The following is a 266,685-nucleotide window of genomic DNA, read 5'->3' on the forward strand; positions in this document are numbered from 1 at the left end:
AAAAGCATCTCTTGATGCTTGAAAGGGTAAAGAAGAGGGAACTAATGTGTTACAAGCTCTAGGCACTATTTTTCTGCACATTACCCTAAGTTCTTGATTTCTCCATTGTTGTTAGCAGGAGGTTGAATGAGTCAAAAATCAGATAAGTTCAGGTTCATTTTGTTTTGCATTTCTGTTTTAAGGAGCTTTCTGATATATATGTTCATTTCTAAAGTGAAAGTTGTTTTTAAATTTATTTCAAACAAATAAATTCGGTTCTGTGATTCAGTAAAAATAGCTTTTTAGGATTAATTCAAGTCACAAAAAGTTAATCTAGTTTATTATAGTTTTGGTTTATGATTTAATTTTATTCAAGTCCTTAGATTTTATAAATAAACCTTAAGCTTTATATAAAACTGTAAACTGTATTTTAAAATTTTCATCCTGCTCTAAACTCAGTAGGATTTTATAATCTGAAAACTTACATTTTTCTTCAACTGAGTAATCTTATTCTAATTTCTCCTTATTATCCCCTTCTACTCTCCCTCCTTTCCCTTTGTAACTTTTATAAGATAGATATTGGACCTTGAGGATCTTGCCTCCATGGCTTTCAATCATGAAAAAATTCTCATGAACTTTCCATCTCCTGGTCTTTTGCTCTCTGGGGAGAATATCTGCTTTCACTAATCTGCTCTTCAACTTGGTCTGTTCTGCTTATCAGCTAATGAATTTTCAATTTTAGAAAATTACTTTTTAATTTATATGACTTCTCACTGATTATTTGTTGTAGATTGAATGTCCTTTCAAGTCTTACTGAATAATAAATTCATTTTAATTTTATCTTCTGTTTCCTTTATTAACTTAGTTTCCTCTGATATTACTTCTGTTGAGTTTGGTGTTTCTTTTTCAAGGTACTGGTTCCCCTCCCCCCACAAAATCCTTGCTGATTTTAATTGTTCACTCATCTTTTATTTGGGAATGCTTTTGCCTGCCCATTCTGTTTATTATAGCCTCTCTTCAGGGGCTGTAAAGGAAGGGCATGACATGCTTTGCAGAAAGAGTGAGGGTTTTCCCTCTCATTTTTAGGGGTTAGTAGACACATGGGCTCTGCCCTTCTGGTCCCAGGATCCCCACTAACTTCTTATTCCCAGAGGCAAAGTTCTGATACTTAATGCCAGCAGGGGAGAGGAGGCTTCAGGGAATCATTCTAGGGTCCTTTTCTCCTCTTGATCATTGGACTCTTTCTTGGAACTTGCCTAAAACTATTCCTTCTGAACCTGTTCTGGTTTCCCTGATTTTGTTTCTCTTTGGATCAGATCCTGCTTCTCTCTTCTATTTTTTCATGATTTCCTGAAAATTCTTGGAAAATTGATCACCCTTTTTCTTAATTCTGAGCTTTTTAGAGAGGAAGAGAGAGAAACATAAATGTGAAGGGGACTGTCCATCCATCGGCTGCCTCCTGCACGCCCCCTACTGGGGATCAAGTCCAACCCCAGGCAACTAGCAACAGGCAACCTTTTGGGTGCGTGGGATGACGCACAACCGAGAAGAGAAGGTAAAAGCAGGTGTTCAATCCACCATCTTGATCCAATCTCTATTATTTTCCTTATTATCTCTATGATCAAATAATATAAGCTCAATGTGAAAAATTCCGAGAATATAGAAATAGGTAAAAAGTGAACGTTCCTTCTTGTGTCAGATTCCTCTAGTGACTTGACTTACATCTTCTTGGCTTCACCTATTGATTTTAGCGGGAGCTGGGTAGACTTCCTCGCTGACAGCATCTATTTTCAGAACACACCTTCCTCTGGCTCAGAACTCTTCCAAAGCTGCAAATTGCCTGTTAGCAATCTGGGGTGGTGGTCAGAGGAGGCAGCCCTTTGACAGTCTCCCACACTCCAGAAGGTACTCTACACTCTTCTCAGGAAGTTTCTGCAGAATCAATCCCTGTTGCCCACAACAATGACCTCCATTATCAACCCTTATGTCAACTTTTCCTTCCTTTCTAATTGACGCTCCCCAATTTCTAATTCCCACTTCCTGGGATCTAACATCCCCTCCGCCCCCATTTGACAATGTCCTTTTCCTCTGTACAGGCACACCTCAGAGATATTGTGGGTTCAGTTCCAGACCACCATAGAAAGCAAGTATCAAAATAAAGAGAGTTGTCATCTTTTTGCTGGTGGAGGGTCTTGCCTTCAGTTTGTAAAACACACAATATCTGTGAAGCACAATAAAGCAAAGCACAATAAAACAAGGTATGCATGCACATCTAAATTCTCTCAGTTCTGATTTATCATTTCACTGTAACTCTATTAGCTGTAAAGCATTTGGGGATGCTGTCAGGGAAACAGGCTCTGTAGTAAATGAGGTTGTATTGAATTATTTAGCTCTCAGCTGAAGTGGAGATAACGAAAGCAGCTGAGCTGGTTTGTAAAATCCTGGAGTAATCTGTCCACTGGATTGTTACTTTTATCATGTTATTTTTTTCTCATAGTTAAAAATTACAAATTTTAAGGCTATGCAGAAATCTTTTCAGTTCAGGGCCACAAATCTATAGCTAAGGAATGATCTGTCTCATGAGGTATATGATTATGTAGCTGCAGAGTTGCAAGCCTAGGGAATCATGCATTTATTTAATGTTATTTCACACAAGGCTTCTAAACACATAAACATCATTTCTCTCCTTTGAAAGAAAAATTTCAAAAGTAGATCAAGGATTTCTACTTGAGATATACGATCATCTGAGCTTTTGAAGTTGGCCTGTTTTTCCTGAGGTTTCCTTACCAGAATTTGGTGCTTAGTTTGTTTTTTAAATGAAAAAGACCTTTCCGTTTCTAACTCAGTAATAAACAAATGTGTTCTTCAATGTTATCAGAAATGGGGGAATCACTGCTAATCTAATGGATGACCACAAATACTCTTTTATCTTCCCTACTTTCCTAGTGTCTCTTGGGAAATCGAGCTTAATAAAGGTCAAGACAACAGGGAGTGCGGTGCAGAGTCCCGTGGCTTTGTAATAGCTGTGGCGTTTACTCCACTTAGCACATCTCAGTGTCTAAATGCCCACTCCCAAGAAGTGTGGCGGCAGCAAGAAGTGAAATACCTTTGCTAACGCTCAATATATAATCTAAGCATGCACATCTGGCAATTAAACACCCTTTTCCTGGTGAATCCTGGAAAACAGCAGAAATCATACTCCCAAGCAAACCACTCAGGAGTTAAGACTGTTCCGTGGTCAAGAATACCAGGCAGGATCAGTCCGAGTTAAAACTCTTTTCTGCATCTATGCCCTTTACACCTCCAAGGCCATCTCCATGATACCTGGACTGGGGACTCGCGAGAAGCCTCCCAGGCGCACGGGGTGGAGAAGGAGGACCGCCAACCCTTATGGACCAATGCCTTAGCATCGCAAGAAAGTCACGAAAATGGACTGCCTTACAAGCTGCCCATGTTCTTCTGGGAGTTTCTCCAGAGGGGACTCGGATGTGCCCCGTCTTTCCTCTGACACCACTGGTTCCAGTGTTTCCTTGGCCTGCTGCATCCCACACCGCCCAGTCGTCCAGTGAGGAAGACCGGGAGTCTCGCCTGGAGACTGGGGGCCGGCCAGCAGGTGCGGGTGGGGTCTGCGTGGCAGCTTGCCTGTTGATTCCGGTCCCTGCAATGTACACGCGCCCCTGGGACTGCGGGCTGCGCCCCGCCAGCTTTGCCGGGTCCGCCCCGACCTCACCAGGTTGGCAGACAGGAACAGGCTGGGAGTGGGGGGCCTCCGGCCCAGCGCCCACCCCTGTCCTCCCAGCGTCTGCTCCGACCACCGCGGGAGAAGAAGCCCGCCCCGTAGCGAGCAAACACGCCACCCCCAGAACGACCTGTTCCTCCCAATCCCGCCGCCACGGGGGCGCACTGCCGGGGCGCCCGCCTCGCCCACCCTACGGCCTAAGCGTATCTTTTGGCACAAAACACCTGACTGTCCACCGTGGGGACGCAGGGCGGGAAAGGCTGGAGAGCTCATCTTGGCGGCCGGGCTAGCCACTCCGGGCTCCCGGCGCACGAATTAGGCCGGAGCTGCCGAGTCCAACCCCGTTCCCCGCCGCGGGGGGCTCGGGTAGCGCGCGGTTTGGGGAGGTGAGCGACGAAGGGGCGCTGCGGCGGCTCGGGCGGCTGGCGGCTCGGGCCCGGGCTACCCGCCTGGAGGCAGAGGCCCGCCCCCGGAGCCCGGCGGAGGCAGGGCAGGTGCCCTGGGGCGCGGCGGCTGATTGGCAGGTGCGCGAGTGGGTGGGAAACCGGGGGCTGGGCCTGGCGCTGCGGGAGGCTGCGGCCCCGCCTCGCCGCCCCCGCCGCGGGACTATCTGGTCCCGGCAGCAGCGATGTCCCCCGGCAGGAATGTCCCTCCTCAGATAATGTTATTTATATCTCTGGGCGGGTCCACGGCTCGGCAGCACCAGGCGCCCGGCGGCCGCTGTGCCAGGAGCCCCGCGCTGCCCTCCTCCCCCTGCGCCGCCGCCGCCGCCGCCGCTGCCGCCCCCGGGCTCGGTGTGGCCGCAGCTACAGCCCCGACGCAGGTGAGTCCCGGGAGGGCCCGGCAGCTCGAGGGGGTTGGGTGCGGGTGCGGGTGCGGGTGCGGATACGCGAGGCTGGGGCGCGCGGCGCGAGCGCGGAGTCGCTGGGCCCAGGGGGCGCTTGACGCTCGGGCTCTGGAGACCGGGCGGGGGCCCAGCCCTGGGTGCCGGGCTTGGGGGGCGGCACGGGGCCCGAGAGGCCCTGACGGCTGCGGCAACGAACTCCCCGGGGCGCGGGAATCTGCTTGGGCTTCGGGAGGCGCTTGGCGAGCTGGGCGCTTGCTTTGGAGAAGCAGATCCTGGAGCGTCGCCCGGGGGCCTTGGGAGGGCGGTGAGGGGGGTGCGCGTTCTGGTCCTGGGCTGCCTCCCCCAGGACTCGGGCTTGGGGGCACAGAGAGTTCTGTCTCTAGCCTGTCCGACCTTCCCGCTGCCCTCTCTGCCTCCGCAGCCGGGTTTCTCAGCCCTGGGGCTGCTCGGATTCTCTTCTGGGGAACTTGGCTAAGCGCTCCCCGGGCAGCCCAGCGCCCAGGCAGGGAGGACAGGGCTGGGCGGCGGAGGGGGGCGGCTCCCAGGCGCGGGGCACGGCGCGGAGTGGCCAGGTTACCCTTCCTCTCACACAGAGTTTGGCTCCTGCAAGCTGCCATGGTCCAGGGTACTCTCGCCACCTCCCCAGCCCCTCTTTCTCCAACAACTTGGCCCTGAGAAATAGCAGAAAGTGGGGGAAATAACAGGAGTTTTAAAACACTCCCTGACTCCCACCAACTCGCCCAGACTTCCAAGGATAGGGAAGTAGCCGTGGGCTTGAGTACCGTTTCCGTGACAACAAGCGTCAGGTAGGGCCTTGATTTACAGCCTATTAATATCCAAAACCACTGTTTTCAGTGAGCGGTTAGCAGCGCCAGGAGTTAATAAGAAGCTTAACTCGCTGAGGGAAAATGAAAGAGAAGCCAACGGTTTTGTTTGTTTGTTTGTTTGTTTGTTTTTATGTTAGATGCATCAGATGTGTGTGTGTGTGTGTGTGTGTGTGTGTGTGTGTGTAATCTGGTGACAGTATTTTGTACCGAAAACTCCTGTGACAAGAGGCTAGGCTGTCATCTCCCAGTAAGAGGCAGCCAGGCAAAATCCACAGCCTTGAGATAGGCATGATCTATACTTCAGTTTCTGAGGAAAGTGATTCAGGTGGCTCCAGAACGAGAGGAGTCTGCAAATCAAAATTGTAGGCACCTCTCAATTACCCCCTCACCTGCCCTTAGCTTCACAGATGGCCCCGACTTTTACTCAAGCATTCCCTCTTTGACCACCTCCCACCCCCATGCCCTGGGGGCAGGTCATTTCCTATTCCAGGTTGGGACTTATATTACTCTTTTGCTAGGAGCCCTGAGTTCCAGAATATCTTAAACTCTTTTTCTGTAAGTGCAAAAAATTAAGTGTACTGAACACCCAGGACTCAGCATGGCTAGGCTTGTACTTGCCCTGAGGCTGTGGGCCAGTTAGGGAAAGGAATAGCAGGTCCACATGGAAGAAGACCCCACCAGCCCTGAAACCAGGGGACTCCTCCGAGGTGGGTCGTGCATACAGAACTTGATCAAACCCGAGTAAAGCACAGCTGAAAGACGTAGACCCTACATCATGAAAAGGTAGCCTTTAGACCCCTTAGCTGTTGCTCTTAGCTTTATCAGGGGCTCAGTCACAATGACTGGGGAGGAGCCAGTTCTCTTAATCCCCAGTTCTCGGAAGACTGGGAGTCTGCTAGTGGAACTGAAAGCACCTGAAAACTCCCAGGCATCCAGGGCCGGCTTTGTGGCACAGGCATATCAAGTTTTCCTGAGTGGCTTGCCCAGCCGAGAGCTGAGATACACCGAGATACCGCCTTTTGCTCTGGTTGTTGCTTCTTCCAAGTGTTCTGATGGAGTCCTCCAGCACAACACCTGCTAGGTGATTGGCCTTGGGGTAAAGATATGGCAGGAGGCAGACTCCCACCTGGGATCATATCTGACAAACTAAAAAAAGGACTATTTTAGGCAAACCAGGTGTGAATGAAAGTTTTGAACTAAAGTCAACATCTGACGGTTCTGCCACATTTCTGGAAGCAGACTGGTTTTGGTCAATAAAAAGAATAAGAGCCCGCCCCCCCCCCCCTCCCTCCCATCTTGTATGTACCAGTGCCTAGCCTGGTTCCTGGACACTGGGTTAGCCTTTGTTGAGTGAGAGAATGAATAAACGAATGCTCAGTGTTTTCTTTCTGTTATCCCATTTCATTGTCACAGTAACTCTGCAAGGTAGTTCTGCAGCGGTTCTCAACCTGTGGGTCGCGACCCCTTTGGGGGTCGAATGACCCTTTCACAGGGGTCGCCTAAGACCATCGGAAAACATAGATATTTACATTACGATTCATAACAGTAGCAAAATTACAGTTATGAAGTAGCAACGAAAATAATTTTATGGTTGGGGGTCACCACAACATGAGGAACTGTATTAAAGGGTCTCGGCATTAGGAAGGTTGAGAACCACTGGTTCATAGAATCAGCATTTTACAAGTGAGGAAACAGGTTGAAGGAGATTAAATAATTTGCTTCACATCACACAGCTGAGGAGAGGTGGGGCCAGGATTCAAACTCAGCTGTTTGGTTCCACCCTCTTTTTAAAGTTAGACATTCGGCAGAGGACACAGAAGTACAAGTTGGAGAGATTTGGTGGTAGGATTGGTTGTTAGCTTCACGAGCATTCACTCTCAAGAACTGGGCTAATAATTCCGCTTATATTAGAAGCTTTTTAGAATATTACCTGAAGATGGTATTGGACACTTATTTGCTCAGAGGTGTTTAACCTTGCCCGTTACATTCAGGTCATTGTTTCAAGGACAGAACTGTAATTTTGGCAGTAGTCAAAGCATGGATTTTTTTGAAAACAGATTTTCCATTCAGTCCTGGAAGTGGCCAGGAGGGCTTGATGATGCATGAGGACAGTGTGATAGGACAGAGGATGACTATAAAAAATTCATGAGACAAACACTATTGGAGTGGGAAGGGACCTTAGAGGTCACTGAGTCCAGCCTTCTACTCGTGTAGTCACTTGCTTAAAGGTGAGAGGTTTACCTGGTTATTTATGTGCAGTTATGGTACGTGTCTTCTATACTTTTTATTCTTTCCATTTCTTTCTCTCTCTCTCAAGGCCAAAATTGAGTTTATTTCCTGAAGTTCTGCCTTATCAACCCACTGAAAGTGTTGTTATTTTTCCTTTGGGGGAGATAGTGAGAGAATATATTGTAAAATTCAGTACTTTCATCTTAGTAAAATATTTAAAAACTGTTGGAGCCCTAGCTGGTTTGGCTCAGTGGATGGAGCATCAGTCTGCGGACTGAAGGGTCCCGGGTTAGATTCAGGTGAAGGGCACATGCCTGGATTGTGGGCTCAATCCCCAGTAGGGGGCGTGCAGGAGGCAGCAGATCAATGATTCTCTCATCATTGATGTTTCTCTCTCTCTCTCTCTCCTCTTCCTTCCTCTCTGAAATCAATAAAAATATTTTTTAAAAAATAAGAACCATGTTGGAGATAGGTGGGCATTAAATTCTAAACTGTCCCACAATCTCCCCATTACCTGTTAGGTTCACAGAGGTCTGTATTTTTACACAAGATGTATGCACATTACTATCTTGAGATGGTACAAATCTCAAGACCATTAATTATGTAGCATTTCTGGGGCTGTGGGGGAAAGAAAGGACTTTAGGGAATTATTGGGACTATCAAATGCCTGTTTAATCTAAACTCAGTCAATTAAGTCAAAATCAAACACAAAATTGTACCCTCTACCCAATATCTGAGAAGGTGGGAAATATGAGCAGTGAGAGGTTTAAAGTGATAGAAAGTATATCTCTTCATTATCCATAATCTTTTTTATAATCTCAGACCTGCAGATTAATATTTATAAATTGACTTGGGAAGATCAAGAGTGAAAAAGACTGTGCTGTGTGGGTTGATGAGAAATTTGGTTTTATAATGAGGACTGGCAGGGAAGTTCATGGATGTGGCTTTCAAAACCATATGGATATTACTAGCTACATATTGCTGTAAAAAAGAAGTATTTTGTCTTAAAAAAATAGATTGCATTGGCTCAGTTTTTTACGGACAGCTCTCTGGTTCCTCCTAGATCAGAAATCTGGGGAAGAAGAGTAAAGGCAGTGGTCTGTGTGCCAGAAATCTTTGGGTAACACTGGCTGGGGTTATCAAATGAAAAGGAGAAAGGAAGCCCTGCAAAAGTGGGGCTTCCTTTCGTCTTTTCATTTGAATGCTATAAATGTAGCAAATGCTTTGCTCTGACAACCCCAAAAGGCAACGGTCACATGGTTTTGGAGATGGAAATGGTGATGGAGGGAAGGTGTAGGAGGCAGTCGGGAGAATTCACTGTCAGATCTGGCTCCACTCATTGAATTGTCAACTCCCCTTGGTAAATATTTAGAAAATGTCATAGCATGTTGCCTTTTGTAGCTGTGCTTATTTCTTAATTCACATCCAAAAGAGCCAATTCTCCCATTTTCAGCCAGCCTTAGCTGAATATCAAACCACCAGGGGATCCCAGCCGCACAGCTCACAGTGTTAGAGGCAGCCGTAGACAGAAAATGCTTCCTCAGTGGATTGTCTGGCTAGCTTATGACATTTCCAGACCACCTTTGATTTTCCTCTCCTTCCGGTGGCAGGAAATATTATGAAGCTGTCTTCTTCCTACCTCCTGAGGTCTTTTCAGGCTTTGCCATAATGTTTAATTTCCATACCATACCTGTGCAGACCTGGCCAGGGGTATAATTACAAGGGCAATTAGAACCCAGACATATATCGTGTTAGCAGTGGGGGCGAAAGTGGGGCTTCCTTTCTTCTTTTCATTTGAATGCTATAAATTTAGCAAGTGAAAAGGCGCAGGGCTAGAAAAAGTAGACTTTCCATTGAACTTGGCTCAGATCATCCAGGATATTTATGAAAAGAATAACAGGGCACCTTGACAGCTAAGGAACAATAATTGCTTTGAATTATAGTCAGTTGAGAAGTTTCCACCATCATAAAAAGGAGCAGAAACTTGGATAACCCTGAAAGGAAATAGGTTGAAAATAATTTCCATTTGTACCAGACTTAAATATGGGTGTGTCTCATTTGAGAATTCATAGTACTTCAAATAAAACAAAGGATATTTGAAAGACATAACTTATGAGGACTGGAAAGCGGTTCCTAGCCTCATTCTGTCCTTCTGCTCAGTTCCTACCTGTGTCCAGAAGCCCCCTAGAAGTGGTCAGTTAATTTTACCTTCCATCATATTTTCTCAGGGTGAAAGAGTAAGAAGAGACCTTTCATAATACTGACTCCGAGTTGTAAGTCACCAGACCAGCAGGTCTCCATCTGATCCCTTTCTGTGTCCTCAGCACATAACAGCGTACTGTACACAGTAGGTGCCCAATGTTTGCTATTTTTGAATATTTCTCAAAAGACTCTCTCAGGCCTTTCCAGTTCTAGGGTTTTCTAATGGAAGAAGGGAGGATGGGCGGGGATGAGGTCTTAGGCATTTAGCCCCGAACAGACATGCACTAGGGGCTTAATCACAAGGAACAGCAACAGCCTGTGATTATTGGAATTGAGAGAGAGCATGATTAGATTAAGAAGTGAGAAGTAGGCCCAGTGTCTATGAAGGCTGTAGCCGAGGAAGGGGCTGGAGATGTGACTGGAAAGATCATTTGGGTTCAGTCTGTGAAGAACATTGAAGGTTTAAGTTTGAATCAATGAAGGCTGAGCAGATGCAAGACCTTGTCAGATCCTTGTTTAAACAAACTTCACCAGTGGCAGTGAAGGACTAGAAACTGGCTAGTACAAGGTGATGTCCACTCAGCTTTCAGGATGCCTTTGTATATGCATGTCTTATTTAACTTTATAATGCCCACATGAAAACGCAAGAAAGATCTCATCATTCCTACTTTATAGTCAAGGAAACAGGATTGGAAATGTATAATGATTTTCCCAAGGTCCCTCTGGTAGATGAGGGCAGAACCTGACTTTGACCCAGTTTCCTAATTCCAGTGCTGGGGCTTTGTCCAGATCTCCTCAATAGAGTAACTGAATATTCTAGGCCGTCTGGTTGGGACAGTGCTTGCTTGCTTTCTTCAGCAGAACTTTCTGTCTGAGTTCATTGGTTCTGGAAAGAGGGAGGAGAAACGTGTTACAGTATTTACTCTTCAGCCTCAAAACTTCAAGAATGGCCCTCCAGAATGTACACAGAGGATGTCTCAAAGCAGTGAATTAATGGCAAGCATGCACATGGACTCCCAGCGTGCCATAGATAAATGATGGGTGTGTATGCCTGTCAATGATGTTTCAGCTTTTCATGACCTTATCCCAAATTTACTGGGCATTATTATGCTCATGTCTCATTATGGGCTTCAAAAATCTCTTTTTGTCTGGTGATCTTGATTACCTTGACTTGTACTTACTTTAGTCTTCAACAACTATTGATTAAACTCTCATTTATTTGCCAGACATAGCCTAGGCCCAGTGTACACGACAAAAAGGCAAGTCTGACATCATGGAGCTCATGTTCTAGTTGGGTAGATAACAAACAGATGCGTATGTAACATAATTTCAGGTGATATAAAGAAAAATAAAGCAGTGAAGGAGAGGTGGTAGTTCTACTATTTGAGGTAGTAGGATTGATAGGAAGAGCCTCTCTGATGAGTTTTCACACGAGCAGAGACCCGCATGAAGCAAGGGGCATGGGAGAGAGGGATGTTTGGAGAAGAGATTCAGGTTGAGTTCGAAGGCCCTGAGGTTGGGCCACTGCTCTGTCCCAGGAGTGGTCAGGAAGCCAGTGTGACTTAAGTGAAGGGAGAAGCAGGGAGTGCAGGAGTTGATGTTGGAGAGGAAGGGGGGATCTGGATCATGCAGCCTTGCAGCCTTGCAAGGACTTTGGGTTTTAGCCATGCAATAGGAAGCCACTGGAAGTCATGGGCAGGGGAGTGACTTTTTCAGATTTGTATTTTATGATGATCTTTCTGACCGTCCTGTGGGAGATTGACTGTAGGGGACAAGAGTGGAAGCAGGGAGTGGGATGGAAGCTACTTTAGTGGTCCAGGTTAGAGACGATGGACCAGGCTGGTGGTGGTGGGGTGGTGAGATGCAGCTGGCTTCTGGATAGATTTTTTTAAGATAGAGTTGATGGGATAAGGATATAGAGCATGCGAGAAAAAGGATAACTCAAAGATGACCCAATTGGTTTTGGTCTGAGCGACTGGAAGAACGAAAAAGCCATTTAAATGAGCCAGGAATATATCTTGTCAAAGGTACTGTGAGGTATTATTTCTGATTTCTTTTTCATTGAGGGTTCGATTTGGAATAGACTCAGGCAGACTTTTCATTTAAATACACCCGAAAGGAGGCATTTCATTGTGGGTGACTCAGAACATCTGTTTGTTTTGAAGTTAAGTCTTAGATGTGCAGTTAGTTCTGTGTACTCTGTACTGTTACTTTTAGGTCATTCTCACAACATCTCACTCTGTGACAGAGATTAAGATATATTACAAATAAGCCAAAACCGGTTTGGCTCAGTGAATAGAGCGTCGGCCTGCGGACTGAAAGGTCCCAGGTTTGATTCTGGTCAAGGGCATGTACCTTGGTTGCGGGCACATCCCCGGTGGGGGGGTGTGGAGGAGGCAGCTGGTCAATGTTTCTCACTCATCTATGTTTCTAGCTCTCTATCTCTCTCCCTTCCTCTCTGTAAAAAATCAATAAAATATATTAAAAAAAAGATATATTACAAATAAGGTTGAACGATATTTCACTTATAATTAGAAATGTTTTGAATTTGATGGTTAAGCCCAAACACTATTTAACACTTCCAGTTGTCATGTTTTTAAAAATTTTTAAAATTATAAAATGAATTTGTACACATGGTTAAGTGTATCATGTACAAGGATATATAATGAAAAGTAAGTCTTCCTTCCCCCACCTCCACCCTACTCCTAAGAAGTTACCAATGTCAACAATTTCCTGCATGTCCTTCAAGAAAAATTCAATGCAGATGTCAGCATATGGCCTGACACATTTCAAAGTCATAGTTTTAACCTAGCCAACGCACATGTTTGTTTTCATTTTTGAGACTTAGTAGCCCTCAGGAACAAACTTAGGTGGCCTGGGGTCCAGCTTTTATCCATGAAGCGTTTTCCTCTCCAAAGCCATCCTGTACTGGAACACTGTGTACATCATATAACATCCCTTCTCAACCTCTGGTGGTTTCCCTCTGGGTAGAGATGGAAATCCAAACTCATAAAGTTGACTCTTAAGAGCCATCATAATCTGGCTCCTATCTCTTTTTCTATCCTGTCTCTCCCCCTTTCCATCATAAACCCTCTACTTGAACCAGGTTTGTCTGCTTCCACTTACTGAGTCCTGAACATTTCTTTCAGATTTGGAGTGGTTCCTATCAGTCTTCCTGGAACGCTCCAGCCCCAACAATCTCTCCCTTCTCCAAATGTGTTAAAGGGCTAATTACATGTACTACATGAACATTATCATAGACTTCTTTTATGATCATTATTTAACTTCTCTTGTGTTCATCTATTATTTGCTCAACTAGATGGCTCTCAAAGGCACAAGCTGATTTATGAATATTAGTTGTGAGTTTTACATAAAGCTCTGCCTAATGCTTTTACAAATAGAAGTTCAATTAGTGATTTTTGGAATGTGTACTTTGACAGTCGTCCCCTAATGGGGTGGTGCTGGTACGTGGGGATTATCTTCATTAAAAATTGTCAGATGATGGCTGCCAAGAAAGCCACCTTCTTAGTGGGTTATGTAGGTGTCCATTTCCAGAGAATGGTGCCTGGATGCTGCTCTTTTGGATTAAGAACTTTCTAATGTGCCTGTTCTTCATGCTCACATCCACTCTTCATATGGCATTGCATTTAATGTCAGAAACAAGGTATTTTCCTTTGCCCCTAAATGACCAAGAACAGTTATTTAATGGGCATGGCAACCGTGCAGTTTTAAAAAAAAGTGTTGTTTTAAGTTATGATAAATATATAACAAAAATTTGCCATATTAATTCTTTTTACATGTTCAGTGGCATAAATTCACGCACATTGTTGTATAGCCATCATCACCATCCATCTCTGGAACCTCTTCCAAAACTCAAATTCTGTATCCATTAGACCCTAACTCTCCCCACCCCCCAGCACCTGGCAGTCACCACTTCACTTTCTGTCTCTATGAATTTGATCACTGGGTCCTCATATAAGTGGAATCAGTGTCTTTTGTCACTGGCTTATTTCACTTAGCGTAATCTTCTCAAGGTTCATTCATGATGTAGTATGTGTCAGCATTTCCTTCCTTTTTAAGGCTGAATACTATTCCATTTTATGTATTTTTTACATTTTGTTTATCCGTTCACCCATTGGCAGACACTTGGGTTGCTTCCACACCTCGGCTGTTATAAATAATGCTGCTATGAAGATGGGTGTACCAATATCTCTTTAATACCCTGCTTTCACTTCTTTGGGGTATATACTCCAGTATATTGCTGGATCATATGGTGATTCTATTTTTAACTTTTTGAGAACCCAATCCATGCAGTTTTAATATTCCTCCCTGGTGTTTGACATCTCCAAAAAGAAGGGCAAAATCTATTAACAACCTCACCTTGGGGACAAAACTGAACTTCAGAATTGTTGAGAACACTATCATCGGGGGATAGTTTGTCATCCAAGTTCTTGTGATAGTTTGCCTATTTTGAAATTTCAGACTTTTAGAGGACAGGCAGGGGATGTTCAATTTGCTTTGTAGAGCATGTAGCCCACACTCAGGTGGGGAAAGGTGTAAATATTATGTGATGATGTATTTCAGCCAAACTATCTCCTTGAGCTGAATGACAAGAGCCTGGGTTGCTTCCAGCTTCTTTTTCCTTGCTGTTTGCCCTTGGGCGAAGATTTTCCTCTTTCTCTGACACTTTTTCAGAGGGGGTGTGTGTGTATGTGTGATGGTACCTTAATATAAGTGTTGCCTCATGTTCGTAGCCTTGCCTGACAGCCCCTCTCCCTCGCCAGGACTGAGGGAGCAGTGAATGCCTCCTCCTAGGTATTTTTGCAGCACCTTTCTCATTTTTTTTTTTTAAAGGGAAGTTTTTGTTTTTTTTAAATTCTTGCCCAAGGATATGTTTTCATTGATTTTAGAGAGGAAGGTGGAGAGAGAGAAACATCTATTGGTTGCCTGCCTCCTGTACATGCCCCAACTGGGAATCAAACCCTCAACCTAGATATGTGCCCTGACCGGGAATCAAACCTGCAACCTTTTGGTGTATGGGACGATGCTCCAATAAACTGAGCCACCCGGGTAGGGTACCTTTCTCATTTCCTTGTTCAGCATAGATCCTGTTGTTTTCTAATTGTCAACTTGCCTTCTACAGCATTAGACCATGCTTCTTGTCGTAGGGAACTGGGTCTCTGTCTCTGTTTCTCTCTCTTTCATGCCCAGCATCTAGAGCCATGGTTGGTACATAGAAGGGAGTGGCTCAAAAGTAGTTATTGACTAAAAAAATAAAGAGAGTACATGTAATTTAGTTTATATATCTTATCTTGGACATGAAGCATTATTATAATAAGTTGTTACTATAATAAGTCAACGTTTATTGTGGGCTAGGCACTATGTTAAGAGCCTTTATATGTATTTGTTATTTCTATTATTATGCTAATTTGACAGATGAAAAAAATCAGGGCTTAGAGAAGTTTATTTACTCAAGATTACACAGCTAGAAGATCAAAGCTAGACTTGAACCCTGGTGTATTTATTCTAGAGTGCTTGCTTAGAATCACCGCACCCACCATATTTGGGTGGAGGTCAACAATTATGGCTCTTAATTCTAAGAGGTTTTTTTTCCTTTGATCTTGCATCTTTAATGATCTGAAATTATAAGGGCAATTAGTTGTATACTTGTTTATGTTGCTTTTTCTTTGCAATGATTTAACCTAATAGACTCAAATCCCCTCATTAGTTTTTAATAAATAATTAATGTTCTGAACTTGACTTCCGACATAGTTCTTTGACATCTGAGGATGATGGTGCTAATTAGCACTGCACAAGTATACTCACTGTCCTAAGGCAGCTCTCCATGCTGCTGTACATGCTGCTTAAGAAGGGTCTGGTATTGTCAAATGCGATGGCCACCCTCCAGACCCAACTCCTATCTTCTCTGAAATATTTGACTTTGTTAACCGTTCTCTTACTTTGAAACTATGCCCTCCTTTGGCTTCTCGGACCTGCGTTCTCCTTTTTCTCTCCCAGCTTTCTTACCATTGCTTCTTTTTTGTGTGTGTCTTTTTTATTAACCCTCACTGGAGGATATTTTTCTATTGATTTATAGAGAGAGTGGAAGGGAGTGGGAGAGACAGAAGGAGAGAAACATCAATGTGAGAGAGACACATCGATTGGTTACCTCCTGCACATACCCCAACCAGGGCTGGGGATCGAGCCTGCAACCAATCGAGTCCTTGACCGGAATCGAACCCGAGACCCTTCAGTCAGCGGACCAACGCTCTGTACACTGAGCCACACTGGCTAGACACCATTGCTTCCTTTTGTTTGTTTTTTTCTTCATTTGTGAGGGTTGCCAATGTATCTAAATCCTTATCTTCAGCTCCAATCTCCCCCTTAGTTCCAGATCTGCTTTATAGCTGTCTGTCAGCTGCCTTCATTTGGTTGTAGCAAGAGGTCTCAAACATACCATGTAGCAATAGTAAGGACCTCTTGGCTCCCACCTTCACCCCTAAACCTGTTCATCTGCCTGTTTTCAAGCTTGGTTCATATTGTCCCCATCCTCCCAAGCAAGAACCTCAGCAACCTTTTTGGTTTTCCTTCTTTTCACACTTCCACACCCAGTTGGCTGTCAACTCCTGTTCATTTTTTTTTCCTCTAAACTTTTCAAATTAGTTCCTTCCTTTCAATGTCCACTTTTCCTCTTCTTATGTTTGAATAATTGGCCTTCAGTCTCTACCTTCCTAACCTATCACACACCTTGACCTCAGAAGTATTTTTGGAAACATGAGCCTGACTGAGTCATTCAACTGCTTTAAAACCCTTAATGGTTCCCCATTTCCCCAAAATAAAGTTTAAACAGGCAGACAGTGACCTTCACAATCGGTTTCAACCTCCCTCCCCAGTATCATCCCCCTCCTCCTTACCCTGTGACTATTGGAGGCTAGTTTGGGGTACATTTCCATGCCTGCATGATGTTGCCTGTACTCTTTTCTAGGCCTGGAATATCTTGCTCCCTTTCCTCGGCCATGAACTCTTATACGTGTATCCCGAAGGCCCTGCTCACACAGAATGAACCCCTTGGTGCTTTCCCTCTTCTCTGTCCCAGGGAGGTGCCCACTCTCTCCTCTGAGTTCTTAAGCTGTCACTTGCACATTGTCCCCTTGTTGGTCGTGTTCAGGTCTGACTCTCAATTATGAGTTCCTTGAAGAAAGGACATTGGTGTCTAACTCAGTGTTGGCTAATGTGCGGTGCTCAGGAAATGCCAGTTGAATTGGGCGACAGGGAAAGTTTCCAGCATATTCAGCGCTGAAAACAATCCAGTTTTGACCTATAGGAGATTATGGAGAAGGGTTAAAGGAAGGCTCTCACTGTTGACCGGGCGTGGACAAGGAGCGGAAAGGAATGCTTTCCACCTGAGTGGAGGTTCTCTCCCCACCTCGATGTTCCCCAATTGCTTTCCATTTATCGAAGGGAAAAGTAACAGCTGATTTTGAACTACTTCATCAGAGTATGTCTATTGCTAGAAACATTCAGTTATTCATCCAGAATACAGTCCCTCCCACCTCATTTTTCAGTGACTATCTGAGGCTGACCCTCAGAATGCAGCTGTGAAAGGCTCTTTGAGTGCGTGTTTCAGACCATAGATCTGTTTTATAATGGTAAAGCATTAAGAAGGGACACCAAAAATTCCTCTAAAGAGGTTTTTTCTTCTTTCTTTTTTTTTTTCCTTTCTTTCTTTCTTTCCTTTTGAGCCTTTTTAGTCTGTGCTTACAGCATGTCAAAGTGGAAAGTACCTTGGGAACTATTACAGCGCTTATTAGTTGGTTTGTCCTGCCCTCATTTTTGCCTTACCCGGACAAAAAGTTTCACCAGTGGCTGGACTCACCAGAATATTGCTTGCTCAGGCCTTTGGGCGTGTTTTGTTTCTTTCAATAAAACTCTCTGTCAGGGATACACTCCCACTGCAACCTGACTGCTCTCTCCTGCTGTGTTCTGTGCGTGGTGATTGATAGGAGCTGGTATTTAGCTCTGAAGGCACTGAGTGGAGCTGCTAGGCCTTTGTAAATATGTGGAGGGGTCTGCGATGAACTATGAACGGAAGGCACTCAGAAGGTCTTGGAAAGATGTGCTCGGGATAAAGAAGGGCAGAGGAAAGTGTTAGGCCTTGTGCAAAGGGACTCAGCCAAGGCAACTGAAGGCCCCAGTGAGTCCTCAGAGGCGTAACAAGGCCAGTGGTAAGCAGACAACAGACAGCAAACTTGATACAGGGCTGGCGGTGAGAGTGGGGTCGAGGAGCAGCTTCTGGAAGGTCTAGAACGCAACAGATGCCAGTGATGGTTTTGCCGCATCAAGGATTCCTAGGCACCATAGCAGAGGGCACAGCAGCCTGAGCACTGGCTCGTGGTCTGGCTGCACACTTTCTGAGTGGACAGTCCCTTTTATTTTCAGGGTTGGTTTACTTTGCAGTATTTAGCTGTGCTCTGATCTGGGATTTTCGTTTTCTTTTTTTAATATCTTTTTATTGGTTTCAGAGAGGAAGGGAGAGGGAGAGAGAAATATAAACGTAAATGACAAGAGAGAATCATTGATCGGCTGCCTCCTGCATGGCCCCTACTGGGGATCGAGCCCACAACCAGGGCATGTGCCCCTGACCGGAATTGAACCTGGGACCCTTCAGTCCACAGGCCGATGTGCTATCCACTGAGCCAAACTGCCTAGGGCTGGGATTTTGTTATTTAAAAGCTAGGCTATTCTTAGGGTCAGTGGTCAGGCTCTGCCTCTCTCTACAAGGTGGGTATGTGCATCCTATACATGCTTCTGCCACTATTGGGAAATCTTAATGTCCAGACATTCAACTTAAAGTCCGAAGCAGGAGGGTCCCTCAGTGTGGGAATTAGCAGAAGACTGGAGGTGTTTACAGGCATAGAGCGTGAGATGCTATGGTAGAGCCAAAGCAAACTGTTCTGGGGTAGGAAGTCAGTACCCTCTGCAAGGAGGAGACTCACACCTATGAGGACAAATGAGGTTGTCTGCACTCAAAGCTGTGTGAAGCCACTTTGCCCAGGAGACTGGAAAAATACCCTACTGGCCAGTCGCTGGGTGAGCTGGGTGAGTGTGTAGTGGAGCGGGTAACTTGGTACCGTGCCCTCAGTGTAGCAACTCCATCGGCAGCCTCGGTTTAGCTCCTCTCCCTGCTTCTGACCCAGAAAAGGCTCAGAAAAACGACTGCAGTGAAATGCATCTTCAAGGTGAAGCTTTCAGTCCAGGTGGGGAGAGGAATCTGGAGTCGATCCCAAGGGTTCAGTGCTCACTTCCTCAATGCACTGGGAGTGAGCTTTGTTTATGCTCTGGCCCAGAGGAAGTCACTTTACCTCTCGCCCTGTTTCCAGCAAAGAGTGCCTTCTGCTTGTTTTGCATAAGCCTTGTGCCTCCTCTGCAGAGGAGGCACGGAATGAACTGGGAGCTATAAAACTCCTGGCGTCATAATTCTTTGCAAACGGCAGTCTGGTGAGCAGGGTGTATTTGGTGAGCAAGTGATCATTACAGTCCCTGCTTGGTTTCTCTGTCAGTAAAACGGTGGGAGTACTTTCTCCTTGAAATGTGAAGGTCAAAATAAAATAGCGTATATATTTTCCTTTTTAAAAACCTGATGCTTAAAGCATCAAAACATCTCAGAGAGAGAGAGAGAGATGTTCTATGGATAAAATGTACTCAGAGCACCTTGCAGACATCATCTAATAACCTAGAAATCTTGGAAGAGTGTCTGGTTCAACGCCCCTAATTTACAGTGAGAGAGATCCACAGGGGGAGGTGATTTGCCTGAGGTTACAGAGTTAGTTGGAGGACTCTAAGTGGAACCCAGGCATCTGGATCTATGACCTTATCCTTCCTCCCTCCCTGTCTCTCCCCCTCCTCTTCCTTCTCCTACACCTTTTAAAAACAGGTTTTAAAAAATTATAACATGAACGCATACCCATGGCAAAAATAATTCAAGCCATACAGAAGAATGTAACGATACTTCTAGATCCATTATCGGAGGTAACCACCATGAACAATTCCCATGTATTTCTCTAGAGATTTTCTGAGTACTTGTAAACATATACAGATAGATGTAGGTATGTAAGTATGTGTGTGTGTGTATATATATATATAAAACATACATATGTATGTGCATGTATGTTGTGGCTATTTATTTCTGACACTGTACAACTTGCCCTTTTCACTTAATGATGAAACACTTCGGACGTCTTTCTATATCAGGACGTAGAGCTTGGCCTCTTTCATTCTTAACAGCCGCATGGGACATATACTAGTAAGCAGCACCATGGAGTTTGAGTCCTGAAATCACGATGCCCGTGTAAGAATTCCTGCTTTACACGAGCATCTAGGGAGGGGAATGACTTCTGACAAGGTCACATGGTTTGAGAAATCTGAGCCTCTCCTTCTGTTTCCTGCTGCTCCTTACGGCCTGTCATATGCCAGATGCCATGCTTGGGACTTTTAAGTGCCTAAACTCATTTACCTCTCACAGCAGTCCATTGAGTTAAATATAATACCCATTTCATTGATGAGGAGGTTGAGGCTTGTCAAGCCAACCTTGCTTAAAGTCACAGTCAATGAAATGCCAGACTCCAGGTTTGAACCCAGACCTGCTTGACCTTGAAGTCTATGCTCTTTCTCGCCACCTGAAATCTAGGGATAGGAAGAATAGTTATGGTGGGTCTGAAGCGAGGCATTTTTTCAGAGCTTTCAAGTTTTCTTGGTTTAGGCCTGGCTAAGGGGTCCACTGTACACACAGCAATGGCATGGAGGACCACGTAGCAGTGGAGCAGAGACAGAATGATGTGGGGAGGAGGGACAGGAGGTGGCTGCCCTTCAGGCTGCAGTCTTTTTTTTTTTTTTTTTTGGTGGTGGTGTTTGTTTGTTTTTTAAATATATTTTTATTGATTTCAGAGAGGAGGGTTTTTTTTTTTAATACATTTTTATTGGTTTCAGAGAGGAGGGGAGAGGGGGAGAGAGAGGGAGAGAAACATCAATGATGAGAGAGAATCATTGATCAGTTGCCTCCTGCATGCCCCACACTGGGGATCCAGCCTGCAACCTGGGCATGTGCCCAGACTGGGAATCAAACGTGGAGCATTCATAGGTCAATGCTCAACCACGGAGCCACGCCGACCAGGCCAGGACACATTATTGTCTGTTCTGTGCTGGCTGTGTGGGAAACGCACAGGTGATCGACTAAGATACCAGTCTTGAGAGGCTTTGTGGTTTTGTAATGGGGACAGCCACACGTGAGTCTGAGTGTAGGCACAAGGCAGTCAGGGTAAGTGCATTTGTGGAAACTGCTCCACGGTCTCTAGGAAGCTAAGACTGGTTCGGGCTGGGCATCCTGGGAAGGTAGCTTTCCCTGGGGAATGGCCTTTTAAACTGACCCTTGAGACAGGTACAAGTTCCACTGGCTGATTAGGGGAAAGGCATTCCATGGGCACATGGGGCCATGTGGGACATGATGAGTCTGATGTGGCTGCAGCAGAGGAAGAGCAGGAGCATGTGTTGATGTAGGGGCCCAAGAAGTAGTTGGCGCTAGATTGTGGCAATCTACATAAAAAGGTTGTAGTTTGATTGCAGGTCCTAGGGGCATTATCAACATTTTAGAACAGGAGAGTGATATGCTATCAGCTGTGTTTTAGGACATCCTGCAGGAATATGATGAAGGGCTGAAGGGGGTTTAAACCAGGCAGTGGGAATGGAAGGGAGGAGGTGAATCTAATAGATTCTGAGAAGTCAAATTATCTGGACTTTTCTGTGTGAGGTAGTTGGCCTGTGAGGGCCCTGTTACATAAAGGACCAAATGTATTAAAATTTACCAGTATCCTACATTAAATATAATGTTTTCACTGTCAAAGGTATTTGAAGGGATTTTGGAGATATATGTGTGTGTGTGTGTGTGTGTGTGTGTGTGTGTGTGTGTGTGTATTGTTAATCCTCACCCGAAGATATTTTTTTCCATTGCTTTTCACAGAGAGTGGAAGGGTGGCGTAGGAGGGGGGTTGGGAGAGGGACAGATAGAGATAGAGAGAGAGAAACATCAATGTGAGAGAGACACGTAGATTGGTTACCTCTCGCACTCTTCCTCTGCTGCAACCCAGGTACATGCCCTTGACCAGGAATCAAACGGGAGACCCTTCAGTGCATGCGCTGATGCTTTAACTACTTAGCCACACTGACCAGAACTTGGAATTATTTTAAAACTAGAGGCCTGGTGCACGAATTCGTGCATGGATGGGGTCCAGCTGGCCAGGGGGAGTGGCCCAGGGCAGTTGGTAGGCTGGCCCCGCCCCCTGGTCAAACTCCGGTCAAACTCCAGGTCGAGGGAACAATTTGCATATTAGTCTTTTATGATATAGGATTTGATTCTACAGTCTTAATTTTATACTTTGGTGCCAATAAATTTTGTTCACATCTTTAAATATTTGTGCAGGTCCTTAAAATTCACTTGTAGGTGCACTGTGCCCAGTGGCATAGAGGGGAAGGGGATAGAACTGTTGAATGTGACTTAGGGATTTATAGCTCAAATATCTGGGAGGTTGGTGTTGCTAACTCACTGAGATTGAAGTCTTAAAAGAAGGAGCAGTTTTGAGAGTGGGGAGGCGGTGTAAAGAAAGAGCTCAGTATTGACCATGTTCAGTAGGAAGTTTCCATGGAGCTGCTGTAGCAAATCTGGGGCATCATTGACGGTCCTCAGTCGGCACAGAAAGGGGAGAGGATCCCATGAGGGAAGAGAACGGACTTTCACTTTGAGAAATGCCTACACTTAAGGGATGGGTGGAGGAAGAGAACCTAGAGAATGAGATTGCCATGTGACATCATACTGTGGACGAAGAACCAGGAATCCAAGGCTATGGAAATCAGCCTCGAGAAAAGGGTGCTTAATAGTATCTGATGCTGGAGAGGGAAGAGAGGAACGGCGGGGAGGAGGCCATTTGCTTTGTAAGGGGCTCAAGTGACCCCCAAGAAAGCAGTTTTAGTGGAGGGCCGAAACCCAGTGATCAGGAATTAGAGTGGCTCTGTGGTGAGAAGGCAGTGAATGCAGGCTGTTTTTCTGAGATCTAGATGGGAAAAGGATGGTTTGAGACAGGTCAAGGCAAGTTTTGTGTGGTGGAGAATGTGAGTGATGGGCTGAGGGGGTGGGGAACTCTTGGAAAGGAAGTTGGGACGAGAAGGTAAGAAGGGATGAGAAAGGATCGTGGCTGGGGGACGTCTCTGGGAGGCTGGAAAGTGACTGGTACTGAGGTAGCTAGTCAACACGGTCACACCTGTGCCCTGACATAGATGAACCGTGTAAGTCTGTGAACAGTTGCCAAGCCTCCTGCATACAGGCACTGTGATGGGTATCCCACAGTGGCATCCCACATGTCTCCGAGGCTTGAAGTGATTCTGCGTTCTGAAGGACAGGGACTTTATTATGTTGACTATTTGAGTAGCGCCCGGCATAGAGAATGATGGTCAGTGTGTATTTGTCAACACACCGATGGACTCACCGCTCCTGTCCCACAGCATCCTGAAGCAGGCTCCATCCTTCCTCTCTTCCTTTGTAATGATCTGTTGTGGGACATGTGATGTGTGTGGCACACATAAGTAACTTGGGAAGCCTCGTTATAAAGTAAACCTTCTTGTGCTCGCACTCTTGCACCTACCTGCCTGCCCCTCCCCTTTCTCAGTGCCCTGCCATCTCAGCGCCTGTTCCTCTTGAAAATGTGCGCGAGTAAGTTTGTCTTGGGACTCCTCCTCTGCCTCTCAGTGCCGGATTCTGGGGCACCTGGACTTTCTGTAGCAGCAGGGAAAGAATATATGATGATCCTTTAGGGGAAACAAAGGGGCTCATTCAATGAGTTGGTGAAAGATGAGTCTCCTTGTTGATGGTGATAAGACAGGATCTTGTTTCCTGAAAGCTCTCTGGGTGTGAATGCACTTTCTTTGCTTGGTTCATGTCACTGGGGGATTTCCTTCATGCCCAATGAACAAGCGGGTTCTTTGCTAGGAAGTCTAGCTCCTGCCATCCCCAACTCTATTTTAGGGAAGGACAGAAGCCCAAGGATCAGGCCACATTTGCTATAATTCTCTTGACTCTAGGAGAATGAAATACTTTGTTCAGTGGGATGTATATGGCTTATGTTTTTAACAATATTACCTTTTGTCATTGAGATGAGGTGCGAGACAACTTTTTACTCACAGTCTTTTTAGGGACACTTAATTCTTTTTCCCTTCCTTTTTATTTACAAATGTAATACAAAGGTTTACTAACATAAAATATTTCTGAAATAAAGACCACAGAAAATTAAAGTTCTCATCATCCACCTTTTGATCCCCAAGATCAGTGATTTTCAAACCTTTTCATATCATGGCACACATAAACTAATTACCGTAAGTTCTGCAGCACACGAAAAAGGATATACTTTTTGCCGAACTAAAAAAAAAAAAAAAAGGTGTAATTTTGACTCATTTGCACTGGATAGTTAACATGTTGGCTGTTGTCATTTTTTAAAATTGATTTTTAGAGAGAGAGGAAGGGAGAGGGAGAGAGAGCGAAACATTGATGTGAGAGTGAAACATCGATTCTCTGCCTCCTGCATGCCCCCTACGGGGAATCAAACCAGAAGCTTTTGGTGCACAGGAGAATGCCCAACCAACTGAGCAACACTGGCCAAGGCAACTGTTATCATTTTTTAAATTTGACAATTTAAGGAAAAAAAGGTCAGTGCCCCTCACTAAATAATCAGATACTGCATGTTTTAAAAATTCTTGTGGCACACCATTTGAAAGTCGCTGCCCTAGCTATTCATTGACTATAATTCGATGCATTTTTTCCAAATTATTTTATATATATATTTTCAGAGAGGAAGGGAGAGGGAGAGATACATAGGAACATCAGTGATGAGAGAGAATCATCAACCAGGGGACAAGCCCGCAACCTGGGTATGTGTCCTGACCGGGAATCAAACTGTGACCTCCTGGTTCATAGGTCAATGCTCAACCACTGAGCTATGCCAGCTGGGCTTCTTCTAAATTATTAAAAACGCATATTGTACTAATAAAATATATGATTACTATTTATTTTTACATAATATTTATATTATGATTGTGATTTAACAGTTTACATTGTTCTACTTATCACTATACAAGGTCATCTTTCCACACATACCTACCTGTAGATTGTCTTCATTCAAAATTCTTCCATTGTTTGGAAGGAACCATACTTTACTTAACTAATTTTTTAAAAAATATATATTTTATTGATTTTTTACAGAGAGGAAGGGAGAGGGATAGAGAGCTAGAAACATCGATGAGAGAGAAACATCAATCAGTTGCCTCCTGCACACCCCCCCCCCACTGGGGATGTGCCCGCAACCAAGGTACATGCCCTTGACTGGAATCGAACCTGGGACCCTTCAGTCCTATGCTCTATCCACTGAGCCAAACCGGTTTCAGCTTACTTAACCAATTTTTAAGTGAGGCTAAATTAGGTCGTTTTTATTTTTGTGTGTTTTTGTTTTCCTTTTCTCTAACCAATAATATGGAGTTAGTGTTAAGCTACTAGGAGCTGTGGTCTGTTCAAGCTCAGGGGGCTAGTAAAATGAGGTCATGTTCGGTGGGGGAGCGGAAGCCTGGTCTCCACGACTCTTCCCATTCTCTCCTAACAGAAAGAATAGGGAGATACTTCTCCTGCCGCCCAGAGGGGCCCCCTGTCCTTTCTCCCAAAGAGGCCCTGGCACTGACCTTTTATTAGGAAGTATACTCAGACTGAATTATATTGCCATTTTGTTTTGCTTTTCACCTTCCCTTGCTTCCTCTCTCCCTACTCCTTCCTTCCTCTTGCTCACTTGGTGTCCAGTTGCAGCTTCCGCTCTAATTCCCCTCTCTTCTCTAATTCCCCTCTCTTCTCGTCACCCCTGCATGCCCAGGCTCCCATCGGCCTTCCCCTCCCCCAGAAGGGCCTCCCACTGCTCCTGACTTTGATCTCGTTTTATCCCCTGCTCAAGTTTCCAGTTTCTCTAGATGGTGCCCTCCTTAGTATCTGCAGGCTTCTGCTGTAGTCTCATCTGCAAATAGATGAGAACGATTGCTTCCCCCAGTCACTTACCCTACCCTTGAAAGGACTTAAATTCACATCAAGCCTGACACAGCTGCTCCTTTGCCCGACTTCACCTGGTCCGATCCTCACCCTCTGTTCACTGTCCTGTGGTAGTAAATTTCCATTCCTTGCGAGGCCACTTCGTTTCGAGTGGAAACTCCTGCCCTGTGCTGTGGCAGAGAGAGACATGCTTTGGCTACGGTCTGACCTGGCTCCGAATTCATAGGCCAACAATTACTACCTGTGTGACCTCAGCAGGTAACTTAATCTTTTCGATCTTCGTTTTCTTCTTCAGTAAAATGGAGAATCATGATACCTACCTTGCAGACAGGATTATGCTATGGACTGGATAAAAATGTGTCAGATGACTGGCACATGGTAGGTGACCAAAAATGATAGCTACTTCCTGTCATTATTGCTTGGTTTTTCTTTAGCAAATTGGTACATTTTTAGCCAGTCTCATTAGGTCTTATACGGGGTCAAAGAATCAATGCATTCAAGGTTCTGTTATAAATGGACCCTGTATTAATGTAAAATTTTGAACATAAATATTTTTTGCCAGCTAATGGCTCTCCTGTTCCTGGCAGGGGTAAATAAAATAATTAATAAAACAAAAATTTAGGACAAGAATTTAGATGTCTCTGTGAAGTCCCCTGTGCTAGAAATAATTTGTATTTTCCAAAGAATAGCTGTTCCCATTTGTCCCAGATGGTTCTCTGAATCTGGTTTCTTTTGCTCTCTGAGGTCCAGCAACTGAGTTGAGGGATGCTCTTTGTGGTTTGATTATTGACACAAATGTGCACCAAAGGGTTTCTAAGCAAAGACTTTCCCAGTTCGTTGGAGGATTTGCCCCAGATTATGGTGGTGATGGTTTTCTTGTACCCCACCACCCAATCTGTGTACTCTGGTTGCTTGCATACTTTTGGGGTTTCATACCCTGCATCTTGGAGTTACTTATTTCTGGTGCTAATTCCTCCTGATGATGCACTGGACCACATGGACAAATGATTAGGAAATCATAACACAAACTCAACTTTTTCCAAAGGAAAACTAAAAACTTTGTTCCTTGCACACGGAGGTGGTGAACTTGTCCAAGGCCCCAAAGCATATCAGCAACCACTACAGCTGGCTCTTTATCTCTGGTGCCAGCGATCTTTCGGCCTCCCAGCAGTGGCTCTCCCACACTTGGGGCGGTTGTCCCTCCTCTGATACCCACCAGGGAGTGAATTCTTGAGGACACCTGCCCTTTAGGCAGAGCCCCTTTCTATTGTGATGGTTTGAACTAAACCCTGGAAAACTTTCATTGCCCAAGATGAAAGGATTAGAAAACCCAAGACATTCTCTTGGCAACATTTGCTCCTGCTAATCCTCTTGGGGGCAGGTTGGCTAGTAGGGTCTCCCCCTTTTCAAGTGGCAGAAGGCTTTGTGAGTAAGAGAAATGACTTGCCTAGAGTCCCTCAAAGTCATTACCACACCTGAATTTTCTTTTCAAAACCCAGCAGCTCTTGCTCCCTCGCTGAACTTGGCGAAACCTCTTGAGGGGCGTCATGCTGAGCTCGCTTAGCAGGTGGCTCAGAGGCAGGTCAGCTGGGCTGAGAAAGGTGGATAGTCTGATGCTGAGGGCAAGGACTTGGCTGTGTGCTCCTCCTTCCCACCGGATCCTGCCTCTTAGGTGACAGCCCTGGATGGTCCCGGTGAGGAGGTTCAGGAAGGGCTCTTGGCAGGACCCTGTAAGGTGAACATCAGGAAGCCCCTCTCTCAGGAGGTGAGCCTCCTTCTAAGACAACAGCATCCTGGAGCAGGATGCCTGGGAGTCAGTTTTCTGGGCTTTACTATATTTGCCTCATTACACTCATGGGAGCTCCAGACCCCAGCCTTAGCACATTGCTTCCCTTTTCTTCCCTCCCCTAAACCAGGCACAGAGGCTCTGAGGCCAGCTGGGCTGTGTGTGTCCTTGCCATCTGCCAGGCCTCACTCTCAGGCCAGAGCCTGGGCTTCAGCCAGTGCTTCCGCAGCTCGGCCCAGCACCCCAGCCTCAGCGTCACTGCACAGGTGCCCTACCAGGGTCCTGTTCCACTCCTGCATGGCCGAGTTGCTAAAAGGAAGGGGGAAGAGTGGGGCCACACAGTCCCCTCCGAGGCCATCAAGGCCAGAGTGGTGGTGAGAGAGCTATCCCTCCCTTCCCTGTGGCTCTCAGACACTCACCACAGTCCTCTGGTTTCTCGCTCTTGGAGAGAGTGGGGAGGAGTGTGTGTGTGTGTTGTGTGTGTTGTAGGTTTTGTGATTCCAGTGGCTGCAGGAAAAATTGTGTGGAAAATCCACATTTGGAGGCCACTTATTAAGAAGAGCTCACGTTTCTCTTCAGCCAATTACATAGTGTTAGAATACAAGGGATGTCTGTGCCGCGCTCAGCACAGCCAGGGGTGGACCTGAGGGGGGTCGGTGAAGGATTAAAGAAGACAGACAAGAGAATAAAGCTGGGGCTAGGTGGGACACTGCTCTCTGATGGAGAGACAGTGCCACAGCCTGTAAGCGGAATCTTGATTTTATAGTCAGATTCCATGAGGCAAAGTAAGGGCGTGGTCAAGATGTTTACAATGTTCTCATAGGTTTCGAATCTACTCAATTACATGCACCTGAACTCTATCAAGCTTTGTTTTGGCAGCACTTGCTGCACCTCCCGCAGCCTATATCACTTAGCCACCTGGGGCCACAGGTTTGGACCATAAGGTCAAGCTTACAACTATAGCCTTTGGCTATAATTGTGCTGGGAGGGCTTTGCCCTCCAAGCTGGGACTTGCACGTGGCTTTGCCACGAGAGGACCGTGCTCTCTCATTAGTCCGAGGCTTGAACCTGTCCAAACGCTGTAGCCACTCTCCACAGATGTCAAATAGAAATATTTTATCTAATACAATTCATCTCTTTGTCTCCCCAAACCATAAAGAATAACTTTTCAGAGTGTTATTTTCATATTTCTTAAGGCAGAGTGTTTAATACGTGTTTCCAGGGTCTCTATGTGGGTGATCCCTATTGGGCCAGGGTCTCTATATGGGTGACCCCTGTTGAACTATGCAGACTTTTCTTCTAGGCACTTGCTCTCTCGCTCTCTCTCTGTCTCTCTCTCTCTCCCTCTCCCTTTCTTTTTCTCACTCTTTCTTTCCCCCAAGCTGTTGCTGCTTTTTGTTTTACTCATCACTCCTCCAAGTGTCTGCTGGTTGGGAAGCCCTTGGCTGGCTACTGAAGCATCAGGGCTGCTCTTCTTTTCCATGGAGCTAACTGGTTCCAGGCATCCCTGCTGTCATTTGACCACAGAGTTGTGAGAGACGCCTGCTCTCTGGCGAGTTGCCGTAAAGTAAGGGCAAGGGCCCCAAGGATGATCTCATTCAGGCGCCACTTCCTGAAAGGGGTGGTCAGGGAGCCAGGCCCATCAGAGGGGCATCAGCCGCCCTCTGCCAGCCTCTCCCGTGCACAGAGAGATCATTTGTAGGGAAGTTTCTGGCTGAAGTAGTGCCATTATTTTGTTCACCAGGAAATAATACCAAGTTTCTCAGTTTTCCCCCTAATGAAGGGCAAGGCCTTGGCCAGGAGCAGGGATTGAGTCTCCCAGCATCCTGGAGGATGGGCTGGGGGGTAATTTGAGGAGGCTTCCTCTCATCCATGTGGCTTTCTGGGCCTGGCCCAGCTGGTAGAAATCCTGCAAGACCAGCGGAGCCATAACTGACGTGGGGAGTCCAGAGCTGGACTTCTCTGGGGAAGGGAGAAAGAGCCGTATTCAGTCCAGGGTCTCTCTGACATTTCTGGGGGAAGTAGGTTATTGCCAGGGAAGTGTGCCAGGTTCATGAAGAATATGACAGGTAGACAGAAGAACAGATTGGGGCCAGCTTAGTCCTGTGTTTAATATGTCTTCTATCTCCAATGTCTCAAAGGCCACATTTAATCATCAGGTCCTCTGACTCTCACCCTGTTGAATGAGGATAGGAACACATTAAACTCTGGCCATCACCAGAGCCTCAGAACAGAGTTTGACCGGAGGAAAGGAAAAGGGGAGCGAGAGCAGAAAGAACTGTGCCATCATTGAGGAAGTCAGCCATCGAGAAGGAGGAAGGCTGGGGTCCCCATAAAATAGCTTCGTGTCCCTCCACGTCCACACAGACAGGTAACCTAAAGAGTGAGAAGACAATGTGAAGGGCTGCTAGTCCACCTATTTGGTGTCTCCCAACAATTGGGATCTTTATCGGGGAGGGGACCTGAGTGCTTTAGCTCAGGCTGTTGGGCTCTGAAGGCAGCGTGGCTCGTGAGTGGGCCCTGTGGAGAGCCCTGAAACCTGATCATGTTTGCTGACGTGTCTCCATTGGTGTGATGGGGGAAATGTACCGTGAGAAAAAGTGGGCTTTTTAAAACATAAATCTAAGGTTGAATTCATTCGTTCTAAAATCCTGCTGGGAAGTCCCAAGGTGGGATCCCAAAGAGCCATCCACAGGTGTGTGTGGATATGGGCTGGGCAGGCCCTTATCCTGCCACCGTGTGTGGTCAAACGTGGTGTCTGATGTTTGATGGGCATTCAGACATTAAATCCTTCTTCGCTGGTGAGAAAGCGGGGGTAGACAGCCTTTTTCTGTAAATAGCAAAGATTGTCCGTAAATATTCTTGACATTGTGGGCCACAGACGATTGCTGTTACATATTCTCGTTTGTTTTACAATCCTTTAAAAATGTTGAATCTACTCTTAGCTCTTGGGCTGTATAAAAACAGGCAGGGACCTGTCATTTGATTTCTCCTGGTCTAGAGTAATAACCCAACCGTAGCTTCAGGCCCTGCCCTGAGCAGCAGGAATGCTCCCAAGACCCCAGGTCCGTGGTCGGCAAACTGCGGCTTGCGAGCCACATGCGGCTCTTTGGCCCCTTGAGTGTGGCTCTTCCACAAAATACCACGGCCTGGGCGAGTCTATTTTGAAGAAGTGGCGTTAGAAGAAGTTTAAGTTTAAAAAATTTGGCTCTCAAAAGAAATTTCAATCGTTGTTCTGTTGATATTTGGCTCTGTTGACTAATGAGTTTGCCGACCACTGCGCCAGGTTATGCTAAACTTTGTCTTTGAGTGGAAAAGCCCTGTGGCCTGAGATGGGTTAACAGCCCCTCCTCCAGGCCTCCTGATTACAATGGTAACAACAGGGAATTTCAGTTAAGGAAGACAGCAAATGTCCTACTTTTCTCAGAGGGTGGCTTTAACGAGGATTGGCCCTAATCTTAGTGACTAAGATGGGAATCCCTGACATTGGAGCTGGAGAATGACCTGTGCAAGATTCCATTCTGTAGGTGAAAATGCAAAGTTCTGCTCTTAAATAGAAGATGCACAGATACTGCTTTGTCTGGATTGAGTTTGGTTCATATATCTAAGTTTTAATAAAATGGGGCCAAATTTTTCAAATCTATTGTTGCCATTGCCCCTATCTTTTTTTCAAGAGACTAAGTTACTTTAAATATTGCTGTGACACACGTTTATCACTTACAGAGTAGATTTTTAGAGATATTGAAAACAGAGAGTAGTGGGGTAATCCACTCTTTTCCTAATTCTTCACTCAATGGATGGAGTAACTTTGAGTTGTGTTTTCTTTTTTTTGGGTCAATTTTCAAGTTCATGGCCAATTTATCTTGAAGCCATTAGGAAATGTGGGTTTATAATTCATAATTTGTTTAGATTTAGAAACCTAAAGTGTTTGGAGCAGCATCCTCTAATCAAATACTATTTTTGCAGCAAAACTTACATTTACACGAAGGAGGACTATCAATTTAACCTAACCTCAGTTCAGGGCAGACTTCGCCACCAAATGAATTACAAATATCTTTATGCTTTCAGAGATTTTTGAATCTCAGGATTGTTGTAGATAAGGATTTATGATCCATATTATGTCTTTTAAACTAGGTTGGAAGCAATGTAGGGATTTTTATCCTCCACAGTGCCCGCATGGTGCATGTACATAGTAGGTGCTCATTAAAAGTTAATTGATTTTTTAAAATTAACATCAACATGATGATATGTCACAAGTATTATGAGGCTCTTTTATGACTAGCCCTTCCTTATTTGTTTTTCTAATTTCAAAATGTATTTTCAAGAGTGTGGAATTTCCCTGTAAGCTATAATGAAACCAAAAGCTGCCTTGATGCCTCCTAGGTTGGAAAGTAGCAAATAAAGTAAAGCAGTTAGATTCTGTGCCTGTTGGTGGGCGAGTGGCTAATTTGTGAGATGGACTGGCTAATTTTTTGAGGTGTCTTGCAGTTGCTATAATTCATAACTGTAATACGCATGATTGACTTGTTAACAATAGTGATGTATCAGAGTAGATTTATTGTGCCATAGTCTTAACTACCTATTTAAACAATGAACTGCAAGTTCATATGTGCCTGAGTATACTGAGTGATGTACTAACAATATTGAGAATGTTGCCATCAGCACGAGAGGAGCAAGGAGGTCATTCTCTCAACATCTGGCCAGCCCCTTAGACAGGACTGCGTCTCTTTGAGATCACCTAGAGCAGTGGTTGGCAAAGCGCGGCTCTTGAGCCACATGCGGCTCTTTGGCCCCTTGAGTGGCTCAGCGTTAGAACCACTTCTTCAAAATAGACTCGCCCAGGCTGAAAACAGACTTCTGCACATGGGCCACGAAGTTTCAATCGTACTGTATGTGCGCACCCTCACGTGGTATTTTGTGGAAGAGCCACACTCTAGGGGCCAAAGAGCCGCATGTGGCTCTCGAGCCGCGATTTGCTGACCACTGACCTAGAGAAAAGAGGGAAATTGGGAGCAGGTATTAATCAGAGCAAAGAAAATTAATGTGATTTTAAAATGGGGTCCACAATAAAAGGCTGAAGGTATTGGGATTGTGATATTAAAAAGCAAGAGGGATGTGACTTCTTTAAGTGTGTGCCCATAATCAGATTTCTATCCTTGTATTGAAGGCAAAATAGAAGGAACCATTGTTTAGCTGTGTGTGGTGTTTTGTGTTTTTTTTTTTTAAGTGGATTTAAGTGCAATAAAAGAATAAAGGCAAAACATAAAACTAATAAATGTGCAGCAATGAGTTACCAGAAGAGATTATCAAAAAAGGTCATGGACACCTCTGTTATCAGAAGATATTTAAGGGTGGCCTGAAATACCATGATCAGTGTAAATAAGAGGACACAGACGAGAGGAATGAAAGCACTTCCAAGGTAAAGGATGGTGTGATCACCTGGTAGAGACTGTGAAAGGAGAGGGAGATGTGCCTCCCTTTGCTCCCGTTTCAGGAGCTGGTCTGTGCGGGCTGACGTGACAGCAGAGGGTGGGATGGCCTGTAATGAGTTTCATGTGGCTTATTTAGAATCTGGCCAGAAAAAGAAGGGAATATAACAGGTCAGCATTTTCTCCCAGCTGGCTCCTTGTCTCGGGGAAGTAAAAGCTCTATCACAAACTCTCTTGAGCCCTGCTTGCTGTTTTGACTTAGGGGTTTGGTGGTTTCTCCCAGACCCGGATTTCCACTTCTGAGTTCATGTTCTGATTCAAAGCCAGTGTGGCGTGATGGAGCCGTAGCCAACCTGGCAAGGTATCTGAAGGATAGGTGAATGGGCTTTTGCCTGTGCTCATCCACCCAGGTTGGGAGTCTTCCCTCGAAGCCCACAGTAGGGTCTTCTTAGGGAGACTCTGTACTGTGCTTGGGAGAGGGCAGTCTGCAGATATGATCTCCTCCGTATGGGTGGAACACACACACCTTCTCAGGTGGCCAGGATCTTGGGCTTTGATGTTTTTTAAGAGAGAAGACCAGCAGCCAAGTCAGGCTCTCTTCGAAGGCCTGTTGGATCCCTGTTTCCTAGTGAAATTCTATTTTAATTTTCTGGAGCCGTGAGGACTGGATGCCTGTCCAAACACTGGCTGTGGCTGAGACTGCAGAGCTTGTGAAAGATTTAGGAAATCACACCCTGAGGTGATTCTACACATTGATAAGTGGCGTTTAGGGCGATTAAGAAACATGAGGATGGAGGGGCTTACGGGTGGTTGACTGGTTCCCGATATCTTAGTGGGCTGGCTGCAGACCACCCTGGACTTTGACATCCATGCTTTGGGGCAGTGCTTCTCTCTCCAAACACACAGTTTCTCTGCTCTGAGGCCATGGCCAGAGCTCTTGATGCTCCTTTTCACCTTATCAGCAAAACCCTAGAGCAGATTGGAATCTGATTGTTGAGTTGACTTCTTTTTTCTTGCTGTAAGCATCCAAGAATGTGGAGGGTCAGTGAGATAAAGGCCATTTCTGACAAATGTTTAGACCAAATTTAAGCAAACCGTGCCTGTATATGGTTCATATGTGCCTGAGTATACTCAGTTATATCATCTCCCTGTCACTGTCGTATTGTAATGAGATCGTGAGTTCCTTGAAGGCAAGAGATTACTGCCTTTCTTTCCCCCACAGCATTCGGCCATGCGCCCTGCAGGTGGACAATAAATATTAATTGAATTAATCAGCTGCCACAACACAGGTGCACACAATTATCTGCTTTGTGCTTTCATCCAGCTACAAATACAACCTGTGCATTCAGCTGCCCTTGCAAGGTCCCCACCCCCTCTGTCCCTGCACAGACTTTCTGCAGCTGTGCATTGTCTCGATGGACCCCCTTGAGCCAAGCTTGCTCTGCAAAGGATGAGGCCCGCTAGCCCTTGTACACATAGCCTTTGTGATACAGCTTTAAGGAGATTTACAACTCCCTCTCTCTCCCACCCCTAATGTTTCCTGGCCCTTCTAAGGGTTTAGGGAGAAGGAGGTCCACTCCCCACTCCACTCCTAAGGCAGGGTTTTAATTACCATGTAGGCTTTGTTCTGTTGTTGAGATCCGGCTTCTCTGTGTAGGGAGAAGGGAATTCCAGCCATCCTGGTGCATTATAATCAAGTTACTCCCCACAAGTCAGGAGTAACAGTTCTCTGCTTTCATCCCGATCACAGCAGGCGATACAGGAGCGTGGCAGCTAGTGTTTCCCCTCGGCGCTTTAGGCTGTGGCTGCAACAGTGCTTTACAGTGTGGTTTCCATCTTTTAAGCACCATGAAGCCATTACCATGTTATCTCAGCTCCATGATCTACTTTATGCATGAAATTCAGAGTATGTTTCTAAAAAAATCAATATTGGTCCAAAATGCCCGGCCACAGAATATACTTAACAAACAACACAGGCACATTAAAAACCAAAGCGGTAAACTTTAAGGAGAGTCAGAATCATTTGGCTCAAAGATAAAGAGAGTAGATGAGCCTCTTGCAGAGGTCATTTCACGATGTTGGCGGCACACGTGGGGAAGCGCAGATCCCTAAAAAATGGTGAGTTCATGCTGTCCGGGACAGTTATATATTGGCAAGTCTGTAAACCAGGTAATCCTGCTGCCACCTAATACTAGTGTCACCCAGGGACTAACAGGACAACCTTTTCATCTTCATCTCTAGAATCTGAAGTTTGGTAAAAGCTTCAATTTGAGAGCACAGTGCTCAGAAAATATCTGTGGAATGGATGCATTTTCATTCACAGGGCAGCAAGTTGTGTTCTCCTCCTTTTCTCGTTGGCAGAGAGGAGAGGGGAGTGGCAGGTTTGCTGGTCGAAGGGCCAAGACTCCAGCTTGTAAATAGGTTGGCTGTTCCCAAAGGCACTCGCTCCTCCTGCCCTGCAGTCGGTGCCCGCTCTGTGTGCGTGAGCTTTATGGATGTGTTTGTAATTTGTGTACCAATAGGCCTGCGCAGACGTATCGACATTTGGCGGGCTGAAGAGCTGCTTCTGTTCAAAGGCAGACTCTTGTTCGGTGGCTATTTTCTGATAAGGATGTCCACATGCAGTGGGTGTAGCAAACTGTGTAGGGCACAAAGAGAGATAAGAGAGGGGAGCGGGCCGGTTCTGCCAGGCCCAGATAATGGGTGGGGGCTTAGGAGGAGTCTGTCTCATACACACGGTCTGGGCTGGTTTGGTTACAGGCTACTACTTTGGATCTCTCATTTCCCAGGGTTTTGCTTGTGTTCTAGGTCCATCTATCTGTCTTTCTCTTAGACAAGGGAGTATTTTATGTAGAGTATTATATGGGTCTTTTGTCTGGTTGGGTTGGTGCCCTGCAATGCTCAGGCCCATTGGGGACAGCAGCTTCCCCTCCATCTGAAGGAATACATGGTGATCACAAGGGAACAGCAGCTGCATTCTAAATACCAAAGAGAGGTGTTTGATCAGGTGGGGTCCCTGGGATGTGGGATTTTGGAAATGTTTGGCTATCTTTGGTAGAAATGGGAGAGAAGAATCGTAAATCTGACCTTTACAAATAGTAGAAGTTTGTGGGGAGCCCTAGCATCTTCGACTTTCTTTTCAGTTGAAGCCCTGCTGAATGTTAATGTGAATTACCGGACTCTTCATAAGTGGAAATTGATCATCAGCGGCAATTCATCCAAAAGTCCTGCTGTCGGACCAGAGCTGGGCCGGCACATGTCACACTCCACCCCGGCCTCTCCTGGCTGTGTGACCCGGCCGTGTACCTTAGCTTCTGGAAGCCCGTGTCTTCCTTTATAAAATGGAGAAAGTGGGAAGCATTCCTAGGAGTGTATTGATTATGAAAGGAGGTGTGCACGCCACTTACATAGAGCCTCCCGGGGACTCGGGTCTTGCTAGCCGTGATGGTTCCTGTAGTTGTTTTCTGGGATGGTCCCCAATGTCTGCCGTTGGAGATACAAATTCCTGTTGAGTGTTGGGACCTGATCCTTTTGCCAAGGAGTAGCCAGCAGTCTGGCTGCCGGGAGAGCGGGGAGAAGGTTGGATGGGAAAGTGTGGACAGTTCACCACGGAGGGCCTTCATTCACTCCTGATCAAGGGGAGCCGTAAGAGCAGAGGAAGGCTGGCTTTTCTGGCCCATCAGTTTCATGGGCTAAGCATCTCTTAGCGAGCGTAGCGGCCACATATCCCCGTGAGGATTCTCCGCTCAGCGCGGCTGTGCCGTTTTGAGGGCGGGCACACTCTGCTTTTGTTGGATTTCAACTGCAGCCGTTTTGGGCTGGGGAGGGGGGTGTCTTTTTTGTTGTTGTTGGGATTTTTCTAAAGGCCTAGCCGATGCTGAAACCGGTTTGGCTCAATGGCTAGAGCATCGGCCTGCGGACTGAAAGGTCCCAGGTTTGATTCCGGTCAAGGGCATGTACCTTGGTTGCGGGCACATCCCCAGTAGGGGGTGTGCAGGAGGCAGCTGGTCGATGTTTCTCTCTCATCGATGTTTCTAGCTCTCTATTCCTCTCCCTTCCTCTCTGTAAGAAATCAATAAAATATATTTTAAAAAAATAAAATAAATAAAGGCCTGGCCGATGTCACTTTTATAATTGAAAACAATCAAAGCATATTAGGCGCTGGTAGAAAGGAAATATACCAAATTAATAATGGTCATGTCTAGGCTAAAATACAGCTTCGTTCTGGGAGGGAGGCTGGTGGTGGTGGGGGTGGTAGAGGTGGTAGAATAGTTCGGGTCAGGGACACAAGTGGATGCTAAGAGAAGGTGAGCGGTGATATTCTCGGAGCTTGCGGGCGGGCCCTGGTGGGGTAGCTGCTGAGGTGAGCCAGGCAGTGCTCCCTGCTCTGCAGCCCTGCTCGCAGAGCCCGCTCCTCAGGTTGCTTGACAGCGGGGGGCCTTTGTCCGGAGAAGGCAGCCTGTGGAGGAGGCCTGGCCCCTGTACTAACTCTCAACGGACTGTCCCTGCGTCCCTTTTTCCCCAGCATGAGAAGCTAGGGGTTGTGATGGGCTGTGGCCAAGTAGAAGTGAGAAAGCAAGGAAGTCCCTGCTTTGTTTGTTGCGGAGAATTGTGGCAAACATTCAGACACTGATTGGTTTTCTCCCCTCAGTGGGGTAAAACCACCTTTCTCCCTTCCTTGGAGGGGAAGAAGAGGGAGTCGCATGACAAACCTTGGGCAGCAGCAGGGTAACCGCTCTGCATCCTTCCCCCGAGCATCTCTCCTGGAGATGCACCCGGGCGTCAGGGGAGATGGTTGCTTCCTCGGGTCTGCTCCAGGCACCGTAGGAGCCTTGAGAAGTGCAAACGTATAGGCTGCTTGTTCCAATAAAACGTCTGTCATTCAACGTACAGAGGACCTGCACTGATACGCAGCAAGGGCAAGATGCCCGGCATCTGTGCAGATGCCGTGGAAACACTGGATAACATTTCTGATGAGCAAAAAGCCCCTCAACTTCTTTTCTTTAATTTCTTCATTGATGAAGGTATTACATATGTGTCCTTATCCCCCCAATACCCCTCCCAACCCCCCACTCATGCCCTCACCCCCCTGTTGTCTGTGTCCATTGGTTAGGCTTATATGCATGCATACAAGTCCTTTGGTTGATCTCTTCCACTTACCCCCACCCTCCCCTACCTTCCCTCCGAGGTTTGACAGTCTGATTGATGCTTCTCTGTCTCTGGATCTGTTTTTGTTCATCAGTTTGTGTTGTTCATTATATTCCATAAGTGAATGAGATCATGTGATATTTATCTTTCTCTGACTGGCTTATTTCGCTTAGCACAATGCTCTCCAGTTTCATCCATGCTGTTGCAGATGGTAAGAATTCCTTCTTTTTTAACACAGCGTAGTATTCCATTGTGTGGATATACCATAGTTTTTTAATCCACTCATCTGCTGATGGGCACTTAGGCTGTTTCCAAATCTTAGCTCTGGTGAATTGTGCTGCTATGAACATAGGGGGTGCATATATCCTTTCTAATTGGTGTTTCTAGTTTCTTGGGATATATTCCTAGAAGTGGGATCACTGGGTCAAATGGGAGTTCCATGTTTAGTTTTTTTGAGGAAACTCCATACTGTTCTCCAACAGCCCCCCAACTTCTACTTTTAAGTGCCACAAGCAGAGGGGGAAATGGTTGCTGTTTAATTACTGGAGAAACTAAGGCACAGAGAGGCTAACGGTTCACTCTGAGTTGTGGAGGCGGCAGCTGACTGTGCAGTGTTAGTGACCCACACATTCAGGGCCATACTCCGTGCCAGGCACTCTGCTGAGGACTCTAAATATATAGTCTCATTTGATCCAAACAGCAGTGCTGTGAGGTGATGACTATTATTAACTCTGCTTTATAGACGAAGAAATGGAGGCTTGGAGAGTTTAAATAAATGGCCCAAGGCCACACAGCTAGTGAATAGCTAAGTCTGAACACATTCCAGGGCAGTGTAACCCTTGATGCCCCTAACCACTGGGCAGTACTGCCTGGTTCCCTTCCTCAGATCAAAGCCACCTCGGTCTATTTCTGGCACTAAATCCCCTGCGTGCTTCCCTCCTGTTCTTTCTGGAGGTTGGCTCGAGCCCTTGCTGAATGGAGGGGTATTGCTCCCACGAACTCGGGAATGTTGAGGCGTGGCAAGCTTTTTGCCTACAGACGATTTTAGCAATGACCACTCACTTCTCCAGACCTTTCAGATGACCTGCCCTGGCTTATGTGTCCACCACCCCGGCCACGCACACACACACCTCCCTGGGAACGACAGGCACTTGGCAGCTCCTGCTGCCCCTTGCCCTCGCCAAGCTATTTGGAGTCAGGTCGCGTCAAGAGAGGAATGTGGTGGCAGTCACTTAGCGAGCAGCTCAGCCTGATTGCAGGGTGAGGCGCTGACGTGCTGTCCGGGGGGAGCTTCTGGGTAGCCCATTTACAGTGCTCAGAACTGGGGGTACCCTTGCGCGGGTGCTTTCAGATGATAACGTGTGCCGCGCTCTCTGACAGATAGGAGGAGCGTGTTATCCAACGGCCGCACCTCGGGAAACCTTGGCACAGAACCCTCTCCCAGTTCCGCGGGCCGGGGTTTCCCTTCGTCTGTAAATAGACCGATGGGTGCCGTGTTAAAGGGGAACCTTAAAAATAGAGTGGGGCTTGAGGAGGGGAGCAGGGGGCTGACAGAAACATTTCCCTTCTGGCTCTGCCGCTTGTTCGGAGTGGGAAAGTGACTCCTCCTGGCTTTCCTGGCTTCTCTGTGTCTGTGACGCTTTGTGGGGGAAAAAGGAGCTTGTGGGTCTCACAGGAAACGTGGGTCTGCTGCAAGCGGGGGACCCGGTGTGCTTGTGTTCTGCAATCTCGGGGCTGGATTAACTGTGACCCAAAAGGGCCTCTCTGGCCTCTCAGCACAGATCATCTTTCTTTCCTGTTGCCTTTCTTGATGTTCTTGTTGCCTGGATGTGGCGGAATCTGTCTCGGATGATTTAAAAACTGTTTATAAGCATCCTGTTCCTTTGATCTCCGCATTCCTTCCTGCAGAGGGCTTGGGTCAGGCAGGACTGTGATCACAGTGGTTAAGGACAGGGCCCCTCAGCCTGACGGCCTGGGTTTGAATCCTGGCTCTGTCGGTTACTGGCTGATGGACTGTGGTAAATCGCGGGACCCTGTGGGCCTTGGTTTCCTCACCAGTAAAATGGGGACAGTGAGCGTGGCTGCCTCACAGGGTTGTTCTGAGGACTTGATGCGATGGTGTTTGTAAAGTCTGTTTCCTGACGCAAGGTAAGCTCTCAATCAGTGTCTGCTGACAACCTCTTAATAGCTGGAGAAATTCCCTCTCTCTGATCCAGGTGGGAAACCTGGGACGCAGAAAGGAGAGAGCAGTTTCTCCAGCTGCGCCAATGAGGAACATTCAAATCACCTGCCTGACTGTGAGCGCCTGAGGAGAGGACCATCTCATTCTGAGCACATTCATAGTATCCACTCAGGAAATATTTGGTTGATTAAATTGGTGTTCATAATGGCATCATCTTATTTAAGTTAGCAGTGAACAAAAAGTATGGAGATTGCCTGGCCAGCGTGGCTCAGTGATTGAGCGTCGACCTATGAACCAGGAGGTCATGGTTTGATTCCAGGTCAGGGCACATGTCTGAGTTGCAGGCTCCATCCCCAGTGGAGGGTGTGCAGGAGGCAGCCAATCAGAGATTCTCTCTCATCATTGATGTTTTCTCTCTCTCTCCCTCTCCTTTCTTCTCTGAAATCAATTTTAAAAAATTTTTTTAAGAGGGAGAAAAAAAAGGATGGAGATTGTAGCAAAATGTAGGGTCCTATAATCTCCTAGGTAATATGTTTCTTCCCTGCAAATGGTGATCTTTCGCCTGGTGATTAGCACGGAGACAAGCCCCAAAGCACAGAGTTCCGTGTGTGTCAGATGAGCTCCCATGTGCCTGAAGGAGTGAAGAGGAAAGAGCTCTCTGGGTCCAGCTCAGCCAAGGGAGGTGTGTGAACAGGTGCTTTCCTGCAGGTCACAAGGAGGCTTCTTGAAATAGCCTCCGAGTTCTTTTGGGGAGCTGATCCCCTCCAAGAGTGAGTACAGCTTTCTTAACTGGCCTTCCAAGGTCAAGGGTACATTTTAAACAATTTCAGGCTTACATACATGTGAGGCAGTCAATATTATCCTTATAACTTTCATGCCTTTTTCTTTTTATAGTGTTTATCAAAGGTACGTTGAGACCTTTACATTGTGAATTTAAACAAATGCTATAAAAAATGTCCACTCTGCCGGCTCTCATTTCCATCTGCAGGAAAGATTAAAAAAAATTTCAAATTCATGGCCAGACAGGCAAGAAGTAGCCCATTCTCTTGGAAAGATCCCGGGGTAGAAATGGGCCGCTAGCAGTCTCTATGTTATACGTATAAGGAGAACTTCCCTGCTGGGTGTGCGTACCATGGAGCAGAGGATGAACCGACCTTTCAGAAGACCTGAGTTCAACTTTGGCTTTGCTGCCCCAATGTTGAGCAGGGAACTTGATCTCTAAGTTCTTAGTTGAGCTGAAACTGAGATCAATAGTACCTCCCTCACCTATCTCACAGAGTCATTAGATTTTTTAAAAAGTGCATGAGAAAACTTGCTGATAAAACATTGTTTATATGGACAATGAAATCATCACTCCCTGTCATCAGCACCTAACTCACACGCCATCTCTTCCATGAAGATTTCTCTGGTTTCTCCAGCTTTCAGTATTCTCTCTTGCCTCTGAAATCCTATGGCATCTTCTTTATGCCTCTCCTTCGACACTTACACAATTCTATCTTGTTGTATCATACTTATATCCATGTCTTAGGCAACCTGAGTGCAGTATCCCTGCTTATATCATATTTATACTGTATATACACATTAAAGTACCTTTGTTGAGAACACCCTCTCATTATTTTAAAATAAGTTGTAGTGCCCAGCCAGTGTGGGTCAGAGGTTGAGTGTCGACCTATGAATCAGGAGGTCAGGGCTCAGTTCCTGGTCAGGGCATGTGCATGGGTTGCGGGCTTGATCCCCAGTTGGGAGAGGGGGAGGGGTGCCAGAGGCAGCCGATCAATGATTCTCTTTTATCATTAATGTTTCTCTCTCTCCCTCTTCCTTCCTCTCTGATATCAATAAAAATATATTTAAAAATAAAATAAGTTGTAGTAATTATTCTACATCATTATTATCAGAGCAGTTAATAACAATGAGCCTGTCACATAGTAGGTGCTCAGGAAATACATGCTTTTAGTCTTTTTTTTTTGTTTGTTTTTAGTTTTAATTTTTTTTTTTCAGATCTATTGAGGTAAAATGTACTCATTGGTCTACATTTCTATAGGTTTTGGCAAATGCATGCAGAGTATAACCACCACCACAATCACCCCCCAAAATTTCCTCATGCACCTTTGTTGTCGGCCCCTTCCCCCAACTCTAGCACCTGCAACCATTGATTTATTTTCTGTACTTAGAGTTTTGCCTTTCCCAGGATGTCACATAAATTGAAGCATATGGTATATAGCCTTTTGAGTTTAGCTTCTTTAGCTTAGCATAATGCATTTTGTGATTCATTCATGTTGTATGTATACAAATTCTTTTTTATCACTGAGTATTTCCTTGTGTGGATATACCACAGTTAGTTTATCTATTCATCAGTAAATGAACACTTAGGTTGTTTCCAATTTTTGGTCATTATGAACAAAGCTGCTATAAACATTTGCATAGAGGTTTTCGTGTTACCCTAAGTTTTTATTTCTCTAGGGAAAAAATACCTAGAAGTAGGATTATTGGGTCATATGGTAAGTTTGTGTTTAATTTTATAAGAAACTGTATTCTAAAGTGGTTGTACAATTTTTGCATTTCAACCAGCAATGTTTGAGAGTTCTAGTTGTTCTGTATCCTGATCTGCACTTGTTATTGTTAGTTTTTTTAAGCCATTCTAATGCTATAATCACACCATTCTAATAGGTGTGTAGTTGTATCTTATTATGGTTTTAATTTGCATTTCTCTAATGACAAATGAAATTGAGCATCTTTTCATGTGCTTATTTGCCATCCATATACTTTTAAATTGAATTTTGACATATAAACATGTTAGTTTTAGGTATACAACATAATGATTCAGTATTTTATATATTGCAAAATGATCACCACAATAAGTCTACGTAACATTCGTCACCATACATAATTACAGACTTTTTTCTTGTGATAAGAACTTTTAAGGTCAACTCTCTCTTGCCCTGGCTGGTGTGACTCACTTGGTTGGAGCATCATCCCATACACTGAAAGGTGTGGATTCAGTCCCCAGTTGGGGTGTGTATGGGATGCAATTGATTGATGTTTCTCTCTCTCTTCCTCTCCCTTCCTCTCTCTCTAAAATCAATCCTATATAATAAAAACCTAATATGCAAATCAACAGAACGGCAGAACGACTGGTCGCTATGATGCGCACTGGCCACCAGGGGGCAGACACTTAATGCAGGAGCTTCCCCCTGGTGGTCAGTGCACTCCCACAGGGGGAGTGCTGCTCAGCCAGAAGCCAGGCTTATGGCTGACGAGCACAGTGGCGGTAGCAGGAGCCTCTTCCACCTCCACTGCAGGCAGGCAGTAAGGAGTGAGGGGTCCCGGACTGCAAGAGCCCCGGACTGCGAGAGGGATGTCCGCCTGCCGGCTTAGGCCCGATTGGGCTTAAGCCAGCAGGCGGACATCCCCCTAGGGGTCCCAGACTGCAAGAGGGCTCAGGCTGGGCTGAGGGAACGCCCCCTCCCAGGTGCACGAATTTTGTGCACCAGGTCTCTAGTAATAATAATAATAAACCAACCACATATCCTTGAGTGAGGATTAAAAAGATGTACTTTCTTTCAAATATGCAGTACAGCATTAACTATAGTCACCATGCTGTGCATTACATCCCCATGACTTACTTATTTTATAACTGGAAGTTTGTACCTTTTGTCTCCCTTCACCCAGTTTGCCCCTCCTCCTCCTGCCTCTGTCAACTACCAATCTGTCCTCTATATCTATGAGCTTGTTTTTTGTTTTGTTTTAGATTCCACATATAAATGAAGAAATACCTTATTTGTCTTTCTCTGCCTTATTTCACTTATTCTAATGCCCTCAAGGTCCACCCATATAGGTGCATATGTAAAGATTTCATTCTTTTTATAGTTGAACTAGAGGCCCGATGCATGTAATTCGTGCAAGAGTAGGCCTTCTCAGCCATGGCGGCTGCCTGGATCCCTCGATCCCACGGCTGCAGCCCTGGCTTCGTCCGGAAGGTCGTCTAATTAGCATATTATGCTTTTATTATTATAGATAATATTCCATTATATATCTACTAGAGGCCCAGTGCATGAAAATTCATGCACTCGGGGGGGGGGGGGGGGGGGGGGGGGAAATCCCTCAGTCTGGCCTACACCCTCTCACAATCTGGGACCCCTCGGGTAGGGTCCCTAGGCCTGGCCTGAGATCAGGGCCTATCGGGGCTTTCCTTCCCCGGGCTGCAGGCAGCTGGCCCCACCCCTGCCACTGCCACTGCTTGCTATCTGTGCAGCGCTGCCCCCCCCCCCTCCCCTGCCACTGGTGGCCTCCCTCTGAAGGTGACAGGCTGGGGCACAATGGCTTGGCTGGTCTGGGCCTCCCTCTTTCTTTGCTAGGGGGTGGGGCCAACCCTGCGAGGGGCTGTCTGCCTACCTGATCACCCCTAACCACTGGTCTACCTACCTGATCACCCCTAACTGCTGGTCTGCCTACCTAATCACCCCTAACCACTTGCCTGCCTACCTGATCACCCCTAACCACTGGTCTGCCTACCTGATCACCCCTCACCACTGGTCTGCCTACCTGATCACCCTTAACCCCTCTGCCTGCCTGCCTGATTGCCCCTTACCGCTTGCTTGGGGGCAGGGCCAGCACTGACTTCCGATTGGTCAGCCTCCGGTCATTACTGGTCATTATGACCCAGGGTTTTTATATATTAGGATATCTATATATCTCACATTTTCTTTATCCATTCATTTATTGTTGACCCAGGGTTTTTATATATTAGGATATCTATTTATCTCACATTTTCTTTATCCATTCATTTATTGTTGCACACTTAAGTAGTTTCCATATCTTGGATTTTGTAAATAAGGCTGCAATGAGCATGGGAGTGTATATATGTTTCCAAGTTAGTGTTTTCTTTGGATAAATACCCAAAAATGGAATTGCTGGATCATATGGTAATTCTTTTTTAAATTTTTTGAGGAGCCTCACATTGTTTTCCAGAGTGACTGCACCAATTTACATTCCCACCATCATTGCACAAGGGTTCCTTTTTCTTGACATCCAACACTTATATCTTGTCATTTTTATAGTAGCCATTCTAACAGGTGTGAGGTGATATATCATTGTGGTTTTGATTTGCATTTCCCAGATGATTAGTGATGCTGAGTACCTTTTCATGTACCTGTTGTCCATCTGTATGTTTTCTTTGGAAAAATGTGTATTTAGATCTTCTGTCCATTTTTGAGTCATATTATTTGTTATTGAGGGGTGTTTTTTTTTTTGCTACTGAGTTTTATTAGTTTTTTATATGTTTTAGATGTTAACCCCTTATCAGATATGTGATTTACAAATATTTTCTCCTTTACAGTAGGTTGCCTTTTCATTTTCTTGATGGTTTTCTTTGCTGTGCAGAAACTTTATAGTTTGATGTAGTCCCACTTATGTATTTTTTGCTTTTGTTGCCTTTGCTTTGATGCCTTTGCTTTTGATGTCAAATCCACAAAATTACCACTAAGACTGATGTTAAGGGGTCTACTGTCTATGTTTTCTTCTAGGAGTTTTATGGTTTCAGGTCTTATATTTATGTCTTTAACCTATTTTGAGTTAATTTTTGTGTATGGTGTAAGATAGTCTAGTTTCATTTTTTTGCATATAGCTGTCTAATACCATTCATTGAAGAGACTGTCCTTTCCCCATTGTATATTCTTGGCTCCTTTGTTGTAAATTAGTATGCTTGGATCTATTCCTGGGATCTCTATTCTGTTCCACAGATCCATATGTCTGTTTTTATGCTAACAGCAGACTGTTTTGCTTACTATATCTTCGAATATAGTTTGAAATCAGGGAGTGTGATGCCTCCAGCTTTGTTCTTCTTTCTCAAGATTACTTTGGCTGTGCAGGGTCTTTTGTGGTTCCATATAAATTGTAGGATTGTTTGTTCTATTTCTGTGAAAAATGCCATTGGAATTTTGGTAGAAAGTACATTGAATCTGTAGATTGCGTTGGATAGTATGGACATTTTAACAATATTAATTCTTTTATTCCATGAGCATGGAATATCTTTCTATTTATTTGTGTTATCTTCAATTTTTTTCATTAATAGTTTTTGTCTTATAGTTTTCAGTGTATAGGTCTTTCAATCTCCTTGGTTAAATTTATTCCTAGATAATTTTTTTCTTTTTGATGAAATGGTAAATGGGATTGTTTTCTTAATTTCTCTTCTGATAGTTTGTATCTATAATAATAAAAGCATAATATGCTAATTAGACCAGACATCCTTCCAGACGACCTTCCAGACGAAGCCAGGGCTGCGAGGGAAGCCCGGGTCCCCAGTGCCTGCCAGGGGAAGCCCGGGTCTCGGGTGCCAGAGGGAAGCTGGTGCCGGCAGCCGGGGTAAGGAAGGCCTACTCTTGCACGAATTTCGTGCATTGGGCCTCTAGTTAGTATATATAAATGCAACAGATTTATGTATATTGATTTTGTATCTTATAACTCATATATCTTTTTTTAAATGAAATATCTGTATAAATCTTTTGTTCATTTTAATTTGAGGTCTTGTTATCTGATCAGTGAGTTTTGAGAGTACTTTATATAGTCAGGATCCAAGTTCTTTATCGGATACATGTTTTGCAAATATTTTCTTCTAGTCTGTCTATTTTTATTCTCTCGACAATGTCTTTTGAAGAGCAGACATCTTTACTTTAGGTGGCCAAATTTATCAAACTTTTCCTTTATGCTACTGATCTTTTATGGATCATATTTTTGGTGTACTATCTAAAATATTTTGCTTAACATCACTAAGATTTTTCTCCTGTTTTATTTTTTTCTAGAAGTTTTATAATTGCAGGTTTTACATTTAGGTCTATAATTTATTTTGAGTTAATTTCTGTATATAGTGTGAAATATGGGTCAAAGTTTATTTTCTTTTTTATATTATGTCCAGTTGTTCAGCACCATTTGTTGAAAAGGCTATTCTTCATTGAATTGGTTTTGCACCTCGGTTGCAAGTCATTTGTATACATTATATTAGTCTATTTGTGTGTGTGGACAGTCTATTTCTGGACTTTATTCTATTTCTTTTATCTATATGTCTATCCTTTTCCCATACTATGCTATCTTGATGACTGTAGCTTTATGGTAAGTCTTGAAATGAGGTAATGTAAGTCTTCCAGCTTTGTTCTTTTTTTTTTTTTTTTTTTTCAAAATAGTTTTACTATTCTATTTGCTTTGCCATACAAATTTTAGAATCAGCTTGTGGATTTATATTTTTAAATCTTGTGGGGGGTTTTATTGGCATTGCACTGAATTTGTAGATTGATTTGGGGAAAATTGACATCTTTTTGTTGTTGTTGTTAATGCTCACCTGAGGATATTTTTCCATTGATTTTTAGAGAGAGTGGGAGAGAAAGGGAAAGACAGAGAGAAACATCGATGTGAGAGAAACACATCAACTGGTTGCCTCCTGCATGAGCCCTGACCAGGGCCAGGGTCAGGGAGGAGCCTGCAACCAAGGTACGTGCTCTTGACCAGAATCAAATTCAGGACCCTTTGGTCTGCAGGCTGATGCTCTATCCACTGAGCCAAACCAGCTAGGGCTACATCTTAATAATATTTAATTTTCCAGTCCATGGGCATGATATAGCTCTCTATTTATTTAGATTTTTCATTTCTTTCATCAATGTTTTGTAGTTTCCAGCCTATAGATTTTACATATATTTTATTATATTTATACATAAGTATGTCATGGGTTTTGGGGATGCTATTATTCAATAAAATTTTGTTGACTTAATGAATAAATAGTGGCAACCTACTTGTGAATGCATGTCTTGATTCTGTACTCAAATCTTACAAGATGCTAGTATAGTGGTTGGCAAACTCATCAAAGCCCTTGGGGATGGCCAGGTCAGCAGTGAGGCTAAGAGGTCTAAGTATAACTCTAGAAGACAGGAAATATGGGTTTCATTCTGACATCCTTGTCACCACGTACTTTAACCTTGGATAGCTCCTTCTCCCTGCCCAGGGTCAGCCTGCTAGCACAAGTTGTATATTGAATTAAGTCTACACTTTTCAGGGACTCTCTAGGCACAACTGACTTTCCCTGGAGGTGCAATAGACAGTTGCCTTCCTTGCATGATTTGAATGTACTGAGTAGCCTCCTTGACTAACCATTTCTCACACATTGGCCTGGTTTGGCTCCTAAACTACCTCTTTTATATCCTTCTTTTGAGTAAGGTATTCTATTAATATGTTTCCCTTATTAATATGTTTCCTGGAAGGGATACTCTGGCCCCTTGGAAAGGTAAATACTCACATTTGTTCTACCCAATTATTATTATGTACTAATTGAGTACCTACCATATGCAAGGACCTCCAAGGTGAAAATGGCATCCTTTCCTTTAAGGGGCTTACAATGAGAAGGAATTAGGTTACCAAAGTCAAATTTATTTAAAGAAGGAATTGGCCCGGCTGATGTGGCTCAGCGGTTGAGCACTGACCCATGAACCAAGAGATTGCTGGTTCAATTCCTGGTCAGGCACATGCCTGGGTTACAGCTCGATCCCCAGTAGGGGACATGCAGGAGGCAGCCAGTAGATGTTTCTCTTTCATTGATGTTTCTCTCTATCCCTCTCCCTTCCACTCTCTTTAAAATCAATAAAAACATATTTTTTGAAAAATAAAGAAGGTCCTAGCCGGTTTGGATCAGGGGATAGAGCAACGGCCTGCAGACTGAAGGATCCCAGGTTCAATTCTGGTCAAGGGCACATGCCTGGGTTGCAGGCTCAATACCCAGTAGGGGGCATGCAGGAGGCAGCTGATCAATGATTCTCTCATCATTGATGTTTCTATCTCTCTTTCCTTCTCCCTTTCTCTCTGAAATCAATAAAAAATATATTTTTAAAAAATAAATAAATATAAAAATAAAAAATAAAAAAGGAATTGTAGAGTAGGTCTGAAGGACTGTCTCTTGGATCATTCAACTCAGTGGAGGAACTTGGCATCAAGGGAGGTTGGGAGAGCATGGAGGCTTGATGCAGGGGTGAAAGGAAAAGTTTCAGAAGGGGCACCAGGGCAATGCCAATAGACTCCACCCACTGTACACTTTTCTTTTTACTATGAGAGTGTGCTTATTAAAGAGACCCACAAACCTAATACTAAGAGGTACTGTCTATTATTTGAAAATAACAATACCTTAGGACTATATGGTTCTATACAGATTACTCATCATTTTCACATAACTTTATTTAATCTCCACAACAGCTTTATGTGGTAAGTGGTGGGTATATTAATTAGGATACCCTAACTGCTCTAATAAAGAATTAAAAACTAAAATTTTATTTTTTGCTCACATCATATATGAGTAAATGGGTATAAATTGAGACTTTGCTCCCCACAGTTATCCAGGAAATCAGGTTCTTTCCATCTTGGTCCCATAATCTAGATTCTAGGAATTTAGGGGAAAAGGTAAGAGAATTATGGGGAATATTTTTATGGCTAAGACCCTGAGGTGATGCACAGCCATACCTAAACTACAAGGGTGCCTGGAAGACGCCGCCAGGCTGTGTGCAGAAAGGGTAGAATTCGGACATTGGTGGGCCCAAGCAGTCTCTGCTATAGAAATATAGGGTGTTTCCCTCATTTTCATCTGGGGAAACTGAGGTACAGAGGTGTTAAGTGACTTATAGTGGAACAAACAGCTACTAAGTACAGGAGTTAGGATTTTAACCCAGCTCTTCTGTTTTGATAGAATAGGAATAATAATAGCAGCAAATAACAACAACAATAAGATCTAACAGTTTGTGAATGTGGGTGTTTATTAAATGGGACAATGGACACAAAGGTCTTAGGAAATTCCAGACTCTGCCACACAGTCCCATAAGGAGCCAGCAGAGCGACTGCCTGCGCCAGCAGCCAGTGCTTCCCCATCAGCAGAGCCCAGGGAAAGGGGCTGAAGAGACTCTGGTGGCCGAGAGGAGCTCTCTCTGCAGGCCTGGGGAGCCGTGCACGGCAGACACGGGCTCTTCCAGGCCTTTGTCTGTGTCCAGGACGGTCCCGCTGCGTCAGGCATGTGGAAATCTCTAGCCGGCACCTGCTCCCTCAGGAGGCCTTGTGGGCCTGAGCAACTTTGAAAAGATTAACACTAATCTAATTATTTTAAAAGCTCTAGCATGAATAACTAAATTGGCACCCATAATTTATATATTATGTATCGGTTCGACTTTTAAGATAGCTCTTTTCTGTTGTGTGGCAGAGATATATGGGTGGAAACCACTCTATGACTGACATTTCTATGACAGAAGAATTATAAAATGTAAAAAGATCCGCCGCTGAGTGGGTAGGCCTTAACCGGTAGGGCTTTCCTGTCTAGAATAGGTCTGGGTGAGAAGCTGCTGCTTTCTTCGATGTTTCGGGTGAGGAAATTGAGGCATGGGTTGAATCAGAGCTGCTCTCAGTGGTTTCAAGATTTGCAGACATTTATAGGAGCTTGGACCCTGTGGCCTCTGCCCATCCCTGCTGCCATGGTCTAGCCAAAGGAAAGAGATGGCAGGAACATGTGGTTGAAGATGCAGGGGCAGCAATTGGCAATGTCAAGGCATCGATGCCCAGCCTCAATCCACAGCACTACTGCTGTGTGCCACGTCTCTAGCCCCCTGGCCACCCTGACCTCCAAATTGCCCTCTACATAGGGTGTCCTCTGCAGGAGCCACTGTTAGCCTCTTAAGGGCTCTGCATTTCTCAGATCTCCCCCATTTGCTCAACATTTTTTAAAAAATATATTTTATTGATTTTTTACAGAGAGGAAGGGAGAGGGACAGAGAGTTAGAAACGTCGATGAGAGAGAAACATCGACCAGCTGCCTCTTGCACATCCCCCACTGGGGACGTGCCCGCAACCAATGTACATGCCCTTGACCGGAATCGAACCTGGGACCTTTCAGTCCGCAGACCGACGCTCTATCCACTGAGCCAAACCGGTTTCGGCTGCTCAACATTTTTAAGTCTCATTTCACATACACGGCATTATGCTGGGTAATTAGGACAAAAAGAATGAATTAGGATGTCCCTGGTTTCACGTATCCTACAGTCAACTGGAAAAGATAGAGAAATAGATTGTTATCCTACAAGGTGGTTAAACACTTTGATGAAAATGAGCACTGAGTGTGATGGGAACCTAAAAGAAGCACCCCCACTGCCCTAGGGGCTGTTTGTGGAGATGGGGGAGGGGTTTGAAGGAGTGAAGACTAAGATGAGTTCTAAAGGACAAGAAATTATTCTGAAAAGGAGAGAGGGTTTTCTGGGTTTAGGGGACAGCATGTGCGAAGAGCATGACCAGAGAGAGCCAGGGAACTAAATAGAGTTCTTTATGGCGGGAGGAAGGGTTGCGTTGAAAAGTGTTCAGGTAGGCGGTAGATCATGAAGAGCTTTGACTGATTTATTAGGGTTTTAAACTTTCTTCTGAGATAGAGAAGAGCTATTAAAGTATGGAAGTGACAGTATCATATTTGTATTCTAAGATGATCTTTCTGGCTACAGTACTGAGCATGGGTATGGATACAAAGAAATCAGCAGGAAATCACTAGACTTGAAATGATGGTGGCCAGAAGCGAAGGAGCAGTGGAGACGGAGACTAGAGATTTGAGAGACATGGAGGGGGATGAATTGATGAGATACTGGGATATTGGTGGCCAGTAAAGATGGCAGGAAGGAGTGGGACAGGGATGGTGATACATTCAGTTGGGGGTCATATTGAATATGAGGGGCTTGTGGCTCTGCCAGGTGGATGCTCAGAGGCAGTCAGATGTGATGGATGGTAGTTGAGGAGATAGATTTGGAAGCCATTATCATGAGATGGTATTCAGGTCATGGGAGTGAAGTAGAGAGCCTAAGGAGGGTGTGTAGACAGGAAGAAGCAGAGAGGGCCCAGGATAGGACTCTGGAGAAATTCGCCATTCAAGGGACGGTAGAGGAAAAGTAGCCCACAGGGCAGGCCAAGGAGGAAGAGAGAGTTGAGAGAACAAGGAGCAAGTCCTGGAAGACAAAGGAAGTGATTTCAGGAAATGTTGGAATGGCCAGCAGAGCTTAATGCTGCTGAGAAGTCAAGCGAAGACCTGAAAACCACCTGTTGTTTTCAGCAACAAGGAAGGGGAGTGTCAGCAGTACCCTTTGGAGAGAATAGTTTTATGAAGAAATGGGGGAGGTCAGGTTTCAATAAATGGAGGAGGTAGGTATGGAATGAGGACGCTCTCATGAATGTACATAAATGTACTGTGTCTATTTTTACCTTAGCAGCAGAGGTAAGCCATCATATCTCTCAGTTCATTGTCATTTTCTAGTCAAGGCCCCTCTCCTGGTTGGTTGGTTGGTTGATTGATTTCCTTTTATTTCCATTTGCCTTTCTACTCCTCTCTCTCCTTACCTAGAGGCAACCATTTTCATGTTTTTAAGAGTTATTTTTGTTTGTATATGTTCTTACAATACATGTCGTTTTTTATGCATATATTTTTAAATTATGTCAGTGGTGTGTTATGGATCTCGTTCTGTTTCTTATTCTATGTTTTTAAGATCCCCCAATGCTGCCTAGTGTCCTCCATGTGTACATTCACCACATTTTACTACCCGTCCCCCAGTGATGGACACCCAGGTTACTAGTATACCCACCTTCCTCCACCACAATCAATGCGGCAGTGAACATCCTTGCATAAGTCTCCTTTTATTTATTTTTTTAATAAATCTTTATTGTTCAGATTATTACAGTTGTTCCTCCATAAGTCTCCTTCTAGACCCGAGTGAGAATTTCTTTGGTCTGTATTCCCGGAAACAGAGTTGTAGATATGTAACCTGCCTGAGAACTGGCACGCTGTCCTCCAGAATGGCTAGGCCAGCCCACACTCCCATCTGTGTGTCACCACACCTTGGCATTATCCAGCTGGATGATGTTTGCCTGGGTGTCTCCTTGTTTTAGTCTGAGTTTCTTGGGTAACGAATGACCTGGGTATCTCTTCCTTTATTGTAAATCTCCTGTTCTTATCTTGGTAATTTTGTCTTGAGGTTTGACTCTGAAAGGGAGGAGAGAAAGGATGACAAGGAGGAGTTTTATGTAAGAAAGGAAAGACGTGAGCATATGAAAACGAAGATGAAAGGGAGAAGAGCTAAAGACCCACCTTCCTCCCAGGATTGGAAGGATGGGCAGAGGGAAGGATGGTGAGGAACTGGCCTCTCCCAGCACAGCAATGAGACTGGGAGAGGTTGGGACTGAGGATGGGATTGAGTGCACAGCTCATCATCACATGCTTTCCTTGAGCCCATCTTGACTGGCCCTTCACTAGGCCACAGAGGCAATGGAGGATCCATGAGGCTGGATAGGAGAGGAGAGGCGACCTTACTCAGATTCTAGGAAAATGTTAAATATTGTGTTTCTAAATGTTTGCAAGTTATATTTACTTTAAATTGCAAGGGAAAATGAGAGGTACCTAAATTTCAGCATATGGGATATGACACAAATAAAGTTGTAGAAGCACATGACACAATGGTGGGGATGGGGAACACTTGGACCCTCCTGGTTGGAGCAGAGTTAGCATAAGAGAGAATATGCGCTCAGCACCGAATGGTGTAGGGCTTTGGATTAGACTGTGTGCGACACTGTTGCTGAAAGCTCATGGAGCAGAAGTGTGTCATTATGAGAAGGGCTGTGCAGGATGGATCAAAGAGATTGCAGGATGGATCAAAGAGATGGAGCATGTACAGAGATGGACCATTACACAAGTCCAGGTGGGGAACGGTAAGAGCCTGAAGTGAAGTGGAAGCTTTAGAACATAAAGGAATGATGAATGGAAGACACTTTACAGAGCCAGAGTGACTGGCCTTAGTGATGAATAAGTATTAAATAAGTGCTCAGTACACATAAGTGAAAAAACTGAATGGGCAGTGCATGGGTCAGGGTATATGGTGGGACAGAGGGGTTTAAAGAGAATCCAGAATTTGAGCTCAGGTCTCTAGGAGGAGGAGAACATTTGAGCACCCATATGTCCCAAACACAGTGCTTGGCACTGGAATACAAAAATGAATAAGACACACATGGCTGCTGCCTACAAGGAACCTAGAGTCTAGGCAGGGGGAGGCCCAGCATTCCACTTGTGGGTGACCTTTCCACCAGGTAGACGAAGCTGTATTCAGATTTACCTGTTTGTCTCAAAAGTGTTTTTTGATAGTTGTTTTTGATTCAAGATCCAAACAGGGTACACAAAGCACTCAGCTATTACATTTCCTAAATCTCTTTTGATCTACAGCAGTCCCTACTATTTGCTTCTTCTCTGTGTGTGTGTTTTAATGCCACTGACTTGTCAAAGAAATGCAGTCAGTTGTCTGCAGAATGTCCCATATTCTGGATTTGTTTGCTTCCTTATGTTGTCATTTAAGTTGTCTCTTGATCTCCTATAATTCCTATAAATGGGAAGTTAGCTCTAAAGACTTGATCAGATTGAGGGTCACCTTTTTTGGGCAAGAATGTCATTGATCTCAACATCCCTTGTATTGCATCATATTAGGAGACACACAGTATTTAGCTGTTCTGCTCTTATGATATTAAGATTCATCAGTGAATTCAAGTGTTGGGAACTTGGTTCTATTGTTTAGCTCCCATCAACCTCTTATCTAATGGTTGTTGTTTTTTATGACCTTTTCTGAATGAGTTACTTCGTTAAAAATATCTCAGTGATTATTTTGATCTATTCTTGATCACTTCCAATGTTGAGACGTCATTGGCACCCTGTGCAGTTTTCATCAGAGAAGAGAGAGGTCACAGTGGGCATTCTGGAAAAGTCTTCATGGAAGATGAGAAATTGGACATCAACTTTCACTTCAACTACCACAGAATGTTACTTATTTGGCGAGTGGAGCCAGTGTCTATCTTGAAAGAAGTGAGTTGGGAGAGATAAGAAAAGTTACAGGGTTGTAGTAGCTTTCTGTGAATGTAGATATTGAGCCCAGGAATCCCAGTAGAGGTTGGTCTTTGAAAACTCTATATGTATGTTGAGTATCACCTCGCCTGTCTCCTCTAATCATTCCCAGTGGACATTTGCCTCTATGTAGAACGTGAGGCACTGAGAGATGCTCTTAAGATAGAGGGCTAATGGGACAATCCCTATATCAGAGCTGAGCTGCACCTGTTCCCCAACCAAATCTCTGTAAGAGCTGTTGGGGCCATGATCCCACCCTTCACCCCCATCCCAGCAGCTGCAGCATAACCAGAGCCAGTTCTTAGTAAGAGATTTTTCCATGATGAGGGGACAAGTTGTGACATGTGTGCCTGATGTCCCTGCCTGGTGACAGAAACTGGAGCAGAAGGGTCTGGGTAAGGCCTTACCAAATGGCAGTGGGCTAGAATGACCAGGACCTTGCAAATGCATGGGGATCCTTGATGGTAGCAACCGTGGATAGGAATCTTGAGACTTTAAGAAACCCAAACCACATCCTGCCGCTGATGAACTGAAAGCCAGGCAGGTCGGGATGGGAACTACAGAGTGGAAAAGCAGAGTGTGCTCTGGGAGGGAGGGGAAGCGGCTTAGTCCAGGCGCTGGAGGTAATGTCCATCTGCTGGAAAGGTCACCTGCAGGTGGTGTGCTTACCTGTCCTCTCTATCACCAAGGTCTTGAAACCCCCTTATTCTCCTATCCTGGGAGCCATGTGTTCAGCTTTAGCCATATTGAGACTGAGCTATAATCTCTAGGTAGAGATGTCTGGTAGACAGAGGGAGGTGCCAGACTAGAGCTTGGGGGTAGGGAGGAAGGTAAGGCTGGAGGTAGATTTAGAGAACTCTGAAAATCTACTGGGCATCTCACTGGCTCTCTTGCTGGTTTTATTTATTCAGTATTCAGCATTTCATTCTCTCATGCTGTTTTAGTGACTGTTTATATATTTGACTATTTAGGGTGTCTGTGACTGTGCATTATAAATGCATTGGCAGAAAAGTTACTGGAGAAACTTCAGGGTTTAATCTCCTGACCTGGGTTGTCATAGTACTAAAATATATCTAAAAACCAGGTTTGGGGGCAATACAAAATAGACAGCAGGTAAGGGGTCAAACCTCACAGCTAGAGAGAAAACACAGGCAGAATGGGTCTAAATTCTCTATTTAAGGAAGATGGTGTCCAAGCTATTCCAACAGCTTCCACCTGTGACCCTGCTAAGGCAGAGCGGCATCGCCCTGCATGCCCCCCCTCCCGCCCCTGTTTCCCATGCCTGAAGTAGACGGGGCTTTGTTGCTTCACACATTTGTGTGGCCCAGAGAAGAGGAGATGGGACAGGGAGGAGAAGCACATCCGTCCCCTTGTGCTCAGCACTGTGGGGAGGGCCGAGGTGAGTTCTAGCTAGGGCTGCGGCAGCACCCCGCCTGCCGAGAGCAGCTGCCACTGCAGCCGCTTCTTGGGTTCCAGCCGCCCGGGGATTAACTGGGCATAACACAGGAGGTTGAGATTCTGAGGCCTAACGACCTGATCTCAGAAGCGGATGGGTTCCCGGGCACACGTGGGAAGGGTGGAGCTGTGGGTTTCGTCAGTGATGTTGTGAAACCTACTAACCAAGCAGGCACGCCTTCTGCCAGTGAGGGCCCTGTGCAGTCAGATGAGCTTTTCAGTACTGAGCTGTGGGCAAGTCTTCTAGGGACCCATCCTGCCCAAGATATAACCGGGGGTCAGGCTGGCAGAGGAGGGACTCTGCATTTAGAGACAGGCTTACCCAGCTGCTAGACAGGCAGGTAGATGGGAGGGAAAGGTGGGCTTTTGTGGACAGAGTCACACAGGCCAGAGGAGACCCACCTACAGATTGACCAGATGCTGACAGGTTATGAGGACTTCTTGGAAGCTTGGGGGTGAATTGGGAAGTTATTGAACAAGGAACTACTCCTTAGGCCTTCTTTATTCCTGGGTTTCATGGCAGGGGAGTGAGGTACAGTGTGGAGTCTACTGTTAGCCACGTGCTTGCTGCCCTTCATACTCAGAGGGCCATTCTAGATGCCCAGATGACTGACAGCTTTCCAAACGTGACCAGATCGGCTCATCTCCAAGTTCCCCTCAGATAGCAATTTAGATGTCATTTCCATGACTCCCCATTTGGTGAGATATTCCCACCATGAGCCCCCAACATATGCTATTCTTTTCTGTCCTGATGGCTTCTTTATTGCTAGGCCTTCAAGGGACATTTTGATAGTAATGGAAATAGACATGGGTGACACTGGGTTAAATTTGGTTTCAGGCATCGAGGTTTTGTGGTGGGGTGTGTGTGTGTGTGTGTGTGTGTGTGTGTGTGTGTGTGGTTTTGGTTTGGTTTTCTGGAATAACCATCTGTAGTTTTTTTATTTTCTTATTTTCTGCTGCTCACACTTAAATTCTCCAAGATTCTCCCCTTGCCACTATGCACCCCGCGCCCCCCCCCCCCTCCATCTTCTTGGCTCTGATGGAATGCCATCTGGGCAGGCCGCTGGGGTGGGCATGGCGGGGCGGGGGGTGGGGTACAGGAAGAAGAGGCCTCCCTTTAGTTTCTGAATCTTCTTTCCTTGGTGTTTGTCTTCAGGGACTTGATCCTGCTAGAAAATACAAAAACAAAGAAAGAAAACTCTAGACTTGTATATTTAGACACACGTGTGTTTTTTCACGTCCGGGCAGAGCGTTGCCTGGCTGCTGCCTTCCCTGAGCCGCAGTCACAGGAGGCATGGCGATTTTAAGCAGGATGAATTGCTGTCTAGTGGCTGCTCTTCTGCACCGGGGCCATCAATCTTGTCTCGAATGCTGGGCCGCTGGGCTGCCTGCTCAGGCTCATCTTTCTGGGGCAGACTTATTTACGGAGCCAGGGCAAAGGTAATCTCACTCCCCCAGCCCCGTGGCCTGGGCCTCTCGCGGCCACTCTTAAAAATAGCCCAAGACAAGGAGAGCCAGGGTCTGGTTACCTCCTGCACGCAGGATCCGATCTCACCTTGCCTCTTGCATCTGGCAGCTCAGCCTTCTCAGTACTGGATCCCTGGGCCTGTCCGTCCCTCTCCTGCTCAGAGCCAGCTGTAGTGCCCCTGGGGAAGGTGGGGAAAGGCATGTGGAGTTGGGACTCCTTCCCAACTACCTTGGCCCAGCCAGTTGGGTGGGAAATGCCAGCCCTGGAAGTAGCCTGTGCATCTGTAGAAGATGGTAGGTTTTCCGAAAGGACAGGGCTGTTCTGGGTACAGGCCTGGCATCGTAGGGCATGTGTGTTTGGGATAATGACTGGCTTTTCCACCTTCCACCTTCCCTTCCCTGAGTAGCAAACACCTTTGCCAACTCCTGGATGCTGGGGCATGCCCTCTGTCCCCATGTACCGTGTTCTTTTCCCACTTGCTTCCTTGGAATCGGCCTGGCCCAGGGGGGTGATCTGGCTGCCGCTTGGCCTGTGGTCCCAGCCACAGCCGTAATTCCCTAGATGACCTTGGGGAGGCCTCGTTGCAGTAGGCTTGGTTTTCTCCCTTGTGCAATTAGAGTGGATAATTCTGGCTCACGTCTCACCTCAAAGGGATGTGGTGGGATTGATTAACCAGAGTGGGAAAAAGAATATGAAGTGATTCTGTCGGAAAAACAACGGCTCTAGCCCTGCAGTTATGATTGGATTGATGAGCTTGTTTCATTTCTTCTTCAAATGCGTGCCTGCTTGGGTGAATGTGTATGTTGGAGTGTGTGTCTGTGTTTGTGATATGAGTGCATGTGTGTGCATGTGTGTGTGGTGCATATATTCGTGGAGGGAGCGGTTTACCTGGCAGCTCACTAGTTGTAGACAAGTGTCATGTGCCTTGCCGCCTCCCCACACACCTCCCTTTGCTCTCTTGGACTCGAAGGCTCTGGGCTCCCTGTCCTCTCTTACAAACTTGACCTTGGAGTCCTTTAAGGTCCCTGGGGAGATGACCGAATGGCAGGTACAGGGGAGGAAATTAAGGCTAAAGGAAGCTAGTCATTTTCCAAAGGCCCCAGACATTCAGGACCTAGGCTGGTGCCTCTAGCTTCCTGTCCCACTTTTCTCCCTGACCCGGTCCTCACCCTCTAGTTACGTGGCACGGCTTCTAATATTGCCATGTTCTTTCTCACTTTCAGAACTATGCTCCTGCTCTTTCTTCCCTTTGTTGGGACTCGTCCCTCTCCATATACCCCTTCACGGGGTGCCTCCAAGCTCCCTTTAGGAATCAGCTTAAACTTCCCTTCCCCTGACACCCAGTGCTCCCATGAGTCCCCCACCTTTCCCATTCTTTCCCAATGGAGGCACCCACCACATTCATTGTAATTGCTCATTTGATTGTCTTGCTGCCTGAATATAAGGTCTATGAGGACAGGGCCCTTTCTGTCTTGCTCATAATTGTCTAGTATAGTGCCTGCCACCTCATATTTGGTACATATTTGGATGGATGGATGGATGGATGGATGGATGGATGGATGAAGACCCAGGGCTCCCGATGACCATGCTGATTGCATAGATGAACACGCACAGCTCCATTGTCCATGGGATCCCCTCACCACCACCACCCCACCATCATGCTGACGGCTTTGATGGAACAGCAGGCTCGTCTGGGCTCCTTGTTCTGTCCTGCGATTCAACAGGAGACCTTGTCTGAGCACCTGGTTGCACTTCAGAGAAGGCAAAACCAGAGCTCAGCTTTCTGAATATTTGCAGCTGGGAAAGAACTCTTGGGCAGCCTCTGGGAGGAGTAAACCTCCCCCAGCACAGCTGCCAGGGCTGCTGACACCAATGGCATCCTGAAGCTCACATTCATCCCTCTTCCCACTGGTTCGTGTTTGAGTCAGCTTCAGGCAACTTCCAGCTTCTCCCCCCCTTACCTCTCCCCCGACCCCAGGTTGGGTCCTGGCCCCAGTCCCAGCCTGCCCTGCTAGCCTCAGGCTCCCAGGAGAGCTGCCCTCTCGGGCGGGCGGGCTCCCGGCTCCACAGCAGTGGCGGTGGGTTTGGAGGAAGCGGGCTTGCTGCGACTCATGTCTCCACCTGCTGGCCATCCTGACCCTTGCTGCATCAGCTCTCTGTCCCCGCCGCCACTGCCGCTGTTACTGTTGCTGCTGCTGCTGCAATATTTTATACCCAAGGAGCCAGAGACCCGGGTAGGAAGCATGGCCAGGCAGATGGCACTGTGTGCTGCTCCCACAAGGATCTACTTCTGTTGGATGCTCCAAATAAGTTTCCCCTGAGAAAAAGTCCAAGGGGGTGGGAGCTAACCCCTGACTGTGTTGCTGTCCCCCCCCCCCTCCCCAGGGACTCTTCCATGAAGACTGAGGCAGGCATAGCTGCTGAGAGCCTGCTGACATGACATCAGCCACGGAGTTTGAAAACGTGGCCAACCAGCCACCGTACAGCCGGATCAATGCCCGCTGGGATGCCCCGGACGATGAGCTGGATAATGACAACAGCTCGGCCAGGCTCTTTGAGAGGTCCCGGATCAAGGCCTTGGCAGGTACCGTTTGGGGCTGGGGGGGGTTAGGGGTGGTTCACTCGCCTCCTTGCCCGCGGTGAATCCTCTGTGTGCATTGGCGTGGGCCCTGGTGATGGAGACGTGGCTGCGTAGCTCAGAGAGGCTGGGCCCCCTGGGGAGAGAGCGCAGGCTCAGGCAGCCTCTGCTCCACGTGTCCTGCACTTCCTCCCAGGCGGAGAGGGTGCCAGTGGAGCCCTGCCCTCTGCCTGTGCCCTGCATGACCTGTGGCCACAGTCAGAAGTGAGAGGAGGTCTGGGCGAAGAAGAGTCCGAGGGGATGGACAGCCGGGCAGAGCTGTGTGGGGCCTCCGTAGGCACCTCAGCCTCCTGCCTGGGCCTGGATGGAGGAACTGCCTCATCCTCTCTGTGGTCCCGAAGGGAAAGAGCGATTTGATAGAAAATTGAGAACAGATAACATCCTCCCACACTGCCTCGGGAAGGAGGATTTTCTGGACTAAACCTCTTATCCTGAAACTGGAATTAAATTAGATTTTTACTTAGCAGGTTCAGAATAGATTTCCTCCCCTTGCTGGCTGAGATATGATTCTTGAAATCCCCCTCCCCAGCCCCCACCATCTCCCAACAACCCCTGGCACACTGCCTCCCTGGCGCCTGGCCCAGGGAGCTATATTCTGACCCCCAGTCCTTGGCCAGTGAAGAGAGTTTGAGTTATACGGGGTGGTGTAGGGGTGGATTGTTTCACCTGCTCTACCAGTGACGGGCCCAAATCTGACTTGTTTCCCCCACTCCTTGCTTGTTCCCATCTTCTGCCTCGTAAGACGGGTAAGGCTTTCCCACAGGCACTTTCTGGAGTGAATCTCCCACCGCCCCTGCTGCTCATGGCTTTATCTGACTCTTCCAACTTCCCTCCCTCTGCTCCCACATCCCTTGGGGCATAAGCTGACCTTGAGGCATAAGCAGAGCCTTAGGCCCCTCTGAGACCATAATGACCTTTCACCTCAGAGTCTGGGTGTCCCCATAAAAGGAATGGGGTGGTGTCCCGTTCTCTTGTCCTGGTGGGGAATCCATTCAGGTCTCGGTTATCCCCCTTTGTGTCCTTGTTCTTGGCAGGAAACTCCTGTTCTTTTTCCTTCATTGCCTCGTCACCACCCCCTCCCTCACAAAATCCTTCCTTGAGGACATATAAGAGCACCAGCCCCTTGCTTTTGCTTATGTAATTTTAACCTCTTTATATAACCAAACTCAGAACCCTTGCCTTTGCCGGTCCGGTTGTGCCTTCTTTATATCTTGTGCTGGCTGCTCTGGCTGCAGGGACCCTGGTGATGTGGCTGGAGGGAGAGGGGAACCATATTCCATAAGGTTTGACATAGGGCCTTTGAGGAGTGGGGCTGTCTTTTGTGCAGGGATCATTTTACCCATTTCACATACACCCTGTTTCTTAAGAAACTAAGGCAAATTTCTTTTTAACAGCTATCTATTGAACTCCTACTATGTACAAAGCTAAACCCCTGGCCAGACATGAGAGTGGAGGGGGAAGCGCAGAGATGAATTCTACATAGTATCTGTCTCTAAGGAGTTTCTGATCTATTAGGGAAAATGAACGATGATTATAATTAATTAGCACGAGTAGAATTAGAGAAGAACTGTAGGAAAGACACATAATTAAATAGCAATGAAAGAGCAAAGGAATAGCTGCAGAAAGAATCAAGGACTTGTTTGTGGAGGAGGTGGCTTGGGCTGGGACTGAAGGGTGCATGTGACTCTGACAGGCGGATAGGGTATGAGTTTGTCCACTTGGCCTATAAGTATAACCAGGTCTGATGAGCAGCCCAGGAAACTAGTGGAAATGGGTTAGTCAGGAAAGAGTCTCCGCCAGCCTTGCCTGTTCCTCACCTATCTCCCATAGAATCCGAATGTCCTACCTAGAAGAGAGGAACCACAGTGTGCAGAGTTACATGGACCTTAACAATTCAGAACATCTGACTAGCCCGGCTGGCATGGCTCAGTCGACCTATGAACCAGGTTATGGTTCAATTCCTGGTCAGGGCACATGCCCAGGGTTGTGGGCTCGATCCCCAGTAGGGTGTGTGCAGGAGTCAGCCAATCAATGATTCTTTCTCATCATTGACGTTTCTATATCTCTCTCCCTCTCCCTTCCTCTCTGAAATCAATAAAAATATATTTATTTTTTTAAAAAAGAAAAGAGAACAACTGGCTAACAAGTAAACATGGAAGTTTGGGGTCCATTCAGGATCTTTTTAAACGAACAAAAACCTACGAGTCCACTCTGAGTGAATTTGGGAGAAGCCAAAGCTTTGAGAAGGTCCAAAGGAGAATGGCCAGTGGACCCATTCAGGTGGGTAGGCAGAGCAGAGAAAGGAAATGCCAGTCTCCCCAGTTTTGACTTCTTGGCATTTTTCTCTTCAGGACTGTCTTTGGAGCTGCCTGGGCAGAATAGGCCGGGTCAGTCTTTCCAAAGAGGCTTAGGCTGCAGAAGCTACCTGCGGTTCCCATCATTTCAGCGTGCTGCACGGCCACCTCCACTCCTAAGAGTAATCCGGCCAGGAAGGCGCTTGGTTCTGTGTTTCTTATAAGATGGTGGTGATCTGCTTTGTGGGTGTATGTGGCAAGGTTGGCCTGGCCTTTTCTTTCTGAAATGGAAGGTCCTGGGTAAAGAGGAAAATGTCACCAGTCCCAGATCCAAGTCCTGGTTCCACCTCTAATGCTACTGCTGCGGAGGACAGCTGGATCCATTTCCTGTTTCATAAAATCAGGACAGCAGTGCTTTCCCAAGGCTGTGAATATCAAATAAGGGGAAGTTTATGAAAGCTTCTTATTAATAATAAAATACTAGGCAAATGAATGTTTGTATTTATAGGAAATCTTAGTATCTTTCTGTCCTTTCTCTTCTACCAACTTCAGACATTCAAGATCATTAATTCATTCTTTGGCCCAGTTGACCTTGGCCTGCTCTAGGGTCAGTTTCTTCCCTCTTAACCCTCTTTTTTCTTAGAGGGCCTGGGTTGGAGAAAAGAACCAGGGACTGGGGAAATTAGGCTGAAGCTTGTGTTTGGAGCTCTCGGCTTCGTCCCCAGAGACCCAGTGCCCATGAGGATGAAGCCCCGTGCCACGGGAGCTTTCTCCTTAAGGCCAACCAGCCGGGATCCCAGCTGTGTGTCTCTTCCATCGGCCTGAGGAACCCAAGGATGAGCTTGTTAAATGCCCTTCCTGGTGTAGCAGCTCCTGTGAGGCCGTCTCTACTTAGTGACCTGTAGCTAGAAGACTTGCATTTGGTTAACTGGATTCCATGTTTGCTGCCTCTCAGTCAACTTTCTCTCGGCCCCAAAGGAAGCAGCCCCTATTCTGCCTCTCTGATCATCCCCAGCGCTCCCTCCCTGGGCCAGAATTAACGAGCCATCTGGTTCCTCTGTGTGGAAACCACCACATTGACCTCTCCAGAATGAATTACTCTGGATTTGAAACTGAGGATCAGCCTGGTTAAAGTGAAAGTAGGATGGGGTCAGGGAAAGTGGGAGGAACAGGCTGCAGAAGGCTCCCGGGAGAAGATGGATTTGACCTTGGCAATGCCAAGGGGAGGGCTGGGAGCCCAGCAGGAATATTTACCCAGTAGCTTCCCTGGGCAGACATTAGTTCTCAATGTCAGCTTCTAAAGCTGGCAGCACTTTTTGAGGTTCCGTGGTGAGTGGCCATGAGGATTCTTCCTGAACAGGGAGCTGTCCTCTGCTTTGATGGTTCTGGCACCTTCCCAGGCAGGCCACTCTTTGGATCTGCTTTGAAAGGTTAGAGGAAGGGAGCAGCTGAACAGGCCAAATTCCTATCCCTCCCAAAGGTTCCAGCCTTAGTGTTACAGTAGAAAAGCTCTCAGTGCCTCCTAGAGTCGTCTCATTGTCACACCCCCTGCCTGTCCTTCCCCTTTTCAAACTGGCAGCCATTCGGTAAACATTTGTGGCACCTGGAGGAGGGATGGGGCACTGCAGGCTGCAAGGGAATTACCCAGCCAGAATGCCCGCCCTCTGTGCACTCTCTCCTCATCCCAGGGGAGGCCTCCGCCTGCCTGCACACCTCCTCACACCTGGTTGTGTACCCCAGTGGCTCAGGGCAGATGTGGCCCAGCTAGGAGAGGAGCAATGCCACAGAAAGGCGCCCCGCAAAGAGAAACCCTGTGCACCAGCCTCCCTCCCCTCCCTCCCCTCCCTCTCCTCCTCCCTCCTGCTCCCCCTGCCTCACACCTGCACACAGCTTGGCATCTCAGCTCCATGGTGCACAGAGGCCTCTGGAAGGTTGCGGCCCAGGGCCGCCTGAGAAGGCCTGTAAGAAGGAGGGCCAAACACCTCTTCGTCCTCTTCTTTGGCCTGTTGAACAATTACTGAGGGGCAAACCACAGAGCTCCCCTTCCCAACATAGAGCACCCAATTGTGTAGCCCACTGAAAATTGGAACCCAAATGATGCTTCAAACTAGAGATGTGCTTCCTTGCTGCATTCTCTCTTTGTAGCCTTTTCACTAGAAATGAGATGAGGCCGAGCGGCGAGGTTGGTTGAGGACAATTCAGAGAATGCAGAAGGACAGCAGGTGCACTGCAAGCTGCATCCTGTGCTCTGAATCACGGAGTTGCTGCCACTTTGAACCTTGAACACCTTCCAGACCCATTGTGCCCAGGCCCCAAGGTCAAGTTCTGTGATTGACAGGTGTTCCCTCAGAGCCTTAGGACTGTGGTTCTCAGACCCTGCTGCTGCCTGCCCACCCACCGTGGCTCCCCAGGAACTTTCTGGAGAGGGTCGTTGGGTTCCTTCCTGACTTTGGTGGCAAAAGATGATGCTTAGCCTCTCCCTCAACTCCTTTCCCCACCTGTACCAGGATGACACTGAGTCCAGGTACCCAGTTGCCTGAGAAAGGCTTTATGTCCAGAGGGTGAATGATTTATATTAGAGAGCAGGGTTTGACCACACCGTGGTGGGGATCAGCAGCTTCTGTTAAGTTGATACATTCAGATGCAGCTGCTGGCGACCAAGGCATTGGGTGTTTATGGTCCTAATGTCTCTCTTAAGCTACCTGTGAGAACAGAGATGGTGTCATTAGCGAGAGGTCTTTAAAGTGTTTTCTTGTTAGATTTCAAAACATGAAATGGAGTTTCATTTAGAGACTATACTTTGAGAAAATATACTATTCACGGAAATATCTAAAATTATTAACCATCATTTCAGTGTACTGTCTGAAGGAAAAAAATTGGCTCAGCAGCTTCCTCTTGGAGGTCAGCCATTGTGAGTTTCCCTCCCTCCCCTAGATAGGCCACTGTGCAGATAAACCTCCAGTTCCCTCGCAGACCAACCTGCAAGGGAGGCCAGCGCGCCACCTGCACTGTGTGGTCCCGCCCAGCACATGACACCTCTCCCGTGGTCCCCTCTCCCCTCTTGATAAGAGCTGTCAGAACAAAGGCTCCCTTTCTCTGGATGATTATCATCGTGGAGACGCTTGATCAAATATTAATACACCGAGGTTAATAATAAGACTCTCTTTCCTCCCCGTGCGGTGCAGTGAGTGAGCCATGCTAATAGTCTCCTCCATCTTTGGGACATTCCTGTGGGCTGTCAGCTCCGTTCCCAAGGGCAGGCTCTTGCCCCAGGCCTTGGCTGTGCTCACGGCTCCCGGGAGCAGCCAGCACCCACTCCTCTTACCCGCTGCAATGGGCCCCGTGCATGCTGCTTGGCCAAAGAGGTGGTGTTTTCAGAGCATCCGTAGCAATTGTTCATTTTCCCTTTTAATCGTGTCACTGAGAGAGAATGACAGGGAGGCTTGGTAGCAGCCAAATCTCTGGGAGCATTTTGCCTCCAAACCCTTTGGCCTTCAGACTCTAGAAACTAGATCAACGAAGGAATCTCATTGTACAGTCTAATGAGAAGGAAGTAGATAAAAGAATCACATGTGTTTATAGACCTACAGACATGTGCATAATGACAAGTCATGATAATGCAATGAACGTTTACTGAGAACTGTGAGTTTATAGCGTAACCTATAGCTTATAAGTCATCCAAGGATGAGTAGGGGCTTGTTTGAGCATGAGGACAATAGTGGGTGGAGATAGGAGGGGCAGGCAGGAGCCACATTGCAGGGGCCCTCATAGGCTATGGCTGTCTTCAGGGTCCGGGCAGGAAGTAGCAGGAAACTCAAGAGGAGTGGCTGGCCCGACTGGCGTGGCTCAGTGGTTGAGCGTTAACCATGGTTAAATTCCCAGTTGTGCCACAACCTTTGCGGCGGGGGTTCAGGGTCTGAAGGAGGGGCTGATGCAAAAATGAAAATACTATACAAGAAATATGAATTTAGAAGGCATGGAGTGCCAGGTGGAGACCTCTCTCTTGGAGAGGCACACTGAAACCTGGCCTTATCTGCTTTTTATTCAATTTTAGCTACACCTCTTGCCCTCCGTAAAGCACAGCAAACAGGTAGCAGACAGACCGTCTCTAAGGTCAATAAAGATCAGTAAAGATAAGTAAGGTTCAGTAAACATTTACTTTGAGGCTATTAGGTCAGGAAATTGCTTCGAGCCACCGCTATCTCAACAGGACAATGGTGCTTGGTGTTAGCCCTGCTAACACCCAAGGTCCATCGGCCTTCCGCATTCCTTGGTACACTCTCATTATAGTATGGGCAGTGGGTGGCTTCCCGCACAGTCGGGGCACATGCCTAGGTTGTGGACTCGATCCCCCTTGTAGGGTGTGCAGGAGAATCAGTGATTCTCTCTCATCATTGATGTTTCTCTCTCTCTCTCCCTCTCTGAAATCAATTTTTTAAAAAATATGGGTATATAATAGAGGCCCGATGCATGAAGATTCGTGCAAGAATAGGCCTTCCTTCCCCTGGCTGCCAGCTTCCTTTGCTCCAGCCCAGAGCCGCTTTCCACCTCTCACCTTGTCTCGTCAATTTGCATATTCCCTCCTTATTGGCTGTGGGCGCCGCCATCTTTTGTCGCAGAGTTATGGTCAATTTGCATATTCTGTCTTTATTAGATAGGATATATATATACACATATATATATTCAAAAAGGAGTGGCTGAGGAATTTAAAGTGGGGATTATTTGCAAAGGAATGGCAGGGTTGCAGAATCACAGGGTGGACGCCATTAGCAGGGAGAGCTCTGGGCTCTCAGGACTGGAGCCCTGGCCTTCAGGGGAGCTTGGAGGGATGGAGCTCCTCCCAGCCCATCAACCTGCTTTCACAGGGAATCGACATGGTTACATTAGGGGAGGAGGCATAGTAGTCCAGGAAGAAGTGGCAGTGTGAGCCAGCTTGGTGGCCGTGTGGAAGAAAAAATGATCCGTCCCAGCAAAGTGCTTCATCTGTCCTCCTGCTGTTGTCATGGGCTTCCTCTCATTCAGTGACCTTGGCCAAGTCAGGGCCTCTGTTTCCTCACTGGAAAGTGAGAGGCTGGAACCAGATGATGCTCAAGCCTTTCCAACTCTGGCGGCCTGCGGAGAAGGCACCTGCGGAGCAGCGCTGACCTGCTGACCGCATGCCTCTTCACCCTGAACTGTGGAGCTCTGCTTCCTGGCTTGGGAAAGTGAATCGATCCTTTCTAGCAAATCAGTGGATTCTCCAGAAGTTCTCTCTATTCACTAAAGGCTGGGCTGAGGCTGAGTCCTGGGCATCTCGACCTCTGTGCCCCGCAGTCCCAGCGAGTGCCGTGTTTCCATGCAGCCGTCACCTGCACGCCCAACAACAGTGCTCGGTGTTTGCTCAGCTGCTCCGTGTTCTCCGTGCTTGTTATCCAGAAGATCTGGCTGACCCTCAGGCACTCTGAAGGAGGTTGGGGTAACTGTTACCGTGCCCCTTCATAGATGAGGGAGGTCACACAGCAGGAAGTGGCAGGCAGGACAGGACAAAAATCGCAGGGTTTTAAAGTCATAGCAGTGCTGCTTGTGCTACAGCACCCGGGCCTCTTGAATGACCTCCAGACTTGCCTTCTCTCCTCCTCGGTGCCTTACCTGAGACACTGCTTCCCATTTTTCCTTCCACCGCCAGCGTCTTGAGCCTCTTGGATCAAAACTCTGAACTCATTTTTAATTCTGTCTTACAGTCTCTGAATACTATCACCTGCAGGGCCAGCGGACCCGTGTTCTGTGTTATTGTTCAAATCAGCTCCTGTCATTTCATTTCCACAGTTCATTTGTCAGTGGGCCATGTCACCTCACAAGAGACTTCTGCAGCCATCTGAGAGCTGGTTTCCCTGGCTCCGGCCTCTCCCCTGTCCAATCCCATTTACACAGGGCAGTTAGAATCGTCCTCCAACAACTTTTTAAAAAATATGTTTTTACTGATTTTATAAAGAGAGGAAAGGAAAGGAATAGAGAAATGGAAACATCGATGAGAGAGAAACATCGATGAAAGAGAAACATCGATTGGCTGCCTCCTACACACCCTCAACTGGGGATTGAGCCGCAACCTGGGCATGTGTCCTGACCAGGAATCAAACTAGGGACCTCTTAGTTCATGGGTCAGCACTCAACCACTGAGCCACACCGACTGGGTGACCTCCAGTAACGTTTTAGTGAGGTGTTGCTTTACTTAAGAACCTTCAGGCTCTTCTTTATCTGGAGTATAAAGTTCAAATTCTTTAGACTGTCCTTCAACTTCTTTTCTCTGGGTAAGTTTACTGCTTCTCTCCCTCACCCCCCAAACATGCACACAAGTACCCACGTGCACGTATACTAGTATACACATACACATTTGCCAGTTTCCTTCTGAGGGCTTTAAGCAAGACCCCCTCTTCCCTGCCATTCTAAAACCATTGTCATCTTCAAAACTAGTCTTCTTCAAAAACAATTTTTTATTTAAATTGGTCTAAGATAACTTGTTTTCTTTTCCTACAATATATAAAGCCTCAATTTTATTAAAAAATGATAGGTGATTACTTTTATATCTTTATTTTTTTAATATATTTTTATTTATTTCAGAGAGAAAGGGAGAGGGAGAGAGAGAGATGGTGACATCAATGATGAGAAAGAATCATTTATTGACTGCCTCCTGCACGCCCCCTACTGGGGATTAAGCCTACAACCTGGGTATGTGCCCTGACCAGGGATTGAACCCTGACCTCCTGGTTCCTAAGTCAACACTCAACCACCAAGCCACACCAGCTGGGGCTACTTTTATATCTTTAAGTATTTGTATTTTACAAGAATATAATTTGGTGTAGGAAAGATTAGAAAAGCAAATCAAAAAACAAAAAACTAGACATTGTTCATGTCTCATGTAGATATTTTAATGTCTATAGATACGGTATATGGCTGTGTATATATATATGTGTGTAATATTGAAATGTTATCTATATTGCAATCTTAGAATATTTTTCACTGAACAGTATACTATGAATATCTTTTCATGTCCGTAAACATGCAAACTATCAATTTCATGGCTGTATCGTCTTCCTTGGTATTAATGCACCCCATCCTAGTTAGCCAGCATTTTAGTGTTAAACTCTGATCACTTTTAAATTCATTCTTGTGTGCTTTATTCTTGCATTTTCAGGTGTGTAGTATGAATCCTAAGTTCTCTGTTAGAGTCAACCCTGGCTATGTTTTAAATCCTTATAGACAGGGAGGGGGACTGTGTGCTAGCTGTTCATAATACCACTGTGATAAAAGTTGGTAGATTGAAAGAAAAAATCCTCTCCAAAGTAAACAAGAGGAGTAGAATTTGTGCCACCATCATTTATGATGTGTCCCGGAGGGCCTGGGCTAGGCTTTATAATGGGTTGGCGTCTGTGTCATCGAAGTTTGTCACAAACTCATGGGTGTTAAAGTGTTACTCACTCAGGTTCCCTAAGCTCTTGGCTTCCTGGTGTGAGAAAGGAGTGAAATCCCAAGTTGTAAACCTGCAAAGGGCTCAACATTCAGTAACTGTTTTTAGCCCAGGCTGGTGGTCCAGGCCTCCCACGGTGCCTCTTCTCCCACTTGCCTTTCTGACCACCTAGCTTACCCACAGCTTAAGGCTATGTGCTGATAAAAATGCAGGCTTCCTCAAGAAAGATCCCTTTTTAACTTTTTTTAAAATATATTTTTATTGCTTTTAGAGAAGAAGGGAGAGGGAGAGAGAGAGAGAAACATCAATGATGGCTGCATCCTTCATGTCGCACACTGGGAATCGAGCCCACAACCCGGGCATGTGCCCTGACTGGAAACTGAACTATTAATTCCTGGTTCATTGGTCAATGCTCAACCACTGAGCCACACTAGCTGGGCTCCAGCCAATATATCTTGAAGACTGTTTTATATTAATAGATAAATAGCCTCCTCATTCTTTTCTATAGCTATATAGTATTCCATTGTGTGGACATACAATTTGTTTGTTTATTTTTATAAGAGGAAGGGAGAGGGGGAGAGAGAGAGAAACATTGATGTGAGAAAGAAACATCGACCAGTTGCCTCCTGCATGTGCCTTGACCAGGAATCGAACCTGAAACCTTTTAGTGTACAGGATGATGCTCCAACCAACTGAGCCACAATGGCCAGGGCTGGACATATAATTTTAAGTTAACCAGCCCCTTTGGTGGACATTTAGGTTGTTTTCATTCTTTTGCTAATTCAAAAAATGCAATGAATAATCTTGTTACGTATGTAGGTTATTTCCCAAATGTATAAGTTTATCTCTAGTATAAATTCCTAGAAGTGGAATTACTGGGTTCAAAAGAATGTGCATGTGTAATTCTGATCAGTCTTGCCAAATTGCCTTTTCTGCCCTCTCCAGCAACATATGAATACTTCCCATCTACCCCCATCCTTGCCAAACTGGTATTTTATCAGACCTTTTGATCTTTGCCCATCTGATAAGTGAAACATGGTATCTAAGTGAAACATGGTATCTTGGTATACTTTCACTTTACTTTTTTACTTTTAGTATGAAAAATTTCAAACATACAAAAAAATAGAGCCCTAGCTAGTTTAGCTCAGTGGATAGAGTGTCGGCCTGTGGACCAAAGGGTCCCAGGTTCAATTCAGATCAAGGGCACTTGCCTTGGTTGCAGGCTCCTCACAAGAGGCAACCAATCAATGTGTTTCTTTCACATCGATGTTTCTCTGTCTTTCCCTCTCTCTTCTACTCTCCCTAAAAAATCAATGGAAAAATATCCGCAGGTGAGGATTAACAACAACAACAAAAAAGAGATGAAAGTAGAATGAATTATCACTTAGATTTAACAACTGATAATATTTTGCCATATTTGCTTATTCATTTGGGGGATTGAAGTATTTTTTAAAGTAAATTGAAGATCATCATGACATTTTACCACTAATACATTAGTGTGTATCTCTGAAAAACAAGAACATTTTTCAACTAACCACAATACCATTATTATACCTAATAAAGTTAACAATAAGTCTCCAATATAATCTAATACCCACTTAATATTCAAATTTTCCCAGTTATCTCAAAATGTCTTTTATGATTCGTTTGTTCAAACTAGTTAAGAACCATGTATTAGACTTGTGTGTGTGTGTGTGTGTGTGTGTGTATATATATATACTTTTAATTTGCACATCTATTATGAGTAGTTTGCATAACTTTCTACACAAGAAACTTTTGTGGTTTTTCTCTATTAATTCTTTGTTCATGTCCCTATGAACATTTTGCTATTGGATTATTGGTCTTTTTCCTCATTAATTTGTAGGTGCTCTTTCCATACTAGGTCATTAGCCCTTTGTGATATCTTTCCTCCTTTGTTTGATTTGTTTCACATCTTTCCTCATTTGTTTGATTTTGCTATGGTATTTTATCCCATACAAAAAAATTTTTAACATAGTTGAACTGTAGGTCTTTTATTTTTTGGATTTTGGATTTTGTGTCATATTCCCTAAACAAAGGTTATTTAAAAAAACAACAACAACAACATTAAGTAGGGTAGTTTTATGGTTTCATTTTATACATTTAAATTTTTTACCCAAATGAAATGTATCCTGAAGTATGAGGTATAAATTTAATTTTTCTGCCCGAACCGGTTTGGCTCAGTGGATAGAGCGTTAGCCTACAGACTGAAGGGTTCCAGGTTCGATTCTGGTTAAGGGCATGTACCTTGGTTGCGGGCACATCCCCAGTAGGAAGTGTGCAGGAGGCTGCAGATGGATGTTTCTCTCACATCGATGTTTCTAACTCTCTATCCCTCTCCCTTCCTCTCTGTAAAAAATCAATAAAATATATATTTTTTAAGTTTTTAATTTTTCCTGGATGACTGTCTAGTTTTGCCAATACCCTTTGCCCAGTGACCTGTCTTTCTCCTTATTTTAAATGCCACCTTTATCAAATAGGAACTGCATATGTGTACTTGGGAGTATTTCTATGTGCCTATATCTATTCATACACTAGCACTACACAGTTTTATTATTATAACTTTATACTGTGATTTAATATTTGATAGAAAGGATATCTGAGAAAATTGTTCATCCTTTATTACCTTTCTTTTTTTTAATTTTTGTAGCTATTTTTAGTTGCTTTTCCCAATGAATTTTTCTATAGTTTCTCTAGTTGGCCTAAATTTAAATTACATAATTTAAATAGACTTAAAATAATATTAAGCATATAGGTCAATTTAGGGTAAACTGATATTTTGATGATACTGGGTTTTCCTATTTGAGAACTGGGCATGCCTTTCTACTTATCAAACCTTTTGTATGCCTCAGAATCCTTTTTTTAAAATTTATTTATTATTGACAATATTATAGATGTTCCCCATTTTCCTCCCCTTTGTACTCCCTCCACCCAGGCCCCGCCCCACCCTGGCCTTCCCCACTCTATGGTCTGTGTCCATGGGCTATGCATATGTGCATATATGTTCTTTGGTTAATTTCATCCCATCCCCTTTACCCCCCTTCCCTCTGAGATCTGTCATTCTGCACACTTCTTTTTAAATTTAAGCTGTCTGTTTACTATCATTGGGAAGCCCTACAAATTAATATTTCAGGAAATAATCCTGCCGTGTCTTCAATGGTTCCTTTTGCCTCTAGAATGAAATCTAAACTACTTAGCCTTTTATTCAAGGCTTTCCACATCTAGTTTAAAGCCTGTTTTCGACATGCTTTCTTCTTACCTGTAGCTACTCAGTAGTCCCCTCGAATGAGCTCTGTCCTCTCTGCCTCTGCGCGGGCGCATTCCGCCTCCCTGCTCCCCTCCTCCTCTGCCTGTCCAAAGTGGTTTTCTTCGTGAGCTCCCTTCCCCTCCTTGACAACTCCAATTAGAAATGACCTCCCTCCTCTTTGACCCCAACCATTTATTGTCTGTGCCATTTATCTGGTAACTAATCCAGTATTACCTGGTGGCAGCTTTTGTATTATTAAAATGAACTGCCCTTTATCTCTTGTGTGGTTGCAAAATTAACTATTTGTGGGTTTGTGTCTTATTTCCTCAGCTAGCCTGTGAGGCCCTTGGGGAGAGTGAGCCTGCCTCGTGCTCCCCGCAGCATTTAGGATGGGCCTGCAAGTAGTAATAGTAATAGTAATAGTAATAGTAATAGTAATAGTAATAGTAATAGTAATAGTAGTAATAGTAATAGTGATGCTGACGATGATAGTTAACGTGACAGCAAGCTTTTTGTGGGCCAGGTACTGTTTTAAGCACTTTCCATGTATGAACTCACATATTAGTGGGTAAGTATTTGAGTTTTGGTATTGTGGGTTTACTTGGCCTCAGACTAAACCTTTTTATTTTTTTAATTATTTCTATTGATTTCAGAGAGGAAAGGAGAGAGAAGAGAGAGAGAGAGAGAGAGAGAGAGAGAGAGAGAAACATCAGTGATGAGAGAGAATCATTGATTGGCTGTCTCCTGCCCTCCCCCTACTGGGGATTAAGCCCGCAACTGAGCATGTGCCCTGACTGGGAATCGAACTGTAATCTCCTGGTTCATAGGTCAATGCTCAACCACTGAGCCACAGCAGCCATGTAAACCTTTTTTTTTTTCTAATTAAATATTTTTATTGATTTTTAGAGAGAGAAGAAGGGAGAGGAAAAGAGAGAGGGAAACACCCCTTACCGAGGATCGAGCCTGCAACCTGGGCATGTGCCCTGACTGGGAATTGAACTGGCAACCTTTCGGTGCATGGGATGATGCCCAACCAACTGAGCCACACTGGCCAGGGCTCAAACTAAACCTTTGAAGGGGGGTATAAAGGAAAGACCACTCAGTCACGATGCCCAGACACTAATTCTAGCTCCTTGGTCAGAGTTTTCTGGGGAAGGCCTGACATGCAGGGAGGAATGAGGATGGCAACCGCCTGGGAAAGAAAGGGAGAGACACAAATGGGAATGGAGAGGCCCTGGACTTGATGGCCGCAGAGTCACGAGTAGCTCCGATCAGGCCATGCTGGCAGACTTGTCTCCTCTCCTGTGCTGGTGGGGTTAGGGCCCTAGAAATAAGGCCTGTGCTGGCAGGGCCTTGCCGAGGCCTCCTTTCCACAGCAGGTCCCTAAAGAGTAGCCCAAGTCCCCTGGGGACGGCAGGCCCGATGCACGGCCGCCGCCTGGGCCTTTCCGAACCACCCGGGTTCCCAGCCCAGCTGGCTCCCAGCCACCGCCTCTCCTGCACTTGGAAGGCTCCTGCTGGGCCTGGGCCACGCCGGGAGTGAATGTGCTGAGTGTGCCGATGTGGAGCAGCCGGAGCCGACGAGCTAATGGAAATTAATCCCCACCCCTGGGCCTTTTCTCTCCTGTGGCCAACATAGCTTCTCGGAATCTCTCCCATGTCTCCACCCTGCAGTGTTTCAGGTGCTGGGGATTCTGGGCAGCTTCACCCCAGCCTTCAAGTAAACGGAGGCCTGGACGTCCGATGCCTGCCTGAGCTCTAAACCTGAGCCTCCCATACTTGGGGGGCCAGGAGGCATCGTTCGCGTGCTGAAAACTGGGGGCATCGCACTGATTTATGTGCCAACCCAGCAGCCTAGAACTAAATCCCATGCACCCAGCTAGGCGCACTTTAGTACACTATGCTAGGCACAGGTGAGTGGGTCTCAGCAACCACATAGTGAAATGTTTGGATTCTTAAAGACAGAGAAAATGAGAGAGGAAAGGACTTTAGTGTTTTTATTTCTTATTGATTTTGAGGGAGGGAGAGAGAGAGAGAGAGAGAGAGAGAGAAGAGAGAAACATTGATGTGAGAATGGAACATCAGTCGGCTGCCTCCTGCGCACCCCCTTCTGGGGATTGAGCCCGAAACCCAGGCATGTGCTCTGACTGGGAATCGAACCAGCAACCTTTTCGGTGCCCAGGAGGAAGCCCAACCAACTGAGCCACACCGGCCAGGGCTAGGACTTTAGTGTTTTTAGACACTCACCTCTAAAGGGGCTGACAATTTCAGCCCCTTGGTCAAAAGCTCCACAACTGATTGGAAGGGCTGGCCTCTTAAAGGATAGATCTGGGTTGTCCAGCCGGTGTGGCTCAGTGGTTGAGCATCAACCTATGTACCAGGGGGTTGCTGGTTCGATTCCCCATCAGGGCACATGCCCAGGGTTGCAGGCTCGATCCCCAGCAGGGGAGATGCAGGAGGTAGCTGATCGATGTTGATGTTTCCCTCTCATTGATGTTTCTATCTCTCTCTCCCTTTCTTCTCTCTTTAAAATCAATAAAAACCTATTTTTTAAAAAAAGAACAGATATGGGTTTGGGGAACAGCTCCATGGGACTGCGGCAGACTCTGTGGGATCCAGACATGTCCCAGAATAAATGCAACCGTTTTCCGTTAATTACATCATCAAAACTTTAGTTGTATTTTACTGAAGCAGTCCTTGAAATCAGGAAAGTGGTTTAATTCGCTGCCAACAAAAGAATAAGGGGTCTTTTCCCTCCGAAACTTTGCCCAATGTCCTAGAATGAATGAATGCCATTTCAATTTTATATTTATATAAGATTTGTGTATTTAGCCGTAGTATTTTCTTTTCTTGGAAGTCTTATTTAGATGGCTGCCGTTGAATTCTCTATATACGATTCCAGCGCTCGTCATATTTATAATAGAGTGTGTCTGCCTGAAAAATAGGAGCCGTCCTTCCTGTCCTTGGATTCCCCACCTCACCCAGAGCCTGGCACCTGATGGGTATACAGTAAACATCTGCTGGGTGAATGAATAAAGGACCTGAGCTCCTAACACTGAAACAGCCGCGCAGGAGGAAGGAATCTGATGCTGTGAGCCTCAGGAGCCGCCAGGATTATACCCTCGAGGCGGTGCTGACTGGACTTCTCTTTTTGTTGTTAAATAGATATTTAATAATTTAAGAAGCCAGCCCTCCCACAGTTGGGGCTCAGTTGAGCAGACGACAGTTAGCCTGCTCCTGAGGCGCTGACATTCCCTCCTGGCGGTGACTGACCCTGGGGATCCTCCATGGCCCCAGGCCCAGCCACACTGCCAGCTCAGCTCCTGCCTGGAGGCTTCAGCCAAAGTGCCCAGAAGCCGGTTACCACAAACAGTTCACTAAAGCAAACAGATGGAGGTTCACTCCTCTTCCTCTCTTCTCTCCCTCTGCTTCTATTTTTCTACCACTCTTCTCTCTCTCTCTCTCTCTCACCCTCCCCGAGTCTTTCTCCTAGCCCAGCCTTCTGCCCTCCTCCAGCATCTTGGTCAAGCTTCCCAGCCCTCACTGGACAGCTCGCCAGGCTTTACAGCGGTGCTGAGAGGCATCCACCTGAGCTGCTACGGTGTGGGCCAGAAGCCTGGTTTGGCTGATGCTGACTTAGGATTGGGGGTGGGTGTCATGTCAGGTCCTGGGTCTGAAGGTGGAGAACCCCTGCCTGCCATTCTGGGTGTGAGAGAGAGAGTCATGGGGAGCCCCCCGCCCCCCCCCCCGCCCCAGCCACGCCTCTGTTATCCCTAACCCCACTCGGATCTCAGATTGCACATGGTCTCCCTGTCTCCTTGTTCATCATTCTTTCCTCCCTCCCCGGAGCTCCTCAAAGACAGGCAGTTTGTTTTCCCTTCACGTGTGGTCAGGCTGGCACAGGCCTGCACCAGCAGGAGCTGGATCAGTGTCCGCACATTCAGCCACGATACAGCTGTGGGTAGCCACGGTGTCGGGCGCCAAGCCTTGGGGAGAGAGAGGTGAGCAAGACAGACTTCCCTGGGCCCAAGGAGCCTGCAAGACAGACTTTAAATTAGTACAAGTGTGAAGAGAAGCATAAATGAGAAATGCAAATGCGAGGGTCAAGGCACACAAGGGGAGACCTGACCTAGGTGAAGGGTCAGAAGAAACTTTACGGAGAAGAATCTTATACCGCCAGGATGATTCCTAAAGGATGAATAGGGTTTAGGGGAAAGAGTGGGGTGAGGGAGGGGTCAAGAGGGACGATTCTAGCACAGGGAATATTTGCTGAATGGGTGGATTGGTGAAGCTGGCATTGAAGTCTAAACTCACTGGCACAGTGGTACAGAACATTCTGACTGGCACAGGAAAACAGATGGATGAAGGACGGGTGTCTTGATACTGTGCATGGAATAGGGTAGTGGGAGTTACCTCTTCATTGGCCCCGTCACAGCACGTGGGCCCGTGCTGCCACAAGGCTATGCTCTGATCACAAATGCTTCCGGGAAAGGTGTGGAATAGATACATCCACCTCCTTTGCCAGAGCTGGGGACTCTGGGATTCAGAGAAAACCCTTTGACTCCATGCCATTGCCCACTGACCTTGCCCACCTCGGGAACCTAACCGAGGACTCTTCTCCCCACACAGATGAGCGAGAAGTTGTTCAGAAGAAGACCTTCACGAAATGGGTGAACTCGCACCTGGCCCGCAAGTCCTGTCGCATCACCGACCTCTACAAGGACCTGCGGGATGGACAGATGCTCATCAAGCTGCTGGAGGTGCTCTCTGGAGAGATGCTGGTAACGCTCCTTGCTGTGCCGGGGCCGCTGTGGCTGGGGCCATCCCCCTTCAGGACAGATATGGTCTGGGGGCATCTCCAGTTCTCCTGGCCTTCCGGGTTTCTCCCTATTCTTTTGGGAGGTTTTCATACTTAATGATGCGAGGTGTCCCCGTGGCTGGCTAGGCTCTCTGACCTGTTCTCAGAATTTCTTGCCTCCTCTGGCCTCTGCCAGCCTTCGTGCTTCACCAGGAAGCCATGCGGAGCTCTTAACTTTCTCCACTTGGGATCTGGGCGTCTGTGGCTGGTCTGCAATGGCCCACCCTCAGGCTCCATGCGCAGGCTGAGATACAGGGATTGATGGATTCCCATTACCCAGCTGGAGAAATGTGCATCCTTCTTGGAACCAAGGGGAAGTGTGGAAGGTGCTGTCTGGTGTGTTCCACTGCTCTTATGAGTGGAAGTTTATTACAGGCCCTCTCGGTTGTAACCCACCAGAGGGAGAACCAGATTTAGGTCCATGTTTTCCTCAGTTACTTTCCTTGTGACCTTGGGCCTATCAGGCAAGACCTTCTTTGCGTCATATCCCCGAGTGTAAAACTAGGGAAATAACCCCCGTGCCTAATGAAGTGCTCTAAGATCCTCAGGGTCTGGATGGATGAAAAGGTAGCACATTCTTCTGTTGCCTTTTCAACGCCCGGCTAAGTTCTGCCTCTTACCCTGCATTAAAAGCCCACTAGTGAGAATTACCCCCGGGAACCCTTCAGATGATGAAGTTACCCATCAATGGTGGTCCCCTTGAATTTTGGCTGGGACCCTTGGGGGCTGAGGAGGGAGGAGGTTGGATGGTGGGATGGACCCATTATTAGACACCAAACTGAAAGCCACTCTGATCACCAGCCGGCAGTAAATAGTCCTTATCCCTGTGCTTGGCACGTACTAAGTGCTCAACCATCGGTTCCTTATTGTGTTTGAATACCATTTATCACCCACCCAGAAGGCTTTGTTTGATTGCAGGGTGCTTGAGGGAGGGAACCTCTGAACTTTGCTGAAAGAATGGGGTTGGAAAGAGTCAAGGCGTGAGTGTGGGAGTTGGAGTTGAGCCAAGAGGGTGGAGGGTGGCTGCTGAAGATAGGAGCTGGTCCGGGCTGCAGCCACCTCTGCAGTCACTACGGGGCCCCTCCATGCCCACGGGGGCCACTGCTGTCCCCCAGCCAAAGCCCACGAAGGGGAAGATGCGCATCCACTGCCTGGAGAACGTGGACAAGGCCCTGCAGTTCCTCAAGGAGCAGCGTGTGCACCTGGAGAACATGGGCTCCCACGACATCGTGGACGGCAACCACCGCCTGGTCCTGGGCCTCATCTGGACCATCATCCTTCGCTTCCAGGTGGGTTCCCAGAGGGCAGAGGGAGTGGAGGTAGCCTCTCCGAGCCAGGCAGGTCTGGGCATCTTATAAAATGGTGACTAAAGTGGGAGTGTGTGTGTACACTCTGGGGAGGCTAGGAAAATGCCGGTGGGAAGGAGTGACCCTCCTCTGCATCGTCCAACTGTTGAAGCTCCGGGCAGGCTGTCAGTCAGCGGCGTGGCCCTGTAAGGGAGAAGGGAGAATTTAGTAGCTGGGCTGAGGTCTGTCTAGAAGACCTGCTTTTTGTCCCCTTCCCCCTATATGTGTAACTTTACGGGTTTTGACATAGTTTGATTCAGAAATTGCAAAAACAGTACAGAAGATCTGCTTTTATGTGTTTCGATCAGAAACTTCTCTCTTCCCACCCTGAACTTCAAGGTTTGTTATTTATAAGGAAATTTAGAAAGCGCGGGGGAAGGAAGCAGGACCTTCCACCTGCTGGTTTGGGGACAGAAAGAGCCTCGTCAGAGGACGGAAGGGAGGGAAGAGGAAGGTACAGCTCTCAGACTGAAGAGCCCGGCCACGTGCTCTCTGGTGTCCCATCTCACCGTGTGTGGGGGGGGGGGGGGGCGGGGGAGGAAGGGGGGGGTGATGAAACAGTAACAACGACAGGACTGGGCACAATGAAAAGGCAAGAGAAGCTCCTGATCCAAATCCAATACTTCCGGCGTTAGTGCTGCTCCCGGCCTTGCCGGGCATGTTCCTCCTGAGGAGGAACCCGGCGTCGTCGTGTTTATTCTCAGCATCCCATCAGAGCTATCAAGTGAAGGCCATCTCGTCACTGCCCCTGCGTGCTGTTGACGCTGCCTGAGGCAGGGAGGCAGGCCGCTGGGACCCAGGCCTCAGGCTGTGGTGTTGCTGCCGGGCTGTTAAGGCAGACCAGACGGATGGCTAGGGAGGAGGGAAGAGGGAAGGAGCGCCCCATGCAGAGCAGGAGGGCATGAGCCAGATGCAAATCTAATTCCTCTCCCTCCGCTTCCTTCATCCCCAGATTCAGGACATTGTTGTCCCGGAAGGCCCGGAAGGTCGTGAGACGCGCTCGGCCAAGGATGCGTTGCTGTTGTGGTGTCAGATGAAGACAGCAGGGTATGCCCTGGGAACCCGCTGCTGCCACGTTCCCCACCCACCTGCTCCCCTGAGCACTGCCGTCCCCAAGGGACAGGACACCATCACCCAGAACTATAGCAGCTTCGGCGTAATGGATGCACAGTCTATCCTGGCCTGATTCTTTGGGGCCTGGAACACAGGGTTCCTTTCCAAAGCGGGTGTGGGCCAGACTGTGGGGTCTGTTGAGTGTCTGAGTCTTTGGGGCCCACGTTATGGGGGAGCCTCTGTGAGGCTTCACGGCTGCCCTCATGTGGAAGCGGCTTGAGGAGAGACGGGTCCATTCCTCTCCTGTGTATTGGCCCTTCAGTTCCTACACTGGTTTGGGACCTGAGCAGAATCTTAATGTTTCTCTTGGATGCAGCTACCCCCACGTCAATGTCACCAACTTCACCTCCAGCTGGAAGGATGGCCTGGCCTTTAATGCCCTGATACACAAGCACCGGTAAGAGGGCAGAAGGCGCTGTGGGGAGGGGCAGATCCCCTGCGGGTGTTGGGACACATTGCACTCAGCATGTAGGTTGCTGTTCAAGCTTCACGGGAATGTCACCTCGGCTGGCCTTCCTCTCACCCTCAGCAGCCCTGCCTCCCTTAACTTCCCTCTGCGGCCTTCCCAGGTGCGGGTGCTCACAGCTGCCCTCCGCCTCACCCCCAAATCCTCCTTCCACTTTTCATGCCAGTCCCCCTCCCTCCCTCTGCCAGGGCCTTGGCACCCTGCCAGGGCTGCCCTGTTGGTGGGGGTGCCGTGGCCCCCACTCCCTCTGACAGTCTGGCTTCGTCCTCAGGCCTGACCTGATCGACTTCGATAAACTGAAAGACTCCAACGCCCGACACAACCTGGAGCACGCGTTTGATGTGGCCGAGCGTCAGCTGGGCATTATACCGCTCCTCGACCCTGAAGGTGAGCAGCTCCCACTCCAGCCGTAACTGTAGGGGTGGGAAACGGTGCTTCTTGTGCCGTAGGGAGTGCCAGACGGACGGGGCACCTGGAGGGGTCTAGGCCGGGTGCTGGGCAAGCCATGAGCACAGCGAGGGGATGGCAGCCAGGCCAGCACTCTGTTTGGGGCCTGCCCTTCCGCTCCAGTTGGTTCCTGGCACCTCATCTGGCCTGATGGGGGCCCAGTATAGCCTTTGGGTCCTTCTTTCTTTCCTAACTTATGGTCCATCCTCTCGCTAAAATCTCAGGACCATTTCTCTTCCATTCCCTACCTGCTGCCTGTCACTTGGTGCCTGTAGTTGAACTTCACGCTGGAGAAACACGGAGATAAACCCTCTCAGCCTGACCTTTCCGGCTTCCAGGTCAGCCCTGAGAGCACCCTTTCCCCTTGCAGATGTCTTCACAGAAAACCCTGATGAGAAATCCATTATCACCTACGTGGTGGCATTTTACCACTACTTCTCCAAGATGAAGGTGCTGGCGGTGGAGGGCAAGCGCATCGGCAAGGTACCGAGTGTCTCGTAACCAGGGTCACCGCATTTGCCATCCAGGCCTTGACTGGGATGCTGCCTTTCCATCCCAAGAGCTTTGTGCCTGGGCTCCAGCTGCAGTCAGGGAGGGGCGTGGGGGGCAGATCGCCCCCACCAACTTCCTCTGAAGCCAAAGTAATGGCTCCCAGGCTGAATTCCAAAGCAGGTTGGCAGCCTGTCCTGAAAGGTGTCCTAGCCTGCACCTCTGAGCCCATCTTCCACCTGCAGACCCATGTCTCACAAATATCCCCCCAGGAACAAAACGGGCTTTTGTTTGTTGGTTTCCCGTAGGTTCAGGCCTCTTAGGCTCCCTGGTATACCAGGAAGCCACCCCACTGTGCAGACCCTCATGCCAGATTCCTCTCCCCTGCTGGGTCCTCAGCTGCTTGAGGGTGGACACCATTCCTCATTCATCTGTGTGTGCCTGGTGTTTAGCAAAGACAGTGCCTGGAAGCCCTCGATTCCTAATACGCATGGGAAAACGAACAAGATGTTGGCCCCTCTAGTGGCTGGTGTCCTAGCACAGGGAGCTGACCACTCTTTTCTCGGGCTAGGGGAAGAGGGGGAACTCCTGAACCCCAGCAGGGCCAGCTGCCTGCTGAGGTTGCCGGTGCACTTCCAGGCCATTCCTCTGCCTCAGCCTCAGCCCTGGGCCCGGAGAATACCCCAACATGGGATGCTCCGGGGCCGGAGAGAAGGAAGACCACCTCGCCTGTGGTCCTCCCTGACGCACCATTGCTCTTCTGATGAGGAGGAGTAATGAGGTGGTTCCCTAGGTGATCGACCATGCCATTGAGACAGAGAAGATGATCGAAAAGTACAGCGGACTGGCCTCGGACCTGCTCACCTGGATCGAGCAGACCATCACAGTCCTGAACAGCCGCAAATTCGCCAACTCCCTGACCGGCGTCCAGCAGCAGCTACAGGCCTTCAGCACCTACCGCACCGTGGAGAAGCCGCCCAAGTAAGGCCCCGGCACTGGGGAGGGAGGGTGGGCATCAGGGGCTGAGAACCAGCTGCCTAAAGGCAGAGCCAGGCTCTCGGCCTTGGGAAGTGTACGTGGGAGGTGTATTCTAGAGAGCTTCATCTCTGTCGCCTCCTTCATCCCCTCCTGGCCTCCCTGCTCCCAAGACATCAACCTATAGGAAGTGGGCATTGAGGAGTGACCCCTGACTCATAGCCAAAGAAAGTCGTTCCCCAGATCCCCAAGGGGGAGCAGCCGTGAAATCTCAGGCTTCCGCGTCTCTTCAAAGAGCCTGTGCCGGAGAGTGCCTTTCTCGTCTGTGCACTGTGCTTCGTGTTTATTTTGTGGTGATGCCCTCTGTCTTCCAAGCCTCAGAGCCCTCTGTGTGGGGCCCTGTTGATCACCAAGTACATTCTTGTTCTCTCCCATCTGTCACCTGCTCCTCAGCAGAGCTCTGAGCGAGCCCGCCTCTCGGAACTTCCGTTTCTCCGCAGCATGTTCAGGGCCTGGGTGGGTGCACGTATGCACAGATACACACAACCATACAGGCTCATGTGCATACATGCACACCCATGAAAACAGGCATGCACAGACACAGGGCATTCCTGCTCACCTTCTGTTAGCTTGCCCAGCTCTCTGGAAACAGATTTCTAGCTCCTCAGTAGTACCCTCTGCCTGTTCCTCCTCCTCTCATCTTCCACACTCTTCATTCATGACTCTCAAACAGGGAAAGGTGAGACACGGAGTCTAGAATGTCCTATAAACAAGTATCTGGTTTCTGGTTTGACACTAACCCACTCTGAAAGTCCTGAACCCACTCTGAAAGATAACATCCCCTGTGGGCCTACCAGGCTCTGCACACAGGGCTGATATCTCTGGGCTGTGTAGATGGCACTCAGGGCCACAGCCCTCCTGAAGTGCCTGTGAGCAGTCAGACCTATGAGGCTGGCCTCAGCGTGGGGACCCTGCTTACAGCTGATCCTCGACGGCCAGGTGGAGGATGTAGAAGTGGGTAGGTGCTTGCATACATGCAGAAATGTGAAAGTACCCAGTTACCTGGAGCCTGGACCTTAGTTCCAGACCTCATCCTGCTGCCAGGTCTCATCTCCGACACCTAAAATCCTCCCAGAACCCAGCCTGTCCTGCCCCCGCGGGAGCAGCTGGCCTCTGGCACTCGGCAGGAGAGCCGGCTCAGTAGGACTCAGGCGAACGCTACTTTCAATGCAATATGTTATGTGGGTGCCGCTGCCTCTGAGGACCTACTGACTCAATAAAAACTGACTAAAGTGCTAGTCAGAAGCCTTCCTCATTTATGAATAGGGGAGAGTTTATTTGTATGGATTGGTGAAACTCCATAGCTACAGGAACGCCCAGGCTATGCCAGGTAGCCATTCCCCCAGGGGAGCAAACGCTAAGCAAAACGCTGTGGTAGCTCTTGTGTTTTCTCCGGTTTGTGTTGTAACCGTTAGATCTCAGTTGGTGAATATGATAGATGTTTTAACAGACACGTGCACCTATAGATCCTTTTTACTTTCTGTTTTTTAAGGAAATACGCTTTGCTAGCCAAGCTCCAATTTACCCGGGTTCCGTGCTCACTTCACACAGGTTGGCTGTGGGATCTCCACATGCGTCTCTCTACCTCTGTTTCTCGGCAGGTTTCAGGAGAAGGGGAATCTGGAAGTCTTACTTTTTACCATCCAGTCCCGGATGAGAGCCAACAATCAGAAAGTGTACACGCCCCACGACGGGAAGCTAGTGTCTGACATCAACCGGGTACAGTAGTGATTCCCATTACATGTTACCAGTGAGTGACTGAGTTCTCGGGGAGGGGGCTGGGAGGGGTCACTGGGGCTGAACCAAGCCTCTTTCCATGGTGTTATTAACTACATGTGCTGGCTCTTTTGGGTGCTGTGAACCTAATTCTAAGAGGTCAACTCCACCCATGGTCCATCCACCAATTCAGCCCCTGATCAGATGCTCAGAATCCATTTTTGGAGTCAGTTATTATAATCTCGTCTCTGTTAAACATTAGATTTCTTGAAATATGGAATATTAACTACTTATAACAGAAAGGAAACACCTTCTAATATTTCTAAGGTTTAGATGCTTAATACCCCCTGGAAATTCTAATAGAATGGAGGTAGCCATTTACTAGTAGCCATTTGCAGCTCAGCCACAGAGACAAATAACATTATCCTAGGTCAAGTCCAAGGCAGGGTTAGGGGAAGAGGGATCTGGGAGCTCGTACCCAGGGCTCCCCGATCTTTGGTGAGCCCAGACATTCCTGAATTGGGTACATGTAACGTCCCCTGGGAGCCTAAATTCCTGAAATCACTCAGTGTTGGGCAAAAGAGATGGAACCCCCAAATCCAGATCTTCCTCTTGTGCCCCAAGAACCCTCCTCTGTCCCTCGTGCAGGCCTGGGAGAGCCTGGAGGAAGCCGAGTACCGGCGGGAGCTGGCCCTGAGGAACGAGCTCATCAGGCAGGAGAAGCTGGAGCAGCTGGCCCGGCGCTTTGACCGAAAGGCCGCCATGAGAGAGACGTGGCTCAATGAAAACCAGCGCCTCGTGGCCCAGGTAATGGAGGACACACTTCCAGAGCCCCCAGCAGTCAGCTGGGCTGGAGCCCAAGCTGGCGTCTCCGTGGTCATGGGTAAGCCTCTCCGTGGCCACGGATAAGCCTTTCCACAGGCCTGGCAGCCCTGCTCCCCAGGATTGGGTGGATCAGGATTCATCTCTGAGGAAGGAGTCTGCAGGACTTAAAGTCTCATTTTTAGGGAAAGAGCCTCACACTCCAAAAATGGCCCCTGAACCTGTCATCAACTAAAGCCAGGGCTCGAGTGGACATCAGGCAGTGGACCTCTGGGGGTGTGATATAAGCAGAGCATCTTATGTGTGGCAGACGTCCCTTTGGACTCTGGCTTCTAGGGCCGGGTCCTATTTCACTGGCTCAAAATTGACCCAGGCTGACTGTCCGTGACAGTATCTGTCCCTGCTCACTGGGAGCTTGGGAACAAATTCAATTCCACCCAGAAAGGGGAAAGCAGGTGTCCTGAGAACTGGAGAGTGTGCGCACCCCGAAGCCAGCTGTTCACAGCTGCATGGTTCCGAGTCAGAGCCCCTCCCTGCCCAGAATAGGGCAGGGCCATGCAAGGCGGGTGGTGAGTGCGGCGGGCCGAGAAGGGGTTGTTAGTAATGTACGCACAGCACACCCCCATGTATGGCACAGGGAGCAAAATCTCGAGTTTTTTTTGTTAAGGTTCTTGTGAGACAGTCCCTGGGACTTGGCTCTGCTAAGGTGGCTGGGAAAGACAGCAGAACCCAGCCGTGGGAATGCTCTTTCCCACCCAGCACTTGTTGCGAAGGGACTGGCGGTTTTCTCTGCATTTGGGGAGGAGCCCGGCTGAGCTGCCTGTGTTTCTCTCTGTGGGGCAGGATAACTTCGGGTACGACCTGGCAGCCGTGGAGGCCGCCAAGAAGAAGCACGAGGCCATCGAGACTGACACGGCTGCCTACAAGGAGCGGGTGCAGGCCCTGGAAGACCTGGCCCAGGAGCTGGAGAAGGAGAACTACCACGACCAGAAGCGCATCACGGCCCGCAAGGACAACATCCTGCGCCTGTGGAGCTACCTGCAGGAGCTGCTGGCGTCCCGGCGCCAGAGACTCGAGACGACCCTGGCGCTGCAGAAGCTCTTCCAGGACATGCTGCACAGCATCGACTGGATGGACGAGATCAAGGTGGGCCCGGCGCTGCCCTTCCCCCGCCTCCAGCCCTCCCCTTGGGCCTCAGTGCCCGTCCTGCAGTTAGCACATGCTTCCCTAGACACCCTCCCAACCAATCACGTCCCAGAATCAGAATGGAGAACCGGATGCAGCACAGTGTCTGGCTGCATCTGCCTGTCCACTGCTTGGCCCACTCTGCTCCAGAAAGCCAACAGCCCAGGTCCACTCTGTCCCCAGGATCAAGAAATCTTGGGTTCATAGTAGCACAGGCACCAACCTGCAGGGTCTAGAGAGACAGGGGTGAATGAGGAGCCTGGAGCATCCAGACCTGCCCGCCTAGGGGCAACCAGGAAATCTGAATCTCCCCTCCTTCCACCACAGGGCCCTCAACCCACATACACCTCCGAGTGACCATAGAACTTTCTAAAAACACACATGCCTCGCCCTAGCTGGTTTCACTCAGTGGATAGAGCATCGGCCTGCGGACTGAGGGTCCCGGGTTCGATTCCAGTTAAGGGCACATGCCCTGGGTTTGTGAGCTCGAGCCCCAGTAGGGAGCATGCAGGAGGCAGCTGATCCATGATTCTCTCTCATCACTGATGTTTCTATCTCTCTCCCTCTCCCTCTCTGAAAACAATAAAAATACATTTAAAAAAATATACACGTGCCCAGGCCTCAAACCTGGGCAAATGCAGGAGATCTAGTGAGGAGTTCATGGAAGGCGGTCCAGGAATGATTCCGATGGGCACCCCCAGTAGGAACCCCTGCCCTGGAGCCCCTTCTATGCCAAGCAGCAGCTGTTTTCCAACTGCACAGACTCCCCCAGCCCATGGACCCCCGCCCCTCTGGAAGGGTCTCTGCTCCTGGCGTGTAGGTCTCTGTACCTCTCCTCATCCCCTCCACCCGTCCTCTTTGCCAGGCTCACCTCTTATCCGCTGAGTTCGGGAAGCACTTACTGGAAGTTGAGGACTTGCTACAGAAGCACAAGCTGATGGAGGCTGACATCGCCATCCAAGGAGACAAAGTGAAGGCCATCAACACGGCCACGCTGCAGTTCACTGAGGGGCAAGGTGAGAGTTTGGATGTCTCCCTCAGAAGCCAGGGCCCCACCCTCTGGCTCAGCTCTCTGGCACCCCAGCTTGGATAAATCTCCTTAGCTTTAGAATTCAGCCTCTTTCGTTAGCTAATGGTGCAAGAAAGAAGCCTGAGGGATAGCAAAACTCTCCAGAGAGCGGGCAACTGCTTTGGTAATCTGTGATTAGAAGGTGTTTATAAGCACCAATGAGACATCACCCGTCCTTCATCCTCTCTGCTAGTTCAAGTTACAGCAGAGACCAGTTAGGTTTATACCTTCGGGTCTTAAACAGGAGACCCTGTTGTGTCCTTGAAGAATCATCTTGAAATTTGTATCTAAGCTTTTTTTTTTTTTTTAATTTTTATAAGAGTGTATTTGAGCCCAAACTGAGCTGATGGGGAGCAAAATCTCCAATGCTTTTCTCTGTGTCTAAGCTTTTTAAAAAAATAATTTCACGTAGTACATTTCGACTGAGAGTTGACCCAACTTTTAACCTCCCTCACCCCTGAAAGTTGACTGGGAACTAATTATTAAGAACCTGCCCTGCCCTCTGAGCAACCGAGCCCCCCTGCATCCAACCCCAAAGCTCAGGGAAACGTCAGGTTCCAGATCGTGTGGTACTAGCCTGGCAACGCGCCCGTGAATGAAGCCCTCACCCCTCTCATCTGTCCTCCTCCCATGCCTCCCAGGGTACCAGCCTTGTGATCCCCAGGTCATTCGGGACCGCGTCAGCCACCTGGAGCAGTGCTTCGAGGAGCTGAGCAACATGGCAGCCGGGCGGAAGGCCCAGCTGGAGCAGTCCAAGCGGCTCTGGAAGTTCTTCTGGGAGATGGACGAGGCCGAGAGCTGGATCAAGGAGAAGGAGCAGATCTACTCCTCCCTGGACTATGGCAAGGACCTGACCAGTGTGCTCATCCTGCAGCGCAAGCACAAGGCCTTCGAGGACGAGCTCCGCGGGCTGGACGCCCACCTGGACCAGATCTTCCGGGAGGCGGAGGGCATGGTCGCGCGCAAGCAGTTCGGGCACCCGCAGATCGAGGCCCGCATCAAGGAGGTGTCCGCCCAGTGGGACCAGCTGAAGGAGCTGGCCGCCTTCCGCAAGAAGAACCTGCAGGATGCCGAGAACTTCTTCCAGTTCCAGGGCGACGCGGACGACCTGAAGGCCTGGCTGCAGGATGCTCACAAGCTGCTCTCGGGCGAAGACGTGGGGCAGGATGAAGGGGCCACGCGGGCCCTGGGGAAGAAGCACAAGGACTTCCTGGAGGAGCTGGAGGAGAGCCGTGCCGTGATGGAGCATCTGGAACGGCAGGCCCAGGGCTTCCCCCAGGAGTTTCGGGATTCCCCGGACGTGACCAATCGGCTGCAGGCCCTCCGGGACCTCTACCAGCAAGTGGTGGCTCAGGCGGACCTGCGTCGGCAGAAGCTGCAGGATGCCCTGGACCTGTACACGGTGTTTGGGGAGACGGATGCCTGTGAGCTGTGGATGGGCGAGAAGGAGAAGTGGCTGGCCCAGATGGAGATCCCAGACACGCTGGAGGACCTGGAGGTCGTGCAGCACAGGTCAGGGCCGGCCCTCTCTTCCCGCCTCCCCGCCTCCTCACACCGGGGCATGCACTCCCCCTCCACCTGGTGTGGGAACAGCCTCTAACCAGCCGGGGCCTATCTGTGAGGCCAGGGGGTGCCCTTTATTAGAGAGGCCAGGCACCGGAGTCAACAATCGCTTTCTGTGGCTTTGGGCACTTCACCCCTGCGGCCTTCCTCAGAATAAACAAAGGGGCTCGTTCTGGTCCAGCTATTCAATGACTGTTTAGCTATAGCAGCCTGTGTTCAAATGGATTAGATACTGAACCCCTGACATGCAACGCAGAGGAAAGTCGAGCTGATCTGGTTAAGGCGGGTGGGAGGCTGGGGCCCGCCAGCTCTGGCTCTCTGTGGCTGTCCCTCAGCCACAGAACCCAGAGAAGCCACAGAGACCAGCTGGCAAACCACTGGTCTGCAAGGCCACTGCCACTCCCTGTATTCCGATTCCGTGGCACGCCAGCCTGGAGGCCTGCCCGTGTGCATCCGTGCATCCTAGTACAGAATCCAGGGAGTGGAGGAGGGAGAGGTCCCTCCCTGGAACACGCTGAGGCTGGAGGGACCTGGGCCCTTGTCCCAGAAGGGTCAGCTTTCATACTACACGGCTCCCCTCCCCCCAGCAGCTGTCCCTTATCCTACCCAGGGACAGGACATCTGGCTGGTGAGTACCCTTCAGGTCAAGGTGTCAAGGCAGTGGAATTGGGGTCCAAGAGCAGCGACTGGGGCAGTGGAGGCAGGTGGTCTCTGGGGGTATTAACCTCCCATCACTTCGTTTTTTTCCCCTGTGCCTCTCTGCTGAGCTGGTGGCCGGTATGGCAAGGAACCAGCTATCTCTTAGGTTGGTCCAAGAAATGCTAACCCATGAAACTGGACCCATGAACCCCCAAATAGGGTGTGTCAGCATATCTTTCTCCTTTCTCCCCTGCCCCACCCGTTACCTGGTCAAATGTATTTAGGAGGCGGAAGGAGAAAGCAAGAGCTACACGTGTGGAGACTGTGTGGCCACTGGCAATGCAGTGCCTGCTGCTGCCTCACCAGCCCTCGTTGTCTCTGTCCATATCAGGTTTGACATCCTGGACCAGGAGATGAAGACGTTGATGACTCAGATTGATGGCGTGAACCTCGCTGCCAACAGCCTGGTAGAGAGTGGTCACCCACGCAGTGGGGAAGTGAAGCAGTACCAGGACCACCTGAACACCAGGTGAGGTGTGGGTGGGGCTGGGGGCATCACCCTGCACCTGACACACCCCTGGGGGTGTGGCCCAAAGGGCAGGTCGCCTGCTCTGCATTGCCAGGTTTGTACCCTGTTTCTCAACTGGTCTCCTTCTGTAGCAGCAGGGAGGGGCTGTTTGGTGATCGGCCAGGGAGGGAGGGAGATGTGTTCACGCAGCTGCACATACTGTGCCTGAGGGTCGGGGTGGTGATCCTGTGTGCGGGGGGACGTTCTGAGTGTGCCATGGCTAGAATCAGGCCATATGTACTCACGCCACATTCCCCGGACATTGCTTCGGGAAAAGGCTTTCTGAGAGCTCTTAAGCACTGCCCATAAAGGAGCGCGGCTGCCTGTACAAAGCGCATCTTCATCTGGCATCTGACTTGAACGAAGAGAATTAGCAGGAAGCCTTGAGCACACTTCACGCTCAAAACCAAACACGGGCCCTGAGGAGCCCTTGGAGAGGGGGTGCTTTCCGTGCAGGCGCAGTGGCCCAGGAGTCCTCGAGGATCTCCAAGGCAGAGCACAGGCCCGTGTCCCGTTGGTCACCCCGAACCCTGCACACACAGTGCCGCATGGTCCCACCTTCCCGTTGCCCCTGTCCCTTTCCCCGCACTAGTTTCTGAGCTTTGTTCTGCCCGAGGCAATTGGGGAGGTGCAGTTAGGGAAGAAAAGGGTCAGCACAGTGGAGACACCTAGGGGCCCAAAGGGAGGCAGGGGAGATGGGGGAGGGGGGTACTTAGGAGCCGCTAGAACAGGCCGATTGTCTCAGCATCTGAAGAGGCAGACTGGAGCCCAGGAGATGCCTCTGTAATCTGAGGTTTATGCAGCGGAAGAGGATGACTCTTTGCTCTTCTTTTTGTTGTTGTTGTTGCTGTTGTTATTAATCCTCACCTGGGGATATTTTTCCATTGATTTTTAGAGAGAGTGGAAGGGAAGGGGAGAGACAGAGAGAAACATCAACGTGAGGGAGACACATCGATTGGTTGCCTCCCATATGCGCCCCCAACCTGGGCCGGACATCGAGCCTGGAACCTGTGATCAAAAGTGAAGTGGCTGGCCTGGCCGGCGTGGCTCAGTGGTTGAGCATCAACCTATGAACCAGGAGGTCAAGGTTCAATTCCCATTCAGGGCACATGCCCGGATTGCAGGCTCGATCCCCCGTAGGGGGCATGCAGGAAGCAGCTGATCAATGATTCTCTCTCATCATTGATATTTCTCTCTCTCTCTCTCTCTTCCTCTCTGAAATCAGGAAAAATATATTAATTTTTTTTTAAAAAAGAAAAGGCTTATTAGGGGCTGCAGACCCACCCCAGGCCCCAGGACATCTACCGGAACTTTGCACATTTCCCAGTTGCACTCTGGCACTGCACTTGAAGATTAAGATTGTGTCACCCATTTTAATTATAATCCCAGTTTATCCCCTCCCTCCTCCTCCTCCTCCTTCGCCTCTTTGCTTTTAGAGCCAAGGTGGCCTTCAGGCCCTGGGCACTTTGAACAGGGTCAGGCCTCTTCATGGTTCCTCTAGGCCCGAGACTAAAGGTTACCGTGTAGTTGGAAGCTGTGAGGATTAGACAATTGTGGCATATTGTGTGCAAAGAGGTCAAGGGTAGTCGAGGGCAGCTGGGACCCTACGTCCCGAAGCACGCTTCAAGTTGGTAATGTGGGCTTTCTAGTCATTTTCAGTATTTCAGTGGGTCTGGGAAATGGTATGTTAGCCTGAAATCCAGCTGCACACAGAGCCCAGCTAAGTGCCATGTTCCTCCACTTACGGCTGGAATCACGCCACTGCTTTGCCTCCTGCCGATGGACAGACCTGATTGGCATTGTGTTGTCCTGGGCAAAATGGGATAAATGCACCTTACGCACTGCAGTTTGGTGGGTAGATGACTTTCTCAGTGTGCACGGTCTGCGGGGAGAGACTCTGGTGGGAAATCTGGGAAGGGATGTCCTGTGGGAAGAGTTACGGAAGAGGGTGTCTCTGTGGCCCCCTCGGCAGGTGGCAGGCCTTCCAGACCATGGTGTCCGACCGGCGGGAGGCAGTGGGCTCGGCCCTCCGGGTGCACAACTACTGTGTGGACTGTGAGGAGACCAGCAAGTGGATCCAGGACAAGACGAAGGTAGTGGAGTCCACCAAGGACCTGGGCCGGGACTTGACAGGCGTCATCGCCATCCAGCGGAAGTTGTCGGGGCTGGAGCGCGACGTGGCCGCCATCCAGGCCCGTGTGGGTGCCCTGGAGCGTGAGTCGCAACGGCTGATGGAGTCACACCCTGAACTGAAGGAGGACATTGGCCGACGGCAGGCCTACGTGGAGGAGCTGTGGCAGGGCTTGCAGCGAGCCCTGCAGGGCCAGGAGGCCTCGCTGGGTGAAGCCAGCCAGCTGCAGGCCTTCCTGCAGGATCTGGACAACTTTCAGGGCTGGCTGGCCATGGCCCAGAAGGCCGTGGCCTCGGAGGACACGCCCGAGTCCCTCCCCGAGGCCGAGCAGCTCCTGCAGCAGCACGCGGCCATCAAAGACGAGATCGAGGGGCACCAAGACAGCTACGAGCGCGTCAAGGCGTCTGGGGAGAAAGTGCTCCATGGCCAGACGGACCCAGAGTACCTGCTCCTGGGCCAGCGGCTGGAGGGCCTGGGGACTGGCTGGGACGACCTGCGTCGGATGTGGGAGAGCCGCAGCCACTTCCTTGCCCAGTGCCTTGGCTTCCAGGAGTTCCAGAAAGATGCGAAGCAGGCTGAAGCCATCCTCAGCAACCAGGTAGGGAGAGGTATTCAGGGGCGGGGGGGGGGGGGCGGGCGGAGCGGGGATGTCTCTCAGGGCAACAGCACTGGGGAGTCTCCAAATGTGCTACAGGTGCCCAGGGACCAAGTTATGCTTTCCTGGGACTCTCTTTAGCCACTCATTAGGGAGACAATCCTCTTTGTTTCTTGTGTGTCCTTTTCAGCTCTTGTCCCAAACTGTGCCTATTCTTGGGTCAGCAGCTAGGGAAGTGCATTTCCCCCTGGGCGGTTACCCTTCCATAGGGCTTTAGGCACATTGGGTACCCCACGGTGAGGATAGGGGTGAGGAGACCAGGCCTAGGGATCCTCTCCCTTGCACAGCTCCAGGGGGCGTCATTCACACTTTATATAACCCGCATGGCTGCACATGGCGCTCCGGCCTGGCAGGTTCCCTCACCGCCTCCTCAGGTTGTCTTCATGCCGTGTCTGGAAACTTGCTTCAACAGGAATACACGCTGGCTCACTTGGAAACCCCAGACTCCCTAGAAGCTGCAGAGGCTGGGATCCGGAAGTTCGAGGATTTCCTGGTGTCTATGGAAAACAACCAGGATAAGGTCTTGAGTCCTGTGGACTCTGGAAACAAGCTGGTGGCCGAGGGGAACCTCTACTCAGACAAGATCAAGGAGAAGGTGCAGGCGATTGAGGACAGGTACTCTCCGCCCCAGGGTGATGGGCTGAATCAGGTGGGGCTGGCGGTGTTGCCGGGGGACCCCAGACTCAGCCCTGTTGTGACTGCGGCTTCTGGCTTCCCTTCCAGGCACAGGAAGAACAACGAGAAGGCTCAGGAGGCCTCACTTCTTCTGAAAGACAACCTGGAGCTGCAGAACTTCCTCCAGAACTGCCAGGAGGTGAGGCCCAGCGAGGCAGGCTGCTTTGCAGGGGAGCCCTTTCTAGGAGCAAAGAGCCCAGAGTCCACAGGGATCCTCTCTCACTCAGTCTGGGGTTCCTTGGGGGAACTCGGTACTTGACAGTGTAGGTCATCCTCTGGAATCTTCGGTTCCACAATACTTTTATTTTTCAAAGTAGCTGCAAAGATGTGTGTGTTTTTAATCCTCACCCAAGGACATGTTTTTTTAAATAGATTTTCAGAGAGAGAGGAAGGGAGAGAGAGAAACATCAATGTGAGAACATCGTTCGGTTGCCTCCTGCACACACCCCAAACCTAAACCTAGGTATGTGCCCTGACCAGGAATCGAACCCGAAACCTTTTGGTGTATGGGATGATGCTTCAATCAATTGAGCCACCCAGCAAGGGCAGTAAAGATGGTGTGTGTGTGTGTGTGTGTGTGTGTGTGTGTGTGTGTTTAATATGTTTTTATTTATTTTTAGAGAAGGAGGAAGGGAGAAGGCAAGGGAGAGAGAGAGAGAGAGAGAGAGACATCAATGATGAGAGATAATCATTGATCAGCTGCCTCCTGCACGCCCCCTACTGGGGACTGAGCTCAACCTGGGCATGAGCCCTGACCAGAATCGAATTCATGACCTCTTGGTTCATGGGTCCATACTCAACCACTGAGCAACACCAGCTGGGCTTCCCTCATTGTTAATCTGCACATGTCCTCTATGTTTATTAATGACTAGAGGCCCAGTGCATGATTGAATCATGCACATGTAGGGTCCCCTACACGCTTTTGCTTTCGATCGCAGGGGAGCTGGGTATCTGTCCGCTGGTGCACCAGGCCTTTCAGAAGCCTCCAGCACGGCAAAGGCTTCTGAAAGGCCTGGTGCCTGAGCGGACAGGCACCCAGCTGCCCTGCTTTTGATGGTCCGCGGCGGGACGTGAGCTTGCTGCCCCAGAGGCCCCTTCTGTGCCTCAGCACAGCCATGGCGCAGACGCTGAGCTCGAGCCGCCGTGAGCTCAGCGTCCACCGGCCCAATCGGCCACCCCGGCCACCCCGAGTCCCGCCCCCCCCGCGCGCCTTCTGGCCAATCGCGGGCATAGCGAAGGTACGGTCAATTTGCATATTTGTCTATTCTTAGGTAGGATTCTTACCATACTGCTAAAGAGTGGATTTATCCATCCAGTAAATACTCATTGAGTTCCTGTAACAGGCCAGGCCCTGTCCTAGATCCTGGATATAAAGGGAGAAGCATAAATATTCCTGGTGTCACCCTGCACACACTGGTGTAGAAGACCCTCCAGAGTCCATATTTTAGCCCCGAGACAATGTGGGTTAAGTTGTCTGTGCTGGGAGTTAGGGATCCAGAGATGGAGAGTGGTGCTCTGCTGTGTCCCCACTTCACTGCGTGGCCTTCTTCTGCAACCAGAGGGGGGCAGCAGGTCCTGCCCTGAGCCCCTGGCCTAAGAGGTATACCCAGGGATGATTGGACCCTCTTTTTCTGCCCACAGCTCACTCTCTGGATCAATGACAAGCTGCTGACATCTCAGGATGTCTCCTATGATGAAGCACGAAACCTTCACAACAAATGGCTGAAGCACCAGGCCTTCATGGCAGAGCTGGCCTCCCACCAGGGGTGGCTGGATAGCATCGATGCGGTGAGTAACGCGAGTGCTCGGACGTGCTTACGGAATGGGGCTTTACCCAGGCATAGGCACCGTCCTGAAGCTTGCTGGACACCATAGGACCTGGGAGTGAAAAAACTTCTCTGAATAGTACTTAACCTTCTGATACATCCAGTCTTGTTAAACCTGGTCAGGAATGGGTGCCTCCTCTGGGTCACCTGAGTCCGGGGACAGTCCAGGACACTGAAGACACCTGCATCAGAGCTTCAGCATCCAGCGCCAAAATAGCAGTTACCTCTGTGTGCCTCCCGTGCTCCTGACCAGGGCCCAGCACAGGGGACTGTGTGACATGAGCAGGGCAGTCCCCTGACCCTCACCGCTTGGATGGGCAGAACCACTGGGGCGTGGTCATTCGCACCCCTTGTAGATGGGGAAGCAAGGGGCCCTCTGAAATGAGTTTGCCCAGGGCCTAAGTGAAAATGTGGCCGGCGTTAGATCTTGGAATCAGGCACCTTTGCTCTTTCCTATGGTGGCGACCAGGGAGAAGCAGGCCTAGGGGCCACCCAAGGCCGTGTCCGCAGTAGTGAAGGTGCAGGCTGCAAGCCAGACCGTCTGACTCAATCTTCTTGCACCTCCGTCCCTTCCTCTGTAAAATGAGGGTAATAACAGCTCCCTGCCTGAGGGAGTTGTGAGCATTAAAGCACTTAGAATAGTCCTTGGTGATTTCTTAAACACTTAATAAATAGTAACTGCTCTGAGTGGTCTGTGTTCCTAGGCCCAAGTCGTATCATACTGTACCCACCCAGAAAAGATACATTTATGCAGGTGAAAACCTGGTGAGACCAAGTCACTAACAACAAGATCCCACCGAAGGCTGGTTAGCTAATGCACAGCCTCAGGGGAGACGATCACAAGAGGGTGGATCTCACAGGCTGCTTGTACCTGGATGGATCCTGAATCTTTTTTTTTTTTTTATTAAAACAAAAATTTTTAGTACATACCAGCTGACCCTTGCCTGCAGCTGTCCCTACTGCAGTCTCCTGAGTCATTTGCCCAAAACACGGCTCCCCCTGTCCCGCCTTCGACTGCAAATGACTCAGGGGGTGCAGTCTTTCATTTGGGCCTCACCAAGTTCTAGCCAGATTCCTTGCTTCTCTGGCGCCTCCCCCACTCCTCCTTACCTTCGCAGTCATCTGGAGCAGGACTGCTCCACGACTGGACGGTAAGCTCGCCTCCCTCCCACGCAGGAAGGAAAGCAGCTGATGGAGGAGAAGCCCCAGTTTGCAGCCCTGGTGTCCCAGAGGCTGGAGGCTTTGCACCGACTCTGGGATGAGCTTCAGGCCACCACGAAGGAGAAGGCCCAGCAGCTCTCGGCCGCCAGGAGCTCCGACCTGCGCTCGAAGACCCACGCCGACCTCAACAAGTGGATCAGCGCCATGGAGGACCAGCTGCGGTCAGACGACCCAGGCAAGGACCTGACCAGTGTCAACCGGATGTTGGCTAAGCTGAAGGCACGTGTGCGGGTTGTAGACTGGGAGTGTTAGAAGAGAAGGGATCTTGGGGAGCAAATCTGAGACCTGAAAGCCAGTTCCTCTTAGCCGGGCTTGCCTTTATCATGCAAAATGCCTCCTGGTCATCACCCATCTCCTACCCTTTTGCAGTGCATAAGACAAGGATCCAAAACAGATTAATAAAAGCAGGCCTGAGAAGTCAAGTACAGGTGTCCGGGGAGGGGAAGAAGAGTGGGCATCCAGGGAGACGTGCTGGGAGAGGCTGAGCTCAGACTGGGCCCTTAAGGATGGGTGGGATATGAGGGATGGAGAAGAGGGAGGGACTGCCCAGGTGCCAGGGCCGGTGCCAACACTGTCCCCTTGTGTCCCAGCGCGTGGAGGACCAAGTGAATGTGCGGAAGGAGGAGCTGGGAGAGCTGTTTGCCCAGATGCCCTCCCTGGACGAGGAAGAGGGGGGTGCTGACATGAGCATCGAGAAGCGGTTCCTGGACCTCCTGGAGCCCCTGGGGAGGAGGAAGAAGCAGCTGGAATCATCCAGAGCCAAGCTGCAGATCAGCCGTGACTTAGAGGATGAGACGGTGCGTGGGCCACAACCCCCAGCCCCCAGCCGCCGAGGCAGCCGCTGCCGTCAGGACAGCTGGCTGCCGCCCGGGGCAGTTCTCAGCAGCAGCCGTCCGGTCATCTCACCCCCTTCTCTCACGGGATTGCTGTGGTGATTACATTAAATGTAAAAGTAAGGCCAGTGCTTTCTGAATGGTAGCTCACCCATGGACTTCGGGGCCAAACAGACTTGGGTTCCCGACCCAGCTACATTCCCTTCCCCCCCTCCCCCGTGTGACCAGGAAAAAGTTATTTGGAACCTCAATTCAAAATGTCAAAATGTCCCCGTCTGTAAAATGGGGCAAAACCCTGATATGGGGTTGGGAAGGACTGGGGAGAGCCGGGCAGACATGCAAGCAGAGCCCTGTCTGACCGCGGCGAGTGCTCGGGGAAGGGTGGCGTGATTGTCATCAGCCGTCCCCCTGCCTTTGGTCTCCGCAGCTCTGGGTGGAGGAGCGGCTGCCTCTGGCCCAGTCGTCCGACTACGGCATTAATCTGCAAACTGTGCAGCTGTTCATGAAGAAGAACCAGGTGAGTGCCGCCTCACTCTGTCAGTCCCACCCGGCCTGCCCCGCCCCGGCCTGCCCTGCAGAAGGCCAGCTACAGCAGATTATTATTCTTGTTACTAGCTGTTGGGTCCCCAGCCCCCTAAAAAGAACAACTTTGGTGATGGCAGAGAGAATTCTGGGAGGACCACAGCGGGGCAGGGTCGGGGAGTGTTTACATGCTTCAAGATTTGGGGCCATTCAGACCCATCAGGGCACGGTGAATGCAGGGCCCAGATGCTCTGGCCTGGGGGTTAATGTGCTTTCCAGCTTCTGTCGCCCATGGCCTCCCTGAGAGGAGGCCCATAGCTCCTGGTCGCTCTCCCTCTTCCAGGGCTGAGCTCGGCCTGTGGGGTGTCCTTGGGGTAAGAAGGCCCCACTCCTCTGGACACAAGAGGACTCATGGAGCTCAAATCCCATGAGGCAGCCTCTAAACGGAGCAAACCTTCATTTGCGTTCTGCTGTCGTGTCGTAGTCAGACTCCTGGACGTGAGGTGCCACCCTTCCTCTCGTATCAAAGTTGTCGTGTACTTCCAAGGCCAGCCGCCCTGGCTCTGGTGCTCTGTCTGGCGAGGGTGGCGTGATTGTCATCGCCGTCCCCCTGCCGTCCGTCTCCGCAGCTCTGGGTGGAGGAGAGGTTGCCTCTGGCCCAGTCGTCCAACCACAGAGAGTCCTTCCTCCTGCCTGGGCTGCTCTTTGAGTCAAGAAGTGGGGGCAGCCCTAACCAGTTTGACTCTGGATAGAGCGTCGTCAGCCTGCAGACTGAAGGGTCCCAGGTTCGATTCCAGTCAAGGGCATGTACCTTGGTTGTGGGCACATCCACAGTAGGAGGTGTGCAGGAGGCAGCTGATCGATGTTTCTCTCTCATCGATGTTTCTAACTCTCTATCCCTCTCCCTTCCTCTTTGTAAAAAATCAATAAAATATATTTAAAAATAAAAAAAGAAGTGGGGGCAGCAAGGCCCTAAGCAATGAGAGCCTGGGGACTTGGTGTCCCAGAGTGCCAGTCGGCACTGCAGCCCCTTGGGGAAGAGGCTCATGGCAGACAGTACTTCCTTCCCCGAAGTAACAGCAGCCGGCAACGACTCTCAGAGCCCAGCTGCTGTGCACGGGCCTGAATTATTCTCAGAGGAGTTCCTTAACAGCTCCCTCCGACCCTTTGCTTCTAGTGGACATGCTCTAACCACCAAGGCTCCAGCAGCCGCACGAAGGGACCTGGGCTAGAAGGCCGCGGGGGGGGAGGGGGTGGGGGTGGGGTTAGCACCACAACCTCCACTTACAGGAAGGAGGCTGGTAGAAGACAGTATCCTTGAGGCCTCAGTTTCCTCAACTGTAAAATGAGCTGATGTTAGTCCTCCCAACACTGAAGACTTTAGACCCTGATCCAGTGAGTGTTGTTGCCAAAAGATTGTCATCTCCCCTGGGTGAAGGTTACTGTTTTAGGAAAAGGGCAAGTATAAATAGGGTTCTCTGAGCCAGAGGGCGAGCGTGGCCGCCCAGTGAAGACTGTTTTAGGCTAAGCCTGGCGAAGGCTCCAATCCCATGTCATCGTCCCCTCTATGGCGGTGGTTCTCAAACCTCAGTGTGCACCAGACTCACCCGGAGGGCTGGTTCACACACAGCTGAGCAGGCTCCACCCCAGCTCTACTCAATCACACTGGGCGTAGAGTCTGGTAATTTCCATCTCTATCGAGATCCTGGGTTCTGCTGCTGCCCTGGGACCCCACTTTGAGAACCGCTGCTCCCATGGCTATGCTATCCGCTGCAACTGAACAAATCCCGCAAGGTGCCACATGAGTGGCTTCCAACTCTGGCTGCACATTGGAATCGCCTGGAGAATTTTTAAACCTGCGAATGCAAAGGTTCCACCTCAGAGCAAGTAATTAGGCTTGCTGGGATTGGGGCCCGGCTGTGTCTGTTTTCCCAGATTATTCGATGGGCAACCAGGGTTAACAGCCACTGTTCCGTCTGACCTGGCTCCTACCTGCCTCTAAGTCTCATCTGTCATCACTTTCTCCCTCCTTCATGGTATTCTAGCTTTCCTGGCCCTCTCTCTGGCCTGCGGACAGCCCAGACTCACCGCCACCCCAGGGACTTTGCACATGCTCCTCCCTCTTGCCAGCAACATTCATCCCCCAGGTCTCTGTGCGGTGGCCTCCCACTCACCACTCATGTCTCACTCAGCTGTCCCCTCAGAAAGGCCCTGCCAGACTCCCCCAGCTGAAGTACCAACCACCACACCTCATGTATTTTCCTCATAGCACCATTATCTACATTTACTCATTTATTTACCTGCTTACCACCTGTTTCCTCTACAGAGTGTAAGCTTAATGAGGACAGGGGTTTCGTGTCCACATTGTCCCTAAAACAGGGTCTGGTACATAGGAAGCAACTTAATAAACATGTTTTCAATGAATGAAGTCAGGGAAGAAGACATCACAAGTAAGCACACTGCACAGGAGCCTAGAAAGCAAGAGAGAGAGAGAGACAGAGAGAGAGAGACAGAGAGAGAGAGAGACAGAGACAGAGACACACACCTTCTGGGGACCCTTGCCGAGGTCATAGGATCTCAGGGCAAGTAGAGGCAAACGGAGCTTACCCCCTGGGTAGTTTGAATATAATTGCACAGACCACGGGAGAATGTCATCCTCGCGATTCCAGGTGTAAAAATGCGTTTCAGAGAGTTAGGTGACATGTGGATGTTGCTGGTTTTATGTAGTTGACAGGCTGACAGTCACTGTACTGCCCGCATGTCCTACTTTTGCCCCCGCCCTCCAAGTGGTTTTAAAGGCCACGGGCAGTTGTAGAAAGCGAGGAGATGAGGTGGAAGGGGCTGAGAAGCACCCAGGCTCGGGCCTCTAGGACCAGAACGTGCGTGGCACATGGGTCATGGTCCCCTGAAGAAAAAGGTGACCCAGTGCTCAGAGTGGGAGGAAAATGCCATTCTGGTGATGGGAGATTCAGACATGGAAATAATACAGAGCTCACAAGAGATTTGAGAAATAGAAATGGGGGAAAACAAAAGAACCCTGAACTCTTCCAAGGAGCACCTGTCAGCTGTAGTTGTATAGGAGTGAAAGCTCTTAGAATAAGATATCAGAAGGCCACTTAAAAATTGTGTGTCTTTCCTCTGTCCCGTACAACTAAGAAACCAAGCTCTGCTAAAACACAGGGAGGAGAGGGGGCGGTCAAGAGCATTCTTGGGGTCAGGGAGAGCCACGTTCAGATCCCAGCTCTGCCATTTGGTGCCCACAAGTCCCTCCTCTGCCCTGTGCCAGTGTCTGCGTGCTTATCTCCAAAGACTGAGGGTGAGAGGAGAATGAGTGAAGTGCCTCGCACTGTGCCTGACATTGGGCATGGGCACCTTCATGGCCACCACCCATTCTGCTCTGGCGTCCCTGAGCGGGAGGGGGTGAGAGGTGCCAGGGTGTCACCCGGGCAGCCTGCTGCAGGCTGGACCTCACCTGCACGGTGGGAGGGCCCCCGCCTCTGAGCCCGTCCCCTCTGACCACAGACGCTGCAGAACGAGATCCTGGGCCACGCGCCCCGGGTGGAGGATGTGCTGCAGCGAGGCCAGCGGCTGGTGGAGGAGGCCGAGATCGACTGCGGGGACATCGAGGAGCGCCTGGGCCACCTGCAGAGCTCGTGGGACACGCTGCGGGAGGCCGCGGCCGGGCGGCTGCAGCGCCTGCGGGACGCCAGCGAGGCCCAGCAGTACTACCTGGACGCGGGCGAGGCGGAGGCCTGGATCAGCGAGCAGGAGCTCTATGTCATCTCAGACGAGATCCCCAAGGTGGGCTCAGGCTAGGGGTGCCAGGCTGGGTGTAAGGCCGAGAGGAAGAGCCGGGGTCGAGGGGGGTGGGGGGGGCAGTCAGTGGGGAACGTGTAAATCAAGTATGTGAGGAGTGAAGGCAGGGGGAGGCTGTACGAGCAGCCCTCCTTCTCAGGATGCCCGCCTCTACAGAGCACATACTGCAGCCGGGCGCCCCGTCTGGCAGCTTAGATTTGCTCCAACCCAACGGTCCTTCACCTTTTGGGTACCATGGGTTCTGTGCTGGTGAACAGCTGTGGGAGGGGTGAGAGGTGAGGTGCGGGGGGTCTCTAAACACTGGAGTGATAGAGGAAGTTTTCACGGAACAGAAGGTGGAGCTGGGCCTGGAAGGGTAGAGATCAGATTGGGGGAGCCGGGAGGAAGGTGGGGTGTGGGCATTGCTAGGAAATGAGTAGCAGGAAAGGAGGGCGCAGTTCCCCGTGGGTGTTCTGTGAGCCTGGCTCTCCCCCACCTGGGGCACCTGCAGGGCTGGGCTGTCCCTGGGCCGCCGCTCACTGTGCTCATACTGCCATGCTGCCCCGCCTCCTAGGACGAAGAGGGCGCCATCGTGATGCTGAAGCGGCACCTGCGGCAGCAGCGCGCGGTGGAGGAGTACGGGCGGAACATCAAGCAGCTGGCCGGCCGGGCCCAGGGCCTGCTCGCTGCGGGCCACCCCGAGGGGTGCGTGCACCAACTGGGGTGTCAGGCCCGGGCTCCCACCCACCAGGATCCCTTCAGATCCAGTGGGAAAACAGGAACCGTTTTCCTGGGAAAAAACGCGGGTTTGAGAAAACTGCTTTCTGGACCGCCCATTGGCCCAGTTCCGCTCCATGCCTTGGTTTTGTGTGGGTACCTTCAAACCGGGTGGCGAAGGCCTGGTTTGCAAAAAGATCAGAAAACAGAGCAGCCAAACCACCCTCTGGGTGAACTGAGAGCGCCAGCCTTTTGACGAGTTAGACCCATGGTCGGCAAACTGCAGCTCTCGAGCCACATGCGGCTCTTTGGCCCCTTGAGTGTGGCTCTTCCACAAAATACCATGGCCTGGGCGAGTCTATTTTGAAGAAGTGGCGTTAGAAGAAGTTTAAGTTTAAAAAATGTGGCTCTCTAAAGAAATTTCAATTGTTGTACTGTTGATATTTGGCTCTGTTGACTAATGAGTTTGCCGACCACTGCCCTGGAGCCACGGCTGAGGGATGGTTCTTTCTCTCCCCAGCTCCTCCCCAGAAGTCGCTGCCATTGCTCCTCAGCTGCGTTTCCCCACCGGTCCCTGTCACCGGGCTGGGGGAGGTCATGCCCCCGGAGCTGGCTGGTCTGGGCTCTCTGTCACTGTCTCTGAGCGCTGTCTGTTTCGAATTCCAGGGAGCAGATCATCCGACTTCAGGGGCAAGTGGACAAGCAGTACGCGGGGCTGAAGGACATGGCGGAGGAGCGCAAGCGGAAGCTGGAGAACATGTACCACCTGTTCCAGCTGAAGAGGGAGGCCGATGACTTGGAGCAGTGGATCGCAGAGAAGGAGCTGGTGGCCTCATCCCCCGAGATGGGGCAAGACTTTGACCACGTGACGGTGAGTACTCACGGGGCCGCTTTCTTTGTCTTCCTTGAAGTCAGGAGCCCTTGTTCCAGACACACACGCACTCCCGCCTGTTGCGAGGTGCTGCCCGGGGATGCAGGCACAGCAGTGCGCTCGGACGCTCTGGGGAAGGTGTGAGAGCGCGGCGCCAGGTGGCCGAAGCCCCCGCCTGGGAAAGTCTGCCGCCAGTGTGAGGACACCACCCACCCCTGAGCCCCGATAGCCACATTTCTTTTTTTAAATATATACTATTTTTATTGATTTCAGAGAGGAAGAGAGAGGGGGAGAGAGGAACATCAATGATGAGAGAGAATCATTGATCGGCTGCTTCCTGCACACCCCCTACTGGAGATTGAGCCTGCAACCTGGGCATGTGCCCTGACCAGGAATTGAACCCTGACCTCCTGGTTCAGAGGTTGATACTCAACCACTGAGCCACACCGGATGGGCAATAACCACATTTCTCTCTACCCCTGCCCAGCTGCTCCGGGACAAATTCCGGGACTTTGCCCGGGAGACTGGGGCCATCGGACAGGAGCGGGTGGACAACGTGAATGCCATTATCGAGCGGCTCATCGATGCGGGCCACGGAGAGGCGGCCACCATCGCCGAGTGGAAGGACGGGCTGAACGAGATGTGGGCGGACCTGCTGGAGCTCATCGACACGCGCATGCAGCTGCTGGCCGCCTCCTACGACCTGCACCGCTACTTCTACACGGGCGCCGAGATCCTGGGCCTCATCGACGAGAAGCACCGCGAGCTGCCCGAGGACGTGGGGCTGGACGCCAGCACCGCCGAGTCCTTCCACCGGGTGCACACGGCCTTCGAACGGGAGCTCCACCTCCTGGGCCAGCAGGTGCCGCTGTCCCTTCCTGTCCCCCCAGGTTCCGGGACCTGCCTTCCCGTCTTCCCCGTGGCCAGTTCCTCCCCTGCTTCCACAGGGGACTTCACCTCCTGAGAAAGCAGCGCTCAGGGCAGGAAGGCAGGAGCAGTGGCTTTCGGATGTCCGACTTCTAGTCTTCAGACTGAATCTTTACCAAAAGCCCAGTGCACAAAATACCTTAAAGTACGATTTCTCTGGTTGTGCAGAGCATTAAGTATCATTAGCAGACACATACGCAACGCTCTCCTGGCACCGGGCGCTGTTCTACGTTATACAGGGGTTCGCTGGGTCCCCAGAGCCACCCTCTGAGGATGGTACGATACCATCCGCATTTTATAGATGAGAACCAGGCTTAGCGAGGGCAGGCGTGGTGCCGGAACAAGCGATTAGCAGTGGGGCCAGGATGCAGACCCTGCAGTCTGGCTATAGACCGCCCTCGGCCGCAGACTGTTGGGCCTTTCCACATGGGACCTGGAGGAGCCCCCAAATCTGCCTAGACCCCCCTCCTCCCATCATTGGGGTACCCCCCGAGGCACCTCCACAGGTCTGTGGGTTCTATAGAGTTCAGTGTGATAGAAAGGGCGGGGCGAGGGCCCGGCTGTCGGGGACTTGCTGGGCCTCCCCTGGCAGGAGAGATGGGGTGCCGTGCAGTCCTGCACCGACCCAGCGGGCCAGGCCCCTGGTTCACCCAGAGCGGGGCGTCCTAGGCATTTGTCCTCCAGCTGGAGGGGCGCTGGGACAGCTCCTATGCCTGGAGGTGCCGGAGCCCCTGAGGCGGGTAGAGTCCCGCCGACTTCTGAGGATGAGGCTTCACTGCCCCTGCCGGCCTCGCAAGGGGGTCTGGTGAGGCAGCGTGCAGCGGTTGTGAACAGGGACTTGGGGGCTCACCTCCATCCCCAGCTGCCCCCTCTACTGCTGTGAGTGCCTCAGGCCCGTCACGGAGCCCCCCCCGTGCCTCAGTTTCCTCATCTCCAAAACAGGGGTGACAGGCCTGTTTCCTGTACCTCTTTCATGGGGCTGTTGTAAAAATGGAGGGAGTAATGAATTAAAGTGTTTAGAAGCTCCTGGCACATAGCTTTCTTATGATCATACCTCTGAGGAGATCAAAGGGCATGGAGTCCCTCTCGCTCCCCTTGGATGAGGATCATCTCAGGGGAGGGGGGGCATTGCATCAGCAGAGGTGCCAAAGCAAGAGCTTCTCCGGCACCCAGTGGGTGCTGCCTTCCAGCGGTGCCCCGGGGAGGGAGGAGGCAGGCGATGCATCTCTCTGGGGAACAATGTCCATTTTTGCCCGATCGCAGGTACAGCAGTTCCAGGATGTGGCCACCCGCCTGCAGATGGCGTACGCTGGGGAAAAGGCCGACGCCATCCAGGACAAGGAGCGGGAGGTGTCCGCTGCGTGGCAGGCGCTGCTGGATGCCTGTGCCGGGCGCCGCACCCAGCTGGTGGACACGGCGGACAAGTTCCGCTTCTTCAGCATGGCCCGCGACCTCCTCTCCTGGATGGAGAGCATCATCCGGCAGATCGAGACCCAGGAGAGGCCCAGGTGAGGGGCGACCTCAAGGCAGCCCACTCCTGGCTTTCTTGTCTCAGAGGCTGGCAGCCAGGGAGCTGCACTGAGGCTCTGCCCTGGAGAGACAGTGATGCTTGAGAAGGACAGTACTGCCCTGGGAGGGACGTGATGCCCTGGGAGGGACAGGGATGTCTTGGGAGGGACAGGGATGCCCGGGGAGGGACAGGGATGCCCTGGGAGGGACAGGGATGCCCGGGGAGGGACAGGGATGCCCTGGGAGGGACAGGGATGCCCTGGGAGGGACAGGGATGTCTTGAGAGGGACAGGGATGCCCGGGGAGGGACAGGGATGCCCTGGGAGGGACAGGGATGCCCTGGGAGGGACAGGGATGCCCTGGGAGGGACAGGGATGTCTTGAGAGGGACAGGGATGCCCTGGGAGGGACAGGGATGCCCTGGGAGGGACAGGGATGTTCTGGGAGGGACAGGGATGCCCTGGGAGGGACAGGGATGCCCTGGGAGGGACAGGGATGCCCAGGGAGGGACAGGGATGTCTTGGGAGGGACAGGGATGCCCTGGGAGAGACAGGGATGCCCTGGGAGAGACAGGGATGCCCTGGGAGAGACAGGGATGTTCTGGGAGGGACAGGGATGCCCTGGGAGAGACAGGGATGCCCTGGGAGAGACAGGGATGTCTTGGGAGGGACAGGGATGCCCTGGGAGAGACAGGGATGTCTTGGGAGGGACAGGGATGCCCTGGGAGGGACAGGGATGTCCAGGGAGAGACAGGGATGTCTTGGGAGGGACAGGGATGTTCTGGGAGGGACAGGGATGCCCTGGGAGGGACAGGCTGCCCTGGGAGGGACAGGGATGCCCTGGGAGGGACAGGGATGCCCTGGGAGGGACAGGGATGCCCTGGGAGGGACAGGGATGCCCTGGGAGGGACAGGGATGCCCTGGGAGGGACAGTGATGCCCTGGGAGGGACAGGGATGTCCAGGGAGAGACAGGGATGTCTTGGGAGGGACAGGGATGTCCAGGGAGGGACAGGGATGTCCTGGGAGGGACAGGGATGCCCTGGGAGGGACAGGGATGTCTTGGGAGGGACAGGGATGCCCGGGGAGGGACAGGGATGCCCTGGGAGGGACAGGGATGCCCGGGGAGGGACAGGGATGTCCGGGGAGGGACAGGGATGTTCTGGGAGGGACAGGGATGCCCTGGGAGGGACAGGCTGCCCTGGGAGGGACAGGGATGCCCTGGGAGGGACAGGGATGCCCGGGGAGGGACAGGGATGTTCTGGGAGGGACATGGATGCCCTGGGAGGGACAGTGATGCCCTGGGAGAGACAGGGATGCCCTGGGAGGGACAGGGATGTTCTGGGAGGGACAGGGATGCCCAGGGAGGGACAGGGATGTCTTGGGAGGGACAGGGATGCCCAGGGAGGGACAGGGATGTCTTGAGAGGGACAGGGATGTTCTGGGAGGGACAGGGATGTTCTGGGAGGGACAGGGATGCCCAGGGAGGGACAGGGATGTCTTGGGAGGGACAGGGATGCCCTGGGAGAGACAGGGATGCCCTGGGAGAGACAGGGATGCCCTGGAGGACAGGGATGTTCTGGGAGGGACAGGGATGCCCTGGGAGAGACAGGGATGCCCTGGGAGAGACAGGGATGTCTTGGGAGGGACAGGGATGCCCTGGGAGGGACAGGGATGCCCTGGGAGAGACAGGGATGTCTTGGGAGGGACAGGGATGCCCTGGGAGAGACAGGGATGCCCTGGGAGAGACAGGGATGTTCTGGGAGGGACAGGGATGCCCAGGGAGGGACAGGGATGTCTTGGGAGGGACAGGGATGCCCTGGGAGGGACAGGGATGCCCTGGGAGAGACAGGGATGCCCTGGGAGGGACAGGGATGTTCTGGGAGGGACAGGGATGCCCAGGGAGGGACAGGGATGTCTTGGGAGGGACAGGGATGCCCTGGGAGGGACAGGGATGCCCTGGGAGAGACAAGGATGTCTTGGGAGGGACAGGGATGCCCTGGGAGGGACAGGGATGCCCTGGGAGAGACAGTGATGCCCTGGGAGGGACAGGGATGTCCAGGGAGAGACAGGGATGTCTTGGGAGGGACAGGGATGCCCTGGGAGGGACAGGGATGCCCTGGGAGGGACAGGGATGCCCTGGGAGGGACAGGGATGCCCTGGGAGGGACAGGGATGCCCTGGGAGGGACAGGGATGCCCTGGGAGAGACAGTGATGCCCTGGGAGGGACAGGGATGTCCAGGGAGAGACAGGGATGTCTTGGGAGGGACAGGGATGCCCTGGGAGGGACAGGGATGCCCTGGGAGGGACAGGGATGCCCTGGGAGGGACAGGGATGCCCTGGGAGGGACAGGGATGCCCTGGGAGGGACAGGGATGCCCTGGGAGAGACAGTGATGCCCTGGGAGGGACAGGGATGTCCAGGGAGAGACAGGGATGTCTTGGGAGGGACAGGGATGCCCTGGGAGGGACAGGGATGCCCTGGGAGGGACAGGGATGCCCTGGGAGGGACAGGGATGCCCTGGGAGGGACAGGGATGCCCTGGGAGGGACAGGGATGTCCAGGGAGAGACAGGGATGTCTTGGGAGGGACAGGGATGCCCTGGGAGGGACAGGGATGCCCTGGGAGGGACAGGGATGCCCTGGGAGGGACAGGGATGCCCTGGGAGGGACAGGGATGTTCTGGGAGGGACAGGGATGCCCTGGGAGGGACAGGGATGTCTTGAGAGGGACAGGGATGCCCTGGGAGGGACAGGGATGCCCTGGGAGGGACAGGGATGCCCTGGGAGGGACAGGGATGTCTGGGAGGGACAGGGATGTTCTGGGAGGGACAGGGATGCCCTGGGAGGGACAGGGATGCCCTGGGAGGGACAGGGATGCCCTGGGAGGGACAGGGATGCCCTGGGAGGGACAGGGATGTTCTGGGAGGGACATGGATGCCCTGGGAGGGACAGGGATGCCCTGGGAGAGACAGGGATGCCCTGGGAGGGACAGGGATGTTCTGGGAGGGACAGGGATGCCCAGGGAGGGACAGGGATGTCTTGGGAGGGACAGGGATGCCCTGGGAGGGACAGGGATGTCTTGAGAGGGACAGGGATGCCCTGGGAGGGACAGGGATGCCCTGGGAGGGACAGGGATGCCCTGGGAGGGACAGGGATGCCCTGGGAGGGACAGGGATGTCCTGGGAGGGACATGGATGCCCTGGGAGGGACAGGGATGCCCTGGGAGGGACAGGGATGCCCTGGGAGGGACAGTGATGCCCTGGGAGGGACAGGGATGCCCTGGGAGGGACAGGGATGCCCTGGGAGGGACAGGGATGTCTGGAGAGGGACAGGGATGCCCTGGGAGGGACAGGGATGTCCTGAGAGGGACAGGGATGCCCTGGGAGGGACAGGGATGCACTGGGAGGGACAGGGATGTCCTGGGAGGGACAGGGATGCCCAGGGAGGGACAGGGATGTCCTGGGAGGGACAGGGATGCCCTGGGAGGGACAGGGATGTCTTGAGAGGGACAGGGATGCCCTGGGAGGGACAGGGATGCCCTGGGAGGGACAGGGATGTCTTGAGAGGGACAGGGATGCACTGGGAGGGACAGGGATGTCTTGAGAGGGACAGGGATGCCCTGGGAGGGACAGGGATGTCTTGAGAGGGACAGGGATGCCCTGGGAGGGACAGGGATGCCCAGGGAGGGACAGGGATGCCCTGGGAGGGACAGGGATGCCCAGGGAGGGACAGGGATGTCTTGAGAGGGACAGGGATGTTCTGGGAGGGACAGGGATGCCCAGGGAGGGACAGGGATGTCTTGGGAGGGACAGGGATGCCCAGGGAGGGACAGGGATGTCTTGGGAGGGACAGGGATGCCCTGGGAGGGACAGGGATGTCTTGGGAGGGACAGGGATGCCCAGGGAGGGACAGGGATGTCTTGAGAGGGACAGGGATGCCCTGGAGGGACAGGGATGCCCAGGGAGGGACAGGGATGTCTTGAGAGGGACAGGGATGCCCGGGGAGGGACAGGGATGCCCGGGGAGGGACAGGGATGCCCTGGGAGGGACAGGGATGTCTTGGGAGGGACAGGGATGCCCGGGGAGGGACAGGGATGTTCTGGGAGGGACAGGGATGCCCAGGGAGGGACAGGGATGCCCTGGGAGGGACAGGGATGCCCTGGGAGGGACGGGATGCCCTGGGAGGGACAGGGATGTTCTGGGAGGGACAGGGATGTTCTGGGAGGGACAGGGATGCCCAGGGAGGGACAGGGATGCCCTGGGAGGGACAGGGATGCCCTGGGAGGGACGGGATGCCCTGGGAGGGACAGGGATGCCCTGGGAGGGACAGGGATGTTCTGGGAGGGACAGGGATGCCCAGGGAGGGACAGGGATGTCTTGGGAGGGACAGGGATGCCCAGGGAGGGACAGGGATGTCTTGGGAGGGACAGGGATGCCCAGGGAGGGACAGGGATGTCTTGGGAGGGACAGGGATGCCCAGGGAGGGACAGGGATGTTCTGGGAGGGACAGGGATGCCCAGGGAGGGACAGGGATGCCCTGGGAGGGACAGGGATGCCCTGGGAGGGACGGGATGCCCTGGGAGGGACAGGGATGCCCTGGGAGGGACAGGGATGTTCTGGGAGGGACAGGGATGCCCAGGGAGGGACAGGGATGTCTTGGGAGGGACAGGGATGCCCAGGGAGGGACAGGGATGTCTTGGGAGGGACAGGGATGCCCAGGGAGGGACAGGGATGTCTTGGGAGGGACAGGGATGCCCAGGGAGGGACAGGGATGTTCTGGGAGGGACAGGGATGCCCAGGGAGGGACAGGGATGCCCTGGGAGGGACAGGGATGCCCTGGGAGGGACGGGATGCCCTGGGAGGGACAGGGATGTTCTGGGAGGGACAGGGATGTTCTGGGAGGGACAGGGATGCCCGGGAGGGACAGTGATGCCCTGGGAGGGACAGGGATGCCCTGGGAGGGACATGATGCCCTGGGAGGGACAGGGATGTCCTGGGAGGGACAGGGATGCCCAGGGAGGGACAGGGATGTCTTGAGAGGGACAGGGATGCCCGGGGAGGGACAGGGATGCCCTGGGAGGGACAGGGATGCCCTGGGAGGGACAGGGATGCCCGGGGAGGGACAGGGATGTCTTGAGAGGGACAGGGATGCCCTGGGAGGGACAGGGATGTCTTGAGAGGGACAGGGATGCCCTGGGAGGGACAGGGATGTCTTGAGAGGGACAGGGATGCCCAGGGAGGGACAGGGATGTCTTGAGAGGGACAGGGATGCCCTGGGAGGGACAGGGATGTCTTGAGAGGGACAGGGATGCCCTGGGAGGGACAGGGATGTCCTGGGAGGGACAGGGATGCCCTGGGAGGGACAGGGATGCCCTGGGAGGGACGGGATGCCCTGGGAGGGACAGTGATGCCCGGGGAGGGACAGGGATGTTCTGGGAGGGACAGTGATGCCCTGGGAGGGACAGGGATGTCTTGAGAGGGACAGGGATGCCCTGGGAGGGACAGAGATGCCTTGGGAGGGACAGGGATGCCCTGGGAGGGACAGTGATGCCCGGGGAGGGACAGGGATGCCCGGGGAGGGACAGGGATGTCCTGGGAGGGACAGGGATGCCCTGGGAGGGACAGGGATGCCCGGGGAGGGACAGGGATGCCCTGGGAGGGACAGGGATGCCCTGGGAGGGACAGGGATGCCCTGGGAGGGACATGCTGCCCTGGGAGGGACAGGGATGTCCTGGGAGGGACAGGGATGCCCGGGGAGGGACAGGGATGCCCTGGGAGGGACAGGGATGCCCTGGGAGGGACAGGGATGCCCGGGGAGGGACAGGGATGTCCTGGGAGGGACAGGGATGCCCTGGGAGGGACAGGGATGCCCTGGGAGGGACAGGGATGCCCGGGGAGGGACAGGGATGCCCGGGGAGGGACAGGGATGCCCGGGGAGGGACAGGGATGTCCTGGGAGGGACAGGGATGCCCTGGGAGGGACAGGGATGCCCAGGGAGGGACAGGGATGCCCGGGGAGGGACAGGGATGCCCGGGGAGGGACATGCTGCCTGTGGGTGCACAGGAGTCCCAGGCACCCCCCGAGGGCTGCATCCCGGCCGAAACTGAGGGGCTCGGCTTCTGCTGGGAGGACCAACCATTTCTGAGGAAAGGGAGCCCTGAGAGAGGCATGGAAGGCATCTGTTAGTGAGGGTCTGCGTGAAGCAGTGAGAATACGGGGTTCACTGTTTATCCTTCCCGGCGCTGGGATGGGGCGGGGGCATTCCCCTAAAGCTCAGGCAGGAGCTCATTGCTGTGGGAGGGGGGCAGGCGCCCGGGCAGCGAGAGCTCAGCGGGCCGGGCTCTGGGGCACGGCACAGTCATCTCTGGCCCAGGTCTGCCCCTCTGGTGCTGGTCCTGAAGGTCCAGCTTTAATATTTAACATCTTTATTGAGACACAACTCACATACCGTGCAATTCAATATTTAAAGGACACCATTCAGTGGTTTTTCATGTATTCAGTTGTACGCCCATTGCAATATAAGTTTGTTTATTTTTAAATATTTTTTATTGATTTCAGAGATAGGAAGGGAGAGGGAGAGAGAGAGAAACATCAATGATGAGAGAAAATCATTAGTTGGTTGCCTCCTGCACGCCCCCTACTGGGAATCAAGCCTAGAACCTGGGCAAGTGCCCATGACCAGAATGGAACCTGGGACCCTTCAGTCTGCAGGCCGATACTCTATCCACGGACCCAAACCAGCTAGGGTATAAGTTTAGATTTTCAAAAAGAAACCATGTACCCCTCAGCAGTCATCATTCCCCATCCCACCCCCACCCCCTTTTGAGCCCCTGGCAGCCACTAACCTGTTTTCTGTCTCTAGACTTCTTACATGAATAGAATTATATAGTGTGTGGTCTTTCCTGCCTGGCTTCTGTCACTGAGCACACTCTGTTCAGGACGCCTTCGTGGTAGCATGCATCAGAGCTTCATTCCTTGTTATTGTCAAATAGCATTCCCAGCCTTCCTCCGAGGCCCCTGCAGCCCCACCCGTGCCCTGGCCACTGGCCAGTGGAGGACACCAGGGCTTCATTCAGCACCAGTGTCCCTGCAGGGGGACAAGGGGGTGGGCTCAGACCCCAGGCAGGTGAGGGTGGCCCCTCTGAGCAGGACTTGGCATCAGGCTGACCAGAGTCACACCACTTCCTTCTTCCCCGACTCTCTCCCCTGCCCCTGTCCTCCTGTCTCCCCCCCCAGGGACGTCTCCTCAGTGGAACTGCTCATGAAGTATCACCAGGGCATCAGGGCGGAGATCGAAACCCGGAGCAAGAACTTCAACGCCTGCCTAGAGCTTGGCGAGTCCCTGCTGCAGCGGGAGCACCAGGCCTCCGAGGAGGTGAGGGGGACAGTGGGACACAGCCAGCCGTCTCCGTCCTTGCCCCCACTCTTGCTGGACCAGACAGCTTCTTGGCGAGGCTCATCTTCCTTTCCCCCATGGAGCACTGGTGATGAGAGTCCCACCAAACCCATTCGGGGGCTGGCTGCTTGGTAGAGAGAGCGGGTGAATAACCTACCTATCGCCGACCTGTGTGCAGGCTTTGGCACTTGGCAACACCCACTTCCTAGGTGAGGTGCCTCAGAGAGGTTAAGTAACTCGCCCAAGGCTGCACAGCTAGCAAGTGGCTGGACCAAGACTTGAAGTCAGGTCTGTGTGGCCTAGCCCGGCGTTCCCTGCAGGATCTCTCTGTGCACTGACTCACTCGGCCGGTGGGGGGGCGGGGCGGGGGGGGGCGCCCCAGGGTTACCAAAGCCTGAGCTGTTCTCCCTCCCTCCCCGCAGATCAGGGAGAAACTGCAGCAGGTGATGTCCAGGAGGAAAGAGATGAATGAGAAGTGGGAGGCCCGCTGGGAGCGGCTCAGCATGTGTGAGTGCCTCCTGGGAGCGGGAGAGGGGCGGGGGGGAAGCTGGAGGGGAGGGGCCCGGCCTGCTGGGCGGGGCAGGAGGGTGATGTCACCACTGCTGAGAACAGCCCCCCACGCAGCACACTCATCCTCAAAGCTCCATTGCCCAGGCCTCGGGCAGCCCCTCAGAGGGCCACGCTGCTGGAGCCAGCCAGCCAGCACCCCGATCTCTGCAGCTGGGATCCCTAGAGAGTTTAAGTAACTGGCCCTAGTGCATCCCAGATGTTTGATCTGAGGCGTGTTGGGCACAGAAGGAACTGAGGAGACTAGGAAGGTGGAGAAATCCCGCCACTCAGGCAGGCGCCATGAGCCAGGAAGCCCGGGATTGGTCCCATGGCTATTCGTGCACGATTTTGTGGGACAGCCAAGGGCTGGGGAGAGGGTGTTCGGGGCAGAAGACAGCTCCCCAAAGGGAGATGTCTAACTGCATCTTGTTTTCAAAATGGAGTTTGTTCTCACTGATGGGTTTGTGAAACATCACTATTGATGGAAACGAGGTAGGGGCCTCGCGTGGGGAAGGAGGGGTCTCGGCAGAAGGTCGTCACTGACCAGGACGTCCGCACGGTCACAGGCACGTGTGCGGGCCTCGTGCCTGACTGCCCCCTCCGTGTGGGTCCCCCGAGATCCCACGGGAGCGGCCGCTGGTGCTGACGGCCCCCCGGGCCCCGTGGGTGGCCTGTGTCTCGTTCTCCGTGGCAGTGCTGGAAGTGTGCCAGTTCTCTCGGGACGCCTCCGTGGCCGAAGCGTGGCTGATCGCCCAGGAGCCCTACCTGGCCAGCCGGGACTTCGGACACACGGTGGACAGCGTGGAAAAGCTCATCAAGAGGCACGAGGCGTTTGAGAAATCCACGGCCAGCTGGGCAGAGCGCTTCGCGGCCCTGGAGAAGCCCACCACGGTGAGCCAGGCTGGGGGGGCAGCCACGCCTGCAGGGTATCTCGGGTCAAGAGCTCGTAGCTGTGGTTGGTCACTAAGGACAGGGTGAAAGGCTCGGCGAGGCAGGGCGTGGGAAGGCAGCAGGAGTGGTAGGGAGGCCTGACTTTCGAACCCAAAGACAAGAGGGGATAACCCAGAAGGAACCTATGCCAGGGTGTGTTGGGTTCGGGGAGCCCCATTAGAGAAAGGGGTCTGAGAGTTGACGCCCCTCCTTGGCTGTTCTGACCCCTTGGCCTTTTCCTCCCCCAGCTTGAGCTAAAAGAACGCCAGATCCCAGAGACCCCCGTGGAGGAGACTGGGTAAGTGTGGGGAGGCTGGGCGGTGGGCTGCGCTGGAGCACTCTGCGGGGGTGGCGGGGGAGGGGGAGGGAGAGTATTTTTAATCAGAAACAGCCCCCTGATTTTTTTAAATATATATTTTAATTCATTTCAGAGAGGAAGGGAGAGGGAGAGAGAGAGAGATAGGAACATCAGTGATGAGAGAGAATCATTGATCGGCTGCCTCCCACACGCCCCACACTGGGGATGGAGCCCACAATCCAGGCGTGTACCCTGACCTTGAATTGAACCGTGACCTCAATAGGTTGACGCTCAACCACTGAGCCACGTCAGCTGGGCCCCCCCGAGGTTTAAAAAATACACCTGTGCCCTCTCACACCTGGGCCACTAGTTAGAGGAATCGGCGTGTCTGGAGCTTTCAGGCAGAGAGGAGCTGTGGTCAACCCCACGTCAGGGGCGGCCGGAGACCTGCCGCAGGCAGAGCCGGTGGGAGCAGGGAGTCAAGGCAGATACAGCAGCAACTTGCTAAGCTCCTGCCAGGCTGCCGGGAGGCCGGATGGGGAGGTCCTTGGCGTGAGCTCCGGGGGGAGGGCCGGAGAGCCAGGCCTTGGGGTGGGCGCGGGCCTCAGAGAGGTGCTTGTTTCTAAAGAGGGGCTGTGTCTTCGTAGGCCTCAAGAGGAGGAAGGCGAGACAGCAGGGGAGGGTCCCCGAGGTCCCCACCGCGCGGCCACGGAGAGAACGTCCCCGGTCAGTTTCCTGTCCCACTTGTCTAGTTCCTGGGAGTCGTTGCTGCCAGAACCTGGTCACCCCTACTAGGCTCGGCCGGGGCCAGGGCGGAAGTCGAGGGCAGGCACGGCCCCCGCACCCCCAGACCCCTCCTTCAGACCAGTCCGCACGTCCCACTGAGGTTTTCCCCATTCCTAGACTGACTCCCCCCACTCCCCTCGACCCAGAAGAAACGGACATGTTAGCCCACCGACATGACTCCGTTAGTTTGGTTTTACCTAGTCTAATAAATTTTCTTGTATAAATACATCACCATCTACATCAGGGGAAACCGTTTATACAGGGATGACTCGTTTCCACACACCGTCCTTTTCCCCTCACTCCATCCTTGACACAGTCTCACCACACACCTGCACACCCATCCACAAACAGACGGCCCAGTGGTGCCCACCACGGCCACGGCATTCCAGGGCGCCCGCCCCTCTAGCAGCCCCCTCCCTCCCTAGGCACAGCCCCCTCCCCCACTGCACCTTCCTGGTCTGAGGCCTGTTGGTCAATGAGTTTGGATGTGGAGCTGGTTCTGGGGCAAGAACAGACTTGAAGGAGCCCTGTGAGCGTGGGGAGAGCCCCAGGGCTTCGGGGTCACAGGGCCAGTCCCCCCACTTGTGGAACAGGAGCGTGTGAGGCTGAGGGGAGGCGTGGGAGGGGACTAAGACACACCAGCTGCCAGTCGCCTGGGCATATGGCTCAGGACGGTGCCTGGAAGAGGTCGAGGTCCCTTAGCTAACAGGACCCAGGGGGTCGGTGCAGGAGGCCTGTGAGTCTGTAACCCAGGTTTGGGGGTAATGCCCTGGGGAGCGGCTGAGAAGAAAGCACAATCTCAGCATGTGCCTTGCATGGCTTCATCTCTGCATGAACCCCGCCTCTACAGGTGCCCCGGTGAGCTTGCCTGACATTTTGGGGGTTTAGGGAAACTGGTATTCTAGGTGAAAATTTCTGGCACACCAACCACCCCAGAAAACAATGCACACACAGTGATTATTTCCTGTGCAGAATCCCTGTCAGGTCCAGACTTCAGCCCTTCCCACACTTCTGTGACACACACACACACACACACACCACCACCACCACCCTCCCCCTCCAGCCTGGTCAGAGGCCTCTCTTCCTGAGCTGCACCAGCCCTTTGTGTCCAGCAGAGGGCACTGCTGGGCTCCCGCTGCCAGGTCTCTCCCAGAAGTTCCCTCTCAAGCTCCCATCATGGCCTGTGGGGGTCTCTGGTGGACTGCGCCCCAGCCCCTTTCTCCCAGTGACAGCCCCCGCCGGAAGGAGCGCGAACGCTGGGGGCTGGCACGGACTGTGGACACTGGGGCTGGGGCTGCCCCGCCTCCACCTCCTGCACCACCCGCGCTTCGGCTGTGCATCCCATGTGTCTGTGTGCGGTGGTGTCCCCGGTCTGCGGGCTCCTCGTGACCTCCTGAATGACTCCACCCATTGTCTGTGTCACGCACGTCTGTGCAAATGTAATTACATGTGTGTCAGAGCCGCCTCCATCCAGCACCGGGAGGTCATTGGGTCCGGGGGAATAAAACCTGCTTGGACCTGAGTCTCTCTGGAAGGAAGAGCGGGCCCACCCCTGAGACCCTGCCAGAGAGCCCGCCCTCCGGCCGGGAAAGCTGGCCTGTGCCCGGCACCAGGAAGAAACGGATGGCGACTCAGTAAAAGCCAGGCCCCAGGCCTCGTGGACACACTTCCCGCTGCCGCCGTCCTGTCTCAGCCTGCGTTGAGTTTTCATGAGGATCCACGAAACTCCGAGGGCGGGTGTGCTCCCCGTGGGTCTTTGATCTGAGAGGAAAACCTCGCAGGTCTCACGCAGGCTGGGAGCCCTTCGCAGACACAAAGGCCTCTCCCAGGAAGGCCGGCTGTCCGCTGGGCCTTCTCTCGGTGGGCCTGGGCGCGGTGGCTGGCTGCTGTCCCGTGTGTGTGGTCTGGTGTCGGTGCCCTATAGAATAGACCCACGCGTGTTGCTTCCTGTGAGACCCGTCACTGGTGCATGCGGCTTCCTGCTTGGGGGAACAGACGGGAGCGGACCGGGCACCTGAACCCGCCTAGACTGCTGCACACCACAGGCGGCCACCCTGCCGGCCCCACCCCGGCCCTCCCCTCCCTGGTGTGCACACACACGCATGTACACGCAGGCACCGAGTGCCATTCCATTCCCTGCATCGCTGTTTTCTTCCAACACGTCACTGTGTGATGCCTCACCTCCCTCACCCCTCACCTTCCCACATCAGAGCATATTCTGGTAAAAACGGATCCATTCACACAGGTAAGTGGATAAGTGAGTGTGTGTGAGGCCAAGCAGAAGCAAGGTATGACAACAGGCCAGCTCCCGGGTGGAGGTCAGGACGCTGGGCTCTCACCCGGAGTTCTTCAGGAACCTCCCGGCGTGATTTAGACCCGCCTCCTCTTCCTGGGTCTCCTCGCCCTTATAAAGCCCTCTGTGGGATTACAGAAAGTCCAGAACATTCCCGAGTGTCACCAGTGTGCCTGAATAAAGGGCGAGGCGGGAGAGCGGTTTTCCCCACTCGCCTGTCTCCTCCGGAGCTAGGGAACCTGGTTCATGTTTGTCCGGTGCCGGTGGGTGTGAGGCAGGAGATGGGAGGGACGAGGCAAAGGGCTGGGGTGTTGGCCTTTGTCCCTGTTTGGGGAAGAGGCAGGGCTGGACCTCAGTTCCTGACAAGGCCAGTGCCCTTGCCTCTCCTCCTGGGTGCTGGCCGGGGGGGGGGGTGGCCTTCCTCTCTGTGCCTGGGGCACACTCACCCCAATACCCTCCGCCTTCCGTGTTTCCCTTGCACCTGCATGTGGCCCTGGGGAGGGCTGGGGTCCTGCTAAGGTCCTCCTCTCCGGGCTCTGGAGCCTCAGAATCCTCCTGTGACATCCGGGTGAGATGCTGACGTTGAGGTGGTGCGTTGGTTTCATGGGGCAGGAGTGATATTGCAGAGAATCCGATTGGATGCCTCCTGGCTGCGCCCTGGGCTTGTTCCTGGCCTGGTGGGAAGGGGGCTGCTCTGGGAACTCCCAGCGGGGCTGCTGCGACAGGTCACCTGCCTGAAAGGTGCTCCTAGGGGCTGTGACAAGAAACTGTGTCCTCAGCGTTCGTGGTTTGGGGCAGTCGTGCCTGTCTGCCTCAGGCCTGGGCAGATCCAGTCTGTGGTTCAGGACTCGAGGGCGCCAGGCCCGCAGGAGAGCAGCTGCCCGGGTGCGAGTCCTCACCAGGCCCCGCAGGAGGTTGTCACAGAAAACCCTCTCCCCCAGGCACTCACAGCACTCTCCCCGGGACCCCGGGGCTGCCTGCCGCTGGCCTTCCCAGGACTGGGGTGAGCGTGGGCAGTTGAGACTGCTAGGACCCTTGCCTCCTCCTGTGATCGCTGTGGCTTCAGAAGAGTAACCAGCACAAGAATGTGCGGGACGGTGCCCGGGGCTGAACGGGCACGGGATTGCAGCCCTCCCCACACTCCTGGGAGACGGGACACCTTCCAGCCGGTGCCTGGCTGGCTCCAGCGGCTGCCCCCCCCCTTGGCAACCTGTGCGACTCCCCCAGGCAGCCTGGCGCTTTCATCAGCAGCCAGAGACCAGGCTCTGACGTCCTTGGATGGGAGGGATGTGGGTGTGGAGGCAGCAGCTGTTTCTTCTTGCCTGAGCAAGCTTCCCCACCCCTTCTCCCCTCCCCCTGCGAGGCCCAACTGAGCTGCTGCTTCAAGCATTTTGCAGTGAATGCAAATCTTGTGTTTGCTCACGGTGAGCAGACCGGCCTGGAAAGAACCCCATTTCCCCTAAACTTGGGCGTGTCCTCGCCTCCCCAGGATGCCTGAGTCAGCGAGGCAGGGGTGTGTCTGCCTGCTCTCTGGCCCCGGGCCCTGGTACTCCAGGCTCCCCAGAGAAGCTTGCTCTGTCTGGGCTCTTGCTGGACATCTGCTCACTGCTGGGTGTGCCCAGCTTTTGTGCTGTGGTCACGGGATCTTTCTGGCCACGCTGTCCCAAAGGCCCCTCCTGAGTTCTTTCTTCCAAGCTGTGTCTCATAGCATCCCAGATACTGGTGGGCTCAGGACGGCCTCAACACCCCGCAGCTCAGAGACGGGTCCTCAGAGACGGGTCGGGAGCTGCCCACTCGACAGTGGGTGGTGGAGCTGGATGGGCGAGTCATCAGTTTAGTCTAATGCTGACCCAGCACGCCTGCTGCTCCAGGGCAGGGCCCGAAGAGCCCACGCCCGGTGGGAATGATGAAGACAGCTCCCCAGGAAGCCTGGTTCTCCTCTGGCCCCGGTGCCACCAGGGGACCAGGTCTCCCTCCCTCTCCCCTGCTCACATCCGTCCAAGGGGACCCTGCACACGCCCCTCTCCATCGCCCTCACTTTACCTGGGGGCCTCCTGCTCTCGTCCCCTCCTGTTGTCTTCCCTGGTCTCCCAGTTGGCATCTCAGACAGCTGGCCCCAGGAGCACATGTTGATCCGCTTTGCTCCCCACCCCACTTCTCATGGGAGCCCCTCACCATCCCCTCCACCAACCGGGGGCCCCTCACTGCCTGGCCCAGCCTCAGCTCCTCACCCACTCTTCCCCTATTCAACAACTTCTTTCTCTTTAGACATTTGTCTCTGCTCACCCTAAGTGGCCATCTCTTCATCTCTGGCTGTCCTCAACTCAACAGACCATCCCTTTTTCTTTTCTTGTGAACTGTCTTGTGAACAGCCTTCCCAGCCTGCCTGCCAACAGCCCCTCCCCGAGAGGAGAGCCTAGATGTCAGGCGCCGGGGGAGGGTAAAACTCAGGTGTAAGTGGCCAGCTCCCCCCCACCTGCTGTTCCCCAGGGCTATGTGGTTGCCTACCGCATCAGCAATAGGTCTTGTCTGGCTCCAAGCCCCTCTTCTGGCCCCTTCCAGCGTGGCTCTGGCATGATCCGCTGCCTCCGCTGGCCAGCCACGTGTCTCACAGAACCAAGCTGCTCATGGGGGCTGTGACCCCATCAGACAGGTACTCCCCTCTAGAGCAATAGTACCACCACCACCACCCTCACCCCCACCTCCCTTGCAGCAGGTTCTGCATCTCAACCTTCCGCTCACTAGGTGTGTGGCTGTGGACAAGTTATTCATCCCGCCTGCCACCCCCAACCCGGTTCCCTCCTCTGAAATCATGGGTGTGGTGAGGATACCTGCCTCGCAGAGAGGGTGTGAGGACTGGAAGAGAGAGTGCAGGTAGAATATTATCTGGCATCTGGTAGGTGATTAGTGAAGTCTTCATTTTTTTTTCTTCATCCCTCACTGTAGCCTTTCATCTCTTAAAAGAAACGCCCTCCCTATGAATTCTAACATCCATCGCCTGAGCCCTCCCGAACCTTCCCAGAGTGCCCCTCCCTCGAGGCCCACCACACACACACTCGGAGCCCAGTCCTTGCAGTGACCTAGGCAGGACCATCGTGCGGCTAAGGGGGAGCATCCGCTTTCTGTGGTGCCCCCATAAGCCCTGGCCCGCACTTATCAGCATCTCCTCTAGAGAGAAGCTCCTCGCTTGTGTTTCTTTGCTTGTTCGTGCACCTGGGTTCACTGAGCATCTTCTAGGGCCTCCAAAATACCCTGTGCTCACAAACCAGGTTACTTTTCCCCTGGGAGCTGGGGAGTAGTCTGTGGGCTGCCCCCTCCGCCACCTGCTGGCTGAGCCTGGAAGGACACCTCCAACTCTTTTACGGAGAAGAAATGTGCCCATCCTGTCCCTTTTCCCCTCCCTTTCTTGAACCTCCTTTGTGGAGGAGACTCTCAACCCTCTGCCTGCACCCCCACCAAGCCAGCTTCCTAGCAAGGCAGGACCCCAAAAAGTTGAGCTTACAAGATTCTGAGGTGGCCATCCCCCCCTAACCCACCTCCATCAGTGGCTGGGGTCTCTCCCTGTTTAACTACGATCCTATAAAAGGCTCCTGTCTGTGCCTGTCTATCTCCTGATGTCCCCCAACCAGCAGCCAATAGCACATGTCCCCAGTCCTACCCTGGCATCATGACCCCAGCAGCCAGTACGCATGCCCGCCTCTCACACGACTCCCCCACCCCTGACCACCAGAGAACCGGGCTCCATGCTGCAGGCAGCACCTCCCTTCTTCCAGCCCCCACCCCCAGGCCATTCTCCCTCGTGCTCTCACTCCCCTGTTTGGTCTAAGACTCACCAACCAGCCCAGCCTGATACCCAGAACCTCCAAGCAGCTGGCCCTTCCCCCTCAGGGTCCCCAGCTCCTCTGGGTGAGGTCTCCAGCCTTAGCAGTGTAGGTCTGATCCATGCATCCGCCTCCCAGTGGCCTGAGGGCTAGCGCGGCAGGCCTTCTGCCCGCGGGAACCAGACCACTCACCTGTGCAGGGTCTTGTGGCAGAACCTGCCTGTCCCTACAACCACAGGAGCCCCCAGCTCTGGGCCCGGCTCCTCAGCCAGCACCCCCTTTTGGTTCTCTGCTGTCCACAGACCCCTCCGCCTACGGGGCAGTGCAGGCTCTCCATGGCCTGGCTCCAGGGGCCCCAGGACTGTCACCTCCTCCCCTCTTTCCCGGCTCCCTAAGATGGCACAAAGCACATTCACCCCTGGAACCTGGGACAGGGAGGCCCTTCTGCCCAAACCATGCCACCATCTTTCTCATCAGTGTCCCTTCCCCCGGCCCAGGGGAAGAGAAGCCATCGGCCCTGGGCCTGGGAGGGGGCAGCCACCGCCAAATCCGCCAAATCCCTTCCTCCTCAGGCCTTGGCCATGGGGACAGAGAGGACGGGGTGCATTTTAAATCGTCTCCACGGGAACAGTCAAGAGCGCTTAAGAAATCTCTGGAAATGCCCCTTTTCCGGAGCCAACCCATGACCCAGCCAGTTCACTTTTTTTTTTTTAATGCCATCACAGGGGTCATTATACCTATTGTAATGGCCTCTTCTTTGTTTTTAAAAATATATTTTTATTGATATCAGAGAGAAAGGAAGAGGGAGAGAGAGATAGAAACATCAATGATGAGAGAGAATCATTGATCGGCTGCCTCCTGCACGCCCCACACTGGGGATCGAGCCCACAACCCGGGCATGTGCCCTTGACCGGAATCGAACCCGGGACCTTTCAGTCCATAGGCTGACGCTCTATCCCCTGAGCCAAACCGGCTAGGGCGCCAGTTAACTTTGGATCACACTGGCCTTGGCCTCTGATGCCCCTGCCAGGAAATGGGCCAGACGCCCACTGGGAGGAAGCAGAAGAAAGGTGAGGTTCCGGTGGGAAGCAGTCCTGGGGAAATTCATCTTTATTTTCAGAGGACAGTTCCCCAAAGGAAGGAGAATGGAAGTGAAAGTGTAGGAAGAAAATGTGGACCCACAGGCCTCCAATAGGACCAATCCCAGGAGGGTAAGGCTGGGCGAGGGCCCAGCATGGCGGTGAGGGTCTGCAGGCTTCCCACCCAGCGTCCACCATGCCATCTACCCCAGGGCAGGTGTGGGGGCAGGGGGAGCAGCGCGGCCAGGTGGAGAGGTAAGGGATAAAAAGGCTTCACTCTGCAGTACTATCCACCTCCCGAACCTTACACCAGATCAGAGGGTTGGCCTGATGGGGTCTCCAGGAGGACCCCAAACCCAGGCTCCCAGCCCTCCTCCTGCTACTCTTGCCTTTCCTCCGTGCTGGAGGACAACCCAGGCTTCGGGCCTCCAGATCCTTGTGGCTCACGGTGCTCTTGAAGATATAAATAGTGCAAATGCATAAAAATGAGGGTGGCCCGGCCACAACGCTCAGGGGGTTCTAAGACAGCAAAGGATGAGAGCCCTATAGATGTGACTAAAAACTCAGGTCCACCCAATGCCGGGATGCTTGTTCTTCATTGCCTCTGATACCTGTAAGCTGTGTGATCTTGGATAAGTCACTTCACCTCTCTGAGCAAAAAATTTTCTCATAAATGGAAGGTATTCGACTAGGGTAGTGGTTTTCGATCTTTTCCAGTCATATGATCCTTTCTTTAAGATCTTAGTGGAGCCCCAACTTATACCTGTTTATTGAACAGCCCTCGCTCTATGGAATATAAACATGACCAGCGTTAGCTTCTTCCAAGACTGCCTTCAAACATCGCCATTGAGCCTCCCTCTCCGTTCCTTAGCGCCATCTCAGGCGGACCGTGGTCACTTTTCGTCTACCCAACCTGTTTCAGTTTAAAGCTTCCATCCCGTGTCCAATACGGTGCCCACATCCTCCCACCCTCCATCTCTCTCTGTCGTATTTGACCGTGTCTTTTGTAGGACCCACAGTGGGGAGCAGGGGTCTGCTCTTCTGGGCCTCACCTCATCTTCCGTGGCTGGAGTGAGGAGTAGAAAAGGGACCAATCTCATGGCTGCCTCCTGGGGCGGCTCCTGGGCTGCGGATGCCCTTGGTCCTTCGGGTGTTCAGATGTGGTGCTCATTTAGCACGTAGGAGAGCCACCCCTCCTTGCCCCGTCTGGCCCGCCTGCTTTCTCCTCCTGCAGCAGCACCGGGCAGATCAGCAAGGCCGCTGCATGAGGAGGTGCCCAGCTGGGGAACGGGAGGGCGACTTCCCCTTCTCATGGGCACCTGACAGCGCGGGTGGCTCCCCTGGAGGCCCTTCACTCCGCGTGGGCAGCTGGGAGCACCCACCCTCCACAGGGAGGTGCAGGGAGGCAAAGGGCAGGGACTCCTTACAGGCGATGGTCCACCCCTCCGACACTAGCATGCATGAGAGGCTTGTGAAGGAGTCCTGATGCGCTGACCCCGCTCCGGGCTAAAGCGGCAGCATAAAGGCGGGGTCCGGGTCTGTTGCATTCAAGCTCTTGAGGTGAGTTTTACGGCAAAGGCATCCAGGCTTGGGAACCGCTGCCCCATCAAATGACAGGAGCAGGGCCAACGAGGCTGGGGTCTCCCTTTTGAAGGGAGTGGGGGACACTAGGGCCTGGCGCCCTAACTGTGAGGTTTTAGAACAGGCGTCCTCAAACTACGGCCCGCGGGCCACATGCGGGTGTTTTTGCCATTTTGTTTTTTTACTTCAAAATAAGATACGTGCAGTGTGCATAGGAATTTGTTCATAGTCCGGCCCTCCAACGGTCTGAGGGACAGTGAACTGGCCCCCTGTTTAAAAAGTTTGAGGACCCCTGTTTTAGACACAAGTGGAAGGTAACAGAGGAGTTCCCATTCAACATCCTAAGCACGTGTTTTTCAACCCTGCCTTAACAGCAGCCCTTCGTAGGAAGTCTTGCCAGAGCCCACGTAGAAGTCGGCCGGAGTTAGAGCGCGTGACAGGGCAGGGTAGGGCCTGGGGCAGGTGGTGAGCCGGGCTTTGCCAGCAAGGTCGGAACCCCCTGGATGAGATCATCGTGCGGGCCCCTTCAGCTCACTCGAAGAACCTCCTGTTGATGTCAGATTGGGGTTGGGAATGGAGCCAGAGGCGTGGGCAGAGACCAGGGAAGCAGGCCAGCTGGTACCCATAGCAGGTGCAGAGCCAGGGAGGGCCAGGAGGGGCACAGCAGAAGGGAACCGGGCTCAGGTGGGGGCCTGCTGGCTTCCCAGTTCTGCTGAGCAGCCGTCCCCGGGGCAGAACCCCAGCAAGGTGTGCTCCCCGCCATGTGTCCCTGAGCAGGGGGAAGAAGAGAGACAGTGGCCTCAGGACCTGCAGCCGCCACCCCCACCGGGGCCGCAGAAGGAAGGGCAGGAGGAGAAATCCGGCGGGGATGAGAGGCCCGCCACAGAGCCTCTCCTGAAGGCCCTGGACACACCTCTGAGCGAGGGGGACGAGCCTACCACGCTGCCGGCCCAGCGGGACCACGGGCACAGCGTGCAGATGGAGGGCTACCTGGGCCGCAAGCACGACCTGGAGGGGCCCAACAAGAAGGCATCCAACAGGTGTGTGGAGGGGAGCTGGGCAACACAGGTCTGTGCGGGGGGAGAGGGCGCCCTCTACCTCCGGTCTTGCGTGCTCCTGGGAGCCCCTCTGACAGCTGGCATGATGGGGAAAGCCTGCCTTCAGTTCTGGTCCCAAGTTCAAATCCTGTGACCCTGAGCAGGTTACTCAGCCTCCGTTAGTTTCCCCATTTGTAAGATGATGACGGCGATAGCATGCCTCTGCTGCGGAGACCAGGCCTGGAGCAGGGAAGAGGACACAGTGCTGTTCCTGTGATCCCAGGGCGGGGAGGTCAGTCTTGGCACTGACAACATATCCTTGACCAAGTCCCACCTTTTACCCATCGGGCCTTGTTTCCCCAGCTATCATACAGGAGAGGAGGAAGAGCGGGGTGGGCGTAGATGCAGTGACTCCATGACCTCGAGGAATCCCTTCAAAGGCTGTGTCCTTTCCTGACCTGGAGGCAGTCATGCCCTTGGGTTTGTTCTATCCAGAGATGCCTCTTTAAGGACTCTGGGCCTCCACCTTCCGGCCGCTGTCCAGGGTCCCAGGGAATCGGTGGCATCGAGGTCGAAGCCAGCCATGTCCCAGGACCAGCTGGCAGCACACAGAGCCTGTCCTGGGGACGCAAAGCTAATGCAAATTCCAGAAATGAATTCGGGGACCCCCACTGCCTGAAGAGGTGTACTGCCTATGTGGAGAGTCCACCAGGAAAGAGGAAGGTAGCATGTATTGAGCACCTACTGCATACTAGGCATGATGTTAGGGCAGATCAAATCTTCCTGACTGCCCTGTGATAGTGAGGTTCCCATCTTCCGGATGGGGATAACAGAAGCTCAGATTAAACCGTCTGTTCAAGGCAGGATTCTATTCCCAGACCCAGACCCTTCTTCGCAGCTGCCTTACTTGGGCTACAACTCAAAGAAGGCGGTGAGGGCTGGAGGGCTCCCCACGCTGGGCGCCAGGAAGCTGGGCTCCGGGAACTGGCTCTGCGGCCAGCCTCGTACAGGTCCCGTTCTCTCTCTGACCTCCCTGCCCTTCCTCCCTGAGTGCCCTACTAGTTTTCCACCTTCCTGCCCTCCAGAGGGAGGGAGGGAAGGAGGGAGAAGCAAGGAGGAGGAGGAGGGGGCAGAAGGAAGAGGAGCTTAAGGTTTCTCAGAGTTCATCTCTGAAAATGCAACATGTTTCGCCGTTCTCCGTGGAGGAGCTCCGGTCAGCCCACCTCAGCTATCAGCTCGCTGCTGTCACCCAGCACGCCATTGGGATGAGCCTTGGTTTGCACAAATACGTTTCTTTTACAAGTGCTAGTACCGTTTGCCGGGCATATACCAACAAAACAAAAAGTAACAGCAAACAAAACGAAAAAATAACAGCAACCACCAAACGAACCCCCGCTCCGGGCACGTCACGGCTCTGTACTGAGAACCCAGGCTGCTCGTGGAGGGGGAGGTGTGTGCCAAGTGTGCACTGTTGGTCTCAGACTCGACTCGACAGTTCGACTAAAAGCGTATCTCCAGGCGAGATCAACGTTACCGGCAAAGATTTATGCACAGAATGTTTATCCCCTGGTCCACCAATAAAGGGCTTATTTGTATACATGTGATGGGATATCATATAGCTATTCAAAATTACTTTCAAGAGATATTTAAGGATATGAGGATGTACTCATGATATAATGTTAAGCATAAATGCAGGGCATAAAACCGGATATATATAGTATAATCCAATTTTAGCTATATAGGGGGGGCAAAAGTAGGTTTACAGTTGTAATACAAATAAATAATACAATAAATAAATAATACAATAAACTCTGTTGCATGTGCTCACAACTGCAAACCTACTTTTTTTGTCCACCCTGGTATGTGAGTAGAAAAACATGTGAATAGGGAAAAAAGACTAGAAATACATGAAATGTTAACAATAGTTAACTCTTGGAAATGAAATTTACATGGAGATGACTTTTACTTCCAAGAAAAGTGTTACTATTTACTGGGGCAAAAAATGGTGTCATAGGAACCAGGGGCAGCTCTAGGGATGGCCGAGCCGTGGACCAGGACTGGGGGTGACATGCCCGTCTGCGTCGTCGCAGGTCCTGGAACAACCTGTACTGCGTGCTCAGGAACAGCGAGCTGACCTTCTACAAGGACGCCAAGAACCTGGCCCTGGGGGTGCCCTACCACGGGGAGGAGCCCCTGGCCCTGAGGCATGCCATCTGCGAGATTGCTGCCAACTACAAGAAGAAGAAGCACGTCTTCAAACTGAGGTGAGGCCCCGCCTGCCCACCGCCCTTCCCTGGTGGTGTGATTGGCATGACAGGGGCCTCCTCACGGGACCAGCTCCATGCCTGAGCCGCCCCAAAAGGCTGTGGCCTCAGAGCCACCCTCTGCCCGGGCAGGGGCTCCAGAGGTGGCCCAGGACAGGAAACCCTCTGTCCTCCTAGGTTGAGCAATGGCAGCGAGTGGCTCTTCCATGGCAAGGACGAGGTAAGTGCAGGGCAGCCTCGCCCAGCCCTTGGGGACCCAGGGGCAGATGGAGAAAGCTCCCTCAGAAGGGGCAGGCCTAGGGCCTCCCTCCCATCCTTTGGGGAGGTGTGAGGCCTGACCCTCCCGCCCTGCAGGAGGAGATGCTGTCCTGGCTGCAGGGCGTGAGCACCGCCATCAACGAGTCCCAGAGCATCCGCGTCAAGGCCCAGAGCCTGCCCCTGTCCTCCATCACTGGCCCGGACACAAGCCTTGGCAAGAAAGACAAGGAAAAGAGATTCAGCTTCTTCCCCAAAAAGAAGTAGCCTCTTGCGGCGCCCCACAGGTGGGGCCGGGCTGCGGGTGCCGCAGTGCCTCCCTCGACTGCCCAGGACAGGCTGGGGCGTCCTCGGCCTTGACCTTGGCCACAGCCCTCCTCCCGCCCGGCTGCTCGCTGCCTGCTGCCCGCCTGCTCCGAGTGGCCGGGCGGGGCTCCCGGGCCCACGCTGCACTGCAATAGCTGCCTTCACCCGCCCGACGCCTGCTCCCCCACCATCTGCAGAGCGGCTCCAGGGACACAGGCTCCCGGCTTCGCTGGGCCTCGGGGGCCTGGGGGCAGGATACGGTTTCCCAGGCACACGCCCTCCTCCCCACCCTATTTTGAGGATGCACCAGCCCCCAAGCCCCATAGAAGCTAGAGCAGGAGGCTGAGGGGTCCTCAGATGCTGCCCACTCCCAACGCAAATCTTGCATGGGATCACCCCCCCACGTGGTCCAAACCAGAGAAAGGGAAGAGGACACTGGGAATGCCTGACCCACTCCCGGGCACGAGGAAGGAGCCTCCAGGTAGGCCCACAGGGAAAAGGGCTGCCGGGGACTGAGGGACAAGACGGCCCTCCTCCCCACGGGGCTCCCTCAGAACTGGGACTCTCACCTCAGGGGCCACCACATCCCTTCCCCCCTCCCAAGGTCTGTGGGTCCCAAGGGCCAGGGGCCTCCCGCTGCCTCCAGTCCGCTTCGCTACCACCACAGGTGGCAGAAGGATCAGGAAGCTCTCCAGCAGTCCTTCTAGACCTTCAGTTGAAGCTTAGGGCTAGCGCTCAGACCTGAGGGAGGTGGACACGTCCTGACACTGCCTAAGGCACTGCCTCTCCACGCTGGGACCCCTCCCAATAGCAGCTGAACCAGCAATATCAACTCAGACCAGGCCCCCCTCGAGGCCGTCCCGTCCCAGGTAGCAGATGGACAGCCCAGCACCTGGAGCAAAGCAGCCCAAAGCCAAACGCCCAGTGCGTATTGTCTACACTACAGCTGGTCGCACCCGAGGTTACCGGCCGGCAGACAGCCAAGTTCATGTATGACCTACCGCCCTGGGATGGCAAACCTGGCCTCACCACCCTCACCACCCAACCCAGGGACAGCTGGACAGAGGCTGGGGCCAGAGCCATGAGGGTGGGGCACCTCTTGCTCGGCTTCTCTGAAGGTCCTGGCCTTGGGTCTTGGGGGAGTCACATGGGTGCAGAAGTCACCAAATGTCACCCCACCCCCAAGCACAGCCAAAGGGCCCTGCCACCTAGACGCGCAGGGACAGCCTTCCCAGGCAGCCGGGGTTGGCTTCCAGAGGGAAGAGGGCTGGGTCCACAGGGGTGTCCCCGCCGCTCTTCGAAAGCAATCTTAACTGGGGCTCAGCCCGCCGAGGGGCGGAGCTGGCGGCAGCCCATTTCCCCTGGGGAGACCGTAAGACGGCTGCCGCTGCCGTTTCCATCACCCTCCCCACGGGAAGGAGCCGGATTCCTCCGGGGTGGGTGAGGCCAGGTAGAAACCCGGGGGATGGGCATCCGGCCTTCCCAGGAGCTCTTAGCACTTAGCCTGAGTCTTACAGGACAACTCTGCACACCTCGGGGATCAAGGCCACTATGTCAAGGTGAAGTTGACCTCAGTGGACAAGAACCATGGGAGGGAGGTTCTCCAGTGGAGCCTGACGTCCCTGGATCAGGTGGTCCCACCCTGTGGCCAGGGCCTTCATTTGGCCTCTGTACACTTAACCCTGCAGCCCTCTTTGTACCTCCAGGGAGCGTAGTACAGACCCCTCACTAGCCTCTTTCTACACCTGGGGAAACCGAGGCAGGAGGCAGTGAGGTAACTACACTCACCTGGCAATAAAGAAGGCTTCCGGTACATCGGAGGGCATGTCCTGCTCTGGGCAGAGAGCGCGTTCCTTGCTGAGAGCAGGTGGTGGCAAGTCTCCCTCCACGGCTTCCCGGGCCAGTCTTGAGGGCGCCCAGGGACAAGGGCCCCCCTCCCCTCCACATGTGCCAAAGTAGCACCTGGGTGAGGAATCTCCCAACAAGCAACCCCACAGTCCCAAGAAGGAAAGGGCCCCAAAGGAAGCACTAGGACCCAACCAACCAGATCCCCGGACGGTCAAGGGTAGCCAGCTGCATGCGACCCGCCCGTCTAGAGCCAGCTCCCACATCCTTCCACACCACACGGGCCCCAAGACCCCCCACCCACTGGACCGACAGTGCAGGCACCCAGCCTTGGGAGACGATGCCACATGGGGGCTAAGCCCCTGGTGCCCTGGCAAGGCAATTGTGGTGGTGTGGTGTTGTTTTTTGTCCTTACATTTTCTACTCTGCCGTGTTTTAACAGTATTCCCAAACTAGGTTGACACGGCTCCAGTCCACACCAGCATACCAGGCTTCCTCCCAGGGCAGTTTAGAGGAAGCTCCCTCTGGGCACGGTCGGGTGGTCCTCCTGCCCCTTCACCCCCTGGCCTCAACGGACTCTGGCTGAGGGGGGATGGTGATTCTTGGGCTTCCCTCCCCCACTAGCACCCATCACAGGAGGCCTGCCGGAGGCTCAGCTCCCATCCACACCACTTACTTCCCGCCTAGCGGAGGGCAACAAGGGTCCTGGAGGCTGGTCCTGGACCCCCTCCTCCCCTCAGTGGGAGGGGCAGAGAGCCAAAGGGCCACGTGGCTTGGTCCCTTGGACAAGCAAGCTCAGGGAGGACACAGCGGAGGAGGCAGCTACTGAGGACTTTGTAACCCCGTTGGGCACAGACCATGCAACCTGGGGCCAACTGGGCCTCGTCCTCTACCTGCTCAAACGTGCTTCCACCAAACAGAGGAAACCCATTTACTAGTTTTTCTAATAAATCAATAACGCTCCACCTCTCTCTCCATTTCTTACTTGGCAAGCCTTGCTTCCCTTTGCCCTGGGCCAAGGAGGGCTGGTTGAGCAAGCAAGGAAGGAGGCGGCCGTTTCCAAGCCAGACTCTCTGGCTTGTCCCTGAGTCTTACGGGCCAACTCCGCCAGCACCCACGTCCTGCCTCACCCCAGACCGATTCAAGCTCACTTGGCCATGCATCCGACCACCTGAGGGCCTGCTGCAGGCCTTTCCCCAGAGCTCAGGACAGAGGTTCTGGCTGGACATCAGAATCGCCATGCCTACGGTTCATCTCCACAGGGAGCTCATCTGCCCTGGGGGGGGGGGGGGAGGCGGGGAGCGGAGATGTAGGCATAGCCATTTTTTCAAAAGGCTCCACTGATGATTCTAATGGGCAGCCGGTGAGAACCACTGAGCTGGTCCAAGGTTTCCAGATGCTTGTGTAAGAATCTCCCAGGGAAAGTACTCACTACAACGTCCCAGGCCCCGCCCACTGAAGAGTCTGAGGCAGGGAGTTTGAGAAGCAGCGAATCATCCATCTCCTTCAATTTACAGATGAGGGAAAAGCAAGCGTTCAGGGGGCCCGGCTACGTGAACGGCAGGGCTAGGACCCATACCTGGGTCCCCTGACTCTCGCTCCATTAGGCTTGTGGGTACTCAATGTCATGACCCAAGGCTTGCCCCTCTCCTCAGTGACAGGAAGTGGCCACAGAACACGGCAGCGGGTAGAACATGGGCATCTCTGGCCTGTCGGCTCTGCCAGCCTCAGCTTCCTTTGACTTCAGCAGACTCTGCGCATCCACCTTTAGATTGAGTCTGTCCCCCGAGGTCAGAAGACTCATGAGGCCCTGAACCAGCAGACCTGTGGGGACCCTGAGGGCAGTTCTGCCACCTGGGCCCACAACCCCCTAGTCCCAGGCCCCAGACAGAAGGCACAGGGCGGAACAAGGCAGGTCCACCATGGACCAAGGGCAGAAAACCCAACTAGAAAGAGGGAGGCACTCTTAGCCTTTCTGAATCGAAGACACTTTGAGGACAGATGAAGACTAAGGATGCATCCCATAAAAATGCACCTGCACTCCTCTCCCAGAGTTCCAAGCCCCCGAAGACATTTCTAGGCTCCAGGTTCAGAATCCTCGCCTCCTAGGATGTCTCCTGGGAACGAGGGGAGAGAGGAAAGGCACCAGACACTGGGAACTTGTGCCGACTGGAAAAATGTTCCGTTCACTCCCCGCCCCCGCCCTCACTTCCTTTAGTCCAACTTTGGTCCTTGAGGAAAAGAGCTCAAGGCTGGCATGATACCCCTGCCCCCAACACAGGGTGCCAAGCTGTGGCTGGACAGAGAAGTCAGTGGGGGCAGAGCAGCCGAGAACAGGCCCTTCCCACACATCCCGCTGCCCCAGCCGCCCCCACGGGCACCTGGTGCCTGTGCCTCATGAGCATGGGCAGTGGATGAGGGAACGTAAAGCTACAACCCCACGCCCTGCCTCCCCTAACACCCCTGCCAGATCCACTCTCCCACCCCAGCCAGGCCCCGTAAGTCACCCCCACGTCCCACCTCCCCTCAGACACCCCCGCCAGATCCACTCTCCCACCCCAGCCAGGCCCCGAAAGTCACCCCCACGTCCCACCTCCCCTCAGACACCCCTGCCACATCCACTCTCCCACCCCAGCCAGGCCCCATAAGTCACCCCCACGTCCCACCTCCCACCTCCCACCTCCCCTAAGACACCCCTGGCCAGATCCACTCTCCCACCCCAGCCAGGCCCCAAAAGTCACCCCCACGTCCCACCTCCCCTCAGACACCCCCGCCAGATCCACTCTCCCATCCTAGCCAGGCCCCGAAAGTCACCCCCACGTCCCACCTCCCCTAAGACACCCCCGCCAGATCCACTCTCCCACCCCAGCCAGGCCCCGAAAGTCACCCCCACCTCCCACCTCCCACCTCCCCTAAGACACCCCTGGCCAGATCCACTCTCCCACCCCAGCCAGGCCCCGTAAGTCACCCCCACGTCCCACCTCCCACCTCCCCTAAGACACCTCTGGCCAGATCCACTCTCCCACCCCAGCCAGGCCCCGAAAGTCACCCCCACTTCCCACCTCCCACCTCCCCTCAGACACCCCCGCCAGATCCACTCTCCCACCCCAGCCAGGCCCCGAAAGTCACCCCCACGTCCCACCTCCCACCTCCCCTAAGACACCCCTGGCCAGATCCACTCTCCCACCCCAGCCAGGCCCAGTCAAGAGGCCACACAGGTGGGTTGGTCAGCAGTGGTTATTGCACCATTGGCAAATAATGAAATGTGTATACATTAGCGACATCCACAGGGTCAGCAAGACAACCCACAAAAGTACCTGAACCGAGTCCGTTACATTCTTCGTGGGCGGGGAACCAACAACAGAGAAAACACGCACTCACACAAACACACCACAGAAGGGAAAGCAATAAATTACGGACCTCGTTCCCGCCCGGATGCTAAGGAAAGGCCCAGCTACAGGGCAGAGCCTCCCCAGCCACCTTCGCCCGCCTCCTCCGTCTGGCAGTGGCCAGCCGATGCCGGGGGCCTGCGCAGGGCGTGCTCTCCCAGGGAAGAGGGGAGCTTAAATATCTGGCTTCTTATCAGAGAGAACTATACACAAGGGAAGCGGCCACACTGGCGGAGTACACCAGCGCAGTCTTCCCGGGGCGGCGGCCTTTCGGAGGGCCCGGGGTGAGACTCCAGCAAGGAGCCATCCCCCAGCTCCTCCCTCCCCGACTCAAGAGTCAACCCACAGAGTTCAAGGCCTGGAATTTCTCCCTCAGGTTTCTCACTCGGCCTTGCTGGCTCGGGTCCACTGGGTCCCTGGGACCCTCTTCCTTCGGCCAGTTCTCTGCAGCCGCCTGCAGATCCTGGCCCTGCCCCCCCACGGCTGCTGGTGAGCTGGGTCCTGCATTGGGGCCGGGCAGGGGCCCCTTCTCCATGACGATCACCCGCCGGTTGTCCTCCAGGGCGAGGTCTGCGGTGACGTGCAGGGCCTCCTCTCCGTCCGGCCAGCTGTCGGGCAGCCCCCCGGGAGGCTGGGGCTGGGCGGCCTCCGGGCCCACCCGGCCCCTCTTGGCCCTCAGGCTGCGGCAGCGGCCCAGCCTGCCCGACGGCGCTGGCTCCACCATGTTGGGCACCGAGCAGCTCCGGCTGACGGGCAGGCCTCGGGGCCGGCCGCCCTTGGCCTGGGCCGCCTCGTCCTGGGAGGCGTACTTGGAGCAGAGCTCGCGGACGTCGGGCCAGTTGAAAGTCTCAGTGTCCAAGGGGCTGAGGGGGCTTCGGCTGGAGGGCCGGGCGCCCGGGGAAGTGGTCCTCGAGGCGGCAGCAGGGGGGCTGAAGGAGAAGCGCCGCGGCGACATCTCCCCGGCAGAGCAAGGCCTGGGCGGGCCGTGCTCCTGGGCCAGCAGCGGCTCCTGGTCGAGGGACAGCACCGGCCTCCTCCTGCCTGTGAGGGGAGAGAGGTGCGTGAACCCTGGCCGAGGGGGCGCACGTGCAGCCTCTGAACTGCCTTCAGCACACCCTGGGCAAGGCTGGCCGGCGGGGCTTTGGGGTGATGATGCAAGAGAAGTCTCATTTACCATGCGCAGCCCCTTTATCAAAGGAAACAGGAAGAATACAGCAAAGGCAGCGGACAAGGGATCAGGGGTCAAAGGAAGAAAGATGAGAGCTCCTGCTCTCCTGGAAAAGGAGCAGGGGGGGCATGGCCACATTTCCTCCAGAGGCCCTGCTCCACGGGAAGGCTGGGGGGGCAGAGGAAGGGCTGGGGGAGGGCAGAGGAAGGGCTGGGGGGGGCAGAGGAAGGGCAGGGGAAGGGCTGGGGGAGGGCAGAGGAAGGGCTGGGGGGCAGGGGAAGGGCGGGGGGGGGCAGGGGAAGGGCTGGGGGGCAGGGGAAGGTCTGCGGGGGACAGAGGAAGGGCTGGGGGGACAGAGGAAGGGCTGGGGGGGAGGGCAGCAGAAGGGCTGGGGGGGCAGAGGAAGGGCTGGGGGGACAGAGGAAGGGCGGGGGAGGGCAGAGGAAGGGCGGGGGGGGGGACAGAGGAAGGGCTGGGGGGCAGAGGAAGGGCTGGGGGGGACAGAGGAAGGGCTGGGGGGGCAGAGGAAGAGCTGGGGGGGCAGAGGAAGGGCTGGGGGGGACAGAGGAAGGGCTGGGGGAGGGCAGAGGAAGGGCTGGGGGGGCAGGGGAAGGGCTGGGGGGAGAGGAAGGGCTGGGGGGTGGGCAGAGGAAGGGCTCCCCCATGGTAGCACGCAGGCCTCGGGACGGTAGACCAGGTGCCAGGGCTCCCCCCGGCCCTCGGTGTGAGGTCCAGCCCTCTCTTTGGTAGAGGTCCTTTAGGGGTCACTTTCCCCCAAAAGCCAAGTGGCTCTTAAAATGCTCTTCTGCCCCACCCTTGTAGGAGGGGTCCACCTCCAACCCCCTCATACCTTTGCCACCCGATGGCCTTCCTGCCTCCTCCTGCAGGTGGGGGGTGGTGGGTGCTGCGTCTTCCCACGGCAGTGGTGGCCTGGCCGTCGCCATTTTGCTCTTAATGCGGAGGCTGTACTGGCGGGCCAGCTGGTAGACCTTGTTCTTGACCCTCTCGCTCAGGTGGCCGTCCATCATGTGGGAGAGCTGCACTATGCAGGGGTGCAGCGGGGCCGCCAGCTCTCCCTGGGAGCCGCTGCTCAGCTCCTTCACCAGCTCCTTCAGCTCCCGGGCCAGGTGGGCCGGGCTGGGCCGCCCGGTGGGGGAGGCGCTCTCCGGGGAGGCAGTGACCGACTCTTCGGTGATGGCTCCCAGCTCGTGCTCCTCCAGGATGAAGAGCGGCTCGTGCAGGTCAAAGCCATTGGCCTGGCGTTGGCCCGGCCCCTTCTGAGGACTCCCCCCGGAAGACTCCATCCCCTCCCAGATCTTCACAATTTCCGAAGACGGGCGGAACTCGGCGTCTGTGATAGGAGCTGGGTCCCCAGCACCTGCACCCGCCGGGCCTGGTCCTGGGAGGTCAAACAGGACCCAGGAAGCCGGCCTGGAGCCCGCCTGTCTCTTGTGCCCCAACGGGGCCACCGGCTCCGGGTCCTGCTTGGGAAGGTTGTTGAACCTGGAGACCGAGTTTCTCACCAGGCCTTTGGGGATGTAGGAGAGGCTCTCCCGGCGCCGGACGCTAAAGCCCGCGTCATGGTGCTCTGCGTTCTCGTAGTAGCTCTTGATTTTGTCCAGCAGCAGCCGGTCCCGGGTGGAGAGCATGGACTCCTTCTTCTTGCAGGAGGACCTGTCGGTCTCCGCTGAGCAGCCTGGGCCTGGGGGCTCCGTCCCATTGACAGAAGGGCCACTCTCTGTGGCCACCCCCACACTGAGGTCCACTTCGGGGGGGAGCTGAGCGCTGAGGGCGTCTGCGGTGCTGCCACAGCGGGCCACGGCCTTCTCGCTGCCCTCCAGGCTGAGCACACTGCTGCTCCGGCTGGTCAGCCTCGGGGTCGCGAAGCCAGCGGACTTGCCGTCCTCCAGGGCCAGGCTGCTCCGCCGGGAGAAGCTGCTGACGAACCGCTCGGCAATGACACTGGCCTGGTCCAGCACCGAGGGCGGCAGGAGGCTCTCGGGCTCCTGGGCAGCCCCCGTTTCCTCCTCCTCCTCTTCCTCCTCCTCTTCTTCTACCTCCTCCTCCTCCTCCTCCTCCTCGCTGCTCAAGGCCTTCATGTCCTCGGTGCTCTCGGCCACTACGAAGTCCACCACGTCACTCGGGTGGCCCAGCCCCAGCGGCTCCTGATGGGCATCAAGCTGTGTCTCCAGGACTTCCGGAGACTCTGTGTCCGAGGGCAGCTCCTCGGCGCTGGGACCCTCCTCGGCAGCAAACACCTCCTGCTCTGCCCCAGGCTCGGGGTCCGGCTCCACCTGGGACAGCACCGAGAGCTCACATGAGACACGGGGATGAGGGGATAGTGCGACCTGCTCAAAGCCTAGTGACGGGGGCTGCGGGTTTAGGACTGAAGGGGCAACAGGTCCTGAGGGAGAGGCACGTGGGGCTGTCCTTAGTGACCCTGTGGCTGGGGTGCTGGGCCCCTGTCCTCAAAGCCAAGGAAAAGTCCAGGAGTACAGATGGGGAAAGCGGTGAGCCTCTGTGCAGCCTGCCTGGGAGCAGCCTGACCGATGGAGCCAGCACGCGCTGCCCAATGAAGCAGCTCCCTGAGCCCTGGAGCTCCCCACACGGAGTTGTTCTGGGTGCAAACCCAGGCCTGAGCAACACGAGAGGCCACTCCTACTTCCCTGAGGGGCCAGGGCCTCTGGTGCAGCTCAGGGTCCAGCGGGCAGCAGGGCCACATGCCGGAATCCTGCCAGAGGGCAAGACGGGAATGTGGCTCCTGTGGATGACTCTACATATGCCCAGCGGGAAAGGAAGGAAGCAAATTTGATAAAACCTTGTAGGTCATCGGAACCACAAAACTGGCTAGAACAGGCGGCTTTCCAGTGAGTCTGTAGGGAGACGTTAAGAGCAAGCACTCTGTAGTCTGAGAAATTGATCCGGTCCAGAATCTGCAGAGCAGAGCCTGAGACCTAGGCCCGCACTGTCCAGCGAGAGTAGCCACCAGCCCCTCGTGCCTTCAAGCACCTGCAATGTGGCCGATCCAAACTGAAAACAGCTATAAAGGTGAAATACACCCCAAGACTGCCAAAACTTCATACAAAGAAAACATAAAGCATCTCAATAGCTTTTTATATTGATTACATATTGAAATGATCAATAGTTTGGACATGCTAGATTAAATAATTTTTGTAAATTGATTTTAGAAAGAGAGGAAGAGGGAAAGAGAGGAAGAGTGGGAGGGAGAGAGAGAGAGAGAGAGAGAGAGAGAGAGAGAGAGGGAGAGAGGGAGAGAGGGAGAGAAGGAGAGAGAGGGAGAGGGAGAGAGAAACACAATTGAGCTACCCGGCCAGGGCAGTTAAATGATTTTTTAATGTGATTACTAGATCACTTAAAATTACACATGTGGCCCTGGCCAGTGTGGCTCAGTGGTTGAGCATTGTCCCGTGCACCAAAAAGTTGCCAGTTCAATTCCCAATCTGGGCACATGCCCGGGTTGGGTTGCGGGTTCAGTCGCTGGTCAGGGTCTGTAAGGGAGGCAGCCAAACTGATGTTTCTCTCTCTCTCTCTCTCTCTCCTCTCTCTCTCTCTCTCCCTCGCTCGCTATAAAATCAATAAAAACATATTTTTAAAAAATAATAAAATGACATGTGTGGCTAGCATCGTATTATCAGTGGATAGGACCACTCTAGGCTCTCATCCAATGTCATCCAGGTGAGGCCCACCCCGGGGTCTAGGCCTCATGAACAAATTTTTATAACTTAGGGGAAGCTAAGGACTCCATTCTAGACAACCCCCAGACGGCATGGGGTGGCGGGAAAGAGCGTGGGCTTCTGAGTCACAGACCCCCGCCTGGTCTCAGCGTGGCCCCGCCATGCCAGGCACATCACCCAACCTTCCTTAGCTGTCGCAGGGGACAGACAGAGGAAATAAACATCCGACATGTAGCAGGAACCTACCGAGTGGACGTCAATATGCTACCCTGTCGCCCAGGTGGGCACAGGTATGATTTAAATGTCTGGGCCCCTGGCAGGGGCGGGGCCGTATGCCCTACACAAGGAGGCCTGGCCAAGGGGATCCAAAATCTGGTCACTTCTACTGACTGTGCCGCTGGGCAGGGGACCACATCTGCCCGAAGGCACGGGCACCTTTTCTGATTCATGGGAAGGGGCAGTCTGCTCACCAAGCCCGGCACCCACAGGCCAGACAGGCTTCCTGAAGGGGCGGGAGTCCTGTCCCCATGGGCCCTACGGGAGAGCCCATGCCTGAAAGCCCCGCCTGCAGACCCGGAGCTCAGGTCTGGCTCCAGACACCTCTGCACCAGCCCCCTCCCGCCTGCCGGCCACTCACCTCAGGAAAGGAAGAAATGGACTCGAAGCTCATGCGCTTCTCAGCACGGGTGGGAGACCGGCCGCTGGGCCGCCTGCAGCTCTTGGGGCCTTCAGACTCCCTACGCCCCTTCCCCTGCAGCAAGAGGGCAGTCGTCAGGTCCCGGGACAACTGGGAGCCGGTCCCTTCTGCATCCCAACTCGGCAGCACCGCCTGAGCCTAGGGGGCTGGGCTTTGCTGAGAGCCAGCCCTGGACCAGAGCCACTCCGGAGTCAACGTGAACTGGTCCCTGCCAGGCATGCGGCCTCCGCAAAGCCCAACCCTCCTGACCCTTCCAGCCCCGCCGTGTGCTGCCTTCTCCCCTTCCCCACCCCCGCCCCGTTAGTCATGCGCGTTGGGTGGTATGCTAGTCCACGCCCAGGCCTGGAACAGTGCATGCCAGGGGCTCACCAGGGCGTGACAGTGAGTGAGGGGTTAAGAAGTGCTGATGGCAGAAGTCAAGGAACAAGGACAGAGGGGTGGAGAGGGCAGGGGAGAGGACTCTAGGATGGGCACGGGCTTGCACATGCCAGGGAACATGCAAGGAGGAGGGGAGATCAAAGAGACACCTCACCATAGCACCCCGGGAGAAAAGTAAAGCGTTGGCCCGATAGTGCCAGCAGTGGAGGGCGGCCAGCAGGGAGCTGGCAAAGTCGGCTACCTGCTCCGCCACTGCCAGGCTCTCCTCCTCCTCCTCCTCCTCCTCTTCCTCTGAGCCTGGGGGCTCTGGCCCAGACCCCTTGCTGCTGCCTTCATGCCCTGCCAGGTCCTCCAGAGTGACCTGAAACGCCTGCTCCTCCTCCTCGTCCTCCTCCACCACCTCCTCCTCCTCCTCCTCCTCCTGCTCCTGCTCCTGCTCCTCCCGGGCAGCCCCTTCAGGCTCCGGCTGCAGGCCCCGAGTACGGGAGGGCTGCCCACAGTCCAGGAGAGCGCCAGCGCTGCCCGCATGCTGTTCAGAGCAAAGACCCCTCGTGACCAGCCCTGGGCAACACCCCTCCTCCTGCCAGTGGCTGGGGGTGAGGAGGCTTCATACATAAACCCACATCTAGGTACCAACCACTGGTCTCCACTGGAGCCCAGAGAGGACCAGAGGGGGAGAGGGGGTGGGGTGGGGTGGGGTGGGGAGATGGGGGAGGGGCAGGTTTCTCATGGTAGGAAGCTGGGACCTGGGAAAGCTAGGAATGGGGCCTGGTTAGGAACTCAAGACCCAGAGAGGCCTGCCTGCCCGAGAGAGAGGAAAGAATGAGAGAGGATCCAGGCTGGGCTGGCCACCACCAGGGTGTCTTTCCGGGAAAGGGTACAGAAGGGTCCCTGGGGCACGGGCCATGGCTCATTCAGTTCTGTGACCCTCATGACAGAGCCTGGTGCATAGGAGGTGCTTGATAGGTATTTGTCAAATGAATGGAGACGATGAGAGCTGAAGGGGCCAGGGGCTGACCTGGGCAGTCCCACCCCTCTCGACCCAGCCAGGCCCCTCTGCCCACAGCCTTACCTTCATTCCTGCTGCTCTGGCCGCTCTGGTTGCTGCCACCACCACAGAGTCCCAGCACATGGCGAGGGGAGGGAGAGGGGATGGGTGGACAGGAGAAAGAGCCTCTTTATGGAGCCAGAGGCCGAGTAGACCTCTCTGGGGCTCCTATTCCCCAAACCCTCACCTTCCAAAGGAATGACTGACAGAACGGAGCGGGGGTGGGGTGGGGTGGGGGTGCAGAGCAGTGCAGGTCTGTGAGGGTCACTTGCTCCTGCTGTTACCCGAGGACAGTGAAAGGAATGGGGGGCGGGGGAGCTCAACCCCCCTCCACAGAGGGCAACAGGCAAACGGCCCACTTCCAGGGAGGAACAGAGACAGAGTCCCCTCTAAACTGTCCTCAACACCCCCACCGAGATGGTTACCCACGTCACCTTCCTGCCCCCACCCTACAGCTCACCTGAATGGCTCCTCACCCCCACACTCACCTTTCTCACTGAGCTGCCTGAGCAGGTGCTTGGTTGGCTCTGCAGAGGAAAGCGGACGGGCAGTCAGCGCAGCCTGGGAACAGCTGTGCCTGCCCGGCTCCCAAGCCACAGCGCCACCAGCCCATCACCAGCTCAAAGTCCACTCGGGCTTGCTCCCAACCCCCAGCCCTAGGGCCTAAAGGAGGCGGCCCTCGCACCTGTCCCTGAGGGAGGCAGGGCCACTCCCATCAGCCCTGGGGCCTCCGCTGTGACCGCCAGCCCCCAAGCGCAGCACTGCCCCAACCCCCTGAATTAGCACCGCTTACCCAAGGAGCCACCGCCCCGCACCGCCCCTTCAGACCAACGAGGCATCTCTCTAGCCATCTCTCTGGAGGTCCATGGCTCCACTCAAGCCCCACCTTCCCCGCAATGAGCACACCAGCACCTTAGCCGCAGCCCAGGCCACGCCCTCTCCTAGCACCCACTGGAAAGCAGAGGTCGCACCCGACTTTCTACGGCCCGTAAGGCCTGGCATCGTGAAGCCTCGCTGCTGGCTGGGGAGTGCTGCCCGGCTGTGCAGGGGCTGACCGGGCTCTGGGGACAGGATACAAAACACATGCATTAGGCTGGTGGGTCACCACCTTGTACGCCAGCCTTTCTGGGGACACACCTGAGACAGGCAGGCACCAGGGACCTCCCTAGAGAGCCTGGGCCGGAGCCCACACTGCCCTTGCCCAGCTGGCATTGCATGAGAGGCCCGCAATACACTTACAACCAGAAGGAAAGTCTGCTGAGATGCGTGTGTGCAGGTGCACACACAATCTGCACGATACCAGTCAACGTCCAATTGTTTTCATCAAACACTCACCCTTTTCCCGTTAGAGCTTATCATCAAGAATATTTAATAAGTGACCAACAATGGCAGTAGCACCTTACTTATCCATCAACGTTATTTATCTGCCCATCTCAGCTCCCTGGAAGGAGGAAGCAGGAAGGGCCCAGCAGCAGGCGGAGCAGCTGGCCGAGAGCAGGCCCCCACCCCCCGTCCTCCCTGCTCAGCTACGGCCTGGCCGGCTCCACACACTCCTCACAAGTTCAACAGACTGATTTCTAACAGACGGAAGGGGGAGAAGGGATACTGCAGGCAAGCACCCTAAGACAGATGAGAGCAAACACTCGTCAGTGTCAAGATGGACACAACAGAGGCTGTCTCTATGGCAACCACGGCCTCTTTCCCGCCTCCCGCGGGAGAAGTTCAACTCTGGCCAGCATCCTCTATGTTAAAGGGTCCAGAGTACGAAGCATGTTTTTAGAAAGATGTCTCTTTCGTAATGGTGAAATCGAAAGCCCCAAACCAAGCACACAAACGATACCCAGCTCTTTTCGAGTTTCCAAGCGCAACTCTCAGCCACGTGGAAACTTGGGCTCTAAAACGGCTCATCCCGCTGCCCTGACAGCTGCAGTGTGGATGCGACAGGTAGACTTACGACGGCCACCACCACGGTCACTCACCGAACACGTCCCTGTGCCAGAGCTTCCAATGCAAAGCTGTGGCAGGTTACGGGGGAGTGCTAGAGCGACAGGAAGGGGATTACAGAGGGAAGGTGCGGAAACAGAGAGGGCCAGAGCCTGACGAAGTTAACGGCGCCAATGTGGGTCTTGCAACATATGGACACGTGGCACCACCAAACTCTGCCACCACAACAGGTTTGCCTAGGGTTCCAGGTCCACTGGGAGCAATACCAAGCAAAAGGAAACCACAACAGCTTTCCGAGGTCACGCGGTTCACGCACCAATCCACAGTTATTCAAGGGACTCGTGGGCCATGGCCAGTCAAAGCCCAATGCACTGTGGAGATCCAAGCCAGGACACTGCTCCCAGTCACACCCGAGTCTCTCTCTCCAGGGGCCTCTCACCACGTGAATAGGTTTGGCAGTGCCGACAGAAGCCGATCGGTCCCTCGGCCTCACACGGAAGGGCGAGTGAAAGCTGACGTGGAAAACACCGGGAGAGCTAAGGATCAAAGCGAGGTCTTCTCCTTCTCAATAGACGATTCACTCCAGAAACTCCAAGTACACAGCAGCGAGCCCCGTCACGGAAAACCCAGGAGAGGAAGACGGAACTTTCCCCCGAGACCCAAAGCAAATATTTCCCGTCTGGATTCGATGCCACTTGAAGTCGGACTTGTTTTCCCCACGCCCTGCCTCTGCTCCTCCGCAGCTGGGCTGGGGCCCACCCGTGATGCCGCGCGCTACTCCCGGCCGACTCCCCGGAGCGGTGAAGGGGAGGTTCCCGTGGCCGGGGAGCGAAGAAGGCTGCCAAGGCCTGAGCGACCAGCATGCCTAGGGCCTTGGAAAAGGTGGGCTGCCCAAAGGTTCCCCGGGGGAGGGCAGCACAGAGAGAGGACGCTCAGCACACACACACCCCCGCCACCCTTCCCAGGATTTCTGGAGGTGAGAGCCAGCCCCAAAGGCTGCTGCAATCGGTCCCGTGAAGGTGCCTCTGCCCACACAGCCCTCCCCTTACCAGACTGCCGGCGGCCCTGGCGCACGTGGGTGGACACCTTATCCTGGGAGGACCAGGCCTTCTTCAGGCGCTCTGGGCTGTAGCGGTACCGGTTGGGATCTGCACCCGGAAGAGACAATCAGGCCTCTGGGACACTATCAGCCTTGGCCTAGACTCTGACCGTACCCGACCACCCTCTGCTGCCACCCCACTCCAGGGGCCAGAAGCCTCCAGAGCTCCCCCCGTCGCATCTTCCATCCACTTCCACCCGGCGCATCGGCACGGAGTCCGCCCGTCCGTGGTGCCGTGTGCCTCGGCTCACAGGAGACCCCGGGCCCCGACAAAAGGAGCCGTCGGCCCTCCCCGCCCCCTGGAATCTGGGTCAGGCCAAGCTTCCCCGGGACACAGCCTGACCGAGGAAGGCGTGCCGTTGGGGACAGAGCAGCAGAAAGGGTCACTCACAATAGGAATCCATTTCCAAGATTGCTTCCTTGGCCTGGAGAGGAGAAACCCACCTGGTTATGACCCTGCCACGTGCCGTGCATCCCCCGCCGCACGCCCCCACTTGGTGAGCGAGGACCCCCCACGGTGCTCTGTGAGGCCCCGGGCATCCGCTGAACTGACCCCCGCTGCTCAGTGGAGCCAGTGTCCAGAGGGTGGGCCCTTATGAACCCCACAGCTGGCTCTGGAGGACACCCGCTCCCCGCACCCCCTCAGGAGCTGGGGGTGGGCGCCCCGGGAGCGCACCTTCTGGGGGATGGTGGTGTGGTGGTTCTCCAGGATGAGCCTCTTGATGTGGTGAGTCCAGTTCCGCTTCTCCTGCACGGTTTTGGCCTGGGAGGAGGCGAGAGAGGGAGCCAGGGGTCATCACGGGCCCAACGGCACACGACGTGGGCGTGCTCCAGCCGAGCAGGGGGAGGTGGAAAGAGGGCCTCTGCTCGGGCCTGAGAGATGCCCACAAGGACCCCTGCAGCTAAGCGAGCGGAGAAGTCGGGCCCGCCCCCGGCCCGCCCCTCACCTGGATGCTGTACTGCTGCTTGCTGTGCTTGTAGTGGGTGACGGTGAAGCACAGGGAGTCTCTGGTGCTTTCGATCAGCATCAGGGAGGAGCACTGGGGAGGAGGGGGAGGGCAGTCAAGGACGAGGCAGGGGAAAGGGGAGCTGACCTGGGGCCCCCGTCCCTCGAGATCCGCGGGGGAGGGAGGGTCATGGCAGCAGGATGGAGCTGCGTCCACACTGACTCGGGGCCGATGAAGAGGGTGCAGACCGTGAGGAGGAAAGGGGACAGAGGGGGCGGTGGCAGCCTGGTTACCGGGATGTGACCCTTGTAGACAAAGTGGTCGCCCCGCTTCTTGGTGATGAGCAGCGCTTTGTCGAAGAGGAAGAAGGTCTTCTCGTTCCGCACGCGGTGCAGGCGGAACGTGCCCTCCAGGACCAGCTCCCCGTAGATGGTCAGGTCGGGCCCCTTCCAGTTGATGAGCAGCGACTGAATCTCCTGCAGCCCAGGAGCCCCCACCCCAAGGGTCAGGCTTCTCGTGACCTTCCTGGGGACCCCAGGGGACCCCCAAGAAGCTCCTGAAAACCCAACCAGCTCCTGGGTCCCCTAGAGGAGCCTGCCCCACACGGGACACCACCCCTCAGCTCACCCCAGCAGGGCGGCCCCACGCCCCCCGACCCCACCCCCCACCCCCGACCGCCCTTGCATGCTCCCGCAGTCACCAGCCCGGAGCACCTGGAGCCGGACCGCGTGCTCATGCCTCCTCTTCATGTCGTTGATGTACCAGGCCACGCAGGTCATGGTGTCAATGGCGTCCTCCACCACCTCGAAGCCGTCCTCTTCTTCGTCAAAGTGTTTGGCAATTTCCTGCGCGGGACACAGGGGCTTAGGCAGCCCACAGACTCAAGGGTCCTGCCCCTCCCGCCCCCCCCCCCCCCCCAGCCGCCCCGCACTCAGGGCCCTGGGTTACCTGGAGCAGCAGGTGGTACTTGAGGATGCGCTGGACTGGCTTCAGCAGGTAGGAGCCCAAGGGCAGCGAGTGCTGCAGCAGCGCCTGCCGGTCCCGGAAGAACTTGGCCTGCTGCTTGTCCCGCATGCACTCCGTCAGGGCGGCCACTGAGCTGGAGTGGGGAAGGGGCGGTCACCACCGGGGAAGGCCTGGATGGGAGGTGGGGTGCCCCAGACTCGCCAAATGGGTCAGCCACCCCTCTCCACCCCAGTGACTCACTTGGGGTAGTTGTTGCAATACTGGGTGTAGATATCAAACTCTTGACTCTACGGAGAAACCAAAAAGAGTGACTTCAGGGAAACTCCCATTGGACTGTAAACCCAGGTGTGCCCAAGACCTGCCCCTGGCCCCAGAGCAACTCGGCAGACCCATCTTTGAACCCATCTGCCTGGGACATGCCATCCACCAGCGACCCTTGGCTCCACCCAAGAACACCCTCCCCATTCCAGACAGGACACCTGGCACTTCCCCTGGAGAGGGCCACCCAAGAAGGTGGGAGTCCCTGTCCCACTGAGCCCCCAGCAGAAGAGGACAAGAGGCAAGCACCCCCGCCCTTCTTACCCTTTCCACAAAGCAGCTGGCCACAGCCACAGGGTCGCTATTGCAGTTGTCCAGGTCTCGGAGTAGCTGGCTGGGTGGGGGAGAGTGGCCATCAGACCCCGGACCACTCGCAGCCTCCACATCCACCAACACACCATGCCCCTCCCCAGCCTCCTGCCCGGACACATAGCCAGCCCGGAGCCATGCCGGAGTCAGGGCTTCCACCCTCAAAGTGAGCCCTGCCCGGGGCAGCAACCAAGAAAGCATCCAGCAACACTGCAACGATGGGGAGCAAGGGACACCCACATGCTCAGCAGGAGGAAGAAGGCACAACAGTACCCACCTCGGGAGAGGACACGGCTCCTCTGCAGGCAGGAGGAGTCAAACACACAAAAGCAGAGATTAAAGGAGAAGGAAGAGAGGGGGGACTCGTAAAAGAACCGAGGCCCCCAGTTCAAAAGGAGAGAGACAGGGGGAGTCCCAGCACCCCTTGTTCTATAGGAAACCCTAGAGAGGGTGCTTCCCCTGCCCCTTCCCCCTGGGCTCACCCCTCTTCCCAAAACCCCACAATCCCGCCCAGGTCTCCCTCCCAGACTTCTCCAGCTGGCACAGCAGGGAGTCTCCCTGCCCATCTTACAGGGCCTGGGGTAAGGTGCCTCCTGAACTGCCAACACTGTCCCCCCAAGCTCTGCTCCTCCTGACCAGTGCCCTTCCCCTGGGGCATCTGGGGCCCAGGCGGCACACTCTGGATCCTCAAGGAGCCCACTGCCCTGAAGCAGCCCTCACCGGGCCTTGTTCAGCCTCCCACCCCGTCCTGCCTGACCTGTGCATTCCCCTAAAGCAGGGGTGGGGAACCTTTTTTCTGCCCAGGACCTTTTGGATATTTATAACATCATCTGTGGGTCATACAAATTTATCAACTTTAAAATTAGCCTGCTATGCCCTGGCTGGTGTGGCTCAGTGGATAGAGCGTGGGCCTTCGGACTGAAGGGTCCCAGGTTCGATTCTGGTCGAGGGCACATGCCCGGGTTGCGGGCTCCATCCCCAGTAGGGGGCGTGCAGGAGGCAGCCGATCAATGATTCTCATCGTTGATGTTTCTCTCTCTCTCCCCTTCTCCCTTCCTCTCTGAAATCAATAAAAACATATTAAAATAAATAAATAAAATTAGCCTGCTATCCCTGGTCAAACATTTAGTTAACTCACCCCTAATGCCTTGGCAGGGCCAGACCAAATGATCTCTCGGGCCTTATACAGACCAGAGGCCGGACGTTCCCCACCCCTGCAAAGGGTCAGATCGCCTCTAGGGAGCCCTGACTTCCCATGGGGTACGAAGATGGAGAAGAAACTAAGAGATGTGCACGTGGGAGACAAAAATGAGAGGGACAAAGGGGCCACAGAGAGCTAGAGGGGAGCGTATCAGGGCAAGGGTCTAGCAGTCCCGAGGGGGCGTGGCCCAGGCGGAACCCAACCAGCACAAGGCCCCAGGGCACGTGGTCCCACAGGAGCTACTATACTTCTGTATAGGGATGGACCATCCTCCCCCATCCTCAGAGGTCAGCCCTGGGCCCACACGCCACTGCCCACAACACCCAGGACATCCAGGATGCCTCTCTAGGCCCGAGATGGGCCTCCCAGGCAGAACCAGGTGACCGTCGGACCCACTCATACCTGTTCAGTGCATAGATGCTTTCTATGTTCCCAAAGAGGGCGCTGACTTGTTCTGGCTGCAGCAGCCCGGGGGTGTCGATGATCTTCAGGAGGTAGTCCTGCACGGAGAGAGGCATCAGAGCCCAGCCCCTCCCGGCCCAATCCCGACCCCCAGCCACACCTCATGCCCGTGCCCCATTTTACAGCCGCAGCGCGGTTTCACAGACATCACCGACTACACTAGGTGGGATGGTTCCACCCAAAAGTTAATATCCACATGGAACTTCAGAATGTGAACCTATCTGGAAACGGGGTTCTTGCAGATGCAACTAGTTAAGGATCTCAAGATGGTATCCCTCTGGATTTAGGGTGGGTCCTAAGTCCAATGACTAGTGTCCTTATAAGAGAGAACCAAAGAGGCGGAGGAGAAGGCAACGTGGAGACAGAGACCGAGATGGCGGCGATGCAGCTACAGGCCAAGGCAGGAGGAAGGCCGGCAACCACCAGGAGCAGGAAGGAGCGTCTCCCTCAGAGCCGCCGGAAGGAACTCCCCTACCAACATCTTGGTTTCTAACGTCTGGCCTCCCGCACTGAGTCAGAAGCAATGGCTGCGTCTTAAGCCGCCGGGTCCGTGGTCATTTGTTACAGCAGCCGTGGGAAACCGACACGCCTCCCCACGCAGGCGGCTCCCGCAGCGGCAGCCACCTCCTCCTGTGCGCCCGGCACAGTGTGAACACCCCACCTGCACAGGTGCATCGATCTTCATCTGCCAAACGAGGGACCCCCGGGGCTACCCCAGTGCCTGAGACCCCACAGCTAGGGAACCACAGAGCAGGGATCCAGGAGCAGACAGGCGGGGTCCAGAGTCAGTCTCCACTGAGCACAGGAGTCCCTTCCGTCCTGGTCAAGGGCGCCTACTCCCTGGGGACCCACAGCAAGTTCTGCTGGCGCAGCCACTGGTCTGACCCAGAGTCACACGGCAGTGTGAGCCGTCAGCAGCTTCCCCACCTGTCCAGGGGAAGCAGACCTCCAGGATAAACGTGTCACGGGGAGAACTGTCCTTCCGGGTGGCGGTAGGTTTACGCGCCAGAGCTGGGCTGCAAGGCCAGCCCGAGCGGAGGAGGCGGGCGCCCCCTCTCCTTACCTCCACGATGCTGCGCAGGTCCTGCACGTACATGCGCTCCGTCTCCACGATCTCCCGCACCACCCGGCCCAAGTAGCTGAGCTTGTGCGCAGGCGCCGCGGCTGCCCGGCTGTTGAACGGGGACAGGGGTCCCTTCTTGTTGGGCCGGCTGCTGGAGTTGTTGTTGCTGTTGGGGGGGTGCCTGCCACGCGGGGAGCCTGCCCCGTTCTTGGTGAAGGCCTCAGGGCCGCTGGGCTCCTCCATGGCGCCTCGGCTGTCCCGGGAGGAGCCTGACGAGGACGCGGTGGAGGTCAGGCTCACGGGCCGCTCCTGGCTGCCGTCCTGGTGGAGGGAGGTAGAGACCGGCATCCTGGCATCGCTGCCTGGCGAGGGCACTCCGGGGAGATTCTGGGCAGGACAGACAAAGTGTCAAACTCCGAGTCCTCAGAGAAACAGAAAGTAGCAGGGGGGCTGCCGGGGTGGGAGGGGGCGGGCGGGGCAGTGGTTGTCTAATGGATACAGAGTTTCCGTTTTGCAAGATAATAAAAAGTCCTGTGGGTGGATTGGAGGTGATGGACGCACACGACAATATGAAAGGACTTCATGCCACTTAAAAATGGTTAAAACGCAAAAATTACCTTACCTTATGAACAGTTTTAACCACAATTTTAAAAACAGCAACTAGCCCTAGCCAGATAGAGCGTAGGACTGCGGACTGAAGGGTCCCGGGTTCGATTCCAGTCAAGGGCACATGCCCAGGTTGCGGGCTTGATCCCCAGTAGGGGGTGTGCAGGAGGCAGCCGATCAATGATTTCCTCTCATCACTGATGTTTCTTTGTTTCTTTCTCTCTCTCTCTCTCCCTCTCTCTCTCTCTCTCTCTCTCTCTCTCTCTCTCCCCCTTCCTCTCTGAAATCAATAAAAACGTTTAAAAAAAAAAAAAAAAAAAAAACACCAGCAATTTGGAATCTCCAGGAAGTCCCTTCCCCCAGATCCTATGAGCATCTACAAGGATGCCCAATAACATTCCCTCCCGACTCCAACAGCTCCACCTCCACCCTTCCAGGGTAGAAGACAGGTGGACCACACCCGGACAACAAGGGCTCGGAAACCCCAGGAGAGCAAAGACGACAGCTCGGCCAGGGCCATGGCGGGGGTGTGTGTGCCTTCTGAGGGAATCCCAAGCACCTAGCCTCTCGGGGCCTCAGCTCCTCACCATCTGCCCAAGTGTTGTGTCCTCCAGGCTCTGAGCACCTGGCACAGGGCAAGGGCTCCATAAACTGTCAAAACAGTGATGCTAACGGTAGCTGTCAAAATGCACTTCCCAAGTGCCCACCTGTCAGGGCCTGTGCTGGGGTCACCGGACAAAGGCAGGCAAAGACCTGGCTCTTAAAAGCTACGAGGACATGCACGCCAGAGGGTACCGGTCTCCCCGAGGTTCCAAAATCTCTGGGGCACCAGTGACTGCACCATGAACCTGGAAACTTCCGGATACTGACAGAGAAGGCAGAGGAGATGGCACCAAGGCTGAGCCCACATGACCCCTGACCCCATGCCCAGAACCTGGTACAAGCCCCTGACTCACCTGGCTCCCAGGGACAGGAAATTCCCCAGGGCTGAGCCACCGGTGAGTCTCCCTACACTCCCCCAGCTCAGCTCAGCTCAGCCAGAGCAGCACCGCCAGCAGGAAGCTGCTCCCAGATGAGGCAAACACAGCCTCGGGTGTGGACTTTATTCCCTGAGCAGGTGGTGGTGGACTCACAGGTAGGCCTGCCCGAAGCAGCAAATCAGGGGAGGGGCTGTGGCCTTGGAGAAGGACAGACACTCCACCTCCACCCCAGAGGACCAGCGCTCACCAACACCCCTTCCAGGAAGTACACCTGATTGCGGTTTCCGCAGGAAAAGGTTCCAGAGCATCCCTTCCGCCCCTAGTTCTAGGTCTCAGAAGCTACCAGATCACAGACTACAGCTGTGAGGAGAAGGATCTAGAAGATGCCATCACTCCGATAATATGACTTTGCCCCCTGGTTTTCTGTGCCTCTGCCCCATCCTATGCCAACACCCCAGGCTCTGGCTTTTGTGAATGTTCTCTATGCTTGGACATTATTTCCTCCCCACCCATCCCATGACATACTTACTGGCCCCAACCAGCGTCCCTTATATCCAACCCTCAGGGTCAGAGCAGAAGCCACCACCGCCTGCCCCTAGAAACCGCCCCAGAAGGCAAACCTGGGGCACCTTCTGCATAAGCCTTCAGCACCCAGAGTTACACCTACTCGAGCACTCCCTGCTCGGGACTGAGTAGTTTCAGACCCTCTATCCTAGACTGTAAGTGACCTAAGGGCGGGGACCTTAAGGGCGATCTGGCAAATGACGGTGAACAAATGGTGCTTCTACGGAGCTAAGTGAGGAGCATGGAGACCTACTTGGCACCCATGCTAGCCCAGCAAGGAGCAAGGGCCCTCCCAAGCACAGGGCTCTGTCGCTGTGCGTCTCAGCTGGGGTGCTTTGCTCCGGTGAGCCTCCCATTTTGCGGATGAGGACAAGTGGCAGCACTGGGGTAAGCCTGCATCCTCCCTTCCTTCAGGCGCAACACAAAGTTAATTAACAGGATCACCGGGCGGAACGGAGCATCACGGAGGGAAGCCCCTTGGGAACGCAGCACTGCGGCCTCTCCTCCCTCTTCAAAGAGCCTTTAGAATGAGCCAGCCAGGCCTTTCCCCAGAACCAGCCGCAGGGCACTACCAGGTCCTCTCAGCACAAAGAAGACCCAAGCTCAGTCCCAGCCCTAACTCCCAGCCCTGCGGGACTCTGCTGTCCTCAAAGCCACTGCAGGATCCCTCCCCCGTCAGTCCCAGCTGGAACCATGGGGCAGGGACTGTGGCCTAAGACCTTTCCCAGATCCGACCTGGGGTCAGGCAGCCCCTAGGGGGATGCTAAACGGAAAAGGCCCAAGTCCCAAATGGATTTCACAGCTGGCCAGGTCACAGCCCCCTCCACACACACACACACCCCCCGCTAACACCCCACCCACCCACCCCCCCGCCCACACCCACACACACGCACACTCTCAGGGAGATTTATCTCTAAAGGGTGCCTTCTGAGGGCACCTTTTCGGGACTCCATGCACACTTGGAGCTCAGAAACTAAAGTGCCTTTCCTACTTGAAGCAACTTTCTCTGATTAAACGTAGCCATCTGCTTGCAAGCCATGCTCACATTTTCATAGTGCCCCTGCCCAAATCCTCCTGGGACTAAAACCAGGCTGAACAGCTAAAACGTTCTAAGCGCTATAGACATAACAAGCCAATTACATCTCGTAAAAACTCTAGAGGTAGGTACAGCTATTATCCCCATTTTACAGATGCAGAAACTGAGGCCACAGAAATAGCATGTGGTAGAGCCTGGATGTGAACTCAGCTCCAGTGTTTATGCTCTCCTGTCTCCCTCATGGATTTCATACCAGCCAGGACCACAGGCAAAGGATTAGTCACAGCCCTGGGCGCCATGGCTTCACCTCAGCATAAGCCATGGGGGTTTTTAACCTGACACTCATTTACCCCACAAAGGCCCCGTGGAGGTAAAAGGCTGAGTGTTAAGATTCCTTATGGCTATTCCTAGACCTGCTACTATGTGACCATTTACCCTCCTGTTGGAACAACACAGTAAACTACCGATTCCAGGGCCAAGGATGGCAGGTCATGGAGAAGGGGAAACGCATGTGGTCGTGAGGTCAGACTGTAAATTCCTTGGATGATGAGGAAAGCTGGGCAGTGACCGGGAGACCCAGGATCACAAGGCGCGCTCTCCTGCGTAGGAGGACTTGGGAAGAATGTAGAGAACGGGGGAGGTGAAGGCTGAAGGGGGCAACGAGGGCAAACAAGGCTCAGTCCGGTGCGGACTGTGAGGAGACACCCCTCGACAGTGACATAAAAGAGACATCGCACTCCATTTGAGTGCAACCTGGTCCTAAATGCCTGTTCCCAACCAGGACTGTGTGTACTTCAGGCTCACAGAGAGGAGCCGCCCGCATGCCCCTGGGCAGAGCCAACCTTTCTCCTTCTGAGCATCACCTCATATTGTAAGAGTCACCCCAAAGCCAAGATGAGAACTCAGGTCTTCAAGCTCATCTTGAAGACACTGTCTGCTGGAGAAGTGGAAGCCCGGAGGAGGCGACAGGCAGCCGGCAGCCAGATGCCCACGGCCACTGCACCCCATGACTCCAGGTCTCCAATTCCTCCACCCGTTTCCCAGCCGTGACCTCTCCCATCTCTCAACATGATTCAATCCAGTCAATCACCAATCAGCAAGTCAGTCTTCTAGAAAACGGCGTATTCCAAACCCCGTGCCTGAGAAGCCTCTTTGACAAGGTCACCAAAGACCTTTCTTTTTTGGTGCCCTGACCAGGAATCGAACCTGCAACCTTTTGGGGCACAAGACAATGCTCAGACTCCGAAGGGAAGGGCCCAAGGAGCTGCTCAGACATACACCTTCAAGAGCCTGGGGGGCAAGAGAGGAAGGGAGATCTGTTTTGGGTTTCTTTCTTTTCAGTTTGTTTGCTTGTTTGTTTGTTTAAACTCTCTCTAAATCTAAATATCAGCTACACCTGTAAGGTCATCTGCCTCCAGAGGATCTTCCCTGAATAGTGGTCGGCAAACTCATTAGTCAACAGAGCCAATATCAACAGTACAACGACTGAAATTTCTTTTGAGAGCTGAAAACCGACTTCTGCGCATGGGCCACGAAGTTTCAATCGCACTGTCTGTGCGCGCCCGCACGTGGTCTTTTGTGGAAGAGCCACACTCAAGGGGCCAAAGAGCCACATGTGGCTCGCGAGCCGCAGTTTGCCCACCACTGTTCCCTGAACATCCCCAGCCAGGAGGCAGGCAAGAGGCAGGCCCCTAGGATTCCCACACAGCTGAAAGTCAAGTCCCCATCCTCCCCCCGACTGCGCCTCGGCGCCATGCCCCCCATCGGACCCATACCCCTGCCTCCGAGAAGAAAACGACACCCCCCAAAATCCACAATAGCACCCCCCCATGTCCTGTCCGTAGGGCTCTTGTCACTGAGGCAACAGGACACAGCTCCCCCCAACCAACTTCAGAAAAAATGGTCTCATAGGGGCACCCACCTTCTGGAGAGCCTCTGCTTAATCCCCAGGACTCAGCAACACTCCCTGCTGGCCCGCTCTCCCCGTCAGTGGGCTGAGCAGGCAGGAGAGAGGGAAGAAGGGGCGCTGCTGCTGAACCCTCCCAGCAGGCCGGCGCTCTGGAGGCGCCCCAGAACACATTCCCGACCAGGGAGGCTGGGCCCAGGTGCGGAGGAAGCTGATGTCATCCTCTCACCCCACACCCAAGAAGTGGAAGCAGGACACACCACGCCTGCTCCGGAGGCAGGCAGGAAAGGAGCGAGGGGGTTCCCCCAAAAGGCAGCCGCTCCAAAGTCCACGGGCCAACGCGGGGGAAAGGGAAGGAGGTCACACGGGCCGAGTCCTTCCTCCGGGGCTGCCTTGTGTCTCTCCGCGACATTCTAAAGCTCCTCCCAACTCGGGCAGCCGGACAGCCTCTGGCCTCCCAGGACCACCCCCACTCCACGGTCAGGACCTCCTCAGAGAAGGTGCCAGAAGGAACCAGGAGAGAAAAGTCACACCATTTCCAGGGCAGAAGCAATGTGAGCCTCCAGAGACCTCCGCTGGGCATCACTCGCCGTGCTCACGCCCACAGCTTGGCACAGCCACGCGCCACGCTGCTCCCCAACTCTGCCCCCCGAGAAGCCCGGCTCTTGCCTGCGTGTTCCCACTGCCCCCCACTCAGGCACTTCTCCCCACAGCGCTCCCTGGGCAGAGCTGAGTGAGGTCACCCCGGCAGGAGCCACCTTTCAGACACCCCCGCCCCTTTCACCAGCAGTTTCCTCACTCTGGCCCCTCCTTCCTTTCCAGGAGACTCAGGGGCCCTCTGCACCCTAAGAACAGACAAGGGAAGGCTCCCGGGGGAGTGAACGTGCACAAGGCTGTGTGACCCGGGTTTCTGGGCCACCCAAACCCTGGCCAGCTGGCTCAGATGCCTTTTCCCTCGTGAATTCCGTTTCCCACCGCCCAGAACAGCAGCGGGCCACCAAGTGTGGCTGGGTCTTGCGAGCAGGACTGCAGCTGTGGGAGAGAGCGGATCGTGACTCCCAACGGAGCCCTCTCCCATGGACCCGGGGAGGAAGTCTGGGCCTAAATGAAGTCCAGAAACCTCCCTCGACCTGGCCTTGGGAGGGAAGGAAAGCACCTTGTTTCTATGGGAAGCTCACCTCACCGTCCCCACCAGCCCACAACCCCAACATTCGCTCACGGCTCCCGTTCTTCCTCAGACCTGGACTGTGTCCCAGACCCTCCTTCTCTACACAGATCTGGTCAAACCACCTCCTCAGAAAGGCCTCCTCAACCGTTTCCAACACCCCCTCCCCCCCCAATGCACGCCCGATTGTAGACTGAATAATGCCTCCCCCCAAGAATATCACATCCTAACCCCCAGATTTAAGGAACCTGGGTGCTACCTTACATGGCAAAAGAGACCCTGCAGATGTGCTCAGGTTAAGGACCTCGGGATGGGAGGTTATCCTGGGGGGGCCCCATGTAATCCCAAGGGTCCCTATGGGAGGGAGACAGCGGGACTCACACTGAGGTGACAACAAAAGCAGAGGGACAGAGAGACAGCTGGGAAGACGCGGCGCTGCTGGCTTTGCACAGGGAGGAAAGGGGCCACAAGTCAAAGGACCTAGGCAGCCTCGGGAAGCTGGAAAGGACAAGGAAACATTCTCCCCTGGCGCCTCCTGCAAGAACACAGGCTAACCTCTGACCCCCGGAACTGCAACCTAGTCAATGTTTTAAGCCACTGAGTTTGTGGAGCTCTTACAGCAACCATAGGACACTGCCACCAAACACTGCTTTCAATTCTAATGGCCCCAAGTATTGCTTAAAACACTGGTCCTTCTGGTTTCATAGTGAAGCGTCCATCTTATATAAAAACTGCTGTTTGAAATTTTTTTTTTCTTTTTAAATATATTTTTTATTGATTTTTTACAGAGAGGAAGGGAGAGGGAGAGAGGGCTAGAAACATTGATGAGAGAGAGACATCAATCAGCCACCTCCTGCACACCCCCCCACTGGGGATGTGCCCGCAACCAAGGTACATGCCCTTGACCGGAATCGAACCTGGGACCCTTCAGTCCGCAGGCCGACACTCTATCCACTGAGCCACACCGGTTAGGGCTGCTGTTTGAAATTTTAACCCTGATATTTGGCTTCTGTAAATGTGTGCTTGCTTAAATAATAAGGAAAATAAGACTACTCCCACTTCAGAGAGGCCCTTAAACCTTCCCCGGACGAAGTTATCAGTGCTGGCACCAGGCCAGGCCTTTGGTTGAGGCCTCAAGGCCCCAGGACAGAGGGGCTCTTTAAGAACTTGCAAAGGGGGCCAGAAACACCCCATAGTTGGGAGACAAAGAAGGTAAAAACATATAAATAGGGAAAGTTCCTCCATGTTGGGGCCCAGAATTTGAGAGACATTTTCCCCTGGAATCGCGCGCATAATAAATGTAACTCCATCTCTCTAAGTAGTATTGCTCGGTTCTTCTCCGGTTTTCTGTAACCAGCTATGTAAGCTTTTCTTCTGGACTAAACAGTAAAAAACCCAGTGGGCTGGGCCTTCTCCCCGTTTGAAAGATGAAACAGAGGGCCGGAGACCATGGGATACCAGGACACAGGCTTTATTGGAGAGAAGACCCCTGCTGGCTCCCTGCCAGAGGGAAAAAGAGAAAGACAGGGCAGGGCGTGCCAGGATGGAAGCACCTTTTAAGGGGAGGAAAAGAGGGAATGGACGGGGCTTAGGGTACTCAGCACACGCTGATTGGTGGTTTCATGTAAGGTACATGATTAGGGACCTAGGGACTTAGGAATCGGGGGCTTAGGGTATTTGGCAGGTGCTGATTGGTGGTTCAATGTACAGTCCATATAAGGTGTTCAGGAATGTCCGGCTGCAGGTGGAGTTTATGTCATACTCCATCCATCAGTTGGGGGAAGGGAGGATCTATCACCCTTATTCTCCCTTCAGGCAATGCACACATGAGGTGCTCAATAAACGCACGCAGGAAGGACTGCGGGAGCGTGCCTGCAGCACCTCTCACCACTCCCTCCGTCAGGTGAACAATAAACAGTGGTCAAAGTTAAGATCTGAGCCAGTTCCTCCTTGACTAATGGGTTTCCACATTAGTCACTGCCAGCGAGTTTCCAATCAGCCAAGAGGCACCCAGGAGTGGTGACTGCCCACTCACCCCACCAGTCCCGGCCTACTTGCCCCAGGCGAAGGACTAGAGCAGGACAGCTGCCCTGCCATGCCACATACTAAGTGACCAGCCACAAGGAACTGGGCGGAGGGGGAAAGTGGCCATGGGACTACTTTGGAGTTTGGAGAAGGAACTGCAATAAGGTCCCTCTACAAAGAGGCCAGCAGGAGGTTTCCCGTAGACATGTGCTAAAGGCAATTGAGAGCAATTACTGTTGATTAGAAACTGATATTGCTCACAGCCAGGGTACGTCAACTTGGCTGCCAGCACTACCTGTCATCAAGCAGGGAAATGACACAACGTCCCCAGAAGATGGAGCAGTCCAATCCGGTGCTAGAAATCACAGACAGATCCAATGTGCCCAGAGGCCCCACCCCTCTCATCTCTAGGTCAAAAAGGCTCCTAGGACCACCGCTCCTGATCAGCAAAATTCAGGGGCCCAGCCCTGCCAATTTAGCCTTCTTGCTGACCCTTTCCCCACGGTAGGGGCTGCCAGATTCCAGGTCTCTAGGCTGGGGTGGGGGTGAAGAGGAAACAGGAGCCATTTACTGCTGCATCTGGAGAATCTCAGCGGGAACCAAGTGGGAACAGAGGGGCCTCGCTGGGTCCCCAGAGTTCCCAGCAGAGGAAGAGAGAATACACAAGTATGTGTGTGCACGGGAGTCCACAGAGCCCAGAGGTTCCATGCACTAAATGGATCCGCAGGCTTTGGAATCAGGCAGACCTGGCTTAAGCCCCAGATCCTCCACTTTACGGGCTGTGTGTGGCCTTGGGCAAGTCACCTGATCTTGCCAAGCTTCAAGTTCCTCCTCTGCAAAATGAGCATAGCAATAATACTAACCTGGCCCTAGCTGGTTTGGCTCAGTGGATAGAGCGTTGGCCTGCGGTCTGAAGGGTCCTGGGTTCAATTCCAGTCAAGGGCACATGACCGGTTGTTGGCTCGATCCCCAGTAGGGGGTTTGCAGGAGGCAGCCAATCAATGATTCTCTCATCATTAATGTGTCTATCTCTCTCTCCCTCCCTTCCTATCTGAAATCAATAAAAGTATATTAAAAAATAATAATAATACCAACCTGGCTGATCTCCAAGATTGAGATGATACAAGCAAAGCTACAGTATGTGTACAACATCTGACAGAGAAAGACCATCATCAATGGTAGCAATGATGATGATGATGATGATGATGATGGATAATTATTATTTGTTTCACAAGCAACCAGGACAAAAGACTTTTCTGACTTGTGCCTAAAATGTTGAACCACATCTCAAATCAATAACAAAGATATTTGTTAAACGTGGTGAGCCGACATGACCTAACCCTCCCCACCGACCATCCATCATCTATGATCCCAGCATCGATTTGGACCAAGCTCTCAAAAGGGCAAATATAACGCAATTCAGTTGGAAAGGAAAACAGTCTAACATCCATGCCCAACAGAAGGTCAAGCCAGAAGATGAAGTATAAATAATTCCGAGTCCTTCCCTGTGGCGGGCAAGACGCATTCCTCAGGGTTCCACACGGAGACGGCATGTCCTGCTCAGAGCTGGAGAGGAACAGAGCCATGGAGCAGGAACAGAATTTAAGGTGATGGGAGGTAGCAAAATCACATATAAGTGGTCCTTGACACTGATCCTTGGGTTTTAAAGAAAAGACAAAAACCAGCTTCATGAAGGTGGACATGCGGAGAGAGCCAGGACATAAGACAAAGATGCAAGAGACTGGGCAAAGCCCTGGTGTCCGCCCATTTTCTAAGTCCCAGGGAATATCAAATAGGGGGAAGGAGCAGAATGTGTATGAACGAGCCCAGGGGCTCCAGCCAGCACCGCTCGACACCAGTCCTAGCTCTGCTCCTAACCAGCTGGATAGAAGGAGCAAGGCAGGGGTTCTGCCCAGTGTCCACCCTCTCTCGGGATGACACGACTGCCCTTCCTACCGAAGGTGCGAGCTTCAGAAGTCACCGGACAAGCATTTTTTTTGTTTGTTTGTTTTAGTTCATCTCATGGTAAAATTGCTTAACATGCAATGATGGACAAGTATTTTTAAGCACCCACTTTGCACAAAGACATCGTGGCAGCCTTGAGGGAGGTACAAAAATAAACCACACACAGAACCCGCTCCCCAGAGCTGATATTCTATCAGGAGAAACAAGACAAGTGCCTCAGTCACAGGAGGAAGAGAGTGGTGTCGTGGGCAGTCTGGGAATTCCAGGTCGCCTCCCATTTGGGGCAACACTCCTGAGTTTGATGCCTGCTGGGCCCTGGGGACACTGAAATAAATAAGATGTTGTCCCTGTCTTTGAGGAACTGAATTCTAGGAGGGAAAACAGCCATGTAATACATGATCCACAAAGCAGTGTGTTGAATGCTGGTACAGAAGTACCACTTGAGGGGCGGGGCCCACTTCAAGGAGGAAGGGGCATTTTAGCTGAGGCAGCAGCATGGGACAGTTGAGTCCCTAAGGAACCCGGACCACCCAAGGACCTGGGCAGCTGGCAGCAAGAGGCCAGGCTGGAAGGCAGGCCCAGGACAGACGGAAGGAATGGGCCATGGCTTTATGGAAAAGGACACACCTGAGCCAGGCCTGGAGGAACAACGACCGGGACAGGCGGAGATGGGGCTCTATGAGACGAGGTGTGAGAAGCCGCCATGTGGGGCTATGGCAGCAGGAGTCCAGATAACCAGAGTGTTCAAGAACCCAGAGGCCGAAACCGGTTTGGCTCAGTGGATAGAGCATCGGCCTGCGGACTCAAGGGTCCCAGGTTCGATTCCAGTCAAGGGCATGTACCTTGGTTGCGGGCACATCCCCAGTAGGGGGTGTGCAAGAAGCAGCTGATCGATGTTTCTCTCTCATCAATGTTTCTAACTCTCTATCCCTCTCTCTTCCTCTCTGTAAAAAATCAATAAAAAAAAAAAAAAAAAAGAACCCAGAGGCCCGGAAAGGTGCTGACTCCTTTGACAGCTTAGAGGAGGAGAAAGAGCCCTAGGAAGCACCTGTGAGAAAGAAGGAGACATCTCCCAACCCCTGTGAAGAGGGAAGGGACAGGCCCCAAATAAAGGTGCAGCTATGAAGCGACCTGGGAATGAAGTGCCTCTAAAAGGAGGATGAGCCCTAACTGGTTGGCTCAGTGGATAGAGCGTCGGCCTGCGGACTGAAGGGTCCCAGGTTCGATTTCGGTCAAGGGCATGTACCTTGGTTGTGGGCACATCCCCAGTAGGAGGTGTGGAGGAGGCAGCTGACCGATGTTTCTCTCTCATCGATGTTTCTGACTCTCTGTCCCTCTCCCTTCCTCTCTGTAAAAAAATCAATAAAATGTATTTTTTTTTAAATAAAAAATAAAAGGAGGATGAGAATGCCTACTCTAGAAAATGATATGGGGCTTAACCGGAAGGGAATGTCCCATGGAAATTTCAGGCCAGTGGCTCCCGCCACGGCTAGGGGAGGGGCCAGTGTACACCTCCCAGGTGAGGGAATCCCTGGCCCAAATTCTCACTGCCCCTCCCCAAGCAAGTTAGATGCAGGGGCAAGGCTGCCAGCAGGAAGCTTCCTCTCCATTTCCGAGCATCAGCATCCAGGAAAGTGTAGAAATGTGAGCAGCCCCCTTCTGTGGCTTCAATCCGTCAAACCAGCCCTGCCCTTCCCCACCTCTCAGGCACTTCAGCAAGAGAAGAGCCCCAAGGGGCACCCCGTCTTTGTCCTGGAGGCTGACATTGGGCCCGGTGCCTGACCCAGAACACTTAGGAACGTGGATTTCCCAGGCAGACCTTCCAGATTCACGTTCTACGGTCAATTCTCAAAGGCAGCCAGCCCTTCAGACAGCAGGGCCCATGCACTGCCCCTCAGGGGTCCCTGTCCCAGAGCCCAGGAGGGCCCCTCTCCCCCCTCAGCACCTGCCCCACTCCCACCCCCACCCCCAGGTCCCTGCCTTTCCTTCTAAGGGGCCTCACCAGGGAGGCCCAGAAAACTCATCCAACCAGTTCCCAAGAGGGAGGAGAGGAGCTCTCTCCCTCAGCTGAGAGGTCGCACAGCTGGACAGGAGGGCAGCGGTCCCCAAGCCCCAGGTTCTGAGGTGAGGGGGTGCACATGGCATGGAGTGGCTTGGCCCAGAGTCCTGCTTCTGGAAAAGCAAGACCTTGATTCAAGGTTGAAAGGCATAGCCAAGCCAGGATCTGCCTCCAACCCCCCTGCTCCCGCAGCCCAGAGCTCCAGAAGTGGGGGGCAATGGCATGGCCAACTGCCCCGGAGTGGCGAGAACTGCCCCTGCCTGGTGGCGTCCATCAAGGACAAGACAGGGCGGGGGAGAATTGCCTTCCACCTGCTCCACCTGCCACTGCTTGATTTTCTAATAACCACACTCTGTGGATTCTGGGAAAAGGAAACTCCAGGAAGAAGGAGATTAACTCTGCTCTTCCCAGTGCGTGCGTGCCTGCGTGCGAGCGCTGGCTCACTCCTGCAACCACCCAAATCTGAATGCTCAGAGATCAGAAGGCCCTCCGGAAGGCCCCTAGCAGAATCACCACAGTCACCTCCAAAGGACACGGGCCTGCCGTGCGCTCACCCAGCCAGGATGGACAAATCACTAGAAGCAGCCAGGCAGGATAAAGGACCAGCTGTCTGTCCTACCCCTGTACCTGTGAGGGCCTCAGTTTCTGAGCCCCCAAGGGAGAAACCTACCTTCTGCCCCAAAGCCTGTGGCGGGCTGGGTTTCACGGGGGGCAGGGGCGGGGGGGGGGGGGTGACAAGGCTTGGAAGCTTGGCATTGACAGAGTCCTGGCCACACCCCACTCCCACCCCTGGCCTAGCCCCAGCTGGGTACCTACTGCTTTTCTCAAAAGGGCTCCCATCTGAGCACCGGAGGGCCGCGTGGGACCAGGGAGCAGCATTCTCCCACCGGCAGAGGAGCAGTTAACAGGCTTGGGGCGAGCAGAGAGCTGCCACCAATAGCCTGGGGAATTAAAGCGCCTGCGCCTCCTGCAAAACCTCTCCAATAAATGTTCTATTCAGAACCAGTTCTGCGTGTGGGTCATACTTTCTGCATTTCTATCATTCCTGATGCCCGGGAGGCCCCTCACAGAGGAAATGCAGCTTCCCACTCCAACTCAGCAGGCCCCACTGGCTGGGGACCCAGGCCAGAGCCAGGCAGGTGAGCGCCACACTGCCGAGGACATGCAAATATCCCCGGCAATTTAAACACGGGGACACTAACTGCAGGAAGTCAAGTACCGAGGGCAGCCGAACAAAGCCAGTTCATTCACCAGCACAATAATACTCCATTTATGCGGCTCCTCCCCCACCCCAGCCCTCGAAGCCTGAGGATATTAACCCTTCTGTCTTTAACAACAGCCAGGGGCAGAGGGGAGGGGCAGGTGAGCATCGAGTTTACAGATCGAGAAACTGAGGCACAAGTGGCTCCCAAGATGCCAGACTGGAATAATATCAACTAGTATTTTATTGGGGTGTCCCAGGCATTGCGCTAAACACACTCTCTATACAGTAATCGCCTCACAGCAGCCCTGTGATCCAGAGCTACTTGCTCCCTTACCCAGGACTGGACAGCGAGGTCAGAGGGAAATTCATTCCCCAACACCAGGTCCCTTAGGATGGAACTGAGAGGTGCCTTCCCGCAGCCCCCTGTGGGAATGCCCTGGGGCACTTTTGCTCTGTTACTAGTAACACTTGGCTCAGAACAAGTTCCTACACTGTGAGGCAACCTTAGAAAGGGGCCAAAACAGAATCACCCAGGATGTCACCCACAGATGCCTCCGCAAACCACTTACGTCACCACAGAAGATGACCCGGGACAATGGCCAGCCATCATGGCCCCCCGTGAGTCCCCCAACTTGAGCTGTATAAAGACTTTTGGTCTCCCTGGGAGTGGGTTGAGGTGTGCAGGCAGCCAGGGCTTACCTGTACACTGACTTGAGACCAGTTCAGTAAAGTGTACACCTTCAAGAAAAAAAGATGGCACTAACCGGTTTGGCTCAGTGGATAGAGCGTCAGCCTGAGGACTCAAGGGTCTCAGGTTCGATTCCGGTCAAGGGCATGTACCTTGGTTGCAGGCACATCCTCAGTAGTGGGTGTGCAGGAGGCAGCTGATCGATGTTTCTCTCCCATCGATGTTTCTAGCTCTCTCTCCCTCTCCGTTCTTCTCTGTAAAAAATCAATAAAATATATTTAAAAAGAAAAAAACAAGCACAAGATCACCTTTCTCCACCTGTAAGCTCTCCCAGGGGGAGCACTGATCTGCACAGCGGCTCAGTGAGTGGTGGGCATCTTGTTTTCTGTGGGAGCCCTGTCCACTTAACTCAATTACAGCCTCTTTTTTTTTCTTTTCTTTTTTCAAATATATTTTATTGATTTTTTACAGAGAGGAAGGGAGAGGGATAGAGAGCTAGAAACACCGATGAGAGAGAAACATCAATCAGCCGGCCTCCTGCACACCCCCTACTGGGGATGTGCCCGCAACCAAGGTACATGCCCTTGACCGGAATCGAACCCAGGACCTTTCAGTCTGCAGGCCGACGCTCTATCCACTGAGCCAAACCGGTTTCGGCAATTACAGCCTCTTAAAGGTAAGGAGGACCAGATCTCCCTGGGCTACTGTACCCCGTTTTCCCCCAGGGCTTCCAGCCTTCAAACGCCTAGTACCGATTTTGGCGGCTGTGGAAACACATGCCAGATGAATGGTATTTTTTGGGTTCGTATGCTGGGAGAAAAAGACATCCCCAGTGGAGACACGGAGAAAGGTTTGGAAATGCGAGTCACGCTGTTCACCTCTTCTCTGCTGCCTGCAGCTGCAGAACTCGGACTAAGCTGACTTCCTGTCTGAAACAGGACTACTCACACTCACTCATGTTTACTGTCAGTCTAAACCACATGCCAGGTGCTGAGGACAAAGCAATGAATAAGGCAAATCCTTGCTATCACAGAGCTAATGCTCCAGTTGGGAAGAAGGCCACAAAGAAATGGACAAACAGCTCCATCAGCGTTCTCACTCTGTCCTCCTGTTACCAGAAAGGGGACCTGGCCCTAGGGGGTCTGCCCAGGGCCAGCCTGTCGTGTGTGGGTTCTTGACTTCTGACAGGAAAAATGTCACAACATGAGTCCAGGTGAATTTTATTTTATTTTTATTTATTTCAGAGAGGAAGGGAACTTTAGACTATTCAATAACGAGTACTGGGAAAATTGGCCATTCCTCTGGAAAATAAAATAAAATCAGTTCCATCTTATAAGGCTGAGTGGTTCTCAACCTTGGCTGACCATAAAAATCACCTCAGACGTGTTTCATAATCCTGCCTGGATCCCACCCCAAAATATTTTTATTTTATTGGTCAGATCTGAGGTGAGGCATCAGTACATTTTTTAAAAGCTTCTCATGAGGTTTAATGTGTAACCAAGGTTGAGAACCCGTGTCATATTTAAAAAAAAAAAAAAAAAACAGCCCTGGCTGGTGTTGCTCAGTTGGTTGTCGCCCCAACCACCCAAATGTTTCCACCAGGTTCAATTCCTGGTCAGGGCACACACCCAGGTTGCGGGTTTGATCCCAGTCAAGATGCGTGCAGGAGGCAGCCGATCAAGGTCTTTCTCTCTCTCTCTCTCTTCCCCTAAAAAAAATCAATAAAAACATATATATATATATCTCCACACGCATACATTCCAGGTGAATTTAGAATCTAAGTGTGGGCCCGGTCCTGTGGCTCGGTTGAGGGTGTTGTTCCAGGCACCTGGAGGTCACAGGTTCAATTCCTGGTCAGGGAGCTCGACCCCCAGTAGGGGGCGTGCAGGAGGCAGCCCATCAATGTTTCTCATAGATGTTTCTATCCTTCTCCCTTTCTCTCTCTGAAATCAATAAAAACATTTTTAAAACTTAAGTATGGGAAGCAAAACTTAAATTTCTAAAACAGAACATTAAAATATAGATTTATAAATTCAGAGTAGAAACTAAAAAATTTTTTTAAGAAAAAACATTTCTTAAAAATCAAAGTGGGCATAGAGGGGATAAATGGTGATGGAAAAAATAAAACAAAAATATTTTTAAATCAGGGTAGGATTTCTTTTTTTTTTCAGAGTAGGATTTCTTGAACAAGAAACAGAAAGTACAAACAAAAGATTAGTAAATCTGACATTAAAATTAAAGCTTCCCTATGAAAAATGACATTAATAAAATTAAGACAATCCAGAGCTATATGTAATGAATATGATCAGCAAGATAGTTATTTAACATATATTTTTAACTCCTAAAAATCAACAAGAAAAAGATGATGGCAATTAAAAGTGAAAAAGCACGTAAGAACCTCTAACAGGTTGCAGGGTGCAGACATGGTGAGCTAGGGCACAGGGGTGGGAAATTTTTCTCTGTATTCCCTTTGAGGGGTTGAATCATGTGGATATATTAACTGATTTAAAAATAATTTTTTTCATGTAAAGTGCAAAGATTCACAGAATAAACATGCTTGGCCAATAAACAGGAAAAGTGACCATCCCTTCCTGTAATCAAAGTGCTAACCTTAAAAAACAATTTATAAAATAATTTTAAAATACCATTTCATGTCTACTCGGTTAAAAGATGCAATCCAAATGTTAGTGCAATAGGAGCGCTCGTCTTTCTGGTAAGAATATAAATTGGTTAGGAATCATTTGGGGGCATTATTTGGTCAGCAGTATCTTAAAAAGCACAACTTTGACCCAGTAATCCCACTGCTGATACACAAAGCAGAGAAGAAAGACGGACACGTGACTGTTCAATACAGTATTATTTATAGTGCTGTGAAGATGGAAACAACCTAAATGTCCACTAACAAGGGAACTGTGATGTACTTATACAATACATACCAACAGATACAGTTAGGTGAATAACCTAGATTTAAATATATCAACATGGTATAGATCAAAATTCAAGAAGAACGCATTCAACATGGTATATAGATCAAATTTCAAGCAACACAATATATGAATTACTTGCAGATTACAGTAAAGAGTATAAAAACATGCATAGGAATGATAAGCACCATATTCAGGAGAATGCTACTTCTGGGGAGGGAGGGAAGAGAAGGGGATTAGGGAGAAAAACAAAGGAAGCTTCAGACATGATAAAATTACCATTTGCCAAATTTGAATGGTGGGAACATGGAGGGAGGGGTTCCCATACGGGGCAGCTCCCACCACCCTGGATACTTACTGCCTAGAACCGTGGTCAGCAAACTGCGGCTCTCGAGCCACATGCGGCTCTTTGGCCCCTGGAGTGTGGCTCTTCCACACAATACCACGGCCTGGGCGAGTCTATTTTGAAGAAGTGGCGTTAGAAGAAGTTTAAGTTTAAAAAAATGTGGCTTTCTCAAAAGAAATTTCAATCGTTGTACTGTTGGTATTTGGCTCTGTTGACTAATGAGTTTGCCGACCAGTGGCCTAGAACAACCCGCGCCAAGACTGCACAGCACAGCATCTTCCCGCAGCATCCAGAACCGAAACAAAGGCACAGAGCTCCTGATGGACAGAGGCCTGGGATTTCGGAAACCGCAGCTCCTCGCTGTCATTCTCTGGCCTCAGAAAGGGCTGTGTGACAGACACCCAGGCAGGTGCTCGGAGTGTAAGTGTATTGAAAACATTCTTGTTTTCACCCAGGCCAGGGCCCTTTGGGGATAACTGGCAGTCTGCCGGGGTAGAGCTGAGTTACGGTGGACCCTTCCTGGCTCTGCTGTTAACCCAGTAAAACCCTGACTCATTGCAGGGAGAGCTGTCCAAAAAGCCACATTTTTAAGGAAGTCGGGAGTTTCAAAAGCCTAGGGTCCTAAAGCTAAGAGCATGCACTCCAGGGTCTCTCAGACGTTCACCTCATCCCCAAGTCTTGGCTGAGTGAACCTTCCGAGTTTCCTTATCTGTGGATGGGGTAACACCACTCATTTCACCTTGTTGAGAGGATTGGTGATATTATTACCTAAGTATCAACTTTTTGTTTTGCTTTGTTTTGTTTTTGTTAATCCTCACCCAAAGAGTGTGGAAAGGAGAGGGAGAGACAGAGAGAAAGAAACGTCTTTGTGAGAGGCCTCCCACATGTGCCCTGACCGGAGCTGGGGATGGAGCCTGCAACCGTGGTCCATGCCCTTGACCAGGAATCAAACCCGAGACCCTTTAGTCTGCAGGCAGATGCTCTAACCCAGGCGTCCTCAAACTATGGCCTGAGGGCCACATGCAGGTGGTTTTTGCCATTTTTCTTACTTTAAAATAAGATATGTGCAGTGTGCATAGGAATTTGTTCATAGTTTTTTTTTTAAACTATAGTCCGGCCCTCCAACGGTCTGAGGGACAGTGAACTGGCCCCCTGTTTAAAAAGTTTGAGGACCCCTGCTCTAACCACTAAACCAAATCAGCTAGGGCTCAACTTTTTTTTTTTTAAACATATTTTTATTGACTTAAGGGACAGGGAGAGAGAGAGATAGAAAAACATCAATGATGAGAGAGAATCATTGATTGGCTGCCTCCTACACACCCCCTATTGGGGATCAAGCCCACAACCCAGGCATGTCCCCTTGACTGGAATCGAACTCGGGACCTTTCAGTCTGCAGGCTGACGCTCTATCCACAGAGCCAAATCGGCTAGGGCTCAACTTTTTTAAAATATTTTTTTATTGATTTCAGAGAGGAAGGGAGAAGGAGAGAGAAAAACATCAATGATGAGAGAGAATCCTTGATCAGCTGCTCCCTACATGTCCCCTACTGGGGACTGAGCCTGAAACCCGGGCATATGCCCAGGAATCGAACCGTGACTTCCTGGTTCATAGGTCAATGCTCAACCACTGAGCCACACAGGCCGGGCAATATAAACATTTTTTAAAATTTTAGTCAATCTGATTGGGAATCTTTTAAAAATATGCACTCCACCTCCTTCCTAAACAGGACCGAGGAATATAAATTTAACCTTTTCTTGATGACTAGGGGTCACAATTAACAGCAAAGCATCAATTACCTTTTTTTTAAAACTAAATTTATTGGGTGACGTTGGTTAATAAGATTATATAGGTTTCAAGTGTACACGACACACGATCTGTATATTGCACTGTGTGCTCACCACCCAAAGTCCAATCATCTTCCATCACCAGGTATTTGGCCCCCTTTACCCTTCACTACTCCCTCACCCTCTTCCCCTCTGGTAACCGCCATACTGTTGTCTGTGTCTGAGTTTCAGTTTTGTATCTCACATATGAGTGAAATCCTATGGTTCTTAGCTTTTTCTTTTCTTTTCTTTTAAATATATTTTATTGATTTTTTACAGAGGGGAAGGGAGAGGGATAGAGAGTCAGAAACATCAATGAGAGAGAAACATCGATCAGCCGCCTCCTGCACACCTCCCACTGGGGATGTGCCCACAACCAAGGTACATGCCCTTGACTGGAATCGAACCAGGGACCTTTCAGTCCACAGGCCGACGCTCCATCCACTGAGCCAAACCAGTTAGGGCATGTTCTTAGCTTTTTCTGACTGGTTTATTTCACTTAGCATGATACTCTCAAGGTCCATCCATGCCATTGCATCAATTATCAAAATGAGGATTTCCCACAAGGGCCCAGGAGCGCCAAGCCATTCCTCCTAAATAAATGACTCCCGACTCTTACATTTGGACTGCCTTTTTATAGCCTTTGATCTCTGTCCACACTTACTATCAACTCTTAGTGGCACTGTGGTCATTTTTCCTCTCAACGCCAGTCTCTTTACCCTCTTCTTTGCTGCTTCCTTTCAGTTGTGGGCTTGGAAATAGGAAGACACAGCTTATATATAAAAGTTAAACAGGGTCTTCAGGGGCTGATGTGGGAAGAAATGTAGTAACTTGAGTCCTGGCTGATCTGAGACCTACTTGGCTTTGTGCGGATAAGTATGGCTCCTGAGTGGCCAAGTCCTGAATAAGGTAGGAGAGATGTTCTGCGATTTTATGGGACATATTATGGGATGAACTATATTCAAGACTATAAGCACACCCTGCAGTCCGCTTGGGGGCAAAATGCAGCCGGAGTGGGAGGACTGGCCCCCTTTCACTCTTCCAGGCTGACCACAGGTTACCTTCTTAGCACCTTATATCCTGGGCACTTCCAAACAGGAAGAGAACACGTGTGAAGAGTGTGAAAATGCCTTTCGTTCCTAAGGTCTCATCACACAGTAGGGTTTTCGTTATTGGACAAACTATCTATTGGAATCCAGCAAGCACAGGGGAAGTAGATGTGCAGTAACGCACAGAGGCTGCTTGTATACTGGTTCCCTTTTCCTTTCAACAAACACTTGCCATCTGTTGCTCAAGAACCTCTGATTAACACACACACACACACACACACACACGGGTCTCAAAGCAGAACCCATCTCTCCTCTAGGGGTACTATTACCACAGTAAAACTGACTCCCCTCCTCTTAATCCGCTCACTCTCCACCAGACCCCAACAATAATCAAAGCCAACCTCCTCAAACTGTTTCCCAACGGCTCATGCACAGCCACCATCGAGTCCTGTGTTCACCCCACAGTCACCTCAGCTCGGAACAGAAAATCCATTCCTTGAGCTTAAACCAAATCTCCCACCCCAGAGACCAGCAAAAGGGCTACAAAAGCCCCTCTCTCCCTTAGCTCGCATTTCCAGATAGCAACAGCCCACAGGGGCTGGGCTTTACACACACACACACACACACACCCGCCTTCTTCCCCCTAACTTCCTAGAACAAAAGCGGGCATAGTTGAGACCACTGAGCCCCAATTCCTCAGGGCAGGACCCCAGGGCAAGCTCAGCTGCCCCCATTCCTTTCTACTGTTCCGATTCCTTCCTACTGTTACGATTCCTTCCTGCTGTTCCGCAGGCTGTGTGAGAACAAAGATGAGTCAAGCCGCGGTCCTGCCCTCAGAGAGCTTCTAACCAAAATAAGGCGAACACAGCAGAAACCGGTTGCCAAGACCAGCCTTTCTCCAGACAGCTAACCCCCAGAGAGGCTGCCAGCATCTCCACACGCACCTCCTTACCATCGCAGGTTCACTGACCCTGCCCAGTTTTCTCTCTCCTACGACAAAACTGTCTGGGGCTGTTCAGGGCCCTCTTTGCAACTTCCTCCGAGGCCAGATCGTATCTAGCTTTTAGCTGGTCTCCAGGCACAAGTTCCTTCACCGCAGGGCCCGCCTGGCTGGCCTGCGAGAGCGCAGCGGGCTCTCCAGGGGAGTGGTCTGGCCAATGACCATTTCCTTGGGCCCCACCCTCCACCACCCGGCTTCCGGAGCCGGCAGGGCCCCCAGGAAACCGCTCACCGCAGCCCGTGACAGCAGTCTTTTCAATGGGCCCCTCCCTTTGTGGTCCTGGTTCCAGCTGGGAGGGGAAGAGCCTCCTTGGGCTGGCGGGTGGAAGCGGGGCAGCTCTGAGCAGTCAGGGGGGCAGCTAGACCCTGAGATCTCACAGCGTCAGTCCATTCCCTGACTCTACATTCTGGCCCCTGTGGACCCTTATAACTGCCTCTGAGCCTCCATCCCAATCCTCTAGCCACCCCACAGGCTCCCTAGAACAGCTCCGCCCACCCTCTGCCCAGCTCTCCCAAAGCCCTCCCTCATTTCCCCACCCCCTTCACCCCCAACCCCTACGCCAACAAACTTATCTACAAAACGGCGGGAGAGGGGCTGCGAGCCATTCCAGCCTGAGGCAGAGTAGAGAGGCCAGAGATTACGGTGTGAATCATCCCGGCTGGTGGAAAACACAGGGAATTCCAGAGCAAGAGAGGATCAGGGCTGCCCCCAGCCCAGCCAGTCATCAGGGCAAGCAGCTTCCACCTTCCCGCCACACACCTTCAACCATCCAGAACCTCAGGTCCCGTAGAAAGACCTGCACTAACTAGGATTTCTATTTTCATCTCCCTCGAATTCCCCATTCCCACCTAATAACGGAAATAAAAAAAACTTCTCATCTACAGTGTTTAGCATTCAATATCTTAGGCTACCCCTGCAGGATTCTGTTGAGAAATAACAAGACTATCATTTATTGAACACCTGTACTGGCTTTGCTAAGCACTCAGCATACATCATCTCATTGGTTCATTCTCACAATACCGTACGTGGTACGTCCGATGACTAACTCCATTTTACACGTGAGAAACGCAGGCACAAAGGAGTTCGGCACCACAGGGCTAACAGGCCGCCAAGCTGGGATCTGAACCCAGGTGCGTCCAAGTTCGCAGAGTGTTGCATGAAGGTTTCAAGAAAAGGAAAATCAGAGATGAAGGGAAATACCGCCTTCAGGCATTCTCTCAAACATCCCTCCCCCCTCCAGTTGCTTCCCAGGCCAGCCAATCTTAGACATCATCTAAAATTCACATCCACCTTCCCGATCATACTTTTCTGCTTATCACTAAAATGCTTTTTTAAAAAATCCTCACCCAAGGATATGTTTTCGTTGATTTTAGAGAGAAAGGAAGGGGGAGGAGAGGAACACGGATGTAAGAGAGAAACATCAATTGGTTGCCTCCCTTGCAGGCGGCTGCCCCCGCTGGTGATGGACCACTCCTCCTTCCCGGCAAGCCTTCTGTACACAGGACTACTCTCCAACCAACTGAGCCACTGGCCACCGCTACAATGCTTTCTAGTTCAATTATTTACCTTGCTTATTGTCAGCTTCCCGCACTAAAAGTCCACTGCACAGGTCAATGATAGTTGTATGTTTTGTTCACCGCTGTGTCTCCTGCGTCTAGCATTCACATGTAGTAGGTGCCAAATAAATAACTGCTGAATGAATACGTGAATGCTTTAAAACAGAACTAAGAGGCATGAGTATGGAAGAAAAAGAGAATGATCCAACTATTCAGGGGAAGAAAGGGGAATGAGAAAAGATAGTGCGAGAATCTGGCCAGGGGCCAGTTGGGGGCCCCAAGATGAGCCTCACAGGAGGAAATGAGGGTCTGCCAAGCCCTCCAGTAGAGGCTTCCTGCTGGCAGGAGTGAGTTCCAGCTGCCAGGCCCCAGCCTGAGGGCTTCTGCCCGGGAGGGCGGGCCTGGAACAAAGGCCTGCGGACCTGCAGCTGGCCAGAGAGGCGGGCCGGAGCAGCCGCCTGGGCCAGAGGGGCAGCCTGGGGTGGGGGGAGGGGGGCAAACGAGGAGCTGAAAACAGCCCTCCGTGCAGCTGGAAGGGCAACACATTCCCAAAGCGCAGAGTCCCCCGCACCCCGAACTCAACAGAAAATAGCTAGATGGCTCCACAGTTAACCCTGCTAGGTCAGCTCCAGCCTGGGCTTGTAGCAACACTCGAGGCTGGGAGCCAGAGCCTTCGCAAGGTTCTGAGTCGGGGGGGGGGGGGGGGGGGGGGGTGAAGAGGCACAGTCCTTTCCCTTCCAACCCTGGTCATCTCTCAGGCCATGGCCTTTGGCCTCCTCCAGTGTAAACAGTGACCCAGAGATTTGGTGAAGCAAATGTTTACTCTGGAGTTGAGATACTACAGGCCAGGGGTGTACACTTTCACCGTTGGCTTCTGGTGTCTACCCTTCCTTGTGGCACATGTGGGACCACCTCCGGAAATTATAAAGCTCTGGAGGGGGCCCCTCTTAGCCACAGTGGGGCCCTTTACTTTGTACAGGAATTTATGGAGCACTCTCCACCTGTGTGGCTTCACTGGGGTCTCACTCACCCCAGCCTCTATGAGGAAGAGCAGGCAAGCACCCCATGTGGAAACTGAGTCAAAAAAGACAAGTGACTTGCCCCCAAGTCATGTGGGGGAAAGCATGATTAGACAGAGTGAGCAAACCTGAGTGCTGGTCCCTATTTGGCCAACAAGGATCAGGCTCAAATCACCTTCCATCTCTGAGCTCTGCTGCCTTCATGTCAATGCCACTGGTCGGCAAACTCATTAGTCAACAGAGCCAAATATCAACAGTACAACGACTGAAATTTCTTTTGAGAAAGCCAAATTTTTTTAAACTTAAACTTCTTCTAACGCCACTTCTTCAAAACAGACTCGCCCAGGCCGTGGTATTTTGTGGAAGAGCCACACTCCAGGGGCCAAAGAGCCGCATGTGGCTCGCGAGCCGCAGTTTGCCGACCACTGGAATAGGCAAATCAGAGGTGCCTTCCAGCCCAAGAGACTCGATCATCTATCAGTCTTTGACGGGATGCAGTAGAGACAGGACTAAAACTCGGGACAAAATCCTGCGCTGGACTCCCAGGCTAGAGCTTCTAGAGCTTGTTCCATCCTCCTGCTATCCCACTTCCTTTTTTTTTCTTTTTCTTAGCTAAGAATTCCTGCCGTGGGGCTCTGGATGTGGGTGTGGGTGTGGGTGTGGGTGTGGGTGTGTGTGAGAGAGAGAGACAGACAGACACCTACCTATGCCACAGACAGACAGACACCTACCTATGCCACTTCTAATAAAAGGCAGTAGAAAGGCTCCCAAGCTCTTACACAAACCCCTCCCTCTGCTTCTTGGTTTGCCCCATACCCAGAACCAGATACCCAGGGAGCCAAAGGATTGTCCAACCCTCCGGGGGGGAAAAAAGGGGGGGGGACAGCAAAAGTGTTATCAGCAGGTGTGGAAGGAGATGTGGTGTCCCAGGACCGCAGCGAAGGGGTGAATAACAGAGGGAAGGGGTACACCTTCCTCTGGTTCTTACTCCCTAGGTTTTCTGCTAGGGATGGTGGAGGTGAGGTAGCCCCAGCTAAGTCCCTCAGCGGTCCACTCCCCGTCCAGCAGAGGAGGGGCTGGACAGGCACCTCCCTGAAGGGAGGCAGGTGATTTGCTCAGCAGGAAACCCACGGAGGCTGTCCCCACTCTCCCTGCTTATTATTTCTTGAGCAAGGTCAGTGTGACTGGGCTGCGTGCAGAGGCAGGGCTGCTGAGACTCTGGGAATCTGTAGGGTGTTGCAGTCTGGACCCCCTCCTGGGGGCCCCAGAGCAGGGGACAGGCCCCTTCACCTGCCAACAGTTTAGAGTGACCTCAGAGACGAAACTCTTAACAACTGCCGGTAACATCGACCCCCCCCCCCCCCCCCGCCCACACCTCTCCAGCCTCCCACCATTATATTTCCCGCTTCGTTCTTCCTTTTGTTTTCAAAAGCGGCTCCCAAAGAGTAAACGCAGCTACTTAAAAACGTCTTGAAATGGTTCAAGTTTGCACGCCTTATCCTAAGCTCTCCAAACCAAAGGGCTGCGAATACGGAGCGAATGAGCCAAACCGATTTCAGGAGTGGGCGAGGTCGAGGTAGACGGTGGTTTCCGCTCCCGATCACCCCACTCCTGGCACTCACTCGAGCTCCTCCAGGACAGGAGCTGAGGCTCCCACCAGCCAGCGCCGTGCGGCACTATCCGGAACAGGCTGCGGGCGCCTCCCGGGCTCCCAGGACCAGAGGCTCCGGTCCTTCCCAGGAGAGGACGCCCCGCCGGGCCCACCGCCCGGGGCAAGGACCACACCTCGGGCGACCGAGCGCGCAGGGGGGCGCGGAGAGGGGGCGCAGCCTCGCGGGCTTCCCGGGCTTTAAGCGGAGCCTCTCGGGGCCACCCGGCGCGCTCGCTCCTTTTGTTTCCGGGGTGGGGGCTGAAGGACGGAAAACGTCCCCTTGCCAGAGCCCCCCGCGCTCCAGCCCTGAGCCGGGAGGGTCGCCCTGGGAAGAGCCAAGGCAGCCCGGGGCCTCCCTACGCCGACCGAGTCCGCGTCCTCACCCGCGCGGGGCTGGGCGGGCGTCCCGGGAAGGGGGGGGGACCTCGCAGTGACTCCGGGCACTGCTGCTCCGCCGGCTGCCTCGGCAGAGGGAGAGGGGGCAGCCGAAGGACACTCACCAAGCGGCGGCCGTCCGCCGGGTCCCGCACGCCCGGTGCGCGAGGCTGCCCAGTGCGGCGGCGACGACGCGGGCGCGAGTTTGAAAGCCGCTCGCGGAAGGGGCCGAGGCTGCCGGCCGCGCCCGCCCACTGCCAGCCCCTGGCGGCCCCCGGGGACTCCGGCCTGCGCGGCTCCCAGCGCCCGGCAGGAAGTCGGGGCCGAGCGGGCTGCCGCGGGAGGGAGGGGAGAGGGAGGGGCGGCCCAGGAATTTTTCCAGTGGGTGGAGACTCGGCCGCTGCGGGAATCCAGCAATTGGCGGCTCGGCGGGGGCCCGGGAAACTTCGCGGCGCTGCGAGCGGGAGCCGCGGGGGTGAAGGCTGCGGTGGGTCGTGCGCGGCCGGCGGTCCCCGCCTGCAGGTGGGCGAACGCGCGGCCCCGCCACGTCAGCCCCGCCGCGCGCGGGCCGCTCCGGGGCAGCCTCAATGCTCCCAGAGTCGAACACGCACGTGGTGGGGTCACCCTGGTGTCACCTACCTGATGTCCCCGCCTCCCGATAGGGCTCCGGACCGCCCACACGTCCCCCATGGCACGCACAGGAAAAAGGGGCTTCCGGTTGGGGTCCGATGTGGGGGGGTCCTGAACCCACCGGCGCTGGTCAGCTCGGCCCTTCTGAGTGCGAAAGGCACGACTTGAATTCCTCCCCGAAACTCGGCTCCCGTGACCCTTTCCTGATGTAAACCCGAGCCTGTGAGAAGCTGACCGAGAGATGAAGCCGAGTCCTGGGAGGGAGCCCCCCCAGAGGCTGTGGGGGTGGAGGGGGGAGATGCAGAACCTGCGGCCCTCGAGGACCCCATTTTTTGGTAAAACCAGGGCAGATCATCTGTCTTTATGGCTGTGTGTAATCCTGCAGGCATGGGAAGGTACACTCCGGGCAGGGGGGAGGGGACAGGGGCAGGCTGGGTGTTGAGCAAGAGCGAACATTTAAACACCCGAAATAATGCCGCAGTAAAGGCCCCGGATAGAAGATGCTGCCCCAGCCCGCGGCTGGAGGGGGGAAGCCCAGGTGGGAGCCCGGAGGCGGTCCTACTGGTTCAGCGTCCAGGCTAGTCCCTAAGGAGGAGGGGAGGGACGCTGGTGTCAGAACCACGGGGTGTCTTTCGTATCCGGGTGCAGGCCAGTGTGTATAGTAAACGGTGCTTAGAGAATTCTTAAAAACAAAACAAGCACCCCCCCCAAAAAAAAAGAAAAAAAACCTGCTCCAGGTAAAAGCAAGCTCCAGCAGATTTACTGGGAGGGGAGGGGAGGGGAGGGGAGGGAGGGGCGGGGAGGGGAGGGGAGGGGAGGGGAGGGGAGGGGAGGGGAGGGAGGGGCGGGGCGGACGCGGAAGGAAATGGCTTTCAGGTGACTTTGAAACAGGATCCGGGCGGAGGGTGAGGTGAAGACAGCGGGGCTCCGGGCTGCGGGGGAGGAGGGGTGCGCCGGGCCTCGCGGGCCGGGGACGCGGACCCACATTCCTCAGGGCGGGAGGGTCTGCGCCCGCCCCGCTGAGCCCGGCCCCGGCCCCCTGGGAAGGTGAAAGTCGAGAATGTGGAAGGGGATTCGGAGGAAAACCGCCGCCGCGGCTCGGCCACATGCAGCCGGCCAGGCTCCGGGCTTGGAGGACAGGTTGAGGAGGCCCGGTCCTTGCCTGCCTCCCAGACGGCGGTCCATCCTCAGGCCTCCGTCTTTCTTGGATCCCGCTTTCTTCTCTGCTCACCGGAAGGCTACCAGTACCTTCCTGCGCACCTCGTATTCCAGCTTCCTGAGAAAGCTGGCGCTTCAACTAATCCTTGAGCGCACCCCTTACTCGTCCACCGGGGCGGGAAATCGTGTTAATGACTGTAATAATAACTCATTTAGCGAATGCTTACCCTTTGTAGGTACTAGGCGGTTTACATTGTCTCCCATCGTCTGCACAGCCGCCTAGGGAGCCAGTAACTATCTTGATGCCCATTTTACAGATTGGATAACTGAGGATGGGGGGGTTCTAGCAACTTGGCCAAGATTGTGTAACCAACAAAAGGAGTGCAAGACAAAATCCCAGGTAGGTCCCACATTGAGTGCTTCCTATGTGCTAGCCATTATTCTAAGCCCTTGAAACGAACAGTTGCAGTCACAGAAAAAGAAGAAACTGAGGAGACAAGGTCAGTGTGATAGACCTGGAATGCATAATGGGACCACTGCTCTTCACCACTATCTAGTCTTTCGTCTTTCTTTTTGATACTTAACTATATTCAATTCAGCATTTGATTATAATGTCTTGCATTGTTTCTAATGGTTTTAATGTATATATACATATGGTTTATTTTCCAAAAAGGGTGTCATGTTACCTTACAGAAGCACTCTGTAAAGCAATGCTGAATCAGGTGAAATAACCCAAACCATTTGGGAGAAATCTACAGTCTCACCTCTAAGTTGCGGGCACATCCCCGGTAGGGGGTGTGCAGGAGGCAGCTGGCCGATGTTTCTCTCTCATCGATGTTTCTGGCTCTATCCCTCTCCCTTCCTCTCTGTAAAAAAATAAAAATATAATAAAAACCTGAGTCTGGGCCCAGGAGCTCTAGGCTGCAGCTCCTCCGTCCACAACTCACAGCCTCTCTCCTTCCTGCCCCTATCCATTCTTGCTTTAGTAGCTTCACTCTCCCTACTATTAAATCATTTATTGTTATAATAATACCTTGTGCCTCCGTGATGCCTTTAATCCAAGATCTCAAAGTGTTCTAACAAATACAGATCAAATCATCTTCACAGTCCCCCCGCTGACATGGGGAGATGGAGGTATTTCCCCCACTTTATGGGTGAGAAAAACCAAGACAACATAGTGTAGAAATGACTCACTATGGAGATCAATGGCGTGGTTTCTTCTCTGGGCCCTTCCCCTCCTCCTTCCAAACCCTTGGCTGCCAACATTTGCATCAAAATTTCAAATTCCAGAGACAAAGGCCATTGAGTTTTCACAATAAAGGACATTTGCAAACTGTCATTTCAGCTGCTCTATTGTGGTAGACCTCAGGAGTGGGAGGGGTGTAAACACTGTGAAGGTCCCCTGGGACTCTGTGCATCCAGCCCGGAGAAGGAGCCTCTGCTGGCTGGGATGGGGAAACGAAGTCCCACACTTAGAGATTTCCTGTCAAAGGAGACCTAGCAATGTTTCTCAAAGTGTGAGCCACAAGCAACCAAATCGAACATCGTCAGCATTTAAAACGTTTATGCCTCATAGGACATATCAGGATGGCAAAGAATGGGAAAAATTTTTTGCAAATCGTGTATCTAGTAAGACTTTATTCAGAATATGTCAAGAATTCCTACAACTCGCCCTAACTGGTTTGGCTCAGTGGATAGACGTTGGCCTGCGGACTGAAGGGTCCCAGGTTCAATTCCGGTCAAGGGCATGTACCTTGGTTGTGGGCACATGCCCAGTGGGGGGGGGGGAGTGCAGGAGGCAGCTGATCAATGTTTCTCTCTCATCGATGTTTCTAACTCTCTATCCCTCTCCCTTCCTCTCTGTAAAAAATCAATAAAATATTTTTTTTAAAAGGAATTCCTACAACTCAGTAATAAAAAGGCAAATAATCCAATTTAAAAATGGGCAAAGGATCTAAATAGACATTTCTCCAAAGAAGATATACAAATGGCCAATAAGTATGTGAAAACATGTTCAGCATCATTAGCCTCTACGAAAATGCATATTAAAAAAAAAACAACAATGAAATATCACTTCAAATCCTTTAGGATGGCTAAAATAAAAAACATAATAATAAAGGTTAATGAAAATGTGAGGAAATTAGAACTCTCATACACTGATGATGAATGAACTTTGGAAAACAGTTCCTGAAAAGGTTAAACATAGAGTTGCCACACAACCCAGCAATTCCACTCCTAGGTATCTGCACAAGAGAAATGAAAACATCTGTCCAGGCCCTAGCAGGTTTGAATCAGTGGATAGAGCATTAGCCTGAGGACTGAAGGGTCCCAGGTTCGATTCCGGTCAAGGGCACATGCCAGGGTTGCAGGCTCAATCCCCAGTTTGGGGTGTGCAGGAGGCAGTTGATCAATGATTCTCATCATTGATGTTTCTATCTCTCCCTCTTCCTTCCTCTCTAAAATCAATAAAAATATATTAAAAGAAGAAAAATAAAACATCTGCCCACACAAAACCTTGTACATGAATGTTCATAGTAACATTACTCATAATAGCCAAAAGGTAGAAACATGCCAAATGTCCATCAGCTGATAAACAATGTATATCCATACAATGGAATATTACTCAGTCATTAGAGGAATGAAGTGCTAATTCCTACTACAACGTAGGTGAACTTTAAAGAGATTATGCTAAGTGAAAGAGGCTGCACATGTATGATCCCATTTATGAACTGTCCAGAAGAGGCAAATCTGTACAAACAAAAAGATCAGAGCTGGGGAGTTTGAAGGAAAAGGGAATGACTGCTAACAGGTTTGGGGTTTCTTTTAGGAGTAATACAATACTAAAAATATTGACTATGCTAATGGATGAATTGTGTGGTATGTGAAATATATCTCAATAAATCTGTTATATACTTTTTTTTAAGTGTGGCTCAGTTGGTTGGAGCATCATCCCATACACGAAAAGGCTATGGGTCCAATTCCCGGTCAGAGCACATACCCAGGTTTCGGGTTTGATTCCCCATCGGGGCACCTGTGGGAGGCAACTGATCCACGTTTCTCTCACATCTATGTTTCTTTCTCTCATTCTCTCCCTCTCTCATTCTCTCTCTCCCTTCCTCTCTCTAAAAATAATATCAATTTTTTAAAAAAGGTTATTTCTTTAAAAAAGTAAAAATGTGTGGGTCACTCCCACCTGTTCCAGAGTTACCCAGGCTATAATCAGAATCCTATCAGAACCCACGCCTGCATTTCCCCAGAGCACACTGAATGAAGTTCAATGTAACATATGCCTTACAAGACATTGATTCAGAGCCTTGTGGGCCCCGGGCTTTCTGAAATGAATGAAATGAAATGTCTGGAACCAATTCCGAGAGGGCAGTGACCTCCGAGGTGGGGTGCGGGTGGGAGTCCCATTCCTTATCAATAGCTTCTTTCCCGCCGTTTGGACTCCTAGTGTCAGAAAAATCTGACATCAGAAAGGGGAAGACGTGGGGGGAGGGAGAGGACGACTTCCCTCCTTGCTGCATTCAGGCTGCCAGCCATGGCCGTGAGGAGCCCTTGAAGGAAATGAGCTGTTTGTTTGAGTGTTTGTCTGTAACAGGAACATTTGCCAATCACTTGTGGTTTTTCAAGAACCTGGGAACCACGTGTGAACCATTTCTGGAGATCACTTATGTTCACCTTCGTTATCTGGAGATAAAGGGACTGTGTATCGGCATTTACAACACCTGAGATCAGGGAGCTGGAACTAAGACGTCAGCCTTCGATGAGCCGATGAAACAAGCTTTTTCAGCTCTGACTTCTAGCCTGTGGGCCAGACATGTTTTCTGTTTGCACCACCAGCTGTAGATGGATGAAGTGTAACATGAAACAGTCCAGCTTTACCCAGCTTAAAGCTAACGTGCAAGACCTTCTGGGGCGGGTTTAGGAATTATGGGCTGAAATGATGTTGCCTGTGTTACCTCACTTATCACTGTCAGTCATATCCCAGTGTCCGAAAGCTTTCCACTTCTACCTGAGATTTTCAGGCCTGAGGACTGGCAAGAATCACCTGGAAAGTTTCTGACTCAGGACTCGGCATGGTTAATGGTAAAGTGATTCATATGCAAGAGAGATCCAGCCACAGACCACACTTTGCAAAACACTGGTCTGCATTCTGCCTTGTGTCTTTCCTTTCCCTTCCTGGTGCTTCCTCTTCCTCCCCTGAAACTGGACTCAGAATAAAAACCCTGCAGTCCCTCCCAGGGCTCCGAAGATGAAAGGGCCTGGCTCATCCTGCTGGATAAGTGAGGCTATTAGAGTTAACCAGATGGAAGAGTTCCACCATGATTCATTGGAAAGACTTCATCTTCTTCAACACCTTGGTGTTAAGCAGGGTGGGTACACCCACCCGGGACTGTACTGTAACCCTCAGAAAACAAATTAATGAGAGCTTAATGGGAGGTAATTGCCCAGTCACTTGCAGACGGAGGCAGTTCTTCCAGGCTGTAATTTTGATTGTTGATGTTTTCTTCCTCACTGGGGCCCCTGGGTTCCCAGCCCTGACTCCTCTATCGCGTCGGAAGAGGACAGAGCAGCTGTGCCAGGGAACCAGCGGGCCCCAGATCTGCATACCCTTCCTTTGGTTTCTGTGCCAGACCCTAGAGGAAACATGGGTTGGTTATAACCAGATTAGGGCAACTGGGACCAAGTCCGTCTAGTTTCTGAAGTCACCAACATCCCCTCCAGGGGGAATGTGGAATTGGCCCAAGGTGAATGGGGTAACTGTTTACCTGAGCGGTGAGCAGGCTCACACTCCCCACCCGGTCCTATCCTATTCTTGGCTGCCAGGCAATCCCATCAAAACCTCACATCTCTCCATATGTGGTGCTTTGTGGAGGTCGCCTGGTTCACTCCATTTTCACTCTCCTGCTAGTAACTGCCCATTCTCCGTCTTAGAGGAGTCCCAACGTCTCCTGCAATCCTAGAAATCTTGGATTCTACCATCTTAAGAAACCCCTAACTGGACCTTTCAGCTACAGCAAGCTCTCTTTTCCTTCCATCTCCAAGCTTACCTGGGGAGGAAAGCCCTGTCTTCATAACCCCCGATGCTAAGATCCAAATACCCTTATCCCAGGCCTGCCGTTGTCCTGCCAGGTAGATGATGGGGACAGTGTCCTGCCAGGAGCAGCACTGAGTGCTCCGTCAGCATTCTCACTCCATCCTCCTGTTACCAGAAAGGGGACCTGGCCCTAGGGGGTCTGCTTAGGGCCAGCCGGGTAGTGTGTAGATTCTTGACTTCGTGCAGGAAAAATTTCACAACATGAGTCCAGGTGTTTTATTTTTATTGATTTCAGAGAGGGAGGGAGGGAGAGAGAGAGAGAAAAAAAAAAAAACATAAATAATGAGAATCATTGGTAGGCTGCCTCTTGCACACCTCCTACTGGGGATCGAGCCTGCAACCTTGGCATCTGCCCAGACGGGAATTGAACTGTGACCTCCTGGTTCATAGGTTGACACTCAACTATTGAGCTACACTGGCCAAGGCAAGTCCAGGTGAATTTTAGAGGACATTTATTAAAGCTGGGGACAGTGAGCCCTAGCCAGTTTGGCTCAGTAGTTAGAGCATCGGCCCAGGGACCGGTCAAGGGCAAGTACCTAAGTTGCAGGCTCAACCCCAGCTTGGGTGAGTGGGAGGCAAGCAATCCTTGTGTCTCTCACATCAATGTTTCTCTCTCTCTCTCTCTCTCTCTCTTCTCTCTCTCTCTTCTCCTTCTCCTTCTCCTTCTCCTCCTCCTCTTCCTCCTCCTCCTCCTCCTCCTCCTCCTCCTCCTTCTCCTCCTCTTCCTTCTCCCTCCCTTCCACTCTCTCTAAAATCAATGGAAAAATATCCTCCAATAAGGATCAAAAAAATTAAAAACTTTTTTTAAAAAGCTGGGGACAATGAAACAAGGAAGGCCTACAGAAGAACTAGGTGAGGAAATGGGCCTACGCTGGTCTGCTTTAGGTCACTAAGAAGTCAGAGAAGGCCCTGGCTGGGCAGCTCAGTTGGTTAGATCCGTGGTCGGCAAACTGCAGCTCGCGAGCAACGTGCGGCTCTTTGGCCCCTTGAGTGTGGCTCTTCCACAAAATACCACGGCCTGGGCGAGTCTATTTTTGAAGAAGTGACGTTAGAAGAAGTTTAAGTTTTAAAAAGTTGGCTCTCAAAAGAAATTTCAATCGTTGTACTGTTGATATTTGGCTCTGTTGACTAATGAGTTTGCCGACCACTGGGTTAGAGCATTGTCCCGATACACCAAGTTGTTGGTTGGATTCCCAGTCAGGACACATACAAGAAGCAACCAATGAATGCATAACTAAGTGAGACAAACAAAAAGAGTCAAAGGAAAGGGGGCTTTGGGACTGGGTCGGAGCTTGCCCGGGACAAACTGCCAAGACCCCTAGTAGCAAGCCTGGTGGGGTCCCTTAGAGTTTAGGAGATGCATGCCTTTAAGGGAAGGAGAGGGGGATGGGAAGGAGAAAGGTGAGGGTGTACTGGAGGGAGAGCAGAGTGCACCTTGACCTTCGTTTTGAGGGGGTTTAAAGGCTGGGCATTTAAGGGAGGTCTTAGGGGAGGATTAACAGGATACTCATCAGCTTTATGCTGAAGTACCAATGCTATTCTCTTAACTCCCTCTGTGCTTGGGTGTGGTTGGCAAATACTATAGCATTAATTGGGTTTCTGTTATCTGTCTCCCAGCATAGGGTTATTTAAGCTATTTGCCCTCGGGTTGGGGAGAAGTGCAAACCATTTAAGTGTCCCAGGTTTAGGGGAGATAGGATTTACTAGATGGCTGCAAACTGCTGTTTAACTGTCTCAGTTTCCCTATTCTGCTTGTCCTGGCTTACTAGCTTGTCTCACCCTGACCAATCCTTTGAAGCAGTTAACAGTTCCCTCCCATTCTACAGATGAGAACGTCAAGTCTCAGAGAGGCCAAGTCCCATGTCCCAGGTCATGTGGCTCTTTAATGGCAAACTCGAGACATGTGCAGACCCTCTGCAGCCTGAACTCGTGCTCTTACCCAGCATCCTGCCACCAAAATACCCCACCCCAGATTCCTAGGAGCAGATAGACCTGAGCGGAGGAAGTGAGAACAACTTAACCGAACTGAAACAGGAATTTTGGGGGTAAAATAGGACAGGTTTAGGAAATATTAGAAATTTTGGAAATTCAGGGGACCATGGAGGAAGCACAGGGCTGCAGAGCAGCAGAAGGTGTACTTCCATAGAATAGGGGAGCTGAAAAGCTGCAACAAGTACATTTCCATAGAATGAGGGAGCTGGAACGGCAAAAGGTCTATATTTACAAAATAAAGAGAAGGGCCCTGACCGGTTTGGCTCAGTAGACAGAGCATGGACCTGAGGACTGAAAGGTCCCAGGTTTGATTCAGGTCAAGGGCATATACCTTGGTTGCGGGCACATCCCCAGTAGGAGGTGTGCAGGAGGCAGCTGACTGATGTTTCTCTCTCACTGATGTTTCTAACTATCCCTCTCCCTTCCTCTCTGTAAAAAAAATCAATAAAATATATTTAAAAAATAAAGAGAAGGAAGCCCTTCATTCAGAAAAAAAGGAAGAAAGCCCAAAGGGAATAGGAAAACAATAAGGAAGAAGTGGGGACATGTGAGGTTCAACCTTTGAGCCCAGGAGTTACTATAGTAACCAAGCTAAGGGAATAGTGACCAATCAGAGGGGGGTGTCAAGGCACCAGGATCTGCAAACTTTATAAGCCATAGGGAAAGGGAACCCAGTGGGACTCTTCCCCCTCCCTGTGTGGGAGTATTTACTCGTTCTTCAATAAATCTCCACCTATGCTATACCACTCTCTGTCCATGGATTCATTCTTTGATTCCGGCGGACAAAGAATCCGGGTTCCAGTCCAAAAATTCGGTATCAAAATCAAACCCAAGAAATATTCCCACCCCACTCTGCCCAACCAAACCAGTGTGAGTTGTTTTACAGCTCCCCAGAAAGTCTTCTGGGCTCACAAGTGAGTTTGTTCCAGGGGCTGGTAAATTGAATAATAGGAAGAAAAGGCTTGTAGGCAGCCTGAATGGCACCACGTGTTAGACCCCTGGGGTCAGAACTGGACCTGGGGTTCAACAATCTCGGTACTTGAGTTCTGGCTAGGAAAAAATTCAGAGCCAAGCCTCAATCTGTAAGAGCACATTTATTTGGAAAACCACTGTGGACGAAAGGGAGGCCTGCGTGGGAGTCTTTCAAACTCAAAGACCTAAAGTAACCACAAAGGATGGTTTTAAATTAAACTTGAACTAAAGCAGTTATGATGGGCAGTCACCTCCTAGGCCGGTATCTTCACTGGCAAGGTCAACCTTTGCCTTAACTGAGCCTATCTGTCTTTTTGCATCTATGATAACATATCCTTGAAATGTCTGGGTAACTTGTAACTTCCCTTTTTCTGGACCCCTTGGGGCACAACCTAATGTGCCAGGGTACCAGGACAGATACCACAAATTCCTTCATTGTTATCATGTTCATTGTTCCTGCACCCACCTAAGTATGTGTCTATCATTTTACTTCTTATCCAATCCCAGAGGTTTCCTGACTTTGCTTTCTCCCGCCTCTCTAGTCTATCACCAGTGGATTTCATGTAACCCACCTACGTCCCTTTGGTTGCAGTGTATACAAACAGGTGAGAAACCGCCATTCTCCGGAGCACTATCCCAATCCATTGAGATAACTCACAAAAATTCTTTACAGGTTTGAATGTTTTTATGTTAACACCACAGAGGCAGAAGTAATTCATTGAAGAAATGGGTTTAGAAAACAAGTTACAGAGGTAAAGGAAGCGTCCTTGGAGCTTGGGAGTGAGGAAGGTAATGATAAGGAGCCTGGGGGAGGGGGAAGGGGAGGGGAGGGGAGAGAAGGAGATGGGGAAGAGGAAAGGGGAAAGGGAAAGGCTTGGGTGTGTCCCCAGGAGGGAGATTGCCTTGGGTCCATGTCCTAAGGGTTTTAAGGGTGAGATTTTAGGGGAAGTCCCAGGGGAAGGTCGCAATAGAATATTCAGCAGCTTTCCTGGTGTGTCTAGGTCTCCACTGATTGATTGGTCAGAACCAGGTCAGGGGTCATTACTCATTGTAGCTGGTCCCGAGGTCAGTGTTGGTGTCACTGGTGATATCGCTCGTCTGGTTTTGCTGCTTTTCTGGGCCTGGAACTGAAATATAACTGAGGCCTAGATGTTATCTCTAGGAAAGGAAGGTCAGAGGGTCCAAACCACATGACCAGCCATGCTAAGGGGGGAAAGGCCACCGTGGGGCGAGGTCCCACTCTACCATTGTCCTTTGCTAGACACCTGGAGCTTTTTCCACCCTGGTGACCTCTGTACCTGGCCCATCGTCCTAGCTCTGCGCCTGCCCGTCTAACTGCCTACCGCACAAGGGAGAACGTGGTCAGGGTCACCAAGCTGATGAGAGAGGAAAAAAGCAAGTCTGTAGATATTTGTGACATTTCAGCCAGACAGCTATAAAAGGTAAGGCAGGGCCTTTGCCTAGCAACCACAGATTTTTGAGTCCTAATCATAGTTCCCAAGAAATAGTCCTGCTGCTAGAACTCAGAACATCCTGTCCTGCCTGCCCCTGGGAGACACGGAGGGAGCAGAGCTGCGGTTTACCAAGTGCTGCTGAAAGGAGGGGGCGTTGGCCTGCTGCTGGCTCAGAGACTCCTGCAGAATCGCCTCCAGAACCTTCCTCAGCCCCAGATGCCAGCGGTGCCACCCTTCCTCACAGCCGCTGTTTTCTCTGGCAATGCTCCCTTCCCCGCCCTCCCCCAGCTCACCTGCATCCCTGTGGAAAGGCAAGGCATCCGGACCTGGACGGAGGGCTTTGCAGTCCCTCTGGAAGCATGGAGCTGCTAAGAGCACAGGCTTTTGAGTCAGCACACCTGAATGCTAGAGAAGCCATTTAATCTCTCTGTGCCTCAGTTTCCTCATTTGAAACGGGGTAAGTAGTAGTACCTATCTCATAGGGTATTATTCAGGAATCGGTGAGAAAATATTTGAAAGGTACTTAGCACAGTTCCTAGTCCACAGAAAGAGGTAACTAGGAACGAAAGTTTTTATTTCTACTTCCAAGTGTTAAGTTCCCAAGCCCCACCTCAGCATCCTAGTTTCGCTAATGCCTCACCATGCCAATGAATCTTATAACTGGAAGAGGCCCTAGAAGTCACCTAGTATTAGAATATTTTTCTCTATGTAATTTTCACACACACACACATTTACTGAGATAATATCAATAAAGCACTTAGCACGTGCCTGGGATACAGTCAATGCTTAATAAGTATTAGGGTTTGTGATAGTTAATTTTATGTGTCAACTTGACTGGCTCTCCGGATGCCCAGATATCTAGTTAAATGTTATTTTGGGTGTGTCTGGAAGGGTGTCTCCAGAAAAGATTAGCATTTAATTGGTAGACTGAGTGAAGCAGATGGCCCTCCCCAATCCACCGAGGGCCTGCATAGAACCAAAAGGTGGAGGGAAAATTGGTCTGGCCCAGCTGTGATGTCAGTTTTCTTTTTCTTTTTCTTTTTAAATATATTTTATTGATTTTTACAGAGAGGAAGGGAGAGGGACAGAGGGTTAGAAACATTGATGAGAGAGAAACATCGATCAGCTGCCTCCTGCACACTCCCCACTGGGGATGCGCCTGCAACCAAGGCACATGCCCTTGACCGGAATCGAACCCAGGACCCTTCAGTCTGCAGGCCGACGCTCTATCCACCGAGCCAAACCAGCTAGGGCTGATGTCAGTTTTCTGCTGCCCGTAGCACCCTGGCTCTTAGGCCTCAGACTCAGCCTGGAATCTGCAAAATGGCTCTGTGGCTTTGTGGCTCTGTGGCTCTGTGGCTCTGTGGCTCTCAGCCCTCGAACTGCACCGCAGGCTCTCCTGGGTCTCCAGCTTATATATGGCAGACCATGGGACTGCTCAGCCTCCATAACCATATGAGTCAATACCTCATAATAATAAATATAAAATAATATTAACTAGATAGGTAAGAATACAGGTATCCTATCGGTTCTGTTTCTCTGCAGAACCCTAATACAGGGTTTTGTTGTTGTTACTTGTCTAAGTAGGAATTTACGGAGTATTTATCCATCCATCTATCCATTCATCCAGTAGTCACTTATTGAGTGTCGTGATTTTTGGATGACATAAGATGTGGCCTGGCCCCCATGAGGGAAATGTATAACCAAATGAAAAACAGAGAAGCCAGAAAACAATCAGAGAACAGCAGAGGACCTAACTGAATAGTTTTTTTTTATGCTCTCAGATGTGACAATTATCACACCTGAAGGGAGGAAAGAGGTTCTCTCCCTCATTATGAATGACTCAAGAATGCATATATTCAAATAATGTTGGCTTTCAAAGAATGAGGATATGTGCTTATGTCAAATATCTTCTCATCACTCAAAAGGCCTTTAAATTATTATAATAGCTTCCATGCTGGCAAATCCTGGGCTTTAAAGGCTGGGGGAGTATGTTTGGCAAATAGCCGAATACCATTCAGACCCAAGTCTGGTGGAAAATATAACTGCAGCTGCATTGAAATGGACCGAGAGTGAGGTGTGACCGGGGCGTGAGGACACTCGTTTCTCCCATGTGGCCCCTGAGCCAGCTCTGAAGGTATTTCCAAAGAGGAGCTGGTTCAGACCTGTGCCTGCCCTCACCCCACGCCCACTCTTCCCCTGGGGAGTTGAGAGAAGCCCGGGACACAGCGCCACTTCTCTCCTCCACTCTCCTGGGTGACCTAGGAAAGCCTCCTGCAGGCCTCAGCCATCAAGCAAAGATCGACATTCTCACTCTTCTCCATTCTCTTCCCCTGTCCCTCCTCTTCCTCCATCCTCACTCCCGATGTGAAACAGAGTCCTTTGGTCAGAGACCAGGTACTTGACTAGAGGAATGCAGCCCACAGTCTTCCTGGACACTGGCGTGGGGCGCTCACTTCCCACTGAGAAGAGCTGCAGGAAGACCCGAGTCTCACCCTGCTTCCCACAGGTTTCTACCCCCCACACATTCACTGGGGTTCTGTTTGTGCCAGGCATTAGGCTGGCTCCTGTCAGGGACACAAAAGCATCAGAGCCCATTTCCACTGCAATCATATAACACAACAGTCTTTAACGGGCCATTCCAAACAATGAAAGCAGACATGATACAAGACGCTTTTTCATTCTTGGATAAGTAATTAGTACTGAAAGCCAGAGGGTAGAGGCTGGGGTGGTCAGGGAAGACTTCTTGGAGGAAGTAGGACCAAACAGGGTCTTTTATTTTTAATTAAAAATTTTCATTTTGACATTATTGTAGGTATCTCCCTTCCCCCTCCCCTCTTTGCCCACCTCCACCCGCCCCCATCTAACCGGGTCTTGAGAGAGAGGGAGAATTTGGGAGAGCTGAAGAGGAGAGGAAATATCAGAAGCAGAAAACAGTGCTGGGAGGGCAAACCTACGGTCAAGGCGCGTCTGTGTGTGACTCTGGTGCTTGTGAACCTCTGGTTCGTGTCTCTTTCCAGGCTCGTCATTCCTTGCAGGTATCTTAGCATGATCTGAACTTGGCCTTCAAACAGAGGCTTTCTCCTCCCAAACATTCAGACCTAATGGCTCTATATTAGTTAAGATTCTGTTGGTTGCACGTGACAAAGAGAGTCGATACAAACTAACTTGAGCAGTAAAGGTGTTAATTGTCTCATACTAGGAAAGTCCAGGCATAGAAGTACATTAGTTTGCAAAGCATTGAGGCACAACTGGCTCTAATAATATTGCAGAGCGCCCTGACCGGTTTTGGCTCAGTGGATAGAGTGTCGGCCTGCGGACTGAAAGGTTCCAGGTTCGATTCCGATCAAGGGCATGTACCTTGGTTGCGGGCACATCCCCAGTAGGGGGTGTGCAGGAGGCAGCTGATCGATGTTTCTAACTCTCTATCCCTCTCCCTCCCTGTAAAAAAAAAAAAAAAAAAATCAATAAAAAATAATAATATTGCAGGGCTCTGTTTGTGCTCCCTTTTCTACTCTACTGAGATCCACTTTCTAGGCTGGCTCTCTTTGGGAGGCCAGGAAGCCGGCTGCTGGCAACCCTAGATTCATATCCTCTGAGCTTTTCATCCCCAGTGGAAAGAGAGGAAGTTTCCCTGACAAAGCAGGTACAAGAGGTTCACCAGTAGAGTCGCAAAGTCGACTGGCATGTGGGGACTGGGCTCCTGGTGCTGTGGGGTGGACCTGAGACACTCAAAGGACAACGTGGACTGCTCCGGGGAGGACGGTAAGGCCGTGCTGCATGGTTCTAGAAAGCCTCAGCCTCGGTTTCAGTCTTCCCAGATAGACACGTCCCCACTTCCTCCCACCCCTAATGGCCAGCCTCTCTCACAGGCAAACTAACGACTAATGGCCAAGCGATCCTGTACAGGAAGCAGCTCTCTCTCCCAGGACCCTGCAGCAGGTCAGTAACCAGATAAACACCAAAGAGATGTGGGGTTTTAGGAGAGCGACCTGGATCGGAAGTCCTGGTTAGGCTGGGACCCCCTGAAAAATGCACGCAGTGGATTTGGCGGTGAGCAGAACAGAACCCCCGCTGCAGGCTCGCCTCGCTGGAAGGGCGGGGTGGCAGCTTCAGGACAGTAGGTGTCACACAGGAAGAGCAAGACTTCCGAGCCCCGGGCCATCCTGGACTCAGCACTGAGTGGGGACTGAAGCGTTTATTTCCACTTTGCTCATTCGCTCATTCTCTGCTTTTGCATGCTCAGTCGGCAGCACAGTCTGGGGTCCCAGGCTAGGGAGCAGCAGCTTCCAGTCTCTCCAGAAAGGAATCATAAAGGAGAAAAGAGAGCGGGGGCTGAGGGCAGTGCCACCCGACTGACTTCCTGTGATGGTGGGAATCTTATTGCAGGAGCCACTGGCCACCTGCGGCTACTGAGCACTTGCAATGGGGCTAGCGCAACTGAGGAACTGAATTTTTTTTTTAAATATGTTTTTATTGATTGCAGAGAGGAAGGAAGAGGGAGAGAGAGATAGAAACATCCATGATGAGAGAGAATCATTGATTGGCTGCCTCCTGTAAGTCCCCCACTGGGGATCGAGCCCACAACCTGGGCCTGTGCCCTTGACCGGAACTGAACCTGGGACCTTTCAGTTCCCCGGCCGACGCTCTATCCACTGAGCCAAATCGGCTAGGGCGAGGAACTGAATTTTTAACTTTATTTCATTGAAATGAACTTCCATTCCAATAGCCACGTGTGGTTGGTGGCTCTGTATTAGACACTGCGCCTTAGAGAACATCCTTCCTCCACCCGTCTCGGGGCTCGGGAGGGGAGAGGCAGGATAAATTGGAACGGAACATCCCCATCAACCACCCACATCAGGAAAGGCAGATGGTGTGGAATGGGAAGCAGGGAAGACCCCTGGTGTCAACCTCCTTCCTAAACACAGACATCAGCTGCCTGAACGCTGGCAACTGTCAGCACCCAGCCTCTCCCTCTGAGAGCCACGGCCTCTGAAAAGGACCTCACACGAGGGCATCTGAGGCTACCAGGTGTCCCCAAAGCCACAGGACAGTGAGGAAGGAAATAACTTCCACGCACCCCCGCCCCCGCCAACCCCATGATTTTGGAGATCCCACATCCCACACTCCTCCCCCGCTGTGGGAAGTATCTCACGCTGTGCCTGAGGACCCCAGCTCGGAGGTCCGGGAAGGACCAGGTCCCGTGGGATGTCAGTCCCACATGTGTTGACTGAGTGCCTCCCAGATCATCAGAGGAAAAGCTGAACTTAAATGATTTCCTGTCCAAGAACAATCTGTCACCTAACACAGTGGGAAACCATCCAAGCCAGCCAGCAGGAGTGACAGGGCTCCACCCACAGCCTCCAGCCTGAAAGGGACCCGCTGGGCCCGGTAGCTCAGTTGGTTAGAGCGTCATTCCAATACACCAAGGTTGCCGGTTTGATCCCTGGCCAGGGCACATACAAGAATTAACCAATGGCCAAAACTGGTTTGGCTCTGTGGATAGAGCATCGGTCTGCGGACTGAAAGGTCCCAGGTTCGATTCCAGTCAAGGGCATGTACCTTGGTTGCGGGCACATCCCCGGTAGGGGGCGTGCAGGAGGCAGCTGGTCGATGTTTCTCCCTCATTGATGTTTCTAGCTTTCTATCCCTCTCCCTTCCTCTCTGTAAAAAATCAATAAAATATATATTAAAATATATATATATATAAAAAAAGAATTAACCAATGAATGCATAAGTAAGTGGAACAGCAAAGTGATTTCTCTCTCTCTCTCTCTCTCTCTCTCTCTCTCTCTCTCTAAAATAACAATAAAAAAATCAGTGCAGATTTGGGAAATTACCTTCCTAAATAAAGTAAACTGTTGCTTATACGGGAAGGTCCCCTATGATTCACTCAAATAAAATCTTCCCACCTGGGCAGCCTCTATAATTGGGAATTCACTCCTTTGCATTAAGCAAAACCCTCAACGTGTGTCATCTAATATGCAAGTAGTCCTGGGAGGGCCACCCACTAAGTGGCTGACACCTAGGTGCAACCCACTTTTATCAGATCGCTGCTTTCCCGTGTGCCAGGAAGGGTGAGCCAGCTTTGGTTCTCATAAGGATGGGCCCAAGGCAGCTGCTGTGGCCCAGGCCAGCCCTGCCTGGGAGGGGAGTGGGTGGCAGCTAAGCTTTCCTCACTGTATGGCTCCCATGGTCACCTGTGACCAGAGCACTTCTCCAAGGCCATGAGGCTGATGGCCGGCAACAGCGGAGAAGGCCGAGGCGTCTGGCTGTGCCTGGATGGCAGCATCCGCCACCCCTACCCAGCCCCCAGGCCCTCACCTGCCCAGAGTGTGTGAGGAAAGGAGGCGACAGGTAGAAAGATAACCATTTGTGCATTATTTGCTTTGTGTCTGTCTCCACCACATGACTGCAGGCTCCATGAGGGCCGGGCCTGCCCTGGCTTGACTGCACTGGGTCCTCCTCCCCAGCACAGTGCGTGGCAGGTCACGTGTGTCCGGTGACTGCTGACTACATGAAGCAACAGGCAGATGCATGAGCACTGTGCTCTTTGGTTTGCAAACGCCCTTCTCCTCAGCAGATCTCCAACTTACTCGTCACTGTCCTTCCACATGCAGGCAGTGTGGGCTCATCCCACGTGGACGGAATCCAGTTGAAACGCAAAGGGTTGTCTCTTCAGCCACAGCCCGGGTCTCTTGGGTTGGTGGATGGCACCGGTGCCCTCCGGTATGTGTGGTATTGCCCATCGGACTTCTCGCAGCCCGAGGTAGTAGAAGTGGGTGCCTCTGGAAGAGGAAGGGTGACCCATGTGCCAGGAAAAGCAGCTTTTTGTGTCCATTTGGCAGCATTGACAGTACTAATGGATATGTTCACACCCGTGGGAAATATGTCTGTACAAGATTTCCCACTGCGTCTTTGTTTGAAATAGCAGAAGACTGGAAACAACCTGCACGTCCCATCCACGGGGGTGCCTCCGTGTAATGGAATTCAAAGCAGCTGTAAAGGAATGAGGAAGCCCTTAATGTGCTGATTTGGAACATCCTCCAGGGCACATTAAGTGAGAAAAGTAAAGCACAGAGCAGCGTGGACAGTACATAGTACCTGTGGCAAGAAGGGAGAAAAAGAGTACATGCATATAGTTTTTCATGTATGTAAAAATCTCTCTGAGAAAAATATAATGTGCCAGGCTATATCTTTCAAATCTATTGTCTAGCTTTAGCACAACTCTGTGAAATGGGTAACATTATCCCCATTTTCCAAATAAGAAAATGAGGTTGGGAGAAATAAGGCAAGTACCTCAGTTCACACAACCATGAAATGGTCAGGCAGGGTTCCAGTGCCCCCGCCCGTGGCTCTCTCTGAGGGCCCCCCTCTGTCTCAGTTTTCATTCTCCCAGCAAGACCCATGGGTGCTTTATTCCAGGGGCCCGATTTATAAGCCCAGTAAGGAGCCACCTCAAGGAAGTCCCTGTTAGGCACAGCAGTGCCCTGGTCAGGGAGGTTCTGGGAGCATGCATGAGGCCGTGTGTGTGTGTGTGTGTGTGTGTGTGTGTGTGTGTGTAAGTTTGTGTGTGTCGGTATTATAGTTATGAGGGTATAAACCTGTGTGAAAGTGTGTGAGCATGTGACTATGGCTTATAAAGGGTGTGGGTATATGTGAATATGTGTGTAAAGTGTGTGGCTATGTGAATATTTGTGAGTCTGTAAAGTGTGTGTGAACATGTGTATATGCCTGTGGTTGTGTGTGAGCATGTGTGTGTGTAACTGTGTAACGTGTGTATGAGTGTATGCACTGAGGCCCGGGAGGCCTGACATGGAGAAAACCAATCACAGAGGTGGGCAAGAAGCTAAGGAGACAGAAAGTTGACCAGGAGCCCCTGGGGTGGGGTACAGGAGCGGGCAGAGGAGGCTGGGGCAGGTAGGGGTGGAGCTGGGAGGGGAAGCCAGGATAGAAGACCTGGGGCTGGGGCTGGCCAGGCAGCTAGAAGACCAGGATGCCTGGGGGCTGAAAGTCCTCAGGCCTTTATCCCTCAGGCCAGGGGCTTAGGAAGCAACGTTCCTAACCCGACACCACACACACACATTCCCTTCCCCTGGCCCTGCCTACACCAGGTGAGTGGGGACTTGCTAAGTGAGACCCAGCAGGAGCGGTAACTAACCAGGCGGGATAACCTGGGTGTTGATGTAGGTACAGATGGGAGAGTCCACATTGCAGCTGGCAAGCTGCTTCCCTCCCTCCCATGCTCCATAAATAGTCCCCCTGCACCAAATGCTGGAGATAGAGACCCACAGGCCCCGCCTCCACCTCACTCAGACTGCAGGGAGGACTGGGGCCTGGGAAGGGCTGTGGAGAAGGATGCATCTGGGAAGGATACAGGGATTGCAAGGAAAATGGGGGTGTTTTAAGAACAGTCGGCCCTGGCCGGTTTGGCTCAGTGGATAGAGCGTCAGCCTGCAGACTCAAGGGTCCCAGGTTCAGGTCTGGACAAGGGCATGTACCTTGGTTGCGGACACATACCCAGTAGGGGGTGTGCAGGAGGCAGCTGATCGATGTTTCTCTCTCATTGATGTTTCTAACTCTCTATCCCTCTCCCTTCCTCTCTGTAAAAAATCAATAAAAATATATTACAAAAAAAAAAAAAAAAGAACAGTCGGTGTGGCCGCGTGCAAACTGCTGCGCTCGGAGGGCTGTGTCTGCACTGATGGCTGTTCCTCTTCTTCCTGTTGGAGCACCTGGCACCCTCCATGCCTCACCCGGACCAGATGTGCCACTGTCTCCATGGGGTCCAGATGTTAATGGGGCAGTCCAGCCTCTGTCCTGACCATAGCTGTATGCGTGCGCACATGTGTGTGTGTGTGTGTGTGTGTGTGTGTGTGTGTGTGTGTGTGTCTTGTGAGCAAGTGAAAGGGGTCCTGAAAAGAGATTTTCTTGCCCTTGGAGCTGACGGAAGCATTATCTCCTCTCAATACTCCTAAGAGATCCTGGGCCGCCAGAACGCTAAGCGGGGAAGGGTGCTTTCATGGGATGAATTGTGCCCCCCGCCCCCCAAAAAAAGAGTTGTTGAAGTCCTAACCCTCAGAACCTGTAAATGTGACTTTATTTGGAAATAAGACCTTTGCAGATGATCAAATTAAAATAAGGTCATTAGAGTTGGCCCTAATTCAACACAAGGGGTGTCCTAATGGTCAGGGGAAATTTGGACACAGGCAGACACGCACACAGCGGGGACCACATGAAGATCGCCAGCGAACTACCAGAAGCCGGGCGAGAGGCCTGGACGGTCCTGCCCTCACGGCCCTCAAGAGGAACCAGCCTTATCGATGCCTTGATCTTGGACTTCAAGCCTCCAGGACTGTGAAACAGTAGACGCCTGTTGTTCTAGGCCACCCGGTTTTGGGTACTTTGTTGTGGCAGCCCTGGGAAAATAACCAGGCACTGGGACACAGCAGTCAAGCACGAGAACTTGAACTTGAACTCGGTCAGAACTGAGTTTGCACGAGGATGGAGCACAGCACGGGGAGTATAGTCAACTCTGTTGTCATAACTATGTGTGGTGCCAGATGGGTACTGGAAATATCGGGGGGGGGGGTACACTTTGTAGAGTATTTGATTATCTAACACTATGCTATACACCTGAAACTAATATAAAATAATATTGAACATAAAAAATGTTTTAGATCAACCAAGGGACTTGTGTGCTTGCATATGAGCCTAACCAATGATCACGGACAACAGGGGGAGGGGGGCTTGCGTGTGGGGGGGGTTGGGGGGGGAACGGGGGGGAGGGGGTTGATGACAAATATGTGATACCTTAATCAATAAAGTAATTTTAAAAAAATTAAAAAAATAATAAAAAAAGACACCTTTAAAAAAAAATGTTTTAAACAAACAAAAAATAACAATAATAAAAAGTGACATAAAAAAGGAAAAAGGACTGAGTGTGACTCCCAGCTGCACCGCTCACTAGCTTTGCCATCGTGGATGAGACACTCAAGTCCTCTGAGCCTCCATTTCTTACACTTAACAGGGGACTAGAAAGAGCACCCCCTCCTGGGGCTGCTGTGAGGATATGGGTTTGGCCAGGTGCCTGGCACATGCTAGGGCTTAGTGAACTGTGGCTGTTATTGCTGCTAAGAACATACTTGTGCCCTAGCTGGTTTGGCTCACTGGATAGAGTGTCAGCCTGCCGACTGAAGGGTCCCAGGTTTGATTTCAGTCAAGGGCACATGCCCAGGTTTCGGGCTCGATCCCCAGTAGGGGGCATGCAGGAGGCAGCCGATCAATGATTCTCTCTCATCATTGATGTTTCAATCTCTCTCTCTCCCTCTCCATACTCTCTGAAATCAATAAAAATATCTTTTTAAAAAAGAACACACTTGTTTTCGGGGTCTCTGTCAAAATTCCTGATAACAGAATTATCTCCAACTTACAAAAAATCCAAACATGAGAAACCAGAAAAGGAAAACAGAAGAGAAAGTCATGTTTGGGGAGAGCCCGATATGTCAGGCACAGTACCGTGTGCTTCCCAGAATAATTTAAATGAGAGCATTCAAAGGCTCAGCAGGGTGAGGTGTGGGTCCAGGGAAAGACCTATGGGGGACAGGAGGTGAGGGGACAAGTCTGATATGCGAGGCAGGGCAGGTGCCTCCAGAGGAAGGGACTCCCAGGCCCTGGTACCCCGCACCCCGTCCCACCCAGCCTCTGGGCAGCACCCTGTGGGGGATGTGCAGGCCGCAAACATCACCCCAGCAGGGCCGAGTCACCCGACCACAATAATGCGCCTTTCTGCCCTGGCGGAGACAGAGGGCATTGTGTGCCCCGGCCCTGGCTTGTGGCTGGAGGCTCAGCTCGCCTCTCAGAAAGGCAGGATTGTCTTGGGCAACCTCCTGGCCTGGGGCTGCCACCCCACACGTCACAACAAACTCAGAGCAGGCGAAGGGACAGCCGCTCTCGAGGACAGAGCTCCTCTGAGACTACAGGCTCCGAGACCCCGGAGGAGCCAGGGTAGAGACAGGAAGCAGGAGCTTTGGGGAAATCTGAATAATTCAGAGCTGAGGGTCCATTTCCAAGGCCCTGGGGGTAGAGTCTAAGAAAACCTACAGCCAGGACGTCTCTCTGAACGTCGATGGTTAAGAGCAGGGAGTGTGGGGTCAGAGTGTGGGTTCAAATTCTGTCTAGACCGTTTCCTGGCTGAGTGCCTTGGGGCAAAATTATCCATGAGGCATAGTTCCTTCACCCCATACACAGGGGCGGGGGGTGGGGGGTGGGTTATGAGAATTAAACAGACTGATGTCTGGTCCCTTGGTAGACACTCAAGAACTATTTGCTATTACAATGATTATTCATCTGTATTGTTCCAAATGAGATGAAACGTGCAAAACACTTGGCACAGAGCCTGGTACCCAGTAGCTGATGAGTAAATATTAGCCTGTGCTCTGCATCCCTGGCTTCCACCTGCCGAGCCCCAGAGTCACTGGCCCAGAGCCATTCTAGGCAGGTTCACTGAGTACCTTTCTCTGCTGGCCAAGTGGCGTCTGTTCTCTAGAGACATCCTTTCTCCCGCAAACGAGCCTGTTCCTCCTGGAGCCCGGGCCGCAGCCAGCCCGAGGCAGCTTCTGTTTTGCAGGTGGGAGCTGGTGGCCACGTGCAGACACGGAGGCCCTCCTCGGCCTCCCAGTGAATCCGCATCCTGTGCTCGCTGCGCCTCGCCTCGCCTCGCCTCGCCCCGGCCCAGTGCTCCAGAGGTTATCCTTCCTCTCCCTCAGCCCAGGCTTCTGGAAGAGCCGACACCCTCACCCCAATCAGCCACCGAATGAGCTCCCAAAGGCTGGGCCAGCCAGGCACGCCCTGCGCTCCCGTCCTCACGGCCCAGGACCCTGCAGGAATCTGGAGGGAATGTGCCTCCTGGGCCCGTGCCCAGTTCTGACGGAGGCCAGGACGAGGGCCTCTCCTTGTCCCTCCCTCCCAGACACACAGGGCTTTATAGTCAGATTATGCCATGGAAACTATGCGCACGGCCTGCCCGTTCACATGGCCTCGGCAGAAAAAAATAACCGGGCCTTCTCGCTCTGCCAAGACCCGCAGGCCTGAGCCACCAAAGCAAGCCTCCTATGTGACACCCGGCCCCTTAGATACCTCAGGAGGGCTTGTTTGGGGGTGCCCTCCAGTCACTCCCCCTCCCCCCGCCCCAGCCATCTGCCTCTCCCTCCTCAGGGATCTGGAGAGCTCAGCTCGGCTGGACAGGCACATGCTGCCTTATATGGCAGTTTCCTTCTGAGAACAAACCTCATTTCCCTTTCCAGGATCTTCCTGAGGCCTGGGAGCCCCACTTGATCCTCCCCTGGCTCACCCCCTCCTCCTGGGATGAAGTCGACAAAGTCCACAGGACACGTCCAGTCCGACCCGACCCTCCACTTTCTAGACCTACGCTGTCTGCTGGGGTAGTCACTGGCCACATGTGGCAATTTGAATTTAAATGTGTTACTTAATTAAAAATTCAGTTCCTCAGGTGCCAACGCCACATTCCAGTGCTCAATGCCACACGAGGCTTGCAGCCACCCTTTTGCCAGCTTCTCAGATGTTCTGTGGTAGAGCACTGCCCCGCCCACGCTCCGGGGCTCCCTGGCTGAGGCTCCTCCTCCACCAGGGCCTGGGATGGTGTCTCCTCCGAGCCTGACCTTCCAAGGGTAGACCCACTACAGTGTGCACATCCCTCGCCGTAAGGGTGCTGGCGGGGGCTGTGGATGGAGCTGGAACCTGCGAGGCGTGCTCACAGGCTTCTCGGGGTGCAGGACAGAGCTGGGGTGGGAGCGTGGGAGCGTGGGTGTGGGGAGGTGTGAGGGCCAGACCAGCTCTCCCTGCGTGGCCACATTCCCGTGCAGAACTCCAAGGACTACGAGAACTTCACACCTAGCCCTGCAGGTTCCTTATGAAGAAATACTTTTCAAGGTAGGAGATAGAATGTATTTTAACACTTAAGCTTTTCAAATCTTAAACAGTGCTATTGAGATGTAAGTCACCTACCATGCAATTCATCCACTTAAAGTGTACAATTCAGTGCGTTCACAGATTATATGCAGCCTTCACCGTCCCCATTTTTAGGACATTTTCATCACCTCTAAAAGAAACTTTGTGTCCTTTAGCTATTATCCACCTAACTCTTAAGCTTTTAACACTTGGGCACATGGCAGGTGGCCGCCATCGCCTGCGAACCTGAGGGTAAGTTGTCTCCCTCTCACCTCTGTGGTCAGCTCCCTGAGGACAGAGACCAGGTGTGATACCTGTGTGCCCCTCCCCCTCCTGCACCTGGTGCGGTGCCCACCGCACAATAGATCCCTAAATATCTGCTGGCGTCATTGTTATGGTTACAGTTGCTTCTCTGTGGACAGAAAGGAAACCCAGTGATAGCGGGCAGAATGGGGAGGGGGCCTGGAAATCATGTTCTATGAGGAACCGTGAGGGTGTTTAGCCTGGAGAAGCCCAGGAGGGTGTGTGTGTGTGTGGAGGGGGTGGGATAACTGCTCAGACCCCCGAGCTCCTGGAAGAGGGGCCGGGAGCACTGGGTCAAAATCCCAGACGCCACATTTGCAGCCCGTGGAGGGGCTTAGTGACGTGGGAGCAGGTGGAAAGGGAGTGAGCATCTGACAGAGCGAATTCATTCACTGACGCAGGGCCTGGAGGACCAGCCGTCTGGGATGCCTGCGTGTGGCCGCTCACGTCAGGCGGTGGCAGGAGAGGGCCTGGAGGCGTCCTGGGGTCTCTTCACTCTCTGGGTTGCTGGGCGCAGAGCTGTAAGGGGGCCGAGGGGTTTCTAAGAGACACAGACGCAGGACCCGCAGAGCTTCGCTGTCTTTGCTTTACCTTCCCAGCAGCAGCAGGAGTCAGGCTCCTGCTCTCCTCAGGGTCTGGCCCTGCCCCACCTGCTTCCCCGCACCAGCTCCCAGAATACGACCAGGGCTGGGGCCCCGCTTTCTTCTCAGAACCTGGGGACGTGTCTGGATGGGGACGGTAGCGGGTTGGCATGCAGCGCTGAGAGTCTCGCAAGTGAGCCGAGACTAATAAAACCAAGGACAACAGGTCCCAACAGGCCGCAGGCAGGTTTCGGTGTCCAGGGCCCAGGCCGCAGCGCTGCATAAAGCACCTGAGATGAGAGCAGCAGGAGACCGCACGCCCTGGGCCGGGGAGCCGAGGGGCCGCCCAGGGCTGGGCTTGCCCTCGTTATTCCTGGTGCGCAAAGCCTCGGGGTGGGAGACAGGCTCCAAACATAGGGTGACTCCAGTGACCAGCAGAGAGAGTTCACTTGTCATTGGCTCAACAGAGGAAAGGGGGGGGGGGGCCTGGTTCCTCCAGATTCATCCTGAGCTGCTTCAGGCGGGCGGTCGGTCATGGGCACCCACCACACAGATGCGCAGACTGGGCTCCCCCTGGGGCGGAGAGGAGACAGGAGCGCCGTGTATTAGCCGCCTGGCACAGTGCTCAGCGTTCGGCTGGCTTACACTTAGGTGGTGCCTCCTACCTGCCAGGCACTGCCCAAGTGCCACATTGGACTCGAGCAACGCTCAGCTACTCAGAGAGAAGGAATATGTCTGAGGCCACACCTTGCAAGGGGTCGAAGGGGAAGTCGAACCCCGGCTCCCTGGCTGCGGGGCCGGCCTTCCCCGCTCTGGTGGCTGCTTCCCCGGTGCCTTCTTTCACGCCCACGACAGCCATGGCAGACTTAGCGTGACCTCTGCTTTCACAAACGTAAACGCTGAGACACAGAGCAGGTCCGTGACTTGTCCTAGGTCCGTGGTCGGCAAGCTGCGGCTCGCGAGCCACATGCGGCTCTTTGGCCCCTTGAGTGTGGCTCTTCCACGAAATACCACGTGCGGGCGCACACGTACAGTGCGATTGAAACTTCGTGGCCCGTGCGCAGAAGTCGGTTTTCGGCTCTCAAAAGAAATTTCAGTCGTTGTACTGTTGATGTTTGGCTCTGTTGACTAATGAGTTTGCCGACCACCGTCCTAGGTCATGCCGTCCGTAAGCCGCAGACCCCATTCAATCTGGGTCAGGCGCCCCAAAGCCCACGCTCCTCCATCACCCCACACTGAGACTCCAGGAGGAAGCAAGGTAAGGGCTTAGTAAAAAGATGGCTTTTCAAAAATCACAAAATACAAATTTTGTGTTTAAAGAAACAAAGCCATAAAAGGCCTGGGGTGATGGTAGCGGAATCGGGCTGGATAAATTGTCTGGGCCTCAAGCAAATTGGGAGTGAACAAGCAAGCCTTCTACTTAAGTCCCCTCCTCAGCATCGTGATGGCAACTTCAGGTGCCAGCTGCCCACGCGGACACTGTGTGCGTCTCTCCAGTTGCACAGGTGAGAGGGTTTTACAAAAACCCTTTGTGGGGCTGACCCATTTTCCTGCTTGAGAATAAGTTGTCCCAGGCGCTGAGTTAAGTTTTTTTCCCCCCCTCTGGTGTTTTCTCACGGACCACTGCCCACAGCCTGGGTCCCCCCCTTCTCCCCTCCCCTGTGTCTAGAGGCCCTGCAGCGTGGTGGAAAGACCCCTGAACCTGAAGGCAGGTCTACGCGGTGGGAGGTAAGCCGAGGGACTTAACTTCTCTGAGACTCCTCTGGAAATGCAAGCATTGAACCCAGGGACCTTCAAGGTCTCTTCCCACGCGAGGGCTGATGGTCATCATCGACTGGCTTGGGCCGGGCACTGTGCTACACGCTGGGGGAACAGAGCATTACGGTTGTATCACTGGTCCCAAGGAGCTCACAGCCTGGCATTGTGATACAATCCTGTGTGGTCAGTGTCCTAAGAGAGGCAAGTTGGCACCATGATGACTTCAGCATTGAGTTCTTGCTTGGAGGGACAAGAAAGGCTTCAGGGAGGGAGGGAATCTTGGAGCTGAATGTTATACATAAGAAGGAGAATGGGGATATTCCAGCCATAGGGAACAGAATGTGCAAAGGCACACAGGAGGAGATGAGACGTGAGAAATGGTCAGGCGCCAGGTCATAGAGGCATGGGGACCCCACAGAAGGATTTTAAGCCGAGGAATAACACAGTACGACATGTGTTTGGGAAGATCCTCCTCCTTTGGCAAGGAGGATGGTAGAGGAAAGCAAGTAACAAGTGTGGGGGTAGAAAGACTGATCAGAAAACCATTCCAACAGCCCAGGGGAGAAATGCAAGGGCCTGAACTAAGGCAGTAACCGTGGGGATGGGAGCAGGGAGGGAGACGAGCATTATTCCAGTTTAAGGAAGAAGAATATAGCCCTAACTGGTTTGGCTCAATGGATAGAGCGTCGGCCTGCGGACTGAAGGGTCCGGGTTCGATTCCGGTCAAAGGCATGTACCTTGGTTGCAGGCACATGCCCAGTAGGGGGGTGTGCAGGAGGCAGCTGATCGATGTTTCCAACTCTCTATCCCTCTCCCTTCCTCTCTGTAAAAAATCAATAAAATATATCTTAAGAAAAAGAAAAAAAAAGGGAGAAGAATGTACAAACTGGATATTTTATATCCAGTCTAGAAGTCTCAACTTCTGACTTAGGTGCCTGGGTAGATTAGAAACAGGAGAGGAAGAAGCTTGGGGGAAAAGATAACGAGGCAAACTTGGGAAAGATAGTGGAGTGCATGTTGTGTATCTGGGTGGATGCGAATTCCATCATTTTGAGAAAACTTGTATCATTTTAAAGACAGTCCCTTAATATGGCAGCAAACACTCCCTTGGAGCGCCTGCCTCATTCTAAAAGCCTGCTGTAATGATGATACTGTTTTGAAACACTTCCCAAGGTATTTTCCTTCTCAGTGAGCCATCTCCTCTCCCTGCATGCACCATGGGGCTGGCTAGCCCAGGGAAGGAGAGAGATGGGTACCACCTAGAACAAAATCGATAGGGCGGGGAAGAAGGAAAACAGGGCAGAAAGGCAGTCTCTGAGACAGAAAGAGGAAGTACAAACCCTCTGGTATCTGGAGGGAGAGAAGGAGGGGCTGGGGAGGACCCGGCCAGTGCGCTCCCACCACGACCAACCTTAATGGCGCTGTGAGAAGTTGACAACTGGCACGGAGGTTGAGAGCACGCCAGAAACAGAAAGATCTGCACCCCACTCCTCACTTGCAGCCCTGGGACAGTCACAAGTGGTGTGTCCATAAGACCCCCGGGGCCGCTGCAGCCAAGTAGAGACACCTGCGTGGCATGTTTAGCCTGGGAGAGGGACTGCAGAGGTTCCCTGGCCCTCACCCCGCCCCACCCCAATTCCCCTTGGCTTGGGACAACCTGGAAGTCACAGAGCCGCCAGGGAAGGCGGAAGGAGGTTGAGGGTTAAGAGCCGGGGGACCGACCTTAGAGAACAGAAAATGTACGGAGACGTCGAACAGGTGCACATTTGCATCTACAGAACCCGCAGGGCTGAGACAGGACAAATGAGCCAGGTGAGCCATTGGCCCCACCAGCCAGGACGTCAACCACGATGCCAGCAGATCGGGCGGGTGAAGAACATCGCTGCAGAGGCCACCTCGGACCAGAGGACAGCACAGGGTCCAGCACCCAGGCCAACCACCCTCTCCCATTGCCCCAGACTTGTACATGTGGGGATGGGGGGGACCAAGAGGAGGTACACGCAGAGAGCAGGTAATAGTCCAGGCAGGACAGGCAGGACTTGGCCTGAATATTTATTCAAAAGAGGCTCAACAACTTTAATAAAACTATGTTAAAGTGGAAGACACTAGTTTTCCTTTAACTGGCAAATTTCAAGTCTTCCTCTTAATATTAGTGGGAATGAGAGTTATAAAAAGTTTATATTTGTTCTAAAAAATTCAGAGGCTGAATTTTTTAAAAGTTATTATTATTATTATTATTATTTTAGAAAGAGATCCATTTGTTGTTCCCTGTATTTATGCCTCATTGGTTGATTCTGGCATGTGCCCTGACCGGAGATCGAACCCACAACATTGGCCTATCGGGACGATGCTCCAACCAGCTGAGCTGCCTGGCAGGGCAAGAGGCTGAGTTTTTGCCTTTTGTTTGTCTTCCCCAGCTAAGGTGTAGTATGTAACTTTTGTCACTTCTGCCAACTTATTTTTAAGTCAGGCGAATGAGGCACAACTTATATACAGCAAAGTTCAACCGTTTAAAGTGTACATTTCAACAAGTTCTGACAAGTGTGTGCAGTCTTGTAGTCGTCACCTTAGTGAAAATACAGACCAGGTCCAGGCCTCGTGCCCCTCTGCAGTTCCTGGCAACTACTGACCTGATCTCTTCCTCCGTGGTTTTGCCTTTTCCAGAAGGTAGTAGCCTTTTGTACTAAACTTTAAACATCTCTCCTTAACTGTCTCCGCTCCCTGCTCCTCCTCACTCCGCCTCTTCTGCAAATTGCTTCATATGGACAAATCTGGGTCACCGCAGCCCCGGCGGCCTCCCCACCGCACCACTCCTGTGAGGGGCCCAGGGCCCCGGCGAGCCTCCCCCGGGGCCAGCGGGTCTGGATATGTAACATCCTAATCTCGTGGGTTCTCTGGAACATTTGCTTTTCTTTCCAAATTGTTTCTTTCTGCCTCTGGGGACACAGAAGCCCTCTCTTCACATCCTCCCCGCTCCATGCCCTCTGTCCTCCTCACCTCCTGGCCCTGCCAGGCCCAGCAGCCTGGGACCCTGGGAGTCCACGCACACTGGCCTCCTTCCCATTGAGCCCCAGGCACCCCTCTTCTCGAGCTTCCTCCGCTCCTTCTCATCGTCTGTTCCTGTCACCTCGGCTTCTGGGCCCAGGCTGTCCTGCGACCTCATTTGCCCCAGAGGCAGCCCGGCTGGCTGCCGAGCAGCCTCCCAGCATCATTTGGTTGATGGGTTTGGGTTTTGTTGACAGTGGGGGGTTTTTCTCCCTCACGGAGGACCAAGCCAGACACCTCAGCACTGAATTTCCCTCTCACCTCACTGCCATGCCAGATTCTGAGTCTCCAGGGCAGGGACGGTGTCTTTACATGCCCATGGGTGGTGCCTTCGCAATGGTGCAGAAATAAGGAGGTGAAAAGGTGAGACCAGAGGGAACAGCCCTGGTGCTTAGGGCTGGGCTCAGAGGTGTCTCTCTTCCCACCTGTGCCAGCCAGGGGCAAGCTGACTGCACCTCAAGGAGCTGCGCACGCCTTCTTCCTCTGCCTGAGCCTTGGAAAGGACCGTGCCCAGGAACTGGGCACCCCCCTGTGTCTCAGGCAGGGAGGGGACCTGCTGTGGGCGAGGAGGGCGGAAGCGTGTGGGAGAGAGTTAAGTGCCAGGCTGTGGGAGGCCAGCTCTCTCCCCGCATGACGGCTCCTCCCTGTGTCACTGACATCTTGACCTGCCTTGGGGGCCAGCGGGAGGGAGCCTGCCGTCAATCTTTTTGATGAAGCTGGCATTATCAGAGACCTTAGGCTTTATCACGACAACGGAAAGGAGGGGTGGGAAGGCAGCGTCTGTGTTTACTCAACTCCTTTCACGGCCAAGTGATTTGGAGTTCAGCTCTGGAGGCCGACTGCTGGGTTTTTCGTCCCCAGCTCCTTCGCTGACCACCCATGAGGCTTTGAGCTAGGGACCTGACCGCCCAGTGCCTCAGTTTCTCCATCTGTAAAATGAAGGTGGTCATGGGAACTAACCCACTGGGTTATAGATGGAATGAGAGAATTCATAGGTACTTGACCCCTGGGAAGGGCTCAAAAAACATGGTGCTGCTATGATGATGATGATTGGTTAGGATCTAAGGATCCTGACATCTCAAGCTACTCTAGGTAAAGCTTAAGAGAAGGGAGTCCCCAAGTCTCAAGGGGAAGAAACTTGCTGATACCCTCAGTAAAATCAAACCCAGGTCCTCCAAGGTTAGCAGTGAAGGCGAAATTCTCACGGGGGTGGGGAAGGGGTGCAGCCTTCCTTAGCCTTGATGGCACCCGTGAGATTAGGGAGAAACCTCCCAGGGAAGGTGACTCCTGGGGGATGGGAGCCAAGAGATCAGCCCCCCTTTCCATGCTGAGCATCTCCCGGCAGCCAGCCGGGGTCGGCCTTGGAGGAAGTGGGGTTAATGTTATTACGGAAGCCAACACGTTTCCTTCCATCCAATGTGGCCTCTGTGGCCTCTGTGTTGTTCATATTATTGGTCTCCAGGATGTGAAATGTCATCCTAGGACAGAGCCTGGAAAAGGATGGGCTGACGCCTCTTTAGAGCTTTCGCCAACCATTGAAGAAAGTAGAGCCCACCTTCCGTGAAGACTTAATATTCTTGTGCTGTGTGGAGAGCCGCAGCAGAAGTTGAGGTAATAATGACAGCAAACATGTTTTAGCAATTATGATGTAAGGACCACAACAATCCTGTTAAGCAGGTATTATTATTTCCATTTTGCAGAACAGGAAACTGAGGCTTGATTAATTGAATGAGCCTGCTGGGGTTGCAAAGACTGACTCTGGGTGTGAACTTGGGTCTGTTATTTTGTTTCCTCCCCCTGCCTCCAGCTTTTTAAGACACTAGAGGCCTGGTGCATGAAAATTCATGCACTGGAGGGGGCGTCCCTCAGCCCAGCCTGCTCCCTCTCATAATCCGGGAGCCCTCAGGGGCAGGAGGTGACCCAGCAATCAGGAGAAGGTGACGCCCCATCACACCTCTGCTGCCACCACTGCTGGCAGCGCAAGCCTCGGCTGGCCCTGGTTACTTGAGGCTGGGCAGCCGACATCTGAGGCTGGCCTGTGCCTCGGGCTGGCCCTGGGCAGCTGGGGAGCTGAGGGGACTGGGGGACTCCGGAGGCAGGCACATGGAGCAGCCCGGCGGGGCTGAGGGGACTGGGCACCACCATCTTGTGGCTGTGGGTGCTGCCATCTTTGAGGGTGGGGCAGTCAATTAGCATATTCCCTCTTTATTGGCTGTGGGCACTGCCATCTTTGAGGGTGGGACAGCCAATTAGCATATTCCCTCCTTATTGGCTGTGGGGCCGCCATCTTTGCCATGGCGTGAGGATCAATTAGCATATTCCCTCTTTATTAGATAGGATAATTGAGAAATAACATTGTGGAAATTTAAGGTATACACATGATACTTTGATAGACATATATATTGTGAAAATATCACCACAGAAAGGTTCGTTAATACATCCATCACCTCACATAGTTACCATTGTGTGTGTGTGTGTGTGTGTGTGTGTGTGTGTGTGTTAAGAACATTGCAAATCTACTCTCTAAGCAAATTTCCAATATGCAATACAGTATTGTGAACTACAGTCACCATGCTGTACATTAGTCCATGAACCTGGGTCTGTTTGATCCACTATTCTGTCTCTTAGGCTTAGAGGATTCTAGATCACATTTCAGTCTAGTGAGAAAAGCATGTGTGTTTAAGATCTGCTTCCTTTCCCACTACCTTTGGGTGTTTTCTCCTTCAAGTCCTGGAGAAGTCTGACGCCTCAGCCCAAATAAAGAACAAGCGGCTCATTTCTGCCCCCTAGAGGGCGCCGTCTACACTGCTGAGGATACAGGGAGGGAGGCAGTGGTTAAAAAGTGCTCAAAATCTGGGCAGGTCCAGGCCTGCAAGAAACAAAACTAAAAAGGAACACCCTTTATTTAGTTCATGGAAAGTTGCTGATACCTGGTTGGGTTTTTTTGTTTTGCACCAGCAGTGAGCACAGTATCAAGGGCAGGACTGGAGCTCTCACGTTAAACACATGCCCCAGATGATTCTTACCATCAGGCCAGTTTGGGAAGCACAGATGCACATGACTCATTCATCCTACACGTGTTTGCAGGATGCCTGCCGTCCACAGCCCACTGCCAGCCACTTCAGCATGTGGCGGGGCCCGTGGGGTCGAGGAGGGTCCCTGTCCGTGGTCCATTACATCACCTCTCAGGGCCTTGGGCTCCTAGTTTAGAAAGTGGCCCATCCTCTAAACGGTGTGGAAGCCAGGAGATCCAGGTTGTGCTTGCAGACAGGGCATGCTTTACGTAATCTCCCAGGCCTCAGTTTCCCCGTCTGTAACGAGAGGGTGAATACTCTTCAAGTTTTCCTCCTGCTCCAAGATTCCTGGTTCCCTTTCTGTCTCTGCCACCCCTCAACCCCCTGTCAAGAGGCTACAGGGAAACTTTAGGTGACCCGTTTAGAGGCACAGACCGCCCCCTCCTGCCACCCTGCTCACCCCATTGCCAGGAGAGGCCTGGGGTCCCCTCCTCCCACGTGTCCCTGTCGTCTGCATTCACAGCCTCCCTGGAGGGCCCTTCTTTTCACTGCAGTGTGGAGTGTGAAGTCGACTTCCTGCTCACACAAAGGCCCTGGGGAAAGTGAAGTTGATTTAGAAAAGGAAAGCTCTCTAGAAACCAGAATTAGGGCTTCTGAAATCCTGAACTCACTCTGGAACCAGACGGACCAGTCTTCAAACCCTAGCTCTGTTGCTCATTAGCTGTGCAACTTTGGGCAGGTTACCCGTTCTCTGCTTGGTTTCCTCATCTGTCACCGGAGGGTGTGGCCCCCTGGGCTTGAGGCTGCAGGATGAGGGGCCCAGAGCAGACCATGGCCTCACAGACATCCTCACAGGAACCGCCCGACCAGCGGGGCCGAGGAGGGCGGAAGTGTGGCCCTGCTTGACACTTTGGTTGATTGCAGTTGGAGAGTGAATAATTACTGCCCTTGTAATGAGCTCCTGTTTCTACTAAAACAAAACAAAAACAAAATCCACAAAAAACACCCAGGCACTGCAGGGCAGCAGCAAACAAGCTGCCGGAAAGATTGGCCAGAAAGAGCAAAATGTTGTTACTGGAAAGAATGGTCAGGTAGCTCAGTTGGTTAGAACGTCATCCCAATATGCCAAGGTTTCGGGTTTGATCCCCGGTCAGGGCACATACAAGAATCAACCAATGAATACACACATGGGAACAACAAATCAATCTCTTTCTCTATCTCCCTCAAATCAATAAAACAAAAACAAAAACAACCTATGTAACTGTGGGTCTGTCTTGACCTCCAAGAGCCAGGACCTGATGGGGAGAGCAAAGCCTCAGAGCAGCGCTGGTTGTAACCACGTCTCTCCTGCAAACACGGTTTCTCCCTTTTCCAAATCAGCGTTTCTCTGGATCTCTTTGCTTCTCCACAAGATAACCGGGTAAAGGGCCCGTCCTCCGCTTCTCATTCCGCTGACAACTGTCTGCAAGGACAAACCCTGAAAATGCCCTGTTGTTCAACCAGACTGACGAGGGCCCCTTATGTACTTCTGCGAGGAGCGTGTCACCCCTCCGGACACCCGTCCCACCGGGGTCTCAACTACAGACAGAGCACATTTCTCTGGATTCGGGACAGCCCTAAACCACGGCCCAGATACCACCGGCTGGTTTGCTTCCACCTCTGCGTAACCTTCCAAAGCCTGAGATAAAACTCCAACTCGAGTATTTGCCACCTGCCCCTGTCCCCTCATGGTTAGGATGGTGGACTGGGCCTCGCTTCCCAGGACACTTTGATGAATCTAACACACCTCAGAAATCAGTTCCAAGTAAAAAGGGGGGAAGCCTCCCTCTCCAACATCCTCTCCTGAAGGTAATTAAAATGTCAGCGATTGACCGTATCCAGCAGGAGAGCTGGGCACAGTCACAGATGAGAAGTCACAGCCACGCCCTTTTCTCACACGCAGAGCCAGCTCCGCAGTCTCTAGAGGCCGACTTTTCCCACGAACCATAGCCAGCAGGAAAATCCAGAAAGACCTAGAGTTGATCCAGAGTCCTCTGAACCTGCACCTTTTTCAGGGATGAATAGTTCACTCAATATATATGTTTTAAGGTAGTGCAATATTTTAAGAAATTGAGATATAATTCACATAACAAAATTCACCAGTTTCCAACTCAATATTTGAAAGTATATTCCTATGTGATGCAACCATCACCACTCGCTGCTAATTGCAAAGCATTTCCATTGTGACAAAAAGAAATCCCATTAGCAGTCACTCCCCATTACTTCCTCCCCCCCAACCTCTAGCAACCGCTAACCTACTTTCTGTCTTCATCTGGAGTTGCCTGCTCTGGACAATTCATATAAGAGAAATCATGTAATATCTGCCGTTTTGTATCTGGCTTATTTCACTTAGCATAATGTTTTCACAGTTCTTCCATATTGTAGCATGTGTCAGCACTTCATTCCTTCTTATTGCTGAGTAATATTCCATTGTATGGATGTACTACATTCTATTCATCCACGCATAAGTGGCTGGACATTGGGGTTGTTTCTATTTTTTGGCTCTGATGAATAACACTGCTATTAACATTTGTGTACAAGTTCCTATGTCCATATTCTCATGAGCTAATTCCTAAAAATAAATCTCTTTGCAACTGTATATATGGAGTTACACTAGGTCAGTGGTCAGCAAACCGCGGCTCGCGAGCCACATGCGGCTCTTTGGCCCCTTGAGTGTGGCTCTTGCACAAAATACCACGGCCTGGGCGAGTCTATTTTGAAGAAGTGGCGTTAGAAGAAGTTTAAGTTTAAAAAAATTGGCTCTCAAAAGAAATTTCAATCGTTGTACTGTTGATATTTGGCTCTGTTGACTAATGAGTTTGCCGACCACTGCCCTAGGTCATCAAAGGCAGTACAGCCTTCTCCCTGCTCTCTCTTTTCCATTAGGTACTTGCCTTTGGAAAGAAGCCACCACGTTTTGGAGAAGCCACGTGGGATGTTCCCATGAGTGAAGCCCCTAGTGGGTGGCCGGGGTTAATCACCAGAAATGTGAGTGAAGGAGCCTTTGAATGACTCCAACCTGCAACTTCAGCAACATCTGCCATCTAAAGCCTCAGATGTCCTCACTGGGTTTGGTCTGAATTCCTAACCAACAGAGACCTGGAGATGATAAATGATTATATAATTTGGCTGCAAGAGTTCATTCACATTTTTTTCAAATGGAAATGATACTGTATTTGAAAGACCAAGATGGATGGGGCCTATAAAGATGGTGAAGGACGGTGAAGATTTAAACTGCAATGAAGGCGTTGCTATCAAATCTGTGGAAAATGAACACACCCTCCCTCATCTAGTGATACACCCATCCTCAGTGATTTCCTGAACAGGCGCTTTAGGTGATGAGGCAGAGGAGGGCCCCAACGACACCTCTAAGATGCCACGTCCCCTCCCCGCGGCTACACAGCTGGGACCTCAGGGCCTGGCCTCCCACCTGCATCTCCGATCCGTGCTGCCCACATTTAAGAGAAACCGATGGCTAGCTCTGAGGAAGAAGCCACTGGCCAGGAGGAACTGGAAGCTTTCCAAGTCTTCTGAAAGGAGGAGGTTTAGATGGGCCCCCTCCGGATGCAGAGTCAAGCCCTCCGGAGGCCAAGAGGAAATCCAATCAAGCCCCAGGCTGTCCAGGAAGAGATAGAAGCTAGTCCCCAGCGCTCCGCCACAGGAACAGGAAGCCCGGGTCGTCACCGAGCAAGGCTCCTGCTGGGAGTCTTCCCTCAGACTTGGACACTTGAACTTGGGAATCTGAATTCAGGCCAAAGAACATTCTGACCAGGGGCTAGTCCCAAAGGCAGCCATGCCCACGATGATGGTGACATATTCTCAAAGCAGAGCCACCAGGAGAGACTCTGGGAGGGTCCCAGCCACGCAGCCAGTGGTTAGTACAATGAAAGCTGATCCCCCTCTTGGAACACGTGTGGGCAATAAAGACAGCTAGCGTTTACGGAGGGCTTGCCAGTGCTGGGCACCAGGCTAAGCTCTTGAAAACACTCTCTCATCAAAGTCTTTAAAAAATTGTTTCCATTACAGTTAACATTCAATATTAATTAGTTTCACATGTACAGCATAGTGATTCGGCATTTATACAACTCACAGTGTTCCCTCCGATAAGTCTAGGACCCACGTGGCACCGTACATGGTTATCACAATATTATTGACTATATTCCTTATGCTGTCATCAAATTCTTAAAATACCCTTTGTAGTGGGCAGTTTAGCTCCACTTTACAGATAAGGAAACTGAGACTTGGCCTGGGCTGCAAGGCAGGTATATTGGATTCCAAAGCTCATCCTCTTCCCCTCTTTACTGATATCCTGCATTTAAAGGCAGAGGGACTGTTCTCCACTTCATATTTGAGTGCGTATTTCCCATATAGAAGGGTATGCTTCTATATAACTATGTATGACCATGACAATCTGGAAATTAACACTCATTCAATAACTAGAGGCCCAGTGCATGAAATTCCTGCAGGGGGTTGTCCCTCAGCCCAGCCTGCACCCTCTCCAATCTGGGACCCCTTGGGGGATGTCTGACTTCCGGTTTAGGCCCGATCCTTGTGAGATTGGGCCTAAACTGGCAGTTGGACATCCCTCTCACAATCCGGTACTGCTGTCTCCCAACGGCTCGCCTGCCTGCCTGCCTGATTGCCCCTAACCACTCCCTTGCCAGCCTGATTGATGCCTAACTGCTCCCCTGCTGGCCCGATTGCCTCCAACTTCCCTCCCCTCCTGGCCTGATCGCCCACAACTGTCCACCCCTCCAGGCCTGGTCCCCCCCAACTGCCCTCCCCTGCTGGCCTGATCGCCCACAACTGCCCTCCCCTGCAGGCCTGGTCCCCCCCAACTGCCCTCCCCTGCTGGCCTGATCACCCACAACTGCCCTCCCCTGCAGGCCTGGTCCCCCCCAACTGCCTTCCCCTGCTGGCCTAATTGCCCACAACTGTCCTCCCCTGAAGGCCTGGTCCCGCTGCAACTGCCCTCCCCTGCTGGCCTGATCGCCCACAACTACCCTCCCCTGCTGGCCATTTTGTGGTGGCCATCTTTGACCACATGGGGGCGGCCACCTTGTGCGACAGTGTGAGGGTCAATTTGCATATTACCTCTTTATTATATAGGATACCATCTATTCCACAGACCCCAAATTTCACTGATTGTCCCAATTACATCACTTATAGGTCCAGCATCCAAACCAGGATCATGGCTGCATTCAGTTATCATGTCCCTGTAGTCTCTTTCCATCTAGATAGTTTCTCTTTTAGGACACTAACATTTAAAAAATTATTTATTAATTTTAGAGAGAGAGGAAGAGGAAAGGAAGAGGAGAGAGAGAGACAGAGACAGAGAGAGAGAGAGATCAATTTATTGTTCCACTTATTTATGCATTCATTAGTTGATTCTTGTATGTGCCCTGATCTGAGGTCAAACCTGCAACCTTGGCGTGTGGGGACAATGCTCTAAACAACTGAGCTACCCAGCCAGGGCATGATGTTGATGTTTTTAAAGAGCACAGGCCAGATACATGACAGCATGCCCCTCAATTTGGGTTTGTCTGATGTTTCTTCATGATTTATGTCTTGTGGGCAGGAATACCACAAAAATGACGTGTGCTCTTTTCAGGGCATCATATTAGAAGGCACACGACATCAATTTGTCTCATGACTGGTAAACAGAGAGGGACTTTTAACCAAGGACTTGGAGTCATGCCCAGAGCCTGGAATTCTGTCCAGATCAACAAACCCCACTCTGACCAGAGGGCCAGCTGGGCAGGGCCACACCTGGTCTATGAAGGGAGCGATACCTCTGGAAATGTAATTAGGACAGAACAGGTTGTGTTTGTAGGACACCCCGCCCCCCCCCCCCCCCCCCCCCCGCCCTAAGGAGAGAAGCTGAGTGGCTGGAAGAAATTATTCAACAAATCATTTGAAGAGGAGGGTAAGACCCTGCAGGCGTGTTCTCAGATAGCTGGAAGACCAAAGAGCTGGATGTTGGGTAAGAAAAAAAATGAAGTTGATGTAAGAGTGGAAAGGAAAATCTGAGGCCCGAAAAAAATGTGTGGGAAAACAAAAGAATAATGGGAGAAAATATCATCATCCAAAGGGCTCAAAATATTTTCTACCCCACTTCAATCCATGGAAGGATTTAAGGTGTTTAGAAAAATACACACTTAATAAAGGGGAATAAAGGGCTCGTGGAATTGGGGCAAAGGGAAAACTGGTCAGTGCCTGGGCAGGGTGGGTCCGCCCATCAGAGACAAGCTCCTGTCTCCCCCACCGCACCCCCACAAGCTGCGAGCACGAGCACATTTGGGGGCTGCTTCCTTTGCAGATGACTCCACGTCTGCGAGTGTGCGAGCTGCCTCTGCAAGCCGAAACTGCACGTGGGGTTCACAGTGGGTGTTAACCCTGTGGGCGTGGACGCCATACCCTTCACCGCACCCACCACGGTCCTGTGGATTCGGGCCTCCCCCTGGGCGGGTCCTTAAGGATTGATTATCTAGGGCAACCCTCTCACCTTCCAGAGGAGGAAAGTAAGACTCGGAGCGGTTAAGTGCCCTGTGGAAAGACAGAGCGTACACAGCAGAACTGAAATTCAAACCCACGCCTCCCGACACCAGCCTAGATCCTCCCTGTGCCACCCGCCTCCCGTTCCCATAGCTCTGCTTGCAAGCCTCAGCCGTGCACACGCTTTACTTGTCTGGGAAACCATCACGGTCTCATTCCTTTCAACTTCCCCAACTGTTATGTAGTTACAAAATCCTGAAGGCAACAGGTACGCTTAGTGGTGCTAAACGACGCGGACATGAACTGCGTAACGTGGGAGAGATGCCGCAAACCCCATGGCTGAAGCGTACGCTGTGCTCCTGACGTTACAAAACTTTCCACTAGTGGGTGCCCCAAATAGAAGTGTTGCTTCCTGGTTTCCATGGCGATGTTTTCAATGTCCCCCAAACATTGACATCCAGATGAGAATAAACACAATCCAACGTCCCAGAGCTTGGCGATGACCGGAGCTCTGGCCCCTTTGATGGACCCGGTCAGTCAGTCACCCGGCCGCGTCACCGCAGGCGGGGGGACAGGTGGAAAGGCCCCGCTCCAGCCGGGTTTCTGCTTGGATGTTAATGTGAACACAGCTGCTTGGCATTCTTTGTGTTCATGATTTTTGTTCTTCCCTGCTGGTAATTATTTTCTTAGAGCAGTTTTAGGTTCACAGCAAAAGTAAGAGAAAGGCACTGAGATTTCCTATAGATCCCCTGCCCAACACGTGCCCAGCCTCCGGTTACCGGCACTCCCCACCAGAGCGGTGCTTTTGTTACAAGCGATGAGCCTGCATTGACGTATCGTTAGCACCCAAAGTCCATTCTGTGGTTTAGACAAAGGTATAATGACATGTACCCATCGTGATGGTATACTGCAGTGCATTTTCACTGCCCTAACAAATCCTCTGTGTGTTCATTGACGTTTCAGATACATGTCATCCTTCTCTAAACCAACTTCCTCTCTTCCCTCCATGAGTCACCTTAGAGCGCACTGGTGGTTTCCAAGACTTCCTCCGTGTTTCTCTAGACGTGCTTGGTATAAATTTACAGGCTTTCCCCGCAAGAGGTCCAATAGATCTCCTCATTGGGTTTTAATTCAATTCCACCAAGTCTGTGGGTGCGGTAGAGAAGGTGGTCACAGACTGACAAGACCACCCTGGTCCAAATCCCAGCTCTTGCTTTGTGCCCTCCAGTAAGTTGAACCCTTTGTGCCTCGGTTTCTCATCTGAAAAATGGGAATGATAATACTATAACCTACCTCGTTAAGTTTCTATGAGAATCAAGTGAGTTAATATACATATCGGCCTGGCATATGTTGTAAGTGTTCAATAAATTACTGGCAAAACTCTTTCCTAAAACCCAACCCAGGCATTGTCAGTCTTTGGAGACATAATGATGAAGAAAACACGGACCCCACTTTCTTTTTTTTTTTTTTTTAATGAATCATAAATTTTTATTTCAAAATGTAAACGTCACTAAACATGCATACATGTTAAAACAATCCAATGTACAATTTCGGGTTTTTTTTTTTTTTTTAGCTTTTATGGACCCCACTTTCAAGAGGCTTATTCAGAAGGGCCCACACAGAGTACGTACATAGAAAAGTAGCAACATCACGTCCTTGTCATGAACATTTTAAAACAAGATAGTAAATATTGTCTCACTTTTGTTTTCTGTATGGAAACTTGTTGCTATAGCAATACCACTGAACACCAGCATTTTCATTTAGAATTCGTTAAATGCCTCCATCTGCTAATTCACCAACGTTCATTGAACACCTACTATGTTCTAGACACTGTACCAGGTGCTTAGGACATAATACAGACACAAAATGTTAACATATTTGTCCCCTCTTCCCCCTTCCTCCATTCTCTGTGTCCCACTCAAAGTGTCTAAGGCTGCCTACCTGGTGCCTGGGGCTCCAAGATAAAGAGGGGAGATTTTTTTTTTTTTAATTGATTTCAGAGAGGAAGGGAGAGGGAGAGAGAGAGATAGAAACATCAATGATGAGAGAGAATCATTGATCGGCTTCCCCCTGCTCACCCCCTACTGGGGATGGAGCCCACAACCTGGGCATGTGCCCTTGACCGGAATCGAACCTGGGACCCTTCAGTCTGCAGGCCGACACCCTATCCACTGAGCCAAATTGGCCAGGGCAAGAGGAGAGACTTGATCTACATACCCGAGGTTGTGAAGGGATGACAGGAGAGATGGGGAGATTCGAGTAAGTTTAGAAGAAGAGAGATTTTTGGAGAGCAGTTGCTGTGATGAGTGTGACTTACGGGAAATAGACGAGTGGAGAGGAACTTTAGAACTTTTGCTGGGCACCCTGCAACGTAATTCCTTCTCCCTTGCCTCTTCTAGCGACGTCAGTGTAGACTCCAATTGCTTTTTGGTGCTTTTGGATGTGCAGCATGCTTCTTTTGGACATAGCCATGCTGAGACTGGTGTAGTGGCCCGTTTCCGTGAAGGCCCGGAATGAGCCTTGCTTCCCGGCGTGCATGCCGTGTCGGCCCCTCCCACACTGAACAGGGATAAACTGTAACAATAGGATAATGCGGAAAGAGCAGAACATCTGAGGCTATAACCTAAAAGACAGTGCGGCTCTACCTCGCTCTGTGGGATCATTCGCTCTCAAGTAAGTCAGCTGCCATGTTGAGAGGACACTCAAGCAGCCCTGCAGAGAAGTCCACGTGGGCAAGAACCAAGGCCCCAGCCAGCAGCCAACATGCTTTGCCCGCCACGGGAGTGAGTCTCCTTTGAAGTGGACCCTGCAGTCTGCCTGGTAGCTTGCCGCAACCTCATGCGAGATCCCCAGGCCAGAACCACTCAGCTAAGCCACTCCCCAATTCCTGCCCTGTGTGATATAATACACCTCTACTAAACTTTTTCAATCTCTGCGTTTTAGGGGTGATTTGTTATGTCCCAACAGATAACGAAAACACTGGCTCCGAGGTGGCCGGGCTTCCCTGCGGTGACTCAGGTGCCTGAGCTTCCCAGGCCACCTCAGCCCGGGAGCACAGACGGGGACACAGCAAGAGTCGTGCTGGGTTTCACTGCTCTAGTCTCTTCTGCTGAAGCAAGACCCGGGCCTGCGATCTGTAAATTAGCTCTTCCTCCCGCCTCTGCAGGGAAAGAAGAAGTATGTTTGTGAATTGGGAGGAGGCGGCTGGGGCTCACGTGTGTGTGTGTGTGTGTGTGTGTGTGTGTGTGTGTGTGTGTGTGTGTGATCTCCCTGGGTGCTGTCCTGCTGCCTCTCACTGGGCACTGCTCATGGTTTTTGAGATACCGCAGCTTCCTGTTTCCATCCGGGGCTGTGCCTCTGGCCAAGCGGACTGCCTTGTCTGTCTTCCTCCAGCTGCCAGATGTGGTCTTCTGTGGACGGTCAGGTGGTTCTTCTAAGAGTCGGACGCCATGGGAGGAGCAGAGGGTCTGTCTACCTGTACAACGTGGTCACCCCCTCCAATAACACGAGCAAAGTGTTGCTGTGGCCGTTTCCTGGAGCTGTGGTCACAAAGCACCACAAACCGGGTGGCCTAGAGCAGCAGCCGTTTCTTGTGTCACAGGTCTGGAGGCCAGAAGTCCGAAATCAAGGTGTCAGCAGGACCTTTGTTCCCCCATCGCCTCCCGGGAACAATCTGTTCCAGGCTTTTCTCCTAGTGGTTGGCCTGTGGCAACACAAGCACAAGTTTCACATGGTGTTCTCCCTGTGCAGGCCTCTCATTTCCTCTTCAGAAGGACACTAGTCATCTGGGATTCGGGCCCTTCCCAGGGACCTTAAATTAACTTGCTTACCTCTGTAAAGGCCCCATCTCCAAGTCAGGTCATATTCTGAGGGACTAGGGGTTAGGACTCCAATATATCTTTTTTTTTTTTTTTTTTGGGGGGGGGGGGGGAGGCTCAATTCAATCCCTAACAGTTACAGACCGAGGCCTTCAAAAGAAGGTTGTCCTGTGGAGTTGCTTTCTCTCCCAACTGCTGTCTTTGTCTTTGTTGTCCAAACGCCCGTCTTTCTGGGGAGCTGCCTTTTCCGCATCCCCTGGTCCAGAGCTCCCATCCCTCCCCAGGAAACTGTGCCCCTGCCCGTTGTGTTACTGAGGTCTCTTCCTGCTAGGGAAGGCCACTCTGCTGAGCCATTGTCACTCTAGAGGGACAGGGTGGCCACACAGTGGGGGTCCATTTCAGTTCAGTCTCCTCACCAGCTAGAGGGGTGACAGATCTGCTCACCACTTAAACACACACACACACACACACACACACACACACACACACACACACTGGCAAATCACTCCAAAACGAGCACTTGGCTTTTCTTGGCAATCACACAGTCTAGTCTCTCTTAAGGACAAGAGGCCCTCCCGGTCGGTTGATGGTTTGATGCAGAGCTGAGTTAACCATTCTCTCCAGTTCAGGGCGACCCGCCACAAGGCTCAGTGCCCTGCCTGCCGTCTGGGGCTTGGCCTTTCCCTTCATCAGCGGTCTCTTCCGTCCCCGCCTCCCCCAAGGGCCCGCGTTCTTGGGTTCGCCATAGGCCCCGGGAAGGCCTGGGTCCTCGTCCAGCAGGCAGAGTCGTTTTTATTTGTTCTGTACTTTGAATTTGTACAACTGGTGACTCAGTCCAGGTAGCACTCCATTTCTTAGGTTTATCCCTCTACTGATGGTCCTCCTAGTTATATGATTTTCTCTCACCCCTTGTGCAACATAAGCTTCAACAGAGTTAAGAGGACTTACAAGAGCCTTCAATGTAGCTAAAATGGTCACTCCTCCTCACCCCAGAGTGGCAGCACCAGGTCTGGTAGACCGACTGCTCAGCCACCTCTCTCCACACACCTTCGCGGGAGGGCAAGGAGAAGCTCCGCGTCACCTCAGGTGGCCCAGACTAGCAAATGCACCGTGGTCATGTTAAATGACACCGCGAGGTTGCAACCAGCTATATCCAGAAAGCGGGGATTCTACAGGACCAATTATTCGGTTTCTTCAACAAATAAATGTCATCAAAAGGAAGTATGGGGAGTGGTAAGGGAACACTTAAGAGACATACTAAACAAATGCAATGTGTGAACCTTATTTAGATCAAGATATGAGAACACCAACTGTAAAAAATTCTTCTTCTTCTTCTTTTTTTAATTCTCACCCGAGGATATTTTTCCATGGATTTTTTTTTTTTTTTTTTTTTTAGGGAGAGTGGAAGGGAGAGGGAGAGACAGAGAGAAACATTGATGTGAGAGAGACACATCAATTGGTTGCTCCTGCACACACCTGACCAGGGCCGGGGAACCTGCAACCAAGGTACATGCCCTTGACCAGAATCGAACCCGGGATCTTTCAGTCCACAGGCTGATGCTCTATCCACTGAGCCAAATCGGCTAGGGCAAGAGTTCTTTTTTTGATAGTAGAGGAATTTTAAACGCAGATTGGGTGATAGATGAAATTAAGATGTTATTAATTTTGTTAGATATAATCATTCTGTGATGAATATGGCTTTAATAGAGCTCTTATCCGTTAGAGATTCATATTGAAGCATTTACAGATGAAATTATATGATGTCTAGTATTTGCTTTAAAATACTCTAGTATCGGGACTGGCAACTTTTCTGTAAAAGGCCACATAGCAAATATTTTAGGCTTCCTCTGGCTATAAAATTTTAGTCACAACTACTCAGCTTTGCGTGGAACCAGGTATAGATAATACGTAAGTGAATGAGTGTAGCTGTATTCCAATAAAACTTTATTTACAAAAACAGGAGGCAAGTTGGATTTAGCTCATGGGGCATAATTTTCCAATCCCAGCTCTAGAGCAAATAAAGAAGAGCAGATAGGGGAAAAAGATTGACAAAATGTTGACAATTGTTGACGTTGGATGGCAGGTACGTGATGGTTCATGACACTATTTCCTCTATTTTTTATATGTTTGAATATTTTCTTAATAAAAAATTCAATTACACTGAAGAGATCTTTTTGCAAGAGAACTATTTGCCCTTAACCTCTCTCCTTTTCTCCCTCACTTCCTTTATTTTTGTCTGTCTCTTTATCAGATCTGTTCCATACACTTTCACTTGGATATAATTTACAATCAAAATGAGCTTCCTGGACTGCCCACACTGCTGAGGAATGCAGCAAAAATCTGCAGCAAATCCTTAGGGTGGGCTCTCATATTCTTTATCCGGGATTTTCAGGAGCCACACAGGCCCATTTCCTTTCAGAGCTTTACAGCCTTGTAAACACTTTCCTAAAATGGAGATTCCAGCCTCAGGGCTCACGCATACCATCCTTTGGGACACGCTGCTGTTTTCTTGTTTCTCAGCAGGAAATAGGAATGTCCCGTGGAGGGTTAGAAAATTACCAGACAGCTCTGGTGAAGGGCTGGGAATGTCAACTACAAGTTGGAAGCAGGTCTGAACATCTGGGAGCTCAAACAAACAAACAAACAAACAAAAGTTAAGCTATTCATCAGGCTCCATAAATTCTCTTAAACATAGATAATTATGAGACAGAGAGAAGATAGTGGAACATGCTGTTAGAGGAAAGGAATTACATGCATCTCACTTGAAACTGCCCTGAATGTGAAGACTGAGCACATATGTCATTTCAGATTGTGGGCGGCAGATCTACGGAGGAGAGAAAAGCTACTGACCCTTATTTTCCAAGACCCTTCAGCAGATGACAAAGGCACCTGCAAAAGCTAGCACCTTTTTAAAGGCTCATTGGACACCTGGTTATTTATTCTCTTTTGAGAATTTCTTGTCCGTCTTTGGCCTGCTTCTCTTTTGGGTAGTCTTTTTCTTACTCCGGATGTGAATTCTTTATCAGTCATATGGACTGCAATTGTATTCTCACACTCTGTGGCTTGTCTTTTCACTGCCTTCATGGTGCTATTTTATAAAAAACTAGAGGCCCGGTGCATGAAATTCATGCATGGGAGGGGAGGGTCCCCCTATGCCCAGCCTGCACCCTCTCCAATCTGGGACCCCTCGGGGGATGTCCGACTGCCGGTTTAGGCCCAATCACAGGGATCGGGCCTAAACCGGCAGTCAGCCATCCCTCTCACAATCCAGGATCACTGGCTCCTAATTGCTCACCTGCCTGCCTGCCTGATCACCCCTAACTGCCCCTCCTGATGGCCTGGTCACCCCCAACTGCCCCCCCTGCCGGCCTGGTCACTCCCAACTGCCCCCCCCACCAGGCCTGGTTGCCCCTAACTCCCCCACCCCCACTGGCCTGGTTACCCCCAACTGCCCCCCCTGCCAGCCTGGTCACCCCCAACTGCCCCCCCACCAGCCTGGTCGCCCCTCACTGCCCCTCTCTACCAGCGTGGTCACCCCTCACTGCCCCCTCTGCTGGCCTGGTTGCCCCTCACTTCCGCTCTCCCCCCCCCACCCCCCGCCCCGCCAGCCTGGTCACCCCTAACTGCCCCCCTTGCTGGCCTGGTCACACCACACAGCCTGTTGTTCAGTCATTTGGTCGCCCCTCACTAACCCCCCTGCCGGCCTGGTCACCCCACGCAGCCTGTTCAGTCGTCCGTTCGGTTGTTTCGGTTGCGACGGTCGCTTAGGCTTTTATATAGATAGTTTTAAATTTTAATAAAATATGGAGTACCAATCTTTTTTATTATAGGGTAGTGCTTTTTGTTAAAGAAATCTTTATCTATCCCCAAATCATGGAGATAGTCTATGTTTCTTTTGTTATCTTTGGAAGCTTGGTTGTTTTCCCTTTCACATTTAGGACTATGGTTCTGTGTAATTTTTGTGTTTGGTGTGATGTAGATGTCAAGGTTTTTCCATTTGAATATCCAACAGGTCAGCACCATTTACCTTTCCCTGCTGTATTGCGTTATACCTTTGTTGCAAATGAGGCGATTATACACGTGTGGGTCTATTTGAGAACTCTATTTTATTATTTTGGTCTATTTGTCTACCCATTCACGAGACCACATAATTTTAATTATGATAGCTTAAAAATTAGTAATTTACATCTTCTTATTCTTACTCAAGATTGGGTTTTCTTTTTTCTTTTTTTAATCCTCACCTAAGGATATTTTTTTCCCATTGATTTTCAGAGAGTAGAAGGGAGGGAGAGAGAGAAGAGGAGGAGGGAGGGAGAGAGAAAGAAAAAGAGAGAGAGAAAGAGAGAGAGAGAGAGAGAAACAATAATGTGAGAGAGACACATCAACTGGTTGGCTCCTGTACTTGTCTCAACAGGGGGCAGAGAGAATCCACAACCCATATACATGCCCTTGACTGGGACTTGAACCCTCAGCCTTCAGTGCGAAGGCTGATTTCTAACCACTGAGAAACACCAGCCAGGGCGAGATTGTTTTTGTTCTTCTTGGCACAGTTTCTTATCTTTTGAATGACCTGATTCAAATTTTTTGCTCTCATAATGTTGTGATCTCATATTTGATTGCTGTTGCCAGACACAAATGATTTAATTTCTCAATTAATCTAATTTGCTTTAAAAATTTTTTTATTGATTTTTAGAGAGAGGAAGGGAGAGAGAGAAAGAGAAAGGAATGTAGATGTGTGAGAGAAACATGGATCAGCTCCCTCCCAAACGCTCCCTGAAAAACCTCCAACCTGGGCATGAGCCCTGACAGAGAACTGAACCTGAAACCTTTTGGTGTGCAGGAGGACACTGAACCACTGAGCCACACCGGCCTGGGCGGCCCATGCTTTCCTACAGAGGAGCCCATCTGGTCATGCTCCATACCCCCAGCCCAAGTCTAGCAGAGAGGGGGAGGGTAGGAAGGCTTTGTGGAAGGAGGACTGGGTTCAAGAAGTCATTTGTCACCTCTAGGGACTTTATTCTCTCTTTCCCCTCCTCTGTTCTTCTCTCTCAGTGTCTTAGCGATGTTTAGCTAAGAGTTTCCCAACAGAAGCCCTACTTACCTCTCGCAGCCCCTTTCCCACTCCTCACCACTACCCACAATCTAAGGACTTCTCCTTAGGGCCTTTCTAGTTTTGTTTTTTTTTCTTTTTCTTTTTTTAATATATTTTATTGATTTTTTACAGAGAGGAAGACAGAGGGATAGAGTTAGAAACATCGATGAGAGAGAAACATCGATCAGCTGCCTCCTGCACACCCCCTACTGGGGATGTGCCCATAACCAAGGTACATGCCCTTGACCGGAATCGAACCTGGGATCCTTGAGTCCGCAGGCCGACGCTCTATCCACTGAGCCAAACCGGTTTCGGCCGGGCCTTTCTATTTTTGTTTTGTTATACTTTGCTTCAATATATTTCTAAGCCTCCCCCCACCCCCACCCCCCGCAATGCTCTGCTGAATCACATCTGAACTTTCTTCAGTGATTTCAGTTAAAAGTCTAAGGCCAGAAATAGGGGATGGAAGTGCCGAAGGCGAAGCAGACTGCGAGGGCCCAAGAAAAAAATTATTTACCGCCTCCCCCCGCCCCCCTCGCCCACCCCCCCCGCCCCGCCACTGTATCAACTGTAGTTCTGGACACATTCTGGTAGAATTCCTAGTGTGCCTGTGTGTTGGGGAGTGTTTTTGTTTTTTTTTTGTTTTTGTGGTTGTTTTTGTTTGTTTGTTTTTCAAGGGAAACCCGGTTGGTGCAGCAGGGTAACCTTGGAATAACAGAGCGGGTAGGGCTGGGACCGAATAATCCCATGATCTGTGTTTCACTTAGGACTGGACCTTAGCCGAAGAGAACAAAGTTCATCTGAAAAACATTCTCTGACAAAAGTACTGGGTTAATATGTTACCACTTTTCTAGGTTTCATAGAATTTTAGAACCAAATTAAGAATAGTAAGACCCGCCCAGCTGGCGTGGCTCGGTGGCTGAGCGTCGACCTATGAACTAGGATCCCCGGTGTGGGGCATGCTGATTCTCTCTCATCACTGATGTTTCTATCTCTCTCTCCCCTCTCCCTTCCTCTCTGAAATCAATAAAAATATATGTTTAAAAAATAGTAAGATCCACTATTTACTGAGCACCTACTATGTGCCAGATTTTTTTTTTATATTTTATTTATTTTTTACAGAGAGGAAGGGAGAGGGACAGAGAGCTAGAAACATCGATGAGAGAGAAACATCTATCAGCTGCCTTCTGCACACCCCCCACTGGGGATGTGCCTGCAACCAAGGTACATGCCCTTGACTGGAATCGAACCCGGGACCATTCAGTCCACAGGCTGACGCTCTATCCACTGAGCCAAACCGGTCAGGGCCTATGTGCCAGATGTTTAAATCCTTATAGCAAAACTATGGGATAGATAACTATTAAATTGAGGCTCCCCTTCCCCCGCTCCCCGCCATGTGCCACAGCTGGTAAGGGTAAAGCTAGGAAAAGGATAGTTTTTCTGATCTAATCCAATGCTATTTGGTCGTGGAGGTAATATATATGTAGGGCAAATTAAGTCATTTCAGGAAGCAAGTAATGGAACTTTAATTTAATACAGTTCTCTTAAAGGTTTTAAAAAAAAAAAGCCTAAGTGATTTTCTCTATATTCTGGCCAGTTGAGTAATTCCTCCCTGGAGCCACTGGAAAAGCCAGCTCCAGGGGCTGAGGTGCTGAGAGACGTTGAGGGCACGGGGCTGGATTTGACCGGCAGGGTCTGCGAACATTCTCAAAGGGCCCAGCAGGTGGCAGTGTTTCCCACGCAGCCGGAGCCCGCCAGGGTCTGCACTGAGAGCCGGGGAGGAGGCCTGAGGACAAATCTGTGGGGGCAGGAAGACCATAGCATTTGCTTGCGTCACACTTTATAAAAATGTGCCTTTTCCTGCATTTTATTTTTGAAACCGTTTACTAAAAATAAGCAGGATAGGTTCTTGTAAAAATGGTAGTAGTAAGAGGAGGTACCTCCCTTCTCCTCAGGTCACCATTGGCCTTTGCTACCCAAGCCACCCACTGTGATGCTCCCCATGGATCTGAGCTTTCAGAAACACCCAGGGAAGATGATTTCCAAACCTCAGCTTCACCGCCTGTCCCAGCGTCCCCTCACTCACCCGCCCGCCTGCGGCCAGCTCTGTGAGCCGGCGCCAGCCATTCGGCTGTCGTTTTCAGCTGTGATTCTCCTGGGAGAACCAAGCACATTTCCTGGAGGAGACTGTGAGGGGGGCTGGCTGAGAAAGACCCTGGTACCCAGACTCGAAACAGAAGGTGGCGGCTGTCTGCTGGGAGGGAGGACCGGTCAGGGCTCCCAGGGCCTTCGCCGGGCTTGTGCCGGCAGGTCCAATAGGCAGCAACTGCACGTTCAAGTCTAAGCAGCAGTGAGAACTGTCCTCCCTCCCACGCAACAGATTTCCTACAAATATTTCTCTCTACCATCTGTTACACAGCCTGAAGTCTCAGGATCGGAGATGCACTTCTGATTTTTAAAATGGCCAGGTTTTCAGGAGCTTCCTACTAAACATGTAAATGCAGTGCGCGGGACACCACACGGGGGTGTAAATACTGTGGGAGTGGAGAGCGGCCACTTCAGGGGCGCGGGTGACGTGACCGTATAGCTAGACACGGTAAGAAACTCTTTGGTCATTTGCCTAATGACGCTGTTAAACATTTTTATATAGAGAAGCTAAATGAAGCGTAAGGTTAATTAGGTAGCTAAACAGCCCCAGAAATTTCATTTTTATTTCTTATTTTATTATTATCTTGCTAATCCTCACCCGAGGATATTTTTCCATTGATTTTTAGAGAGAGCGGGAGGGAGAGGGAGAGACAGAGAGAAACATGGATGTGAGAGAGACACACCAATGGGTTGCCTCCCGCCATAACCACTGAGCCAAGTCGGCCAGGGCTGCCTACCTAGGTCTTCACTGAGAGGCAGGACAGCACTCCTACAATCGATTCCCCTGGCTTCCTGGGTTCTCAAACGTGCCCCTGTGAGACATGCTAGCCTCAGAGGGAGTTTCTATTTCTGCCTCTGCCATCAGGACTGGCATCCTGACTCGGGGACTTCCACGCAATTGGATACTCTATTCAAAAGGAGGATTGGTCAGCCTCTGGGACAGAGTCATCACAGCTAAGCCCCGAGTCCGATTCCCTGTCCTTTCTATTCCCAGCACATAGGACTTAGTCTTTCTCACCTTGCTCCACATCCACCCCCTGGCGGCTCCCATCCCGACATATAGTCACAGTTTGGTGCTCACATGCTGTCCTGTAGCCCCAGGGAGGATAGGGGACAACCTTAACCCCTCGGCCTTCAAGTGATGACACAGGGAATGTTGTGTGTCACAAAGAGGCAGCTTGTGTTGGCTCTCCGGCCTTGGAGATCAGAGCAGCCCATGGCACAGTTCTCACGAACTTTTGGATATATGTTAAACTGGTGTGTCTTTCTTTCCACTTAAATCATCATAGTCTGTGGCTCTCCACCCATCTAACAGGTTTCCATGCTTCAGAGAAAGGAAGACACCAATGAGAGCAACTAGGTCATTGCCCAACTTTGGCTGCCAAACTCCTTTTTTTTTTTTTTAATTCCTTGCAAGTCAACAGAAGTGAAGCGTGGCCTCCGCAGTGGGGTGCGCTAGGCGAGCTCCCCCTCTCAGGAGCACTCCCGCTCCTTTCTCTTCCTCCTCTCCTTCCCCCCCAGATGCATTACCTTCACCTTTCTCTCTCTCTCCTGAGCTCCAAGGGCCCTTCTATTGCCTCTGCAACTTGTTTCCTTAGCCCACGCCCAGCTGGCTCTTTTCCGACCTCTGTAACTTTCTAAATAAACTCTCTCTTATAGCCTGTAAAAAAGAAAACAAAGTGGGGTGCTCCCAAGACAACTCTCTGGGGTGCAGGAAGAAAATATTAGCACCTCTATTTTCATTTTTATCTTAGCCTTTAAATGTCTATTTTTTGATGTATGTTTGATAAAGCATGTATTGCATTGTACAGTATTAAATGTATGTAATTCTAAGACTATATACAGAAGTGGGGCAAAAGTAGGTATACAGTTGTTCGTATGGGAAAATGATACGATAATCTATAATAAGAAAAGCGCAATATGCTAATTGGACCGGACAGCTGAGAGACCTTCCGGACATACTTCCAGACAACCTTCCGGACAAAGCAGGGGCTGACGAAGCAGGGGCTGTGAGGGCCGAGGCAAGCCACCACGGCTGCGAGGGCCGAGCCCCTTGCATGAATTTTGTGCATCAGGCCTCTAGTTAATAAATAATAATACACAGATAAACTGCTTCACATACTCACAACTGTACACCTACTTTTGCCCCATTCTGTATATAATGTTCTTGTCTATCAAGTATCTATGTACATAGTCAATTTTTTTTACTTCTAGGGATGCATGATTCAAAAATTGAGACCACAGATTTTGAAAGCCACACTTTGTTTTAGGGGAGATCCCCCCCCCCCCGCCCTAAATTCCAAAAGCTCCCTTTAACTATCAAAAGTATTGCTTAGAGTTCTCTAGGTTGACTTTTACTACAAGTTGCAGGGAGAGATAACAAGTAACCACTCATCTAGGGAAACACAGATAGCACCTCTAGTGGGCAAGTCGGGGAGAGAAAAGACAGAGAGGCAAAGAGCGAGGGGATCCTGTCCCACTCCCCGCTTGCGCTTGGTAAGTCTAGGAGACTCCCAGAGCAGTGAGCCTACTCCTTCCCCCAGGCACCCGAGGGAAGGCCCACCTCCAACAAGGGCCGCCCAGGCTGAAGATGGTTAGAGACCGGTGGGCTACATTACATGGTGGTCTCACAGCGCCCCAGGAGGGCAGCCATGGGAGGGCAGCAGCCGCCAAGGGTCCCAGTCCTCCAACATACTCAGAACCAGGAGGTTACACAAAGTTGAGGAAGGATGAGAGGCCACACATGTGAGAACCAAATGACCAGAGGGGCTACCAGTGCAGAAGCCAAAAGAGCCCGGTGAGACTAGCCTCGCCGGACTGAGCACTGGGCGGGCACTGGATGTTCCGAACCCAGCCCAAACCAGCCGCTCTCCAGTGAGCGCCAGGAGGACAGCTCGCAGGCTCCCTCCCTCATGAGGACGCACACATGTCCCTTTCCACGCGGTGCTTCTACAGCCACGTACTATTTATTAGGGGTTGCATTGTGTCCCTCTAGGATTCATGTTGAATTCCTAACCCATTAATAAGATTTCTGCACCCCATTTCAATGTGGGGGGAGAGGTTTTTCACACACCATCAAGCAGTTCTCTGACACCAGCTGGGTATCCTACCATTTATCTCAATCCTGACACTGTCTCCATGGAGATAGCATCAGGTTCCACAGGTTAAGGGCTCAGTCCTATAAAACTGCTCCGTGTCCCCCTCCAGCTGCCAATTGCAAGCCCAGGTGATCAGCTGTGCTTCTGACCCACCTGCTATAGATCTGCGGGTCCAGTGCTTTGTTCTTGGGTTCCATTAATTTGCCAGAGTAGCACACAGAACCCGAGAAACATTTTACTCACTAGATCACCCATTGATTATGAAAAGATATAACTGAGAACAACTTCCAACAGATGGAAGAGATGCATGGGCCAAGATATGGGGAAAGGGCACGGAGCTTCCCTGCCCTCTCTGAGACACCACTGTCCCCAGATGTCACCAGCCAGGAAGCTCTTCGAGCCTGGTCTCTTGGGGTTTCACAGAGGCTTCATTACTTAGGTGTGGTTGATTAAATCATTGGCCATTGGGGATGATTCAACCTCCAGAACCTCTCCCCTCCCCAGGGGTGGGGGTTTGGGACTGAAAGTTCCAACTCTCTCTCATCACATGGTTGGCTCTATGGGCAACCAACCCCTATCCTTAGGTTAGAGGGTCCAAGTCACCTCATTAACATGACAAAAGACACCCTTATAGAAGCTTTGTGCCAGGAACAGGACAAAGACTAAATATGTTATTTTTTATTATAAATCACAATATCACACCCCTAAGGACCTCAGAATGTGACCTTTTTGGAAATAGGTTGCTGCAGATATGATAGTTAAAAAAGGAGGTCATGCTGTCATGGCAGTTAGACATGAGTAGAACAGGTACAGGCCACCAGGGTAGACAGCCCAGGTGCCTTGCAAGGGGCAAAACTTGGAAAACAAGGACCTCTCCCAGCATTGTCTTTCCTCCCCGAGCATATCGCTGCTCTTGAGGTTTGGACCCCCTGACCTTTCCTCCCTAGAGATAACAGCTAGGCCTCAGTTGCATTTCAGCTCCAGGCACCGACAAGTAATACCAAGGCTGCCTCAGGACCAGCTGCATTGACTAATGGCCAATCGGGGATGCCAAGACCCTGGAAGAGGACACTCGGAAAAGTGATGAATATTCTATTAAGACCCTCCCCTAAGACCTCCCCTAAGATTCCTACCTGCAAGAGAGAGATAAGTACCCTCAATTTCATACCTTAGACTAGAGCAGTGGTCGGCAAACTGCGGCTCCCGAGCCACATGCGGCTCTTTGGCCACTTGAGTGTGGCTCTTCCACAAAATACCACGCGCGGGCACGCACGTACAGTGCGATTGAAACTTCGTGGCCCATGCGCAGAAGTAGGTTTTCGGCTCTCAAAAGAAATTTCAATCGTTGTACTGTTGATATTTGGCTCTGTTGACTAATGAGTTTGCCGACCACTGGACTAGAGGCAGATTAAAGAAAGAATAGTTACAAAGAGCACTGCCCTATTTTGCACATCTGAGTGTAACGAAAAAGATTGCAGCTTAGCCCAGCTCTACTCAAACCTCCCACAGTTCGGCCTTCCCAGGCCTGCTCTCCGTGTGACCAGAGCCCACCCTCCTGGATATGGTTTATGATTTCACGGGACACTGATGATGATATCATAGTGTTATAATAGAGCCCAGCCTTCTCACTCCTGGCTTTAGTCAAGGTCGTGGGTTCCTGTAGCCTCGTAGAAATATTTTATTTTATTTTATTACATCGATGTGAGAGAGACATTGATTGGTTGCTTTCCGCACGCGCCTGACCGGGGATCAAACCCAAAACCTGGGTATGTGTCCTGGCCAGGAATCGAACCCCCCACCTTTCGGTTTATGGGGACAACGCTCCAACCAACTGAGCCACACTGGCCAGGGAATACTTCTTTTCTTTAATATGACCTTTTCTCCTTTCGATTCAAACTGGCCTCATCCGGCACCTGACTCGCCTGCCTCCTTCTCCCTAGCATGGCCACACTCCCTCAATCATTAAGCCCTCAGGACAGTGAGATTCAGATCAGCATCAAATAATCTTAGGAACAAAGCCTCAGGTCTGTTGACCTCAGAGACAGAGTTTCAGTCAAATCGGAGATTAACATCTAGGCCTCAGTTGTGTTTCAGCTCCAGGCCCAGAAAAGCAGTGAAATCAGACCGACGCTACGCCACGGGCTGCCTCAGGACCAGTTGCAATGACCAATGACCCCCTGCCCAGTGCTGACCAATCAGTAGAGACCATGGCCCTGACCACGACTCTCTCCCGCAGTCTCCATAGTTAATGATCTTCCCCTATAGAACCCATCCTGGAAGCCTTCGGGGAGCCGTGTCTTTGAGCATTAGCTAACCCGTCTTTGGGCATGAGCCACTTCCTAAAAATAAACCCTTACTCTCTTTGCTGCAAGCTCCTGCCCGTGTCTTACGGGGCTCTGACGCACTCAGGCAAACGGACCCTTCAGTCCGGTAACATTCCTAAGCTGTCCGAGGGGCAGTGGCACGCTTGAGCTGGTTTATACAGGTTCCCGAGTGCTGGCTGTTGAATCTTCAGGAATTTTGTGAGCCAGTCGTTAAACCCGGCTATTATTAAATATTAAATGATAAAAATGTATGCTCAAACCAATTAAATGTTTTAAGAAAACGTAAACTCAAGAATAATCACTTCCTAGTGATTTTTACTATTATCTGTGCTTTTTAAAAAAAATATATATATATTTTATTGATTTTTTACAGAGAGGAAGGGAGAGGGATAGAGAGCCAGAAACATCGATGAGAGAGAAAAATCAGACCAGCTGCCTCCTGCACACCCCCCACCAGGGATGTTCCTGCAACCAATGTAACATGCCCTTGACCAGAACCGAACCTGGGAGCCTTCAGTCCACAGACCGATGCTCTATCCACCGAGCCAAACCGGTTTCGGCTATTATCTGTGCTTTTGAAGTTATTTATATATATTACAACTGTAGGGTGGAAATACTTCATAACCAATTGCCACTCTGCATCTCTTCCCAATTCTATGTTCAGTGAAGTCAGCTGGTAACTTGGAATCGACTCGGGTGGGAATATTTACAGCATGCAAATTGGCAAAGGCTACACATCAGCGCCCCACCCCCACCCCTAGGAGAACCAGTTGTTAAGCATTTACCAACACACCATTGCGTGCTGACGTGAGCCTTGGGTTCTTCGTTCTGATAGAGGTAGATCAGCTGAAAAGGCTTGAGAAACACCTTGTATTGGGTGTGCCAATGTCTGACACGGAATTTAAGCCATCAAGGAGCAATGAAAACAAATTAATTCCTCCACAGTTCCACCGAAGAGGGAGCCACCCAATGAGAGTGGCACCAGTAAAACCACCTCGCGTTCCGGATTTGGGGCGGGACACTAAGCAAACAGCTACTGACCTCAATACGCGTGTTCTCTTTTGCCAAAATTCAATAACAGTGCTGAACAGGGAACCTCTGGGCTGGCTTCTACCTGACAACCCCTGTTACTGTCAAACACCCTGACTGGCTTTTCTCCTCCGGCTTCCCTACAGCCAGAGAACCAGGGAAATCCAATGGGCCCGGACCTCCAGGACCAATCACAGCGCTGCAACCCACTCTGTAAACACCCCTCCTCCTCGAGCTAATAGGCATTCCAACCCGCCACAGAGCTGAGTCCTTGGACACACGGCTCTCTTTGCATAGTTAACAGGTGTAAAAATAGCAGGTGACCCACTTCGGTGATAGGTGCCAGACAAAAGTATTTCCGGGACCACAGCAATCATAGCCCGGCTTGGGGGCTGACCTGGGTTTGTTCCCGACTCCACCACTTACCATCCGTGTGGTCTTGGGCGAGCGAAGACCTTTTCAGGCCTCCATTTTCTCACCTGTAAAGCAGGGAACCAAGAGAGATGGTCATACATTGAATGAGCAAGATAGAGAGATTTGTGTATATATTTTTCAATGTTACATAGTTAACCAATGCAACAGAGTGGAAAATAGTAGTTTAACTATAAGGAAATGGGAGAGGATGCCATAAGGGTGGTGACATAATCGAAATCCTTGCTAGGAGAGAAAACAACGGAAGCCAAGCATATTTAGAGGTCAGGAGGTAGCTCCAAGAGCAGTGAGAACAGAACCGTTAGAATTTGGGACTCAAGGTGGGGAGAGATGCAGCTATTCCTTTTCATTGCTGGATTTTTCAAATTTTTTACTTTTTTTGTGTGTTGTTGTTACCGTACTTTCCGGCGTATAAGACGACTTTTAACCTTTTGCACTCGGATGTCGAGTGTGACTCGACATGGTTAGCATCGATAGCAGCTCTTTTTATACTTTTTGAATGTATCAATAATTTGAAATATAAAAAAATCCAAATAAATAAGTTTGTATGAAAAGAAAGTCCAGTTTTTTATTCTACTGCTGCGCTTTGTAAAATCTGGGGTATTTAAAAAATTAAATCCCGAGTAGAATAAAGGAATCGAGAAAAAAGCAAGCGAGTGCAAAGGGTTAAACCCAGGAAAATCTTCTCAAAAGTCAGGGGTCTTATACGCTGGAAAATACGGTAGGTTAGAAAAATCTCTGACAATGTATATCAGATGCTTAAAACCCAAATACCGTATTTTCCAGTGTATAAGACCCCCGACTTTTGAGATTTTCCTGGGTTAAAAAGTCATCTTATATGCCAGAAAATACGGTAATAATACATTTGTGGGGGTTTTTTTGTTGTTGTTTTTTTAAAATATACTTTTATTGATTTCAGAGAGGAAGGAAGAGGGAGAGAGGGATAGAAACATCCACAATGAGAGAGAATCATGGATCAGCTGCCTCCAGCAAGTCCCCCACTAGGGATCGAGCCCACAACCCTGGCATGTGCCCTTGACCAGAATTGAACCTGAGACCTTTCAGTTCATAGGCCGACGCTCTATTCACTGAGCCAAACAGGCTAGGGACAATTTTTTTACTTTTTAATCCTGTTCATATATTGCCTTGGTTCAATGTTTAAAGAAAATAGCTGGGCATTATCTTAGCTAGATCTGTAACCTCTTGAAAAGTGAATTTATTTCATTTATTCTCTTCTCTGGAGTTGAGTTTACATGCCTTGTGTGGGAACATTGGAAATCATTTATTTTTATGGCTCCTAAGTTTCTGTAGCCTTTTAGATCTGTTTTGTATGCCTCTTGATTTATAATGTCTCTTGATTTATAATATGTTGGCAAATCATTCCAAGTAAAGCCTTCTCTTCTTGTAAAAATATGTAAAGAAATAGCCAGGGATGATTCAGAGTATGGAGGAGTGCTTTAGCCTCTGAAGCTCTGTGCTGGGCGGCAAGCAGTCGGCGCCCTGCCTCCTGCCTGCTCCTCTCCAGCAAACCCACCTCCCGCCCCTGCCCCATCTCCACCCCAAATTGGAAGTCTTGGACCCATTAACTTCAAGTTCACAGGCCTATAATGGGTCTATGGGTAGGCTTCAAAGGACTCACAAATCCCCAGATTTACATTTGCAATCGTGTGTTTTCTGGGGAGTGTCCAGACAGTCTTCAGATTTCCCGTCTCCAGGGCCCTAGAAGTGAAAAGGTTCAGCTGTTTGTAGGTCTCCACTATCCCCGACAAAGCACACTTCACTAGCTTTTACACCCATATAAACGGTAAAGACTGTGACTCATTGTGCTCCTAACAGTGTGCCTAAGAGCTCCCACTCTGGACCAGACTGCGAGGTTTGAAGCCTACCTCCGCCACTTCCAGCTGCATGACCTCAGGCTCATTACTTAACCTCTCCACGCCCCTGTCTTTCCACTTGTTAAATGGGGCAAATGAAGCACCTACTTCATTGGCTTGTTGGGAGGGTGAAACCAGTTAATGACGTGCTTAGAACAGAGCCTGGCACCAAGGCCGTGTTCGGTGGTCTTTGGCCCTCCCTTCCTGCAGACCGACAGCTCACAAAGGTCACCCGCAACTGAACTGTGTGGGTATCTTCTGTGTGCTTGTAGCCGAAGCACATCCTGGAGGTCAGCGCAGTACCTTGGAGGGCCCTGCGTGCACAGATGACACTACAGAGATTCCATGGAGAAGAGCAGGCCCCTCCGGTCGTCGAGTGTGGGGTGATCCCTGCTCTTGCTTTAAGCACTCTCTCAATGCCCTCCTCAGGCCCTTTACCAGCTGGACCTAGAAGGACTGTGTGTCATTCTTATCATCATCCCATCTGACTCAGCCCTCCTCTCTGCTCGCTTGGCCAACATGCACTCATCCTGGATGACTTAGCCTGAGCCCCACCTCCCGGGTGAAACTCACTGCTCTTCCCTTGGGACCCGCCTTGTGGTCTGTGTTACCACACGCCCCGTGCCCAGCAACTTCATGCTTTAGCTTGTTTTATCCTCCCAACAACCCATACAGTAAATAGAAACAATGAGTATCCTCCAGTTACAGATACGGACATTTAAATGGAGAGGACATTTTAAAACCCTTTCTCTGAGGCCAGGTCCCATGCTTTTATCCCCTTCTCTAGACCTCTTACCTGATCCCGCCCAACTGGAGTGATGTTTTTTGGCTTTTAATTTGTTAAGTCTCCTGTGACCCTCTTGATGGCAGAGATTATATTTTATTCATTTTTGTATCTCAAACATCTATCACTGTGCCTGGCACGGAGTAGGTGTTCAATAAATGGATGGATGGATGGATCGTGAATTCAGGATCTGCAAAATTTTTGCCCTGGCTTTCCCCAGATTGCAAATTTTTTTTGGGGGGGTGGGGGGCGGGTTAGTCTTCATCCAAGGATATTTTGCCCCAATCTGGGCTGGGGATTGAGCCTGCAACCCAGGTGCCTGCAACTGGAGTACGTGCCCTTGACTCGAATCGAACCCAGGACCCTCAATCCATAGGCTGACACTCTATCCACTGGACCAAAACGGCTAGGGCCAGATTGCAATTTTTTAAAAAGCTTCCGGCCTTGATCAAGTAATTTTTAAATGCTTCATTGATTCACTCAATTAACACGTATTTATTTAGTGCCTACGATGTGCCAAGCACTGAGATACAGCAGCAAGCAAAACAACAGACCTCCTGCCCTCCTGGAGCTTAAGTTCTCTTTTCATTGACAAAACCTTCATGGGCCTCCTCCTGGCAGTGCCATTCCGATGCCTCTTACTAGGAAGATAGCGGTGAAGAGCAGAGACACGCACGCTTAGGGTTACAATCCTGATGAATGAGTACATGGATACCAATAAAAAGCTACTCCCACACTCAGACTCAAAAACTCCCAGCTCCCAGGCAGGTGGCCAGCCCCAGGCCCCTAGCTCAGGCACAATTCCCTCCTGGCATCCTCCTCTGGGCTCACTGTTCCCACATGCTGGGCTTCCTCCTCCTTCCTGGTTCTGACCAGGGGAAGAGCCTGGGCAGGCCCAGGACACTCCCTGGGCTGTTGTTAGCACAGGGATCAAGGGAGGAAGTGCTGCAGGGGGTGCAGGGTGGGGAAGCCAGGAGCTGAGGCAAGAGTTGTCTCCAGTTGGCAGTGACTAGGGTACCCCAGGGCAAGTGCAGGGAAATGCTTTGAGACCGACCAGGGACCCAAGGTCACAGAGCTCACCATACATGCCTTTCCTGGCATTTCCCTGATGAAGATAAAATCCACGGTGGCTGTGGAAGGGAGGGAAGATGGTAAGAGTCTGTTACCTCAACTAAAATCTTGTAATTGGATTATGAAGACCCCATACAGAACCCAGAGTGTGTCAAACCAGCCCTCGGCTCTTTCCTTCCAGTTGCCTCTGCCCGCACCTACAAGACAAACAGCTGTCTGGCTGTCCGACCTCTTCACCTGACACGAGTCTTGGCACTGACCTTTAGCCTTCTTCAGCTGCTTTTTCTGGGGTCTCTCCCCTTTCATCCCCACTAGCCTTGGGCACCCTGCGGTGTCTCCCTCAGTCTAACTCCCTCTTCCCCACACCCTTCTGCTGCTGCTTCTTCTTCTTCTTTTTTTAAAATATTTTATTGATTTCAGAGAGGAAAGGAGAGGGAGAGATAGAAACATCAATGATGAGAATCATGGATCAGCTGCCCTCTGCACAGGGATCGAGCCCGCAACCCAGGCATGTGCCCTGACTGGGAATCGAGCCGTGACCTCCTGGTTCATAGGTCGATGCTCAACTGCTGAGCCACACCAGTCGGGCAAGCTTCTTAATTAGTGATTTTTACTTCAATGACTATATATATATACACACACACATACACATTGGGTAACTTGAGGTGGGCATGGGGAAGCTGAATTTTGGAGCTTCACCTTCAGGGATCTTGATCATTTCTTTATTTAGGGGTGTGCCTGCAGCCTACCAGGATTCTCTTACTTGGTTGAAGCAGCCGAAGGAAAAAGTCTGGAAGAAGTTCAAAGGAAAAGGGGACCACAGCATGGGTCCCTGCAGGTGCTGGGTTCACGCTTACTTTTATGCAGAGGAGGGTACTGTTATCTTCTCTATTCTCCTTCCCCCCAAATTACTCTTCCTTGATGTTACGATTCAGTTCAAACAGCTCCTCTTCTAGGCCCCTTTCCCTGAGTCCTCTAGTCCACAGTGACCTCAAGCTGCTCTGAGTGTGATGAACAGTCACTGAATATGCACCAAATTCCACCACGTGTTGCCTTTGTGTCTGCTCCTGGGTTGAGAACGGACCTGCTCATTACTGGCCACGCGGGTCTGCGTGGAGAACGTGTGTGAGTGCACAGTCCACAAGGCAAGCTCCTTGGGGCGGGGGGGTGGGGGGGGCGGGTATGCTTCACCTTGGGGAACCCCCTCGGCCCCTGTGTCTTGACATGTGATGTGTGATAAGCTTACACTTCCTTGCTGATTAATTGCTGATTAAAGACAGAAACCTGCTCCCTCACTTGATTTCGCTCCTGATAAGACCGGGAGGTAAGCTGGGACTCTGGGGAGGGACCCATACCTTGTCTATTCTTTGCCGCATGGGCTGTTTCAGCAAAACCCAAGGCTGAACAGAAAGGAGTGGAAATTACAGGGAGCATTGTGCTTTTGTAGGCCCGTGTTCCAAAGCGATGATCAAACATCCAAGTACACCTCCATTCCTAGCTCAGAAACCACAACAGATGGCAGCAAGTGTGGGCAGTAATTGGAGGCCAAGGTGAGGGAACAGAGCCGTCCATCAGTCCCTGGAAAACCTCATCAAAGAAATCAGCGCGGAGAATAAAGGCTCCCTGGGTTTGTCTTGGAAGGAAGGATGGGGGATGATGTCCCGGCTCCTGCCAGTACAAGAGCTTTGGCTCTGGCCTGGACCGTCCCAATAGGAAAGCCAGTAATTATGTGTTGTGGGCAGGGCCAGCCCGGTTTCTCAGGACCACATCCATTTCCTGTGGTGGGTGGCAGGCCTATAAGGCGCAGTGATGCCAAGCTTTTTCAGCTCTCCTCTTAGTGTGGGGAAGTTAGATTAAGGCCAAAGAGCATAGTCTGCAAAACATAAAGTGAGTGAGTCATTGTGAGGATCGTTTGAGCAAGATGGGCAAGGTTTCAACCAGAATGGCTCGTTCTCTATGAACAGAATCCAAGCCATGGACGTGCTGTGGTGGCAGAACCAGCCGAAGAGAGAATGTATCTCCTGGTTGTACAGACACCCAGGGCAGGAAGAAGGTGAGGAGGCATGTGCTCCAATCTGGACCAGCCAGCGGTTTGGCCAATTACACTCTCTCTTCCCAAGGACTCTACAGGAGCATCAGAGGTTTCTGAGCCCCGTGAGACGTTTGGGGTCATGGTCCCTGCCCTCTCTCTTGGCACTGACATCAAGATGGCTCTTTTCCCTTTGCCCAACTAAATCAATTAAATAAAAATGACCTGATCCAGTAAACATGGTCATTGGGTGGCTTCACGTAGAGGAGCTATGGGAGTGGGAGGTACCCAAGAGGAAGAAGTTGTGATCCCATCATTTTGGATCTCAAAATGGAAGATGGCCATTGGGATGCCAGCTGTGGGAGAGTCCTCCAAAAAAGAGTCCTTCCTGGTACTATACACCCCATGAAGCAATAGTCCAGGTGTTTGGAATCCTAACCCTCTCTAGAAGAAACTGAATATACAACACTAAGAAGCAAAAAACAATCTTCTTCCAGGCATCCTTGTTCCCCCTGCTAAATACATGAATGTGTGTGTATTCTACAAAGCATTCTTTAAAAAAAAAAAACCACAAAAAATCTTTATTGATTTCAGAGAGGAAGGGAGATGGAAAGAGAGAAATATCAATGATAAGAGAGAATCATTGATTGGCTGCCTCCTGCATGCCCCACACTGGGGATCAAGACCACAACCCAGGCATGTGCCCTGACCGGGAATTGAACTGTGACTCCTGGTTCATAGATTGACGCTCAACCACCGAGCCACGCCAGCAGGGCCTACACAGCATTCTGATGGAATCCTCCCATTTCTGAACTTTGGAAAAAATGCATGGTTAGACACACCCTTTCTGGATCCAGGGAGGAATTTCCTAAATGCTAGGTGTGTGCTAAAAACAAAGAGAAGCTCTGACCTGGACTATGAGGCAGGTGCTGACAGGCAAGTGTCTCAAAGTCCCAGGCAGGTGAGCACCTGGGGAAGACACGCTAGAAACCATCATTCTCAAGGGAGTAAAGAAGGGAAGAGAAAAATAAAAAAACTTGGTTTCTTTTTTCATCCAGAGGTTATAGTTACAGGAGTGTACACTCAAGGAATTACTTCCTAGACCGACACAAGAAGCAATACTTAAGAAATGTGTGCCAACACTGCCTTGGCATTTCCAATGTACCAGGCACTGCCTTAGGTGCTTTATGTGCATTGTCTCTAATATTTAGTATTTACAGTGACTCCACGAGGTTATTAGTATTATTAACCCAATTTTTTAGATAAGGAAATAGAGGCTCAGAGAGGTTAAGTAACTTGCTTAAGGTCACACAGCTCATATGTGTTAACTGGGCCTCCATGACCAGATCCATATTACACTGAGTGGCCAGATTATTATGATCTCTGAATGCATAATAATCTGGCCACTCAGTGTATATCCTATATAATAAAAGGCTAATATGTAAATTGTCCCCTCGACCAGGAGTTCAACCAGCAGGCAGGCCGGCCAACCGCCCATGACCCCTCCCCCTGGCCAGGCTGGCCAGACCCCACCCATGCATGAATTCATGCACCAGGCCTCTAAAATATATATATATATATATATATATATATATATATATATTCAGAGATCATAATAATCCGGCCACTCAGTGTATATGGGCCCACACAGGCCAGTAATTCCCAGTCCCTTCCCTCTCCCTGATACCACACAGCCTTTAGAACTATGCACCAGAAATACTACCTCTGCTCTGTTCATTATATTCATACCTGCATCTACAGCTGGTCATACTGGTGCTTTGGAAAGTAAAAAACATGAGTGATTTTCTTGGGGCACCAGGTAAGGGAGCAGCATTGTGTGGAGCAAAGGGCAGTGGCCTGTGGGTTAGACGGTCTGAGTCGAGCTTGAGATCTGCCACCAACAGCTTAATGACCATGGGGTAGGTCATTCAACCTTTCTGGGCCTGTTAGATCCTCTGCCCAGGCACTGGCGTTCCTCCAGCATCCATTTCCCCCTTTGATTATAAGGCCTCCCTCAGGGGTCCTTGAGACCACATACTTCAACATGAAGCCTTTAGAGCCATTCAGTTGCCAGAGCAGACAGCCTGGATGGAATCCCAGCTCTGTCACTTGCTGGTTGTGGGACCCTAAGCAATTTATTTAACTTGCTTCACCTCAATCTCTTCTCTGCAGAATGGACCTCCCTCATGGGGTTGCTGCAAGGTTTAAAGAGTTAATGCCCGGGACAGAGTAAGCAGTACATAAATGTTATAATTACTACTAGTAGCATGTAATCTATACATTCCCAGACCTCAGTTGGTTTTTCCTGTTTTCTAGCTGTCTCACCCGTGATGATGGAATGAATTTCACGCAGGCCTCTGACTTCCTTCAGAAGTTCGCAAGAGGGCAAGCCAGATGGTTGGTGCTATATTTGAAGGTGTTCAAACCCAGTAAGACAGCTAACTCCTGGTTACTGAAGGGAGAACCTCCCAGTTCTTGGTTCATTGCTATCGAGGTAAGAACATCCAAACCTGCAGAGAATTTTTATAAAATTTTATTTGAGCCAAACAGGATATACCTGGGAGCAAGATCTCAGCAGATAGAAAAATACTTCCTAGAATGGCAGTTTGCAGCTTCTTTTTTTTAAAAAATATTTTTTTTTTATTGATTTCAGAGAGGAAGGAAGAGGGAGAGAGAGATAGAAACATCAATGATGAGAGATAATCATTGATTGGCTGCCTCCCGCAAGCCCCCACTGGGGATCAAGCCCACAACCCCGGGCATGTGCCCTTGACCGGAATTGAACCTGGGACCTTTAAGTTCGCAGGTCAATGCTCCATCCACTGAGCCAAACTAGCTAGGGCTGCAGCTTCTAGTAGGCATCTGGAATTAAGAAGGGATCATAGGAAGATTACATGGAGGAGGAAGACAGCAAGTCAGGGATTGGATTACAGTAGTTAACAAGATTACATGCTCTCTTGAGGGTCATTTTGATTGAGGGGTCTTTAAAAAAATATATACATCTACTTTATTGATTTCAGAGAGGAGGGAGAGGGAAAGACAGAAACATCAGTGGTGAGATAGAATCATCAATTGGCTGCCTCCTGCATGCCCCCCACTGGGCATGTGCCTTGACCGGGAATGGAACCGTGACCTCCTGGTTCATAGGTCGATGCTCAACTACTGAGCCACACCATCCAGGTGATTGAGGAGGGGAGGTCTTCATAGAGGCATTTCAAAGATGTGTTAACCTAGATGCACAGAAACAACGGACATGGCAAAGATAAACCTCTTACTAAAGAAGTGATATGCCTGGTGCATGACGACCCACCAAGACCTGCCCAGTTAGGAATCCATGATCAAATCACCCTGTGAGGTTCCTTTCTGTCGAACCCCTTTGTCATCCACACTGCACAGCGACTGTATCATGGGCAAGATGTTCTCCCAGAAATACGCAACACTAGTATGGCGTCTGGCGTGAAGACACTTGTGTACGTGTCCACTTTGTGATTTGAAACGCAGGCAGAGCCTGGGCAGCAGGGAGAGCGGAGGAGAAGAGGCAGGTGCGCCCCACACAGGACACACCTGCTCTTCATTTTAGAGACTGAGGAGAGCAGTGTGCTTGCTCCTGTGTTTCAATCAAGTTGCCCCGGTGGCACGTTGCCTTATAACCTGCAGACAAACCACACTAATCCAGACCAGTTGGACTTTGTAAAATGTCAGCATTTTAAACTATTTCATTCAATTCAGAATATTTTCTAATTTCCCTTGCGATTTCTACTTTGACCCATAGGCTATTGAGAAGTGTGTTGTTTAATTTCCAAACATGAAGGGATTTCCAGATATCTTTTTCATTCATATGGATTTTTAATTTAATGCCATTGTGTCTAGAAAACATAATTTCAATTATTTTAAGTTTGCTAAGATTTGTTTTATGGTCCAGATTATAGTGGGGCATATTTTGTGTGTCTTTGAAAAGACTGGGTATCTACTGGTGAGTCAATTAGGTAAAGTTAGTTAATAGTGCTATTTGGGTCTTCTCTGTTCTTACTATTTTCCTGACTGCTTTGTCTACATGTTTTATCTTGCTACTGCAAGATGAGTGTTGAAATTTCCAACTGTAATAATAAATTTCTCTTTCATTTCTTATTTCTCTTTTCATTTCTATCAGTTTTTATCTTAGATATTTTGAAGCTCTGTTATTAGGTATATATACATTTAAAATCGCTATGTCTTGTTGATAAAAATTATTATTTTATTATTATGTAATGTATCTCTTTATCCCTAATATTCCTTGTTTTTGAATTCTATTCTGGCATTATTTTGATTATTATTGGCACAATTTATGCTTCTAGTTTTATTTATCTCCATACTTTAATTTTTATTTATTAGCTTTCTTTTAGAGAGACAGAGCAAGGGAAGTGGGGGGGGGGGCGGTGGTGGTGGAGAGAAACATTGATTTGTTGTTCACTTATTTATGCATTCATTTGTTGATTCTTGTATGTGCCCTGACCGGGGATCAAACTCATAACCTTGGCTTATTAAGTCAACACTCTAACCAACTGAGCTACTAGGGCAGGACTCTATCCTTTTACTCTTAATCTATTTGTGTCTTTATATTTAAAGTATTCTTTAATAGGCAGTATATAGTTGGGTCTAGCTTTTTATTAAATCTAATCACCTCTGCCTTTTACTACTAGGAGCAGTTTAGACTATTTAAATTTAACATAATTATTGATATGTTGGATTAAAATCTAGCATCTGTTAGTTGTTTTCCATTTGTCACATCTTTTCTTTGTTCCTTTTTTCTCTTTTCCTGTTCTATTGAATTAATTTAGTATTTTTTATTATTCCATTTTAACTTTACGCAAACATTTTAATTAAAAGTATTCTGATACATACTGAAACCTTCTAATGTACTGATTCTTTTAATGTATTGTTAACTAGAGTTCTTTTTTTTTTATTGATTTTTTTCAAGAAGAGAGGAAGGGAAAGGGAGAGAGAGAAAGAAGCATCAATGTGAGAGCAAACATTGATCAGCTGTCTCCTGTAGGCCTCCTAGTAGGGATTGAGCCCAAAACCTGGCCATGTGCCCTGACCAGGGTAAAGTCCATGATCTTTAAAATGCAAAAGACCTCACCCTAGCAGGTGTGGCTCAGTTGGTTGGGTGTAGTCCCATGCACTGAAAGGTTGCTGGTTCGATTCCTGATCAGGGCACATGCTCCATCCCCAGTAGGGAGCATGCAGGAGGCAGCAAATTGATGTTTCAGTCTCACATCGATGTTTCTCTCTCTCCCTCTCCCTTCTTCTCTCTATAAAATTCAATAAAAAAATCTTTAAAAAATAAAGAGCATGGACTTTGGAATCAACCAAACCTGCATTTGAAATTAGGTTCTGCCACTAACTGTGACCTTTGTTAATTAATCTCTACAGGATTCAATTTTCCCCATTTGTAAAATTGGGATGATCATTACTACTTTTCAGAGTGCAATGAGAATCAAATGACAAAATTATTATAGTATCTAGAATAGGTCCAAAAAATAACTGTTTCTTTAATGTTACTTCTTTTCATTTTACCTGTTTGCTTTCTACATAGTTCTGTTTCCAAAAGAGATTTGGGCCCTAGCTGGCTTGGCTCAGTGGATAGAGCGTTAGCCTGCAGACTGAGGGGTCCCAGGTTAGATTCTGGCCAAGGGCACATGCCTGGGTTGCGGGCTCAATCCCCAGCAGGGGTTGTGCAGGAGGCAGCCCATCAGTGATTCTCTCTCATTATTGGTGTTTCTATCTCTCTCTTCTCTCCCTTCCTCTCTGAAATTAATAAAAAGAAATATATTTTAAAATAAATAAATAAAAGAGATTTGGGTACTACCAAGGAAGCAAATGCCTGGCCTATTTACTGCCCGTCTGTACCTGTCTTCCTTTCAGAGCCTAGAGCAGGCTGTTTAAATCAACTTAGATTAAATAAACATTAACTTAAACTTTTTTTCCTTCCTTTTTTTTTATTTTTTAATGTATAATCTTTCTCAGTGGAGATGGGCCAAAATATAAAATCTAGGGGGCTATAAATCACCAGGGACTAACACATCAACCCTACTTAAAGTCTTTTTAATACAGTTATTATTTTAATTGGGTTAAATGACCCCCTTCCTCTAACAACTTCTTACTATTCTTTTATTTATTTTTTGAAATATATTTTTATTGGGTGTGTGTTTTTTTACAGAGAAGAAGGGAGAGGGAGAGAGAGTCAGAAACTTCGATGAGAGAGAAACATCGATCAGCTGCCTCCTGCACACCCCCCACTGGAGATGTGCCCGCAACCAAGGTACATGCCCTTGACAGGAATTAAACCCGGGACCCTTCAGTCCGCAGGCCGATGCCCTATCCATTGAGCCAAACCAGTCAGGGCTTATTCTTTTATTTATCAAACCTTCCCCTGAAGGTATTACAAAGGAAAACTTCTGTTTGTTCAGCTCTGATGATCCCACATGCTGAATCAATGAGGTGTGGTTTTTTTTTTGGCATCTGTGAAACCAGGCACCAAAGAAAAGAAGGGAGTGAAAGTAGTTGTTGGCCAGAGGTCAGGGGCAGGGCCGCTGGGCCAGCTCGTCCAGGCTCATTTTAGAGACTGACACAAGCATGTGATGAGGGTGCGGTGTCTCGTGATGGGCACCAACTATTGCTGCTGGGGCCTCGGGTGTCACTGAGCTAGAATGGACAAAGGACGATCTGTTGGTTGCTTTGAAAAAAGCCTTGACCTAGTGCCGTAGGAAAGCACTGAACACTCCTCATTCAGCTGCTTCTCCCCAGCTCTGCCCTGAAAGTCGAGACTTCCCATCCGGGGTGCTGAGGCCGTTTGCTATGCCCAGAGTTGGTGCCCAGGAACATGCATGCAACTTTGTCCCCTCGGGATCCTGAGCCTGCTGGGCAGGGAGTGGCTTGGTCAATAGTGCCCGTGCTGCCTTCCCTGTAAACCCGGGGGTGGGGGTGATTTATTACAGAATTCTGCTTCTTGTTATTTAGAAAAACACAGAGAACAGTCCTGCTGCCTAAAGAGAGATGAAAAGAGAGCCCTTAACCACCGCTGGGCCTGAATCTGCAGGGACGCCTGTGTCCGCCTCCTGGCCGTCCTGGTTCTCTCTTACTGTTTCTCCTCGTTGTTCCTGTCGTGGAAACGGTCACAGCAACATTCAGGGGGTGGAATTCCTTGAACTCTCCCCCGTACTTGTAGAGTTCTGTATACTTCCAGCATTTTGGAACAGACACATAAAATGGGATGAGTGCCTACTTCTCACATACGTCTGTGATTTGGGCGGATAAGACCAGAATCCCTAGAAACAGGATTGGAGGAAAGAGTTCTTTCTATTCCATTGATCACAGATAGGACATCTTGCTCTGGCGTTTACTGTTTTCCTATTTAGATAATCCTATATAATAAAAGGCTAATGTGCAAATCAACCGAACGGTGGAATGACCAGTCATTATGATGTGCACTGACCACCAGGGGGCAGACGCTCAATGCAGGAGCTGCCCCCTGGTGGTCAGTGCGCTCCCACAGGGGGAGTGCCGCTCAGCCAGAAGCCTCTCCTGCCTGCGCAGCAGCACTAAGGATGTCCGACTGGCGGCTTAGGCCCACTCAGTCAGACATCCCCTGAGGGCTCCCAGACTGCGACAGGGTGCAGGCTAGGCTGAGGGACCCCACCACCACCACCACTCCCCGAGTGCACGAATGTCATGCACCGGGCCTCTAGTGTTTAAGAATTGTTCAAAATAGACAGATATCTCCCCCCACCTGCACCCCCCCGCCCCCCCCCCACACACACAGGATTCTTACTGAGTTGTCAGTGGTGCTTTTGAAACCTCTCTGTAAGGCAGAGGTGCAGTTTAAACCCACGGCCTCTGACTTCTTGTTGCCTCAAATATTGCTTCATGTTCGTGTTCACCGGCGATGTCACAGCTCCATGCCAACACTCCTGAGGCAAAATCACAATGGTAACAATAACATACTAGTAAACCCCTCAAACATTATTGGAGCATCTACTCTAAGCTGGCTGCTTTCATATGGAATCTCTCATTTCATCCTTACCAGGATCCTCTGAACTGGGCATATTAAGCCCTTGGCCAGAAAAACTGAGTGCCAATGAGCAGCCACCCAGAGTAACGTAGCTTGTAAGTGGCAGAGCTGGAATTGGAACCTAGGCCTCTAAATCCAGTGCCTACTCAACCCTTCCTGCTACCTAAGAAGGTGCATTACTTCCCTAAGACAACAATTATAAAATGTGGAATTTTTTCTCTTGGGGAAGATGGAGTCCCTATAGCTGACATGACTTCCCGACACAGAGGGCAGGAGAGGAGCTGGGCGAGACCACCGTCCCTTCCCACAATTGCTGACAATAGACATCAAGGTGGAATAGGGCTCTGACAGCGCCAGGAAGTCACCCAACACTGTCAGCTCCTGCAATCAATGGCCCCATCCCTCACTGTGCTCCTCTTCCCTATACCACCACGCTCCTCACTCCGCCAAACTGATGCCAGGCCCTGGACCCCGCAAAGTCACTCCCTACTCTCAGCTTCACCTCAAGAAACGCTCTGCCTTCCCCACTTTCTTCAAGGGCGACTTACGCGTCTGGGCTTTTGTGATTCCCAGGCAAAAATCATCAATCAGACTCTATGCTTCCATGTCAGATTGCACCTGAAATGTGCCATCTATCACATGATAGTAAAATGAGCTATTTTTGTTTCTTCTTTTTCTTGTTAGACCTTGAGGCCTCTAAAGGCAGGGGACAAGCGTTATTTGTCTTTCTAAGGGCCTAGCAGGAGTTCTCAGTAACTGTAAGTGGAATTGAATGGAATTTATTTTAATCCAATGAAATAAGCACACTGACACAGAATTCAGGAATGAATCTATTCCATGGTGTGTTATGAAAACTATTTGATAATATCTCTGTAATATCAAACGGTGAAGGAGCAAATATTCTCATCAGCCACATCCAGGCTCACAACCCATGTGATTGCATGTACCAGTACATACTGTGTGCAGGGAAGCCACAGCTGGGCTCACAGGATTTATAATTTTCTGATATATAAATGAGATAGGATGAGGCAATTTTGAAATTATGACTACAATGTTGTGTGAGATAGTTAGCATACACATCCTGTGTTATTGAAAGAGTTGACTCCAATTAGAACTACAAATTGGACCATAAATTTGAGAGTCTTTTAAATGTCTACGAATAGACTCAAGATCCCACCCAGGAGCCCATTCCAGAAGTTTTACCATCTGTAGTGATCAGCCAATAACCACACACTTCTTGGGGCTTTGCACGCGTCATCTCATACTCTCCTCCCCATAACCTTATGAGGCAGACACCATTGATCTCTCACTCATATGGGGAAAACGGAATCAGCTTGAGGGTAAGTAACCCATGCAAGGCCTCACAGAGCATAAGTGGGGGAGCTGGGATTAACCCAAGGCAATCTGCTCCAGAGTCCATGCTCTATACTCCAGGCACTGCACACGAAGTCCCCGGGACACGAGCCTGCCTCAAGCAAACACATCTTTAGACCTAGCTTAATCTTAATGATTACATACTTACCTCTTGTTTTCCAGTTGTGTCCTCTGTGGAAGAGAGGAGGGGGGGGGCGGGGGGAGATACTCAGCACTCTCTTTATCATCATACCATGAATCTTTGAAGACAGTTTTTAAGTTGTTTCTGAGGTGGTTTTTTTCTGCAGTTTAAATAATCCCAATTAGGGCCCGGCCAGGTAGCTCAGTTTGTTGGAGCATCATCCCAATACACCAAGGCTGAGGGTTTGATCCCCAGTCAGAATCAATGAATACACAAATAAGCGGAGCAAGAAATCTCCCTCTCTTCTCTCTCTCTTCCCCCCTCCCTTTGTCTCTCTCTCTCTCTAAAGTCAATTTAAAAAATAATAATTCCAATTAGTTAAAATTTTCCCCCCAGACATTCCTCCCATCTCATAAGCCACCCACATTTTTCAGGGCACAGTTTATTTTTTCAGATAGAGTTCCCAAATGATGACGGCCCATTCTGGATAGGCATGCTCTCCAGTGAAGGCCTGCCCAACACCATATGTGGGAAAAGTATTCAGGAGTTTTGTTTTTCTTTCCCTCATTAACGTTCCAGCATCGCGTTCTTTTGTTTTCTCAATCATGTCTCTATTGCTGACTAATTTTGTACTGTCACACAGTTGCTCGTATGAGTCATTTCTCATCTTGTATTTGTGGTATAAATCATCTTTTAAAAATTTGTCAAGGCCAATCTAAAAGGGTCACATTGAGTTTAGTTCTCACTGAGGGGGGCTATTAGCAACGCCACCTAATTTGGTATATCATCCATCAAAGACAAAATGCTTATTTTCAACTCTAACATGTGGGTCACTGAGGAGAGTATTTATATAAACCTCTTTACCTGTAAATACAGTTTTCTGGCTTCCAGATAGCCCGGGAGTGGTGAGCTGAGTTCACATTTTAACCCTTCCCAAGAACTGCAATTGACTATCTGAGCTCTATGGCGACTTATGAAGAAACAATCAAGATCCGTTTCCAAATCTGAAGAAATACTGATGTTTGGCCACTGCCCAGTTCCTGGAGGACAACCAAAATGGAATTTATTCTAAATATAGGAGGGACGGCAATGTTCTTTGGAAGCAAAAGCTTGGCCTGGATATCTGGAATCTACTGAGAGGGCTCTACCCCTCATCTTGCTTCTAGACTGACGTGTCTTTTAGTTATTGCTAAACAGAGAAAATTTGCAATCTGGTAGCAAGCCAGGGCAATATAAACTGAAGTGTTGGAAGTCCTTAAGCACAGGTTTTTATATTTTTTATTTTATATCTGATGTCCTCGAAAGGAGAAGATGGGCCTTTTTTATTTTTTTTTAAATTTCTTTATTGATTAAGGTGTCACATATTTGTCCTCATCCCCCCATTCCCATCCCACACCCCTCCCCACGGATGCCCCAACCCCCTGTTGAACTTAACCATTGGTTAGGAAGATGGGCCTTTTTTAAAAACAGAAGTTTTGTGGCTTTTTGTTTGCTTTTATATTTGTAGGGTGAACCGATGCATTGCTTATGCCAATAAATTCCAGACCTGGCCAATGATCAGAACCACCTGGAGGGTTTGGAAAATTCATATGGTCAAACTCTCCCTAAACTCCTGCATCTTCATCTTGTAGGTGGTGTTGACACATGGGGGCAAGGCATCTCTATTTTTTTAAAACCTCCCCAAATTGGTTATATCATTTATGGTTAAATCCATGTAATGGGACACCAAGCAGCCACTTGACAGGGGAAGTAAATCTACATGTGCTAACATGGGAGGATCTCACATTAGCCATACGGAATGTGTAGTAAGTTCCCATTTGTGAAGAAGTTGTCATAAATACAGTGGAACCTTGGTTCTTGGACTTAATTCATTCCAGAAGGCTGTTTGAGAAGCGATTTGTTCGAAAACCAAAACACTTTCTCCCATTAGAAATAATGTAAATTGAATTAATACATTCCAGACCCCCAAATGATTCCCTGTTTTAACCTTTCTTATATACAGTACATGTCTAATGCACTATTTAATCTGTAAATAAACACTTTAAAAATATATTTTTAATTGATTTCAGAGAGGAAGGGAGAAGGAAATAAAAACATTGAGGAGAGACACACATCAATTAGCTGCCTCCTGCATGCCCCCTACTGGGGATCATGCCCAAAATCTGGGCATGTGCCCTGACCTGGAATTGAAACCAGGACCTCTTGGTCCATGGGGCAACAATCCACTGAGCCACACCAGCTGGGCTAAATAAATACTTTAAAAACAAAAAGGACATGAAATGTAAATGAAAATTTAACAAAAAAGAAATTAAGTGTACAGTAGAAAATGAAAATTCATGTACGCACTGGAACTTACCTTTAATGTTGAAAGCTATTGATGATTGAATATGGAGAGGAGGGTTGGAGGGATGGAGGGATGTTATTGTCAAGAAGGGGAGTCCTCTTTCATAAAAATCAGAAAGCTGTATTCTGGGTTTTTTTTTTTCCTTCCTTTTGTCTCTTTGCTCCACTAGAACTTGCTTCCAGATCACTGGGCCTCTGTCTCAGTAAAAAATTATCCAATGATGTTTGGTTTTGCTCATGTTTTAACACTTGCCTAAAGTGAAACATTGAATTGTCATTGAATAAGTTTATCGTGTAGTTTGCTACTTCTTTGTCAGGGTGGTATTTCTCAATAAAACTTTGCATTTCTCCCCATTTCCCAAGCATTTTCTTGATTAGTGAAGTAGGAATATCCTCCCCTCCTCCTCCTCTGAGAAGAGCTCCTCAGCCCCCATCTGTTGCTGCTCCCTCTGAAGGTCTTGTGAACCTCATCCAACACAGCCAGGGGTGAACCTGAGGAGGGGCAGTGAAGGATTAAAGAAAACAGACAAGAGAATATAGTTGGGGCCAGGTGGATCACTGCGCCTGGATGAGGACACAGTGACACAGCCTGTAAGCCGAATCTTTATTTTATAGTCAGATCACACAAAGCAAAACAAGGGAGTGATCAAGATGTTTATAATGTCCTTGCAAGTTTCAAATCTACTTCTTTCCTGTTGTTGCAATTCTCTGAATTCTATCAAGCTTTGTTTTGGCAGCACTTGCTGCACCTCCCGCAGCCCACATCCCTCAGCTACCTAGGACTATAAGGTCAAGCTTACATACAAACATAGCCTTCGGCTTTGCCCTCCAAGCTGGGACTTGTATGTGGCTTTGCCACAAGAGGACCGTGCCCTCTCATCAGTCCAAGGCTTGAACCTGTTCAAACGCTGTAGCTGCTCTCCACAGTCTTGGAGTTCTTTGGTGGTCAGCTCAGTGCTGTGGTCCTCCACCAACTCCTCCATGTCATCATCCACCTCCAACCCACAGACTTGACCAGAGACAAAGAAACCTCTGCAACCAACACAGGCTCATCCTCAAAGCCCTCAGTCTCTTTCAACAACAGACTCAGGTCACAGTTCCTTCCAGGCTGATTGCATGGTGCTGGAAGACACTTTATCTATGAACCAACTTTCTCCAATGTCTCCCATCTCCATCATCTCTCATCTCAATTTGGTTCTTGACCAAGTTGTTCATGACGAAATGTATTAGTTGTCAAACAAAATTTTGATTCTCAACCTGACAAACCTTTCATGCTGATACCTATTTGATCAGTCACGCATCTCTCAGGCAACAAACAAAGAGGAGAATGTGCAAGTATGAGTCAGTTTATCGCTAAACCTTGCATTGTTAACATCTCAGGAAATTGTGCTATGAATATTTCATAATGGGGAAAAAAAAAGATTTGGTTTTCAAACAAGTTACTTCTTTTTTTTGTTTGTTTAATATATTTTTATTGCCCTAGCCAATTTGGCTCAGTGGAGAGAGTATCGGCCTGAGGACTGAAGGGTCCCAGGTTTGATTCTGGCCAATTCTTATTGATTTCAGAGAGGAAGAGAGAGGGAGAGAGAAAAATATCAATGATGAGAGAGAATCATTGATCAGCTGCCTCCTGCATGTCCCCTCACTGGGGATCAAGCCTGCAACCCAGGCATGTGCTCTGACCAGGATTTGAACCATGACCTCCTAGTTCATAGGTTGATGCTCAACCACTGAGCTACACCAGCTGGGCAAACATATTACTTTTTAAACAGCCTTCCAGAATGAATAAGGTTCAAGAACCATGTGAAAACAAACTGAGAGGTAAATCTAACCAAATGATATTTCATTCATCTACCTCTGTATAAAATTGGAATTTAGTCCTATATAATAAAAGGGTAATATGCAAATTAACCATCACTCCATCACAAAGATGGCGGTGCCCATAGCCACAAGATGGTAGCGCCCAGTCCTCTCAGCCCCGCCGGAGTCTCCCAGTCCTGGGGGAGGGGGGAGCCGTTGAGAGTGGGCAGCATGAGTGGCCTGGTGGAATGCTTGCTTCGTCACTGCGGCGACAAGGCAAGCATTCCACCCTGGCCATGGAGGGTCTCTGGGCAGCAGGCACGGAGCAGCCGGGGGTGGGGGTGGGGAACCTGGCCTCTGACCAGGCCAGGGCATGGCAAGTGTTCCGTGCCCGGACGTGGATGGGCCTCTGGGCCGCGGAGAGCCTCTGGGCAGCGGGCACAGAGCGGCCAGGCCCCACAGAGAGCTACTGGTGCACAAATTCACGTACAGGACTACTAGTATATTATAAATGTGACATTTGAAGACATTGAAGGAAAGAAGGATTATTCAATAAAAGTTGTTCAGAAAATTGGGTATCTATTTTGGCCGAGAATATTGATAATGCAACACAAAATGAAATTAAATGGATTACACATTTAAACATAAAAACCTATAATTTTATTATTTACAAGTTAATGGGTTATGCTTATAGTCTCTAGGTAAGAAAAACCATTCTAGTTGAGATACAAAACCCAGAATATATAATAAAAATATATATTTTTATATAATTGATAGAATCTCTTATAGCACTTACCTCCACTTATTTTTTGTCTTTATTTATTTTATTTTTTCTTTATTGATTAAGGTATTACATATGTGTCCTTATCCCCCCTTTGCCCCCCACTCCCCTCACTCGTGCCCTCACCCCCCTGATGTCTGTGTCCATGTTTAGGCTTATATGTATGCATACAAGTCCTTTGTTTGATCTCTCCCCCTTACCCCCATCCTCCCCTACCTTCCCTCTGAGGTTTGATGGTCTGATCGATGCTTCTCTGTCTCTTTATCTGTTTTTGTTTGTCAGTTTATGTTGGTCATTATATTCCACAAATGAGTGAGATCGTGTGATATTTATCTTTCTCTGACTGGCTTATTTTGCTTAGCATAATGCTCTCCAGTTCCATCCATCCATGCTGTCGCAAATGGTAAGAATTCCTTCATTTTTACTACAGTGTAGTATTCCATTGTGTAGATATACCACAGGTTTTTAATTCACTCATCTGCTGATGGGCACTTAGGCTGTTTCCAAATCTTAGCTATGGTAAATTGGGCTGCTATGAACATAGTGGAGCATATATCCTTTCTGATTGGTGTTTCTAGTTTCTTGGAATATATTCCTAGAAGTGGGATCACTGGGTCAAATGGGAGTTCCATTTTTAGTTTTTTGAGGAAAGTCCATACTGTTCTCCACAGTGGCTGCACCAGTCTGCATTCCCACCAGCAGTGCACGAGGGTTTCTTTTTCTCCTCATCCTTGCCAGCACTTGTTGTTTGTTGATTTGTTGATGATAGCCACTCTACAGGTGTGAGATGGTACCGCATTTTTGTTTTGATTTGTATCTCTCGGATGATTAGTGACTTTGAGCATGTTTTCATATGTTTCTTGGCCTTCCTTATGTCCTCTTTCAAAAAGTATCTATTTAGGTCCGTTGCCCATTTTTTGACTGGGTTGTTTATATTCCTTTTGTTAAGTTGTATGAGTTCTCTGTAAATGTTGGAGATTAAACCCTTATTGGTGATAACATTGGCAAATATGTTCTCCCATGCAGTGGGATTTTTTTGTTTTGTTTTATTGATGGTTTCTATTGCTGTACAGAAGCTTTTTATTTTGATGTAGTCCCATTTGTTTATTTTCTCTTTAGTTTCCATTGCCCTAGGAGCTGTATCGGTGAAGAAATTGCTTCAGCACATGTCTGAAATTTTGCTGCCTGTGGATTCCTCTAATATTTTTATGGTTTTCCATCTTATGTTTTAGTCTTTTACCCATGTTGAGTTTATTTTTGTGTATAGTGTAAGTTGATGTTCTAGTTTCATTTTTTTGCATGTATCTGTTCAATTTTCCCAACACCATTTATTGAAGAGACTGTCTTGACTCCATTGTATGTTCTTGCCTCCTTTGTCAAATATTAATTGAGCATAGTGGTTTTGGGGTCTCCTTCTATTCCATCGGTCTATATGTCTGTTCTTGTGCCAGTACCAGGCAATTTTGAGAACAGTGGCTTTGTAATACAGCATAATATCTGGTATTGAGATCCCTCCTACTTTGTTCTTCTTTTTCAGGATTGCTGCAGCTATTCAGGGTCTTTTTTATTCCAGATGAATTTTTGGAGAGTTCGTTCTAGGTCTGTGATATATGCCATTGGGGAGTGCATTGAATCTATAGGTTGCTTTGGGTAGTATGGACATTTTAATGATGTTGATTCCACCAATCCATGAACACAGTATGTTCTTCCATCTGTTTATGTCTTCCTCTATCTCTTTTTTCAGTTTTTTGGGTACCGGTCTTTTACCTCCTTAGTTAAGTTTATTCCTAGGTATCTTAATTTTCTTGGTGCAATGGTAAGTGGGGTTACTTCTTAATCTCTCTTTCTCTTACCTCCACTTATATATGTATACTGTATACATTTAGATGCATCACCTGACAATCAGAAAGAATGTCCTTTAGTACCAAGCACCTGTTCCTAATCCCTCAAGATGACAGATTATAGAGGAGAGTGTCTGAGGGGGGGCGGGCACTAGGAAGGATGAGGCCTCAGGGGTTAAGGGCAGTGTCTAATTGCCAACTGACATGAAGTATGTCAGCATTTTTACAACTGAGTGAGGCTTAGCCCCACATTCTCATGCATCAAACCATTCTGGAATGTTTCCTAAGAACCTGGCACTAGTGACCTATCAATAAACACTGAGTGATTTAAACAGAAAGAGAGTTTACTGAGAGTAAATGGGGTAGAATTTCCAGGAAGGCTTAGAAAATAGACAAGAATAAAGGGAGGAATGGACAACTAGCCATAACCAAAGGCTAGGCCACATCACTGACCCAGTCATCTGAGACCCCTGCTGCCACCACCTCTGGTCACTGGAGATTGCTGCTGGAACCTCTGCCATGAGCAGATTTTGGAATGGCATTTAGTGCATTGTCTCATGACTATTTACCCATTCATATGCCTCTCCCACTGGACTGTGAGCCCCTTGGGCATAGGAACAGCATCTTATTAATGTAGTGGTTTTCGTAAGAGCCATATAAAAGCAAGTAATTGAAAACATGTATCAGAATTCAGGCTCCTCCAGACCCACAAACAAATGGTGTTCATCTGAGTTTTCCCTAGGATCCCTCAATCACGTCGTGGTTCATCAAGCATTAAAATTAATAGCACCTGATCTCCGAGCCCACTTCCCCTCTGTAGAACTTTTGTGCCCAGTTCATCGGCTTTTCCCCCAGGCTACAAGAGGCATTAGAGACTGGGAAGCTGTGAAGATGAAGGATAATAGCATGCTAATAATAACCACAATACAAAGAAAGTAGATTGTCTTTGTTTATTTAGGGATTATAAAATATCCACTCACAGAAAAAGATTTAATATAATTCACTATAAAAGGTATAAGCTCAGAGAAATGAAAACTTATGTTCACACAAAACCTGTACATTGGTGTTTGTAGCAGCTTATTTGTAACTAGTGGCCTGGTGCACGAAATTCGTGCACATTAAAAGGGAATTAATTAGAGGAAATATTTTAATATTGCTATTTGCCCTTTCTCTATAACAGAAGTGTCAGAGATGAAAGAAAATTAGTAAAATGTATATGAAAATCTTCCTCCTGTCAGAGTCTGGGGCACACCACAGAACCCAGAGTCAAGTCCCTGCCCATGTGCGCCTAGAAATCACGTGAGACCCAGACCCGGCTGGCCTCACCCCTGTCAAGCCCTACCGGGCAGGGGGCATAGCCTCAGGTCCCCTGGCCTGGTGCTGTGTGGAGGGCGCAGCCTCAGGTCCCCCGGCCTGGCGTCAGGCGGGGGGCGCAGCCTCAAGTCCCCCGTCAAGCCCCGCTGGGCAGGGGGGTGCAGCCTCAGGTCCCCCGGTGCATGCCAGGTGGGGGGTGCAGCCTCAGGTCCCCCGGCCCGGTGCCAGGGTGGGGGGTGTGGCCTAAGGTTCCCTGGCCTGGCGCTGGGGTGCAGGGGCACAGCCTGAGGTCCCCCATCAAGCCCCGCTGGGTGGGGGGCGTGGCCTGAGGTCCCCCATCAAGCCCCACCGGGCAAGGGGCACAGCCTCAGGTCCCCTGCCCAGGCCCGGCTCAATGCAGCCTCAGGTCCCTACTGATCGCTCTTTATGGGAACGCTGCCTCTCCTGTGGGTGCAGCCATCTTGTGATGGCATGACAGTTAATTTGCATATTACCTCTTTATTATATAGGATAGCCCCAAAGCTGGAAACAACCCACATATCCTGATACATGCAACAATCTGGGTGAATTTCCAAAAAATTATTTTGAGTAAAAAAAGCCAATCGTGAAAAGTTGCCTACTGTATAATTCCATGTATATAACATTTTTGAAATGATAAAATTTTATAGGAATGAAGAACAGATTTGTGGTTGCCAGAGGTTGAGGAGAGGGTGGGGCAGGAGAGAGGAGAGAAATATATATATATATATGGCTAATATGCAAAGTGTCCACTCAGGAGTTCAACAGGAAGACAGGGAGTTCGATTGCTCACTGTGAAATGTGCTGACCACCAGAGGGTGGCATGGAAAAAGGAAGGCCCCAATAGGCCCTGATCACCGGCCAAATCTAGGGACCCTGCCCATGCACAAATTTCATGCACCGGGCCTCTAGTGTGGCTATAAAAGTGCAACATGAGGGATTCTTGTGGGAATGGAATTATTGTGGCTGATTCATCCCTACTTGGATGACTATTGGCATTTCTAACTTAACAGTCTAAAACAGAAATCAACTAAAGATGTTAACTGGATTATTATAACATCCTGGTTGTGAAATTGTGCTATAATTTTGCAAGATGTTACCACTGGGAGAAAATGGGTAAAGGGTTTGCAGGATTTCTCTGTGTTCTTTCTTTCCATTGGCATGCCAATCTGCCATTGTTTCAAAATAAAAAATTTAATTTTAAGAAAAGAAACAAACAAAAGAAAAAGTATAAAAAAAAACACAAAGCTGTAAAAATAGAAAATGAAAACCTGAGAGACCAAAGCTCCAAGTTCTCATGCTAGAGCATTAAATGTATATCTGTGCTTCCTTGCAGCAAACGAAAAAGAGGACCATGATAGGTCATATATTCTTGTTCTGTGACTAAAGTAATTACAGTAAATTTTTAGGAGAGGCAGTATTTCCCATGGAAGTCAATTCTAAAAGAGAAAATACCTTCATCTGAAAATGTAACCCATAGGGCACAAAAGTTCTACAGAGGAAAAGTGCGCTCAAAGATCCGGTGCTATTAATTTTAATGCTTGATGATCCACGACTTGGTTGAGGGACCCTAGGGGGAACAAACAATACAACTTTCATGGCTGTACTTATAAGCGGAGCAGATGACCACCCCCAAAAATGTGGCTTCCAGAAAACCAAACAAACACTTCACAACACAGCTATGTCTTTCCCAGGTGGTGTCTGAGGGCCCACCATTAGGAATGCACTTGTTTGGGCTATGCTTTTTGCTATCTGAAATTCTACTGAAAATTCAGAGACTGAGCCTGGTTCAAATGATGGACATAGAGGGGACCTCTTGGTATCTAAGAGACACAGAAGAACATCTAAGAAAACATGGAAAAACTATGACAGTCAGGAGGGAAAGAGTGTCATACCCTCTGCTTTCCCTCCTGTAACTGCATGTGCCTTTCCCCATTAAGGGCAACCCCCAAACTGTGCTTCTGGTCCCAATCCTCAAGCTCTCAGCTCCTACAAGTATCCTACTCACCCCACCCACTCACTACTAGATCCCTGCATACAAACGCTATTCTATTAACTCCTGTCTCTAAAAAGCCCAAAACCAAAACAACCCAACCTAGTAGACCCTTGACCCTACATCACCCCCTAGCTACTACACCATTTCTTTGCCCCCATTCACAGCAAATTTTGGATTGCCCAGAGTCTTGGTTATTACTTTCGCACCTGTCTTTCTCTACTCAGCCCATTTCAAGGGGGCTCCACACCTCTGAGTATGCACAGCTGACCTCCATGTTCCCAAATCTGTTAGTCAGCTCTCTTGCCGTCATCTTACTAGTTCTCTCCGCAGCATTTCTACCCAGCTGCCTACTCCCTACTTCATGTCACACTTTTTTCTCTTGTCTTCCATGAAATCTCACTCTCTTGGTTTTCTCTTATCTCACTAGCTGGTGGCACATTCTGAAGGTGAGTTGAGTTGCTGGAGCACATAAGAGACTTGCTGCATTTTTGCTTGCCCCTCCTATGCCCCTTCTAACAGGAAGAGTGTCCTATAGCTAGTCATTTGTCTTCTCCAACTTCACGTTCTCCTTAGGTAATCTTACCCAGTCCCATAACCACTTACTTCTACATCTGCGTTTCCACCTCTGATTTCTCCCCGAACTCCCAATCTATACAGGGTGGGCAAAAGTAGATTTACAGTTGGGAATACACAAAACACAGTTTATTCTTGTATTCTTATCTATTAATTATTGTAATATTTTCCCATACAAACAACTGTAAACCTACTTCTGTGCCAGCCTGTATATCCGAAGGCTGACTCAGATATGGATGACTAATTGGCATTTCAAGTGAACTCAAGATTTTCTCCCTCAGCCTGTTCCTCATCCATTCTTCCATATGGAAATACTGAACACCCAGTTGCTTAGGGAAAAAATTTTAGAGTTATCCTTACTTCCTCTTTCCTCATTCCCAACATCCAATCCATCAGCAAATCCTGTCAACTCTACCTTATCCAGAATCCATCTCTAGTAGCTCACCATCTTCCCTCTCCTGGGCCACCTCCGTAGCCTTGGACTGATCTCCCAGCCTCCATTCTCCAATCCCCCATCCCCACCCCCAGCCCACTTTCCACATAGTAGCCAGAGTAATCCTTTCAAATATAAATTAGATCATGTCACATGTAAAACCCTCCATCTGAATCCAGTCACAATTAGATAAAATCTCAACATTTTGCCACAACCTACAAAGTACAAATCATCTGGCCCTTCTTTTTTAAAACAAAAAATAAATTTTTTTTTAATTTCAGAGAGAAAGGGAGAGGGAGGGAGGGAAGGGAGGAGAGAGAGAGAGAGAGAGAGAGAGAGAGAGAGAGAGAGAGAGAGAGAAACATCAATGATGAGAGAGAATCTTTGATTGACTGCTTCTGCACACCCCACACTGGGGATGGAGCCCACACCTGGGCAACTGGGAATCGAACTGTGACCTACTGGTTCATAGGTTGACACTCAACCACCAAGCTACACCAGCCGGGCATCTGGCCCCTCTTAACTCCCTCTCATTCCCCCCTCCACAAGGAGGAACTCCAGCCACGTGGCAGAGCACTGTCTGGCTGCATTGTCATGGGGGTATTCTCAGGGCCCAGTGCAGCAGATACACAATAAATATGTTTGTGAATCAATAAACCAATGATTTAGTAAGACAAACTTAAAATTCTGGACTGGTAACCACAGCTCTGTACCTCAGGGTTCTGACTTGAAAAGCCAGCAGCTATAACCACCACTCTTCCTGGTTTGCTGTGAGAACCAGTGGGAAAAGGTTTTTCTAGTTCTGAAAACCCACCCAATTGTCCTTTAATGGGTACATGTTGCAGTGTGAGTCTTGTGATGACATTGAGGGCTCCTCCTCACTTTATTCTTCATGGGCAATGACTTAGACTCATGTCCTCAAGCAAATGCTCGTTTTGTGCCTTGTAGGGCTGCATCACTGTGTAATTATCAGCTCAGGATAAAGGGTTTGTGTGCAGGGAGATGGGCGTGTGGGGGGAGAGAAGATAATTATTCCCAAATTAAGCAACAGTGTTTGGGGAGGAACCAGCACATTATTCATAGTCAGTGGGCCCAGAGAAGCCACACAAAAGCACACACTCCCCTGAAGTAGGAATTGTGCCGTAAATCCTCCGCAGGATCCATCTGAGGCCAGACTGCCCTGCCGCTGGCACAGCCTGAAGTTGATTCCAGCTGTCTCAGCATGCAGTGGATTTACTGCATTTTGTTACTGTTTTCTTTCTCTTGCGGGCATGTCCTGTTTGTTTGACATTCTCACGCATGCTCTGGTCTGTGCTTGTTGCAAAGCAAAAGGATTAGAGAAGAGGGTGTAATACTCACCAGTCAACCTGCAGCCATATCCAATAGTTTATGGAGAGTTGATAGCTGCTCATTTTTTCTCATCTTCCTTTCCATTGCCTGCCTTTTATCCCCCCCTTTGTAAATATTTACGTTTGTGCCTCTAAAGGGGTGGGGGTACAAAACAATGACATTATTACACCTAACAAATTTACCAATAATTCATTATTATCAAATATCCCCTAAGTAGTAAATTTTCCTGATAATATTATATATGTACATGCCATTATATATATATATAAACTACATATATTATATATATATTTAACTCTTGAACAACACAGGTTTGAACTGCATGGGTCCACTTACACATGTATTTTTCTCAATAAATATATAGTCAGCCTTCGGTATCCCTGGGTTTCGCATTAGTGGATCCAACAGACCTCAAATAAAAAACAGTATTTTCTATCCACAGTTGAGACTGTGGATGCAGTTATACAGGGATTTTTGACTGCAAGGAGGTCAGTGCCACTAACCCCCTTGTTGTTCAAGGGTCAAATGTACATATCAGGATCCAAGCAAGGTCCACACATTGCATTTGACCGATATGTCTTTTAAGTTTCTTTCTTACCCTGAAGGTTTCCCTCCCCTGTTCCCACCCCCTTATTTTTTGAAGAGTAGGATAATTTTTTTCTTCAGAGTTCTCCCCATTTTGAAATTTCTGATTGAATCCCTATAGTATTATTTAACATGTTCCTTCTTCCCTGAATTTCCTATAAATCCAATGTTAGATTTAGAATCTCGATCTGATTTGGGTGTTGTTGCTTTTTTCCAGGAATACATCATTGGTGTATATTTCCATTGGGGGCACGTTATGACTAGATGTCTCTCGCTGCCACCAATGAGCAATACCTAGACCCATCATTCCATTACGGTTTTGCAAGATGGTACTATCCTAACTCTATTATTCCTTCTACATTTATTTTTTTAGTATAAAGATAATTAAAATATAATTTCCCTGAGGAAACCATGTCTGAATTTGTACACACATGATACTTGTGACTCAGAATGTATAATGATTAAATGGAAAAAATGACAAATTGATTTGAAAATACAAAATTACTATGGGATAATTAAATACATCCTCAGGAAATAATAAAACACCATAACATTTCTTAGCATAAAAGTGGTTGGGATCTTCTACATTTATTACCTGGCACATTTCTACATAGAGCAATTTTCCTTAATCAAGTATTTGCCCTGAGATACACTTTGAAGGAGAAGTCACTGCCTGCCAGGAAAAAGACGCAAACTCAGAAGCGCCAGCTGTGCTGCGCGGTAGGTGTTCCCCAGAGCGTTGGTGCAGGAGGAGGATGGAGTGACCACTGGGAATGAGATGTGAGCTCCTCCTATCTGGGGAGCTCATTACTTCTGCCTCGATAATTCTGAGCTGGCTGAGTGCTGAGCCCTTAGACTCTACTTCACAAAACAGTCTTACCTGCTCGCTCCCTCATTCTGTTACTGAGCTTTGTCCGTAATTCAACTCTGAGGGCGGGAACTCCACCTTATACTTCTTGAGTCCGGCATAGACCTAGCAAGGCACTGAGCACGGAGTAGACTATCAATAAATGACTGATGGCTACTAACAAATTCAAGATGATGCATATATATTATTTATTTATCACTCTCATAATCATCCTCAAAAGCACTTCTGAGATGTCTAGCGGGTCGCAGAGCTGGGTGGAATGGCATAGTTTCACCCCTCAATAAGTCTTAAATCAATAATGAATAACACCCTTACAGATCGGCACCAAAGAGCCAGATATTTGAATACACAAAATACACAAAGTTCAAAAGGTCATGTGTTACTGCCAAATTGCCTTCCACAAGATTCACACCAGACCACAACTCTCCCATCAGTGTGGAAGGATGCCTACTTCCTCACCCACTTGCCAACGTTAGACATCATTGTTTCTTGGAATCTTTGCAATTCTATAGGTGAAAATGGAATTGTATGTTCTCATTTATACTTCCAACTAGTAATGAGAATGAAAACGTCTTCACATTGGCCATCTGTGTTTCTCCTGTTGTGGCTAATTACCTATTCATATCTTCTGTTCATAGGCATGAGGTACCTGTGTACTGCTGGGTGGGCGTGGGCACTAGATGTCACCACTATGCAAGAAATCAGGGACACTTAAAAATATGTATATTGTAAAAAAAAAAAAAACACATGTAGGCAAATAAATGTTTTTAAAAATCATCCATAATCCTACTTCTCAGAAAGAATCATTGTTAATAATTTAGTTATTTCCTTCCAGACTTATTACCCATATATGTGTGTTTTTTGCACACATGGGATTTTACTATATTCAACTTTTCTGTAACCTGTTTTTCTCATAGAAACCTTTGCAATTTCTTCAAAGAATGACAAAGCAATAAGAAAAATGAATATAGAGTATATTACTAGGAAAATAAACAAAGGATATGAATAAGTTATGTCATTCACACAAGGAGAACACAAATGGCCAATATAAAGAAGTATTCATCCTTACTGTTAACTGGAAGTATAACGTAGAACAAGCATACGATTCCATTTTTCACTACCATAGAATATGCAAAGATTCAAAGACGTAATAACGCCCAGCTGAGGAAGTGAGCATTCCCACACACAGAAGGGGGTGGTGTGCTTTGGGGCTAGCCTTCTGGGAGGAAACTGGGCAATAGTAAGCTCTTGAGAAAGTGTGCTCGGGGACCCAGCCATGTTATTTGCAGGGCTTTATCCTAAGAAAATGACCAGTAGTATAGGTGACAATATGTGTGTGACAAGAAAGGAGAGACTGGGCAAGGACACTGTGACATATTCACACCCTAAATACCACAGAGCAGTTAAAATCATGTCTCAGGGGATACTAGCTGACGAAGGAGAATGTTCGCAACTTATTACTATGTGAAGGAGAGAGGTTGCAAACAAGGGTATGCGCATGACCCCATTTTTGTTTGGATGAAATGCACACGAATGACTGAAAGAAGGTTCACAAAACATTAACAATTATAAGTTATCCTGGTGGTGAGATTGAGCTTTTTTTTTTTTTTTCTTTGTACTTTCCTAAGGTTTTTTTTACACTGAACAAGGATTAATATATTCAACTTTTCTGTAACCTGTCTTTCTCATAGAAACCTTTGCAATTTCTTCAAAGAATGACAAAGCAATAAAAGAAAGATCAATATGGAGTATATTAATAGGAAAATAAGCAAAGGATATGAATAAGAAACGTAAGTTGAGAAACTTCGAAACTGTCTTCTAAGGTGGCTGCATCGTTTTGACTCTCACCAGTAATGAGTTCCTGTTGCTCAGCATCCTCACCAGCATTTCGTATTGTCAGTTGTTGTTGTTGTTGTTTTAAATAAGTATGTAATGTTATCTCATGCTTTTAAAACTTGCATTTCCTGGTTACAAATAATGGTGAGCATCTCTTCATCTGCATATTTGTCATGTGTATATCTTCTTTGGTAAGGCGTCTGTTCATATCTTTTGCCCATTTTCCATTGGATTGTTTGTTTTCTTGTTGAATTTTAACAATACTTTCTATTTTTGCATACAAATTTTCTATCAGATGTTTTGCAAATATTTTCTCCAGCCTGTAGCTTGTCTTTTCGTTCTCTTAATTGCCGAATATTTTAAATAAAAAGAACCCTCTTGGTAAGCTTTAATGATGCACCTACTTAAAAACCATCAAAGGGCTCACATTTAAGGCTGTTGATTAGGGAGTTACAAATAGGGACTCCCTCTGAAGAGAACTAGAATCAGACCAAGATATGTACTTGGATTTCACCCCATCCGTGCCCTTCGCTGATGCCTTTGTGCAAGGCACAAACTGAACAATCAAATTGCAACAAGCCTCCTGGATCTATAAATCCTTACTGCACTTATAGAACCTTCCAGGACAGGGCTCTTGCCTGTTCTCCAGCCACATCTCATCCTTCTATCCTTCCTCTCTACCCCACAAAAGCCTTATCCGCAACCTGGACGAGCTTTGCTTCCAGCCTCAAGATTGTCATGTGTCCTCTGCCAGTGTGGCAGGCTGGCTTTTAAGATGGACCCCAATGTCCTCACTTCCTGGTATTCTCCGCCTTGTGTGCCCCCTCCCCTTGAGGTGTGCTTGTGACTTGCTTCTAATGAATAGAACAGAGCAAAAGTGATGGCATCAGTTCTAATATTAGGTTGTAAATGACTGTAACTTCTGTTTTGCTTGCACTCTCTCTCTCTCCCTCTTATATTCCTTCACTCTAATGAAACCAACTGACATGTTATAAGCTCCTTATGGAGAGGCTCATATGGCAAGGAACTGAGGGAGACCTTGGGCCAATAGCTTATGAGGAGCCGAAGGAACTTAATTCTGCCAACAACCACTTAAGTCATGTTGGAAGCAGATCAACCCCAGTTGAGCCTTTAGATGACATCAGACCGAGTTGACACTTTGAAAGGTTTTGAGAGATGACGAGTCAGAGGATTCAGCTAAGCTGTATGCAGATACCTAATCCCTAGAAACTGTGAGATAACAAATGTTACTGTTTTAAACCACTGTGTTTTGGGGTAATTTGTTATGCAGCAATAAATAGCTAATGCAGTCAGGAATATCCCCCTACTCACTTCCCACCTATTGAATTGCTATGTGTCTTCAAGTCTCAGATTTCAATGTCACTTCCTCAGGGATGACTTTCCCTTTTTCTGACAATCCCCCACATATGAGCAAGTCTTTGGTTATATACGCTCATAGCATTCTCTTCTCTTTTGCCACACGCATCACCACTACAATTAACTCATTATCTAAATATTTGTTTCCTGTCTGTCTTCCCCCAAGACTTGTCAGTTCCAAGTCAGAGTGTTGTGGAGCGGATGCGAGTGAATGACCACTGGAGCCCAGACCAAATTAAAATTTAGGGAGCCTTTATTAGCCAGGCAGCCGGGTGACCCGGCGACTGCTCTGCCATTCTCCACGCCGGGAGACCAGAGAGCAGCAGCGACCCTTTGTGTAGGACCGCTTTTAAGCATATTAACCACATCCGGTTTTTGCAGAACAAGTAACCCAAGACAAAATAGTTTTTCCCAAGCAACGTCAGGATCATGCCAATGACGACCATGTTATTCACAGGGTCATCCTGTTCTTCAGAAAGTTGACAGTGTTCTATGAAAGAAGGCTACGTGAGTGGAAGGGGCCATGAGACCATATCTCAAGGCCTGGCCTAGTGTCAGCACTGACAACTCTATCTGGGGCATAGTCCACGGCCTCTCTGGAAGCATGCTCAAAAATTCCCACTCTCCAACAAGAGCTGACTATATTTTTTCCACACTGAGTTCCCAGCACCAAACGTGGTGCACAGCACAGAGTGGGGATATAGTAATTGTAGAGGGAAATAATGAATAAACAAACGAAGGCATTAATAAATGAAGTACACCAATCTTGCAGTTCAGAAAGGA

General features: G+C 50.8%; 2 protein-coding genes across 2 annotated transcripts; one reads left to right on the plus strand and one right to left on the minus strand.

Moving 5' to 3' along the window:
• The first annotated feature begins 60,764 nt into the window (after positions 1 to 60,764).
• Positions 60,765 to 129,522, plus strand: SPTB (spectrin beta, erythrocytic). Its single transcript, XM_008138950.3, has 35 exons — positions 60,765 to 60,918; positions 78,604 to 78,755; positions 79,948 to 80,121; positions 81,131 to 81,225; positions 81,608 to 81,688; positions 82,029 to 82,144; positions 82,575 to 82,687; positions 83,487 to 83,674; positions 85,330 to 85,447; positions 86,093 to 86,251; positions 87,110 to 87,412; positions 88,317 to 88,467; positions 89,162 to 90,032; positions 91,114 to 91,251; positions 93,263 to 94,019; positions 94,489 to 94,691; positions 94,800 to 94,890; positions 96,393 to 96,539; positions 97,754 to 98,017; positions 98,389 to 98,595; positions 99,059 to 99,148; positions 102,676 to 102,954; positions 103,523 to 103,653; positions 104,332 to 104,536; positions 105,024 to 105,398; positions 106,727 to 106,971; positions 114,203 to 114,341; positions 114,785 to 114,869; positions 115,606 to 115,802; positions 116,090 to 116,139; positions 116,787 to 116,865; positions 126,477 to 126,739; positions 128,827 to 129,000; positions 129,178 to 129,220; positions 129,355 to 129,522. The coding sequence occupies exons 1-35, from the start codon at positions 60,771 to 60,773 to the stop codon at positions 129,520 to 129,522; spliced, it is 6,999 nt and encodes a 2,332-aa protein (XP_008137172.2). The 5' UTR covers positions 60,765 to 60,770.
• A 5,106-nt stretch (positions 129,523 to 134,628) lies between these two features.
• Positions 134,629 to 176,346, minus strand: PLEKHG3 (pleckstrin homology and RhoGEF domain containing G3). Its single transcript, XM_028141588.2, has 19 exons — positions 176,158 to 176,346; positions 150,091 to 150,477; positions 148,968 to 149,065; positions 147,320 to 147,389; positions 146,978 to 147,024; positions 146,720 to 146,870; positions 146,485 to 146,616; positions 146,065 to 146,247; positions 145,772 to 145,864; positions 145,501 to 145,587; positions 145,216 to 145,249; positions 144,775 to 144,873; positions 142,753 to 142,842; positions 142,270 to 142,308; positions 141,806 to 141,837; positions 140,888 to 141,262; positions 140,296 to 140,409; positions 136,814 to 138,257; positions 134,629 to 135,836 (listed from the first exon to the last, which is right to left on the minus strand). The coding sequence occupies exons 2-19, from the start codon at positions 150,436 to 150,438 to the stop codon at positions 135,133 to 135,135; spliced, it is 4,140 nt and encodes a 1,379-aa protein (XP_027997389.2). The 5' UTR covers positions 150,439 to 150,477; positions 176,158 to 176,346; the 3' UTR covers positions 134,629 to 135,132.
• Positions 176,347 to 266,685: the final 90,339 nt, after the last annotated feature.

Source organism: Eptesicus fuscus, chromosome 5 (genome assembly GCF_027574615.1).
Source record: "Eptesicus fuscus isolate TK198812 chromosome 5, DD_ASM_mEF_20220401, whole genome shotgun sequence".
Classification (NCBI taxonomy): domain Eukaryota; kingdom Metazoa; phylum Chordata; class Mammalia; order Chiroptera; family Vespertilionidae; genus Eptesicus; species Eptesicus fuscus.

Bases quoted from the DNA above. Each gene is read 5' to 3' on its own strand.
- SPTB (XM_008138950.3), top strand. From the start codon at position 60,771: ATGACATCAGCCACGGAGTTTGAAAACGTGGCCAACCAGCCACCGTAC. The intron at 80,122-81,130 runs GTGGGTTCCCAG...CTTCATCCCCAG, and splicing joins CCATCATCCTTCGCTTCCAG to ATTCAGGACATTGTTGTCCC. The intron at 91,252-93,262 runs GTGAGGTGTGGG...CCCCCTCGGCAG, and splicing joins CAGGACCACCTGAACACCAG to GTGGCAGGCCTTCCAGACCA.
- PLEKHG3 (XM_028141588.2), bottom strand. From the start codon at position 150,438: ATGCCGGTCTCTACCTCCCTCCACCAGGACGGCAGCCAGGAGCGGCCC. The intron at 146,617-146,719 runs GTAACCCAGGGC...TGTCCCGCGCAG, and splicing joins AGTACCACCTGCTGCTCCAG to GAAATTGCCAAACACTTTGA. The intron at 138,258-140,295 runs GTGAGTGGCCGG...GTGCTGTCCCAG, and splicing joins CCATTTCTTCCTTTCCTGAG to GTGGAGCCGGACCCCGAGCC.